The sequence below is a fragment of the Tachysurus fulvidraco genome, chromosome 11 (assembly GCF_022655615.1).
Source record: "Tachysurus fulvidraco isolate hzauxx_2018 chromosome 11, HZAU_PFXX_2.0, whole genome shotgun sequence".
NCBI classification, from domain to species: Eukaryota; Metazoa; Chordata; class Actinopteri; order Siluriformes; family Bagridae; genus Tachysurus; species Tachysurus fulvidraco.
Genome location: NC_062528.1, coordinates 13686851 through 13975208, shown reverse-complemented (window position 1 = coordinate 13975208; position 288358 = coordinate 13686851). Strand labels below are relative to the sequence as shown.

The 288358-nt window shown below is 37.0% G+C and overlaps 14 protein-coding genes and 1 long non-coding RNA gene across 40 annotated transcripts in view; 12 read left to right on the top strand and 3 right to left on the bottom strand.

Moving 5' to 3' along the window:
• The window catches only part of LOC113643423 (LHFPL tetraspan subfamily member 6 protein), a 51036-nt gene extending 3408 nt beyond the window's left edge, over nucleotides 1–47628 (top strand). For both annotated transcript variants that reach the window (XM_027147684.2, XM_027147685.2), the window contains exons 3-4: nucleotides 42073–42171; nucleotides 46871–47628. In XM_027147684.2, the coding sequence (XP_027003485.1) occupies nucleotides 42073–42171; nucleotides 46871–46989 (218 nt within the window). In that variant the 3' untranslated portion in view covers nucleotides 46990–47628. The remainder of the gene's footprint in view (nucleotides 1–42072; nucleotides 42172–46870) is intronic.
• Nucleotides 47629–54920: 7292 nt separating this feature from the next.
• Nucleotides 54921–59799, top strand: nek3 (NIMA related kinase 3). Of its 2 annotated transcripts, XM_027145907.2 has the most exons (13): nucleotides 54922–55372; nucleotides 55453–55546; nucleotides 55962–56059; nucleotides 56184–56267; nucleotides 56818–56885; nucleotides 56971–57057; nucleotides 57152–57206; nucleotides 57303–57503; nucleotides 57877–58003; nucleotides 58382–58549; nucleotides 58723–58854; nucleotides 59435–59519; nucleotides 59626–59799. In XM_027145907.2, exons 1-13 carry the CDS (start codon nucleotides 55256–55258, stop codon nucleotides 59687–59689), a joined length of 1380 nt encoding a protein of 459 aa, XP_027001708.2. In that variant the 5' UTR covers nucleotides 54922–55255; the 3' UTR covers nucleotides 59690–59799. The 2 variants fall into 2 exon arrangements, with proteins under 2 accessions (XP_047676188.1, XP_027001708.2); XM_047820232.1 differs by lacking the exon at nucleotides 56184–56267 and having other exon boundaries at nucleotides 54921–55372.
• Nucleotides 59800–79457: 19658 nt separating this feature from the next.
• lpar6a (lysophosphatidic acid receptor 6a) lies at nucleotides 79458–81903 on the bottom strand. The gene has a single exon (XM_027148121.2). The coding sequence runs from the start codon at nucleotides 81156–81158 to the stop codon at nucleotides 80010–80012; it is 1149 nt and encodes a 382-aa protein (XP_027003922.1). The 5' UTR covers nucleotides 81159–81903; the 3' UTR covers nucleotides 79458–80009.
• Nucleotides 81904–84133: 2230 nt separating this feature from the next.
• Nucleotides 84134–101846, bottom strand: rcbtb2 (regulator of chromosome condensation (RCC1) and BTB (POZ) domain containing protein 2). 11 transcript variants are annotated; one of them, XM_027147871.2, is made up of 12 exons: nucleotides 101690–101846; nucleotides 100520–100646; nucleotides 99822–99972; nucleotides 97919–98085; nucleotides 97549–97707; nucleotides 97233–97340; nucleotides 96291–96433; nucleotides 95595–95839; nucleotides 95360–95486; nucleotides 94822–94961; nucleotides 94027–94157; nucleotides 84134–85882 (listed from the first exon to the last, which is right to left on the bottom strand). In XM_027147871.2, exons 2-12 carry the CDS (start codon nucleotides 100643–100645, stop codon nucleotides 85736–85738), a joined length of 1644 nt encoding a protein of 547 aa, XP_027003672.1. In that variant the 5' UTR covers nucleotide 100646; nucleotides 101690–101846; the 3' UTR covers nucleotides 84134–85735. The 11 variants fall into 11 exon arrangements, 8 of the variants coding, with proteins under 8 accessions (XP_027003672.1, XP_027003671.1, XP_027003675.1 ...); XM_027147870.2 differs by having other exon boundaries at nucleotides 84135–85882; nucleotides 100520–100651; nucleotides 101690–101844; XM_027147874.2 differs by having other exon boundaries at nucleotides 84135–85840; nucleotides 100520–100651; nucleotides 101690–101844.
• Nucleotides 101847–103910: 2064 nt separating this feature from the next.
• cysltr2b (cysteinyl leukotriene receptor 2b) lies at nucleotides 103911–107171 on the top strand. 3 transcript variants are annotated; one of them, XM_027145945.2, is made up of 3 exons: nucleotides 104074–104388; nucleotides 104931–104975; nucleotides 105627–107171. In XM_027145945.2, the coding sequence occupies exons 2-3, from the start codon at nucleotides 104954–104956 to the stop codon at nucleotides 106667–106669; spliced, it is 1065 nt and encodes a 354-aa protein (XP_027001746.1). In that variant the 5' UTR covers nucleotides 104074–104388; nucleotides 104931–104953; the 3' UTR covers nucleotides 106670–107171. The 3 variants fall into 3 exon arrangements, with proteins under 3 accessions (XP_047676229.1, XP_027001746.1, XP_047676228.1); XM_047820273.1 differs by lacking the exons at nucleotides 104074–104388; nucleotides 104931–104975 and adding an exon at nucleotides 103911–104066; XM_047820272.1 differs by lacking the exon at nucleotides 104931–104975.
• Nucleotides 107172–112364: 5193 nt separating this feature from the next.
• Nucleotides 112365–174308, top strand: fndc3a (fibronectin type III domain containing 3A). 5 transcript variants are annotated; one of them, XM_047820311.1, is made up of 27 exons: nucleotides 112365–112833; nucleotides 122229–122364; nucleotides 127514–127568; nucleotides 139929–140004; nucleotides 154501–154577; nucleotides 154896–155145; nucleotides 156191–156421; nucleotides 157510–157568; nucleotides 159425–159594; nucleotides 160032–160091; nucleotides 160188–160326; nucleotides 160541–160594; nucleotides 160812–160936; nucleotides 161091–161265; nucleotides 161656–161742; nucleotides 162901–163039; nucleotides 163126–163194; nucleotides 163273–163391; nucleotides 165564–165669; nucleotides 165755–165930; nucleotides 167509–167622; nucleotides 167839–167988; nucleotides 168440–168822; nucleotides 169371–169583; nucleotides 169703–169869; nucleotides 169979–170100; nucleotides 171641–174308. In XM_047820311.1, exons 2-27 carry the CDS (start codon nucleotides 122234–122236, stop codon nucleotides 171953–171955), a joined length of 3762 nt encoding a protein of 1253 aa, XP_047676267.1. In that variant the 5' UTR covers nucleotides 112365–112833; nucleotides 122229–122233; the 3' UTR covers nucleotides 171956–174308. The 5 variants fall into 5 exon arrangements, with proteins under 5 accessions (XP_047676267.1, XP_047676265.1, XP_027001648.2 ...); XM_047820309.1 differs by having other exon boundaries at nucleotides 156191–156505; XM_027145847.2 differs by lacking the exon at nucleotides 127514–127568 and having other exon boundaries at nucleotides 156191–156505.
• A 4965-nt stretch (nucleotides 174309–179273) lies between these two features.
• On the top strand, nucleotides 179274–196667 carry zgc:153184 (uncharacterized protein LOC751652 homolog). Of its 6 annotated transcripts, none has more exons than XR_007144357.1 (8): nucleotides 179277–179469; nucleotides 188477–188560; nucleotides 189670–189744; nucleotides 189985–190056; nucleotides 191741–191941; nucleotides 192730–193203; nucleotides 193885–195524; nucleotides 196404–196667. XR_007144357.1 is itself a non-coding variant. In XM_027147688.2 (7 exons), the coding sequence occupies exons 1-7, from the start codon at nucleotides 179464–179466 to the stop codon at nucleotides 193915–193917; spliced, it is 930 nt and encodes a 309-aa protein (XP_027003489.1). In that variant the 5' UTR covers nucleotides 179274–179463; the 3' UTR covers nucleotides 193918–196667. The 6 variants fall into 6 exon arrangements, 3 of the variants coding, with proteins under 3 accessions (XP_027003489.1, XP_047676506.1, XP_027003487.1); XR_007144356.1 differs by having other exon boundaries at nucleotides 196308–196667; XR_007144355.1 differs by having other exon boundaries at nucleotides 193885–195914; nucleotides 196308–196667.
• Nucleotides 196668–197030: 363 nt separating this feature from the next.
• LOC113643425 lies at nucleotides 197031–206063 on the top strand. The gene is made up of 8 exons (XM_027147689.2): nucleotides 197031–197380; nucleotides 197932–198012; nucleotides 198799–198873; nucleotides 199474–199609; nucleotides 200303–200436; nucleotides 200734–200804; nucleotides 201334–201512; nucleotides 204005–206063. The coding sequence occupies exons 1-8, from the start codon at nucleotides 197318–197320 to the stop codon at nucleotides 204013–204015; spliced, it is 750 nt and encodes a 249-aa protein (XP_027003490.2). The 5' UTR covers nucleotides 197031–197317; the 3' UTR covers nucleotides 204016–206063.
• A 1835-nt stretch (nucleotides 206064–207898) lies between these two features.
• guca1c (guanylate cyclase activator 1C) lies at nucleotides 207899–211263 on the top strand. Its single transcript, XM_027147690.2, has 4 exons — nucleotides 207899–208252; nucleotides 209426–209575; nucleotides 210263–210350; nucleotides 210659–211263. The coding sequence occupies exons 1-4, from the start codon at nucleotides 208058–208060 to the stop codon at nucleotides 210814–210816; spliced, it is 591 nt and encodes a 196-aa protein (XP_027003491.1). The 5' UTR covers nucleotides 207899–208057; the 3' UTR covers nucleotides 210817–211263.
• A 2178-nt stretch (nucleotides 211264–213441) lies between these two features.
• LOC113641836 (thyroid hormone responsive) lies at nucleotides 213442–214055 on the top strand. Its single transcript, XM_027144888.2, has one exon. The coding sequence runs from the start codon at nucleotides 213498–213500 to the stop codon at nucleotides 213912–213914; it is 417 nt and encodes a 138-aa protein (XP_027000689.1). The 5' UTR covers nucleotides 213442–213497; the 3' UTR covers nucleotides 213915–214055.
• A 998-nt stretch (nucleotides 214056–215053) lies between these two features.
• Nucleotides 215054–217998, bottom strand: ndufc2 (NADH:ubiquinone oxidoreductase subunit C2). Its single transcript, XM_027144901.2, has 3 exons — nucleotides 217730–217998; nucleotides 215351–215494; nucleotides 215054–215234 (listed from the first exon to the last, which is right to left on the bottom strand). Exons 1-3 carry the CDS (start codon nucleotides 217866–217868, stop codon nucleotides 215185–215187), a joined length of 333 nt encoding a protein of 110 aa, XP_027000702.1. The 5' UTR covers nucleotides 217869–217998; the 3' UTR covers nucleotides 215054–215184.
• Nucleotides 217999–218576: 578 nt separating this feature from the next.
• rab30 (RAB30, member RAS oncogene family) lies at nucleotides 218577–224806 on the top strand. 2 transcript variants are annotated; one of them, XM_027148177.2, is made up of 6 exons: nucleotides 218577–218760; nucleotides 218863–218889; nucleotides 219972–220070; nucleotides 220385–220468; nucleotides 220926–221109; nucleotides 222827–224806. In XM_027148177.2, exons 3-6 carry the CDS (start codon nucleotides 219984–219986, stop codon nucleotides 223075–223077), a joined length of 606 nt encoding a protein of 201 aa, XP_027003978.1. In that variant the 5' UTR covers nucleotides 218577–218760; nucleotides 218863–218889; nucleotides 219972–219983; the 3' UTR covers nucleotides 223078–224806. The 2 variants fall into 2 exon arrangements, with proteins under 2 accessions (XP_027003978.1, XP_027003979.1); XM_027148178.2 differs by lacking the exon at nucleotides 218863–218889 and having other exon boundaries at nucleotides 218578–218760.
• Nucleotides 224807–227775: 2969 nt separating this feature from the next.
• Nucleotides 227776–236913, top strand: LOC113643542 (prolylcarboxypeptidase (angiotensinase C)). Its single transcript, XM_027147848.2, has 9 exons — nucleotides 227776–228364; nucleotides 231477–231617; nucleotides 231734–231835; nucleotides 231933–232114; nucleotides 232404–232561; nucleotides 232758–232927; nucleotides 235185–235352; nucleotides 235460–235647; nucleotides 235869–236913. The coding sequence occupies exons 1-9, from the start codon at nucleotides 228104–228106 to the stop codon at nucleotides 236071–236073; spliced, it is 1575 nt and encodes a 524-aa protein (XP_027003649.2). The 5' UTR covers nucleotides 227776–228103; the 3' UTR covers nucleotides 236074–236913.
• Nucleotides 236914–239854: 2941 nt separating this feature from the next.
• Nucleotides 239855–243091, top strand: LOC113642430 (protein FAM181B). The gene has a single exon (XM_027145931.2). It carries the CDS (start codon nucleotides 240388–240390, stop codon nucleotides 241354–241356), a length of 969 nt encoding a protein of 322 aa, XP_027001732.1. The 5' UTR covers nucleotides 239855–240387; the 3' UTR covers nucleotides 241357–243091.
• Nucleotides 243092–257620: 14529 nt separating this feature from the next.
• LOC113643614 lies at nucleotides 257621–287237 on the top strand. Of its 2 annotated transcripts, none has more exons than XR_003440820.2 (3): nucleotides 257621–257663; nucleotides 284754–284995; nucleotides 286485–287237. It is a non-coding gene; the product is annotated as an uncharacterized LOC113643614 (long non-coding RNA). The 2 variants fall into 2 exon arrangements; XR_007144407.1 differs by lacking the exon at nucleotides 257621–257663 and adding an exon at nucleotides 263093–263155.
• The last annotated feature ends 1121 nt before the right edge of the window (nucleotides 287238–288358 follow it).

Here is a 288358-nt window from a genome sequence, read left to right as displayed (position 1 = left end):
GCAGTCTGATATAAAAGCCTTTTCTTTTCCACCCCCCATCACTTGTCCGGCATATTTTTGGCACAAAGTCGGAGATCAGAAACAGAGGCTATGTGGGGATTCTTTGAGGAATGCTGCCTCTTATTCCGGTGCTGGTTCCATGGTTGTGCTTCAAAATGTGTAACAGTGTGGTGCATCATTTATGAAGGGCAGTGTAAATAGCATGAATTGGTCATTGACTTCTGATTAAATTGAGTTCTTTGGTTGTGGCTGGGAAAGATGTGGATTGTCCCAGTCATAACCCTGTGTTCTGGATAATCGCACATTGTCACAACAGTGTATAGGTGAAATAGATTGACGTTTAAGCAGAAACACTTAAAAGAAGGAAAATCTGAACAGCTTTGTCCAAGTTTTCTTGTACTTTCTGTGCTATGTGTGTTTTAGCTTGTATGCTCTGAACTGTGTTTAGAAATACTGCTAGTTCTTCCCTTTCATTAACTCAGCGTGCACACACAAACACACACACACACACACACACACACACACACACACACACACACACACACACACACACACACACACACACACACAAACACACACACACACACACACACACACACACACACACACACACACACACACACACACACACACACACACACACACACAAACACACACAATCAGACCCATACTGTGGATTGTCAACTGGCCACAAGTCACTTTCCTGTCGTGTTAAATAGAGGCAGATCGCTGCTGACAGCTTTTTCCTTATCACTCCTGCACTCCGTCTGCTTAAGCTTTCATGCATTTTAATGACTCGTTGCATGACTTTATATGTAGGGCATGCGCATTAATCCAATGCCTTTGAAGTTAAACCACATATCAGCTTACACCGCTGTCATACACCCCATCTGAGCAGGCACCTAACTCATACAACCACACGGTATTGACCACTTTTCAGATTCATGATACTCTGATATGTGAAGAGGAAGCCTGTTATAAAATACAGATATATGCAAGAATTGATTTATCATGAAGTCTTTAGAATTTTTTAGATGGATGTCGTGTGTCGTATCAGTTTATCTTGTTGAACATTTCATTAGCAGGAGATGATGGGATGCCTTTCTGATATGGCAAGCTTTTTTCTCAAAGGTTTTTTAAAAAGTATTTTATATTGCAGCACTGTTGAATTCTCAATACTGATTGACCAGACAGAGATTTTATTCAGAATTTTGGCAGGGGTCTCCAGTGTCAGAGCTTTGTAGTAGAACTAGAGCTGTTCTTCTTGGTATACGAGGAATGAAACACTTCAGGATCTACTGCATCGGGCCACATCGCACCAATCCATGCCATTGATAATTTTTGCATGATGTCATTTCTTACCGTGTATTATTCCATACTTATATAAGAGCTTGCAGCAGAAACTGGAAGATGATTTCTAGCAGTTTCACACTTATTTTCCAGGGTGGCATCTGCAATAAATTGCCTTTATAAAACTATAGCTGTAAATGAATAGAGCTATCTATTCTATTGTCTTTGCTTTGTTCTCCTGTGCCACACATTGAGTTATGATTGCATTACTATATTATTATGAATAAAGTTTAATCAGGTGGAAGAACCACACTGTTCTCTCAGTATCATTTTCCTGTTTGTTCTAACAGGCTCAGTAACAGTGATGTATAATTAATGTAAATCCTAGCACCTCAATTCTAAAAAGATTCTTATGCATTCCACCATAACATCAAGGTATGGATTTAATGCAAACCTTATTATGTTATGTTATGTTATGCTTTATTATGTTTTCTAAATTAACAATCACAATCATACTTAGTTCACTTGATCTGAGTACTCTTGAAAGCATCCACATAGTGGCATAGATGTAACCTTGTCTTGTCTCATTTTTACACTTACTCACACACCACACACACATTGTTAAATCTGATTTGAACCAAAACTGCCTAAGAAAAAGAGACAGCAACAGAATATTTAAAGAAAATGACCTTCATAGTTAACCCTCACCCTTTTTGTTCTCTTCAGTTCTTTTGTCCTGCCTTAATGACAGACCAGAGTCCATGGCAATGACAGAAAATCCCTATAGTTCTCCTTCTATTCAGCTTCTGTCCATTTAGCCAATCGCTGGTGACTCTTCTGTGTCTCATCACAGAAATGGCTCTGATGAGCTATTCTCACTTCCTCGGTTAAAAGGGCTGGCTTTGTTCTGTCAGAGATGATTGATGCTCATGCTATTGGGTTTGAGAGGAGAGGCTAATGTACTGTATTGCAAACCTCCGTTGGGTGCTTATTATAGATTAGTCTCTGCTGTTAAACAAAGGTTTATTGTTTGCAATATTCTGAAATGTAATCTGCATCAGCTCAATTGGACAAATCAAACAGTGTTTGATAGATACATTTAATTTCATATTCCATTCGGCTATGTTTGTATAATCCATATTTTTTCCAGTCTCCTGTGACTTCTTCAGAAATAACTTCAGTGCCCAATAAATATTACTTACAGGAACATGAATCGAGTTTGTTTTGGGCGTGGTACTGTTCTTTTTAAAGATATGTAACAGAAGACAGCATTTGTAGTCATAGGCCTAAATCATTAGATCGTCATTTAAGGCAAAAATCAATCAGGCTCTTGTAGATGTGGGGACCATGATGGAATTGAGTAGGCCAGTAAACTCAAGTTATATCACACTTGCTCATTCATACAAAATCAATACAGTTCACCCAGATGACATGCAGTATGCTATGTCTTGCTATCTTGCTATGCATACTGCATGTCCGGATTAAAGGTGTGGTATGCAATATGTATTAAAAACTTCAATAACATGAATTAAAATAATGTACTTAAGAAAATTGTGAAATAATTCTTAGCTGTATAGTGAATCTAGATTTTTCTTCATTCCAGGCTTCTGTGTAAATGTATCTGTCCCAGAGTTTAGCTCAGCCAATTACAACAAAGATTCTTTACGTTTTTTCCCTAAATCAGCCAGTGCACTGAGTTGCCAGATCTAAGCAAAATTTTCCAACTAATTCTCAGAAACCATGCAAGAAGACCAGAATCTAGCCCAGAGAATTTGTAAGGAGACCGAAAAACAATTTGCTCTTCTCTTTTGAGGTTTTTTTTTTTGCAGTTTTACAGTTTTTGGATTTGCAGTATGGTTTTCTGTCAAACATAATACCTCTCTTAACAGTTCAATATATCTTATGACAGAAATGATTCTGTACCCTGTAGATACTCTTATCTGCATTTTCACATTCCCTTTGTTTCCCATATTGGCAAACAAGCGATTGTTTATTTTTGAGGTAGCCCAATTTTATGTGAAAATAAAATTCTTAGGCATATATAGTTAAGACATATGCACACAGAAGATACTGTTAATTAAGGGATGGATTGTCATTATTGTATTTTGTAATTGCGGTTCTCTTCGCAGGCAGCAAAGGGATCCGTATATTACAAACTGATACTGTATATTAACATAGAGTTTCCTTCAGGGTTGATGCATATTTATCCTTTTCTCAGCTCTGAAAACATAAAAAAAAAGCACCAAGGAAAGCAAATAGCTGATGCTGTGTTTTATGAATGCCGTATGTCTTGGAAGATATGCAAATAAGCATGATTTTTAGTGGAGCGATTGTTTCATCATCATTCAGCTTTTTTGCTCTAACTATTAAAGCCCACTGGTTGAGTCTCCTGGCATTTGGTATAAAGCTGTCAGACTATTAAGTCGGGCTTAATTCCAGTAATTACTTAGTAGTAACATTATCTTGTCTACTCTCCTAGTTTTCAGCATTGTCAGGATGCTAAAGTGGAGAATAATTAATGCTCTATTATAAGAGCACATCTGATAGGGAGCAATTGACTTTGTGAGTCCATATAGCTCTGAGGAAGATGTTACTGACACGCCATTGCCCATGGTGATTGCTGTATGTTTTTAATCTAAGCTCTACTTCAGTTCAACTTTCACCTAAATTACTTTTCTGGTCCACTTTGTTTTTCCCACTTTCCCTCTGACCTTCTCTCACTTCTCTATGTGAACTAAAACAAGGCCTGCTGAGTGGAAGAGAAGCACTACTCAATAGTGCTCAGTGACCTGCAAGGGCACATATAAAAAGAAAGTCAAAAAAAGAGAAAGAGAGATAGAAAACAAAAAAGAGATTGCCAGACAGCAGGTCAGCTCAGTGCCAGACTGTCCAGCTCCAGCAGGGATTTGTCTCAGTCAAACAGGATATCTACAGCTCTAAAGGTTAGACAGGAAGCATTATTTCGGTGCATTTGGATTCTAAACCCTTGTTTTCAGCTCCACAGGGCCAAGTGTGGAGTGGCCACTGCACCAATCCACACTCAGCTCTGTCTGAAATAACTAAAGCACCGCCTGCTATGGAGGAAAGGACGCCTGTGGGGACTGTTATTGCTCAGCCAATGTTCAAATTAGGAAACGGTTATGGGGGAATTATTTCATGTCCAAACATAGTTGTGGTTTTGTATGAAAGGTTTATGGGACTTTAAATTTGTCAATTGGCATGTTTCGAATCTGATTCTGCAGACAGAAATGCAGACACGGGGTGTTTATGTGATGTCAGAAAAGTTACAGTTAAAAAATAGCATATGCTCATGCATTGACTTGTAGACTTGTAGAGGTCTTCTTCTTTTCATAGAAATTCATCACATCATCTGCTCGGTTAGACTAATTCCATTTAATTATCTTTTAAATAAGATATCCAGACATTTAGACATTTAGTTTAACAGCCTGGTCTAGAGTAGGATTAAGATCACACAATTTAGGGAGATTTTTTAGGCAGCTGGTTTAAACATTCCTTGACAGTTATTTTAACAGAAGCGCATGAAACGTGTTATCTTACTGGAACCAGCTGGAATTCTTTCTATTAATGCACACAACAAATGTTCACATTTGTAGTCGGCTTTACTCAGGAAAGGAGAAATTGCAGCAGTTGCAGGAAAACCACATTAATCATGAGTATATATGTAGGTATAGATGCTACACATAGTGTAATGAATTTTGGAGACACTTTGCCTAGTTTGAAAATATTTAATTTTCCAGTGTTCATCAATCCCAAATTATTCATAGGTGTATAAGAGATATCTGGAAAGAAGGAGGGCCCCATTTGGATTCTGACCTAAACTGGATCTAGCTGCTATGACTGGAATTCAGTTAAAATATTTCAAAGTAACTTGTCCAAGCAGCTCCTCAAAGTCCTCCATGAGGCCCAGCAGGCCATCTATGAGGAATGCACCTGATTAAAGCCTATCTGTAGTATGATGAAAGTGTGCAGCGGTTATAGAGATTTGTGATGGTAGTAAATAATTAACTTTATTGAGATGATGTTCCTCAAAGTAAACACGGTTCATATTTAACCCCTCCTTGCAGCAAACTCAGTGGCATGATAAGATCATCACTGTCTTTAAAGAATCACTGGCTGCTATTTTATCTACCCTCTGACTAAACAAATAGTCTGTCTCTATTTAAAACCTGACTGAAAGACTGGCTTTGAGATGCTTCATTTCAGCCAACATAATAAAAAAATCTTTGTTTTTTGAATGCATGTGAAATTGATGTTGGACCTGTGCTTATTGTGATTGCAATATATAATGGTGTCTGAGGGCACTAATGAAATTTTCCATTCTTCTCTAATTTAATAGAACACACTTCATTACAATTTATATTATACACAGTCACTTGTAGAGTTGATTCTTTGGAATATCTAGACAAATTTCAGAATTTCTTACAGTATTCGGTACGTCACCCTTTTTTACTTTAATGGCAGTGCAGAACCTTTTGATCCATTGTAAGTCAGGATCAATGTAGATTAACATGGTTTCTATCAGTTTTGCTTACACTGAAATATAGACCTAGAAATAGGGCTGAACCTTTACTATTAAATTTTCAAATGTAAAAACATTTACTTTCGTTGTTTTAAATTTAATCTTAAATATAAAAAATGTTAATTTCAATTTCTACTTTTTGATTCAATTATTTTTTTGGGCGAAATTGCAGATTTCCAATGTTGTCTCAGACCTTTGGATCTCGCTGTACTGTATATACTGCAGTTGAACCATTATTATAACTAAACACACCAACAGGGACTGACTCCAATAAGTTCAGGCATGCTGAAATGAATTTTTGAACCTTTTCAGTACTTGGCTACGATGTACACTGTCTGTATAAGTAATTCTTCATGGCTTTTGGCTCAGTGAGTGTGTGAAGCAGATGAGTAAATAAAGAAGTGTGTATTATGAAGGCGCCACAGGAAATCTGTCAACTGTCTGTTTGTTTTTTCCATCCTCATCCTGCAGAGATAGTTATAGGCATGCATTTGACTTGCATGGCGAAGCAGTGCTGCCTTTACACGCTGACCTCCGAAAAGCAAAAAAGGTCGAGTCTTATGATGCAGCCCATCCTGACAGTAGCTCTTCTTTGAAATGTCACACAACTTTACAGCAATAAGCTGTTTTAATACTGTAAGCGCTGACTCGGTACTCCACGTCTGAAAGACTTTGCTCTCACATCATTACTCATGCATGGTCACGCACGATCAAGCTGATACACAAAGATCCGTAACGTGAATGCAGTCAAAATACTTTGGTGGTTTCCTGAAAAATAAAATTAAGCCTGTCGAAACTGTAGGTTGTAAATATTCCCAATAAAACTGACAACATCTGAATGCAGGCCTTTCTGTAGTTTCTGTTGAAATCCTGTTTTTCGATGGAGGTTTCTGCACATGTCCTGACATGTATGATATTATGCAGCACATAATACTACACTACCCTGTAAACAAGTGCATAACAATGACACAGTGACTGTAAATGCCAGACTGCATCTGTCATGTTTGTTCTCCAGAGCACCACTTCACTAAACCTGCAACATTTACACACCTTATACAGACACTTCCTTATCTCGTGTGCTTTATAATATACTGTATTTTTCAAATTCAGTTTGAACTGCTTTGGATTTGGATGAACTTGTAGTTATAGTTTGCACTTAGAGACAGATTGACCATAGTTAGATAAAGCAAAAGCCAAACCCCTAAAACCACAGTGTTTATAAAGCAGTTCATCGGTAAAGGACCTCTGATTTACAATACATAGAATTTTCTTAATCTTTTTATAATGAGTGCAGTAATATGGCTGCTTCAGGGTTCCTGCTTTGATCCTGAGCCTACGTTTTTTTTTCCAATATGTTCATGTGAGATTCCTCTGAGTTCTTTAGTTTCCTCCCTCTTGGTCTGCTTTAATAAATTTCTCTTATGTGTGAATGTGTGTGCTTTTGGTATTCATTTATGTCCAGTTTTACTGTGATAGGCTCTGGATCCACCACAACCCTCACAGGAATAAAGCGATTCCAAATAATGAGCGAATGAACGTAAAATATTCTCAGGTTTTTTCAATAAGAAGACAAAAAGAACAAGAAAAATCATATACCCTTTTGAAAATTATGGGTCTATTCTAAAATTTTATTGTATTCCTTTTCTGATGCAGAGGTCTCCATGTCTCCAGTCTCCATGCATGAAATATAGGGAACGGGTCATTTGATCAATTACATCATATGATATTCATGTAAAATCTATACAAACTGTACTTTCATTTATAGCTTTCTTTTCAATATAAAATCATCAACAACACTTTATAAACTTTATAAGCATAAAAGCTTTTGGTCAAAATGGTGACATTGTGACAAATTATATGGTATAAATAATATGTTTATTAGTTTAATAGTTTATATTAATAATACTTCACATTTATTCAAATGTAAATATACAAAAAACAACAACAACAGTCTGTTCTGATTGGAACAATGGTGATTACACCACGAATACAATTTTAATGACTTGCTTCATCATGTTATTCAATACTCAAATTCATTTCCTGAAGAATTAGAGAACGTTATGCTTGAGCATAGGATCCTAATTGCTTTGGCTTTTTAAGTGCCAGTGTGCCTGAGTTGAAATTAAAAAAAGGGAAATCTTCTCACAAATCTCCTCAGTGTTGTGTAGAGAAGGACTATTGGATGATCTTTCTTGTTCTACTTTGTAAAGGTTTTCTATCTGTCTTTCCTATCTCCAGGATTTAATCTTGGTTGCACAGCATTTGGGTGGCCTAGTGATATTATGGGGTATCTTGTTCCCATTGCAGCAAAGGGTCACACGCCTCAGTGGTGTCAAGCAGTTGGAGTAGAGCATGTCCACAGCTATGTTCAGCAATCCATCAGTAACCAGTCCCTTTAGTGGAAATCCTTCTTAGATATAGACACAGTAGAAGGGGAATTTCCAAAGTTTTACAACTGAAAAAAATGCATTTTTAAAGGAAGCCATCTTCAAATGCTGAAAGGAATGTTTTTAGTTAAGCTGATATATTCAGGTGGTTCGTGTTACTGCCGATGTATATCTGATGGAGACTTTGGCACAGCTTAGGTTGAGTAATTTACTTGCCTGAAAACAACTATGAATATTTAGTTTTATTTCCTGACTGATAAGGGGAAAACATAATCCTGAACACGAAAACAGAACAGCAGGAAACAAATAACTCTTATTGCCTTGAGGATGATTCCCTAATCATATCACACAGAGAAACATATGAACAAAATGAAGTTTTAGTTTCAAATTCTAAAAGTAAATGTCTTATTTTGTCTGTCAATGTCAGATAGCCCAAGATGCAGTATATCATTATAATCTCAAGTAAGACTGCATGACCTCTAAAATGCATGTTATTTGCGTTCCACATTGTGCACAATTGAGCCTTTGTGGTATATGTCCCAGGACAAATATCATGCTTTTACATGGGGTTTAAAAGCCCTACTTGGTCTGCATATATACAGAGAATGAAGCAAACATAAATACAGTTTCTCCATGTTTACAGAACATGCTGAGTCGAATCACAAAAGCGTTTCTCATGGAGCATTCCATAGCTCATGCGTTACAAGTCTGAGACTCCACTGAGACTCAGTTTTCGTTGTTGCATATCTATGCGTTCCACTGTGGGTGGTCAGAACAAGGGTCAACATTTTAGACTTTAGAAATCAGAAAATATAAACATCATTTTTACCAATATTATATGGTAATGTTTGGCCTGTCCTCCACATATACTGTATGCATGAAGACAAACTAACCACTATATGAACAAATCATATACAAGTGTACAACCCAGAGTTTTCTACATCGTCAACCAAAAGAAGGCACTCAATGTATAACTGTTGCACACACTTTTTCTGTAGCAGTCATTGTTTCTAGAGTTTTCCCTGGGTTCATCTGTGTCTCAGAGAACTTCTCAGAGATCACTAGAGCTGGATAAAGACCTCTCTCAAACCTTTCGATCCAGCTCCTCTCAGTGCAGCTTGATTGGTTAAGGTCATGTGACTAGCCAGTTTCTTACAGATAGCCCAGAAGCATCGACTCCTTCTTCTGAACACATCTTTCCTAGCTCAGAACAATTTTCGAAATACACCTCACATGCAGTATAACTATGTTCCTTAAGTACAGTACCTACAGTAGCATAAGCATTCACTCCCGTTTGAACTTTTTATATTTTTGTCCATCTTGGTACTAAGATGTTTTTCTAATTTCTCCACTGAAAAAGGGACAGATTTTCTGTGTACATTGTAAGACAGTGTAGAGAGTTAGAGTTTGTTATTGTTATATATGCTATTGCATGGTGTTGTGCCATTGGTATTTCCTGAAGAAACATTTCTTTCCAATGTATACAAGTTATATGGAGAAGTGACAATAAACCGCAATTGATTTGACTTGAATTGGACTGAATTCTGTGTGATTAAAAAAGGAATCAAAATAATAACTCGTAACACATGTTCTGCCTGTGATATCAAAGCCCAACATTATTGGGTATAAAAGGTTAATGTTAGTGCTAGGACTGAGGTCAGTGTTCTTATGTGAAACTGAAAAAAAAAAGCTCAAACCACATTACCTTCACGTATTTGATTCTTTACAAATTACTCATTATATCAATCAGTATCAAGACGTGAGGAAACAGAATGGCTCAAGGCTTCTCACGGCTGATGAAGTTTAGAATTCCGTAGATACAAATCAGCTACTGTCTCTCCTAGAGCTTTATACAGTACTCTTCAAAGCTATTAGACATTGATGATGTCTGTGTTGATATCTCACTCGAGGAGATGTGAGACACTTTTTCATCAAATGGTAACATGTAGTTATTAACAGCAGTTGAATTACTGCAGGGATTACACCCTAGCTGTCAAGCATCCTGTTCAGAAATAACATCCAACGTCTAGCAGCATTGAACCTAATGCCTTAAACTGCACTTGTGCTTCTGAGCTGGTAAACAGCTTGTATTTTTAGCTTGAGTGAAAGCTGAAACTGGGGCTTTTTACAGAGCTCATTCTTCCCCCCTCTTTCACCTGTCTAAAGTACTGGCAAGAACTTGCACAGTGCTCTCTCTCTCTCTCTCTCTCTCTCTCTCTCTCTCTCTCTCTCTCTCTCTCTCTATTTTAACAATCCTGCTGTAAGTGAATGCTTCCTTTCCCATAAACCCCTGTCAAGTCATTGTCCCGAATCGCTCTCCCCTAAACTAGACGTATCAGACTCCTCTCAGGTTTTCCCACCCCAATGCTTGTATTCACATCTGTGTTCTGCTCGCAAGGACAAACTGAATACTGCTGAAACAAAGAAAGATCTTGTCAGCCGAGGTGAAAGTAACAGCGCGCAGTTATGTTGTTAGTGTCCTTTTTTTCTGGTTTGAAATATATCTGTTCGTGAGGTTTTCTGTCACCCAATGCGATTGTTTCTATTCCTTAAGAAAATTGCTATATAAGAAAAATCTCTACATTTTTCCTCACTACATTTTCAAACAATACATCACTACATACATATAATCATATAATCATTTACACTAGCATCAGACCACTGAAGGTTGATCTAAAAGGTAACAGCATGATTGAGATCTAATAGCTGACGGTCTGCTCTGTTGGCTGCCGCGTACAATGTGCGCACATTAAAACAGTTTGTACTGTGACACATAACTCTTAGCATTCAGCTAGTTTTGAATCACCAGAGTTATTATCTGCATTAATTGACCATCAGTAACTAATATGAGTGTTTGATTAAATTAGATGGATTTTCCTTATGTGAATCTCCTCCACATTTCATACTTAAAGTCGCAAAGAGTTTATCATTTTTTTATTAATAAAAAGATTTTCAAATTTTCTAATTTTAACATTAGTGTCGATTTCAACCTTTACTTATTTATTAAATAGAAGAATGAAAAAATAACATGTTCTGCCTTTCTCCCTTGTCTTTTTCTTTTCTCTTTGTATATCATTGTTCAGTGATGTGTGCCTGTCTCAGTCTGATTGTCTCGGGATTTGTATTCAGAATGCAGGCTGCATTAGATAAGCTGGAACGTTCACCGATCTTGATTTTGATAGACGTTGTATAGGAAATGTGATTACGCAAGCAGAACTAACATAAAATGCAATATGTGAAATTAGTGCAAGTGCCATTGTGTTAAAAATAATATATGCTGAGATTGCAGCTCTGCTTAAACATTGTTCAACACTAATGAATATATCACATACGATATGCTTTATATGTTACTTGGAGCTACAAAAAGCGGAACATAATGATGGAAAGAATAGTGGCACAGTGTTAGGGCTACACACTTGACATAAAGAAACATTTCTTTGTGTGTTTATTGTTAACCACAATTTTACATCAAATTCAGGACTTCAGATACTGATTGATTCATGCAGACTTTATCACGTCTATCTGATGTTCATTTCATTTTGACCAAATCCCTTAGGCTTTAGGAACTACGCAGCAACTATTGAACTAACACTGTTATATTCATTTTGCGCTGGTGATTGAAAAACTCAGATGTTTAGGAAACACATCCATATCCTAAACATTCCTAAATCCAGGATGCACATTTGCATTTTGTTATCTACTGTGACAAGCAATTGTTAACTGGATGATCAAACATTTTTTGTTGGCTTGTTTTGTATTTGTGTCTTGTCCCGGTTGTTCAGTTCAAATGAACAGCTTCTGTGCTTAAACGCATCTTGTCAGAAATCAGATCAGTGATCAGAAAGTCTGCTGACTGTTCCTTTTCATCCCAGCTGAATAACACTGCCTTGGTTTAATTTATAACTTTGGTGCCTGGTGACACACAAAGCAAATCCCTAGTGTACCAGCACAGAACACCGGAGCTGATGAAAACAATCTCATGTTCTTTCATCCTCAGCTTGCATTATCTGCAGCCTTAATGACTCCTCACAATTGAGCCTTTTCCTTAAAGGTAATCCAATGAGAAGGCACTAGGAAAATGCCTAAGAGAGTCATCTGAAATTATGAAATGATGCTGAAATGAATGAAGACTATATGAAATATGTAAAAAATAATCACATGACCAAAAAAAAATAATAATAAAAATACATTATCTCTGGTGTACTGTACATGGAACATGTTGAAGGATGTTAACTAATGGAGTGTAAAAGGAGTGTTCGGTGGTACTAATTTGCACATGAAATTACTTTTTCCAAAGTGAGTGTCTGTCAAATCCAATGTGTTTTCCATCCAATCCAGTTTTTAATATACTTTACTGCTATGTTATATATGTTATACACAGTTTACCTACTACTGGAAATAAAATAAGGAAAATAATTAATCACTTGTTCCATAACTAATGTGACTTTTTGTTAATGAGGGTAGGACATGTAATTTAGTTTATTTGGTTCACTTATATACCAACTTTTAAAATGGTTTGACTTGCAGTGTGAATTGCATTGTGAATGATCAGTGCTCACACCATTTATTCCTTATTTAGCTTAGAGATTCTCATTAAGCATTTCAGGAGTGGACAAAGGAAGACCCTAGGCGTGGACCATAGAGTGGATCCTAAATGTGGATTGGCTAATGGTCATTCCTTCTTCTTCTTCTTCTTCTTCCTCTTCTTCTTCTTCTTCTTCTTCTTCTTCTTCTTCTTCTTCTTCTTCTTCTTCTTCTTCTTCTTCCTGTCCATTACCTGTAATATATGCCTGCTAAAATACACTGCATGTATCCTGACACTCATGAATGCCATGAATGTAACAAGCTCAGGCATATTGTATTATGAAGTTGTCATTTGTTATGGAGAGACAGCACATTGTCCTTTCAAGTGTCCAAAGCATTCCATCATCGTGATGTAAATTCTATAAATAGTTTTCGCTTTCTTTACATTTGAACATCCATCATCTGACCAAAGGTGTGACATTCCTCAATTGGATTCTGGATTGAAATGATTATCTGATGTCACTGATTGATTTGGGAAATAAATATGGAGATGAGGAGTTGGATGTATTGGCTTGACCTAATAATTGCTTGTTGACTGACAGACCGTCCACGAACGTAGTTAAATCCAGCAAGTCAATGCCATGTTTTTATAGAGCGACTATTCAAATCCAAATCCTGAGCTATGGCTTTTTACCATTTATACCAGTACAACATTCACTGACAGAATTATTTTTTAATGTGTTCATTTATAAACACATAATTACCTTGAAGCTACAGTATTATATAATTGATGCTTTTCACACATTTACTATCTTAAGCAGTGCTTTAAAGGGACAAATGTTTTAGAAGTAAATAGCATTCAAATGATAATTCTTACTGAAACAAAGGTTATGTTGTGGAACTATATCGAGCAAAAACTGAGCACTATGCTGAAGTACTACCACACATGACTCCTGTCTATAATTATCTTGTCCTCAGGGAGTTTATGCTGTTGACAATTATAGTTCTTTTAAAGCAGAATGCTTAGCATAGCTAGATAGATTACTATGAAATAGCACATAAACTATCATTCAACTAAAATCTATTCAAAATCTAAGTTCTAATTTACTATTAACCTTTCATGAATATTCATGAATATTGAATTCACAACTATGAATATTCATGATATTGACATTGAATTGAATATTGAACATTAGGTAAAAAAAATCTATATTTTAAACATATATTCATCCATGCATGGCTACAGATGCATGTTTTTACAAGGGTTTTACTGCATGTGTTAAATATACCAGTACAAAAAAACTCCCTTTATGAAATCTCTTTAGAGCTGTGCAGTAGTTTCTGGTTGTTTGATTTTCTTTTGCCATTTTTGACAAAATAATTTTTGGCACAAAGATCTGTCAAGGTAATGCTAACTTATTTATGTGGCATTAATTAAAAAAAAAATAATTATTGTTAAAGATTCCTCATCTAAACATTTGTAATGAAACAAAAAAGCTTTATTTACAGCATCACCCAAATGAACCTTTCTGGCACCTTAAAAGGGTCTCCATTTGATTCTTTCCATCTGCCAGTGACCGGATCTGGTAGTAAAACCTTTTGGTCATGCCCCTTATCACAGGATAATACCCATTTTCAACTATTGTAATGTAGAATTCAGAGCAAGATATTTTACCGCCTGACACAAAATGATAACTACAGGGCAAAAGCCAGCTGAGGCTTTCAATCAGTCTGTCTTAATGAAAGGTTGTGTGCTATGATGGTGATAATAAAGGCCAAACACACACCCAGGCAATTGGAGTCATTGATAATTACCTTGCAGAGAGGCCAGCCATGTAAACTGACTTCTTACTTAAGAGTGGGCTCTAAAACTAAAATGCAAAGCTTTGTGAATAAGCAAGCAAGCTTTAAAGCACACAAGTCACCATCCTATCTCACTATCTCAGAGCATGGCCCTGACTGATGCACTCTATATATGGTGCATGATTCATGCATGCTCCCCATGTGGCCCCTAAGCTCTTCACTCTTTCAAAGCACTGCTTAAACACTGCATGTTCATTTATTATTCAGTTTTACAAAGAGCGTGGGAGAGAGAGAAGAGAGGAAATGAAGTGCTCTTCTCTTCTTCAATGACTGCTACATTCAGTCCTTTTACTGAGGTTTGTGTAGGCACATTGCTACCAGTTGGCACTGAAAGGTATTTCGTTCCATCAATTTTCTTTTTTTCCACAAATCATTTGATTAAAGACAACTCAACACAATTTTTTTAATTAAAAAAAAACAATCCATATACAGTAATGATTTGAGCAAGACAATTCTTGATTTTTCACCATGAAAAAATTTCACTTTTGCCTACTAAACATCAGCTAAATGTATGTACAAAACTAAACTTAACAATGATATCATTTAATGTTTTACTTCATGCTAAAATCTAGGAATGCATTGATGCTTTTTTCTCAGACCATGTTATCCAAAAATATTTTTGGTACTTGCCAGCCTACTATCGGGGGTGTCACAGAACATTTTATTTAATTCAATTAAAGTTGTATCCACTTCTGTTAGACTTGTTCTTCATAAAATTAGCTAGACGATTTTAAGGGAGCCATTAGCTATTTACATAGGTTATCTTTTATTGAGTACCGTTGCAGTGGAGGGCAGATTTTGTGCCATTTCAGAAAAGCAAGGGGCAAATCTGTTATTTTCATTCACCTAGCGTTGGTGCTTACTTCTTACTTAGCTAGAGTTTGCTGCAGTGGTAGATGCTGGTGTGTGGTGCTAGCTATATACTGAGATTTATGTTTAAGAAGTTTTATAGGAAGATGCTGTAGCTCCTATAGATTTTTCCACTTTAACAAGCTACCCGCAGCAGTGATTTTTTTTAACTAGAATGAGTAAAATGACTTAGGTGGAAGCCTGGCATTTCACAGCGGTGTTGACATTATATTATGGGTGATTAAGGCATTGCAATTGAGATGCTAGAGTTTGTAAACATATGAGAGGTTCTTTATTGAAACGGCAGGCAGTTTTGTAAGTGTAGCGTGCAATCGTTTCATATAATTAGGCCATACATTGCAGTAGTCAGCAATGTGTATGGTTGTCGTTAGCGCAACACAGTTTTTTCAGACACAGTTATACAAACGGTTATTGAACACCCACCATGGTACTTTGTTAAATGTCATTTACTAATCCAGTACTTGCTACATTGTCAGAGCCAGAGTTCATATTTCTTTGTAGGAAACTAGCACATAACAGTGCTGTATGTCTGCACTTGTCTACTTTAATCACTGCAATGTGCTAACACAGCAGAGGGTGTAGCAGATAGAGATGGAGTTCACAGATATGGTGCTATTATTAAAGAAGTGCTAGAATTAATTTAGGTTCACTGGCTTGGTAATTAGTGAAGATCACATTTTTTCCTGCTTATTATTCACACATAAAATGGACCACTTTTTTTTATAGACATCTCCTAAAATAGACAGTATAAAGGCATTATTGTGATGATGTTTACAAGATTTTTTAATAAACATAATTATGTTTTATTATGGGGGGGCACGGTGGCTTAGTGGTTAGCACGTTCGCCTCACACCTCCACGGTCGGGGTTCGATTCCCGCCTCCGCCTTGTGTGTGTGGAGTTTGCATGTTCTCCCCGTGCCTCAGGGGTTTCCTCTGGGTACTCTGGTTTCCTCCCCCGGTCCAAAGACATGGATGGTAGGTTGATTGGCATCTCTGGAAAATTGTCCATAGTGTGTGATTTGCATGAGTGAATGAGTGTGTGTGCGCCCTGCAATGGGTTGGCACCCCGTCCAGGGTGTATCCTACATTGATGCCCGATGACGCCTAATAGGCACAGGCTCCCCGTGACCCGAGAAGTTCGGATAAGCGGTAGAAAATGAATGAAAGAATGTTTTATTACCAGTACTCAGAGATGTGACAACTGTGTATTTTGGAAAAGGTTTTATGGAAAAAATGTCACTTCAGGTTGCAAGATCTCAAGATATTAAAAATGGCTGAAAAACCCAGAAATCATCTGTAAAAAGATTATATTTACATTATTTAGCAGACACCCTTATCCAGACTGACTTACATTTTATACATCTGAGCTATTGAGAGTTAAGGGCCTTGCTCAGGGGCCCAGCAGTAGCGGTTTGATGGACCTGGGATTCAAACTCATGACCATCCAATCAGTAATCCAACACCTTAACCACTAGGCTACCACATCCTACTATGATCCCAAGATTTTCAGTTTATCCTGTTGAACAAACAGCGATCAGAAACTGGAGAAAAAGCAAAATGTCCTTCATGTCCTTATTTTATCAACCTGTTTTACTAAAGCTATGTAAAAAAAATGTTTTATATTTTTAAGGCCTTTAAGTGTCATGATACACACTCCATGTACCTGTGTGCTTTTGATTTATGAAGGAGTCTTGAAATTATATAATAAACAAATTTGGTTTTAAGGTAGATCTCCCAGAGAAATTATTTTGGCAAAACACAGTAAAAAAACTTAAAAAGTTTTGCAGCTTTTCTTATTACTTCAGGCCTGTGACCCAGCCTGATCTCAGCACATGGCTCTATTTGGATTCCGAATTCTCATCATTCTTGGGGCTTGAGAAAGTGTTTGTGTAATGAGCAATGACTGAGCCAGACATTTTATAAGACTGCGTCTGAAACGCGAGCCACACTACTAATTCTCTCTGACGAGATCCTGCACAATGCTTGGCAGGAGTAAAAGATCAAGCTTTTTAGTTAGCACCTCAGCACCTATTGTGGAAGAGGAGAGGGAGATTTTGTCTGTGAAAAACCTCAATTTCATGCTCTACATCATCTAATATTGTTTTTTAAACTATGTCTAACACCCTAGTTTAATGTATCTGCTAATGCTGTATAATGCATACTAGACTAAAATGACACCATAATGATTTATGTTGAGGTTTTCAGAATGAAACCCTGCTTTGGGTAAAAGAAGGAAAAAAGCTTTCCCGATGAGCAATCCAGATGCACTGTGGCAGAAGGAGGTGTAGGTGTGGTACTAGCATATTTCCACTGTGTGTTTCATAAAAGTAAGCATTGTGTTTCAGTTCTAAAATGTATCCTTCAGACGAAGGCCTTTGTTTTGGATGCAAGGAGAAACACATTTGGGACACTGGTGCATTTTTGCTACTGGTAAAGCTGTATAAAATTAACTTTTGTTCACTTTCACTCAAAAAAAAATAAAAATAAATAAAAATTAAAGGAATCTAGCTCTAGTTCACTAATGAGCAAGCCAGAGGCAACAGTGCCAAAGAAAAACTCCCTGAGAATACATGAGGTTGAAACCGTAAGATGAACCTGAATCAAAAGGAAACACATTCTTCCCAGCAGTGGGAATTTGCAAATGACAATTATACAGAATGGTAGATATGAATGCGCTGTGAAAAGAGGTCTTTTAATGATGCCAGAGGTTTTCGAGGGGTGCCTCTTTTTGATATTTATTCAGAAGTGGTTCTAAAAAATAAATACATATAAAAGTTAAAGTAAGTACAATGTCCACAAACCAGAGTCATGGCTACTAAAATATCCAGTTGAGACTCACAGACTAGCAGCACTATAATTCTTTTAGACCAGTGTTTCCCAAAGTCCTCTAACCCCAGGGGTCCGTGAGGCAAAGCCGGGGGTGTGGGGGTGTTATTTTTAAGTTAACATATTTAGCTAAGAAAGAAGTGTTCTGTCAGTAGAACGTTCAGGAATGTTTGGAAATAAGCCTTGACTGAGGGGGTCTGTGAAATTGATTTTACAGTTAAAAGCGGTCTGAGACTGGAAAAATGTTTGAGAACCCATGCTTTAGACAATAACAACATTTCCTTATCAGATTTTCAATGTTGTCAGGACCTCAAAGTATGTGTCATTATCGTGCTATGGAGTAATCACATGTCTAATCCTTGTTATTTCTGTAGTCTATGATTGAAGCTTTAAAGGGGCAGAGGTGTCAAATTCAGGTCCTGGAAGGCTGCAGCTGTTTTCTCTCTTCTAATACACTGAACACAGCTCATGATGATTTTGGCAATTAGCTGATGAGCTGAACAGAGTGTATTAAATGAAATAGAATGTTAAAATATGCAGTGCTGTGTCCCTCCAGGGCTAGCAGCTGTCTAGACTTCAATGATAGTGTGCCTGTTTAAAAGTTGTTTAAAACTGTGCTTAACTCTGACTCGCTAGCTTCTAGATTCCTGATAGGGGGTTTAACTGTTCCCACTGTCCCACTAAATATTGCAGTGCCATGGGACTCTTGCCTAGCTAGCTCCTGCATATGAAAGCTCATTCACTGAGAGGAAGTGAGAGACCTGTGTTGAGCCAGAGGCTATAGAATCGCTTGCAAGACCTTCATCTTCTCTCAGCAAGAATTCCCACTGGGAATAGCATTCATTTCCCACTCTGTATGATCTCTTATCAGTCTGACCTACAATCCCTCTTTCTCACCGTGAAGAAAGAAAAGACCCTGCTTTTATCCCACACTCCATTCCTCATCCTCTGTTCTATCAAAAACTCTTGATCTGTGAGAAGAGATCTTAACCCACATATATTTTCTCAGGATCTAGATGCAGATATCTTCTGTTTATCTTGAATGTCTACTGCCTTAACATCTTGAATGTCTACTGCAATGTGGGACTAGTGAATTAAATGAGGTTGTTGAGGTGCACATTTATTTATTCTTACCATGGCATGGCAATTAACCTTCATCCCACTACCTTTCTGCTTTTACCACTGAACTTTGCTGACTTCCTAATTGGATGGTTTATGCTGTGTAGCTGCCCCATTAAAGGAGACAATTTCTGTCTGGGTCAAGCAGGCGAGTCAGTCCATATTACCATCCATTGACAAAGTGTAGCTCAATTAGCTCTCCATCAGTCTCAGATGGAACATGCATTTTGTGGTTCAGGTGTAGTCACAGTGCAGTGACTGATGAGAAAACTGATTACTTATTGCACTGATCCATGTGTGGGAAACGAAAGAAAATTACTGAATGAGAAAAGGCCTGATCGAGCACCAAAATAATCTTTTCATAAGCAGATTCAGATCAGTGTAACTAGCAGTGCGCAGCTTGCCATTATAAGTGAATCTAAGTGAATTTAATGGGAGTAAAAAAGGCACAATCTCTGTTTCTAGCAGAAAACAAGAAAAAAAATTACAAAAACATTTTATTATACCCAATTTTCTGCCCAATTTTGTTACCTGCCAATTCCCACACAACATCCAGCAGCAATTTCCACCAAGTATACAGAAGGTGAAGGCTTAAACATTCTGTCTCTGAGACAAAGCAAGCCAGTGAACCACATATTTTCAATCTGCTATTCCTACGGCATCACAGAGTAGCATAACACACATGGAGGATATAACTATCTAACCTCTTCTGCGTACCTGATATCAAAGATTCTCAGGATTAACTTGTGTTACTGTGATTGATAGGAAGAGACTAATGACCCTTTCACAACCCATAGAGGATGACCAGTTTCATCATACAAAGACACGGGAAGAAGATATCACACTCCACACAGGGTGTAACGTAAGCTCAGGATAGTACAGTAAAACAGTAATACAGTTTGTTATTTTATTAGTCCTTTTTTTTTTTAGCAGACCTGATATTGTGATACATGCTGTGTATCGTGTAACGCAAGGTAAATTGTTTTTTTCTTCCATGTCTATTTCCAAGTCATCGGACTAATCATTGCAATAAACCTTGTTTACAAAAATATATATATTTTTCTTTGGTTGTTCTTTATCTCAACTCAACCAAGGCTCATGCCATCACATTGGTGTCAGCAGTGATCCAGGCCTAGGGCTTTCTTTCCTGTAGTGCCAAATGACCTCGGGCTGTTCTCAATTACCCCATTTATCATTGAGACTCAAGGGGATGCAGGGAGCATGCAGAGCATAGTGACCAACATTGCTGACCATATGGAAAATCTTTTGCCCTTAAGGTATTGACACTACAGCTGACTGTGTGTAGATCTGCAAAGACTTTCTTATCAACCTTCTATGGCATCTAATCATGCTACCATAAACATGGTAAAGATGAATCATATTAAAGAATAAAGTAACCTGCAGCAATCAGCTAGTTCTAGTTTGGCTTTAGCTTGAAACAGGAGGCAGAAGTGATTGTGCGAAGTGATTGTGAGCAGGGTAACAAACACACTGGGCAAATTTAACTTAGCATATTTGTACTTCATTTTACTGCACTGTTAAGAGGACAAACAGCTATTATCTAGTGTTTACCCATTTCTTTACAGTTTACCTTAAAATAATTAAGAGAAAGTACATGGGGGTATATAAAAACTTGGATAAACGTGTGAATAGAAAAGTTAGTGGTTTAAGTGTATTTTAAAGCAATTAGTTTAGTAATTTACTTTAGAGATCAGATTAATGGGTTTTTGCTCTTTGCCATATTAGACATCTTGAATTGAACCAACTTTATCAAATTCAAATCAAAGCATTCACAATGTTTTGGGACAGCAGACCGTTTTACCTTTAGAAAATGAACATAATTCGAGTATGAAGATAATAGGCTCATTATTTAGAGGTGTACAATAATATTAGAAAACACATTTGAACACAATAGGTAGTGTTCTGATGGCATAGTTTATAGACCATCTTGTCTTTGAGATATTCGGGTTTGAATTAAATTCAAGTCATAAGTCAACCAGCTGTAATAACCTGATTATAACGACAGTAATTTTAATAATACTGGGTTGTTAACTCCAATGCTTTAGTGAAATAAAAACTAAATCAAGTAGCCTCTGGATATGCTTCACAGCCCCAATTTCAAGAACCACTGAGTTAGGATGTGCAAAATTAACTTGTGACTTTCTTTTGCTATAAGCTGAATGTTTCTGATTTAAATTTGGTTTATTAAGACTTTGGGATCCCTTACATGTCTACGTTCATCAGTAGGAGTGAGGAAACTCTACGGTTGACTGTCAAGCAAAAGCGTTTCTAAGTCAGTAACAAGTATGTGACGGCTTGCTCTGGGCAGAGGCAACGTAGTTGCCTACTGCAGCAAAGAGGAAGTATGTCAGCCACTGGAGCTAAATCTCACATCACTTCACATATGACAGGTGACAGACGGAGAGAGAAAAAACTCTTTAAATCTGAATTCTCAGGCTAGAGGAATACATGGTTGAAATTGCTTCGACTCTGTTTGATTGGCAAAGATGGTTCTTAACGAAGAGGAATGAGGAGAAATTAAGGTGCTCACTGAAGCTTATGTGTGATCTTTTTAAAATGCTAATGTGCTTTTATGTTATAGTGTTGAATGTCATGTTCTTCATAAAATTGTCTTTTCCCTATTGAGAGAATGTGTAATGTTGATAAATTAGATATGGCTGCAGAACCATGTTTCTGTAAAAGAGAAAATGTTTCACGTTCACTTCAAAAGTGTCTCATTTTTGGCTGTGAGGATTTTCATACTTTGGATTATCTTGTGATTTTTGTATGTAAAACCATAAATCCTCATTAGTCCAAAAGCCTGCATTTAAATAGCAATATACTTCAATTAAAGGGCTATAACCGAGGAGATGTTTATGTGCTTGTATTAGCACAAAAAGCATTGTGGAAACAGTGTAATAAGCTCTCCAGACACTCATTCTCACTATGTTTGAACAATCATCCTTGCTGTAATTCGGTTAGATGTGCCCTTATCACAGGGGACAGTCAGCATAAAGACTTGTGATGTTACACCAACTTTTCTTGTCTTTTCCATCTAATATAAAATAAACAATATCTAGATAATGAATATTTTATGAACAATTTTATCTATATGTAATGGAAGATGAAAATGTGATTAGGAGAGTGTTTATTTCCTATAAGAGAATATATTATGTATAAGATCAAGGGAATGCTTTTCATATTTTATGTAAACCTTGCACACAGTATTAGCCACAGACATCTGGTTCTACAATGTGTACAGCCGAAATTTCTGTGGGAAAAACCAGACTCGTAGAAGCTTACGGGTGAAGAAGGTGCCTGCACTCCGAACTCCATCCTGTAAGACCAGATGGAATGTCTAAAACAAGCTTCCGCACTATAAATATGTTGGGGGAAAATTTCAAAAGCATAAAAACCACACAATGCAATGTGAGGGCCAGCATAGTGCTTTGACTGGGTTAAACTGCTGTTTTCACAGTGCTTAGTGTGACTGATTTCAGAGCAAGCGTAAAAACGTTCATGACTTCTTTCAGCTCCTGTCAACAGCAATGCAGGATCCAGTTATTCTGCTCTCTGGTTGCTCTGTGCTCAAATCCTGTAGGCCTATTTCATGAATACATATTGTTATTCAGTATCTTGATGCAATCTAATAACTTTGGTGGAAAAAAAAGAAAAGGAGAGAAAATATATTACAGAATGTTTTACACACACAATGGCAGTCGAGCAGCATCCAATCTCCTCTGGTAGATTTATGATTGTCTGACTAGATGGTGATTGAATGTGGAATTGGGGTGGTCTTGAACATCGGTCCGTGCCTCTTATCAAAGGCTTGCATCTTTGGATGGAATGGCTCGTATTTCACAGTGTTAAAGCTTTCCATTAATGGAGTTTGGTTATAACCAGGCCAAGGAAAGAACATGTGAGAATCAATTAAGCCATCAGAGTAAGGACAGTAATAAGAGTTGTAATGGACGGTTTGGGTCTCATGGGGAAATGCACTCTATTCATTACCCTGCTGGAATGGTAGTATTTATCACAGGCACAATAAAGACAGCTGATTGGATTGACTCCAAGTACCAACTCAGGTGCTGGAACAAGGGCCAAACCATGCATACTTGAAGCGTTAACATCTACAAGACAGCTTATATGCATTGGTTTCAAATAAAAACAAATCCTGCTTTTGATTTTTGAATCCACTTTTGGTTGCTGTTTTGGCACAACAATAAAGCAATATCCTTACATAGGGTGAAAACAAAGGCATTAAAAAAAAGGAAATTAAAAAAGAATGTCTGGAATTTTGCCTAAAACCAAGGCAAGATTTAGCTTATCCCATTTGGCAAAAATGTCCTTTTTAGATTATTTGGAAAGTGTCAGAGGACCCTGAGGGGGAGATAAGAATAGCAAAACGACAAGGAAGAGGAGGGAGCAGAAGAAAGAAAAAAGAAAGAACCCTTTGGTACTGTGTATATTTCTGCATCCCATCCCAGGTTGCACCATCTGGTGATGATGTGAAAGCCAACGCCTATGGGGGCGTCAGCCTTATGGTGACAGGAAGCTCTTGCAGGTCCATACAGCATTCAGTAGAACACAGCCTCTAAGAATGGAAAAAAAATGCCTGAAATAAACAAGCCATACCTCACCCAAGAGAACGGTGTGTGGAGCAGCCGTCAACGGTGACCTTCTGCAAGCAAATTAATGCCATCATAACATTTCATTTAGTTGGTTGTGTCTGAAGGGAGAAGCCAGTATAACACAGTGTAATGGGGTCTTGGCATTTGGCCAAGTTCCTCTTGATGGAACATCTTGATGAAAGATATTGATAGCATTTTTATTTTTCTTCCTGCAGCCCACACGACTGACTTTGGGTTGTTGAAGAGATCTTTGAATTAAAGTGAAACAAGGCTATACATGCTATATTCCTGGGTGTAGTTGCAAGCAGTTTTTTGAGCAAATAATAATAATAATAATAATAATAATAATAATAATAATAATAATAATAATAATAATGTGAATTATCATATAGGATGCATCAGGATACATGTTTTGAAGGTGACCTTTGAGTAGGACATTGTTGCCATCTGGCCACACATGGCATCTTTAATCCCTCTGCCACCATCTTACACAATAATTGGTACCTACACCTTGGCACCATACCCAAAATATCTCTCTCTCTCTCTCTCTCTCTCTCTCTCTCTCTCTCTCTCTCTCTCTCTCTCTCTCTCTCTCTCTCTCTATCATATGTTTTTTTTCCACATGCAGTTGTTATTAAAGGAATATTGGGTAGATCTTACACAATTAAAAAATTCTATTAATAATATATTTGCCATCATATACACAGAGATGTCTCCTAGTTTAGAGCGCATAAGATTAGAGCTTATCTTAGGTGTGCCACTATGTTGTGTATTTTGTCTGGCTAAGCAGAATGATACAATTGGATGTTAGCTAGGTTATACACAGTTAGGTATAAAACATAATATACCATCACACAGAAAATACTGACAGCTGTTGTATAAAACATTCTGAATTGTTGTCAAAGTACACAGAAAAAAGACAACAAAAGAAATGTGGAGTAAGACCCTGCTATGAAACATGGACAAAACAGAGTATAACAGACATAACTGTGTAATGTAACATAACAATAGACAAAACTAACGAGAACACGGCACAGCACAGCCGAACACAATGCGACAACAAGCCGAACACAATGCGACAACAAGCCAGTGACAGGGTGGTGACATGAATAGAACAAAAAACCAACACAACATTATTTTTGTCACCATTGGAACCACAACATGAATGGGGAAGCTGGGATACAACAACGGTATGTGAAATACTGACACACCAAATAACTTACTGATTCTCTGCTGTGGTAATTATCCATAAACATTTTAGTTTATTACTGTTTGAACCAGCTGTCTAGGAGGAATATTGCTCGCTAGCTTGCTTATTCGGCAGCCAGTTTCATCTCCTTTATGGTCAGAAGATATGTTTATTTTGGTAAAGCAGCTCACATTTCTACTAGTTTTCCTTTCTTTTGGTGTCCTTCTACTTTTTTGGAGTAGGTCACAAAGCAAGAGTATCTAGTGATCCTTGTTATTTAGCACTAAATATTGCATATCTGACTTGTAAATACACCAACACACAGCCCAGTATGGACCCTATTTAGAAAACTCATAAGACCGACTCCTCATTAGTCTTCTTAGAAATGGTTAAATGGGCCACCCCTTTGATTCTGATGAACTTGCAATGCATGCCCACAGAGAGTAGCCTGGTTTGGTTTGTTTACTTATTTCTCAGCCTGGTTTTTTGTTGTGGCATCTTAATGGACACCGTGTCTGCTTTTCAAAAAGAGACGCTCATTCCCTGCTGAGAGAAATCCTATTTTAGTGTTAGCTAAACAACAGAAAGCAGAATGGAGCTTTGGCATAGGAACAGGAATCCAGGGGAAAAGAAACCACAAAATGGTGATGTTTGATTTCTTGTACACAGCCTATTTCCCATCACTGCTGACGTTTGAGGATGGTCGTGGTCCACTTGTGCTGAAGATATTATCTTCCTCTTTTTATGTGTATGTTTTTGAGTGTTTAGTGCCAGATTTGCTGTGATTTAAAATACTTGGCGTTTGTATTTGTGCATTTTGTATTTATCCTTGACAGGTGTGTCTAATCTGCCTTTCTAGCCTGGAACACATTAAATCCCTCGTGCTTCACACCTTATTTTCACGTTCATCTGTTTTCCGCTGCGTCTGCGGGAACCTTTTTGAGCCTCTCCGTTCTGTACTTCTGCCTGTGAGGGGTTGTGCTAAATGATCAAAGAGCCTTTTCTGCTCCTGATGGAAGATAACAAAAAGGAAAGCTTCATGAACGAATATCTCAGGGTTACATGCTGCTCACGTAGCTCACTGGTCAGTAGTTTTTCTCTTGTGAGCCATCTTTCCATCTCTTTCAGTACAGTTATCTGAGCCTTTTAGATAACTCCTACTAAAATCAATTTTAGCTTAGCCACTCATCAGACAAAGACAGGGCTGTATCAAAGTGAATTGGACTCATAAACACATTTGATGTGAAATAGATCTCATTGTCTTCACTGCACAAAGAATCGAGGCTCTCGTTTTAAGTGTTATCACAGACTTTGACTGAGTTCTCATTTCTTTCCCATAAATACATCTCCTGCTGAACAGAACTAATTTTCCTGAGCATGTTACTCTGGGTGCCCTTTTGTGATATATTGGTACCAGGAGCACACGTGGAACAGGATTTTTTTCATGGACAATATCATTAACTAGGCTCAAATGTGTAAGTGCATTTTGTAAGAGAGTGATGCATGGCCACCCGCACTCATGGTATTACTTATGAACCATTATAGCTCTCAGCGGGAGTTTTCAACAAGGTGTCCCGTCATCTTTAGCTGCTTATTCATCTCCACATCGATTTTAGATGGGAGGTCTGTAGCAGGAAAGGTAGAGGGATAGATAAAGCAAATTGCAAGTATGAATTTCACTTATTATTTTCATGACCTACATCTAAAAGCAATTTATATGGGTCTAGATAGCTTGTCAGGAGTTGATGGATCACTGGTTGGGTCTCTCAGGCAAAAAGTGTAGAGAGGCAATGGGTATGTGTATGTGTAGTAACTTAACAATTTTATTTGCAATGAATTTCATATTGTCACATTGTCCTTTTTGGGATTATATTCAATTTATTGCATTCAAATACATTCACGTTGTCACATTTTACTGAACAATCATGGTAGCACAGGTAATGGGCCTTATCTATGACAGGATTTTGAAATCATTACATTAAGCTGACTGAATTTTTCTTTAATCATATCAAGATGCCTGGAAGGTGTGAGATTGTAAACAAGGTTATATAAAGGTAAAAGGAAAGCACTCTGTACACTTTTTATGAATCCACTATAGTGTATTGATCCTGAGAACACTGATCAAGCTGCATAGGACACACTGACATTGAGTTTAAGGAATGGGCGTGGGGGATTTGTATCTGTGGTGTGTGTGTGTGTGTGTGTGTGTGTGTGTGTGTGTGTGTGTGTGTGTGTGTGTGTGTGTGTGTGTGTGTGTGTGTGTGTGCATGCATGCGTGCGTGCGTGCGTGTGTGTCGGCAGCTCTTATTGTTCTCACTTATTTGAAAGGGGGTGATCTTAGACTTTCCCTGTGTGTTTGTGTGTGTGTGTGTGTGTGTGTGTGTGTGTGTGTGTGTGTGTGTGTGTGTGTGTGTGTGTGTGTGTGTGTGTGTGTGTGTGAGAACATGTTTGTCTCAACCCCCAACTTTTCCACTCAAAGATCTCATCAATATTCCATGCATTCATTAGCACATGCACAAATCTGTGAAAGCATACAGCCCCCAGCCCTATAGTGTGCACACACACACACACACACACACACACACACACACACACACACACACACACACACACACACACACACACACACACACACACACACACACACACACACACACACACACAATATGTGCATGTCTAAGATAATTCTGTAACCATTTTAAGCGTCCATTATATTCAGTCACTTTCTGTATGCACAAGTGCCTCCCTGGTCTGGATGAAACAGACCACTGCACTAATCAGCTCAGAAACTAAAGGGATGCCTGCCACACACACACACACACACACACACACACAAGGTCAAAAGTGATGAAAGGTCTACTGCTTCTAGCCACATTGGTCATGCTTTAATGCAAATTCATTTTCACTAGACAGATTTTATATCTTCTCCTACTCAATATAGTCAGTGGCTCAGTACAGTCAACATAACATTAAATCTCATATCTCATCAACTCGATAACTAAGTCAGCCTTCAAAATGTACCCGCACAAAGATCTCATCAATCCCAAAACAGTATTTACTCTGTCTGTCAGAGCTGGCTTTAATCCCTTTGGCAAATTTTCTCATCTAATTCATTTCAACACATTGAAATAAAACCAGGGTTGTGGTTTGTGGCTGTTGTGATTAAAGCCCCAATTCTGGATTGTGACTTACAGATAGAATTTTATGCAAAACCACTTCACTATTTCTTCAGTCCATTCATTATCTGAAACAAAAACATAATGACATGTGTCTTGCATCAGATCCAAACGTTGTCTGCTCACAAAACAGTGTGCCTTTTGTAGAATTGCCTAAAGCTGAAAAGCTGAACTTATCATTTCTACCAAATGATCTAATGCTGCTTGAACATTTTACAGGGAATAAAATGAGTCATGAGAATTTGAAACACTTGTTTTTAACATCTGGCTTATAAGATAGTTTAACATAATTGTATTGAAACTGCAGGCTGTTACTGTTACCTAGGGAGTCTTTTCACTTGCTTTGGCATGCTTCTATGAGAATTAATTTCTCCCTTCTTTTCCCATGATTTTTTTGTGGAACTAAACTGCATCCAGATGTTTGGTGCACAATTTTCCTTCACTCTGTACTGAATTAAAGTGTTGTTCCAGATGTGGGATGGTGATACCTTAGGTAAAAGTCAGTTTTGTTTTCTAATGTTTCAGAACCACTGAAAGGCAAAGAGTGTAGACGGATATGTAGCATTTATGATACGGCAACATGACTATAATAACTGAAAAGGTTGTATAATTATTCACCCTCCTTGTACCTTTCATTTTGCACTTACTACTTGCAATTAACATGGACCTTATTATGATTTTTATCATTTCATTGTCACAATATATGCAAATGACATACATGTTAATTAAAAGGAAAAAAAAAAAAACAGACATTCCCGGATGCATAAATATTCACATTCCTGGGCCCAAACAGACATAGCACCATCTTGGCTATAATCACAGGATGTATACTTGCATACAGAATTATGGAATATGTGTGTATCAGCTTTGCACAGCTGGATCCTGATATCACATCCCACAACACACACTACACTGATATGTGTATCTGTATCTTTTTTTTTTTTAACAAAATGGCCGACTATACCTTTAAATACAGAACATGTTCTAGACTCAAGAAATTGCTCCATCTTTTGAGAGGCAAAGTCATCAGCATCTCACACTCCAGTTGTACTGAGCTAGAAGGATGTGTTAGTTCACATGGATTTTTGTGGCTGTTAAGCTGATGGGAGAACTCTGGGAGGATGTAGTGTAATGGTGCAATGATCCCAGCTGAATGTCTTATCAGAGGGGTTGTCAGCAGCTGAGCACAGTGTGGTAATGTAGAAGTGGGAGGGATTTACCTTCCAGCATTCTGCAAGGCTCAATCTGCAACGGGATTAATTAGCTGTTTCGACTGGTGGGCTCAAAGATGTTACGGTGTCAGCAGAAGGCCACTGGGTTTCTGAGAAGAAAGAACAGCACAGGCAGATAATCAGTGTCAGTTTGTCTATAAGTGACAAGAATACTAAGACATTTTCTGGATGATCCCTTCATACTTACATATACTGTATAGAGCTTGCAAAGACTATAAGAGCAAGTCCTGGATTGATGGAAATATTTAAATATTGTGTCTCTGAGTATTACTTGGAGTGATGGCGAAATTATTTCCATTCCATTACTGTATATATCTTGCGAGCCGTCAGACTTTTGATTATGTCTGCAGTCCATTTCTCAAATGGAAATGGTATTGTGGTGTTCAGATTGATATGTCCCTGATGATGATTTCGTGGCTTAAGAGCACTTTAGATAGAGAGGTGGAGTGAGTGTATCTGTCACAATACCCCCCCCCCCCACACACACACACACACCAGCCTACAGTGTGACTACAGCCTACAGTGTGACTACAGCCTACAGTGTGACTCAAAATGCAACAAGTGATACTTTTATGTTTTCTTTTGGGTTCATAACATTTGCCATTTTTCCCTTGTCTTTGTCAGATGTTCTGTGTCTTACATTGTTTGTCATTTTGACTGAGTTTGTTTTTAAGTTCTTGCTGAACAATGCCTGTTTATTTTTGACATACATTCTGGATAGGCCATGATCATCTTGTCAGCCTTTGTTCTGTCCCCCACTGTAGATTTTACCATAATAAATCAAAGGCTGAGTTTTAACCATTGTGTTGTCCCTTATCTATATTAATGAATTTTTCTGATGTTAGTGCACATGGATTTTTTTTTAAAGATTTAGTATAGTTTAATGACTTTTAGTGGATCATTTCACAAATATACTGTAGACTACAGTTTTCCGACTCATGTTGTCACAGTTTGTTTCTTGCCTTTGTCTCCTCTAGCTTGCTCATTAGGATGTAGTCTAAATTTGGATTTATACAGTATGAATCTGCCTTGTGACACTGCCTATTGTTAAAGGTTCTATACAAATATAATTTAAATTGAATTTTGATTTGCTGTATAGTGTTTTCTTTGTAGCTCATCTCAGCTGGAAATATTAACTTTGGCAATCATTAGTGCTCAATAAAATTCTGAATACTCCTGAAATTAGTTGTAGAATATTCTAGAATGTGAGGTTTCTCAACTTTGATACTAAAGAGGAGATGTAAACTCCATGTGATCTTTTGCATCTATACAACATTTGTTAGACTATATTTTTATAATCACACCCTCCAGTGTCACCCATATGAGGATGGGTTCCCCTTTGAGTCTGGTTCCTCTCAAGGTTTCTTCCTTGCCGTCTAAGGGACTTTTTCCTTGCCACTGCTGCCTGAGTCACCTCAGACTTGCTCATAGGGGATAAATACATACACATTGTGAACTAAATATATCTAATATTAATCTTGAATTCTGTATTCTATTAATCTTTATATTATTCTTTATATTAACCTTTTGTTCTATGTTTATGTTCTGTAAAGCTGCTTTGAGACAATGTCAGTTGTAAAAAGAGCCATACAAATAAACTTGAATTAAATTGAATTGAACTTTAATTAACAGTAAATTGAATATGACATGTTGAACAGTTTATCTTGTTTAATGCATGCATTTGTAAAATGAATGCTGATTTCATTGGGGCTTTCAGGTTAAGATGTATTCAACGTGAAATTTGCAATTGTATTTTGATGCAGCCAATAAAAGAGGAAAAAACCTGCTGTCAGTCAGTCAGTCATGAACCCAGAGGCTTACACTCGTAAAAAAAAATCTAAATCTAAAATAAACAGAGGCATATGACATTTGAAGATTCAGTGGGTTTTGCTGAATTAAATTGACTTTTTGAAAAACCTACATGTGGGTGTGGATTGTGATTCATACAATCATACAATGATTCATACAATGATTACAGAACACTTTTTGTCTCTGCGTTGTTCGGCTACTTCACCAACAACTTCATACTGTACATATAGATAAATGATGAACACAGAAGGGGATATTGGTGCTAGAGCATAATGTTTGTTAATAACTCTGTTTCTTATTTAGGTGTTTTCTAGTATAAAGTTTAAGACCGATATGTGGAAAACCTAAAAACAGCTTATTTTAGGTCAGAAAAAATAAATAATTGACTCTGTACCTAACTTACCTTCATCATTTTACATTTCTGGCATTTTGCAGAGGCTCTGAGTGTTAAGGGCTGTGATCAGGGGCTCAGCAGTGGCTGTGTGGTGGACCTGGGACTTGAACTCATGACCATCTGATCAGTAGTCCAACACCTTAAACACTAGGCTACCGCATCCCACGGACTCCTCACTATGATGTCCACCAATGCAGTTAGCATATCATGAAAAATGGAGCTTTTTTAAATGTTTGTTTATTGATTATGTAAATCAAACTAGCAGACCTTCAGCAACCACTTTTTTCTGGACAGGGTGCTCCAAAGTGAGCACAAGGTGGGAATAATTCTGGTTTTTTTTTATATATAAGCATTTTTCTATCTATATTTATGCATACTGCATTGTCTGCTGTATGCCCTCTGCATTAATAATACACCTGTGAACAGAATTCCTTTAAATTGGTGGTAACTGACAGTGTGAATTTTATTTAGTAGTGTGCAGTACATTTAATCATACAGAGAAACGAGTGAGGAAAGTGCACCGCTCCACTGCACACTGCTGTGAGATTTTCAGTCAAAATCACTGGCAGCTGTCATATTCATTGTAAAAATCCTCACACATCAATAGAATGTTTAACTGCCTTAATAGCAAAGTCACACACAGAAGTCCACACTATGGTGTCTAAGCTGTGACGTGCCCGGAGGTCCTTGCAGCAGTTTAACAAAGAGGCTGGACCTGTATGTATTTTTTAAAGGTAGTATTATAAAAATGAACATTTGACAAGAACATTGCCCTGTAATTATGCAGTTTTTGTCAAAGCCATCCTTTATTTTTTCTACTTTCTACCAAAGTGAAGCACAGAAATTGTTAGTTTGGTAATCTTCAGGAATGTGAGTTGAATCCATTATGATGGCTTTCTCAGCAATAAGCAGAGACAGGTATGTGGCAGGCATTGCCTCAGTACTCCATGTTTTTCTCTTGTCTGCAAGGGTTTGGGTTCCTCCCACCCCCCAAAACATGTTACTCTAAACTGCCCTGAGGCATGAATGAGTGTATCTGTGTGGCTGATGCTCTGTAATGGACTGGTGTTGTGTTCAGACTGTATCCCTGCCTCATTCCCAGGCTTGCCAGGATGGGTTGAATGAATGAACGTTTAGGTGCCTTTGATAGAGGTTTTTATACAAACTGTTTCTAAAGTAATTTTTCAAAGAGCACATTGAATCACAATTTAAACAACTGACAAAATGGTTTTGAAATATTACATTTTACTGTTATTCTGTTCCTGGGAATAGCTCTGGATCCACCACAACTTCTATCCAGGCCCAAGTGCTTAATGAATGAATGAATGAATGAATGAATGAAGGATTCTCTTATTAATCCAATAGATATTTTCAAGTAATCATCACACTCAATAAGAAAATGAACATGATTTATTATGTATCTAATTAGTTGCTAAATGGAGGCCTCTGAGTTCATCAGGACAAAAGTGGGTCAGGTTGCGTGGGGTCAGATGCTGACATGACAGCTATTGAGACAAGGAACAAAAATCATCCTTGTCTAAGAGTTCTGGTGATTTCTCCCGTGGGAACTGGTCGTGCTATTGTTCAATAGAAACAACCAGCAGTGTAACATAGAATGTCATTCTGTCTAATTATTATAAAAGTATCAACCATTAGTAATAGTCCACTAACAGCATTTGATTGCTTGTCACCCTGTTTATGTCAAAAGTTCTATTGGACTGTTTTACAAATCATATAACCCTGTAATCAGCTGTCAGCTGACCAGTTTGGTTTGGAGGGCCGGTAGGCGTTCGGGGTTGAGCACAAGCATTATGAATGGGATGTACCTGGTAAATGCATTTTATTTATTGCTCAACTTTATAAAATGCATTATTACTGCATTTGGAAGTAGAGCTGTCCTCAGGCATTAATACTTTTCTTGATGATGTTGTCAATACAAGCCCATTTCTTTATTGGATCAGTGCGGCTGATAATATTGATCATAATCATCACTTGAAATGATGTTAGATTTACATGAGAGAAGGTTCAGGGTAAAAAGAATGTTCACAGCTTTGTGTACATCTAAAGAATGCCTACAGTCACTAAGCAGGGTGCTTTGACCTTGGTCTTTAGGAGGTCAGTGACTGGTAGAATATGTATGATTTTAAACCTAAATTATAGCTGAAATATGTTTAGTTTGCTGGTGTTTAGATGCAGACAACATCTGTGTTCTAGTTGTGGCTATCAGACTAGTTGTCATCTAAAATTCTCTACTCAGATTCATCACTGGGGTGAATACAGACAATCCTAGGACAATGCTTGAGAGGCAGGAATACACCATGGATAAGATGAGATGCCAGTTCATTGCAAGGCACAATGCACACACACACACACACACACACACACACACACACACACACACACACACACACACACACACACACACACACACACACACACACACACAACCTTGGGGCAATTTAGTTGAGTCAAACTACTTACTGGCATTTTTCGGAGCAAAGAGGAGAAGATAGATTCAGAATAGAGGTTAAAACATGCATAGAAACTCCACACATTCTGCAACCAAAAATCAGGATCAAACTGGAGACCCTGGAGCTGTGAAGCTGTAGTGCTTACTAATTACTCATTCTCGCTTTTAATTTCAGATGATGATCAAATCTGAATGGTGTGAAATTATGTTTGTTCGATGTCTTAACTTCAAAAGAAATGTATTCCTTTGGACTTTCATTCATTCTTATCCACATTCTGGTGTCTGAATTTCCCATGGAAGTTTCTCCAGTCTTAAATACTAATGCTATAGATCCTTTTCTTTGGATTCCCTCACCCAGAAATAAAGCTCCTACAAGAAATCCTCTGATTCTGTTTGAATTCTATGCAAAACTTTGGCAGAGTTGCGGGAGGTCAGTTAAATACTTTGACAAGTGAACAAAGAAAATGTGCGGAAGATCAAAACCTAAAAGTATCTTGTCTGTCTGGTCTTTTTTCACATGTGGGTGTTAGATGTCTTAGGATCATCTAAGCAAAATATCACAACTCCATTATCACTTACCAAACAATATCACCAAAATATTTTAATCTTACCGAAATAATATAAACAGAAAGATATGGATTATGATATTAAGAATACTCTTTTAATCACTGAACATTTAATGTGTTCTCAATTTGCTCTGTTAATCCCCATGCTTCTGACCCCATCCTTTCTCTTTTGCTTATGTAAAAGACAAATCTTGTCCAAAACTCTCCTTCACCCCTTGCACTGTTTTCACAACTCTTCTTCTTTCTTTCCCACCTCTTCGTCCTCCAAGTCCAAGAATGATGGGATACTCTTTTAAAACGGCCTCCAGACCTATTCATGTCACCCCTTTTCCACTGAATAACCAAGCCAGTCATTATTTTTCCCCTCTCTCTCCTCTCCTTTCTCCATCTATTTGAATGCTAATTGAGGAGACCATTGAGAGCAGGGGACACAGAATTCCAGAAACCCCACTGATAAAACCGGGGAAGAGTTGGAAAAAAAAAAAACGAGTGCCTCAGAATAGTGACATGACCTTGCTTTCATAACAAGAAAGAATTTCACATTGTTTATGTGAACCTTCAATTACTGGAGTGGAGCTCACTTACTGTACCAAACATTTTAACATGGATAAACATAGACCAGTCATTCAAGTTTTATTTCTTGTGGTGTACCGTGACATTCCAATTTTACTTTTATGCCATCGCTCATAGTCAGATGTAACATCTACTGTATTTGGCTGAGCTTTTAAATCTGTTATATAACAGCATGGTTGAATTCTTAATTCTGATTGGACGGAAGGAAAGAAGTATTGATTTCTTTTCTATACCAGCACAGATCTGTGGCCACTTAAAGATATGATCATTTCTGTAGTAAGAAATTACACAAGGATCTACATGCACTACATAAACATTTACAAAATATACTGTATGTGTATTTGTGAAGTATATTTAGCATTTTTGAACGGAGTCTCCAGTGTTACCGCTTTGTAAATGCCAGATTTAAAGCTGTAATCTTTTCTCAAATCAGTGTTTTCAGTACAGCAAACGTTGCAGTTTCTCTATAACATGACAAGCTGTATGCTTGGTAAGGTTGGTGAGGGAACTGCTTTTTTATAGCTGCTATGATAGCGATAACAGGCACTAACTTATTTCACAGATGTTGCATGATTATAACTACAAAATGGATAAAAGTAACTAATTGTATTTCATACAATCTTTAAATTCATGGGCAAATTGCTGTAGTATAAGATGAATAAAACAGTTTATTTCCAAACCACACATTCATCAATTATTATCTACAACAGCATGAGTAACGTTTTATTACCATTGTTAAATTCTCTAAACCGTTACATTTTGTGGAGTGTTTTCTTTACACACAATTAATATAATGAAATATATATACAGCACCAAGTAAACTAAAAATATCTTATATTCTGTTTAATTCTCCATCGCAACATATTTTCTTTAAGTGTTCAAGGTTACAAATAGGTTCTTGTCTCACTGGGCTTTTGTTAAACTCCACAATTTCCTCAGTGTATGAAGTTTGCATCTTAAATCTTTAATTACTTGTAAGTAGACATAATGGTCTTAGATTAGACTGAATAAGTAGCTGTAGTTCAATCAGCAAGAATCAGAGGAAGCAGCAACCACTGACAAGTGCTCATCAGGGCCCACTCATGGCTGCATATAGAACACTAATGGAGGAAAAAGGGATGTTTTGGTGGTAGACCAGGTCATACACACTGTGAAAGATAATGTAGTGTCTGTAAGAGGTATTGAACATTGAGGAAATGTATATGTGGGTATGAGGAGTAGAAGGATGGATGTACTGTATATTGTTTGCCATACAGGTTATGTTTATCATGTCATATTTTTTCAGTAAGATAAAAGTTTTCATTATATTTATATGAATTATAAATAATTCATTATAATAGCCATTAGTAGTATTACATAATAGTATTAGTGAGTCACATATTGCATATTGCATATGTTATAAATAAATTGTTAGGTCTGCAAATTTCAAATATACACCCTGTAGCTATACAACTCATTTGCATTTTTCTCATTTCTGTTAAGGCTCTGTACTTGCATTGGCTTTGCATCACATTGTTTAGAGGACACTTCTAGTGCTACTATGGTTTTTACAGTGCTTAAGAGTTTTCCTGTAGTCGCAGGCTGTGGGTTTTTAGCACTAGCCAGTTGCAGTTTCCATGATTGTAGTGGTCAAAGCAGATGCACCTCTTTTTTCACAGTTTTTGAAATGTATTTCATTATTACACATTCACTGTTTTTTTTGTTTGTTTGTTTTAGTTGTGTAATTGCAAATCATTTGTCAGGTGTGTCGAGGAGTGACATTTTAACAGACATTCTAAAGACTACAGCAAAAAATTAAATTCACAGGCTTTTCCAGTAAATAGAGGTTGTCTGCACATTATTTATTGATAGAGAAACACTGGTTCTCCAGAGAGAATACCAAAGAAATCTCATTACAATCTGCTGTGTCTATAGCATTTATAAAAAATGATATGCATGGTAATATAAATAACACACAATCCTTGTGCTTACTGAAAGTAAAATATTCTGTTGTAGGGTTTTATCTTGGAAAAGACTTTAAGGTGCTAAATGGAAAATCGTAAATATAAAAGATCCAATATCTTTTTTCCTTAACGACACGAATCTATGATGGATAATTGGTTAACCACTGTTGTTGGCTTTGCAATGAGCTAAAGAATCTGTATAGAATTCTGTATTAAATTCTATACAAATTCTTTATGCTTGGGGAAAATATTTATTATTATTTAATTATTAAATTCTGGTACTAACTAAAATAGTTAATATCCCATAAACTGAAAGATACTTTTAGGAATATTAAAGAAATGCTTTACTTCAAAGAACTATTATTCTAAAATTTGGGTTTGTAGCAAGATATAAACTATATAGATGATCCGTCCACCATCAGCCACAAAGCAATCTGTAGAAATCTTTGTCTATTTGTCCATAAAAACCTCATGAGAAATAATATTCGTTTAGCACCATAATTGTTGTAATAATTACTATAAAATCGTGTCTTCTATATTTTAACAACTGTAACCAGCAGTACAACATGTTTAGTGTTTTTCACCAAGGTAAAGTGTTTGGTGTGTGTCCAGGACACCAAATTCCATGTTGAAGAGAACAGTAATGAATATTTTGTTGTCTGTCTTGTGATCTGAACATCTGACTACTTTGCTGCATTAAAGGTCTCCAGCTGGATTTGATGGCTCTCTTCCAGAGTAACTTGGTGTACTATGATCTAGTCATTAAATGCTTTTCACTTATTTGCTCAGTGCTGTATGCCTGGAACATCAGCATTAACCTCACTTCTACAATGTTACATTTCCAAAAGCTCTAATGAAGTGTTCAGATCAAGTGGAAAAAGGAGTAATAAGAAGAATAAACACTGATAAATCTGCATCAGTCCCTTTGGTGCTCATCAATTATGATGCATTTATTCCCAACAACCTAAAGTATATTTATCACTGTACACAACTTCCAAAATAGCTTTTATAATGTGTAAACACATTAAGGAGGGATGCCTCCAAGCTCAAGCTGTCATTCATAAGTCTGCCCCCTTGGCATTTTGGCATATCTGCAGTTGCCATTTCCATTCTTAGTAATCCTCACCCACCCTCTTCACCACCCAAGCTCAGGCTCTCAATATCCCACATAGGGAGTGTGGAGGATGAGATTAAGCATGCAGAATACCTAATGAAATGCAAAGGAATGAGCAATGAGAGGCCACATGGTGAAAATCAGTCTGCTACTCATGCGCATGATATGTTTGTATGAACAAACACATGCTAAAACAATTTAGATATGTTACATCGGTGTTCCTGAATTAGCCTCCCTACCCAACCATGCACATGATTCTGTGTTTGTCTGTGTTGGAGCTCTAATATTCTGTCACCTTAGAGAAAAGATTCACTGTAATGCAATAAAAATCATTCTGACTGTTCACCATAACCCTGTTATGAAAGATTTCTATCCTGATGGGAGCGTTCTGTTTTAGGATGACTCCATTCCATGCACAGGGCATGAGGGTTCACTCGAATGGTTTCATGAATATAAAGATAATGTAGATCATATGCACTGACCTTCATAATCACCAGATCATTAACCAACCAAACACCTACAGGAGAGTTTGGAGTGATTTGTTTGACTTGTTCTCCACCACCACCAAGACACCACTTGAGAGAAAATGTTTCAGAAGTATGTTAGAACTGTTCTAATCAATGAACTGATCGTCTTACTCAACCTCATCATATTTGTTTTTCTGCCATCTGTTTGTTATTCAAAGCACTTGAATTGTTAATTCTTTATATAATTGAATTGCAAAGTTTTGATATAATTATTCAAATGTGTGAAAGATGTTCAAATTGTCATGACATCAAGTCAAATTTAACCCACCTCTGTGGGAAAACTGACCTGGCTCACAATAACAGTGCTGAGGAAGTATGGAATGGGATAAGATTTTTATTTTTTTGACCAATGACCATTACCTTCAGATCCAACTGCTGTAAACCTCAACAGTGAAAAGTAAATTGTTCTTTGTTATGGTTACATAATTCTGTATCCTAATTGAAAAGGTTTAGTATTCCAGACCCAAATGAGCTTTTCAGTGGACTTCATTATGTTTTTGTGTAGGAATGTACTGTATGGATGTGCAGGAACATCAACAGCCAACATCTGCTACAAGTTCCATGCTTGTTGGAGCTGATAACATGCTTTGCTAAAGGATTGATGAATAGAGCATGCACATGAAGAGAGAGAGAGAGAGAGAGAGAGAGAGAGAGAGAGAGAGAGAGAGAGAGAGAGAGAGAGAGAGAGAACAGAGAGGAGGAAGATAAAAGAGAAAAAAGAGTGAAGCTATACTTCAGTTGAATGATCGCTGGAGACTGGAGCCACCTGCTTCCCTTATTCTCTGTCATCCAGCTTTTTATAATGAAAGAAATGAATTGAAATGGAGTGCATGTCATAACTTATGCACTGGATTTATTATTGTCTACTTTTCACTGGTTGTCCTGTGTCTGTTAGTGGATTGTGTGCTAGGCAATTAGGGCTCGAGGACATGTACATACTTGTGATTATTTCTTCTGGCTTTTTTTCATCTGAACAAAATTGGCTTATATTTTGTAGCTACAACACCTTGCAGTTCTTAAATGACAGAGTATTTATATCTAATTCTGTGCAAATAGTTGTTGCACTTTAGACATTCATGAGATTTAACAAAATGAATATATTTTATTTTTTCCAAAGCTATAGAGAGAAGAAAATCTATTCTCCTTTTGTTTCTGTTTTTCAACACCACAGGACATTTCAACCTGATTACACGCCTCTTTATCTGTTGACATTACTGACGACTTGAAAGAGATTTCACAATTTTTTTTTTATAATTTAGAACGAATATGCTTTTTCAATATGGCTTTGAACTGTGCATTCTCTCAGTTGTTATGGCAGGCACCAGAAGATTATATGAGCTCCAAAAAAATTGCAAAAAAAAATTTCAGCAGTGTTATTTTAATAGTGACCATTAGAGAATCCTGGAAGCTTTTGATTCAGCATATTTTTCGTCTCATCTTTTGAGTGTTTCGCTGTGGTAGAAACCCACCCACACTTCAAAACTAGGACAGTGAGTCAAGAGAAAGAGACCCGAGAATCTGAAATTGTTGCATGTAAACAGACATCTATATAATTTTACTTTAAGTTAGAAATGTCTAGTGTTTGTGAAGCTCTGTCTATCCATGAGGCATAATCACTGTCCATAGGAAAAGACAAGTTAAATAGACATAGGGAAAAATCATGCACGAAATGTACACAATAATTAGGGCAACAAGCTAATTATGAAACAAAAGGGGGTCAAAACAGAAATAAAGACACATGGCAACATAAAAAAAAATCATGTGCCATAAAATAAAGTCATTGTTGTGCTGGGAATGGCAACATGTGACTGCGTTGCAATGATTGCATGATTATTGATTTTGTCAGGTTGTTTCTTACACAATACATTCTTTTTATGATCATCAGCACCATCACTTAGGTGATATTTTCATTAAAATATAATTATGAAATTCACCATACAGCGCACTTCTGTGGAGGCTGAGAAAAGCTGTGAGTGCCTTATTAGGTGCAAATAAATGCTATCACCACTGAACAACATGTTCACCATGCCTCTCTGCACACCAGCGGATTTGAGGATCCTTTCCATTCTGGTTACATATCCTGGCTGTGAATCCTTCTGTGCAGTCTTTTAACAACTACTTTATGCATTCTGTATATTCTGTGTTAAGTCCCAGTGAGTTTACGTAGGAAAGCTGTCGAGTGTCGATGTGCTCTTTAGTGGAGTGTGGCTATAAGGAATGTATCTGCCTTTCCTCATTTCTGAGGCACATGATAGTCTTGTGTAGGGATTGATTTATTCCCCTTATCTCTCTCTGCCTCTCCATGCAGAAAGGTTATCCAGGGTTGGGCCTAAGCATGTCTCGCTCTCTCCTTGACTGGCCCAAAACTGATAGGCGAGCAAGAGGCAAATTGGAAGGGATTAACCTCATGTGACAGCAAAGCCCTCAGCCGGAGCATTGAGAGCTAATATCCATCCAGCACTGACCTTGCAGCTCGGTGCTGAGACCCAGTGAATAGAAAAAATGCAAAGAGCAGCAAGAATCCTCTTGTGACACCAGAAATGAGGCTGCAAGAGGGACTGGGGTTCAAATGAGGTCTTTTAGATTACTTTTAATATCACTTACTGCCACAAAGCAGCTTAAGCAGGCACCAAATTATATATTAAAAGTGTTTGCTGAGCTCTTCATCTTCATGCCTAGACTACAGAAAAGAATTGCTATAGTTAGTCTATTTCCCTCCAACTCTCGTCTTTTGTCATGTTCAGCAGTACTGAAATTTGTTTTTTTTATTATTTATTTATCTATTTTTAAATGCTCATGTAAGTAATACATGCTGTCAAAGAGCCCTCAGTGGGAAAATGAATTATCAGGATATATGATGCCTTCTCAAGACCAATACTTTTAAATGGTCTTTTACTGAGCACACTAAAAAAACTCCCAATAGAGGTGATTTTGTTCCGTTATGAGTTCTGAGTAGAGGGAGACTTGTTTAACATGACAATTACTTAAAAAAATTTTTTTTTATTGTATTTCTGTGTCTTCTCTGCAGGTCTTCTCATTGGCTCTGGATGTGCCCTGTACCCTCTCGGCTGGGACAGTGAGGAGGTCAGGCAGACTTGTGATAACCGCTCAGACCAGTTTGAACTGGGTGAGTCCATCTAACTATATCATTTGAAAGGAAATTCATTTGTCTCACCAAACGTATTGCCTTCATGCTGGAGCAATGGCATGAATAATCCTTTTACTTGACTAATGTTAGTAACACTCATCATGTGCCAGCTAACACAGAATGTTATCAAAAGGTTCAGTAATGCATTTGACAGAATGTAGGCTGCAGTGTTACAAATATAATGTTGCTGCAATGCACTGAAAATATAATGTGACTGAAAATGATTAAAGCCATCTAATCTAATCCTAAAGTCAGATGTTTGTGTAGAATTCTAGCTGGTAGAGCTGTTTATCTCACCGCTTTTGAGGAAACATACAGTATTTTTATCATTTAAGCTAATCCTGAATGTCATTTGAAGAAAAATAGTAGAAGAAACAAGTTATATTTGACTATAAAAAGCTTATGTGGCTGATCACAGAATACCTTTCTTCTATTGTACCAAACAGGACTTTATTTCATATAGTCTATGAGTATATATGAGCTCAGTGACTATTTATATATAGCCTTTGTATATATATTTTAGCAACATTGTGACATATATTACCTTTTCAGCATATCTCAAACTGTATTCCTAACTAATGAAGTGCTGCCTTCTAAGACACAAACTCATAAGGCAGCATCAAGGCATCTACCTTCTATTTTTTTTTTTTACCCTAAGGTTTGTGATTTGCTTCATGACATTCAGAGTTTCAGAAGTAACACATACCACAAGTGTGGGGTGTTTCCATCATCACAGTGAACATATATAAATGCACCACAAGATCATGAGATTGTTCATGGTAAAATATCTCCAAATAGAAATGATGCAGTTATTTCATGAACCTTAGTGAACTGTTAGTTGGGTATTAGCATAACTCTAGTAGGATTTGAACCTTGTGTATAATGCAGCAATCATTAATCTTCAATTCTCCAGTGATGGCACTTCTGGATTCTGTGTGAGATATTTGATTTCACAGAGCTAACAGAAGTATTTAGAAGTAGAGCTAAGCTAAGCCGAGCTAATACAAATGCATAATAATAAATCTGACTGAAATTGGAATTCATATCGTGCAGTATTAAACTGCCTTCTGTTAGATTTATTGTTCAGCTGCTGATGTAAATGTCACATGCTGACAAAAGAACTTCCTCATGTGAAAAGTGTGGTAATATTAACTATGGCAATATTAGGTTCGCAAGGTCTTATTGACGGGCATCTGAATTTATTGATTGTTTAACTGTGTTTCATCAAAAGTACCAAACATGGTAAAGAGAAAGCTTGTAATACTTTAATTCTTACCAAATCCCACTAAGCTCATGGTCGTGTCCTTTTATGGATGTTGATTAGCCACTGTGTCCTTAGTTGTCATGGTTAGACTAAAATCAGGGCTGAACTCCTTTCCCTGCTAGCACAATCACATCACATGTCCATGTCACATGTTTAACCTGTTCTGTATTACTTTTAATAAGTAACCCTATTTCAATTCTGGTTGCTGTGCATGTCAAGCTTTTTGGAAGAATTAAGCCCCTTTTTAGCCTGCATCCATCTTCCTCATTTCCTGGACCTGGGAATTGTTCCACTGGTGCCAAAACTCGAAAAAAGACACCATCATAGAGCAGAGATCCACTTACTACATGGGAGAAGTTTGTGGACTTTTTAGAACCCATACTTTATTAAGATGAGATGCAAAATAGGTATCGCAAAATGATGGAGCATCTCATGCAGACCTTCCTGCCTGCAGGATGAACAGTACTACAGACTTTTAGGTTTGAGTTGACTGAGAAAGTTAGAGGCAGGCTTGGAACAACTATTTTACTTTTATTTTCAGGCCTGGTCCATCAGGTGGGTATTCCAGCTCTAGCCAAGATGGGATCTTAACATGACCCAACAGCATTCTTGTGCCACTGTGTGGCAGATGACCCACTGTAATGACAGACATGGGTGAAGTTTGTATAGTTTATAAGTCCAGTTCCTGCAAGAGAAACACTACTACAAGAACTTTTATCTGCAGAGGTTTGAGTTGACCATGAGTAAGCTGGAGGCAGGTTCTAATTGTGCTTTATTTTTCATCATATTTTGGCGTTTCTGTGCTTTTATTTTCTATACACAACCCTGTGCTGGTTGGCGCTCTCTCTCACAAGGTGCTAATCTCTCCATTTTTTAACTCTCTGCAACACAGAACATTCATTTCATCTAATTCCCTCCTGGTGTGCAGTCCTTACATCTCACCTTCTACAGCTTTGACCTCCATTCACAAACCGGCGCTCAAGCATGCTGCTATTTCCATACTGATTCTGTTGTCTTTTAACATTTTTTCGTCATCTGAATTATACCTTCAGGGTCTTTATAATCTAACTTTGAATGCATAAGTACCCATTACAGTGTAATTTACTCACTGTTCATGAATGCAAATGGCAGTTGAACTTAATGCCCCAGTTGAAACTCACTTTTGCAAAAAACAGCACTGTGTGTAATCCAGCAGAAAAATGTGCACGCTGTCAGCAAGTGTTGAATGGGAATTATGGTGTTAAAGCCTTCAGTACTATATGTTCCACTTTTGACATGTAATTACACTATCACCCATTTAAATGTATTATGTTTGAACTCTGAATATTTGATGTCTGATTTTGTCCATAAGATCATGCGACTAAAATGCAGTTTTTTTGCTGCAACATCTCAAGCACCGAGGTAGATAAAATAAATGGTACTCTGTCATGTTCTTTCTCTTTCCTTCATTGTTCACAGCTTCATAAATATAAAACTTTCTCAGGGGAAAATGTTGAGCGTGATCCCAAAGCATAGGCGCTGTTCATCATATTACAGCATAGAGACAAATGTGCAGCACAGAACAAATGTCCAAGTCTGACCTTTAAAGAAAGTGCTTAGTTTCTAAAGGTTCTCCTAGCATGAAAAAAAGCCATTGTTGTTTAAACGAAAGGCAAAAATTCAGTCCAACTTATGAATCAGAATAACACAATGAGAACACAAGAGCTACAAGATACAAAGAGCTCCAATAAGAGCCTAGAGAGGTTTTATGCTAACTGGTTTTTCTCTGTGTTGAAACTAAATCGACTGTCCACCTTCTTTGAGATATTATGTTTTTTCTTGTTATTATACTGTATATCATGAGACAAGTGGAAAACATTATTGTATTTTCCATCAAATTATGCACAGTTAGCTAAAAACCACAGCTCCTGTCTTAGAGAGAATGTTTTTCCTGTTTTTTTTCCCTGTCTATTTTGTATTCAGCTATAACTGCTCTGTAAGAGACCACCATGAAATAATATCTGTGGAAATAGAGGTTGTTAAAGGCCAATGCATGGTTTATTATGCTGTTTGTCATCTTAGAATATTTCAATGCTACAGTATAAACAACACTGATTTCAGCAAAAAAAAAAAAAAAAGCATGTCGGTGGAGTTTAACAATCAAACGTGTAGTGTGTTATCAAGATTTACTGGAGAAATGTGAATGCTCTAGAATTTTTTTAATCACCAAACAGTCTTTAAATCCAGACACAGAATTTAAAAGTTTGTGAAAAGGACGAATGTTTGTTAAAGTATGCGTTTTTTTGGAAGACAAGGGAAGACAGCAAATACATTTCATGGTTCTACATCCTCCTTCAGTTTGGTTCTTTAAATGAGTTTCACTGGGGTTTAGTTCCTCTGTGTGATGCATGACTGGCCCTGTTTCACACCAGGGAGCAACACTTTAAGATTGTAAATGGTCTTTTGTTGTTGCGCTTCTGAAATCAATAAGACAAGTCTTACACTAAGCCTTACTGCGAAGATATAAGTACCTTATTTGTATATACTACAGTGTACATTTCTAAAAAAAATCATCCATGGCAGGAGATTTAAACTCCTCACTCTTGGAACTATGTACCATTTTCAATGTGAATTATACTCTTTAAGATCAGGGCCATGGCTAGTTCTTCAAGGCTAGAGCTGAAAATTTCAAAAGTTTAATGCATGCAAGAATGACAAACTAATACCAAGGTATGAGTAAATGCATTCATAAGGACAGAATTATAACCACCATGTAAGAGGACTAACCTAGAAAAGTAATAGTATAACTATATTAGTAATATATCATATTAGTCATAATAGTATAGTATAGTATAGTTTAGTATAGTGTAGTTTAGTATATAGTAAGAAAAAATAGATTACAGAATCTAATACAATCAGATTTTTGACAGTTTTTTTTATTGCCCCAACCACCTGAAATGCATTTTAGCTACATTATACATCTTTAATCTATTTTTTCAAACTTTTTGACACCCACATTTCTTACTACAGTATATACTATATGCAGGTAAAGACTAGTTGGCATCTTTAGGGCAATTAAAATCCCGGTGCACAATTAAATTTTTTTTTGTAGTATATAACTGTAACCATGAGTAAAATAGCTGTGAAAGAGTGGTGATCAAATGCACAGAGTTTTTTTTTTACTTTTTAAATCAGAGATGCTAACCAGAGAAAAATTTGAAGTGCAAAAGCATGTGGTTGGAATCTTGTAGGAACACTTTCCAGATACAAACCTTAGAAAGAGGGTTTGTCTAAGACATTACCGGGTCTTAAAACAAGTTTTTGTTATTCTCCGTTTGAAAATGGTTGTGTTAATTGAAGTGGACTCAAGAGTAATTTTTGCCACTAACTTCTTTGTGTGTGTGTGTGTGCGTGTGTGTGTGTGTGTGTGTGTAGGCTCGTGTGAGATCGGCTGGGCGTATTACTGCACCGGAGCGGGCGCAGCTACAGCCATGCTGATCTGCACCTGGCTGGCCTGCTTCGCTGGCAAGAAACAGAAGCAGTACCCATATTAGGAGAGACTCAGACAGCTTTAGCTTTATCTTCAGCTTTAAGCACAGAGCCAACAGCACAGAGCAGCCAAGGACGAATGCCTCAGTGTGGACTATAGAGAGCAGAGATGCTCTTTCTCCTAAGGCATGAGCACTTTCTTCATTCTTCTTTTTCTGGCTGCTGGAATCCTCTCATCGCTGAATGCTCACATGGAAGTATCTTTTGACATAAAATAGACTGATCACACACAGCAAATGATGCTCTCTCATATCAAACATGTCTAGAGGAGATATGTCAGATAATTAGAAGGACCAATTACCCTTGTTGTCTTCTGTTACAGAGTGCTCTTTTTTTTCTGTGTACTAGAGCTGGTAAAATCTGTTATAAAGATAAACATCCATCGTTATTATAAATTGTTTATATTTACATAAAACTACAAAATGCAATAAATGTCATATTCAACATCCATTGTTAAATAAGCATTATCAAAAGGTTAACGTCTATCATTTTATGATCATGTATACTATGGAAACAGTATACACTATAATCGTACATTATGATATACAGTATATGCTTCATATCGAAACACGTTTTGTGATAATGTACAAAACATGTATTAGCCATTATATGTTGTAAATAAAACAGAATTTTCATCAACAGAATGTTTGTTGACTTGAGTTTTCTATGTACAGTCAGTTGGTTTTCTTTTAGACCGCTTACAGAGTATTTAAGAGTCGATTTAATGCAGTAATATAATACATCTGGGTCTGTAGTGCTATTTTATGCTCGAAGTTTGGCGTAGGCATCTGGGGTGTTCATTACCTGCTAGGTGTATTGCTTTGACATCTAACTTTTGCTTCATAATATTGGATTTCATAAATAAACAGGATATTTTCATGTGTTATGTGACTACAAAATGACAAATCGCCCAAAATAATCTTGTAGAATTTGCCCTTTGTATTTTCACAAAGTATGAAGGAAAATAAATAATTTGACTGAGGTGCATATATTTACACTTACAAATTACATTCACAAGGAAAAAACCTCACTGCCTGCTTTAATAGGAACGTTCCTGCTCATTCATGCTATTATCCAAACAAATGGCCTGTATCTACATGATTTCTTGAGTTGTTATACTGACCCCTGATCTGCTGTCGAGAGTGAATGTGTGTACAAATGTTTCTATTAAAATCAACAATGGGTGTACATTTTACTAACCATTTGATTTAAACATTTTCTTAAAGAGCATGACCTACTGTCAGATCCCCGGACGGAGGAGGATTGGAGACAGACCCGTACGCGGGATAGCTTCAAATGAAAGGGGTTTAATACATAAGGGAAACAAAAAATAATCCACACGACACGGGGAACTAACGTACATAATAAATATATCTTATTAATGAATCCGGGCTGCCATCGGCAACGCGACACACATATATACACCAAAGGACAATCACACACAATGGGGCACAGGTGTGATGACCGGGAGGAGCAGACAAAGGCGGGGCAATCACGTGACACAAACAAACACAAACGCATATGGCCAAAAGTCTGCGCTGATCCCTGACAGATCCACGCTGATCCCTGACACCTACATGAATCAGTTGAACGTCTGTGCAATTAAAATATCTAAGTCTATTTAAGTCATCCTGTCAAATCCATACCCAATAAGTTATAATACCCCATACATTCAAATCATGTTTTTTTCTGCACTTATCCACCCCTGGTAAATAGGTTGTGGTTTAACACATATGGTACATTACATACCACTTCAATACATAAAATGAAAAACTAAAGATGTCATTTTACTGTTAAGGGTCAGGAGAGGTTTGCTGCCTTATTGTACTGAGGTTAGGTATTACTGCTGCTGGCTCTAAAGATCAAATATTCGTTACCCAGAGGGAATTGCTAAAGCATTTGCAAGGTAACAAGTTTGTGGCTGAAAGTCTCAATCAATGACCTGCAGAAGCAATCAACCATGGTGCTGTGCCCTTTCTGAAAAATCCCTTCGACTGCCTTGTCTCGCTGGCACAAAAAGGATACTGTACACAGGAATGTGAATACTAATGTGAGGACAGATCTCTTACGTAATTGCATTCGAAGTAATCATTTAAATGCATAATAACTTGAAATATTGTGGGTTATTTAAATGACACCTTCGGCCTAAGAATCAAGACAATCTTAGTGGCATCAAATTTGACAGTAACCACTAAGAAAGTCATCCATGAAGTGTAAATAAATTGAAAATATTTGTATTCATTGTAGATCATCCTCCATGCGACAATTTTGATCTAGCTGGCTGTTAGCAGAGGGCTGTGTATATAAATAGCACCGTATGTGGGGTTAGAGCTTCAGTACTCCATATTAAAAAGCTCTTGAAAGTCTTCAGGGACTGTAGATGGTATGACAGTATAGTTCTGCACCCACTGGTTGACTGTAGTACTGATGATTTTTCCAATGCAAATGATTCATAGACAGAGACTATTTGCAGCAGGGTAAAATTAGCATTGATCACACAGTACAACCCTTAAACACACAAAAATATATTCTTATACTGTAGCAGTATTTGCTAATTAACCAGATACCTGGGAACTGTGTTAATGTTATCCTATGGCTAGATTATCCTATATTATCTATTCAGCTTTAGGTCCTTGTCTTAGCTATCCAAGTAATAAGTAATTAAAACTAAGCACTAACAAGCTAGCACACATCAGGGTAATGCACTGATTAAAGAAGCAGACAGACCATTACACAAGCTTCCTATTATAACCAAACTATTTTACAGCTTGACCAAAACCTCCATATTTTGGAGAAATTACCACTTTAAAGAAAAACGTCATCCAAAATGTTTAATATAGCATTTAAGAATTACGAGAAGACCCAATAGAAATCATTCTCATGGCTGGATTGGGGATCTTTCACAAGGTTGAAATGCACTTTAACAGAAAACATGACAAGAAACATCACACAAGACACTGTTGCCAAACCTATTAACAAATTCAAGGAATCTGAAAGTATTGCAGAACAACTGAGAAGTGGACATCTTCAATCATCCACTGACAAAGGCACAACCCATGTGCTGATGGAAACATAATCTCCTATGTGAGGAGACTTTTAGGACACATTGTATAACTGAACCCTTTAGCCAGGTCCCCAAACAGACAACAAAAACAGCAAAGACCAGAATAAGATCTGCAGGCTTGATCAGCTGAGGCTGCTAAAGCCTCAACTAAAGCCAGCTAACTGTCCAGTGTTTTTTCAGATAGGGTCTCTTTGCAGCTAACATTAGTAACAATTACAGTGCTTAATGAAAGCCAGTACTCAGCTTTGATAGCAAGCTCACTAACAATCTGCTAAGTGTCCTTGTGTAATTACATTCCCTGATTGGTATCATGTGCTGCAAAGAGATGAAGCTACCGTGTAAGACTAAATTGGGAGCAAACACATTTCTGTTTTCACTCAGGTGCAAATTGTTTCTGCATTCTTTATAGTTAAGAGTACTTTTTGGATAGCTAGCTCTAGAAAAAAACAGACAGCTTCAACTGGATTACTGTTTTAGTTCACTGAGCTGTTTCACCACGCTATGCCTAACAGAGATGGCAAGCAATAATCGGATCGTATATACAGTATGACCACAGACTTTCCAATCTTATTTTCAAAAAATAAGGCAAATTCTTTTGCCATTCTTTTCCTTTTTCTTTTTTTTCATTTCACAAACCGGTATAATTCTGGATACATTTCTATAAAGCACTCCAGTATTCACTTAGTATGTATTGTACTATTTAATAGACATATTCATCGTTTAGTTTAAAGTCCATTGCTTGGCTTTTTAAATTTGAAGCTTTCTTTTGCAGTCTGAATCCACCTTACTCATGCCTGAGGAATCCGAGGTTCTCTGTATTACTTTCTCTGTTGAATAACATCTGTTCTGTCAGAGGTTTTTTGTGTATGTGATTGTTGCCAGGCATCAGATACACATCTGGCTGCAGTGTAGCCTGATGTAGAGGAGTGTGTAACTTCTGTTGGTTTATCCTCCATCTCAGTTTTTACAGCCTGAATTGAAAGCTGTAGGAAACCATCAGCACACATTTACATTTGTATGAGCAATTTATTTTAGCCAATCTACTTACTGCCTGTTTTGGCAGGTGGGAGGAAACTACAGAGGTAAAATGCCACACAAACAGTAATCCAAGGTCAGGATTGAACCAGAAGCCAAGGTTGCATAATAAAATCCCCACTTATACTTGATTTACATTGTAAAGCAGGTTTAGCTACCTGACTTACAACACTGCACAGGACTGCGTTTTGACTTGGTTGCTGTAAATAGAACATTTTAACACACCTTTATTAGTGTTTTTAAAGTCATGTCTTATAACATGATAGATAATGGATTTTGCTGCTGATTGGAAAGTTCACCACCACTACAGTTGCTTTGTTGGGCCTCCACATGCTAAAATTATATCCAGTCTCAACTGTAATACACAAAACCGCCCAATTTTTTTTTATTAAAGTAAATGTTGGTTTATAGTGATTCAGACTATAACCACTTCCTACAAAACCATTCAAATATATGCCATCATTTTTATCCTGATGCTATTAGTGCTGCTCTGCCTCACCTTTTTCTACCGATAAGATAATGATCATTGTATAGTCTCCTATGTACACAGGAGACAGTGGAGAAGAAAAACTCCCTTGGATGACATAAAGAAGAATGCTTGAAAGAAACCAGACTTAAAAAGTAATTCCATCTGCTTCAGAGTGATACACCAGATTACATGGGATGGAATTATAAATAATATATATTACCACTTTTATACAACCAAACAATTGTGGGTTAAGGGCCTTGTTTAGATGCCCGGCAACTTGGTGGATAAAGGATTTTAACTTACAACCTTCTGATGAGTAGCCCATCATAACTTACCGCATCCCCCTGGAAACTAAGATGGGACGTTTTGCACTGCTTATATCAACACATACATTTCTAATGGACTCAGCGAATGATACATTTTTCATGAAGATAATATATTTCTGACTTAAAATATGCAAGCATGTGAGATTAAGATAAAAAGGAAAAGCGACGCTGGATGCAACAGATGTACATTTAACAGGAAATGCAAATCGTTGTGAGCTATCAAGCCATCTAGCTGACAGGACTGGATAAAGTTATCAGTATTACCGGCTTCTTCAGTCAGGGAGCAAAAATAAAATATGTCGCCATATTGTGCTATATTGTGCTATAGTGCTATATCGCCATATTGACCTATTAGTTCCTCAGGAGCTCTTGGTTGCACAGTTGCACTCGACTACAAACTGTCGTAGAAAGTACATAATTTACATTAACATTATTTACTGTCCAGTGTCACCCAAATGAGAAAGGGTTCCTTTTTCATTAGGGATAAATGTTAGTGATAAATAGTAACTAGTAAGTTTTATTCAGTTTCTATGCTTCTGTAAAACTGCTTTAAAGTGCTAAAAAACAAACTGAATTCAATTTGCATTGCAATCATTGTGACTGTAATTCGGCTTTAGGTACAAAAATATAAATTCACTATATAACTATTGCTTGTGCAATGTTGCTTAATAATAATCACAGTATATGTCTAAGGAAGATTAGGTCTTATATCATTTCCAGGTTATCCACCATGTGAGTCACTCGTTGTAAATTTATGTGAGATTATGTAAATTGTAAAATCTTTGAGATGAAGAAGCAGGAATAGCAGACATGAGAGCAAAGAAATCAGGCTCAATCAGGCAAATCCAGAGGGTAAGAGCATGGCAGCCATAGCGTGGCATTACGGCAACCAGCATCAGGCATCAGGCGAGCACATTCAATTCAACAGAAAGGCAGAGCAGGTGATTATATATGATAGGAGTATACTAGGAATTGAAAGGAGTGTACAGAATACAAATGATTGCAAGAGGGCAAGCAACCTTTTCAATATATACCATTTTATTATAATACACAATGTCTTTCCCTGTTTTTGTGGTATACATAAATACGATCAGGTTCACACAACTGTATTAGGGAAAGCTCATTTATAACCTTAACAGTTATAAAAGGAATGAGTTAGGTGACAAATAATGGTAAAATCAAAACAACAGCCATTAACCACCCAAGATCCCACTCACCCACATTGAATTTGTCACCTGTATGTAGATTCTTCAGGTTATTCCTTAAGACTGTAAAGCAATCTGCAGCACAAAATATACCACAGCTGAAAAATTGTCAGGTTTTGCATAGACTGGTGCTCATTAGAATCCATAACGCATCCCCTGGAACCTTTGTAAACCCCTTCATGTCAGAGTGAACTATTTTCACAAAATGCAATTTTTCTTGACAGAAGGTATTACATGACACCACACTGAAATACACAGCATGAATTTCCTGATAATTCCACAGTGACATTACTGTCACTGTGTCACATCAGTTTCTCTCGATTCAGATGCAGGTGATGTTATCGAGCCTTAGTGTGAAGCGTGAAAAACGTAATGCTTGAAAGAAGGGTATCATCTCTTCAGTCTGTGTTTCAAATACTCTGTCTGTGCTATTGTGTGGAACGCAAACCTGATAATCAACACTTGATGGGAAAAATATCCATAAATATACAAGTACAGAGTTCTGTCCCCTTGTTGTCATGGTTGTATTTAGCATTCGGCCAAATAGGAGCTAGAAAGACATCGTTCACAAGAAAAAAAGAAACTAAAGGACGTCTCAACGATAGTTCAGCATTTTTTTAAATAGAAAAATAAAACTTATACATCAGTGAATCACATTATCTGATGCAGATTATGCTGCTGCATGTGGCCTGAATGGATAAATGAGACAGATAAATAAAGTGAATCCTTGTACAAACACAGCTGGATCTACATCGCCATTTTGGAAGGAAGTAGGGTGTTTATTTATTTATTTTTTTGCAGGAGTTTTCCTCTGTATGAGTACAGTTCACAAATATCATTAAAGTCATGAAGAAAGGGACAGACCCCATGACTCTGAAACACATTTTCAGCTGTATAACTGATACGTTACGCATAATTTTATGAATCCACCAGCTCATGAGGTTGCCTAACCAATTTGTTTCACATTAGCAGGCCGAGGATTAAGAACAGTAAATACTGACAGCTAGCAAAAGCATGTCAATTTCACATAATTCATATTTATATTCTTCTCTCTTTAATTTTTTCCAAGAGCAGATGTATTATTTCTTCATGGCCAATGGACCCCAACACAACACTGATGAGTTTCTTTTCATTTCGATGTCTTTTGCGCCATCTGGTGACTGTAAACCAATACAAATGATCAGTGGAATCTACATTGGAGTTTTTTTTTTACAAGTTTGTGGAAAGTTAAGGGGTCTTAGCTTTACACAAAATGTCTAATTGGAACCATTTTTGTAAGAGAACAATTGTGGTAAAGGGATCAACATGCACAAAGCCCAAATGGATCATTTTAATGAAAATCATCTTTTTTCTTACTTGTGGTAGCCTAGAAATAACTCAAAGTGAGCTAAATTTATCTCACCTTATCTGTAACGTTAACCTAACGCTTTCAAACCCATAAATAACCCAGATGCTACCCCAAAGAATACCTGTATGGGGCTATGTTAGCTTAGTGGTTAAGGTGTCAGACTACCACTTGAAGGCTGTGAGTTTGAATCCCAGGTCCACCATACTGCCATTGCTCGGCCCTTGAGCAAGTCCCTTAACCCTCAGTTGTATAAAGACTGAGGATGTTGGATAAGGCTGAATGCTGTAAATGTAAGTATGAAGCCTAAGTGCTAAAAGTACCCTTTCACTGCTTATTCCCCCCAGACCCTGGCAAAGACTCGGAATACCCTAAACTATGGGTGAGTGCATGCCTGTAATAGCCTCAGATGATGTGAACATTAATCGAATCTCTGGACATTGTCTTGCTGCCACATGATTGGCAGAAACCACGCCCATTGCATCGTGCGTCACAAATAACACGGAAGTAAGTTTAATACCTTAAAGCATCAGCCTCCTTTTAATAGCTTCATTACTCTACAGGTTAAAAGGGCTTTCTTAATCATCTTTTGTTTTGTTTTTTTGTTAAGTGTGCTTTATGTGACAATCTCCCAGCCATCAAAAAAAATCTCATTTACTTTTTTAATCTCGCTTTACGCAAATAATAAACAAAGAATTGCGCACGCGGAGTTTTGGTTTTGGTGCCTGCTTTATTCATGCAAATAAACCTTATATAATAAGTCGGTTAATTTGGACCATTTGTGATTTTTGGGAAATTGTGAAAAAAAATTTTTTTTTTGTCTTGCAATGGATCGGTACACAGTTCTTAAAGTGATCGGTGAAGGATCTTTTGGACGTGCGCTCTTGGTTCAACTCAACACTGACAAAGTGAAATGGGTTACGAAAGAAATACGACTGCCAAAGGTAATGTACGATGACCTGTTGAAATCACAGCAGATAAAGAACACGGATGCTTTGTTTATGTGTGTGGTCTCCATGCGTAGGCAGAGGGCGGAGTGCAGAGTGCGCGCACAGAGGCGGTGCTGCTGTCCACAATGACGCATCCGAATATTGTGGCTTTCAGAGAATCATTTGAAGGTCCGTCATTTTTTTTTCCATCTTTACCTTTTATTAACTACAACACAGATAACCGTTAGTTGATCTTAACCCTATAATAATTATCCTAACCCTATAATAATCATATCTCAAGAGTTTTTGTAATTGATCTGATTATGCTTGTGTTTATATGTTTTCAGACAGAAATTATAGCTTGTCTTTTTTTTTTATCCTAATCACAATTAGGCAATGCATACACCGCTTTATTGAAGGAAAAACAAGGCGTGTCTTTTTAATGTATTTCAATTACATTTCCTGTCTTATACTGTAGGGGGCAGCAAAGTTGAATGAATTTCCTGTCCTGTCCAGGATAGGAAATGTATACCCCCTACACACCAATTGGATTCATTGTTTTTCATTTCAATTCACTCTTTCTGTTCTTGCTCTCTCTTTCCAGATGATGGCCATCTGTACATTGTTATGGAGTTCTGTAGTGGAGGTGATCTTCTCCAAAAAATACGGCAGCAAAATGGCTCTCTGTTCCCTGAAGATGTGGTAAAATCAGAATTTCACCAAAAAGGACACAATTCATTTCATTTTATAGACTTCTCAACATGAACGTATGTTAGTTAACATATACAAGAAAGATTTAGTGTATAGTCTTAATCTGTCTCTGCAGATCCTCAGATGGTTTTCGCAGATGTGTCTAGGCACAAAGCACATTCATGAAAAACGAGTGCTTCACCGAGATTTAAAATCAAAGGTAAAAAAGCAGATCTGCATTCTGTTAGATTCATTATAAGTTAACAGACATACAGAATTTGTTGCATATATCCCTACTTTATGAAGTAAACGTTTCCCCCATTTGACATGCTTATACATTCATATTACATGTAAAGTCATTTTGTGGCACAAATTAATACGAGTAAATGTAAGATCTATGTCAACAGCACTGACCAAACATTCTCTTTAATGATATCTGATCTTGTTGATTTATTTCTTCATTAGTTTTCACACTATAAAGGTGTTTTACTGTCATAAGATACAGCTGTGAATTTGAACAAAGCGTTTAAATAGACTATACCATCTTGTCCAGTCAGATACTGGGAAGAGTATGTCCTTTGTGACTGACATAAGAAAAATGATTATTGTAAGAAATAGACATCATACATATTATAGAGCTTCCTAATCTCTGATGTTTGCTCATATTATTATTATTCTTATTATTATTATTATTATTATTATTATTATTATTATTATTATTATTATTATTATTTGTTGTCCAAGTTCTCTAACATTTTTTCCATGTTTAGAACATATTCCTGACAGACCATGGCACAATCAAACTGGGAGATTTTGGGTCAGCATGTGCTCTTAACAGGTAGTCTGTTGAAAAGCTTCTATTGTGATTTGTCTAGTAAGTAAAAGAGGTGATGGTGACAAAGTTCTGTTTTTATATTCAACAGTGCAAAAGGTTATGCCCAGACGTACGTTGGAACTCCATACTATGTGTCTCCAGAGATCTGGGACAACCAACCATACAACAACAAGAGGTACAGAACAGTTTAATCGGTCATACCTCGCATATATCTGTGTAACAAGCTGGGCAAAGTACTTCATACTATACTCTGTGTATATGATTTACAGTGATGTTTGGTCTTTAGGCTGTGTGCTCTATGAACTCTGCACTTTACGTCATCCGGTGTGTACATTTATTACCCTTTTGGTCTTAATAGTCGAGGAATGATTATGACAAGTATAATCTGTGACCTCATGGTTGTTTACCCTCTGGTTTCAGTTTGAGGCTCGTAGCTGGAAGAGTTTGATTTTAAAAGTGTGTCGTGGGTCATACACGCCTTTGCCCAGCCGCCTTCCCTATGAGCTTCACTACTTGATTAAACACATGTTTAAGACTAACCCGAGAGACAGGCCTTCAATACACACCATCCTTAACTCTCACCGTGTGTCCAGACTGCTCCACAAACATCTACCTGAGGAGGTACTGCACTTTAAAACTGAACTGTGTGTTACTTCTGCACAGTTACAATCAGAAGGGAAAAGGGAGAAAATTGCATTTACACATTTATTATAGACTCCACTGAAAGACACAAAGACAATTAAAAGTACCTAGTGTATATTTATAAAAAGATACTAAAAGCTCTTAAAATGATCTATGCTAACTGCTGTCTGTATGTTTTCACTGATTATTTGCTTTGTAAGACATGTTTTATAACATACACCGCCAAGTAGTACAGTACAAGTATAAACTGCATCAATGTATCCTGAAAGGTACCACAGACCAATTTAGGTCCAGTTAGGTGTCTTAATGATCTTCTTTTTATAATCGGTACCATTTTTTTTTTTTGTATAAGCAACTACTCAAGAAAGAATCCAAGGAACTGGCAGAGAAACGAGTAAATCAGTGGAGAAAAGAAGAAGGAGAGAAAGTGGCCATGTTTCTGGGTCAGAAGAGCTTGTTAAACACTACTACAACTAAAGGTACTTACTGTACCAGCTGGACTGGAACAACACTGTGATTTGTTTTCCTGTTTGCTTTTTTGTTGTATGTGTATATTTCAAAAAACAAACAAAAAAAACAAAACAAAACAAAAAAAAACAGTTTTAGTTTGATGGTATCTTAGTATCCTAAGCCTGTAACCTAGTGAACCAGTGTAATGTATTTATCGATAGAGACTTTTGTACGTAACTCTGGATAACAATGTCTGCCAAATGCCATAAATGTAAATGTTTAACTTGCATCATTTAATTGTGATTGACTGCAATATTCTATTTTTGTATAGTATGTCTTTATGGCTGAAGCAATAGCACTGACATGGTGAGGGTCAGTGACAAACTGAGTGATTTACTACTTGTTAGATCCAGACATAAGTTTCAAAATTTCTTCGGAGAATCGGACAGGTAACAATGTTGCCCGGAAAAGGTGGGCAAAAGAACCCTCCAACACAGTGCTTCAGGTCTTTAGGAATGCTGACATCATTTCCTCTGGTGACACGGCAACCGCACAGGGGTCTGACTCCACAAAAGGTGCAGCAAGCTACTCCATTTTTATTTGTTTATTTGTGTACATAATTGTACATATGAATATGGATCTTTTAATTGGAGGACAATTTATGTTTATAATGAATGTACATTCCTGAGAGAATTCTGAATAATCCATTTTTTTCCTACAATGTTTTATGTTTGATACATAAATATAGAAGTGGGACTTACAGAAATGCAGAAACTGGAAAGAAGGCAATGGGACAAGGATCCACCTGAAAGACTTTTAAGCCTTCTGGACAAAGCTCCTCTCAGCACAGCCTTCAGCACATACATTATCCACAGGCACAGTAAGTGCATGTAAATTGTTCTAGTTCTGTGGTACATCAGTGAATGTGGTGCGAAAGGGTAATTTGTGAGTGTGAACCACACCCACAGATCAATGCAATGCTTTATCATGGCATAAAGAATGATTGAGAAACTATACAATGCAGAGAGTTCTGTCAGTCTCGACTTTGCATAACCTTAACAGACTCTCTCGTGTAAAGAGGAGATGAACAGTTTGTGAAAGAGAGAAATGAGAATTCCTAGCAAGGTAAGTAGGAAAAAGGTGGAGCTTCAGGTGTGGCATTTCTTTTAAACATCAGTTATTTCACAATTCACTTTATCAGCTGCAGCATGCTGGGAAGTGACATCATTCTGGAATGACAAGCCAAGCCCCAGCACAGTGCAAAATACATAAGGACAATCTTGCCTCTGTGTGTTTGCGTGTGTGTTTGCGTGTGTGTTTGTTTGCACGCGTGTGCACGCATGTGTTTGTGTGCATGTGTGTGCATGCGTGTGTGTGTGTTTGTGTGCACGTGTGGGTGCGTGTGTATTTGTTCATGTTTGTTTGAGGTGCTAGAACTACAGCTCTGCTTTGTCTTGTAGATCTGAATGATGATGACGTTCCAGATGGACCTGACGTTCATGTTGACCAGAATAGACTGGAACCCCGTTCAGATGACGAAGACACGTGAGTTCCTCTAGCATGTCTCCTGCCTTCCCTTTTTCATTTCTCTATTTTCCCTCAATTTTTTACTTCCCCAGTTAACAGCTTGTCTTTTCACCTCTATTCACAGTGATTTTGAGGAGGATTGCCAATTTGATTGGCAAGCCGAGCTGGAGAAAATGTTTGTATGTTAAAAATGTTTCAAATTCATCAAGGTGTATGTGTGTACCTGACTATACAATACAGTATACCATAATTTAAAAGTTTGTTTGAATTTTCTAAATAAATGTGATCTGTGATCTTTGTCAGGAATCCTCGTGGTATATTTTCAGAGATATTTCACCCAATATCCATATAATAATTGCTTTACACACTTCGGTGCGATCACATTCTATTTCTACACTACATTGGAAAGATGAGTAGGTGATTATCATCTGAACAATCTAAATGCTAAAATTGTACCTAAATTCCATGGAAATAATCTTTGATCTTTATATAAAAATATAATTTCCAATAACACATAAGCAGGTGTTCAGCATTACCCTTCTGCCCTCTTTACTTTGATGGGAAAGGAAAAACTGCATCACTCGGCTGAACAAGCAAGTAAAAAGCTAAAAAAAACAAAAAACTAAAAAAAAAATAAAAAAAAAGACGGGATCCGTCTATGTGTGCAAATTTTACTGAATAAAACAGAACAGAGAGATGTCCTTATTTCCACCAGATCAAAACCACAGATCTAAAAGTACCTTTTAAGAGATGTGTGAATGGGTATTTCCTACAGCTTTTCCACTGAATTATTAAAATAAGATGATCTATTTATATAATAGCGACCAATTGTATAATATTGTTATAAGTTTAGTTAAAATTTGATAATCCATGGAACCTCTATATTTTAGGTATTAACAGGGCTTAACATCTTCATACACACATTCAAGCTCACTGAAACAAAAAGTGCCTGAGTTACATTTATACCGAATTTTAAAAGATCAAAATCAAGCTAAAAGCCTGTTAGAGAAGAGCTAGTCTAGCAAGAATGCACATACTGTACGTTAAGTGATTTACAGAATACTGCACATTTAAGTGTTCATTTATTTATTAATACAACCCAAACACTTCCATCATCATATTTTTTTGGATAATATTTATATAAAAATACAATTTATATACAAATACACTGAAGTGGAACAGCACCAACCAGGTTTATTTCTGTATCTTGGATTATTGAAATTTTATGACCCAGACTCTTTACAGTTTCACAGATCAAAGCCAGATATTCTGAGCTTTAATTTCCTGGTGCAGTCTGGAATCTATTAGTCTTACCATCAGGGAAATTTCTGATCCTTTTTGGGCCCAAAGCGATATCCTATTTGCCCTCCACCCTTCAATCCAGTCATACCGCTCAAGTTGCAGACCACAAGGGGGAACCCTGTGAAAGCCTGAACTATTGTAATGTCCCTTGTCTTGTTTAAGATACTTTTACAATATATAATACAATGTAACAGTTTCTATCCTGTCTTACTAACCGTACACTCCGTATTTATAAATCAAGGTTGCGTGACCTATTGACCTATATGTTTCTAAAAGTCAGAATTTTAAGCTCTAAATATATTTAAAAGGTATTTTGGGGTCTCAAAGGCAAGTCACCTCTAATATCAGAATAGATGGTGATGTCTTATACAAATAAAATAACTAAACATAAATTGAATTGCTTTGCAAAACACTTGTCGGATCCTAGATTGTTTTACTTGCCATTTCTTTGATATAAGAATATCTGCATGTGTAGAAAATATGCTTGTAAATACAAGAAATTTCGAGGGATTTGTTGCCAGTTTGTAATGAGTAAGTCTAATTAAATTATAAGGCATGGGTACGAAACCTCAACAACCCACATATAGCCAAAATTTGCTGGGATGCTGGGAAGTTTTAGTTAGCTAGCTTTACTTTGTTGAACAATCCAAAACTTGTTCATTTAAAAAGATTCTAAAGAGAAAGCATAGACTTTACAGTGTATACATTATACAGCTTTATAATTGTTAGCTGATTTGAGTGCATTGAATCAGGTTAGCTAGACTACCTCAATTTCTGTCTTCTATTAATTTAAGTATCTAAAATTCAATCATCCATTATGCTTCCTCATAATGAATTCTGAAGGACTTACTGCTGGCTTTTATGTGTCATGATCCCCGAGTATCTTTTTTCAGCTGGCCTAACCAGAACCAGAGTGGAGGAATAGTTGAAATATGAATGTCATATGATTAAGAATAAAGACTTAATTTCTTGTAGAAATGCAGAGATCATAGGAAATTGTCGTTGTGAATGCGTGATCAATGCAGTGAGAACTTTGACTGAACTGAACAATTCTAGCATCATTTTTTAAACAGGCTTTTCCATACAGTGTTATCATACTGTATATACGCAGAACATTGTTCCTGTTATGCTGTGCTAAATTCTGGTGGACTCAAACATGTTGTGGACAGGCGAAATTTTTTAAGAATGCCCTTTTCCTCTTCATACAAGTGCCTTTGTTCGTTGTATCTCTTATTATGGATTGCAGATGTTATTATGTAGAAAATATCTCAGCTGCATTTCAGCTGTCACTTCATGTTTCTTTGTCACAGGTATCATGATTTTATCTGATACTGAAGGTGAGTATGGACTGATGGAAAACCAAAACTCTTTATAGTCTTTTTAAACTCGGATCAGAACAGCTGACTTCAATTACATACTTTTAAGTGCTTATATAGGTTCACATATTTTTTCCATCATTGATCTCGACTGCTAAAAGCAGGGGTTCTGAACTTCAGTCTAGGGGACCAAAAGTCCTGCAGAGTTTTATATTTTCCTTTTAGAAAACACACCTGGTCCAAGTCATCAGCTCATTATTAGATCTATCATGAGCCGGATCAGAAATGTTAGAAGCAGGGCAGGGTAAGGCAGGGTAGGGCTGGAGTTCAAAAGCCAGCAATGAGCCATTTATTCAATAAATATGTAACCTATTTCTATATTCATCAGTACAGATAAAGTGGAAGTAAATATATGAACCACTTAATGCATTGCTCCAAAATGTCCTTATGAGTTTGGCCTCCTACTATAGCAACTGTACAGTAGCTTACAATACAGTAGCTTACATTACACCCAGTCCTCTTCATGTCATGTTTAAGTGGTCTGCAGTGTGACTGTTGGGGTGCATTGGTCTGGAGATAAACTCTTGGCTGTGTATTGAGGAAACACAGGACTGGCATCTAGGCCTTATCTGAAAGACACATTGAGTGGCCCCAAGGCACACACTTGGCCCCCTGGCCTTTTTTTATTTTCACAATTTGACCTCAGCCAAAGCCCATTGTCTTATGTGAAGCAGCGATAAAAAAAAGAAACAACAGACAAGACTACAACAATTAAGATGATAGTTGCCCATATGCTGACTCAGTGTGTCTTTCTAATTTGAGTAACATAGTCTTGGGCTAGTCCATTTTGTTCCTGACAGGGGCAGATGGCATTAAGGGCAGGAAGGAAGAATTTAACGCTTGTCTGTTTTCAAGATATCAGACATTGTTAGCAGTAATCCCGAGGGAGAATCGGTCAGGTTGGGTCAAATTTGAATTGTAGAGCTGCAGAGAAAAAGATCCATTCTCATTATTATTATGTAGTACCCTCGGGTATAAACTTCTACTTAAAAACTATTAACTAATTATACTTTTTATGACTGAAACTGCAGTGGGACCCTGTTTGGTACATCTATGTAGATACATCTGATGTAGTATAAATTTAAAACTGATTTCAGATACATAACGAGCTTAACCTCTTGACTAGACTCTTGTGCATTTCACCAAATAAAACTCTACCTTTTCTGATTGTAAATGCTTTGTTTGGATTTCAGTAGTTTGCTTTACTGTTAAATGAAATAGGATGAAAATGTCAGCTAAATATGTAAATACATTCAAAATTGCCACTGACACATAGAGACAAAGACATAATGTTTTGGAAAATTCCATACTTTACAGAAGTGCTGTTCCTTCCAGCAGTCACTATTTAGTTCAGAGCGAGCAAAGAGCGCTTCCGCTTTCAGGAAAGGGACATGAAGTAATGTCTGCTGTGTCTCACAAAAAATAAATCAGGCTTGAAATGTCCCATTGTAATAATTGTTTGGATGTACAATGGTCACACATTGTGCATTAACAATGTGTCTTCTGACTGTGGACCCTTAGATTTCTGATATGCAACTACACTCCTTCCTGTTCTCAGAATTCTGTGTGACAATATTTCAAAGTGTGAATATATTCACTGGTGCATAAAAAAAGTATTAATGTGGGTGTTAAACTGTGCAGTGTGAGCAGGGCATTTCCTTCTGTTGTTATTTTTGTTTTGTTTTTTTTAAATGTGTTGTCTGCTTGTCACAGGTTCTGTATCTTGCTATTTCACTGAAGTTGTCACTGAGTCAGTACGTTTTGTAAATTCTGATGTTGGTAGTTTTTACTGAGTGATTGGCAGAGGTTGTGAACAGGCTGTGATATTAGTATTTCAGTGTATATCACAGCCATGATGTGAGATTTTTCTTCCACTAAGATCCTTTCTAATATCACATCTATACACAGACATACAGGTCCTCAGTCTGGCCTAACAGTTGTGTTAAGTGCTCTGGTTTATTCTTTGAGCATTTGAGGAATAAAATACAGGAAGAGGAAGTGTTCAGCAGATGCTGCCTGACTTGGTGATTAAACAGATTAAATCACCCAGTAAATCTTGATAGTCACCCCAAAACAGGTCATACATGATTAATCGTGGGTGCTGTGGTATTACCCACTAGTTTGGATATCTGTTACTGAAGGTTTACTCTGCCCACTAATTCATTTGACCTTTACATCTATTTGTTCCCAAACTGGCCTAAGCATCCCACACTGGAAAAATATTTAAAGTCAGTTGTGGGCAAGAAATAATAGGGGAAAAAATGCAATATTAAATTACCCTAAACAGCACCATAGTTTTAACTCTTTACAGTTAAGACAACTGGGGTACAACATTATATCTTTTAAAAACTGAACCTTGTATTTAACCAAGAGGTGAAGGGTAACACTGAAGCAGCTGGAGAGATTGGAGATCCACAGCTCTATTGGGAGAGTGGTTAGCCAAATGAAAATCTGTTTATAGCTTGCCAAATCGCATGTTGTAGACCAAGAAAATGTGTTCGGAATCTAATCTTTCTTTAGTCTGATGAGATAAGAATGAAACTTTGTGGCTTTTGTCAACCTCAACCCTGCTTATTTCCCTGAGATCACCTTCATCACAGTATAAAATGGTGTTGGTAGCATCATGTTAAAAGTTACTTTGTGGCTTGACTGACTAATACCACTGACCACAGGCCCAACAAGCTGCCACTGCTGGGCCTCTCAGCAAGGCCCTTAACCCTCAGTTGTATAAAAATGCAATCGCTCTTTATAAGGGCATCTGACAAATGTAATAATTGTATTTCTGCAATTAAAAGGTTTATTCATACAGAGCCTGATAATGCTGAAATCATGTCATGATATAATTATGAGATAGTTTCTGTACTCAGGCACAGCAGTAAATGTGCTACACAGAATTTAATTCCCAGTCAAATTGTACTATATATATATATATATATATATATATATATATATATATATATATATATATATATATATTGACATTTCTACAAAGAACAAGAACTTGCTACAAGGATATTTCTATTTATATGTAGCAGGCATTGTTATTATATTACTGTCTCACACTATTGTCTCTCCACACTCTTTTTGGATCATGAGGACAACAGAGTATAGCGTGGCAAGCCTCTGTTTTCTATTTTTATGTAATGCATTCCATGTTCACTGTTTAAAGGTCAATCTTAGTTAAAAATGGAAAGAGCGGAAATTGCTTTCTTTAAAAGGGTGCTCAGGGCTTTAGGGATCGCCTGGGCTGCTTGGTCATTGTTGTGGTTGTCAGCCCCCTGTTGTCTCTGTGACGCCTCCCACCACCTCTACTAAAAGAATTGAAAGAAGGATTGATCAGTCCTGAAGCTTTCCTTCCTTTAGGCCTAAATGGGGGGAAAAAGAGGAAAGACCCCTAAAGAGCATTCTGAGACTTTGTGACTAGACTGAAGAATTTGTTAGTCTGTGCAGCTTTTGAAAGTCCATATAAGGCAGTAATTTGAAGAAGATGATGATGATGAAGAAGAAGTTGTTGATTAATTTTTTATAAGAGCAACAGCAGTTTAACACATTATAAGCTGCATTTTTTTGATGTACAGTTTTGCTCAAATGTTTGCATACCCTGAAAGGAATTGTTAAACATTGCCATTTATTTGGAAAATATGATAAGATTTGAGATAAGATTTCTTATTTAAGGATAATGTGGTCACATGATGTCATTACTTATCACATAGTTGTTTAACTTCTTTATAAATCCTAAAGAGAACTGAAAAATAAACCTGATTAAACGTTTACATATCCTTGAATGTTTAGCCATATTATAAACACACAGGTTGAGACACAGAGGTTTAAATGGTTATGAAAGGGACGTTTCCACAGTGATGTGGATCATTGTAATTGTAATTAGTGTCTGTGCATAAATCGACATGAGGTGATGCACTGACTTGGTTGGATACTGCATCATGGGGAAGACAAAAGAACTGCCAATGGACCTGTGTAATGAGGTAGTTGAACTTTATAAAGTAGGAAAAGGATATAAAAAGATATCTCAACACTTGAAAATGCCAGTCAGTACTGTTTAAACTCTGGTAAAGTGGTTAAAAAAAAGAAGTTCTTTTGATACTAAGCCACAGTCAGATTTCACCCACTATTGCCAGAAGAATTGTTCGGGATGCAAAGAAAAACCCACTAACAACTTTGAGAGAAATACAGGCTACTCTGGAAAAAAGTGGTGGTGTTGTTTCAGGGAGAACAATAAGGAGGTACTTGAATACAAATGACCTGCATGGTTGAGTTGCCAGGAGAAAGCCGGTACTGCACCCATGCCACAGTACGCCAGGCAGCACCTGGACAGACCTCACAGCTTCTGGACTTATTTGGAGTGATGAAACCAAAATTGAACTTTATAGGCACAACCATAAACGCTATGTTTGTAGAGGACTCAACAAGGCCTATGGTGAAAAGTACACCATCCCCAATGTAAAGCATGGTGGTGTATATCCTATGTGTTGGGGCTGTTTGAGCTCCAGTGGCACAGGGAAGTTAAAAAATTATGGCAAGATTAATGCAGCATTTTATCAGAAAATACTAGCAGATAATTTTCAGCACCTTTCTAAATCAGGAAAGCTGCACATGGGACGCTCTTTAAAACCACAGAGATCTTGAACGTGAAGTTTGTGCAAGATAACCAACAAATGTGCATGAACTGGAGGCATTTTGATCCACTCACCTTTTCAGAATTGTTGAACCGCCTTTTTAAGGTCAAGCCACAGCATCTCAATAGGATTCAGGTCAGGCCTTTGACTAGGCCACTCCAAATCTTCATTTTGTTTTTCTTCAGCCATTCAGAGGTGGACTTACTGGTGTGTTTTGAATATTTGTCCTGCGGCTGAACCCAAGTTCGCTTCAGCTTGAGGTCACGAACAGATGGCCGCACATTGTCCTTCAGAATTTTTTGGTAGACAGCAGAATTCATTGTTCCGTTTATCACAGCAAGACTTCCAAGTCCTGAAGCAGCAGAAAAGCCCCAGACATCACACTACCACCACCATATTTTACCAAACACTTTTTCACACAGGGCCATGTGGGTTTGGATTTTGTTTTCCCTTAAGAATTAAAACCTTCATTTAAAAACTGCTTGCTGTGTTTACTTGTGATATTTTTGACTAATATTTAAATGTATTTGATGATCTGAAACATTAGTGTGACTGTGTTGTGCAGTGCTTTGCATAGAAAATAGAGATTCAGAAAGGGAATAAGCTTTTTTTAAATGCCAGTGCATAATATTTTTATTTATTATTCATAAGGATTCATTCTTTATTGGTTATGGTTTCCTGTTGGAGGACTTCTCAGCAGTACAACCTTAGCACCTCTTACCTGAAAATGAAAGTGAGAGTCAGGTTTATGAGAACTGAAATAATACTGTATACACTAATACAGATCTGTCAAAAAGCATGCACCAGCATTTTTTCACTTGTTAGAATAAGATCTGGTCCAATTTTCTCAGAAATCACACACACACATGATACTCATCTGAAAAACCCAGATAGTTTGGTGTTCACAGCTCTTATGTCTAACTGATCTTGTTAATAATCACTCACCATCTTGTTAGAGCGCATCATATGTATTGCGCTTTTGCTTGTCAGATGTGACCTTTAAATCAACTTATGCACTTATGTAGTCCCAGGATTTACTTCATTAAAATCAATTCATGTTTCAACCAATGTGTGCTTCTTCTTCTTTTTCTTGTTATTCTTCTTCTTTCCTTCTGTGTGTGTATTTTCTTTTATACAAAGGATTAATTGAGAATACATTGATATGTTGCTTTGACCTGTTTCCATCATGAGCGTTTTTTTTAAACTATTTATTTATTCCTATTACACCGATTTTGCTAAAGTCTACGAAATATTTATATATGGTGATAAATGTTACAACCAGGCTTAATTTCTGAATAACAAATAGATCTGAGAAATGTAATAAATCCAATAGAGCAGCTAAATTCAGAAGGACTGATTGTAAGATAGATTGTAAGATTCCAAGAACCCCACCTAATTCAACAAGTCTTTGCATGCAGGTTGTTCAATCACTTCCAATGAGTTTCCCAGAAACATACATACCTGTGCTCCTGTGAGAAGCCTCAAACAAACCTTATCTATATCCTTTATCACCTCATGACATACAGTACCATCAGATCATAATGCCTTAATCAGTATGTCATATGTGGAATAACTGTCTTCATCTACAGGCTTGTGAAATTCTGAACTTTAGATGTGTTTGAAGAACTCACAAGCCGTTTCTGCAGGCAAATGACTAATAATGAGTCATCACGTATGATATTGAGCATTTGAGACACTGACTTTTACCAACAACCTGCAGGTGAACTGGTGCATGGTTACCTTTTCCCTACATATCACCACATCCTGCAGCAAGCTCTAAAACCCCAAACTTTGTCACCCAAGCATGTAAACACCTTCCTGTGTTTTCATCTGTAGATGAGAGAAAGGTTGATTGTAGGAGGTACAAACATTCAGTTGTGATGATTACATGGGTTGATTTATATCTCTAGGAAACTTTATGAATATATTATTGCGACAGAGACATTTAGTAATTTCACTAGCTGTAGTCAATGTACTCATTCATTTTGATCACAATTGAGTTGGGAGGCCTGTATGTTGCTGTTTCCACATACAGCACTTTTGGCCATATACTCTATAAACATCCCCTAAAAGGCCTTTATTGAGAAGAAATATTAGAATACAGACCTGAGGACTCGAGGATGGCGTGTCATAGGTGTCTGTCATATTTCTGTCTATATATATATATAAAACTTCCTTATGGTTGTGTAAGTGATAATTATTGCTGATAAAGGTTATAAAATATAAGGGTTCACATGTTTTCCATCTTGAACTATCAATGATTAATCAAAGTATTCAATAAACATAGGAAAATTACAACTTTATTTAGTGTGTTATTGGTTTCGGTTGAATGTGTTTTTGTATTGTTATGATTTTGAGGAAGGTCAGACAATATTTTATGACTAATTAATGCATAGATCTAGGCACTTGACCTCACATCTGTATGTGTGATGCATTTATATTATAGAAAAACTCAATTAAGTGTACTGTATGTGGTATCCATCAGGACTACTGTACTACAGAAATATATGTAATAAATCTGTAGAAATGTTGTACTATTCTGTGGCGTTGGACATGCTGTAAAATAGATGAGCATGTTTTATATTTAACTTATCTAGCCAGTGCAGGAATTGGTTGATCAGACCTGTCTTCCAGGGGAAAGCCCTCTACACACCACAACTAAATACAAACCATATGTATTTGTACCTTATACTTTGTTTGTCCGAACTTCTCGGGTCACGGGGAGCCTGTATCTCAGGCGTCATCGGGCATCAAGGCAGGATACACCAATCAATGAGTGCCAACCCATCGCAGGGCACACACACACTCATTCACTCACGCAATTACTCACTACAAACAATTTTCCAGAGATGCCAATCAACCTACCATGCATGTCTTTGGACCAGGGGAGGAAACCGGAGTACCCGGAGGAAACAGCATTTTCATATACAAATGCTCCACATCCACATTACCATTTTCAATCATTTTCAATGTGCAAACTGACATTAATCTTTAACAAGGCTGTCAAAACAGAGAGTAAACAAAAACAAATGCTGTACAGTGTCGCTCACCATATTTGTCTGAAATGGTCACATGACTACATCACTTGACTACAATTACATCATTGGTTCTGAAAGCCTTTGTTTTTACAGAGTTATCCACTTTGGAGAGCGTTTTCGAAGAGCTTCAGTTTCCTTTAAAAAAATGCCGTCTTGGTGTAGATGGAAGGCCAAGATGAAGAGAAAAGTATGAGAAAAATATTAATGTGGACATAATTACACTATTACAGAGCTACTACTGTAAATAATGTTCCAAGCCATGCAAGTTATTGGCTTATCCCCTGCCTGTCTAGGCTTTGTGTTGCCCTTCCTTGTGTGAGTGTGTGCTGATAAAGGCCTTAATTATTATAACGTGAAGTTTGTGGTTAGGAATTGAGTATTCCAACTTCTCTCTCAGTTTTACACAGAGGATGGTAAAGAGAAGGTCTAAATTAGAAATTAGATCACATTAGAAATCACATTTGTAAACTACAAAAAAACTACTGAAAAAAACACCTGCTCTGGCCGCAAACTACAGTTATTATTATTATTATTATTATTATTATTATTATTATTATTATTATTATTATTATTATTATTATTATTGTTATTATTATTATTACTATTATTATTATTATTATTATTATTATTATTATTATTATCTATTTTTAATCATGTGTTGCTTCGGTGTGCAACGTAAAAGCAAATTATTATGAAGTAAGGTGTACAGTATATGTATATTATTTCATTCAAAAGAGATCTGTTAAATAATCAGATCAATCTTTTATTTATTTTATTTAGTTCCTGATGTTCTCAGGCATTGCTAATTGCGGAAATGGCTATAGTCTTCTCATTTCAGTCGATGATATCAATTTCCTGTCTATTTTAGTTTCTTACTAGAGGAATATGGATACTTAGCCACCAAAGAATGACTGATCATTATATAAATCCTCAACTCTCTAACATCTCTTTATAATTCAACTAAAGATTAAAATTTATTTATTAACTTGACTGCAAAGTGAAGCAGAAAAATCCTATTCAATGTAGTCACTTAATACGTTAATACATGAGCATGTACATGCATGCTGAAGTTTATGAAATCTCTTGTAAGTGCAGACTGACAAGGCACAAGACACCACAATTCAAGATTTATTATCAACTGACTGGTTATTTGTGTTGACATGCCAGTGGTATTACTCCCTGCACCCTTCAGTTTGCCTCCAGGAGTTTTTGTACATTACAAAATAAGACGCAATAAAAGACTCTCTTGACTTGAGTTCCACATCAGTAATAGTTACTGTATGTAGTCTTCTGCCCTAGAATACATCCACGTTTGTGTCCTAAATATAGCACACTTATTCACGTAAACCAGAGAGCTGTGTTTCCAAAGATCAATAAGAAAAGAGACAACTGTTTTAAAATGCCTATAAAGTAATAAAACAAAATACCCAGTTGATTAAATTGGCAACTATTAAAGTCAGCTACAAATATAAAGTCGATGTATATCCAAATATGCTGGAATTTCTTGCAACATTTTGTTGTTTTAGTAGTATTCATTTCCTTAAATATCAATCATCACATGCTGACAAATAAACATCATCATATGACCACACCACAAAAAGCCTTTCACTGAGTCAATGAGGCAAGACATATATGTGTCAACTCAGGTTCTTTATTGAGAGTAAACCAGAGATGAGGAATGTCTTATTAATTACTTGTCTTATTTAGTTTTACTAAATGAATTTAAATTAAACAGATATCACCTTTAAAGTCATTTAGTAAGTGGAGCAAAATTACCAGGAGTACAAAAGCAGTACAACTGAGAAACTGGCTTTTTTTTGCCAGATTTAACCTTTAGATTGAAATAGAAATTAAATTAAATACACAATTGGACAATCTGCTCAACAAAGGATGATTCTGGATTTCTATGCTAGTCTGTAAAACTAAAAGGTTATTTATTTTAATCTTTATTTTTGACCATGTGATCCAAACAAGGAGCAACCAAAAGAACATCAAAAAACATTTTTAACCCATTATCATTTCAAGACATGAAGTTCTAGCTTTATAGGGCTCCTAACTTCACTACTGCTTTATGTGTGAACAACAAACTCTTAGATACATTATCAAGGTCTGTTTGTGAAAGCAAAGAATTGTGTATTGAGAAACATTTTGTGTGTGTGTGTGTGTGTGTGTGTGTGTGTGTGTGTGTGTGTGTGTGTGTGTGTGTGTGTGTGTGTGTGTGTGTGTGTGTGTGTGTGTGTGTGTGCGTTCTCACTGGTTATCCTCACAGAGGACGGCTATTACAGTGATAAGATAAGAGTTGTGTATGCATCCCAGTCTGTTCTCTGCATGTGAGGGTCACGGTGCTGTTATGCAGTTAGAAGGAAACTTGCATAAACACAGGTATCCCTTGAAACAAAGGCTTCACAAGTGTTCAGGTGTACTTCCAAATCACAAAAAAAGACACATTTTAACACGTTTTATGTAGAGCAATAAAGAAATGAATTCCTAGATATATTTATTTTTTTTTCTTCTAAAAAAACATATTTATTAACCCTGTGCTCACTGAACTTAATATAAAGAGTATTTTAGGTTTAAAAAAAGCCCAGACATAATAACAGATTGATATTCAATCAAATGCCTCACACACTTACAGTACAGACTGTACTCACAAATCAGTGTCATAAAGCAAGCGCAGTGGAAGAAAGTTCAGCTCAGCCAGGGTTCATTCGTTGTGTACTTGTCTTTCGTGTGTTAACATCGGGTTTCCACAATAGACAATCAGTGTTCGCCTACAACAGGATGCTGAATTTTAATTATTTACCATGTTTAACATCCAGTACTGAGCTGTGAGTAGAACTGACGGTAAAGATTGGATTTTCACACGTCATATACTGCAGGTTAATCTGGAAAGCAGAACATTTCTTGTCAATATTTTCATTAGGCTTTTATCATTATATCAAGGTCACATTTAAAAGAAAAGGAAGTAGATACTCGATCTAATAACACATCTGCTTCATCCCTTATTAACAAACAGTGATTTTATAATGAGACTACCACCATAAACTAAATATAGATTTGGTAAACTGGTAAACAAATCAACTGGCATCATCTAAAATACAACGCCAGAAGCCAGATTAGCCTAGTAAGTAAATAGTATGGCAAGACTTCTGCTGAGTTTGAAACCTTGCCATTTTTTTTCATGGTCTAATATTATTTATAGCTTATAATGCAAAAGCAGAAGAGAAAGGGAAGGAGATGTGAGCGCCACTTGACGAAACAATCTTCATGCCTGACTTTGCAGCTGCAAGCCCTACTTACCTCTAAGCTGCAGTTCCTGTAACATGACCATTCAAATCGGGCCAGAAGTAGCAGTGAAACTAAAGCCAGCAGCCTAGGGCTTATGTCAGCCCATCCAATATGAATCTGTGTTCCAAGCCTGCTTACTCAGCTGGTATTTCTTACAGCAAGTTCATGTCAATAAACCCTCTATAACCTCCTCTTAAAGATTAAAGAGAGACAAAAACAAAAAAAAACATGGCAAGGAATCACAGCTGAGTTTTCTCAGACAGAGGCCCCTTCTGATTTTTTTCTTGAAAAGGGAGTGGCCAGAATGCTCACATGTTGCTCGCTGATGGCCATGATGCCCTTAGAGTTCAAAGGTCAGCGCCAGGTTCAGACTGGCCTTTTTGTTTGGATACACAACTCTCCACACCCTTTCAAGTAATCTTCAGTCGTGGATAATGGGTTGTGGATAATGGTTCCATGTAAGTTTCTGATCCTTAATAAGACTATACAGCTTTTTAAAAAAAAACAAAAAAAACATAGACAGCATAATAAACTATATACACAGTTAAACTATATAAACTATAAACAATAACTATATAACTACAGCAGTGGTATTCAAACTGCAGGTTAAAATTTAGAATAAATTTGGAGGATAACGTATGACATCCCTTTACTCACAAATGCTTGAAAAAACCCAGCAAGGGTTATGGGGCACCCAAAGTCTACTGATGCCATGGAGAGCGAAGGCTTGCCCATCTGGTCCGATTCCACAGAAAAGCTATTGCAGCACAAACTGCTGAAAATATTTGTGCATACCACAAACATAGGCAATTTGGCTATAAACAGAAGAGCATGCATAGGTTTTGTCATTGTCATGGGAAATAATCTGGAATGACTTTTTTTTTATTCTAAATTGCTCTAGAGGCATTCAGGAAACTCTGTTGCTGCCTTTGACAAAATGCAGAGGTGTCAAGTAACGAAGTACAAATACTTTGTTACTTTACTTAAGTAGAAATTTTGAGTATCTATACTTTAATGGAGTAATTATTTTTTAGCATACTTTTTACTTCTACTCCTTACATTTTAAAAATAGCCTCGTTACTAAGTGTGACATGATTTGTGTCATGTGCAGGTGAGATCGATCGCGTACAAACCAATAGGGTGTCGGAATGGTACAATGTTTATACTTCTCATACAACCACAATCACATTCTCTCTATCTGGATGGCACAATTTTTTTTTTTTTTTTTTGGATGGCGCGATTTATCTTGATAGGTTTTTTTAATGATGACAAGCTGAAATGAAATCTCAATGCTGGACATAGCAGACAGAGACAAGTACGAAGGTGTCTGTGGCAGAGGCTCAGGAAGCTGTTAGCCAGGAAGACCAACCAACCCCAACCCTTATAAAGTACATCCATGGCTGTACCTGGAAGAATGTTTTAAATGGTTGGATGGAAAAATAAGTCATTGCGCATGCGCTGTAAGCTACGCGCACCCAAATACCACGAGCTAATGGCTTTCAAAAACTCGCCATCTAATTTAAAAAAGCATATTGAGGTAAGCTGAAATTTTGTTATCAGTCAATTATTAACAAATTTGACTTTAAATTTGTTATCTGAGCTTAAATTATTGCTATATTTGTAAGTTAATTGTGCAAAGCTATAGTTTTTGTTATTATCAGTCAATTATTGACAATATTATAGTGACCTAGTAACGTACTACTAATGATAAATTTGCAATGTTTGCTGTGGCAAACTTGGGTACATGCCAATGGTTTGCTTGCAACCAGCAGGATATGATTCAACATTGCAAACTATTTTGGTGGCTCGGTGTGAGATTTGAAATTCAACTTTAACCAAATGTTGTCTGAGCTTATATTGTTACTATATGCAATATTTCTAAGCTAATTGTGCAAAGCTATAATCTACAGCCGGTTGATAAGGTAGCCATGATCCTGTCTGTGTATGAGAGTGCACGCGCCTGTATGGGGCCCTATGGGTCCTTGTAAAGAGGCAATAGGCCCAACTATTAGCCAAATGCTGTTTAAAATGATTTTACTGCTAATTTTCAGTCATGCCAGCAGCTGCTTTTGGCCCTACAACAGCTTTAAAGGGATAGTTCACCCAAAAAGAAAAATTCTGTCATCATTTTCTAATCTTAGTGTTGTTTTAAATCTGTATGCATTTCTTTATTCTAATAAACTTATTTTCCTCCGTGAAGAAGACCAGCCTTCTTGAAACGACCTAGTAGTTGGATGCGTACTGGGTGCCCAGGAGACACAGTAGTGGTACTGAGGTCCTTCCCAGCTGTGTGCCAGCTATCACTAAGTGTGCTTTCACACCTGCCTTGTTTAGTTCGAATCGTACCAGAGGGTGCTTTCACACCTATAGTTCGGTTCATTTGGACCGGACCAAAAGCAAAAAATTATATATTGTAGCTTTTTATCAGTTTTGCTTCCTTTTCACACCACACTGATCGTTCTGTTCCGCACCAGTTGAAACGAACCAAAATGCAGTCATGTGATAACATCCACATCACTCATTGGCCACATGTCTTTGAGCGTATTTCCTAAACTGCTTCTCGATTGGTCAGAATAAACATGCGGGAAATTTCAACGAAACTCCGGAAGTAAACAAAAAGAGGAAAGTACAGCATACAGTACACCATGGAGAGACGACTGCACGCTGCGATTATGTTCGTGGTTGTAATCTACTACATCGCTTGTATACAGCACTCTATGCAAAGTCTTAATTTTCAGAATGAAGCGCGGATGCGGCTTGAAAATATCATTTTAATGCACTGCAATCGGCGAAGACACATCGCAAGACACTTCAGGAGGCGGCGAACATTTTTTCTCACTTTTGCGAAACTGTGACATGCTCATCTTCCGAAAGATTGTATAAAACAAATGACCCACTACGGCAGCTGGTTTAGTCCAAAATGCGCAATACTTTTTGCAGTTAGGTCTATTCGATCTCGGATCGTGTTCTCAGCACCAGAGTTAATACGGCACTAATGGCCTCAGCAGCCTGTGAGACTATTTAGTAAGCAGTTTGCAATTGCAGGGCTGATCATCAGGCCAAGAAGAGCATGCATTAGCTCAAAGAACTTCGAGAACCAGCTGCTTTTGTGGATGAACAAAGCCTATTGGTGACTCTGTCACATGTTGATTACCCTGTTGTTGTTTTAAGTGTGTTTGTTTCAATAAAGGTTATTGATGACATGCCTCTGACGTTTGACTTTTTGCACCATTGCAATACTTATAGCCAACTAGTCATATCTTCTGCTCCATGAAACACAGCTCAGTAGTACACATATATGGTTCTTTTAATGTATTTGCATTGTACTAAAATGCGTTCTTTTTCAATGGGCATGTACTGTATGTGGCTGAAACAGGTAGCCTAGTGCATCCCAAATTTTTCAACATTATCATATTAATATAACATTATAGTCATTATGGCCTTTAGAAATGTTTCTTGAGGAGATGGGCTAGTGCACAATAGGCCCCTGTGGCACAGCCTAAGCGTTTGTCCTTAATGGCATTTTTTTCCTTGCATTACTTTTACTTTTATACTTTTAAAGTAGTTTTGAAACCAGTACTTTTACTTGAGTAAAAAGCTCAAGTTGATACTTCAACTTCTACAGAAGTATTTTTAAACCCTAGTATCTATACTTCTACCTGAGTAATGAATGTGAATACTTTTGACACCACTGACAAAATGTAAAAAAAAATGTATAACAAATGCATTGATAACTTTTCATATGGCAACATTTTCTAATGAAATCTGTTTAAGAATATTAGAAAAGCACTTGTCTTTTGGGTGAGCCTATGCCCACTGTGCACAAGAGATTTTCTGATTATATATGTGAAATATTCACACTAGCCTGTCTGGCACCAACAAACATGCCACAATCAAAGTCCTCTCTCTGAAATGAAGCTCTATATCTGCATGACTTATGTATTGCGATGCTGCCACATGACTGGCCAATTGCATGATTGCATGAATGAGCAGAGGCAGAAGTGCTCTAATTAATGTGGTGGTATATTCATATGCAAGCTTTTATAATTGTGACTCCTGTTAATATTGTACTGACAGTATACCAAAACTGTCCGACAGAGTTTATTTTCATTTATATTGTGTATTTTCTTTTATATTATCGTATCAAATACAAAGTTTTAGTTTAGTAGCCAATCAAAAATGTTTTACAGAAATCCCCATGTTGAAATTTGTATATTTGCATAGTGCTAGAGCTGCATATAACCTTCTTCCTGTAAAACATTTCTAACAGGAAAGAAGACTGAAAAACAAAACAAAAAGTCACACTTAGTATGCTGGTATGTTGCATTCTGGAGCTGTCACCTTTGGCATTTCTGTCAAGCGATGGTGTGATTAAAGACTTTCAAATTCCAAAACCACTTTTTAAACACCAAACCAGCGAAAGCCACCAGAATCTGTCAATTCTGGACTTTCTTCACACTCATACTACTGTACAAACGATAAGCTAATAATAAACTGGGACATTAAGGGTTTCTTGTCTATTTATTGTGCCTTTATATTCAGCACAGTGCTTTAAAGGTAATTTGATCAATTGATGCGTGTGAAAAATATATACTTGCTTAAAATACTGGAATAATATTGGGTAAAAATTAAAAGATTGAATAAAAGTAAATAACAAATGAACCATAACAATATCAGTAATCACTTGACCTAAATCATCAGCATTTAACCTCAATGATAGTATTTGTAAAATGTCACATATTCAGAACTAAATGTTAAAGAAGAGGCATCAGGCAGACTCCTGACTTAGGCCTCCTACACACTTGTACTTATTTGTGCCAAAGCAGTGAATCAATCTGATGAAGTCTGACCAAAACAGGATGGGGTGTTTTTTTTTCACTAACCCAGTCACGAACAGCAAACTCATTGGGTTTGGATTTAATAGTTGGCAGAAATGCCCACCTACAATGTACACCACAATAAGCAATACAATGAGCCATAATTTCCATTTTCCATTTTCACTCACAAATGTCAATAGCAGGTGTTAAGTCTGAGCACACAGGAAAGAGAGGAAAATATGTCTACATCATATAGTGTAACTCCAGAAAGTATGCATCTTTTAGTGATGATCTTTTTTTTCTGCATTTAACCATATTAGTTTAATTTCTAATCTGCTCAACCTTTGTTCTTGCATATTTCTTTGTCTGCTATGTTTGAAATGATTCTCTACAGACATCAAATTTAATAATCAATACAAATGGTGTTTAAATTCATCAGCATTCATCCCCTTTTTAACAGGCTAACTCAGGATTAACATTTGATCCCTACATTGGAATATACTAAATATGGGCACACCTGTGTTAGTTTCAAACCCACCTATGTTCAAATGTTTAGTTCCCCAGTGAATATCTCTGACTTTGGAAGGTCTCATAAGATGCATAAAGGTATGCCTGGAGTTTGGTAGAAGGCATGTGACAAAATACAAGAGATTTAGAAAAAGGTTTAGAGCCATTTGGTTTTAAGAAATAAAAGTGTTATGCAAATACAGCCCAACATCCATTAAGGATGGTGGTTTTATCATCATGCTATGGGGTTGCTTTTCAGCAGAAAAAAATTTGTTTTGTGGAATGTAAGAAAACAACAAAATAAAATTGCACATAACTCATAGCGACATGTACAATAAACAATCAGAAGCTATACATTTTTGGGTGGGAGGTTAATACTTCATTAATAAATAATTCACTAAACTATATATATATTCAATACCCAGGAGCAGAAAATAATCCCAATTTGATCTCCTTAAATTTGATATTGCAAGACGACCACAAGCACATAACAGGCATAATAGTATAGCCACAGCATGCAGTGAACAGAAGGCCCATGATTTCTACACCTCTGTGTCAAGAGTTAAAATTTTTCTGCTTGCTCTGGGTGATTTGTATCTATCTGAAGAGTTAGAGCAGCTGCTTCTGGCTTCAAAATCGCCCAGATGAAAGGCTGGAACTTTGCCAATGGACCCTCCCTTCCACTGTATAAGCTTCAGAAAGCTAGTCATCTTTAATAAAAATAAAAAACCTCTCCATCGCAGACATATATCCGTGTTACCTTATGTCGGCTCACAATAAACGGAATGATTAATTGACTTCCAGCATAACTCTTATTTCTGACGTTATCATTGTGATTTACAGTTCGTCGTTCATTTTGTGTAAAGTTACACGTTCTGCTTCATTTGCTTCATCTGTCTTGCATGTTAGAGACAAAACGCGGTCAGTTTTCAGCGTTACTGTAGGCCAACTGACCACCTCACCATATAACACCAATTGTTCTAACAGTAAACAGTGTTGTCAGAGTTCATGTTTATTCTGTACTTGTATTTCTTGATGCACACCAGATCCAAAACACATCAGCTTTCATCATGTGTCCAACACAGTTAATGCCCTATAATACTGTATTATTTACACTTTAAAGTTTTTTATTCATGTTACAGGTAACAGAAATATAATCAGTGCATAAGAAAATGTGAGATGACAATGTACATTAACACTGTAGCATAAAGTGCTATAATGACATTTATAAACATTATGACACATCACGATGTTAAGATTATGATTTGTTAATATTCATAAAAAAAATAAAATAAAAAAAACATTCAATGTGACAAAGTAAACTGATTACAGTTCATTTAAAAAGTATTTTGGAGTTAAATACTTTATTTTACATATTTTTACACATTCTGTTCTGATATCGTGCATATTTAGCTGTTCTGATATGTTAAAATAAAATGGCACAGACTCTTCAATACGATGTGGTAACAATTAACTGTTAACTGTCCATTAACGGAACAGATGTTTGTATCAAATACCCAACAGCTCAAAGAGTCAAGAAGTCTCCTCACGCAATGGACTCTTGCAGTGGATTGAAGAACATCTTGTTTGTAAGGGACCTCAGGCTGAAATTAAAGCCTGAGCTTGTCTCTGATTGCAATGCTTCAGAGTACTTCATGCTATAGTTTGTATCTAACTGTGACTTCCTTCTTATGGAGTTTTGTATAGTTTCTGAAGTAAAATAGTACACGATAGGGTCAAAGCAACAGTTGGTTACAGCTATGCACAAAGCAATTGGATAAATGGTCCTGACTACAGTCTCTGCTGCACAGCCTTCCAAGATTTTGGTGCGCACCAGTGAGTAAAACACAAGGTTGACATTATAAGGAATAAAACAGAAACAGAAGATAAAAAGGTGCACCATTATCATACGCAAGATCTTCGTCTTGTTAAGTTTCCCACCTCGAGTGACTGTCTTTGGCCTCCTCAGTGTCTGAAGAACCATTGCTGAACAGAAAACATTGAGGAGCAGTGGTATGAGGAAACCTACAGTCTCTATGAAAATCACCACTTTGGATAGATGAGACTTCCACTGCTTGGAAGAGAAGTTCTCAAAGCAGAACTGGGCAGAGGAGTTGTTACTTTGGCGGGGGGTAGAGTCCAGCAAGAAGCCTGTTGGCAGACTGCCTGAGAGCACCAGCACCCATACTGCTACACATACTATCTTAGCATTGCGCTTGGTCCGAAGCTCCCGCGAACGAAGAGGGTAAACAATGGCTAAGAACCGGTCCACACTGATGCAGGTGAGGAAAAGGATGCTGCCATACATGTTTGTGTAAAACAGGGAGACTGACAGCTTGCACAGCAAACCACCAAATGGCCAGTCTTGGCGGATGAAGTAAAAGACTCGCAATGGTAGCGTGAGAACAAACAGCAGATCTGAAACAACTAGGTTCATCATGTATGTGGTGGTTTCATTACGGACTTTCAGCGTGCAGGAAAAGATATACATGGCTATTACATTCATTATAAGTCCCACCACAAAGACAATGCTGAACACTGTGCTGTAGAGCGGATACTTGAATCCGTCATTCTTGGGGCACACTTCATTACTCTGCTCTGAGCTGTTAGAACTGTTCCAGTCGTTGAAGTGGAAGCTTGTATTGTCCATCTGTAAGGTGAAGTTGTGCATCCTTACAGGAAAGAAAGCTAGCATATTTGGTTGAAATTATACAGCAGATATAATGTGGGGGGAATTCCCTTGATGCAGGATCCAGAATGAATGGTTGGTTGGACACAAAGCAAAAGAGAATAGAGGCATTCCTTTAAAGTGTCCTTGACCAAAATGCTCTTGCTGCCCGGAACACAGAGATCTCTTTCATGTGCTTTCTTTTAGAGCCGCATGTGGTTGAAAGCATTTAAACGCTTCCCCTCGGCATTCTTCAGTAGAGACACTGGGGTGAATGCAGTCCTCCCTAGAGACAGGAGACAAGCTATAGCTTCCTCATTTCCTCCCCCCCTTTCTTTACCCTGCTGCCCTTTGCGTATTCTCCCAAAAGGTAAGGAGCTTGCGCCGTACTCACTCAGAACCTCCAGTTCAGACAATTCATCCGTGCTAATTCATTTAGTCCAAGAGAAACATGCAGTCCAATTCAAACGTCAACAATGATAACACATAGTCTAGTGAAAATTCCTTCCTGAAGACAAACCATGGATCCAAAATCAGTCACTTCAGTATTTCCAAAGTGATCCAGTTGCTGTTATTCCATAGTGTGTTTTCAAAATATTCCAACGCTTCAAGTAGTCCCTTTTGTTTTGTGGAATCATGCAGCTGGTCCAGTTTAAGCAAGATACACTGAAAGCACCTGCAGACTACAACTCTCTGCGCTCCCACAGCATGGATACGACACGGTGCCTCGGCTTTACTCACTGTGTGTACGACAATGTGAACTCCTTACTTCTCTATACAGAGACTATTTCCTGCCCCTGCCCCACCCCACCCTCTCTCTCTCTCTCTCTCTCTCTCTCTCTCTCTCTCTCACTTTCTCAGTATCTCTGCCTCCAACAGCCTGAGGAACATTCTGTCTTACATGTGGGCGGGGGTGGGGTAATATAAGGCATTCGTTATCACATCGAGTTCATTTCTTGTCTCCTTCACTCTCAGTGTATTAAATGGAAATCTGTTTTTATTAATATTATGTTTGGTCTGTTATTCATGTACAAATACATTTACTCTGCCCTGGTAGTCTTTTGAGAGTTGTTTGGAAGGAGCAGATCATTTTGACATTGTTGTATCATTATGTTTTGTCAATAGAACTTGTTTTCCTTCCATTGAGTGTGAAATTATCTGGCATCTTGCAAGGAGCACTACGACTTGTGTGTGGGCTTGAGTAAGTCATTGCGGTCACTGAACATTCTTAAGGAAGACTTAAAAACATGTGGTGGAGGGTAGACAGAATAATGGTTGGTTTAAAAGTTTTTGTTTTGTGGTATGCTTTTGTCCCATCACTTTACTGAACCTTTCTCAAGTGAAAAGTTGCCTGCTTTCCACATATGCCCCAATGTCCACAAATCAATATTCTAAACAGAAGCTTTTGTTATTAATGACTTAAAAAGTGAGAAAGAGACTTTAAAGAGAATTATTTGTTGTTTAATTGCAAAGTTGGCTGGTGATCAGCTTTATAACTGGATATGAATTGCATACAATTATTAGCTTAGATAGTTCTGAAAAAAAAATTTCAGAGATTTATTATTTTATTTATTTTGAAATCATTTAATTGATTGATTGGCTTTTTTTTGTATCCCACAAGCTTGTGGAACCTAGGGGACCTTAAAAACTGACACTGAAACCAAAATACACATTAAATCATATTTGTTCTACAATAATAATCTGCAACCTTGCTCAAGTTTTTTTCTTCATTCTGGATATGTGTTAATTTTTCAGTTCATTCATGCACGCACATGCAAAATAAAAAAAACACATTCATATTACGACAAGTAGCAGCTTGCACATGTTCCAACATGCAAAAGCTTAGATGTAGTAAAACGGGCAGACAAAAATCTTCCTTTAGTGATCTAACGTCTAAAAATTGCTTAATCCGATACCTGAATACACTATCTTGATAGTTACATTATCTAACTGTAAACCTAACCATAAACCTAAATGTAAACCAAATTATAACCCTCAGTAAACAGCCCCTCCTTTGTTATCCCATACACAAACAAACACTCCCAGTTTGCCCCGGGGACCCATACAGTGCTCTGAACAATGAATACCACTGCACTGTAATATCTAACACATCTTTACAAATGCACACATTGTCATGGCTTTGGAAAAAGGAGAACAAAATAAAATGTGACCAACGTTAGCGCTGTACTCAACATCCTCTTGGAAATTGCATGCCACTCCTTCATGAGTCATCCACTTCACTTCTAGCATTAGTTAACGTTCTAGAACAATTGACTTTGTAATAGTGTAACACATTATGCTAGTGTGTGAGTTTAGACTTGTTCAAGAAAGTAGGATGATTAAACAATTACACAACATACACACTATATAAAGAGTGTCTATAATGCCTGTGTAATTACACATAAACATCCCATACAGCTGTAATGTAATTACTGCAAACGTATGCACTTTTACAGATCTAAATCCATGTGTATCAACATGTGTATGTGTGTATGTTGTGTAATTTATGAAGTACTGCTCTAAACACCTATAATAACTCATCTGTAATTAAAACAAAGTTGCCTGTACAGACTATGATCAACAACACAGGGATTACAAAGTGCTAGAGGTAGCACCATTGACACTACAGTAGCTACATCCTTATTTGTATATAACCGTTTAGACTTATCTGTATCTGTAAGATTATTTGTAGTTATGCCTTCTTAACCGTCTCAAATAGATGCCCCGTGAACCCTTCTGGTAATGACAACCAGTGTGTCTCCTATTCGCTTGTTGTTTCTCAGTAGCACGAGAAGCTGTGGGTTTTTGTTTTTTTTTGTCTAATTAACTTCAAGAGAAAGAAACAAGTGAATCCGGTCAGGGAATGACTAATTATAACTTCAAAAACCTAAGTAAAAACAGGACAGACATTCCACAGAAGGCCACTAACAGACAAAGTATTTTTATTCATTATTTAATACAAACAGCTTATTCATTATTTAATACAAAATATATTGACTGGCAAATTCATTTCATTTCATTTATTTTTATTTGTATAGCACTTTTAACAATGGATATAGTCTCAGTTGTTATGTAGATTTATTTGTATTGATCCCTATTTATCCCTGTCTTACAGCAAATTGTTGTGGTTTTCTCATCTGTCCAAATAATTAGATGAGAAATATCTGGACTGTTAATAAACAGGGTCAGACTGAGCAGTGTTATAAAATAATAATGTTATTTACAGTACTGAGAATGTTCACAGACAGCTGATGACATATTCTATTAGTTACAAAGCCTCAAGGTAATTGTGTATGTTATATATACCAGATGTTATGGTTTTCTTTTATGGAGCTCGTTGCTACATGCTCCGCTCAATAGGTTTGGTGTGGTGAGACTGTAAATCAGGTAAAGAGACGTTTTGAACAGTTTGTTGACAATGTGCAAAGTGTAAACATGTACGATGTAGGCATTGTTCCTTCTCCCCTGCGGTTTTCTTCAAATACACATGCCACAGAGGTCAAGGAGATGGCACGCTTAAAGCCTTTAAGACAACTGAGCATGACGTCTAAATGAAACACATGTGGTCCCAGGTCAGTTAAACCACCTACAATGGCAGGAAACACCAAGGCTGAGACAGCGAGACAGTTTTCTGTTATTCTGTCTGAGACACGCTCACTTTGTTCTATGTAAATTGTGTTTAATGTTGTTGGGCGTCTTCCAGTCTATTATATCTACAAACACTTTGTTGCTTGCTTTATTCCTTATACGTTTGCTTTCGTTGTTTATTTCACTTTAACTCACAGTGTGGTTGAATTTCCTATATGATCAGCTCTGATGATTGTCCCATAATATCAGTAAATTAAATTACAGGTTAATATAATGTGCTAATTATGATTATAGAAGCCTTATTGTTTCGTAAGATATAAGGATGTTCTGCATAATCAGTGCCTAATAAATGGGCATTTAAAAAAATATATATTGTTATTTAACAATGTAAAATGTATATCCGTTGACATGTTATGTGTAATTGAGGAAGGAGTCTACAGTGTTGTGTAACTACATTTTTCACCAAAGGCTTGAATTATTTTTTTTTCATAATAATTAAATAAACACACAAAAAAACAACGTGTTTATTAACTTCAAGAGGCTTGTGATGGTATGAAAAGCTGTTATTACATGTGATTATACAGTAGGAACTGAAGCTTGCCCTATACATATTCCACAATATTAAATATAACCATAAACAGATATGTATGACATGGAGTGTTTCCTTAAAGCAGCAAGCCCTAAAGTTTCATTTCACATTCATTACATTGCTTCAAATAACTCAGTTACTTGAATTACTGCACTGAATTCCAAGCTCCATCATGATTTATAAAGCATGTCGTGACATCCTTGAAGTTTGTTTAAAGAAGTATCAAGCTTCCACATGCCCTTTTACATATGCCTCTTCCTGCAGCACATTGACAACAGCCCAATAACCAGATCACTAAACATCTGCTAACTCTTATCTCAATGTATTCCTGAACTCAGCAACTTCATTCAACTGTGGGATGTTTACTTTTCTCACTAAGGTCACAGAAGTCAGCTGGTACTGCCAGGGAGGACAGAATGTGTGGAATTTACACTATGAGCCAAGGATACTTTAAGACCAGCACAGTATAATGCACAAGCTTCCACGTCAGCACAGTCGAAGTAAGCTTGAGTTCATCTTGGGTTTTCCACATCTGCAGAAGTGTGAGAGAGAGAAACTGTAGAGCTGCTTGACTCTGGACAGATAAATACAGTAAGGCCAATGGAGGTCAGAGGTTTGAAAATGCTAGATGTTATATATGGAACACAAAATTATGGGAATTGTGGGAGGCATCTGTGCCAGCAGTCTTTGATAAATTATATTATGACACACCGTTTTCATTTTGCTTTACCAAACGAGTTATTTGAATACCCTGTAGGTTACAGACTAAAGGGTTGATTATTAATGTGCTGAGTTTATCCAAAGTGATAGACATATTTGCTTTTGATCACCGCACAATGCCATGTGTACCTACCTGGGATACATGTTTATTGAGGATATAAATAATTTGGTGTTCAGTTGATAAACCATTTTTGGTTGGTTGGTTGGTTTATTTATTTATTTATTTATTTATTTATTTAATTATTTAATTATTTAATTTAATTACATCCCACCTTACACTTTAAATCGTCTTTTTTCCCCCAGAAAAAGACAACGATAAAATTAATACACCAACCACAGAGAAAATGCAAGAAAAGTGTTTCTTAAATTGCAGATATTGCGTCACTGTCTATATAATATCCTGTGCAACCTTGAGCTAATAGTTTAATCAATGCAATGTCACACTCACAATGTGACACCAATAAAATGCTGTTAACTCAGCTGTTGTTGGTGTCAGGAGCAAGATGAGAGGGTAAACTAGTGTTTTTAGTATGGATTTTGCCAGAGATGTTTCAGAAGATTGTTACGCAATGTGGACTTTTAATGCAACTTAAGACAAAAGGCATGAAACGGTGGATGTTACACATCAGGAACACAAAGTTAGCACCATTTCATCATATATGGAGAACGTCTGATTCTGATCACACGCACACGCACACGCACACACACACACACACACACACACAGAGAGAGAACGCTGCCTATGCACTTCATCTTATATGGACTTCTACATGCACGTGAGCTGTGCCAAGAACAGGAAACACACATGAACAAGAAGGAAACAAAGACAGAAAATTTCAGTTACACATGAATTACACAAACATTTAAACACAATTTTATGAAAGGAAAAAAAACGATAAATAAGGTTCCATGTTATAACGTGGGATGCCTAAACATTCATGAGAGAACTTGTGTATCCATTGGCTAGGTACACAGTATGTGATAAGGAATAACTATCGCTGACAACTGTTACATGATGACATGATAAATATATCATGTCATCATGTAACAGTCGCATTGTGCAAGCTCATTTGAAGGCCTTTATTCGATCACTTTCAAACCGTTGGCAATTAAAACCACAAACGAATCTGAATTGAACCAAAGCGAAACAGGAATTTAGTTTCATCATTTTTGTAAAAGGGTGAGGCAAGAGCCATTCTTGCCTTTTTTTTAAAACGACTTCCACATCAGTGTAAACATTTTTTTGACATTGTATCATTAACCAAACTTCTCATTATTTTTCGGTGTTTTCATTTTGTGTGGCCAAGGCTGGGAAAATACGAATAGCAAATGATCTCACTTAAAATGTGCGAGGGAACCGACTTTCTTGTAGTCAAAACAACTGGTATGTTTATTCAAAATTTCCTGGTTACTAACATTGTGATTTTTGCATAACGGTTACTATTGTCTCCCACTGAGATCATCGACTATGAGGTGGGTTTTTCTCTCAATATCCGAAGGCAGAGTCTATCTACTCATGTAAATCAATAAAGATGATAAATATCTATCTGTATAGTATAGTGTACTTTGCTACACTATATAGATTGATAGAGAGGGAGAGGAGGAACTGGATAGCCTTACACCATGAATTTTAAATAGGTTTGTGTCAGTGTAATAAGTCCAACGGGAACCATTTAGTATCATGTGACTGATGGTAAGTCGGATTAAATTGCTCTTTTGCTGTCAATAAGGGAAGAGCTGGAAGCTGGAATACATTTGCGGGTTTAAATGGATTAAATGGAATCCATATAGCATTTGAAGTCTTCTGGCTTTATGCACCACATGAACATTATTTGATGACAATTACAAAAAAAAGATGACATGCAAAAAGGATTAACGATTGAAGTTTACTGCCATGATGCATTATAAAGCAAACCACTTTAGAAACAAAGTTTAGAGCCTGTTATTATATTCTGTACTTAAATGAATTTACAGCCCTAGTCTATTTGTAACCCCCCCCACACACACACACACACACAAATTCAAGCTAATGTGCTTCTTGTAAATATAAAGTACATTTTTTCCACCTTCCCACTACAAGCAATAAGATGACAGTGTCTGAGAAGTGCTGGCAAAGTGAAGACTATGGGCAGCACCGAAGGTGAAGGATATCCTGTTTTTATGTTATGTTGTTGTGATATAAACAGATCATTTTACAGATCCTGTGAGATCTCATAGCCCTTAAAAGAAAAGACTTGACTATGTTAATCTCACAGAAGTGAAGTGCAAGTTCCATTATAAGATAAAAGGTCTGATGTGAACAATTTAGCGACAGTCTCAAAGTTTGAAGTGAGACACATCATGTGTTGAAAACAGAATACTGCCATCTGTTGGTGGGATCTTAGCACTCTTAAACCATAGAGCAAAAGCAGGGCTGATGACAAGCTCCACCCTGAAACACATTAATATGCTTATAATGATCTATTTGCCATATGATTAGTAATTATGGTGTAAAATGGTTGCTAGGCCAGATAGCAGCAATATCAATATATAAACACACTCAAGGTTTCTATATCTATACCATTTATATACCCAGTATTTAGGAGTATTTCTTTATTAGCTCCTAAAATCCAAACAGCTCAAGCTTTTTATCTGACATTTTCCATCACTGTGTAATGAAATATTAAAGCAAAATAACGAATATCATGTAGAAGAGAAAACAAGCACTGTATTTACTCAAAGTTCTAGACGTCAGTGCAGCTATACAACATAGATATACACAGTTAGAGCAGAGAATTGGTGCAGCTGAGATGACAATGATGATGGTGTTGTTAACGTTAAACTTTGGAAGCTCATTTGTTTGAGCGGAGATTACGGATAAAGTGCTGAAAGAGAGCTGGACAAATTAAAGGACTAAAATCCTGCATCGGTGTCTTTAGGTAGAGATGAAACAAAGATCAACATCTCAATTATGACGATTTCCAAACTTCCAAGGCAGACTTAAGGCAGCATAAGTCTCACTGGTGCCATTAAGCACAGGACTTTAGACAGATAAAAAAAATCAACTCAGAATTAAAGCAAAGATAAAATGTTAAAAAAGTGACGTGACATACCCATACTCAGAATTTGTTCTCTGCATTTGACCCATCCAAAGTGCACACACTCAGCAGTGAACACACACACACCGTGAACACACACCCGGAGCAGTGGGCAGCCATTTATGCTGCGGCGCCCGGGGAGCAGTTGGAGGGTTCGGTGCCTTGCTCAAGGGCACCTCAGTCGTGGCCGGACCGAGACTCGAACCCACAACCTTAGGATTACGAGACAGACTCTCTAACCATTAGGCCCCACATACGTAGCACAAATAGAATTGTTATAAATCATCAACCACAAATAATTAATTGGACATATTCAGATCTTTATTTCAATACCATCAATAACGTTACGCTGGGCAAGTTTACGATTTTTATACTTTTTTAACTTAAATCTGCATCTAGTGAGGATGGAAAGGGAATGTGGTATCGGCTGCAGATTTGTATTAGACCTTATTAAGCAAGACATGAGCAATGGAGTTATTCAGCATGCCATCACTTGGCAAATAATAATACCACTGGCTATATACTGTAATAAAAATTTGTGTAGTGAAAATTAATAACACAAAAAAAAAAAAAACAATGAAAGAAAAACCAGCTTTGGGACTGATGTAATGCTATCCTTATTATAGTGTGAACCTCTCACTGTAAACATGACAAGAGATCAAACACAATCATAATATATTGTAATACAGAGATTATAAATAAATCCAGCATGAAACATTTTAGTTCAATTACTAAAGATATTACAAACCTTAGGTCTTTGAATGATAAAGGATGTGATGAGCCTATCCTATCCTGTTTATGTAACAAAGTGTAATATATCACGTATTAACCTAGGCTTCAGAATAAAACACAAAAAAAGCTGAGTGACCAAAAGAGGACATGATGCCCTTTTTACTATGTAAACACCACCTATGGGAACATATCCTTGTTCCTTGTTGTTTCCATTCCCAACTTTCATCCCTAACGGTCTGGACTCAGACATGATAGTGCACATTAAACATAAACAGGCACACTTCTACAAAACAAAAACTGACCCTTCAATATTTCATTAATTAAAAAAAAATATGTATCTAATCTGATCATGCTGCTTTGAGCTGTAAATAAAGACATTTCTAAAATAAAAATAAAAAATAATACATACATACATACGATACTGTACAGAATAACAACAGTAAATAGTCATGTTCTCTTGTCTGAAAAGAGGTCTAATACAAATGGATATCACACTGCAAAATTCCAAGAACAGTTTAAATATGTTTTAGTATTGGGTATATCTTTACAAAAACATAAACTAAAAGTAAACATGAACACATTTACAAGTGCTTTAAATGCTGCTGGTTAAGTGGTTAGTTTGATAAATTGAGTTATAATATCAATATGACCAAAGCATTTTCACAGAATTCCATATCTACTGTGTCATTCTTATTTTTTTCTTTGGTCTTGGGGTAAGCTTGTTCCTTATGTCATCCTATTTACTCTCAGTCATCTGATTTTTGCTATAAAAGTTGTTATAGTTGCATGTTTTCTGATTTCCCACCAAAGGAAAATACAATATGTACAATGTTGAAGAAAATAACATGACACACAATTGGCCACTGTCCAGATAAAACCATAATGGAGTCCATCTGGTGTACTGGATGAGACAAAGCAGCCGACAGCCTCCAGAACAGGACTGTAGCCGCTTGTTCAAGATGCAGAAAAACTGCTGAATTAAAGGCAAAGGTCGGTACGGCAGATAATGATCTGGGCTTGTTTACACCGAATATAGATCTGTTTTAGTATTACCGCTCTTCATTATTCCATGTCAGATAGAAAAGCAATTGCACTAGGTGGGAAACAAGAAATCCAAGACACAGCAGGGATTGCTTTTCACCTGCGACATGAGGATAACGTGCCTGATCTTTATTTAGTAAGAATTAAATGCTGATTTGTGATCAGAAGTGAATGCTGCATGAAAAATCCCATTTGTACTGCATTTCACTTTCACCTGTGCACTTCAGTCATGCTACACTGAAATGCAATTACTGTCCAATTACCGTGCAAAAAGTATTCATACCCACTGAACTTTTCCACTTTTTGACAAATTACAACCACAAAGAAAAAAATATTTTATTGGGATTTTATGAAATAAACTGAAAGAAAATTATAAATTAATGAAAAATATAAATGATGTCCACAAATTTTATTTATAAATTTAAAATTTATATTATAAATTTTATAATAAATGTCTGAGAAGTGTGGTGTGCATTTGTATTCAGCCCTCTTTACTCTGATACCCCTAACTAAAATCCAGTGAAACCAACTGCCTTCAGAAGTCACCTAATTAGTAAATAGAGTGCACCTGTGTGTAATTTAATCTCAGTATAAATACAGCTGTTCTGTGAAGCCCTCAGAAGTGTGCTAGAGAACATTAGTAAACAAACAGCATCACAAAGACCAAAGAACACACCAGACAGGTCAGGGATAAAGTTGTGGAGACATTTAAAGCAGGGTTAGGTTATAAATTATTATCCCAAGCCTTGAACATCTCACGGAGCACTGTACAATCCATTATCCGGAAATGGAAAGAGTATGGCACAACTGCAAGCCTACCAAGACATGGCCATCCACCTAAACTGACAGGCCTTGCAAGGAGAGCATTAATCAGAGAAGCAGCCAAGAGGCCCATGGTAACTCTGGAGGAGCTGCAGAGATCACTATTAGTCGTGCACTCCACAAATCTAGTTTTTATGAAAGAGTGGCAAGAAGAAAGCCATTGTTGAAAGAAAGCCATAAGAAATCCTGTTTGCAGTTTGCGACAAGCCATGTGGGGGACACAGCAAGCACGTGGAAGAAGGTGCTCTGGTCAGATGAGATCAAAATTAAACATTTTGGCTAAAATTTAAAATGTTGTGTGGTGGAAACCTAACACTGCACATCACCCTGAACACACCATCATGTTGTGGGGATTCTTTTCTTCAGCAGGGACAGAGAAGCTGGTCAGAGTTGATGAGAAGATGGATGGAGCCAAATTCAGGGCAATCTTAGATGAAAACCTGTTAGAGTCTGCAAAAGACTTGAGACTGGGGCGGAGCTTCACCTTCCAGCAAGACAATGACCCTAAACATACAGCCAGAGCTACAACGGAGTGGTTTATATCAAAGCATATTTATGTGTTAGAATGGCCCAGTCAAAGTCCAGACCTAAATCCAATTGAGAATCTGTGGTGAGACTTGAAAATCACTGTTCATAGACGCTCGCCATCCAATCTGACTGAGCTTGAGCTATTTTTCAAAGAAGAATGGGCAAACATTTCACTCTCTAGATGTACAAAGCTGGTAGAGACATACCCCCAAAGTAATTTCTACAAAGTATTGACTCTTGTGGGGCTGAATACAAATGCATGGCACTCTTTTCAGATATTTATTTGTAAAAAAAAATTTGGACACCACTTCACAATTATGTGCCACTTGGTGTTGGTCTATCACATTAAATACATTTTTGTTTGTGGTTGCAACGTGTCAAAATGTGAAAAAGTTCAGTGGGTATGAATACTTTTGCAAGGCACTGTATAGCCCTAAGCCACAGTCAATGACATTGCTAAAAATTTCAAAGGAATGCAACAAGAAATTACATTCAATTCTGATGTGAAGCCAGCATTCAAGTCCCTGCTGATTGTTTTTCATTAAAAAGTAAAAGTTTGACAAATAAAAACAGTACAATCTGCATACCCTATGCTGTGACTGTTTTTCTATCTGGCACAAAATCATCATATTTTATGGTCAGTGTTACATTATTTTGTTTTATGTGCCTGAGACCTTTGCACAGTACTGTATAGTGGTCAGCCTAACCAGGAGTCTACAAAACCACAAAAGCATTTCTTGTTATTCTGGGATCGTGCAGCTTCAAAGAGCCTGTGGAGTGGTTTATCCAAAACAAGGACGTCCTGCCTCGCACTTTCGCATACCATGGAACACTGCCTGGTTCTGGTAAAGCTGATCCACAAGTCGTGTCCTGCTCTCACTCTTTGCTCTGCTCATGTTCCTGCTCAGTTTTTAAAGGCCCCATAGCGACTTGCTTTGCTAATAAAGTTCTTCAACAGGTCGTGGTCCATGTCGGCGAAGGCCTGGGTTTGAGTGACGGCAGTCAGATGGTTGACGCAGAATTTGAAGCAGAACTCTTCCAAGTCCTCAAAAGAAGAAGAAGTAGTTTCACCAGTAATACATCTCCAGATGCTTGATGTTTAACATGTGGAATGTGGAATAATGGGTTCTGTTTTTAACAGTAAGTGCCTAGTGTATGCTTTAATACTAAACATAGCAAAGTGAAAATCAACTAGTAGACATTAAAGCTCAGAGCTCCTCACTACCACGTGCCAGAGTACTCAGTAAGTAAACAAGCAAAAATTCTATAAAATAGTTTACTGTATAGAAAACTAAAACATGGCTGCAGATAAACGTCATCTGATATATTTTAAATGCTTTCATCAATTAGTTCAGTTTCTCTTGTATATTACATGCAAACCATCTAATAGGATACCAACATTCAACCATCATTAAAATATTCTCTATGTTATTATATTATTATCAAGTTATTATAATTATTATATATTTTAGTAAAAAAAAAAGAATTTAAATATGTAGAGAATTTTACCGAAATTCATTAGAAATACTCAACACAAGCAAAATTCCCTTATAAAAACTCAGTTTTCCACTTTCGGGTCCGTTTTGTAACTTACTCTTGAACTCATTTATGTGTAGCAAGCTAAACTTTCTCCACAAGAGGGCACTGTTGTAATTTCTTCAGTCTTTGTTTGCTACCATCATTGAGGACACCGAGGCAGGTAGAAAGCTTTGTCTACATTCAGACTGAGTAGGGATGTGTGTATGTGTGTGTGTGTGCGTGTGTGTGTGCGTGTGTGTGTGCGTGTGTGTGCGCTTACCCGTGCCTCATACTTGACAGCAGCAGATAGAAGTGTGATTGCATTCTCTTCCGAAATACCTCTTTTAATGGTTTCTTGGCAGAGCCTTTTTAGATGAGTCTCTCTGTAGTAGGTAGCAAGATCGAGAAGACCTGAATACCAGAGAGTCAATTAACTCTTACAAGATCTAGCTTTCATTTAGTATATACCAATATAATAAGTCTTACTATACGTTATACACAGTATTTCCTTTTTATATATATATATATACACACACGTATATATACATATACGTGTGTATATATATATATATATATATATATATATATATATATGTATATATATATATATATATATATATATATATATATACATATATACACACACACACACACACACACCAATATTAACATTATGAAATGCATGTATTATGTGTCTTGTCATGCATATGTTATGATATAATTCTTAAATTAAATCTGTTTCATCTTTAAAATTCTTATCAGCATTCCTGTGGAAGCTCTGCAACATTCTTGAAATCACATCGAATAGCTTCAATTGGAAGCCAGCCAGGAGTCTTTTATTAAGGCAAGCCAAGTAGATTTTAGCCAAATGCTACTTGTTTAGGGGCACAATTTACTTTGAATTACAAATATTTTAATATTTTTGAAAAATATACTAATTTACTACTGAATTAATAAATTCATTTGATTGGTAGTTTTCTTTGATATTAATTACAGCACAGCTTTACACACATATAGGGAGTATGTACATAATCGTACTGTTCAATAATATGTGCATATAAATGTATGAATTTACCAATGGCATCCTCGGGTGGCAAGTTAATAGTGTCAGTGTAGAGGTACTCCAGAAAAGCCCGGTAAACCATGTAGGAGAACTGATGGATTTCGATGGCTTCCTCGTCGTTTTCATTTAACAGTGCACGAAAATGCTCACATCTTTTAATAGAGAAAAGCAAAACATGTATCAAAATATGAAAGCATATCCTTGTGCAGCCGGTAAACTTGTTTGCAAATATATCCATGACAAATGTGCTCTTTTTTCCAGAAAGCTTAAAAGTTGACTTTACTTCCTTGAGCAGGCTGTAGCATGTTTCTCTAAAATTACTGCCATATTTTTGTTTTATCTGTTTTGCGTTCAGGAAGTACATATTTTATTTATTCTGTGTCTGGGAAAAGGTAAATCCCCTAAATCTGTTTTTCCAAGGATAAACATGTCAACCTGTATAAATATTTATAGGTTCTATGACTTGTCCATTATATTCTATATTCTATTATTCTATATTGCTCATTATAAGTAAAACTAAAAAAAGGGAACTTTTGATGACAGTCTTTACCTGATTTTGAGAAGAGCTTTGTGAACATGAATACATTTCCCATCAACTAGGAACTTAAGGTCTGAACTTTCTGGGCTGTCAAACTCTCTCTTAAGGGACTGTGCCACAGTTAAATAGTCATCCCCATCTAACCAGGAAAGAAAAATCCAATTTAACATCCCAGGCATGATCAGACAAGGATTTAAATAATACAAGTGAATACAAGTGAAGTGATACAAGTGAAAACAAGATTTACACGCAATAATTCTTTTGTCTTCACAAGACGAACCCAAACTGATTCTCTTCTTACCCACAGTGAGAAGACGCCAGGTTACGGCAGGAGTAGCAAAACAGGCAAACACATCATCTGTGCTGGAAAAATGTGTGCTATGTGGGACAGGAACGGCTTGACCTCGACACTGACCCCACATCAGCACCTGACCACTCTGCGTCTTGGCAGCTGATGTGTGACTGGTGTGACACGCAGCCACTTCCACCATCCTGATGGACAGACAGCACATAAAAAAGTTTGCCTGTTCCATTAAAAAGGATTATCAGGGTCCGCTTAGTCTGTTTTCACTCTGTCAGTGTTTTGAATAAAGATAAAACTCTCTCTGAGAGCCACTAGCTAATAGCAATAATTACATTTCCAAAAGTGATCTCATAAAAACAAATGCAGAAAAACAACAAAATGCTTTGTTTTGATCGATTTATGCATTATACTGTCCATCGCATACAGAATTTTAGTACAAATTCACCTGCAAACACATACTCACCATCTCTATGCTACTATTTAAAAGAAGCTTAATTAAGCAATCTTGACTATGAACACAATGCCACTCAGTGCGTTATCCTGCACATGCAAGATTACACATCTGCACATGCTGAATGCTTAATCAGTGCAGATGCATGGAGGTGGAAATGCTGTGTGATTGTGCATGTTTGTTCTCACCTCTCCTTGTCCATGTTGATGAGTACAGGCAATGCCTGATTGCTCTTGTTTCCAGTGCCTAGCTGCCCATAAGCATTGGCACCCCAGGCATAAACAAACCCCTCATCTGTTAATGCCAGCGTGTGTGCATAGCCACAAGCAACCTGGAGAGATAAGCCAGCAAAATGTTTACCTTTCCACTAATGTGAAATGTGAACAAACATCTCTTTATTCCAAACTGAGCTTGGCAGAGATTAAGCTGATAAACTTTAGTGAATTATAGACCTGAACCAACCCAGTACTTTCTTGTGGAATACAGGACACGGTATCATGTGTTTCATTTAGGGCTGTATATTCTGGCACAGTTACACTACAGCTTGTATTTTACTACAGGCAGCTTGTGTCACTGTAACTGTGGTCATGTACAGTACATCCTGCAAAAATAACTAGTCATCTTAGTTTACATTATACAATCTGGTTGAACTCTGTAATCTCACAGCATGCGAAGGAAGGTGAATACAGGGCTTTGTCCGTGGCTAATTTATTATTATTTTCTAATGCGTGTTCTATGTTTTTTTGTTACCAGGCTCCTATATATTAATCACAATCAGAGCAAGTAAAAGCTTACTGCAAGACATGTATAGTGTGCTTACTGCAAGACATGTATTTTTCAACCTACTTCTCATACTGCATAACACACTCAGAGAAAAGTGCATGCACAGGCTTACAAACTCCCATATTAGACTACCCCTGTAACTGATAAAAGTAATTACTGGGGAGAAAGAATGAATACCTCTCCTCCCAACCATGGATGACTGTGGTATCATTGAGATTTATTTTTTACAAGTAAAGGTGCTCGTTCTGAAGAAAAATAATATGTGGGTGAGCGTTTGGAAGCTTAAACAGTGATGTGCACACGAGTCATGCAGCTTCATTTACACTGTGAAATGTTTATTTCCTCACCTGGACAATGGTGATTCCCTGCAGAGCAGCAATACGACATGGTGTTTGTTGGTTGCCATTATTACCCAGACCCAGCTGCCCATTACAGTTATAACCCCAGCCATAGATCTGTTAGCACATGACAGTCAGAGCACATATGATCTCAATGTCCATAAAATCTCAAAGAAAGGAAGAATTATACCACTTATTCAACATAAAATCCCTCTAATGGTCTGAATTAAATATAAGCACACCAGAACAAATCAGGCCATTGCTTTGTATTAGCATGATATCAATCACACACAAGAATAATTTAACGTGAAACATGGGCCGTCACCTCTCCGTTGTCTAGGACAGCCATGGAGCAGAGCTGGCCGCAGGCAATGTTCACTACGACCTTGTTCTGCAGACAGCTGCTGACCCTGCGTGGTGTGGGTTGGTTAGCTGTAGAGCCTGAGCCTACCTGGCCAGAGTTGTTGTAGCCCCAGGCATATACCTGAGCATGGAAGGATAAAAGGAAATTTGCATGGTTACTAATGCACTTAACAAAGGAAATAATTATAATGATGTAAGTAGACTCAACCCTAGACTGGGGTTTAACAACAGTATATAGTAAATACAGGAAACCCAACATCCACAAGGATTAAACAGTTCAGTGAAATCAATATTAAAATGACTTCATTCTTTAACAAGTTTAAAAACAGTACCTCTCCATCAGTGGTGAGGGCGATGGTATGATGGGAGCCACAGGCAACCTCGTTTACCCTCTTATTAATGAGGTTGGTGGACACCATGGCAGGGATCAGGCCATGGTTGGTGGTGCCATTCCCCAACTGGCTGTAGCCATTATGGCCCCAGGCAAACACCTCTCCCTCTGCATAGTAAATAAAACAAACAAACAATGGGTTCAGACAGCATGTCATTAAAATAGAACAGGAGATAGGCATTTAATTTGATATATTTTGCATAATTCATATTTCAGATAATTAAACATAATGCAGAATGGTGTAAAAGTAAAAATCACATTTATATCTAGAATATTTCTTTAAAAAAAATTTTTTAATCCATTATACTAATAAAGCCATGTTGTAATATTGTAACACATTGACTGTAAGCTATAAAAGTATTTTATCAAACATCTTTATTCATCTCACAATTCTGCATGCATGCTACAGTTTCCCTTCACTAAAACTAAATACCTGTTCCAACATGACAATGCCACTGTGCACAAAGGGGTTCCAATAAAGACATCCACATAAACACTCATGGATTTGAGGTGTGACGGTCAGCTGTAGACATACTTTTCACCATACAGGGTATTACAGCACTATATTAACAAATCAGCAGACGTAAATCGAGGCAAGTAGCATTTGTCAAAGGAAACTGTGCATAATGTAGGGTTAAATAGAAGGTATCTGCTTGCTGGATCATTAAAAAAAAATCAGCTACAGTGCAAGGCTAAAGACATTAAATCAACTCAGATTAAATACTAAGCTTACAGATTGCTAGAAATTTTTTTTGCTTCAGTTAGCTATTATTGATCAATTAGTCCAGGCACATATAAGAGACCAAGTATGACCGGAGAGCTCTGTCTGTTTCACCACCACAGACTGGTATGCCTACTAACACTGTTAACACTAACCTGAGCATTTGTCAACCTGAGACAGATGGAGGCTTTGGTACATTACAATTGCTCAGTTCTCATTACAGCTGCATCCCACTGAATGTGGGGATGATGGGAAATACCCAGAACCTTCTGATCTGGACATGAGAGGTTAGGCCAGGAGGAGCTGAAATATGTAGCTGGGGATTAGTAATGTTTTGGGCAAAACGTTCTCAGTCTCACCAACAGACGCAAAAGGAAAATTAATGAATTAGTCCAGGTTATGCAACTGACAGCCGGCCAACCTAGAAAGTTTCATCAATGGTGATGGATGGTGTAGTGTAGTGTCTCCAGATCTCCAGACAGTTCAACTTCCTGAATAACTGGAATGTAATTCATCCTCATTTTGGCTGGCATAGAAGGTCATTATCTACAGTGACACCATTGATTTCTATCCACCCTGGATTATTCTGCTAGTGCAACAGCTGGTTCAATCTTTCTTTCCCTTCAGGCTCTTTATAAATCCATTGCCACAATTTAACCATATATTCTGGTTCAAACTGATATAGCCTTGGGAAAAAATATTAAACATTATGGATATCCTCGTACTCTGAGCCTCATACAGTGAAAGAAAAGCACTGAAACGCACTTGGAAACAAACCCTTACAAATGAAAAGCCTTTAAAGCATCTGACAATATATTTGCTAATATTGAAAGCAATTCAGTGATTATTCAGTCTATTGATTAATGTCAGTGTTAATGTTGAAATCTAAATGGGTTTGTTTATTTCTCAACTTGTAAATTATACAGAGATACTGAGAAACTTGTTGAAAAACCTTTAGGCAGAGGCTTGATTAACATAGTCATATAAAAGATGCATTCTGCTATCATATTTTTCATTAGACAGAAAAAATAAAACACTCCAAATATTTTCCGTTACCATATCATGACATCTTTTAGAACAAGGAAAGACGATTCATTAAAAGTTAAGTAGGCATATCACAAACCTGCAGTTGCAATGATGACATGCGGCCCGGTGCCATAGCTCAAAGAGATAATCTTCTTCCCACACAGGGAGTCTATCCGTCTGGACTCAATGGTGCTTTGGACATCTCCCAGACCCAAGCATCCGCTGCAGTTTGTTCCCAATGCAAACACCTGTGAACCCAACCAGATTAAAAAAGAAAATTACTTAACAGATTCAGTTTTTACACTTTCATAAGAAATTTCAATAAATTATGGTATGCACACATGAATTTGGTGTATAGACAGGGATACCAGAGTTTCTATCTGCAAAAAAACAAACAAACAAACAAACAAACAAAAAAAAAACAAGTGCTAAGTGTAAAGGCAAAGTGTAAATAGCTTGACAGACACATAGATTAATACAATATCCAGGATACAAACAAGGCTTGTGTTAGTATTACAGGCCTATTTTTAGCTTAACTCCATCTGTCCTTTCTGAAGAGTCAACCTGGAGGGGGAGGGGTTAAAAACACACACGCACATACGAATGCGCACACACACACACACACACACGTACGTATGCACACGTGTGCTCTGAGAGAGACAGAGAGACAGAGACCCCACCTCCACCACACACACACGCACACGCACACGCACACACGCCTGCTTCAACTCAGTAAGGGCTGTTAATTAGGTAATTTGCAGGACCTGGGAACCTGGGGTGGAGAGGAAAGCCTACCTCATCATTGACTGTAACATAGATGGCCTCATTAGCAGCACTGCCAAACACACAGGCCTGACGGATGAGACGTAGTTCCTCAGGAGGCAGAAGTGCAAACACTGGCCACTTTCCCACGTCAAGCATCCTACTCTGCAGACAACAAGATAAACAGATGACTACAATATCTTTATACACTAACTTACTAAACGCAAATCAACTAATGATAAAAACAGCCCCAGAAATTGGATCCTGAACAAAACACGTGCTGGCCTGCACTCCTTCAGGCTGGTAGCTGTGTTACAGTGAGGCGAGCGAGTGTCTAGTTAGTTCCGTGTTTGACATCCTATAATTCAACTGCACACGAAAAGTACTGAGATGCAAATTACAATCCACACTTGATTTGAATGGGTTTAATGAAAAAAAAATTAAGCATAAAAAATCTGTAACTTTAATCTTAAATTTAAGTTAAATTGTATAAAATGTCAATGCAACTTTTGGACATTATGTTAAACAGTTCATGTCCAATACAAACATACATACATATATTTATAAATTACCCAGTGTTATGTTTGACATTCTGGAGGTCCAGTTCTCTACACTGTTTACTTTTCATGTCAGGTTATATACCCGAGTCAGCAGGTCATAAAAAAGTGAGTTGAATCAGATCTTTCGGGGTCTGTGTTGTGTTGTGAGCATCCAGAACACGTAAAAATAACTACCAGGAGCAGGAGAAAGCGGATGTTTCTGTGATTGAACAGTCTGTATCATTGTGTACACGATAATGTCTGCTATATGACAGCGGGGTTAAACTAAAGAATGCAACCGGTTAACTTCTGCTGTTGGTGTGATCATACAGCTCTATGTAGCATGAAGCAGAGTGACGTTTACTTTAGCTGTGACAGCTAGGTAGCTAACTAACTAGCTAGCTAGCTAAGCTAAGCTAAGCTACGCTAAGCTTTACCCGATGTTAACTATCTGCTGGCTTATCCACAATGTCCAGCCAGGAAACATTCACTTTTTACCCTTAACAGGCAAAAATGTAAAGCTTTAAGCAGCTAATCAGCTAACTGTGTGTCAAAGCTAATTAATAGTAGTACGCTAGCTGGGTAAGATAAACACCACTTAGCTAGCAATGCTAATGCAAATGTTAAGCTTTGTTTAGTCGTTTACACTGCGCTATTACATTACCCCTTTGTGTTGTATGTTGTCCAGCTGCTTTAGCTTCCTTTATCAGTTTCGTGTCCATTCGCGGTGAACATGGACTTCTCCAAACTGACCGCTACACACTGTGTGTTTGGAAACACTGCTGTGAGATGGGGGTTCACGTGGGGTTCACGTGGGTAATCACGTGATCACAGACACACGCCGAATCCACCCAGGCCATTATACTGTAGTGAAATTACTCTTAAACATAAAACAGAACAGACCTTTTTCCTATAAAACACAATATGTAAAAATTCATCCTTTCTTGTTATACATGTTTGTATATGGTCTGTTATATTCTTACATTATATATATATATATATATATTATTGTTGATTTCCCCTCAGAGGCACACACATACTACAATCGAAGGGCAATAAAGACATGTTTTTGCCCAGGATGATGTGGAAAAACTTATGTTTCCTGAACCAACCCTGACATCAACTCTAATGAACCCCTCTAATGTTAGTTGAAGCTTCTCGTCTGACATCAATGCCTGACCTCACTAATGCTCTTGTGGCTGAATGAACAAATCCCCACACCATATCTAATCTCTCCCCAGAAGAGCGGGGGTTATTATATCAGCAAAGGAGGACTAAATCTTGAATGGAATGCTCAACAAATACATGTAGGTTGGATTAATCAGGGATCCACATACTTTTGGCCATATGGTGTATCAATATGTTGGTGTTCATTACTCCTTTGATTGAATAATCATAACATGGTTGATTTAAAATAAATAAATAAATAAAGTTGGAGGTGACATGTTGGTCTATTTTCACTTAAGAAATAAGAAGATAGTCATTTGATTATCTGCTGATAGAGACAGCAGTGGTTCATCTCTAGCTAAAAAGACTAATGTAACACTTTAGTCCTGTAGTCCGTTTAGATCTCTCACTCTTTTCACAATTTATACACTCTGCTCAAACAAATCAGCTTTAAAGCTTACAATTTCATGCTAATACCACCATCAACAGCATCTGAGATCTGAGCCAAATCTCTGCCTTTACTCAATGCAAATACGTTGTATAGCTACACTGCATTTTGTTCCAGGGTTTGCTTTGGATTTCTTGTTAACTTTACATTGGCTGTCACTGGAAAATTGTTCACTCTTTTGTTTTTAGAGGTTAACAGTAAATCTTGATCATTGTCACGTTTTTTGAAATTTTTCTTCTCCTATAAAGACTCAAACAGCGCACAACTTATCACAGAAATAAAAATACAACATACAATCTCACAAATTATCAGCAGAATTTCTAAACATATTACAAATATGGGGAAGTCATGTTTTCTTAACTTGTTTCAACTGTGTGTTTTTTTTCTTCCAGCAACATACCTAATGCCAATAATGATCTACCAGTATGAGCAGTTTCATCTGAGTTACATTATACAGAATTTCAACAAGGGATTTATTTTTGCTCAGCTATCAATAGAATGGCTCAAGTCTGTGTGCATTTCTGACCTAAATTGACTGCTAGGTTTACTAAGAAAATTACTGTCAAAATTTCTGATATTCACTTATTCATTGCAGTCACATTTCAGCTTATTAGTAAGCATAACACCACACACCACATTTCAACTAATTGAGGAGGAGGAGGAGGAGGAGGAGGAGAAAGTTTCTGGAAAACACTATTTTGTATTGAATAAAACTATATTATGTCTTAAATCTATTTTCAGACAAAAAGAGAAATAGACAGAGACTGAGAAAATACACCAGACTGAGGAAATAGGATTTCCTTTTTCCATCCACACACATTATTTGCATATAATTAGCAATTAACAAATTTCAATTAACACAAGCATGTCACAATTAGCGATGAACACCATTGTGTAATGTTTAGCTTAATATGATCCAAAGCCTGACAAAATGTGTCTAAATGTAACCTAAGTACAACTATTATAACAGTATATTTTATTTTTAGTAATTTGGCAATTTTGGCAAAGTTTGTGTTATTACTGATAATGTCACATTCATGACCATGGTTGTGTGATTTGATATTTTTACTAATAGGTAACAGAAGAAAATACACATATTGTAAACTCCAGGTGTTAATGTTATAAACACAAAGTTATGTTCCTGCAGTGTAAATACTTATACATATGGTGATTTAACAGAAATTCCAAGGAGCATAGTCTGTTACTGTTAGCCAAAATCTTTTCATTTATGGTCATCATTTGTGGGCTTGTTTTTAACAGGCAAGACAGGATCAGCTGCTGCAAACAAACACGTTCCATTTTCTAAGTGTGGGATATAAACCTCCTCTAGCAAGCTTGAACAAGTCGCACTCTTCACCCTTTTATGGACAAGACGCAAGACTTTTGTATCAGATATTACATCTTTCCAGGTTATAAAACAAATAAAGTGAGTAAATAACTATGTGTGAATATTAGTTTAGTTTCCTTTTTTTCTTAGTTTCTTTTGTATTTGTTCAGATTATGTGCAACAACAGTATTTATATTTTATACCCGTGGGAGTAATTATGCCATTTCCAATCATCCGGTGCATTTTTCAGAATCTTTTTTTATCAGTAAACAGAAGTTTTGAAGCAGTACCGTGTTCTGGGTGTGTCTTGTGTACAGAGATATGTATCGCAAAGGAAGTATTCCACTCCCTGTACAGCTCTCAAAACTATCATGATAACTTTTACTTTCATTCAGCATTAGATTTGTGCAACAATTAATAGGTAAGTGTGTTTTCTACAATGTGTACAGATGCCTCACTTTTGTAAGGGTTTGTTTTGTATGTAAGTTGCATGTTGATATTTAGTAATATTAACTCTTTTGATTAATAAACCATTGGTTTAATAGAAATTAAATAAAAGAAGTCTTAGTCTAATCGAATTGTTAGTGTTTGCATGTTTTGTTTTCTTAGTTTGACTCTTTAATTTCAGTAATAATCATAGATTTATGAATCAGATTTGTTTACATCTATTTTATAGTTTGGAGTCTCTGATTGTTATGCAGATCACTTTGTCTGTGTCACACCTCATACCTGTGTTCATAATAATTCCAAATATCTGTGCAGACTCAGACATAGAAAATTAGGATTTTAATATTTCACTATTTTGCATGATTTTGTGATTTACTTTGTGTTTTTTATCTGTTATAATGGAGAAGTTTGTGCTAGATCGAACACTGTTTTAGTTACACGATTCTCAAAACAGCTCAAATTTACATCTGAACTTTTTAACTTTTTTTTTTTTTAATTTGTATGACTAACTGCAAGAAGTGTGTGTGGCAAGTCATCACATGAACATGAATTTCTGCACTGGTATGGTATCAGCATATGACCTAGTACCTACTTAGTGAAATAAGAGCTTCTCACTTTTATGGCATAGAGTTCTTGTTGTTTTAGAAGTGAATATTTATGCAGCATATTCAGGTTATGCACAAAATTCCCAATAGAGCAAGATGTAAGCAAGAGGACTTGCTCACTTTCCTAATAGAATAGAGTGTAAAAAGTTAGATCATAAGATATTTAAGGTATATCTCCACACAGGTATATGATGAATATGAGGAAAATATGCATTACTTCACCTTCTCTTCAAATGAATAAGACAAAGTCACTTATTATTTTACTCAGAAACCCTAAAGTTAAATGTCCACAGTCTTGAAGACTTTAAAATAAGAGTTTTATACTGGAGACTTTATCTATAAATGTTAAAGAAACATCTCCAAACCTTCAACATATAAATGATTTTTCTTTGTAAAATAGCCATTTTTAAAATAAGTCACTAAGAGACACTGTTTATTAATTAATAACTACAGAAAATACTTTTGCATGGTGCATTTATAAAAACAAAACAAAAAAAAAAACTATGAATTAAACTATAGACAGAAAATTAGTTTTCCTTGGTGATGTGTTATTATTAATTATAGCAATTAAAATGCACCTCATATTTTGTCTTCTTGTTTTTTCCAGCCACTACGATGAACCAGTCGCTTAACACTGCCGAAGGCAACTGTTCAATCGGTGACTTCAAACGCAATGTCTATCCAACCGTCTACCTGTTTATCTTCTTCTTGGGATTATTCGCAAGTTTGCTCTCCTTATGTTTTTTCATTGGTGTGAGCAGGACAAGAAAGTCCTTCAGTTCAGTCCATTTATTCATGATGAACCTTCTCATTTCTGACCTGATGCTGGTGTGTTCCCTGCCGTTCCGAGCCGCCTACTATCTTATGGATTCCCACTGGATTTTCGGAGACGTCACTTGTCGCATCATTGGTTTTGTGTTCTATGTGAACATGTATGGCAGCATTTACTTTTTAATGGTCCTTAGTGTCGTTCGCTTTGTGGCCATTATTAAACCCTACAGCTATGTGTACTTACAGAGTAACCAAGGGGCTTTCCTGGTTTGTGCCTTCATCTGGCTGTTGGTGTTGGTTGGGTCCATCCCTCTTTTGAAGTCAGGCACTTTTCAGGATCCATCTGGCCAGATTAAATGCCTTGAGCTGGACTTGTCTCAGTTGAAGCCCATCATCACCTTGAACAAAGCTGCACTGTGCTTAGGCTTCATCTTACCCTTTGTAGTCATTTCTGTCTGTTATTTAATTGCAGCTAGTAAGCTCCTACAGCTTAGAAAGGATTCAACGAAAAGGGCACCCCATTACAAGTCCTGCGCATTAGTGATCATTGTTCTCATAATTTTTCTATTGTGTTTTATGCCATATCATGTAGTACGCACTGTCTTTCTGGAAGCTGAAAATCAGGTTCGAAAGAATGCCTATCAATCGTGTCACTACATTGAATTTGTAAGGAAAGCAGCTGTGGTTACGCATTGCCTGGCTGCTGGAAACAGTTGTTTGGATCCTCTTCTGTACTTCTTTGTGGGTGAAAACTTCTGGATCTACTGGTATAAGAAGAAAAAGAGGAAGCTGAGCAAAAAACGATACAATCACAGGGAAAAGCGATTAACAAATACAACAAGGACAGAGTTAAAAGTGGTCCACGCTCAGTGTAACTAAAGGGCCACTTATTTCAGTTATACAGAATTTCAGATAAATCTGTGGGGAAAAAAACACAGCTACATCCTACATTATCAATTATATAACTGTGCATTATTTTATATGTTAAAATTGTACTGTACTGTATCTAGATTTCAATAAGACATGCTGACAGTAACGCTTTAAAATAACGCCACACTGTGAAGCATTAATTGAGCATGAGTAAGTATTTGGTAGTTGCATATACATACTTTATTAACGATCAGTTTTTTATTTTTTTAAATTAAGTATTAAATTACACATAAACTTGTAATTTAGGGGTCGTAAGAGTTTCATAGGATATTTAGAAAGTGTACGTTTATGATTAATAAACTATTTCAATATATTTTATGTATTTAAAATGTATATAAACTATGGAAATTTACATATCTAATTACTAGGTATATGTAAATAATTGTAATATTACATATCTAATTAGACTTACTGTTACAGAGTGTGTTAATAAATGCTTTTATTTACTGTGTGTGTGTTTTAACAAATGCTTGAATAATGTCACGACGTGACACGGTGAGACAACAGGCGAGTGAGGATCCAAATGCAGTTTTAAAGGTTTTTACTAAACAAAACACAAACAAACAGGCAGGCAACGCGGAACAAACAGGAAACGGGAACATGGACATGCACACACCAACACCAACAACGACCAACAACATTGAAGTGAACAGACAGAGTATATATGGAGAACGAGAACCAATCACAAAACAGAGACAGACAAGGACTAAGACAAAACACCTGGGGAAGAGAATGAATGTAATTAGTGTCCATGGTAACAGATAGGTGGGCGGGGTCAACAATTAACATCAGGGAAAGACGGCAGACAGAAACAAGGGGAAAACACAGACAGACACATTACAAATAAATATTTCTAATATAACCTATTTTAATTCAGGGCATTAAAAAACATTTAGTACTTGTTAGTTAACTATCAAGTTATTATATTGAGAGCTCATCTAAAGTATTTAAAAACCTTGTAAAACTTTTACAAAAGAGATTTAAAGACCCAGTTATCTTTTCAACAGAAAAAGGAAACAAACGGAACAATGATAAAGAACAAAGAAATATTTATTCCAAGTGTTCAAGAATGGAACTGTACAACTGTACAATTTCATATAAAATCCAAAAAGCATCGGCAATCTCATAGAAATATAATGAAACAAAATGAAAACAAAATAAGCAACAAAATAAGCACAATAATAATAACAACAAACGCTACAAAATGAAGAAAATTAGCAAAATATTTTAACACTGAAAATGTTTCATGTAACAGTAAACATTGCTGAGCTGCACAAATATCAAGTCCTAAAAAAGTGCAAGAAAAGTATAAGCAAACGTTACACATAAAATATTTCAGTGTCAAAATCCAAATAAATTCCACATTTCAAACTGAAGTCATAATTAGCAGAGATAGAAAAACAAATAAACTAAGTTCATCTCTCCCACAGAAATACATCAGTTCTTGCCATCTCAGTTCTAGTGGGTAAAGTGACTGAAATTGACTATTTGTACTTCTCATGAATCAGTCTGCCAAATGCACCATCATGGTGTTTCTCTGCCAGTTATTCATTCCAGTCAATCACTGCAAGGTGGTCAGAAAGCAAACGCAGTCTGATTTCCTGTAAGCTTCTAGATCTGCTATTGTAGGATCTCTAGGCCAGAATGCTGGGCACCAGTGTGGGGATCAACATGTGGCTGTGTGATGTGTGCTGTGGCTGACAGTGTGATGGGTGTAATCTATCGCAGTTAGTATGATACTTGCACTTTTCAATACTCTCTCTTCTTGGTCAGCTCATCAATCCACTCCTTTTGCTACCCTACCCTCAGCTTACACATCTCCAACTCATGGGATTTTCTTTTGTCAAATCAAGGTTTGCAATAATCATGTAGTTTTTTTCTTAAACCTGATCAGGGACTAACAAAGCACTGTTGTACCACAAAGTGTTGAACATAACATGATATTAGGAAAATAGTTGTCAGGTAATAGGAGATGCCATAATCTTATTTACTGTGCTAAAAATGGTACACACCACAAGAGGTGAAATTTCATAAGGCAAACTTGATGTATGTAAATAATTCATAGAATTCTTATTCAGACTAATTCTGTGGTCAGAACTAATATAGCATGGTTTGGTAAAGCTTGAAAATTAATTTTAATGATTTAATGCTAAATATTGAATTTAATTTCAACAAGCTATACACTCCAAATGGAATAATAGCCTAAAAAAACAATGGTTATAACTGGATTTGTTATATTGCCCCTTGCAATGTATTTACTAACAGCTCCATCTGCTGGTCTGTCTCTATAACACATGCACTGTACTGAATTTCACACCAGGGGTTATTTGTACTGTAGGCCTGCTTTATCTGGCTATATTTGTTATTGGAATGTGTTAAATACATATATAAGAGAGTATTATATTTCTGAATATCACTCTAGAAACCTCTTATTACTTTGTGAAACTGATTTTTTTTTCAACAACAACAACAACAACAACAAAAAAACCTGAAATAACCTTTTAGAAAAAAAACATGCTAAACTTCATAGCTTTACATGTTGCCGGGGGCTCTTCTCACTCAACTGTGTTTGTTCCTTTAATGTGTTTGTATTATCACCTAGAAATGTAGATATATGGTAATGTAACTTTACAAACTATATAAAATTATATTAATTAGTTTTATTAAATGGGGGGCATGGTGGCTTAGTGGTTAGCACTTTTGCCTCACACCTCTAGGGTTGGGGGTTCGATTCCCGCCTCCGCCTTGTGTGTGTGGAGTTTGCATGTTCTCCTCGTACCTCGGGGGTTTCCTCCGGGTACTCCGGTTTCCTCCCCCGGTCCAAAGACATGCATGGCAGGTTGATTGGCATCTCTGGAAAATTGTCCATAGTGTGTGAGTGAATGAGAGTGTGTGTGTGCCATGCGATGGATTGGCACTCCATCCAGGGTGTATCCTGCCTTGATGCCGATGACGCCTGAGATAGGAACAGGCTCCCCGTGACCCGAGGTAGTTCGGATAAGCGGTAGAAAATGAGTGAGTGAGTTTTATTAAATTTAAATTTCTTTTTTTAGCCCCTTTCTCAGTAGAAGATACATATTAAAAGTCAACCCAAGTCATGACTGATAAGTCCAGGTCCTCTACTTTAAGTTTCAAGTCATAAACATTGACAAAACTTTGGCAAAACTAAAGAGATGGTTGTTGACTTCAGGAGAGCACTGAGCAATCACTCTCCACTGAACCTTAATGGATCCTCCACAGAGATTGTAAAGAGCACCAAATTCCTTGGTGTTCATCTGGTGGAAACTTCACCTGGTCACTCAACACCAGCTCCATCGAAAAGAAAACCCAGCAGTGCCTCTACTTCCTACTGAGGAAAGCCCATCTCCCTCCCCCCATCCTGACTAAGTTCTATAGAGGGACCATTGAGGGCATCCTGAGTAGCTGCATCACTGTCTGGTTTGGGAACTGCACCATCTCGAAACGCAAGTCCCTGCAGCGGATAGTGAGGACAGCTGAGAAGATCATCAGAATATTTCTTTCCTCCATCATGGAGATTCATAACACACGCTGCATCCACAAAGCATATAGCATTGTGGATGACCCCACACACCCCTCACACACACTCTTCATTCCCCTGCCATCTGGAAAAAGGTACCATAGCATTTGGGGTCTTAAAACCAGACTATGCAATAGTTTCTTCACCAAGCCATCAGACTCCTCAACAAACAGAACTGAACTATCCCAAACACACACTCACACCCAACTGTGTGAACAACTCCGGTCTGTACGTACAAATTAATCACTCATTCAATTGCTGTTTTTGCACAACACATTGCTGTTTTTCACACTACATTGCTATTTTCTGTACGACACGTTTTAATACCTCATTTCACTGCTGCTACTACATAAGTTTGCATTTACAAGTGATGCATAATGTTCTTTATAATACAATATGCACACTGTTGAGTGCTATTCTGTCTATTATCTGTCTGCACTGTCCTTGTCTCGCACTTTTGCACCAGGTTGCACATATTGCTAGGACATGTTGCAAGCTCTATGTTGTTATTTGTCTTGTTTTATGTAGCTTTATGTAATTTTTTTGTTGCACCATGGACCTAGAGAAACATTGTTTACTGAATCAGCTATATATGATGACAATAAAAGCTTCTTGACTTCTTGAGCAGTGAATTTATGAGTGTAGTAAATTTACATGTTATGCAGGCTTTTTAAAATTTGTGTTCATCACCTTTTAGACAAACATAGCATATATAACTCAATAGAAACATATGGGTATTTGAGAGATGCATAAAAATGATATAAAATTATTATTATTATTATTAATAATAATAATAATAATAATAACAATTCAGTTTTTCATGATTAGACTTATCTCATATCTACAACACCATAACAAATTTGTACCCTGCAGGGTATCACCTCATTCACAAGGAAAGGTGCAGTTTAATACATTTGAGTTGAGAATGCATGCAATAGTTATTCACTGTAAGCTTGAAAACATACACAGTTTGGCAGCCCCCCTCTACACTGTCCTTCAATGACAAAAAACACCATTATGACTATTACTGATCAGATATTATTACAGTGACGAACAATTCTCAGCACATCGGTGACACTGGCGAGTTGCGTTTGTGATGATGGTCTGAGTGTATCAGGCACAAAAGCTTTGTACGAGTATATTGACCATAATGAAAGCTCCGATGTCAGACACTGACAGTGTTTGAGAGTTTGGAAGCTTTTTTTTTTTTTGCAGAACGTCTAACTGGACAATTAGGACAGTGTTCCATTCCTCATTTCAATTATGGATCATGTCACATTGAGAACAATGAGCTTGGGTTACTGACTGTGTGGAGTTTTACACATTTATATGTGGATGAACTGTTTTCCTCTCACCTTCCAAAAACTTGGTAGGTGGATTCGGTATGCAAAAATTGCTCATAAGAGTAAACGTGTGCATGATTCGCTGTGATAGACTGGTGTCCTATTCAGACTATATCTCTGCCTCTTGTCCAGTGTTTGTGGGATACTGAGAAGGACTAAGTGGACGAAGTGAATGAATGAACGAGTGAGTGATTTATTATTATTAGGGAAGCACAGTGGTGCAGTGAATACATTTGCTGCCTCGTTGCTCCAGGCTTCCAGTTTCAACCATGAGCTCGGGTTATCGTCTCTGTGGAGATTTTTTTGCTTGACAGGATCTCCGGTCTCCTTTCACCTGTGTAAAATATGCCAGTTGGTGGATTGCCCCTAGGTGTTAATAAGCATGTTAATGTGTGTTCATGGCGTCCTGTGATAGTGATAGTGTGTTCCTGGGATATGCACTGGATCCACGAAGACCCTGACCAAAGTTTAAGTCGTTACCGAAGACGAATAAACAGATGATTATGCTTATTATTAATAACTATTAATAATAATAATAAGAAGAATTAATTAACATTATAGCTTAACATGTTTAGTAGTAGTTGTATTAGGCAGATCTATTCTATATTCAGCTACTGACTTTTAAAATATTCTTCAAATATTAATACAAAAGTAAACATTAAATAAGTATTTGCATATTTACAGTTAGCAGAAAATCAGGAGCAGACAGAAAAGCTCGTGACATAAAAGCAGAGATAAAGGGCGCTGATACGCATGCGCAGCGGATTGTGTACATTCTTGATAGAGAAGCATAATGGCGGGCGTCCAAACGGTTAAAGAGCCCAGTTCACGTTCAGATGGAGGCTGAGTTGCAGAAGTAGAGTAACACTTCGAAGCCGTGGTTTATTTCGGAGATAACGACGTGTCCCTTGACCTTCTCTAGTAGGGAAAACACGTCAATTATGTCTTCTTGTGGAAGAGTGGGATTTTTTAAAGCTCGTCGAACAAGCTAGCGAGTCTTATGTTTAACTATTTTTATAGTCTAAAGCTTAGCTAATAGCAGTCAGACACGTAGATTAAAAGGCTAGCGCTCTGCTTAGCTCGCTCGGTGCTTTGTAAAGCACTTGTGTCGAGCGAAACGAGGTTCGATAGAGGGTTAAAAAACAAACAAGAACCAAAAAAAAAAAAAAGAGAGAAAACGCAATCCAGATATCCTGCGGTGAAAGAAGCGGAACGAAGAACAACTGCAGCGAGTGAGTACTGAGTACTGAGCATTAGCGCTAGCTAGCTTGTGTACACACACCGCAAACGTGACAATGTACGCTTATTAACACGTCATGCGGCGAACTGTAACGACAAAGTAGTTTGTTTTTGTTTATTTGTTTGTTTCCTTTTTTGTGTGAACTCGTGTAATCGGTTGTCAACAGGGTTCGAGCTAGGAAGCTAAGTGAAAATGCACACGTCAACGTTATCTGGAGCCGTTTAACTTAGCTCGCATAAACAAACAGGACTTTACACAGCATGTGTTCAGGGATCCTGTACCTTTAGGAGTTTTATGGAAAATGTGTATGTAGAGTATGATTTAAGAGACGAATTGCCTGTTGAATCAGTCACTAAGATAAGTAGGTAACTCGGATATTTAGCTAGAACAAGTGTACGGTTTATATTGGAAGAGAAACTGAGGGACTATTTAAAGATCCACCCTCAGATTTCTCTCTGCTGTCTTGCCAATCTGTGCATTGAACTTTAAACTTTGTTATATAAATGTGTTGTTCAAAAAAAAAAAAAAGAGTCTGGATTTCAGGGTCATTTGTGATAATAAACACACACAACTCCAAAAGAAGAAGAAACAGCTTTATTGTCATTACAGCCAAATTTTCTTTGGTCACCATATTCTCAGTAGTGATGAACAATTTTTTTTAATTTCCTCAGTTTTTTTTTTTAAAAATATATATATTTCAATTAAAAATAACCTTTAGAAAATGTGATGTACTGCGTATGCCTCTGTTTCTGCAGTAAGTGCATATTTAAACTAATAAAGCTTTAAGCGAGAAGTGAAAATATTAGTCTTCCTTAAATCTTGAACACGCGGTTAAGATTTGCAGACAGGATTTTACAAAATGATTTGTGTTTTGTACAACAGCAGCTAGTTTTCACCGCTTTAGATTAATCGGTCAGCTCAGATAAATCAGCCAGGTTGTATCAGAGCAACTGGATGTGCTGTATAGATCTGTTTTTTTACACTTTAGTTAATAAAATGTTTTATAGCAATCTCTGAAAATAGTTTATTTTTTTTGTCTTAGATGTTTCACAAATGGTTCAGATTTCTGTGCATTATTACAAAGACTTGAATCCCAAAGTAACCAATATTCACCTCAGATTTTTTTATATCGGTGTCTCGGATTCACCGGTTTATTTTTCACAGCTGAAACCTTGTATACTTCAGTTATTTGACTACACATTTTTTACCCTTTTGTGTCTTTTCTACTCCACTGCTGGTGTAACGCCTCACTGGTTTGCAACATACTTGTTCTCCAATAACACAGTGTCTGTCTTTCTTTTCTGAGTCTCCACATTGTGTGTAGAGCAGTAGGCTTTTGTGTATGCATGGCAGATTGGGTTGCACTTAATCCTTCGGAATATAAGCAGGCCGTGATTTGGCCCATAGCCGGATTGTGATGAGAACTTCAGCTGCACCGCCATGTCTGCAGGAGTGAGATTAATGATGCCTAACCTCATAGGCTCAGTGTGTTGGGGCAGGAGAAGTCCTGAACTGGAGTAAAGGTGGAAGAAAATGCAGATTGGTGCTCATTGCTTGACCTGCAATCATTTTGAATTACAAATGATAAGCACCAAAAATTTACGTGGATCTGATAAGACAAATCTTAGGCAAGGTAATGTGAAATTAGTGTTGTATCTACTTTCACAAAGACATGTTAGATGGGATTAGTGTAATGCCACAGCATTGGCTTGACCAACAATTGTAGTATTGATACTGATATGAGTCTGTATAAGCCTGATGTTGATATCGGTATTCTTTCGTTTCCAAGTAAAATAATTGCACCAAGAATTGTCCAGTTATTTTGTCCCTGTGAATTTCTGTCTTCTGTCTTGTAACATGCATCAATAAGTTAGTTTATAGAAACCATCAAATGTTTAGTGATATAGTGAAATGGTATTATTTGGTCCTCTCTAGGCGTCCTGCAAAGATCATACAGGGTAAGGAGACAGTTTAACAAATGTGAGGACAGAAGTCAGTTAAAAGATGTCTAATTTCTAGCTAGATAACAGTGATGGTCCTCACAAAGTGAATGTCACACTGCAATTGGCTATGTGCTATTATAAAAAAGACAAGCCTGATAAAGTTCAGCTTGTAATCAAGTACCAGCTGTAATAAAGTTTGTCATACTTCTGTGGCACAATTGTGGTGCAGTCTTTAAATGTCTTTGTGATGTTAAATGTTAGAACTTCAGTTTCAGTTGGAGAAAATCTGTAGCTTTAAGAACTATATGATCAGAGTTGTTTGTCCAGCAGAATCCACAAATGCTTTAGACCATCCTTAAAAGATTTTTGCAGTGTGTGTGGCAGGATGCATTATCCTGCTGAAAGTGGCCACTGCCATTAGGGAATACTGTAGCCTTGAAGAAGTGTACTGGGTTTGCAGCAATCTAGGTGGTACGTGTCAAAGTAACATTTGCATGAATGCCAAGACCCAAGGTTTACCAGCAGAGCATTACACAGAGCATCCCAATGTCCCACTTTTGTTGGCAGAGAGTGTTAAGCATGGGCACTGTGGCTACACAGCCATGTCATTTTGTGTGTCCTGGCACTTATCTTTCAAAACCGGCATTAACTGTTTCAGCAATTTGGTGCAAATGCGCATCTCTTGTGCATTTTTTCTGCTTCCAACTTCCACAAACTGACTGGTCACTTTCCTGCCTAATACATCTCAGCCCTTGACACACGCCACTGTAATGAGATAATCAATGTTATTCGCTTCACCTGCCAGTGGTTTTAATGTTATGGCTAATTACTGTATATGTAGTCTCATCACACACCTACTATACCTGTCCTAGCTCTCTTCTGCTAAATAAGTACCATTGATTTAACAAAAGATTTATGTCAGATTTATGTGAGATTTCTTAGTGTAGTCTATTAGCAGGTAACTGCATGCAAATGTCAACTGGACGTCATATCTATAAAGCTCTAGCCATTTTTTTCTATTGAAAAGTGCTGTCCAGAGCACCTTTTAGTGCCAACATGAAAAAAATAAATCAGCTCATATGACACACTGAAACCATAGCAACTATCCTACCTAGAACAAAGCTAGTCCTAATAATAATAATAATAATATTTAATCATCATTATTATTTTCAGCTTTTAGTCTGACGATTGTAAGTAGTTTTAGTTTGGAATAAAAAAGTGTAGGAGTGCTTGTGAGACTAAGCAACTTTTAGAATTTGACCAGAAAGTGACCTCAAGTACTAGATAAAGACAAAGGTCCTAAAATTAGCATTTGTTACAAAGCAGTGATGCTGAAACCCAATATCTCAAATGGAACATATTGTTAAACTCCTCACGAACACAGTGACAAGGCTCATGTCCTCCATGTTTGTTCATTCTCACTTTGTTCAGAATTGAAAGCTGATTGGTGAAGAGATGCCTAAGATAAATTGATGCATTTCTAAAAAGGTGCACTTTAACTTTTGTAAATTCTCCACCACGGCAAACGCTTCTTGTCTGCCACATGGCCACTTTAATTACACTGGAGGTTCACTGGTGGTGAAGAAAGAAGTTCATGCTAGGTCACATTGTAGACCGATGGCTCAACTGCTTTGGCTGTTCTGCCATAAGCCCCCCCCCCAAATAAATAAATACAAAAAAAATTGGCCATCTTGCTAGCAAGTGCCTCAGCTGATTTGGCAAGCAAGGTAGATTACCAACGAACTGCATGGACAAAGTCCAAACGTTTTTCCTGTTCATAGCTCTCCTCATTTTTCTTTAAAAACACCACCACAATCCTTCTTTGTTCTTACCACAACCTCCATCGCCACAGCTAAAATGCTATGTCACAGTTACACTGCTAAAAGAAAACCGCAAAACAGACCTCCCTCTCCCGCCCCCAATGCCCAAAGTTCCGGTCCCACATTGGTCATGTTTATTTCGCAAGCTGACTCAAGCAGCACATTTCTTTTGTGTCTGTGACCGCTGATAAACCGCTAGTCAGTAATACACAAATAGCTCATGTTGTTTATTTGCATTATCTAGGAAAATTTACACCACAAGATACAATCCTCAGCTTGTGCATGCAATGGAACAATTTCTTCTGTCAATATAAAGTCGGACGTCATGAAATGCTGGCATTGACTCACTGCTGGAGGCAGTGCATCTGCCAATAGTTTAATTTCCCAGGATGTGCCGAATATTTATTTAGAGTTTCTAGCTTATGCAGCTGTAAAATTATTTTGACATGAACTTATTTGTACTTGAACATCAGACACCAGGTATTGACCGTTCTGTGTTGTGAAGCTAATGTTGTGTCTCAGTTGTACTGCTAAGCAGGGCTAAACCCATAGTCACTAACCCAGAGCAATCTGTTCATTTTTTTTGTTTTGTTAACAGCATGTTACTCACCTCAATACTAAAGGTGTGTCGAAATCCCACTGCAAGTGTGATGTTGCAGGTAGTTTTTTTTTATTCTGCTAATTTGTCTGTTTTAATGATAGAAGATGACCTCAGAAAGTATGACGGAAGTATGATTAAACATAACAGATGCACGTTAGCTTTGCACTGTACGTCAAGATGCTAGTCGCATGGAAAGTGAAGAGAATATAACCATTAGCTTAAACTATGCTGATGTCTGTGAACTGTGCAAATACAAAACACTGCATTTAAAAACCTTGTTAGATAAGGACAATAAACATGAAGTTCTTGCTTTTTCTCCTTTGTGCTAATTAAATCACTTTTTTTTTTTAGTTATTCTAAATCTTGAATCCAGTTCACCAAAACACGAGTCTGGGCACACTGCAGCTTTTACTGGCTCGGTGTGTTTGCTAATGAATTTATGATTTGTCCAGCACTGCAGAGTTTTGCGCTTGTTTGAGTTAACTTCCCTGCTTATTCTTCTAATTAACTCCAGCAGGAGTTGAATCAAGTTTGTTGGGACAGACGTTTAACTGTGCAATGTGGTTTCTCTTCAGTTTTTGAGTTTGACAGTCCAGGTGCTGTCTGTATACACAAAATTCAAGGTCTGAACTGCTTATTTGTGCCTTGCTGTATCATAGGACTAAAGTTCAACCAGATGTACATAGCAAAATGCTGGGAAAAGCTACTGAAACTGTGTAGTGAGAAACCTGATAAGCTCTGAGGGGTTAATCAATGAAACCGAGAGCCTAATAATAAAGTGAAGAAAAGCTGTTCGGTTTTGTAGTTTTGTTAAGTTTAATGTGCTTTCATGGTTTATTTTATTTTGAATGGGAATACTGTATAGCCATTTCAGTAGTTGTAGGTTCAAGTGAAATATAAATTATGTTCTCATTTTTACCTTTTTGTTTTTTCATTTCTTATGTTCATTCTTAGGTCATTCTTCTTTCGTCAGTTGCCGAGCAGCTGTTTTCATGGGTCATCTCTTTTCTTATTTCATTCTCGTTTTGCTATTTTCCATTTCCCCACCCACGTAGCTTTACTTTTTTTTTTTTTTTTTTGGTTCTTGTAGTTTCAGTGTAATTTCTGGTAAAAATAGGAAGGAAGTTGTGCATGTTTGAGCTTTGATAACATTTAGTCAAATGACTGACGTAGCGTTGTGTGTAGCCCGAGTTTGTCCCTGCATTTGTTCTTTCCTGTTGTCTAGAGAATGCCATTTTAAATACGAGATTCACCCTTTACATGTAGGTGTCATCACCGAGACCTGGGAAAGTCCTTACAGCAGACTGAGATTTCCCCTGGAACTGTACAGCTGCTTATCTGTTTTAAGCAAATGTTGGGCAAACTATGTAAGGTTGTGTGACAATAAGGTTTCTGGGCCATGAAACACAAAATGTGGATCGGTCATGTAGGTGTATTGACGAAATCAAAATCACTTTGGAAATGAGCTAAATATGATGGTGGTCTAATAACCAACCGTACCATTTGTATAAGGGTTGGTATGCATGAAAGATTAATATCATTAAAGAAATTAAAGTCGTAGTAATTTGTATATAGTGTAACATTTTTCAAAACTATTTGATATCAGTAAACCCCTAGTTTGTATATTATACTCTGTTCCCATTAATATGTCGTGTGTGTATTTGTGTGTGTGAATAATGAATAATTCTCTAAAATAAGAAACAGAAAAGTGTTCACCCTAGTGAAGGGAGATACATATGGGCTTGATCAGGTGTAGGATTTTGGCCATATATTGTATATACATATGTGATTTATATGACAAACTATTACAGTTCTCTTTAGTTATATACACCGAATTAGGTACATTACACACTGTACAGGCTTTTCTAATAATGAATGGAGCATATACCAAATTTTACCATGAGGCTATAATTTGTAATATAGTTTAATCTTTTGTTCGGAGTTTACTTGTCAATATAAAACAACCACCTTTTATCCTGTAGTTAATTCCCAGCGCGGCCTTTGCCTTATTGTAAGCCAGCAGTGCTGGGCTAGGTGGCGAAGAGCTGGCAGTCTTCTTCCTCATGAGCCTCTTCGAAGTAGTAACTTGTGTCTGTTACCAATTTGCAGCTTCACACAAACACAGATAACCTGTAGGTCCTGATGACGTGCAGCGGAGTGTTTGTTATTCTGGCTTTGTAGGACCTGCACACCATTAACCATTTTCTCTCTCTCTCGCTTACTGTGTCCCTGTTTTCTTGCTGACCTGTAATATCCTCATCATTGTGGAATTGTAGGGTTGTGTGGGTGTTGTTGAGTGCTGTGACATTGCAAACGAAAACCCTTGTGTGACCAAAGAGGGGTGGGGGAGACAGCTCATGTCATCACCACTTGAAATAATTGCAGCTGACTCAGAGGCGTAGCACATGAGCCTAGCTGTCAGTGTTCCCTCTCTTCTCTCACTTTCCCCAAGACCTAATAAGAAGTCGTGTTTGCACTCTGGCCTCTTACTCAGTAGAGAGCAGATTTGGCCATTGAGGCTGCACGCCGTCGCTTGCGTCACCTGGCCACGAGGCCGAGAGGGATGGCGAGAGCACGATTGCACTTCGTGAACTATCTCCCCTCTAGAGCTCTTGTGTTCTGACTTCTTCTGTGAGAATAGAACTGTCGTAATGCAGGAATTTTGCTCAAACGTTCATACCACATTTCTTAAGTTATCAAGTTTCATTCTCTTTAGGACACTGCAAAAATACAACACACAACAATACACATGATATAAGGCTATAATAGTGTGTGTAGCTGCTGTAGTGAAAGTGATCAGGACTAAATTGCACAGATGGTTAAAATGCATTCATTAATTAATAAAAACAAAAAACACAATTGCTTTGTAAATTCACTGTGGTATAAGAGGATTAAAACAAATATACTCTTATAGGAATCTATTTGACTTCAGGGTGGCAATAGTCTCCCCTATGGATTGTTTTCCCAAAGCGGAGCGGCCCATTGTGTTCTGCTCGTCACACGAGCCTTACTGTTTTGAGATTTGTGTAGCTCTTTTGTGTACAAGCTGTTATTCCAGCCCTCTCTTTCTGTTTTCCAGTTATCTATGATCATTTGGTGGAAAGTTGTAGTGTATATCTCCATTATCTCATTTCACATCTTTGTGTATCAATTGTATTTCACTTCACATGTAAATTGCTTTGAATTAAAGCATCTGTCAAAGGAGTAAACGTTTTTAGGTACATGAACACACTCCTACGCACTTGTCATTTTCTTACAGCTGATGAAATGACAATAGAGCTAACACGGCATTATTAACACACACCTTCAATTATTGTAAAGTGACTATTTCTTTGTGTGACACGGCTTCGACTAGAGCTGTAATCCTTGTGGCTCCACAACACCTTATAGTTAAACCAAGTCTTACCTGATTTCCAGCTTTTTTGAAGTTTAGGTAGTGTTCTTGATTTGTAATGGATAAGTTTTCTGTGTACAAACCAGAGATCAAAGTGTATGGATTGTTGTCAGACTAAAAGGTCTATGTACTCTGCATTAACTCTAAGCACTTCTGGTTTATGATAAGCATTTGATCATTAATAGTAGTTTACATGACCGTGAACAATGAAACATCTTTGCCTGTGAACTTTAACTTGCCTTCAACATCTGGAAGCATCTGGAAAGACTTTGAATATCACCTTTGGTTTTTATTGATTTTGGTTTTTAACTCCGGCAATGAGGGTGGCTCTGTCTGTCTGTGTCTGTCTGTCTGTCTGTCTGTCTATCTATCTATCTATCTATCATTATAAATAAGTGTCTGTATTAAAGAGGATGTGTAAAGCCTCTTCTGCCATAGGGGATTCAGACAGGATATATATTTCATGCAGTGTAATCTTTTTTAGATGCGTTCATGTCAAAAATTACTGGTATGATTGATATGGATCGCACTCTGAGATATTTCTGTAATTATTACATTTACTTCACCACCCCATGCAAAGCTTGTCCAAAAATACACCTTTAGTGGGATTCATCCTTATAAACATTACATCTGACACTTAAGCAGGGGTCTGGCTGGTTGATTAAGCTGATCATCATCAGCTCTGTCCACACATGCGCTAGATACTAATTAGCTTCAAGGACACACGACATTTCCTGCCTATTAACTCCCTGTCTATGATTCACTTCAAGTCTGATGTGTGTGTGTGTGTGTGTGTGTGTGTGTACGTCCATACTGTGACTGATAGGCTTTTATTTGCATTATATTGAATGCGTGTGGTGGTATAAATGTGACCGATTTCTTTGGGCTGTTTCAAGTCACCCAGACAGCTCAGTCCTTAAATACAATGAGTCAGGCTAAAAATAAGCCCTGTTACACACAGCTGTGTTAAGTGAGAACCGGGTGAAGAATAAGTGACGTTTGACATGCGGCTTATTCCTTATCCTACCTTTGTTGACCCCAAGAAGCTAAATAAACTACATGAATGGTTAAAAATGTTAGAGATCGGATGCTTCCCATTCACATGCCATTGAGTTGTTTTTTAATGTAAGGTCATATTGCTAGTTTTAATGTTCAACTATCATGGCACCGGTCTTGACAACTGTGAGTATTTTCTAGTAACATCATGTGCAAAGTTTATTTTCCTTAAAACATAGCAAAATCTTTTTAAACCTGTTCTGTGATTTAAACATATCCAGTTGTATTTCCACAATGTTCTCATTTTCTCCTGCTGTATTTAAAAGAGCAAATGCAGCTGTGTTGGTTTTTGTTTTTGAATCCTGAGCATCATGTATAAGGGTAAAGGTGTAAACCTGCTTAAACACAATCTATTAGTGAATGCAGTTTGAGTTTATATTGCACTTTTTTAGGTACTTTGTTACTCAAAGCACACTGGACTCAGCAGCCAGGACTCGGGTTATAGAATATATAACACATCAGTAATGACAGCCTTTCTTAAATCCCTGTACTGCTATGTAATTGCTCTGAGGTCTTTTATGTTGTACACGTACATAACCGACTTGACAGTGGTGCGTTTTGTGCCTCTTCTAGGTTGAATGAAGGAGTCATGGCTGAACACACCCCTCCACTGGAGTCCGGCCAGTTACTCAGCCCAGATCTGCCACTCCTCACACCACCACCTTCTCAACCTCCACCCAGCATGGTCAACGGAGATGGGAGCCAACAAGTAGGCATACCAGGGTCTGATTGCATACAGCTGAGATTAATGGTTCAGTTTGCATTTCGTCGTCATATTCTTGTTTTTCATTTTCGATTAAAGTGGAGTTACCGATTTTCAGATGATTCAAGTTTTAATACTCAACATCAGTAGAATTGCTCATCATTTAAATAGACAAGATGGTGAGGAGTGCTGTTATGGCATCGCTGTTAGTCATGGTTATGATCAGGCTGTTACCCATTCGTCAAAGTTCTCAAGATACCAGTTAAAAGAAATTTCTGGCTAGTATCATCTACTTGTGTGTGGTGTTTTTAATATAAATAAATGAACTTTAGTTTTTCTTGTGCCTTCCCTCTCACTTCCTCTAAATCATGCTGCAGTAATCTCAATTTTATCTAATCAGGGGATGTGACTGCACTAAAAACTCATGGGCTGTGTAATCCATTACTGTTGAAAACGTTAACTTGCTGCCACTCACATGTACCTAACCTGATCTTAAAAATGGCTATCAAACACGTAGAACCTGATATTGCTGTCCAGATCTCAGCAAAAACAGTCTGTTTTTCTTTCCTTTTATAATAACGAATTATCAACACACAAATAAATGACAAATTATCCCTTAATTTTGTTTTTAAATGGGGGATTAATATGTTAATTAGATTTGACTATTTAATTATAAGGTTGAAATAACATGGAAATTTTACCCTTTACAAAATCATACTGTTATGATTGTATGCAGAGGATTTAAAGCTTTTTAACTCGCTCATATCGAGGACAGGCAAATGTTGCACTCTGTAAAAGTTTTGGCAGGTATCATTGTGCATCATGTAGTGTATCAGAGAACAGTAAGCAGGTACACGGTTCTATTCAGGCAGTTCGTCAGAGCCTTGCCCTGATGGTGAGCCTGGTTAAAGGGAAAGATTTGAATGAGCTAGAAATAGCTAGAAAATGCAAATCCCATCATGCCATCCTCCTCCTGATTTCCCTTATTACCTCATCGACTTTCCCTCCCTCTGTTATTTCACTTGCTGCTTTATTTAATCATAAATCTTGCAGCTTGTTAAATGCACTGACTTCATTTAGGGAAATTTCAAGCAAGCAGTCCTGTATATCTACTGTATCTGTTCATGTCCTCCTTTATTGCTTTATTCCCCTCAGTAAAGTATAAAACTTTGTTTTTCCCCTCACTTCTCTCAGGGGAAGCTGTATGTTCTCTGATATGGTGTTGATTAGAAAAGGTTGTACCACACACACATTTAGCACAGAATTAGAATATTGGTAATTATTCTTCAGAGGTATAAACAGGAAAGGCCAGCTTGGTGTTAATTATAGAATATCTGTAGAGGAAGTCACATGCATAACTCTGCGCTTTGGCATTTAAGTATGTGGCTTTGTGCCCTCCTCTTCAAATCCTAGTCTAAGGGTCACTCTCCAGGTGTGAACTATGCTGCATGTTGTCCACTAATGACAAGTAGAGAGTGTGTTAGGGAAAGAGATAACACATGGTAAAAAATCAGGGTGCGATTAAGTGGTGTGTTCTCATGCGTGGTAATATTTTAAGTGTGGCTAAAGTGATTGTGTTTGTGTGGCGTATGTGTAGACAGACTGTGTAAGAGAAAGATGTACTAGGAAAGCTTATTTGGGCCTGGAGGAGTTGTGATGGTCTACTGGATGAGACTTGTCTGATGGTTGATCCTTCTGTCCGTGACCTTTTCCAGCTACACACTCACTCAGCCACCACCACCACCACCCACCACCAACGCACTTGTTGCCCAGTGTGCTGCTTGGTATTAACGCACCACTGCGCCATTACTCTTCAGCCAGATTAGAGTGGAAAATACTGAGGCCAGATATCAGTGTTGCGCAGGAGTCACTGCCTATCAGCATCGTCACCATTCTTTTACGAAAACCAAGCAGAATATGCGATTCACATTTTCCATTCATTTGCCACCCCCCTCCCTTTTGTCTGTACTCTCCTCTTCTCTCTCTGCCTGCTTATGTGTCTGCAGCAGATTTTGACCCAGATGATTCAGACTCTTGACTATTCTTTACCTGATAGCCAAGGTACCCAGCTGTTTAGCCACTTGTAAAGACTGTAGATCTAAGGACCATTTTTCCTTTTTCTTTCCTTTGCAAGGCTCTGCAGATCAGCCCTGATGCATGCCCTTTTATGTTTTTGTTATTTTTTTTGCTGCCTCTCACAGCTCATGATTTATACACGTCTTAAAACGTTTTTATTTTATGTGTGTGTACCTTTGGGGGTGTTAAGAATTGCATCTAACCTAACACTCTTGAGAGGAGGTACAATTGATATTACTTGTGAATGGCAATGGCTGTTGCTGTAGACATAAAAGCTATGTTTGTGTTTTATAACCCATTGCTAACGTGGCTGTTACTGCCACAAACCTGAGTGCAACTCCAGCCTCCTACTTGTCGCTAGAAACGTGTAGCACAAAGAAGGGATCTTAGGATAGCAAGTGAGCTTTAGGTTTAACCTGGGCTTAAAAGGGGTTCAATATCTAGGTAGCGCAATCACTATAGCAACCTGCTTCAGAGAAGATTATGTTGTAAACCACAAGGATTAAATGGACCAAATATTCGTTTTTAGTCTTTAGTGTCTAGTGTCCCTGCATCCAGAATCTATCTGTCTGAACATACAAAAATTATTTATATTCAAATGTAGCCTGACATTTTGCTGCTGTCATCTCTTGTGTGCTTTGTTCAAAAGTCACACCCATCTGATAAAAATACAGATTGGTCTAAAATACGATAAGACAATGATTTAGGTGACTGGCTCTTCTTGTGGAAGCGGCAATGAAAAACCCTGCCGCAGTCAGAAGGTAGTTTAATAGCATTGTGGTCAATCCAAATTTTATTACAAATTATCTGTTGGATGCCACTGAAGATCATGTTGTTATTGTAAGTGCATGCAAATACCAGTTAAGGTTTATAAATGAAAATTAATTTCAGTTGCTGTGCTTTATACATGACATTAAAAGCTAATTAAAGGAACATGCACATTCTCAGGTAGGAGATGCAAAGAAAAGGTTCAAAGTTGTCACTTTGATCGGTACAGTATACAGTGAGCAGGCCACATAAAGTGCCAGGCATCTTCCGCTATGATTTTTCTCTGTTTAGGTTCATATTGGCCTTGCATACAGTGAACTCTTGTGCTAAGAATAAATAAGAATTGTCAATATCTATGATTCATTGTCGTCTACTTTTGCGCAAGGTTGTCAGTGTCTAGTCTAACAGACAAGTCCCTCTGTCTGCACATTCAGTTGGTTGCTTTTCATCCACACTTTGTCTTATGTCTATGATAGAAGTTTTCCAGTTGTCCTTGACCACGTGATTCTCATAAATATCTCAGAGAAAAGACTGATTAAATACCGCACCCGGCTGGGGTTCCCTAAACAGTCCTGGGGCTGTTTAAGTAACTTAAATTCGTTTAAACATTTGTTCAGCCTTTCTTTACACTGTGGGAAAGATATATACACATTTCTCAAAGTCAAATGTAGACATAGAAATATTTAAAGTATTGATGAGAGACAGAATATTGGCTGTGGCTTGGATACAATCATGCACGCAGTGGCTCAACATCTAGCTGACTGGACTAAAACTTAATAGGACTATGCAATAGTCTGCTACGACAAGCCTTCATATTAGTAACTATTCTGGTGGATAGAAATAGGCTTATCCATATGAAGGACATTCTGGGAAAATGAACAGCTGGCCCTAGTGTGTGAGTAAATGTGTCACGCATGCACCTATCAAAAAGTGCACAGATATTGGCATTCTGTTAAAGAAAATGTGTCTCGTAGGTGCAGTGTGATAGGAGCTGAAATCAGAATGACCTTTATGGGAAAGCAGCTCAAAAGAAAGCAGCAGTAGTAGTGCCTCTAGTACAAGTCCCTTGGTGGGGTTTAATGATGGGAAAGACTGCACACTCTTTTCACAAACTGGCAAATGAGACTCTGAGCTGCTACGGTATTACAATAACAATGTAATCAGAATTACATCCAGGGTGGCTCATTTAGAACTGGTTTACAGAAGTACATTTGAGTGAGTCCAGCTGAATTTGGCGTGTCAATATATCTTTGTATATTTGTAAATTTATGGGACCCCATTGAATCAGGTTGTGCATCAGCAACCCCCTCTCACCCCCCCCCCCCCCCACAGGGGGCACTATGGACATTTCGACATTGAGGGATTCACAGGAACAGCAGTAATACTTATCGAAAAGGGGAATAGTGGAAATAGTGATGAACTTAAAGGTATACTTATGGGAACAGAAACAAAAAATGAACGCTAACACCACATTACCTGCACTGAAATAACAGCTGTCGAAGGCTCATTTAACACCAGATGCAGTAAACACATGAAACAGCGTTGCCATGTTCAGTAAGCGTCACTGTTAATCACTGTGGCCTTTTACACTGAAAGCACCGTTGAAGCATAATCAAAGCATTTAAAAAAATACTCATGCTGTTAGATTATATGCCATTAGAAACTTATTACATCTCATTTAAAAGTTAAAAAAAATATATATTTATATCTTAATTACATTGCAATTTCTGAATTACGATGTACCCTCTTAGTAAAGTGGTAAATCCGTCTTTATTCCCCTCATCAGCCTTCAGCTGTGTGAAGAAGCAATATTTTGTTTTAGAGCTTGTTATAGGTGTTGCCCTTATCTCATGGACTCCTTAGACACAACAGTTCTGTACATGGTACCAGCGCTTCAGTGAATTTTGTCTTCATCAAGAAAACTAATAACAATATATATATATATACTGCAGCGCAATAGATCAGACAACAAGCTAGCTGTGAGTAGAGCACAGTTCACTTAAAATGCCTCGTACGACACCAGAGCAGTAAACAGAATATTGATATTTATATCAGTTAAGCTCATTGGTGGTAAAATAATCACGTTGAAGCATAAACAATATCCTCTATAATTAACTCTAATTCGAAATTCAAATATAGTTTACGATATGTAGAAAGAGCCAAGTGAATTGTGGCTTTACTGTGAAATAAGTGAAATTTGCAATCACTGGCCACTTTAATAGGAACATCTATACTTGTATTTACTTATTTACTTTACTTACTTATTTACTTTATTTACTTATACTTACCTATACTGTTTTTTTACATGCAGTTATTCCGTCTGCCATGTGGAAACAGAGCAGTGCACAAAATCCTGCAGATACAGGGTAAGGGCTATAAGTAATGTTCATTAAAAACATTAGAACAGTGGAAAAGGTGCTAGGTGGATATTTGTGTATTCCAGTAACTGCTGATTTTCACATACAGCTGTCTTTAGTTTTACACTGAATGGTGACACACACATCCTTATTTATTTGTTTGTTGTTTGTTTGTTTGTTTGTTTATTTGGCAAAAACCATTTACTGAGCAACCATGCTGTTTATGAGAGAGGTTAGAGTTATAACACAACCACTCTTTGTTGCCAGAAAAGCAGAAAAGCATCCCAGAACACAACATACTGACCCTTGAAATGGGCTGCAACAGCAGAAGATCCATGTAAATATCCCACTCCTGGCAGCCAAATGCTGGAGTTACGTCTATGAGGCATTTTTACATAAATGAATGATCATGCACAAATAAAAATCATGCCGCATTGGACCTAAATTATAGAATTGCTGTACTGTAACTACAGAGTCCATGTTATAATGAGTTTTCAATAGAAAATTCCAAGAAATGAACATAGAATTGTATTTAATAAATAAAGTCTAAAATAGAGAAGTGCGTTTTATTCATGAATGTCAGTAGGTGCATCAATACCTCAGGTTTTTAGAGTTTTTTTTTTTTCATCATAGAGGAATGGTGAGAGCATTTGTGCATAATGTGCATACAGCAGATGCTGTCTGTAAAGGAGTACATCTGAATCTGCGGCTGTGAGCTGTGTACGGCTACAGCTAAGCACCCTGGGACACGGTGAGCACAGTGTTGCTGAGCCTGCAAACGAGAGAATCATGCATATGTGACCAGTATTGTAGCTGATGCAACTCTCTACAATGAGGAACCAATACACCTTTCTCCTGCAATGCCACAATACTATGGTGTATTTTGTCTGGTAGAGTATAGAAGTGCTTCTTTTAAATCCTTCAAATTTACAAACAGAACTCAGCCTGCTATGCTAAGGCCAGATTTCAAGGTGTTTTGAAGGCTAGATCTTCATCTATGAAAGTGAGAACAGTGAACCCTTGAAGGTCAACCATTTACATAGAATAATTGATCAAAGAAACACCTCCCTTTACAAGTCCAGACTTTTCAGCACTGTCTTTAGAGAATATAGAAATCTTGAAATGAAGTGAAATTTGCTCTTAGCCTCTTCTGTTCTTGGACAAAACTCAAACGAGAATATTCATCCCTGGTAAAACAATTGTATTGATCTTTCGTTCAGCCATAAGGGCATTTAATGTTTGCGCACCCCAGAAGACCGAAACTTCAATTCCTCTGTAATTGTTGTCAGGACCAAAAGGGTAGATTTTTCATTTGTGTTGTGAAAAGTAACTTTCCTTTTGGACAGTTTCCCTGAAGACCATCTAGGCAAGCTGGGGCTCTTGGGAGACTTGCTAAACCTGAACTATACATCCAAGCTGCAAGGCAAACTCTCCTAAACTCTCCTAAAGCAGTTCATTTTTTTTAATTTCCAACATGCTTTGTTCATAGTGAGTAGTACTTCTGGATGCAGTAGCTAGTTATTACATTAACTATTGTACATTAAGTACATGGATATCCTGAGCCACTTGACAGAGATCAGGGACTATTGGATCACATACAGATCTAGTGCAGTGAGGTGAAATATCAGCATGTATTCTGTTAAAGGCCAGACAAGCAGATATCATGACCAGTTTCTCGTTTTTTTTTTTTGTTTGTTTGTTTAATTCTGCTACTCCAGGTTGATGCTGGTGTTTGTTCATGCGTCTGTGCTGGTGCCCCATCTGGGATGATCATTTTGATTAATATTCATCTACACACCTATTTAAATGACAAATATAGGACTGTATTTTCAAAATATTCCATACTTTTATCTAGTTTTTTCCTATCTTATTACGTTTTTGCAAAATGTTATGACTATTTTTAAATTTATCTGGGAACATTGTGACTTGGATTTGAAAACCATGTAGTTTTATTTAAGTGGCTGCCTTAAAACTGTCATGGGTTCAAGGACAGATGTATTTTTCTTCTATAGCTGCCTTTCCGTTTAAAGTATATTTTTAAGGCTATTTCAGTAGTAAAATTAGTAAAAAAAAAAAAAAAAAAAGATGCAGGTTCTGCAGTGAAATAACGTAAATGAATAGACAATAGCCAGACTTGAGTAATATTTTACTTTGCCATTGACTTGGTGACTTTCTGAAGTGCAACACTTAAAGTCTACTAGCTGGACAAAGGTTATTACATAAACTGCCACTTTTGAGTCTGGCTAATTAGCTGGGCGGCACACTGGTGCATCAGTTTGTCTGGTGGCATAGTGAATTAATTTTATCCTTCTGTGATGATACAGGCTTAGTGAGGTATGGCCAGCACATTTTCTTTTTGTGTCTTCTGGGAAATAGGATGCTGAACCATCTTTTTTTGTCAGACTCTGACAGCATCTCACCCATTTTAACATACATCACATATGGATCAGTGTTCACCAAATAGCCAGGAGTGTTGAGATTAGACTTTTTCTTGCCAGACTCCATGGAGAGATTTAACCGCAGTAGAAATTGAAGTCCATGCTGCTGCATCTCTACTGTTGTGGCTCTGAGGCAGCATGGAGTCATGAATTACAGCCTACCACAGCACCTGAGTAAAAGCTAGATCTGTGCCTGTGCAAATCATAAAAAGTCAGAAGCAAACATTAATCTTGTTAGGCTTTCTTCCTAACCCAGTGCCATTTCGCCCTGTGGTCACTGCCGATCTAAGCAATGTTTCCATAGCAATGCGTCCTATCTTTTTCCGAGTCTGCTCTCTTTCGGTGTGTGTGCTTCATATAAATGGAGAGAAAATGGTAATGGTTGAGAATATTCTCAGTAGGGCTAGCAAAGTGTCTCAAATAACAGCACCCTCTATTCAATGTGCTGTAGCAGGAGTTCTTACTCTTGTCACCATGGGGCATGTTGATAACACCAAAAGGGATAAGGTTGCATTTGCATAATAGGGTTCAGTAGCACCAGACTGCACCTATTCAACTCTTATGATGTCCCACAAAATGCAGGCAGAAATTTGGCTTTTGTGTTTGCTGTGACCTGATTTGTGAGGTGTAGTAGGCCTTTGAGACGTGTGAGGGTTTAGATCTGAATCAGAGATCTGAATGTTCTTTTCCAGCTAGGTCTTGGGTTGAGGACATAGGATACACATGTCTTATAGTTTATTTTTCTTACCATCTATTGTTTTCTGGTTTTTGCACCATGCTCATTTGTTGAATTTTTATTTTTTAAAGCTGGATTATATTTAATTGGTTTATAGCTTTTTGACATGAAATCTAAGCTTGTGGGGTGCTTTCTCTTACATGCTTTGGATAAGTGATGGTACTTGAGTTTGTTCAAAAAAGCGAGTCACCTCGGAGCGAAAGCTGAATAAAACTACATCCTGCTTTATTAGTCCTACACTACCACCCACCCTGTCTCTGCATTAGGAGACTCCACAGAGAGGCCAGTCTGTAGAACAGTCATTCCTGGTCGCCTCCAGTCAGATTGATTTCATGGGCCCATCACCGTGTAAGTCAATACTCCCCACAGTGACGCTCTCCTTCTCTCCTGTCATAGTTCTGCCTTCACTGCTTAACATTCTCACCTCACTTCTCACCACTGGCACCAAGTGGGCCGTGTGGTTATTACTGTATTTTTTGCCAAAACCCAGTTGGATGCACATGACCGCATCCGGCTCATTGCTAAGAAAAGCATTATTTTAATTAATTATTATTTATTTATTGCTTAGGTGGTGGTGTTCTGTGTCGTTTGACAGCAGTACAAGCTTACAAGATAGACAAATGTAAAAAAAAAATAAAAAATGGCTGAACATATTGCAGTTCACGTTGTGCTAAGGCACCATATGTTGTTAATGGATATATTGTCTTGCCCAATATTACTGCAATATGCAAGCTACATTGGTATTCCGTACAAAGAGGTCATTTGCATTTTAAGTTGGTGATATATTTATATCACTCTTCTTTGGAGTACTGTTAATTGCTGTGAAAATACAGCTTGTAAGCTTGTAAATGCTAATTAGAAAAAAATGGCTCCTCGGCTATAGCGTTAGAACTTCACAAGCCTTTGGCCCATACAATCAACCACCGAGGATCCAAACCAGACACACATTATGACTCAGATAATCATTCAGCAGTCCTACTACATAACTGGTCAAATTATGATGAAGATTTTGAGATTACTGTACGGTGTTGCAGTGGGTAGCATTGACATCACTTGGCTGAGTTTTTTTTCTTTTTTGGTGTATAGCAGCTCGTTTCCATTCCCACTTTAGAAATAAATTGACACACTCTACAACAGTAGTCCAATAATAATCACAATACCAAATGGCTTTATTGATTATCTTATCAATGGCACAAGCTGTATATGATTAAGTTAGGGATGTACCACTTTTTCTCTTCCGATCCGTATCCGATACCAGAGTTTGCCGGTATCGGCCGATCCTGATTCGATCCTTGTGTTCTTTTCTACCTTTTAAAACTAAAGAATGTATGCAACTCATTTAGTTATTACTATTTATTTGTTTCTGGCAAAGAAGTACAAAAATGCCCATATTACTGTATGAAAAATGAAAACACAAGAAACCTTAAAGTATTAATGCAGTAGAAAACAGTACTTTTAACAGTTAGTGATATAACAATCTAAAGCATATATACTGCAATTATTAAATTAAATTATTTTCTGAAGAAAAGGCAATATTTTAAAGTGAATCTTAAATTAGAACTCTTGAAACACAATGCAAAATGTATTAAACAGTAAACCTTGCACCCAAATGAGCGACATGTTTAACGCGCTGAGGTAAATGGAAAGGATGCCTGATAAACTTGCCTGTCTGACGCAGGTGGTTGTGCAACATATTTCCTATAAAATTTATTATATTTATTTACATTAATGTAATTTAATATATAATTGTATTTTTCTTATAAGTTCAAGCAATAGTTAGTTAATTGACATTATTCAACCACCCCGGGCATGGGCGTCTGAAATAAATAAAAAGTGGGCGTGTCCTGTCCCGATGCCCATGGATTTCAGGAAGCAGGAGCGTGGTCAATGCTGTAAGTAAAACGTGGAATGGAGGAGTTTAATATATTAGGGCATTCCTCAAGCGGAATGGATTCGACTGGCGGCGCTCTGAAAAGTGCGATACCCATGACCACGGGTATTGGATTTGGATCGATCACGCACCACCGATACATGATCCACTCAAAACGCTTGGATCGGCGCCGATACCGATCCAAAATTTATGGCTTTCAAAAATACAGTTTGTTATGCTGAACTCAGGTGATTGCTACATCATACAACATTTGGCATCTGCACAAATGCTGTAAATGTAAATATACAGTTTGTTCCCATCTGTGGGCTCAGTAATGTACTGATTAGTTATTGATCACTGATCAATAATTGATTTCATTTTAAACATTTAGACTGCTCTACATGTACGGATGCTAATACAGAGTAGAATAATGAATTTTTCCAAGTCTGCAGTTTATCAGGTGTAATGAAATGATCAATAAAGGCATCGGATATTAAAAACAAACAAAACACAACTCTGTTCTAAAGCATGGAATTGAACATTTTAGTCAGTACTACCTACAAAACTTTCTCTAAAATTTCAGTTGTGTGGCATTAGCAAATGCCAAATCCCATGAAAGCTGGTTGTCCAGATGGTATTCTTTCTTGGGCCTTAAAGCAATGTGCATCTGACCTACCACTAGTCATCGCTCATTAATAATGCTTGTCCACTGAACAGCGTGACTCGCCATGGCTCAGCAGCAAATGCGGTGTCCGTATCCCAGCCTACTGCTTAGCTTTGTGTTCTTATCACATAACTCTACAGTTTTACTGGAGGTTATAGATAGTGACTTGATTGGCATTAGTAATAAAATATCTGACATTCACCTAACTTAGTATGAAATGCAGGCAAATCTCATTCGATTCATCTCTATTTTCATGTAAAATATTTGTTAATGGCATTATGTACATCAACACCGATTTACGCTAGGTCTACAGTATACACGGTGCTCCACAGCTAGATAACAGGAATCGAGAGAATAAAGAGGATTGATCAAATGACTGGATCTACAAATGCAACACATTTTTATACTTCAGATAGATTTACTGTCAGTAAGTGTGCATATTGTAACCTACTTTGTGCTCAGTGCTCACAGATATGAAGCGCTTGTAGCTCCTGCACATGCTCCCATCACTGTTATATATTATCAAAACCCTTAACCTTAACCTCCATTTTAATTTTCAATCCAATTTATTTGTATAGCGCATTTAACAAGTCACATTGTCTTAAAGCAGCTTTACAGAAGTATAGAAAGAAGAAGAATAAATAAATATAAATATATACATTTAAAGTTTCAAAGTAATTGAAAAATATTCATTTAAAATACTATATCGCTAGTATCTCTAACATCTATCCATTAAAGACCTGCTCAGTGCCCTCAGGTCAGCAGCTAGCACACTTTCGACTCTCTATTGGATTTGAAAGCCATACAGTTACTTGTTACGACGGAGGATGCTGTAGTAGCTCCTCTAAATATTTTAGTCCACAATATGCTTTGGTTTAATGGTTAAAACCTCCTCCAGATAACTAACAATATTACATGATCATCGAATGCTATATATTTACAAGGAAGTGGAAATAAGCACAGTATCATGTTGATAAGGCATCATATTATACCAGTATTATACATGTGTGTGTGTGTATATACACGAGTATGTGTGTTTTCTAGTTGCAGACAAGGAAGTTGAAACTTTGTCTCAAACACAGCAGAAGAACATTGTGAAATATTTGTGGGATCTGCATCAAAACCACAAGTCATGATGGATGAGGTTTAGATAAAGGCCATCAAAATATGACTTTCATATGACTGCATTACATCTTTTGACAGACTGTAAGGTCCAGGCTATTGCAAGACTGAGGAAATGCATCTCTTTATCTGTTTGTTCTGCTGACAGGTGAAATCAGCTGTCACATAATATATAGATCAAATAGGCCGAGACACTCCACAGTTCCAGCCACATCAAGCTTCTTAATATTTCAACATAGTTTATTTTTTAGATGCCTATTTTATATATATATATATATATATATATATATATATATATATATATATATATATATATATATATATATATATATATATATAGTGTATATATATATATATATATATATGTGTGTGTGTGTGTGTGTGTGTATATATATGTATATATATATATATATATATATATATATATATATATATATATATATATATGTATTGTATATTTGATGTTGTTATTGTTTCTAGCTTTACAATCTGCATCTCTCTCCCCAAATCCAGAACTCCCCACACAGTAGTTTCACAGTCACTTAGCTGCAGTGCCACAGTGTTCAATGGTAAACAATTAAAGAGGAACAAATACTCAGGAACCTGAGCCTTGACTCATGGAAGGGGGAAAATACGTCAGCCGTTAACAGACGTGAACGCAACACCAGCACTGGCGCATCTCCAGGGCAATAAAGCCAGCACTAACTGCTGGAGCCATGTTTGCTAATCACTCTTGCTTCCCCCTCCCCGACAGCCTTGTGCTTCTTCCCAGCAAGTTCAGTGCGCCCATGACGCCACAGAAGGAATTCTTTGTCCCCATTTCTAATTTCTCGGAGCAAATGATTTATTAGTCATTAGCTGGGGAATATCTTAAATATCTATCTTTTGACATTTTCATTTTATAACTTCAGGTTACGTTTTTACAATAATTTGTCTTTTTAGCTGTATTTTCCCTCCTGTAGTCTGGTAGCGAGAGAACTAGTTCTTCTCCAAATACAACTGCTTGCCAGTTCATTATTTCCTTCCGTTTATCAGGATCCTGATGGGGAGCACTGATGAGGAGAGAGAGAAGGTTGGTGAGAGACAGAGACTGCTGCATTGTGATTTCTAGCCATTTTTGCTAGAAATGTTTTCTCAGATTTAAATTCACGTGTGTTATCTGAAACATTTGAAAAAAACCTGCTCTAAACCTGTGCCCCTGGTTTGCAAACACAGTATACAGTGGATTTGTGTACTGTTATCTTGAGCTGTATGACCTGCCTTTTTTGTGCAATATTGTGCTGTTTGTCTGACACACAGTACTCAAGTTGTATTGTTTCGTTCAAAAGTGCTTTCTAAGCTAGAGACAGTGTGTGGTGGTGTAGGTCCAAGTGGAGTGTGTCTAAATTCATCATTCCATCACCTCACCATGTTCCTTAAGCCACTGGATTAGTGCCAAAACACAGCTCCTAATGAGACAGTCCTTTAAGACAGCAGAAGGGCCCCAAACCCATTTTCTTGCACATCGATCATAGTATTAATAGAAGCTGTGCAGCGGGTCCCTCTGTAAATTGAGAGAAGTGTAGGGGGAGAATGAGAGAGAGTGTGCTGAGTGTGTTGTACATACATTCAAGGCCATCCCATCACAGCTAAAGAGTTGAGGATAGCGGGTCTCATCTGGTATTTCCATGCGTCCTGGGTCTTACAACCCAGTGGTGCTTTACTTCTGTCCAATACCAGAAGAAAGTTATTTACTTATTTCAGTTCAAGAAAATGATTAAATCATTGCAAATGCAGAAAAAAAGTCCTAAAATTGAGAGGCGTGTGATACTGTAGTTGTAGTCAAATATAGTGTAGCACCAAATCTTTTGGTTCTGCTCATTTACAGCTGCTGTCCTGCTTGTAAAGCTTGTAAAGGACTTTTATTGGTACAGGAAGTCTTAAGTCTTAATTTTGTGAGAAGGCTCATATTTGCCACCATCTACTATTATGTTAAGTTTCAGTCTTCACACAGACATCAGCTTGGCCTGTGAAGATGCAGGTAATCATAGCAAGAGGAAAAGTTATCGGTGTTGCTCAGCTTCAGCCTTTCCTCTACACTGTTACTCTTCTCTCATGAGCAGCACACAGGTGATCATCAGTTCTCATGTCTTTTCTACATGGAACGCTACAGCCATCGGAACGGCTTATTTGTTGAAGGGGTTGCTGTGGAGACTGGCAGTGGCAGTGAGGCAGAGTGAGCGAGGGAGAAGAGAGAGAGAGAGAGAGAGAGAGACATCCATCTGCTGCAGAGAGTGCTGGTGAGGAGATAAAAAGAGAGAGAGCGCAAATAGGTGCTATGCTCTCTGTATCTAGCAAACAGATTCCAGCTAGCAGCCAGAGTCGAGTCGTACCTTCTTGTCTATCGCAGGGTTGGGGGTGGGGGCGTAAGGGAGTTCAGACGTGCCTTCCATGTGTCTATCACATGAGTGGCAGGTAAAAGAAAGAGACGGTGACTCCAACCCCCTGGAGGTCTGTGTGTGTCTGTGTCTGTGTGTGTGTGTGTGCGCGTGCGTGTGTGTGTGGGGAGTTGGAGGGGGGTGGGGTTGGAGGGGGTGGGGGGTGTTGGTGTACGAGATTCCTGACACAGTGGCTAGCCTTGTTGAAGCACACAGGTTTGAATGGGAAGAGATGCGGGCAACAGTAAGTAGCAGTTTGTTCTCTCTCTCTCTCTCTCTCTCTCTCTCTCACACTCACACACACATACACACACCCACTTCTCTGACTCTCTCACACACACTCGTGCTTTCTCTCTCTTGCTAGACACTCACATTATTGTGTCTGACTCGGTGCATGCTTATGGAATTAGAGGAGCCAGAATCGTGGAGTATCCTGCATATAAAATTGATTTGGAGAGTTGTCATTAAGAGGAAAAAGGGGTGGATAAGCCAGCATTTTGCAGAACAAAGGAAAGAGGCGAGCAATTGAAGACACTGTTGCATGCGCGTGCAGCCAAATGACTGTAGCTTCTTGACACTAATTCAATAAGACTTCCCTCAGCCACCCCCACATAGTACTGCCTTCTAATGCATCACTGTTTACTGCTGCGTACGTAGGTGTACGCGAGCGTGTGTGTGCGTGGAGGGCCAGTACGTGCGTGCGTGCGTGCGTGCCCGTATCTCTCTGGCATTCATGAATGGGAAGACAGAGTGAGAAGGAAGTGCAGAAGGATGGCTGTGTTGGGGGAGACCCGTAGCCGGAGCCCCATGCCGTGGGAGTATAGGCATTATGACAGCAACAAGACTGAGGTAAAGCAAATACACACAGCGTGGCTTCGATTTATTCATTAGCATTTTTAATACAAGATGTGCTCAGAGTGTAGAAAATGTCCTACTTCGACTGTCACCGTAACCTGATTAGATGTTTTGCCCTGCTGTGTAATATCCTGTTAAACTTTTTTGCTGCATGTTGTGTTGATATAATATAGATGATGTGTCACTGAAGCTGTGCATGTTGTGGGTTGTAGTGTAGTGCCGTGGTGTTTTAATCTGATGTGCTTAATGTGCTAACATGGTCTGAAGCAGATGCCACAAACCTCTCCAGGTGATGATGCACATTTTATGTCTGCGTCTAGATCCATACACTTCTGAACTGGGAGTTGAACTAGGTGTGGCTGTGAAAGATGAAAAAAAAATGTCTGAATGAGCAGACATTTAAAATAAAAAAAGGGATGGGGTGGGGTTGTTGTTTCAACAATTGTTTACCTATGTTTCCATGCAGGGTCTGAATTTGTACAGAGTTACATGATTTGCATTACCGTCTATAGCTTTTTCATTTGCTTTGTTATTAAATGTTAAAGTTGTTTAGCATGAATGGCAATGACGATGAATTAGTTTCTTTGTGAATGATGGGCTTCAATCTGCTATGATCAGGCTGACAGATCAGTCTCTTTTGTGCTCACAAGGCAACAAAAGCTAATAATGTTTCAGCTGCATTGCATCTCATTCACCATGGCTTCACCTCAGCCTATGATGTAGCCTCTATCCTTTTCTCTCTCTTTTCAAGTCTTGTACATAATCTGTGACTCCAGGCTATGAGTTTATTCACGACAGTGAAAAGTTTTTGTTTTTTTTTTTCTCCCCTTTTCTTTTTATTCCTCCCCCTTTTCCCGGTAGAGCTTTTTGGATCAGGACCCCTGCATTGCTGAAACAGATCAGTGCTTCTGCTCTCCGCTAAGCCAGATGTGTCATGAATGCTCCTCAACAAAGGCTCAGTGGAGGGCTGACTCAGACTGATTTCATGGAACAAGTGTCCCTGTAATGAGTGCCGTTAGCGTGTCTCTGTGACGTGGGTTTGAAAGTCATAGCCAGGAACACGCTGTTATTTACCTTTAACTCCATTTCAAGAATGATTTATGGCTTCAAGATAAAATGGAGCAGCATGAAATATATTTAGATTTCAGTTTTATTAACCTGTCTGGTCAATTAGTTGCTGTTGATTTTAAAAATGACGTGCTGCCTTTTTTTTTTTTTTTAAATTCAGCTTTTTCTGGGGTTATTTGCTTATTTATGTCTTTCATTCCGGCAGAACAGGATGATTATAGTGAAATTTGCTTTCAGGAGTTAAACACTGGTTGACATTTAAGTAAGGTATAAACTGAGAGAAATCATTCTGTAATAGGAAAGTAATTAACTCAAAGCAGGTTTGTTCTCTTTGCCAACTCCTATTCAGTTTCTAGTAATAACGGATAATGTTCCAGATTGTTTATTCCTCTTATACCACTGCAGTTTGTCAATTTATCCACGGATGGCTCGTTACTTTTCAAGACAGAAAACTCACTGGCGGCTCAAACTCAAACACTCCTTCCATACGTTTAAATAAATGTTAAATAATCACTTCCGAATAGTTGCTCAACAGATCTTAAGTTACTTTTCGATAAAAAATTTGGTCAGACACAGTTGTTATTATGTTGTTATTATCGGAAGTTAATATATAAACTTGTGATTCGAAGGAAATCGGTCAATATCTTAGAACTACTAAATTCTCAAAACAGATTATTCCTGTGTTCTAATGTACGAGAACTCAACATGGATCATACCATCGCTTTACGTGTATCTAGTCTAAAAACTTTCCTTATTTTACCACATATATATAAGTAGGTAAAGAGTTCGTGTCGGATCCATTTAACAGAAACGAGTTCTGATGTTTTGCTTTTTTGTAGGTGGTGGTGTACTTTTTGGTCAGTCATTAAATCATTAAGGTATTTTTAGCTGGAAGCTGAGAATAAGGACAGCTGGTTCACTTGACACTGATGCACAGTCCTTTTTGTTGGCAACAAGTGTTCAACACAAAATGTACTTTTACTGCATATAGCAAGGACAAAACCATAAAACTGAGTTACAGCTGTTTATGTTCACTTTACCCTTCATGTTTATTTATCACCCCCGGTTTGCATAGTGTTGATAAATCTGTATAAATTCCGCTTATCGCAGTAGTCACAGCAGGAGGAGTGGAATAAAAAGCCTTATTCATTACAGCATTTCTGAAGCGAGTGACAATTTCATTTCTTTACTCTTCTCAGGTCATTTTGGTGCAAGTAAACCCAGGTGAGGCCTTCACAATTCAGCGAGAGGATGGTCAGTTTCAGTGTATCACAGGTAAGACTATTACTGATTTCTTACCGTTTGTTTTATTGTACATATGTTATTTCCTTGCAGGTTGAGCACTAAATAAAACTGTTACAGCAAGCATGCATTGCCATTTAAAGTACAGATGCTTTCAACAAGATTTAATCTTCATAGACCTGTCTATAATTAAACCCTCGCTGGTTTTATTCAAATGGAAAAGCAACAGTGACTATATATTTCCGCATCATCACCGCAACTTCTTTTTTTTTTTTGGTTTTAAATCTGATTTGATTTGAGCATTCAACTGTGCTATGGTATACACGTTTAGTCATCGAGCTGTTTTCTGTTTTAATCATGGAACATTTCCTTATCTCTTACTTGTATGCTAATGAGGGGGCGTGTCCGGTTTGCTCTGGGCCGTTATCACCATGCACAAGAAGTGCTTGACTGTTTTAACCACACATCACCCCTGCCATTTTGACTCCATTCAGTGTCTGTGAGATAGTAACTGGGCCAACATATTTTAGGAAGGTGAGTTTACTGGCTCAGAAACGTTTCATTTTCATGAACAAACAAACCAATGTGGGAGAAGAACACTCACGAACCATAAAGTGGAACATCTGTTATCTGTTTGAAGTGTAGTGCTTTATTAATGCAGCAGGATGATTAGAAACTGAGCTCCGTATAGACAGTCATTGGTGCTAAATCACGTAATGCAGCCAAATGGAACAGAATCTAAACTCTGTAAATATGGAGCTTTAATACTGCACTGCAAGATGTTGTAATATTTATTAATCACTGTTTAATAAAACTTTGCTTTTATACTGATTCTTTTTTTTTTTTTTTTTTATACGGTTTGCTTTCTACAAGCACTATCACCACAAATGCATTATTTCTTGTGTGTCGATAGAACTTAGAGCCCAGGGACAGTCGAAATGAAGATCACTCGAAGTGTAACACGAGAGTGCGATTGTAATCAAACAGCATCATTTTATTTCTCCTGGTCTTCCATGTTGGTTTCCTCTTTCTTGTTACTTCACAGTTGCATAATGTTGTTTTCATGTGTTTTGATCTTAAAGCTTTTAGAAAGTGGAACCAAATGACTGGTAGGGATTTTTAAGGAACTTAAATTCCTAAATGGGCAGCAAAAAAAAAAAAAAAAGGAAGAAGAGTTTTTATTGTTTGACATTCATGTCGCACTGTAGTTCAAATGAAAGCATGTGATCCATCTCGTCAAGCACAACACAACATATTCAGATATACGGCGAATGTGAAGTGGCTAATAATTATGTTGAGAGGTTGTGATACTAGAAGATGAAATTTGAGGAGGATTGAATATAAACACTGGAGCCTTGTCCACTCAACAGCGATGGCTTTCTTTTTTTTTTAATTTTTATTTTTTTCCCCCTCTCTCACATGCCCTACAATGCAGATTTGTCTTTATCTCTCTACAGTGTGGCACACCATCCAAAACTCTGAAGTCATTTTTATTTTTAATAGAATGCATTTCTAAGCACCTTAAAGTTTTCCACTGCTTTCATTTTTAGTCATATCAGCAAATTGGAAGTAATGCCGTGCATTTTAAACCTCCATGCTTTACAGAATATATTTTAATTATGCAGCAAGCAAAACATTTCAGCATTTGATTTACCGCATGAAAAAACTGGAAGATGTCCGATCAGTTCAGTATTCAGTAGCTACTGATTGTTCTATAAACCTTTATGTGGCTAACTGCCTCAAAGTGCTTCTCGGGTTTATTGTCTGTTTGGATATTTTTTTTTCTTTTTCATTGCGTTTCAGTTTCTCCTCCTTCTATAACTTTCCAAATCTGTCCGTAGTACAGACTGGTCCTTAATTTAGATTTTCTATTGGTTTAAAGGTTTATTGCTGATGAACAATTTCTTTTCAACAACTTCTTGAAGCTTTGATGTAGCAAGTCTTGTTGCTGGATGTTTGGATGCTGGATGCTAACCTGAACAACAAATCAAAATCAAACCCAGTTGTTTAGAATCGTCTTAGTTATACAACCATGTTTGGTGACAAATTGAGACTGCATCTGGAGAAAAGCACCCGATAGTCAGAGTATAGTTGTAGTTTGTGGATGATTTGGAGTGGTTTGGGTGCTCTTCACAAATCAGGAATTCTGCTCATTAAAAAGACATTTCTATTCTGGCCGTAGATAGGGCTTTCAACCAGATATTTGTAGCTCAACACTGAAGTGGTTAAAGAAACATTGCGGTGTTTTGCAATGACTCTCAGTATTTAGATTAGAACCCTGTTGAAAGTCCACATGCACAAACCTCTGAACATAAAGATTACTTGTTCTCACCTTATTATACATTATTATACACTCTCAATTTTGAGACATGGTTGTTTTTGTTGGGTGGAACTCATTTATTAACCTTTTTCTATATGGGTCTTGATCAGTTTGTGTGTCGATAAAGCAATATTTTTAGAACACTTACTCCTCCGATAAGATGTGTAATATTTTTTCTTGCATTCTGTAAACTCCACTAACCCTTTGATTTAGAGACAATAGAAAAGATGTAGACAGAATCCTTATAAACCTCTCTATTTGGACTGGAGCCGTTTTACATAGAGTTAATTCTTAAAAGCTTTTGTAATCTTTCGAGACCTGGAATAGTTTGAGGTATTTAGACTGACTAAAAGGCTGGTATAGAGAGATATACCGATGATAATTACATTACCCTACCTGTCTGTGAGGCTTTTTACACCTGGTCACTTCATGCGTTTTCTGTGATCAGATAGCTATCCGATCGTAAAAAGACCTGGTCTAAGTGGCCTCCAAAACGTTTTTGAGACTGATATAAATCCGATCAGTCAAACCACATCAGGAGGTGGTCTGGGACGCATTTCAGATGAAACTGGACAGGTATAAATGAATGTGGTTGTTCAAGCCATATACGTCAGCGCTATACTATCCAAACGGAAGTACGTCACTCGCAAGTGACTCGCGAGTCGTGCATCGCGCCAAATAACATGGACGACACGCAGGGTTGGTTTTATTGTAGCATAACTGTCATAAGTTTTTTTCATCTTCTTTTTGATTGCATTCTGAAAACCGCATACACCAAAGCGTGTTCCATTTCAATTACCCCGGAAATGAGGTAAAATACATTTGCATATTGGGCGGGAGTAGAAAGATCAGATTGATATCCGATTCGCCATGACACATTTATTTGGCCTAATGTAAATGGAACAGTTTTAACAAATCAGATAGCTATCGGATCAGAGAAATCACATGAAGTGACCAGGTGTAAAAAGGCCCTGTGTAAAATTTAATCCAGTTTGAATGGGGGCTAAGTGAATGTAAAACAACAGCATGTGTCTGAACCTAAAAGCGCTGAGCAAAACAACACCTGGTCTGTACCACCCTTGTGTTGTACTAACAGTGATGAACAGTGAAGGTGGCTCTAATTCTCCTGGAACATTGTTACTGCATCATTCACGGCGTTATAAAGATTGTCTGTATACATGTTTGACGTGAATTCACTCTGATGCGTCAGATGATGAAAGTCATTTTGATGGAGATCCCTCTCAGCACAGCAGTGAGTGTCTGCTCTCTGTGGGACTGCTATGAGATGTCTTACACGTTCACTGTGTCTGAACGGTTCTTTTGTGTTCAGCCATTGTGTGGGATGTATGAAAACATTACGAACTGTGTCTGACTCAAAAAAAAAAAAAGACTGGCTCTGCCAGAGCCTCTGATTGGCAGCTGTTGCTACTGTAGTATGTGAAGTGTGTCTGAAAGTGAAAGATTACGGAGCACTGCAAAGCTTTTGATCAGGCAACCAGTAGTCCAGGTTATTTTGTTTGATTTGTACTCTGCTGTTGTACTGTTGAGGATGTTGTGAATTCATTTGTGCACACTTTAGCTGTGCTGCTATTGTTGTTGTCTATAGTAGTGGAGTCGATAGTGTCTCTATATCAAAGCATGTTGTTACGCCTGACATGGAAATGTTTTAGATTTTATAAAATACAGCAGCACTGAGTAAGAATTGACAGGTAAATTTAAAGCTTAATGGATAAAGGATAAATGTAACAAGACCATTTAATTGTGCACCTGTTACACACCGAAATCCCAACTGTACTGTTTATATTGTCTTTGTATACAGCAGATTATATACAGTTAACTAATGATATATTAATATATTCCAGTTCCTTTTCAGCAGACTATATCTATTAGGAGCTGATTTTTGTGATGAATCACAGGTGTGTCACGATATACTTTTTCAGAGATTGTGTGGTTATTATAATCTTTTTATTAAAATATCCAATGCGTTTTAATCATTTTTAGCCGAGTTGAATATTAAATACAACAGGTTTTAAAAATGTAAAATATTTTGTTTTACTGATTCATGTAAACTAAATAAATCAACCTCCCCAAGACATGTGAAGCCAACCAGCCACAGCTTTTTAAACTTCTGCTGACATGGCAGTCTTACACTCACAGAGAAGAGCGCTGTCTGCCCTCTTCCACATACTTGATCAGACCAGTGCCCACAATAGGACGGTGTCATTGTGAGTGATGGGCAAATAAAGCACAGGCAATTTTGGTTCCTGCCCACAGATGTGTGGCATCATGGATTTCTCCTGATAATAGGATGAACACTTTCTTTTGTACCAAAGAAACTGTAGACCCAAACTGTACTCATTAAATATTGTAAACATTACTGTCTGCTTAAATATTTCTATAAGCCCTACGCAAGAAATGTGTGCTAGTGATGATTATAGGTCACTGAAAGAAATGATTAAATGCGGTGGCATCTACATCCCAAATGAGCAGAAAATAAATGCATTAAGCAGCCAATAATTGCACAGGTGTAACTTGAGATTATAGATAATGGCTGCTGTGTTCTTTAAAGAAGCTGGCTTTAGCATCCAGCTCCTCATGCTCTGTTTGGCTTGGACAACAGATATCTCTCATTGGTTATTCACACATGATAAACCATGTGTAGGGTTCTAGATGAGGATGTGGTACACTCGGATGTAGAGAAAGCACTTCCCAGTAGTGGTTAACCTCAGACTTTTTCCGGTAAACAGCTGCTATTAATAGATCACCCCTTCCTGACTAAAACGATGTGAGCGGCCTAAATTTACAAGTCTTTTTCCTGGAGGTGTGTGAAAAGCAGGACAAAGGATAGTGAGGCTAGTGCTAACTGGCATGTTTCTGTGAGCGCTTGTCTGTCAGTGACGCTGGCAGATCGATGACTCACTGCTCACCGTGTGTTCAGGGAGGGAGGTGGCTGTGCTCAATTGTTCATTAACCTCGTTCATTCCGAGGTTAACTTCCATCGTTCTTAACCTTAATATGAACTGGAGGCAACACTAAAATCAATGAGAGAACCCCTCCTCCCAATTTCCATCTCGGTCTATTTTAAGGATTCATTCATGTATTTTTAGTAGGAGGAAGTACGTAAACGCCACATGCAGGCCAAAGGCTGCATATCTGTCTGTTTAATATGAACAGGCAGGACTGTGGAAAGATGAGAAGGTGGAAAAAAGAGGAGGAGGGGTGGACCAGAGTTTTAATTGAAGGTTTATCGCAGGTTCGTGGCAAGTGAACCATAGTACCTCTTGTGAGAGAATTTAATTCTGTCCTAATCGCCCCAAGTGTGCCCTGATTATTTAGTAAGGTTTGCCCGCTTGTGATTCTTATCTTTACTTGAAACTTCAAACACAATGAGTGTACCACAAAATAGCTAACCGAAGCCTAAATCAGTGATTAGCAATATTCCCAGCTCTGAAAACAAGGTCTGATTTCAGAGTATATACAGTAGTGTAGATGCAGAAAGCACAATGGGAAAATCTCAACAGGGTGGCAAGATTAGTACAAACCCTAATTCTGTAATAAACACTGGGTGTGGTGTGATGTGTTATCAGATTGTATTTATTTTATTTATTGAAAAACAAGTTATGCTTTTATATTCATGTGTTATTACATTTAATGTTTTTGACCATCCATTAAATGTTTATTCATTTTAATCATTTTAATCATACTTCTGATAAAAGCTATGGTCAGTTTCCTCCATTGTTTTTTTTTTTTCTTTCCCTGTAAGATAATAGACAAAAATGCAGCTCACCTTGTTGCTGAGAAACAGCAAACCACTAGGTTCTCAAGACTTGCAAAAGAGATTGTGAGTTGAAACCATGACAAGGCCATCTGTGGCTGAAAGCCAAGGAATTCAGCGTGCTCTTTCTCCCTTGTCAATCAGAGCAGCAGTAACCAATCCTTGGCAATTGTGAAGTCATGTATGCAGAAACAGGAAGAGAGCCGCCTCCTCCAAGTGTGTCATGTCTTGGTGGAAGCTTGGGTTTGCCCCATCATCCCCAGTTGAAACCTGCAATGTGATGGTTAGAGCTGGTAGTTGAGGGAAAGGGGAAAAAAAATTACCTCTGATTGCTAGAAAATGAAGATATGAAAAGTGGAAGAAATGTCAAGTGTATGTTATTGCTTTAGATGTGATAACACATTAGAACTTGCATATTAATATAAAATGTAGATTATGGAAAATTCATGAACATCTCCCGTTCAATAAGATTAGAGAATCCATAAGTGGTAGTGTAAATGAATTATAGAATAGGATTTTCACACGTTGTTGCCTCAGGAGCTGCCACTGATCATTTTTATTGGCAGTATTGGGTTAAAATTTTAATTGTGTGTGTTTGTCACTATGTGCGCCTGCATGTATGTGTTTTAACACGCGTGTGTGCGCGCGCATGCCTGCCTGCGTGTGCGCGCGCATGCCTGCCTGCGTGTGCGCGCGCATGCCTGCCTGCGTGTGCGCGCGCATGCCTGCCTGCGTGTGCGCGCGCATGCCTGCCTGCGTGTGCGCGCGCATGCCTGCCTGCGTGTGCGCGCGCATGCCTGCCTGCGTGTGCGCATGCCTGCCTGCGTGTGCGCGCGCATGCCTGCCTGCGTGTGCGCGCGCATGCCTGCCTGCGTGTGTGCGCGCATGCCTGCCTGCGTGTGCGCGCGCATGCCTGCCTGCGTGTGCGCGCGCATGCCTGCCTGTCCTAACATGGATTTATATGGTCTTTGTTCTAGTTTGGATCCCAGAAAGTCCATTTGTGCTGGCTTTTTACAGAGGTCACCAAATCTAGGCTGGCACTGACGTCTGAGCTTTACAGCACTTTTCCATCGGATATAGTGCAACAGTGTAGCAAGCTTATTACTGCAACCCAGTACTGTCCATCCCGTGTGTCTGTTCCTCACAAAGCAAAACTACACGATGGGGAAGCAGCTAAATAATTCAGTGTATGGTGAATGTAGAGCCCCAGTGTTATGGATAAACTTTAAAGAGAGGCCATGTTTCTAATAAATGTGTTAATTTTTATCTTTAGAGGGCTGAATGTTCTTGTTCTTTAAAAAGAAGCTTGTCATGCTTTGTGCCTGCTTTCTATTCTGTGTTTTCATTTGTCTGTAGTGGTACAGCGTAATGTTAACAAGATTTTATCCCACACATGCATACAATGGCCATTCTAGCTCTAAACATGTAATGCTTCTGGTGTTGTAGTTGCTGCCAGTTTTGTTGTTTTGCATTTATTAAAAAAAAAAAACATTTTGATTATGTAAGGTACAAAAGATTGTGTAGTAAGATGATTGTGGTTATTATTTAGGTAATGCGTGTGAAAGCAGTTGACACTTTATTGTGATGGTCAGTTATTGAATAATGCTCTAAATAAAATAATAGATACACAAAAGTCTCAACTTCTAGAATTTCCTGTGCTCATATTAAAATGTGTATTTGTCCCTTCACAGGATTCCTACTGAGCACAAGAGGGGAAAAAGAAAGCTGCATGTGCCAGTGCTTTAATCTTAATGGCTCTCATCTTTTTAAAAATTATTTATAGATTTTGTTATGCTTCTGTTTCTTATCTTTATAGTGTAAAGACGTTTAATTGTGAAGCACAGTTCAGTTAAAAAAAAAAAGAAACCCATTTATAAAATAAATCATTTGACAGATACTAACTGAGACACTGATACTGAAGATAGCTGAGCTTTACTGTCTGCTGGAATACTCACTAATCTGAGACCTCATTACCACGATTGTGTAATGTTTGCAATTGTCTGTACTATTTCTGGCTCTACCCAGATGTGCTCTTTCAGCACATTTCTACTTACTGTTTACTTAATGATGGAAACATGTACATTCACTCATTCATTCATTTTCTACCGCTTATCTGAACTTCTCGGGTCACGGGGAGCCTGTGCCTATTTCAGTTGTCATCGGGCATCAAGCATGGTTAATTTACTGATGCTGTGTCCTACGATCTGATCAGTGCTTTTAGAATCTAGTTACTGAGCTAAAGTTCCTCATATTCATGAAAGCATGTAAAATTCTAAATGTTGCCTGGACAGACTGCCTTTACAACTCACAGATTTTACGAAACACATAACATCAAGTTAGACGTGGACTTCAATACACTTGAGTGCAATCACATTAAGTCCAGACAAGCTCATGTGACTATTACATTCTGCACTGATATGTCTGCACACACATCTCCTTTCCTGTTAATTCTCATGTGTACTCACATACATACACACACTCAAACACACACACTCACACACACCATTCATTCACATCGTCTGTAGCTTTGAGAATAAAACAGTCTGTGACTCATCCTTCTCTACATTTGCTGCATGCAGAAGAAAGATTTTCTATCTGTGCACCTTTGTTTTATGTTCTGGTAATATTTCTGTAAGAGGGCTATTTCTGAAATTAGCTACAGCTTTACTATTTTGGGGACAGTTCTTTTCCTTCATCATACCTCTAAGGCTTTACCTAACTTGTGTTGCATAACTGCTCTCTATATTTGATAATAAATCTGTGTGGGTTTTCAGAGTTCGTCTCACCACGTTCCCCTTTAATTTAGTTGAATTATCCCCTCAAGCCATTCAATAGATTTTTATTTGTATTTTTTTCCTCTTGCTTTTATTTCAGGAGGACAGACATTGAAAGGTTGATTTGGGCATGTTTTTATGAAGTGTGTGTGCACTTTTTTTTTTCCTTTTGGTTTTAGTGATGGATGCTTGGGAAGTTTTACTGGGGCCTTGAAGACACAAATATACAAATCATGTTTTTCACACAGGCTGATTTATACACACTTTCAGACCTATAATACTTCAATCATATTTATTTTCTCTACCAGAATAATTCCTCCTTTTCTTCCAGGTAAATATCATCTCACATGAATTTTACATGTAAATGTTACTAGTGTCTACATCTCACTTGAAGGTGGAGTATCGGTATTTTCATTATAAATCTACCATAAAACCCTGTTTACACACAACTCCGGAGGTCAGAGTTTAAAACTGTCTTTTTAGTTTTATATGTTGATTGACTCGTCTCTTATTTTTTTCTTTCTTTTTTTTTTTTTCCTTTTTTACCTTTTTTGTGTGTATTTTGAGTGAAACAGTAAGCTGAGTGATTGTTTAGTATTCTGATGTTAAATGTTCCTATACAGTAAAAATGGATACAGCTCTTAGGAGCCTGGGGATTAAAGGACAGATTAAGATGGTGTTGATGTTTTTTAGCTGCTAGTCTAGTGGATACATTGGCGATTGCGTGTTTGTTTTAATAATTTGAGGGTCGTTGTAATTAAACGCCAGCAGGGTGCCTTCTCTAACAGTGTGTTCATCTGGATTAGCTGTAATTAAGAGCAAAGCCCAGTCTGCTCCCAGAGCCACGGTCACTCAGACTGTTCTGATGGCTGCTTATAAACCCTCATCTCACTGCTCGCTGGCTAGATACCACAGATATTGTTAGTGCTGGTGACTGTACAGAGAGAACAGTCTGGTGTCTACCTCCAGCACAGGCACAGATGACATACTAGACAGCGAACACAGCATAAGCCTTTAGCTTGTTTCAGCTTCACCCAACATCCCTGTCGTCTTTTTCCTCTAACATGCAGGCACACACACAGAGTGCTGTTTGTCTAATAGGAAAAGAAGTTTAGCTGCTGTTCACATGCCAGACAGGCCTGCCTGCTGGATTGGAGTTTGGCCTGTTCCTGACTCACCCCCTTTTTTTCTTCTTCTTCTTCTTCTTTTTTTTAATACTTTTTTTAATGTGTGTTTTTCTCACTCTGTGTTTGTTGATGCTTCCTCCGGAAGGCTGTCTCTAGAGTCCACGTCAGCAAAGCAGCAGCTTGGCTCTGTTCCTGAGGGGAGGTGTGTGTGTGTGTGTGTGTGTGTGTGTGTGTGTGTGTGTGTGTGTGTGTGTGTGTGTGGCTGAGAGAGTGAATGAATAAGAGAAGGGGGATGGGGATGAGGAAAAGAGGGGAGAGAGGGGGATGTGGCCTTTGTGTCTCATCTGCCAGTGCTTGTGCGTCAGACTGATGCAAGTATGGGTGTTCTGTTTTTTTTAATACATCCTATTTCTTCCATATTTTCACATCCTGTCTCTCTTGATTCCTCCTTCCTTTTCCCGTCACTCGATATTTTGTCCTGTCACATTTTGCCTGTTTCTGACAGGCTCAGCCTCTTAGAACCAAACCAAATAAAGGGAGAAAAGCTGTAACCCACCTGTGATCTCCATCACAGCTATAAACACCTTTTTATCCTGCTGTTGAGCTTATAGCATATTGTATTGTTTACCTCATCTTACTCAGTAGACAGATTCACCTCTTACACATCTTACTCTTACCAGAACTAGGCTTTGAGGAACTCAGGAACTTCTGTTTCTGCACTGTATAAGTTTCTACTCCAGGGGGTACTTTTCTTATTGGAATGAACCTACTTTGTTTTTCTAGTGCAAGCTTCACATGCTTATCCATTTCTTCTATCTAATATTCTAATTCCCCAACTTTTTTCTCTACCAGAAGTTGGTCAACACAATCAGAAAAACTAATTAGGTATCATACACAGTAACATAAAATGTATGGCTGAATATTTATATCCACCTGACCATCACACTCGTACTTGCTAGCTGAAAATCCTTTTTCAGGCTTCTCACTAGATTGTGGAACATGGCTTTGTGTCAGGCACTGTGGAGGCCTGGTGTACGCTCCAGTTCATCACAACGCATCCAGTAGACAACGCATGCAGGACAGTTGTCTTCAACTTTAATCTTGATAAGCTCTTTTTTTTCCTAGTGAACAGGAATCTTCAAACTCCAGTGTACCAAGACATTTCTGTATGTTTGTGTGCTTGCAGCTTTTGGGTAGCAGTGTGCTGAAGGCCCTCATTTGGGTGATTTTTGGGTGTCCTCATACTTCTGAACATTTCATTATTTGCACAACAATGTAAAATAGATTTTATTCCTAACCTTCTCACATTTGCTGCAATCCGAAATGTCCTACATGTTGCATGATTTATGTCAGTTTACTTAATGGCCAATGCAGTAATGGTTTATTTTTAAACCATTTATGTCCCTCAAACAGCTATGTTTTTGCGTGCGCGCACGTGTGCACTACTCACCTGTTATACCAGACTGACTCACTTCACATCAATTATGCAGATTCAGTCCGTCCAAATCAGACTTCAAAGCTAACGCAGCACTCCACATCACTGTAAAGACATAATGGCTGTCTGTCTGAAGTGCTTGTGTATTTTTGCTTTGGAAAAACAGTACTGTCTGTAGTGAGGCCAGCAAATAATGACTAATGAGCTCTAAACTTCATAGCTGTTAGTATTTATATATTTTTATTTATTTATTTATGTTTAGCAGCTGGTTTGGTTTGCCGGGAAACGTCTTCTAGGCTACGAGAATGTAATCTGACACAAATTGTACATGGTCTGGTGTCATATTTTCTCCTATTAGGGCCACATTTCAAACACATTTGTCTTTTTTTTTCTGTCTGTTATTTACACTAAAATATTCCCAACATTTGACTTGGTAAATGAGGGAAAGGTTTCTACTCACTATTTTTTAAGGAATTCGGAATGTTTCTGGAAACTTTCCACGGGAACATAATCTGGGGAATTTTGGGACTATTCAAAATTGGAAACTTTACGGGGAATTTATGGAAATTTACAGGAATTTATGGAAATTATTTGGAAATATAGGGAAATGGATATAAACTATATCATATACAAACATAAATAAACATTTTGTTTGGTCATAAGCAGCCATGCATGCAAAGTAATACAAATTTTGAAATTGACATATTGACTGATTAAATTGTAAGAAGAACTTTAATTGATTCTTTCATTGAGTGACACAAAAGCATAATAAACATTATTAGTATGTATGTTCATTATATTATTGTAATGAACATCATAAACTTAATAATTGTAATAAACATATTTCCCTATGATTGCTGTAAAATGACAGCATCCCCCACGCTTGCACTTCTAATAAAGTCCCAATCAAATTTGTAAAATAAAGCATTTTTCTCAAGCTTATTAGGTCTCTGCTTCTGTGGTAGTCGAGGCCTAGAAATTCCCGGAATTTTGCAACCCTAGTCCTTAGCTATGTTAACAACACGAAGTAAATAATTAAACTGTTTATATGGATATAAACATCAGTGCCAGGTCATCTAGGTGTTCGAACGTTTGCTTCTGATGACGGGCACATATAGAAAATTAGATTTCTACATTTTATAGATTTTTATTTGGTCTTGTGTATCTATCGGTTGTCTCTTAATATTCGTTTTTTATTTTATTTTCCAGGTTTTTCTGACCTCATTTGAGTTCTGTTTTTAGTTATACAGATGAATCACAGTCAAGAATGATGACTTGCTTTACTTTTAAAGCTAGCTGGAAGATTCTTTTACATAAGATCTACATACTAGACTGTGAAAATCTATCTCTGAAGTTTTGTTTGTTTTTGTTTGTTTTATGCACCTGTCCCTTAGTAGTAATGCTACAGTGCAGTCATGTACACTGTATATAAAGGTGAAAAATGCAACAAAAAAAATCGTGTTTATTGTGCAAGACTTCACAATATTTTTGATAAGCCTATCTGTACCAGGCTTGTGTTCATCTAAATATAATACTTTCTAGTATGTATTTGTCCTGCTATGTGGGCAGGTCTTGCTGTACAGTAACAGCTCATTAGCAGCAAACATAGATTGTCTTATGTTTTCAGCTCTTCCTGCAGACATTGTTCCCTTTTATAAGCCATCTTTTGGTTGAGGGGGAAAAAAGGCTTGTGGTGATAGGAGTTTGTTTGTGAGTTTAGTAAGTTTGTGTAGGTTGGTAAGTTGTTCAATGCTGCAATGCCTTGTTACCTCAAACTGACGGAAGATAATTCCGTTTTTATACACCATCAGGGTTTCTCATCAGTAAAACTAAGTAATAACAATATATCATGTAGAGTGACGTATTTTACTAACTCTAGCCCTTTAGATACAAGACTTCCAATTTCTCTCAGTAAGTACCCTGTACTTTTTAACACTTCTGGCCGTGGCTCAAACATAACTCCTTGAAGAAACGGCATCTCTCATCTAGTATATCAACATAGCCCACAGGTGGTGGTGTGTGTCTTGTCTCAGTGTGTCTTGTCTCAAGTGCGGCCGGTTGTTGAGTAAAATCTGTCAAGCACTCAAACTCTAACTTTCTGTCTCCAATAGAAATCTGACTGCTTACGGAATCAGATCAAATGCAACGCAGTTCATCTCTAGTCTATTCATGAGGCCTACATATTTTTTGCTAGTAATACTATGAAAATCTGAATAGCAATTTTGCCTGCAAATGCTCATTAACAGAGGGTCTTTAACTTGAACTTGTCTGCAGATCTTCTGAATCATGCCTGTTGGTTCAACCCGTCAATTTCTTTCAGCACCCCATAGCTTAAGCAAATGAGCCTGATCCCAGCAGCCTTTCCAGAGTCACTCAAGGGTTAATTTTGCAACGAGAATCCTAAAATAAGCATCTGCCATTAATTTAAGACTTGTTTATGTACTTTGAATTTTTAATTTTTTTTTGCCGTGTTTGTGATGTAATCAGACATCATAAGATACAAGACCAAGTAGTGTGATGTTGATTTCCTTAACAGTACAAATCAATGTACATTTGTATGCCCCTGCTTTCAGGATTCGTAGACTTGTTTGTAGCATTGCAAACCTTTTGTTTTAGCTTTCCCTGGAGAGTCTGGTACTTATCAATTTATCACTCACTGTGGCAAACACCCACTTGCATTCATACACATACATTTGCTTTATATGATGTGTCAAGCGGAAGTGTGTTTTTTGTTTGTTTGTTTGTTTGTTTATTTGATGTTGCATTAGCAGCACCACAGGAAAACCTGTCTGACAGAATAGGCTTAATGCTAATAGTGCTGACGAATAGCACTGATGAATGTCCTGAGTTTGTGATTTTTTTGGAGAGAACATGGGGTGACGGTCACCTAAAATATTAGACAGATGGTTTTAATGGATGCTCCTAGTATTTTTGTCTGAAAAGCTCCAAATAAAGTGTAACGGTTTTGTACGGGATGGAAAGCTAATGATTTTTTGTTCCTTGTACTGGGACCCACTCTTATAGTGACTGCTTGGTAGAATAGATGTTTAGATATTTGAGAGTGTATTGTAATGTGTGATTGATTTGTGTTCTTGCAGGTCCTGCTCAGGTTCCCATGATGTCCCCAAATGGTTCAGTGCCTCCAATCTATGTGCCTCCTGGATATGTTCAACAAGTGAGTTGTTGTTTTTTTTGGTTTTTTATTTTGGGCGTGTGGCAGCCTTGTGGTTAAGGTGTTGGGCTACCAATCAAAAGGTTGTGAGTTCGATCCCAGGTCCACTAAGCTACCACTGTTGGGCCCCTAAGCCAAGGCCATTAACCCTCAATTGGATAAGGGTGTCTTCCAAATTCTGGAAATGTAAATTTGCATTTGTGATAACATACACTCAATTGAATTCACAGTGCATACCAATTAAGGAGCTTACTTCTTTTTGGGTTTGTTGTCTTCATTGTAATTCTTTTGTGTGTGTGTGTGTGTGTGATTTGTTCTAAGATCATTGAGGAGAGTGGAGTAAGGCGAGTGTTGGTCTTGCCTCAGGCAGAGTTTCACCCTGGGGGCCACTCTCCCCTGCACCACCCTCCCCCTCCTCCCACCCACCCCCACCTGCAGGCCTTCATTCCCCATCCACATCCAATCTTGCCTCATCCTCCTCACCTGTACTCAGGCATGGCCGGCGGAACTGGAGACATGAATGCCCAGTACATCTCTCAGTACCACCCAGCCCACATCTACACAGACCAGGGTGAGTGTACACACACACACTAATCTCACACATCTTGTACTGATAATCCATTCAATGTTTTCTGAAATCACTCAGTAAATAGTTGCTGTTGTTTACGCATTTTTTGTGTAATTAATAAACAAACACAGATTTAGAGGTTGATTGCTTATTGGTTTTATAACTCCATTATCCCAGCAGCTCAGTTACTTAAATATCCTTAAGTCGTAGCTGAGATTAATAATGAGTAGATACACTAGTGAATAAAGAAATTAATAGCTCAAATATAAGTTAGACTCAAATTAATAGACTCAAATATGAGTCACCACTTAATTTGGAAAGCTGCCTGAAGTCACCAAAAGACACATTTGAGCTTTGTCTATATAAATTGCTTGCAAACACAGTAAGCTAAAACGGGTTTCAAGCTGCATAAATCTTTTTTTTTTTTTTTTTTAACTTTGCTAAAATAACTTTCTGCTCACATGGTTTGACTGTCTGATCAAGCATGGCATGTTCTGACCATTATTATGGGCCTGCTGTTTATTCAAAATGGAGTTTTAGAAGTCAGAAGTCAAACTGTGTGCATTAACGTGTTGTATGATCTGGATATAAATACAACTGTACATCGAAGGCCCCAGAGATAGTTAGAGAAGGTATCTCTGGATAGTATTCTATAAATCTTATCACTAAGGGTTTGGCTATAAAACCATAACTATAAGGACTATTAAAACCAATATTAAAAAATGAAAAAAGAATGGCATTACTTTAACTCTGCCTAGTGAATTCCATCAACCAAAAGAAAATTGCTATATAATTATGTCCATCAGTCCAAGAAGCAGAAAGAAGCCAAGGATAATGCTTACCCTGGTGTTCACCATGTCTTGTTGTGGAGATCATGTTTGTATGTTAATGAGCAGCTTTTTGGTTTCTCCCAAATGTGTTTTTATCTATAAACAGTGGATGTGGATGTGTACAATTAATATAAATATATATATACACACACACATCCATTGTGTGTATACACAAGCTTTGTCCCATATGCAATCAGTCTGTCTGCATGTGTTTCCAGTTTCTCCAGACACTCACCCGGCACATGGACGCGCAGCGTTTCACCGGGATGAAAGGGCTAACAAAGCGCATGAACGGCTGCAGAAGAAGCTGAAGGAGCGTCAGGGTGGTCAGGCAGGAGGAGGAGCGGGCGGTCAGGCTCCTACCAAAGATAGTCCTCCACTCTCTCCACAGAAGAACCGTGGAACCCCACCAGCAGCAGGAGGAGACCTCCAGAATGGCCTTCTCAAAGGTGTGGAGGAGCAAAGCCAGGCTGCTACACTCACTGGCCTGGGAAAAGAATGTTCAGGAAGAGTGAGAGAGACAGAGTCTGCTGGTAGGGAGATACTGATCCCATTATACATTGTGCCATAATATTCATTAACCACTTCCAGTAATTTCCAGTCATTCTTCTGTCATGCAGTAATTCTTCTGTCAGAAGTCATGTAATAACTTCTGTTTATGTAATGACCCCAGTCACTATCAACTACACTGCAGTACACTGGAGCACTACGTAACTCACTATACAGGGGTTGAGGACTTGAGGTTCAAGTAAACTGTTTTAATCTCAGCCTTTCATATAAACACATTTACAAAAGACCAGCCATTCATTCACTGTATGCCTTCAAAATATGCATTGCATTCTGGGTATTCTTTACTTGTAGTTTAGGTTTGTGCATCATCAATGTGGAATTGGTTGAACTAAATAGTTTGCTGTCAGGCATAAGCATTGTCTAAGAGACCGATACCCAAACCAAAAGTCTAGCAATTCAGAATTGGGATAATGTGAGTTAATATTAATCATGTGACATGGGAGTGCCATTGCCTTATAACATGTTCTATTCAATATGACTGTTGTATGGTATAGTAAAAGACATGTTTTAATGCATACTGTAAGTTTGTGTTGTACTGTAATCTGTGAGCTTTATGGTCCAGTGCAGGATCATCCATAGACTGCCAAGGCTTCGTACCAATTATGGTTCCGATCACTGAAGTTTGCCAGACTTCATGATTCTAATCGCCTTAAACTGTTCTTTTTTCTTTTTCAAATATAGATCAGGTGGTGAGGCAGACAGTTAAATAGCAGAAATGATAGTCCTGTCAAATCTCCACCGTAGCGTGGGAACTGGTGCTATAGCTTTTGAGAGTTGTGAACCAGCTTTAGGAACTCACACAATCCTGAATGTAGCCTGACTGTACTATGCATCTTTGACTTCACTATCACAGCCTGACCTGGGCTACACAGTTTTCTGATCTTTTTAGAATGTCCTGTATAGAGACGTGAGAGAGTAAACAATCATGTTGAAGCTATTGTTTTCTTCTGTTAATTTCTCTTCTCAGAATCGAATGAAAAGATTCAGGCTCTTCGCGAATGGTTAAAGAATATCAGCAAGCCTGTGGTAAGTTATGGAAGATTTATCCATACATTATACGAGTGATCCTCTGGTTTATCGAAAGCCTCCAACGATCATTTGTCACTGTATACGATTGCTGTGACTTTATATTTTGTCGATTGCATGATTACACATTTGTGAGTATTGTGAGTTGTGTCCCTGGAAATCGAGTAATAACTGACTGTAAAGGCTCATTAATGCTCTATATAAAACGTCATCAGCAACCAAATTACTACATCCTTGTTTAAGTCTATAGACCAGGGGTATTCAATTAAAATTTAAAAAGGTCCAGTTACTAAAATTTCCTCCGAGCAAAGGTCTGAATCTTATATTGCCACTTTGAAATAGTGTACCCTTATGTTAATAAAATCAATAACGCACATACATTTCTATATAATTTATTGTTAAATTTCAAGTGTTTTCAAAGTCTGAACTTGTATGGCACTTGAATGTAAAACAATCCTGTAGTTGTCTTTACTACATGTCAAGTAACAGACAACAGACACTGAATTTCTTCTGAATAAAATAAATAAAAAGTGCAAACACGGCTTTGAGCAGCCTGAACTTAGGGCCTATATTTAAAATAATGTAAAACATTCAGAATCTTTTGAATAAAATAAAAGTGCTTTTAATCTTTAAAAAAAATTAAACAAAAGACTTTTGAGCTGCCCCTTTTTAAACATTAACTATATTAATAACACAGGAACTTGGGCAAAAGAACATTTCAAGTAAAATAGAACAGGGCAGAATTTACTGAATAAAAGAAAAGTGCAGAGCTTTGAGCAGCTCCCTTTTTCCTCTCTCCTTTCCACCTCTCCTTACTCCCTTTCCATCTTCTGTTCCTAGTGAGAGAAATGGGCCTGTAACTGTCCTGCCAGCAGTTTGAATCTTAATTGTCCTGCCAGCGTAATTAGGTGCATTACTGCCACCTTCTGATCTGGAGTATGGAACAGAAACAATCTGTTTTTGGCTTGGCTTTTGATGACTCTCTTGTCGTAATAACTAGATTAACTGCGCATGAATGAAAGATTTATCTTTTTATTAATATCAAAGAGCTTATATAATCTTTTAGATTATAATAAGGAGATGCTTAATATGATAATATTAGAATTTTAACGGGTCCGGGCAGACCCGTCACTCGGTCCGGATACGGACAGTGGTCTGCCATTTGGTGATGCCCGCTATAGAACATGCCAGAATAATGTGTATTTTGCTCTAATGTGTAGTTTTATTATGTTAAACATTCTGAGGCTGTGCCAATCAGTTAAATTCATCTGTATTAGCAAACTATTTCTAAATGGATTTTTCCAGGGTTTTTTTTATTGCAAGAATGATTGTCTTTTTTTGGACCTATTATCTGGTGAATAAAATAAGTATGATCACTTTTAAGTGCTGCCTTAAGTGTTGTAGTTAATAAAAGTTGTGATATTCTTGTGTAGCAGCTAGTTACATTGGTTTTGTTGTCACAATCTTTACAAGAGCCCTGAGAGGCTAAATAAAGAGACAGAAGGAAATGAGGCAGGCAGTCAAGCGAGGGCTTTGGTTGAAGGCCATCTTGGTCCAGATGGACTGATTATTTCCACAGAAATGGCTACAGGGATATAAGCAGCGGTTACAGAAGTAGAGGAACAGTAAAATAGCACAAACTAGGGGAACCGAATCTGTGTTAAGCTTTCAGTGTGCTATGGATTTGTGCATCTGTCGTGTGCTTTGTTATCAAAGAGTCAAGAGAGACCCACTGCCACAAAATAAATGTGTTTTGTTTTGTTTGTTTTATTTCTGCAGTACTCATGTGCCTGAATTCATTTTGTATAACTCAATACATAAGTGACATCAGGGTCACTGATCTGTGATATCTTTAGGTGGCAGATATTCAGGCTAGAGGAGCGTGTCTCTGCTGGAACGCTCCAGTAAGGCAAACTGTAGATGAGGAGCAGAAAGAGCCAGAAGAGAATCCCGAGGAGCCAACTGTCAGCTATGAGGTGTCCGTCTCGTACAGTGGCAAGGATGGCAAATACAACACTGCCTACAGGTAATACAATATAAATTCAGTTTGTAGGCTGCACAATAGACATTAATGACATGTCCAAAGTTCATTTGGACCTAGAAAAATCCATATACAATAACTTAACTAGATTGATGTGACAGTCAGGGTCTAACAAGCAATATGCTCCGTGCAAGAAAAGAAGTGCAGTTCACTACTTGCCATGTAATTGTGATCTCGATGTTATTTAGTTCTTGTCAATTTAAATTAACGAAAAAAAGAAACACATTTTGTCTTTGCTTGTTGCAGTGTTTAGGTCCATGTATTTCTGGGATAAACTGTAAAGACTGTTTCTTTTCACTTTTTGAATTTATAAACACTTTTTGAACATTTATTTGGTTTATCTACATTGTTTTTTAAAGCCATTTAATGTTTATGACTGACATTTTGAATGTTATTAATTTCCTTCTATCTTTTTGGACCAGTGGTAAGGAGCTTAGTGCAACCATAGAGAACCTAAGACCAGCAACAGACTACCATGTCAGGTCTGTAATCTGGTTAGATGCATCATGATACTCATTTTTGACCTTCAGGATTTCTAACATATTGAGTGGTAATAATATGTACATGTGCACCTGTAGGGTCCAGGCCATATGTAACTGTTTACAAGGAACCCCGTCTGAGCCTGCAAGTTTTACAACACTGAGCTGTGAACCTGACGCACCCATCCCACCTCGCAAAGCCAGCGGCACTAAAAGCTGTCTCGTCCTGCAGTGGAAGGTATTATGCGCACATGAACGCACGTAAATAATCATTTGTTGTTGTTTTTTGCAGCACACAAGGCCATAATTCTTTGCTGCTGATCTTTCTCTGACTATGATCTTTTAAAACGAATATTAGTTAGAAAATACAAATCAGTACAATTGGTGATTCAATGTTTTAATAACCACCTAACTACACCATGGACTTTTTTAAATCAAATATCTTCTTCCAGGCTCCATGTGACAACGGTTCCAAAATTCAAAACTACATTCTGCAGTGGGACGAGGTGATGCTTTACACACCATCACAAACGTTTTGTGTGTAGGAATATAACATGAATAATTAGATTTATAAAATACCCATCATAGATTAGGTTTGATACTTTGGATTACCGCATTAAAAGTTATTTTATACTTTAAAGCTTTAAATTTGCTGTGTACATATTGTGTGCTTATTGTAACTTTGTGTCCTTTGGTGTATTTGAATTTGTCGTATCTAAACAGGGTAAAGGTACAGGAGTGTTCGAGCAGTGCTACTATGGCCCTCAGAAGCAGTACAGGGTGACCAAGCTCTCGCCAGCATCCAAATACTCATTCCGCCTAGCAGCCAAAAACGACATGGGTGTCAGGTGCGTGTTCTCTGTGTGCACGCGCTCTGGGTGGGTGCGCGTGCATGTGAGCTGAGCCCAATGCTCCGTGATAGATGTGGATGTACTTATTCAGCTACTACTTATTTTTTCTTGAGTTGTACATGGGTTTATGCGTGTTTACTCTCTGTTGTAGTGAGTTCAGTGAACCTGTAGACATGTTGACCTCATGCAGTGTCCCTGCACCTCCAAAGAGCCCTGAGCTGATCCAGGCTGGGGTCACTTGGCTCTCCCTGCGGTGGAACAGGCCAGACAGCTCACCAAAAGAAGACGATATTGGTTACATACTGGAAATGGAAGAAGAGGGCTCGGTGAGAACCCAGCACAAAGAAGTGCCCCATAGTTTACTCTCTGTGCATTCACAAGCTAATGTTGAGCTTATTCCCATAATTAACAAAGCAGTGAAAATCTTCCACAGCACGTGTATTTGCAGTCGTTGAAGGCAAACCTGCATTTGGGTTTTTTGATTTTTTCACACAGCCAACCATCCATTTTACAGCGTGAAAAGGGAATAGTCTATTCCCATCATGCCTGGGTCTCTAATATCTTTATCTATGGTTCACACAGAGATATTCCGGTATTCTAGACATGACTTGGTATTTAGATTCACGTGAAGGGAATCTCACTTTTACAGACAATAGACAAGCAGGTACAAGATTATGTATTTTTAACTGCTCTGACTGTTGGGTCTGGATTTACAGGGATATGGGTTCCAGGTCAGTTATGATGGTGATGACTTGTCATGCACAGTGAGGAATCTGCACCGGAGCACCAAGTACAAATTCAGGGTAAGAATAGTGTTCTCTTTGGTATACATGTACTCAAAGATTGTGTCTGGAAGTGAAATTTATTGTTAAGTGAGCAAATTAGACCACAATGGCTAATATCAAGCTTTATATGTATTATTAACAACATTGTTTGCAGATTTATTAGTAACATCAGATGCATATGCATTACTGCAGCAAGATAGCAGATAATATATACATATTTATAATTGTAATAATTGAAGGATCGCCAAATGCTGATTGGCAGGTTTATTTAGCAGATTCTGGCTGCATTCTATTCATATAGTAGGGTATTTATAGTTTCTGATTATTGTAATCAGTCATTTTGGTTTCAGCTCTTATCTGAAGTATTTTGATACCCTTCCTGGAACACAGTTTCACAGCGGGAGGCTTGGTCCGACTGACTGTCCAGTCCACTATAAATGAATAAATGTTCATAAATAACAGGCAGTTTGCCCAGCATGTGATTAGCACAACTGTCATGATGATCGTGATGAGTGTCTGGTCAAGTGAGGCACTGAAACCACTTAAATCGTGATGTATTGAGCCTTAACAAAAACAAGGAGAATGAGAAAATCTTAACCAAAATTAGATTGTAACCTTCCATTAACAACACTGACCAACTCAACTAACAAGTAGCTAAAGGAACATTAAACTTGTCACCGTGCTGCATTCAGAAAAAGGCCTGACTGTGGGCAAGGTCCTAAAGATTAGTCCGTTAACGTGATGAGTGCATCTAGCAGGATGCTGATGAGACTGTTAGTACCTGCTGAGCAACTCTTCTCTTTTGTTGGCCCAATTACACCCTGTCACCATAAGTTGTCAGTGTGCTTTGCTTAATACTGATTATAATAACTATGCAGCATGCTGATGTCATGTTGATGTTGGTCGTGAGCTTTTTGGTCCTATTATAAATGTGCAGTTGAAGTGATGACGTCTTTCAAAAGAACCAGTTGTATTCATTTAAGTGCTCATTAGCCTTTTCTTCTTCACAGTGTTCTGCTGTTGATCATGGACCTCATTTTAATGCTGTTTCTTTTGTGTTGCTGTTTTGTTAACAATGACACTTACATATTGTAGCAATAATACTGTACATTATACACACTGAGTTATAATGCTGCTTAAAGTGCTGCTGTGACTTAATATGCTGGTATTATTCAGATTGCTGCATATAATACGGAAGGAAAGAGTAACCCGAGTCCTGTGTCAGAGTTTGCTACGGCCCCAGACAGACCTGGCTGCCCCTACAAACCCTGTGTTAAGGGCAAACAACATCCAACCAGCTTCCGTATGACCTGGGGTGAGTTCAGATTTGAGTCGAAGGCTTTGAACTTGCATTAGCTGCGATGTATTCACCCTGGCCGCCTGCTCCAACTCTTCCCACAGATCCCCCCAAAGAGACTGGTGGCTCAGATGTGACTGAGTATGTGGTGGAGCTGTCTGAAGGACTAAGTGGTATGTTCCAGTGGGATTCTTAAGTTTTGTGTAATATTTAAGTATTTGATATAACTGTGTTTGTGTTTATGTTTTCAGGCTCCTCTTGGGAGGAAGTGTACAGGGGTTCAGCTACAGAATGCGTGTGTGATGGCCTGAAGCCAGGTGGGACATACCAAGCTAGAGTCTGCTGTCACAGCAAAGGAGGACAAAGCCCAGTAAAGCGCACACATGCATGCAAACACATTTTTTAAATAATTTAACGTTGCCTGCATAGACTTTCTAAATTTGGCATGAAAAACACCACCAGAGATTCAGTGCCTCAGAGGTGACTAGGTAAAATAGATATCGTCGCTGTCGGGCAGAATCCTCGTATCTCCAAAACCATTATTTTTCAGGAAATGAAAAAAAAAACGCCTTTTTTTTTTTTTTTTTTTTTTTTTGAGTTATTAAACATTGTATCGTTAAAGTTATTCTAACTTATATTGCTATCATATACTGTTGTGTACCAACATTAACACAACATTTTCCCAAAGTCACGTTTTATCGGAGATACAAGCTTTATGACTTGGGAGCAGGGAGATATGAGATTATGCTGTCATTGATAAGAATGGTACGGACACAGACGTCGCTACTGCCAGCAGTGTTCAATAAAGTCTGCGGTCACGTTGAACCTTTTGACAAGAGACAAGGCTTCAATAGTTAACCAAAGCTAATGACTGTAGTTACATACATCTTCCTAAACTTCCTAAAATTTTAAAGGTTTAAGAGCTATAAGTGAAATATGCCGCGAAGCTCTCCCGCGGAGTGAAGAAGAGGTGGAGTTACGAGATTTCTCAGACAGTTGAAGTGTCCAGTGGAGTTAAGAGATTTGCGCTCAAGCTATTTTCAAGACTTTAGATTGGTTAATAACTTGTAAAAATAACAGACCCACATGGGGACTGGCCAATAGCATCGATATGTGATAAAATATGAAATTGACAAAATTTGGACATAGGAGGTTTCCTCCCGACAGCGACGATATGTGATATATACGATATATAAATGCATCTTATAAAGTAAACTATAAAAATGCTCAAGACTGTAAACGATGTACTGATCTATCAACACTGTATGTTTTATTTTTAATTTTGAATGTTGAAAAGCACTACAGCTACATGCTAAATTGTAGATTTTTTCTGAATGTCCCAAGTACATCAATAAACCCTATGGAGGCCAATTGAAAGCACTCAAATCAGCCATTTTTAAGGTTGAACTAAAGGGTTGGAAAAGTGATTTTACAGGGTCATTTTAAATCACTTTCATTCACACAAAATACTTTACAGTATAGTGAATTAATTAATGGTTTGAGTTCATCTAGTAAATTCTCTACAGATGTTCAAGTAGGTCTTTGAATCGCAGTACTTTTTTAATACTAGGAATTTAGAAAGAAAATCTAAATGTATAAAAAACAATCTAACCAGTGACTAGCAAGGTAAAGTAGTCCAACACAAACATCCATTAACTCACACAGTTTTGTTTTTGTAAATTAGCTTTAATTTACAGAACTAGACACAATAAAGACACTGGCCTCGGTGTCAGTTAAATTGAAGAGTAGCTTTTCTGGTAGGTTTCAGGTATAATTGTGAGTGGGCTGCAGCCTGAGAATATGCAGTTGTGGAAGTCTTTTACTTTCCTGCAGAAGGCTGTGTGGATGTTGTTGTTTTGTTTTTGAAAAAAGTGTTATAACATTTCTGTATGCTGCTCATAACTTGCACATTTATCTGGATTCTAATGATAATGAAGGATTTTAGATTACAGACTAATTATAGTATAATAAGCTTTAAATGAATGGCTTTATAACGATGAGCTGATCAAAGTGTTGTTCCACCTGTACCTCATTAGGTGAAGTGCATTCAGTGACCTTTTGGATAAATGGCAAGGTGCATGTGTTTATTACACACACTTAATTGCTGTTCACTGGCATCAAAATATTAATAAACAAAGTGTGTGTTTGTCTGTATTTTTAATGCAGTTTCTGAAGGTCCTGATCTAACTCCCTTGCCTTTAGTTGTCTAAGCGTCTTAGATTCTATTAGCTGGTTCCTCTCAAGGTGTCTTCCTTGCCGTCTAAGGGACTTTTTCCTTGCCACTGCTGCCTGAGTCACCTCAGACGCTCATAGGGGATAAATACATACACATTTTGAACTAAATCTATCTAATATTAATCTTGTATTTTGTATTCTATTAATCTTTATATTATTCTTTATATTAACCTTTTGTTCTATGTTTATGTTCTGTAAAGCTGCTTTGAGACAATGTCAATTGTAAAAAGAGCCATACAAATAAACTTGAATTGAATTGTTTTCATCACTGCTGTTCTATTAACTCTATTTTTATATTGTTTGTCAGTTTTCGGAGACCCTGCAGGTCCAGATTCCAGCTGTTCCTCCTGGCCCCTGTCAGACTCCCAGAGTAATTGGCAAGCCAAAAGCCAGAGAGGTGCAACTTCGCTGGGGTAATCATACAACATTTTTATTTATTTATTTTGTGTGTGTGTTTGTTTTAGTGTTACATTTACTTGTCCTGTTGTTGTGTGTCAGCTCCTCCTCAGGTCGATGGCGGCAGTGCGGTGTGTACTTACAGTGTGGAGATATTCGCCCCCCATTCTGAGGAGGCCAGAGAGGTGCATCAAGGCCAAGAGCTTGAATGCACTGTGCACAGTCTCCTACCTGGGCGAACATACGGCTTTCGTCTGAGAGCAGCCAATAAAGCTGGGGTTAGAACTACACACCATTTAGACAGCATTCAGTAATGGAAAACTAAAATAAAATGACTGAACTGATACTAATAAACAAGGCTGTTAAAGTCGCATTTGACTCCACTGCTCAAATTAGTCATCAAAAATGTAAAGATTTTCACTCTTAAGCATTTTCTTTTTTTTGTTTATTTTTTTCATTTTGCAGTGCACACATTTTTATCAAAGAACACTTGGATTTGAGTCCTAAAATTCACTTATTGCTTGAAAAGTAATCGCGTTAGATATCACAAAATTATATGCTAAAAAACCGTCAGTCATTGACTGTTACCATAGAAAGAACCTCTTACTCAGACGAGCTTTAGTAGAATTGGCTTTACATAGAAAGAAAATACTATATGCAACGACACTAAACCATTATTTGTTGCAGTTAAACAATAACATACACAGACAGCATACTAACAGAGTAGAACAAAGACTTTCAACATGGCAGCTGTATGCAAAGGTTCATGTACGTGGCTAGTTAATTGGAACCAGCTATTAAAACCTGCACAGAAAAAAAGTCAAAACGGAATGCTTATAAAGAGAGAATAAGCAAAAGGTAGAAGAAAAGAGAGGAAAAGTAGTTTGTTTCTTCTTTGTAATTTAGCATTGCTAGAAATCAAATAACTTTAGAGAGCAACATTAAAGAAAAGGTTCGGTTTCTGATCTTTTCCCAAATGTGTGATTGCTCTTGAGGACACTAAAAGGAACTCTGCCCCTAGTAAGTAACGAGATCTTAGTAATCCGTCTCTGTGTAACGACAGTAGGAATGGCCATGTGTCCATAACACTTTCTGTCAATGTCTTATTTATAATTATACTATATGTGCATATATACATGTGTTTTATATGTGTATATAAACAATACACATCTTACGATGCATTACTAACACTTTATACACATTGGTATAATTTATGACCGTGCATTAGACTTTATACTTTAGACATGTTACTTTATGATTTATTGCATTATATTACCAGCACCATTGCATAATGCGGTATGATAGAATGAATTCCTGTTTTTTTTCTTATACTTTTTTTAATTGAATAAAATTTATAGTCAATTATTTTAGCATGATTAACAGGAAACCTGATAATTGTTGTGTGATCTTGGGTTTGTAAGAAACCATTGATGTTATCGATTTAAAGTGGCAAACAATGCTACTTTAACTAGTTCTGACAAGTACCATTTATAAGCAATTATAATACTCTCATATGTACTATCACTTTGGTATTGGCAGCTGTGAGTGTTATACCCACTTCTGTTGCATTATATTAATAATTTATACATGCATTTTAGGCATAGCTAAAAACTAGAATGCAACTGTAACATGTTTATGAAGGGTTATATCAGCATGATGCCTCATGAATGCATTATAATGTTATGTATTCATAGTTATTATACACATGGCCTTTACATTAATCGTGTCATTTTGTAGGTTTATTTTTAACTTCTCAGTCTGGTTGTAAATGAAATCCTATTGACAGCTGTAGTGTTTCCTTCTGTCTATAACTGTAATTTCATCATGTTATTCTTGTTTATTTTCACGGATGCCAGTATGGGCCTTTCTCTGAGCGTATTGAGGTGACTACGGGACCAGGAGCACCTGAGCCTTGTCGACCTCCTCACATCACCTGCAAATCTCCTTCTTGTGTTGTGGTCAGCTGGGAAGTAAGGACCTGCTTTATATTTCATTGTACTGGTGAAAAGTTCACATCATGAAACTCATGTTGCACTTTTAAAAGAAAAGCTAAGGTTTTGGTTTTTTTTAGAGGCAAAGAATTGACTGAGCTGTTCATTCAGAGCAACATTTCTTCAGCCAGCATAACTATATACTGGATATCCATACACTTGGATTTAGCAGTTAAAACACATCCTGTCTTCCAGGCTCCTCCGTGTAATGGTGCAGCAGTGACTGAGTTTCGGTTGGAGTGGGGAGCAGCTGAGGGAAGCATGCAGATGATCTACAGTGGAGCTGCAATGAGCTATGAGCTGAAAGGCCTGTTACCTGCCACCAACTATTTCTGCAGATTGCAGGTGAGCATTAGAAAATGAAAGCACATATTGTGGTGACCATTAGCACATGATATTCCCATTACATCTGTTAACAGAAAGCTGTACCAAAAATATCTACCATCTGTCTGTCAAAGACACATTAAACCTCAACTCTGGTATAAGAATATCCTTAAAATATGCCAGAAACATGTCCACTGATTCATATTGTAACTTTTTAGTCTTTTCTAGTTTCCCTAAAAAGTTTCTGATTTTACTTCATTTTATGTGTAGAAAAAGTTCAACTGTTCTCATTTAGCTTTCATTGATGCCATTTGTGGATTAAGCACTCATTATAAACTGATTAAGCACTCGTGATAAACTGCAAAGTACTTAAACCTTCTTTTGCGTCCACAGCCATCATATTAATTATTTTCTTTTTTCCATTTTAAGATAATGTTAATATTCACCTACATGTGGTTTTGTCTGTGTTCAGGCAGTGAATGTGGCCGGTGTGGGACCGTTTAGCGAAGTTATACTGTGCCAGACGCCTTGCTCTGTGCCTGCTATGGTCAGTGTTGTTCATGCTCTCCGCGAGAGCGAGATGAGGATGGAAGCAACGGGCCCTGACAGAGGAGAGGTGGAGGAGGAGGAGGAGGAGGATGAAGAAGAAGAAGAAGAGGAGGAAGAAGATGGAGAAAGACCCTCTCCTCCACTCTATTCCCCTTCTACTTGCCTGGGGCTCCGCTGGGAGGCACCGTGTGATCACGGAGCAGAGATTACATCTTACCTGATTGATATAGGAGAGAGACAGCCGATTTCCACCGGCCCTGTAACGAAGTACATTATACAGAACCTTCAACCTGATACCACCTACAGGTAAACATAGCAGTTAGGATTGCTACTTTCCTCAGAATAGGAAATTTGTATAAATTTGTATTGAATAGGAAAACGTCATAAATAAGAAATTTATGACAATGTTAGCCGCAGCACAATCTATTGCTCTTTTTTATGCCGAGCCAAATATTGTTAGTAAAATGCATGTGTGGCCATGCGTACTGTTTTTACAGCCAGTATTCTGAAGTTGTACCTAAGATTTCCAGATTGGAAAAAGCTGGAAATGGGGGGGAAAAAAAAAAAAAAAATTCCAATGTCTAAATAACAGCGTTTGACTACTGCTCATCTTCTTGTACACTCTTGTGAGTCTTTGCATATTGTTAGTTAACGAAATGAGATGATGTGCTTTTCTGCCAAATTTCTTGGCTTCATTAAAATTAGGACATGGATAGAAACCAGACTAATAGTAAAATTGTACTCTGACTTTATCTCATTTTGTTTAATGCAACAGCATATATAGCCAAGTGTGAAGCTTAATGTACTGTATAAATGTACTGTATAAATACATCATTGTGTATCCTTATCCACAGGATAAGGATCCAGGCTCTAAACAGCCTTGGTGCTGGTCCCTTTAGCCACACTTTTAAACTAAAGACAAAACCTCTGCCTCCTCTGCCACCGAGGCTGGAGTGCACTGCATTCAGCCACCAGACACTCAGGCTGAAGTGGGGTGATGGTCCAGCCAAGAATTCCCCCACAGACTCACTGCAGTACCAGCTCCAAATGGAGGACAGAAATGGAAGGTGAGGCCATGCATCACATACAGCATGGGCATTGAACAAAGCATATTACAGTAGCTCTTTAATCCCCCTTGCTTAAGACAGACAGACCAAGACTTGTTGCTGTGTCTGTCCTTCTGTAGGTTTATATCCTTGTATAAAGGACCTTGCCACACTCACAAAGTGCAGAGGCTAAATGAGTCTACCTCTTATTCGTTTCGCATCCAAGCCTTTAACGAGGCGGGCGAAGGGCCCTTCTCTCTTGTGTACACCTTCACCACCCCCCGCTCACCACCAGCTCCACTCAAGGGTAAGTCTTTCCATTCTCTTACCATTCACCTTGAGGTTAGACCACTGTCCTGTTGTGTTTTGATGTATTTCACTTCCGGTGTGTTCTCTTTGTGTATATCTGTCTCCAGCACCACGTGTGGAACGACTGGATGAGTCCTGTGAGATTAGTTGGGAGTCCCTGCCACATATGAAGGGAGATCCAATCATTTACTGCCTGCAGTGCATGCAGGGAAATTCTGACTTTAAACAGGTACCCATGTTGATGAAAAAGAATGGTTTTATCAGCAAGTCTGTTACCTGGATTTTGATTAATCAGAAATGCTATTGAGATCTGCTATTGAGTGTTTATGGTTTTTCAAAGCAGTAAAGAAACGTATATCTGTCAGAAGTGTATGTTTTATTGTATATGAAAAATGACTAAATAATTTAGAAAAAAATATATGAATGTATGAATAATATTTAAATCGTCCCATTTCAAAATGGAAATGTGGAACTAGAAACAGCACTTTCAGGTTGAAAATCGTTATTTGTTCATTTAGGAATTTTAATGTACAAGAAACTGCTAAACAAACTGAGTCCAGTCTGATTCTTTGACTTGAAAACAGAACGCAAATCTATTCAACTAAGAGAAATGAACATTCATACAGTACTTTGTTTTCTACATTCATACATTAGTTCTAAAACATATCAAGCAAATAACAGGCAAATAAAATAAGTAGCCTTTATTCCCTGGACAGCGCGATAATTTCAGTAGTTAGATAGTGAGAACAAAAAGAGAACATTTTCATCTTAACTTTCGTCTTTCAACTTCATTTTTATAGAAATTTTAATAAATCATTTTTACAGAAATCTGGATGTAGATTCAGATCCCTAATGACTGTGACAAGGAGAAAATGTCCCTGGGACATAATCAGAGAGAGTCCTTAAGAGGGGCCAGACACAAAAGGAACCCTTTCCTCATCAGGGTGATTGTAGATAATAGGATTATAAATCATAACTCTTCTTCAACTTTAAATTCAAACATTAATGAAGCTGTTGAAATGAGGAACATATGAGGATGTGAGATTATCCACCAGAGCAAGTGGAACATGGGCATAAAAAATATATAATTTAAAAATAAATATATAATATATATTTTTCTCCCTAAAATCAGATCTTTGAGGTATATGTAGGACATTCAGCATCAAGAAAGTGAGTCATGAGCGCAGAAGCACCAAGCAGAAATAGAGCATCAGGGTGAATCAGCCAGATCTGTAGTTTAGAGAAGGGCCACAGCACTATCTTGCTCTCGAAAACTGATATTTTCACTATGACCCAATACTGAATGTAATAAACGCATCTAACGATATGGGGTTGGACCTGTAACATTACCCCTTTCAGTTTCCACACATACATTCATTTACATGTGACTGTGAAGCAGTCTCAGAGGAGGTGGGTGGGCAGATGGGATGCTTTGGCTTTGTAAACTGACTTTTGTTCAAACTCATCACAGGTGTCTTTTAAACACACCAAAAGCATCTGAAGTATGTTCAGAGAGAATATATCAAATTTCTTGATCATCTGTGTTCACTACATTTGATTTGATTTATTATATGATTAAAAGCCTATTTTTATTAGTGACCAAAATGAACATTATTTTAGCCATTGTTATTTGCCATTAAAAACCTAGACTAGGTGAAAATAAACTCCTGCATCTCTCTTTAATCTCTTTGTATTCTGAATTAACCAAAAATACAAATAATCTTTGTGCTTTATAATGAAGTCTCTTTTATTTGTTTTCTGTCTTTTAGATATACAAGGGCTCAGATACTCTATTCCGCCTCTCCTCCCTGAGCTCGTCCTCTGAATACCGTTTTCGAGTGTGTGCGATCCGCCAGTGCCAGGATGCTCCGGAGATCATGGGGCCGTACAGTTCCAGTGTCACTTTACTGCCTCTTCGCATCGAATCTCCCAGCTCATCCAGCAGCGTGGGGCCTAAAGCTTGCGAGAGCCAGCAGCCTCGACGCAGCCTCACAGACGAGCAGTTCTCCCTCCTCATCATCGCCCTGCTCGCTCTCACCTCTATCCTCATTGCCGTGGCCATCCAGTACCTCGTCATCGAGTGATCCTTGAAGACGCAAGGCCAAATCCTGTTGTTTTGGTTTAGTTTTTCTGTCTATTTCATTTTCTATCTGTTTCATTCTCAGCACCAAAGTGGGTTGAGGAAACGGTGAGCGAAAGGAAGGATGAGGGAAAGAAAAAAGCTGAGGCTGTAGAATTTTTCTATTTGATTCTTTTCTCTTTCTTTGTAGCGCTATTAGAAAGCACAGTATTGCTCTCCCATTAGCTGGGAGGTGGGTACTGAAGCATTAGGAACGAAGCTTACCACTCACTGCATACTCCTTTTTAACATTCATTTATGTTTGTAGCTATAGTTTTTTTTATTATTTATATTTAGTTTTATCATCATTTGTCCGGTATGTGACTCTGGACCTGTGTTCCATAACTGGCATGGTGATTGTTCACGGTTTGCTGCTACGTGGTTTGCTGGTGCACTGCTCGCTCGTGCGCTGGTGATTTACGCTGGTGTGCAGTTTGCTGGCGAGCTGTTTGCTGGTACGCTGTGAGCTGTTGCTGGTGCACTGGTCATGTGTGTGCTGGTGTGTGGGTTGATGGTGAGTTGTTTGCTGGTACGTTGTGTGCTGGTGCACTGTACAGTACCAGCATTGGTAAGCTGGTTTGCTGGTGCACTGGTCATTGGCCTGCCAGTGAGCTGTTTGCTGGTGCACTAGGTGCTGTTTATCGAATTTGAGTTGTTCAACCTGTTGCACTGGTCATCGGTGCCATGGCTGCTGTTCTTTGGTAAGCTGTTCACTGATGAGCTGGTCACTGGTGTGCTGTTAAGGGATGGAACTCAGAGGGCCAGTGAATACAGAGGAGGGGGATAAAGGGAGGTAGAGGACGCCAATGTCCCACCAACACGTGGAAGAAAGTGAAGAGATATGAAAAGCCTTGAGGTCCTGAAGGTACCAAGCTCTCACTAGGAGATTAGTTTAATGACATCACTGAGAGAAGGGAGACTGATATACTTGTTCACCTTATAGAACATTCATTTAGCACTTTCCTTAAAACCCTTTTTTTGATGTTCAGAATGTGTAGGGATGCAAAAAAGACGAGAAATGGTAGTATATTTTTGTACAGCATGATGCAAGGACCTGCTCATTTGAGATCTGGGTTGGTATAGGGTTAGATCAATGACTATGGGGGTGGGGGGAGGGGAAAAAAACAAGGAACCTAACACAGTCAAAAGTTATTTTTATTATCTTGTAAGTAAACTGTAGCTTGATTTTACATGCTTTGCTCCAGAATATTGTCCAGCACATTGTCCAGCACAAAAAAAATGTATGCTTATCCGTTTATTTTTGCACCTTGGTGAGAAGAAAAAAAATAACAACAGTACTGACTGCGTCTTGATCTTGTGATGCGTTTCATGGAACACACTCTCTGGTTATGTAAGCCCTTGTGTTTTGGATGTTGAGTCGGTGTACCATAAAACATGTTATTGAACTCTTTTGTTTCGAGAGTAATGATTTCAGATGTGATTGGAATCAACCATTTCTTCTGCATAGTATTCTTAATTTCTCTGATCATATTTTTGTTTATTTTTACCAATTTTTTTTCCTTAATACTGAATATATATATATAATGAATAAGTATTCCTTATTCGCTAATGTTATTCTTATTTTCCTCATTTGAATCACATATTTGAAGGGTTTTTTATTTATGCAAAAAATTAAGGTTAATCATCCAGGGGAAAAAAAAAAAAAAAAAAGATGAAAGCAAAAAGCAGTTCTAAAATGTGTTGATTCTACATGTACTTCCTGTGAAACAGATTTGTTTGCCATTTCTCTGTGTAAAGTCATTGTGATGGATTGCCGAAGCTGCGTGATGGCAGTGAGACAATCTAGCTGTGAGGTCTAATGTCGTGAGTGGTTATGGCAGTGGTGCTGTCATCACCATGTAAGAACTACAGGTACCTTGCAAGTTTTGGTTTAATTACATGATTTGGTCTAGGTGGTTTGCATACGTCTTCTCTTTGTCACTGAAGGAAAAAAGAAAAAAAAAACCAAATTCCTATTTTTGATAGTGATAAAACTGTAATTTGCAAAATGTGCCATTTTAACATCTCCCCCACCATAGTAGGCTTCTACATTTGGTCCATGGCGGAGACAACAAAGGAAAAAAAAACTACAAAAATATGCACAAAAATGAGACCATTTTTATGTAATTTTAATGGTTGCAGTTACCTCATACACCCGTACATTCCAAAATGAAAAATTTGTTATACTATACATAGTACCAGACATATCACTTTAAAATGTTCGTTATGAATTCAGAAATGTATAATCATAAATATGTATCTAAAGTGTATCTGTAAAGTCATGATATCTACAGAATAAAAAAGTTTATAATTCTTAATTCTTTTTTATGAATTCTTCTTTTTTAACTGAGCCAAATCAAAGAAATATTTAGCATTTTGCATCACTTACATTCATTCACTCATTAGCCATTAACCATTTACTATTGTTTACTACTGGTCAGGGCCACAGGGAACCCAGAGCCTGTTGTAACACTGGCTGTGAAGTAGGAATACACCTTGGATGAGAGTGTCAGTCCATTTCAGGGCTCCATGCACACATTCAAACCTAGTGGGCAGTTTAGCATAACTGGTTCATTTACAGACATGTTTTTGAGAGGCAGACGGACGGACTCTATGCACCCAAACTCTAATGTGAGTTACGTGCACCATATATATGCACAAACACTTTTTCTTGCAGGGATCCTGTGCTTGATCTCAAACCCAGATTTCTCCAACATAAAGGAAAAACAAACTAATTGCCTTTGCTTTTCTAATACTTTCAGCGGGGAGTGTATTTGAAGCAACACTTTAGATTTTTTTTTTCCCCAGATGCAACCATAGCAACATGGAGCTCCATTAGAGATGAGGAGTTCTGGGTTCAATATATTCTACTTAAAATACAGATTACTCTCCATGCCACAGTTAGAAATAATTTCAAAAGCAAAGGCACCTGTTTACTTCATGATGTATGTTATAAATAAGCAGGAGACCGTGTCGTGTGAAAGATGGGTGAGGAAAGAACTAACCTTTTACGTGACTAATCTGAAGTATATAATTTCATAGTACATAGTAAAATTCTAGTTGATAAAGGTTTCTATGAAATTAATGAGAAAATGTATGCGACATCATTGAGGAAAGATTTATTTCTAGCTCTAAATAAAAGCTTGTATAAACATTAAATTAAAGTAAAAACTGGGTGATACAAAGTTTTGTACACGAACCCCTTAAGATATGGTTTTATAAATAGTGTTTTTAAGATCTCTATCAAAGCAAATGTTTGTCTCCTCATGATTCCCATCGCTCTCACACATCACCCATTAGAGAGCAGATGCTTGCATATGTGTGTCCTACTGTGTAAGGCTACACATCAGCAATACAAACCGCACCTCATCCTGTTCTGCTGCTGTGGAATGTTAAACAATATATAATTCATTACAGCAGCTTTTTCACCAGCAATAAAAAACACTCCATTTACTTGCACTCCAAATAAAATCCAAAATAGCTGCGTATCAAAGTGCATTCAAAAAAAGTGCAGTCTAACCTAAGAATAAATCCCAGAAACCAAATTCAACAACATTGTCATTCATACTATTAGCTTATATGATTCATTCATTCGTTCATTTTCTACCGCTTTATCCGAACTTCTCGGGTCTCGGGGAGCCTGGGCCTATCTCAGGCATCATCGGGCATCGAGGCAGGATACACCCTGGACGGAGTACCAACCTATCGCAGGGCACACACACACACACACACTCTCATTCACTAACACTCATACACTACGGACAATTTTCCAGAGATACCAATCAACCTAGCATGCATGTCTTTGAATCGGGGGAGGAAACCGGAGTACCCGGAGGAAACCCCCGAGGCACGAGGAGAACATGCAAGCTCCACACACACAAGGTGGAGGCGGGAATCGACCCCCCCAACCCTGGAGGTGTGAGGCAAACGTGCTGACCACTAAGCCACCGTGCCCCCAGCTTATAGGATAAATAAACATAAATGCATCTGAATGTAGGCGTCCTCTTTTATGAGTTTATGTGATATAATTTGTCATGTGACATTTTAGTTAACACTATAAAAGTACGTTTTACATTACAAAATTTAATTAAGTGTGAAGATTGCTGGATTTGGGAAGGTGTGTGGTTGGGGGTTTGATCGCTACCTCCACCCTTGGTCCAGTTTCCTCTTCCAGTTAGAAGATTAGGATATTAATGGTATCTGTTGATCTACCTTCCTGATTTTGATGTTAGCCCAAACCTCTGTTTCCAACCACTCTATTCCCTCACCGACTTTTCTTAATTTTAGTATTTAATCTTTGTCTTGTTTAGATTGTTGTACCTGAATACCAATTTGAAATAGTATTTTCTGTAAAATTGTACACTTGAGGTATATTTTCCTATTTTAATCTTTTTAAACTATGAGGGATGAAAATTTCTCATCAATTATACAGATATAATTAATTATTATTATAACAAGTCACACTACGGTATGTAAAACTAACATATGCGAATCACATTTACTTTATCGGAGGAATTCATGTGTTATACAGCTGAGAAAACCGGATTGGTTTAAACATAAATCATTTCTTCACCATAATTACTACTGAGTGCCCTTTTTATTAGACAGCACTTAAATAAACTAAACAGGAAAACAAACAGGCATCACTGATGTTTCATTCTTCCAAATGCACAACAGGATTATGGGTTTACACATTCTTCATGCAAGTCACAGTTTGAAGCCTTTAATCATTGATGTGTTATTGCAGTATTAAGGATGTCCATTATCCTGGTTCATAGAGCACAGCTGTATTTCTATGCTTACTTTAATTGTTTTAATAAAATGTAGACTGTCATCCATTATAAGTCTAAGGGGATGCTTTTTTTTGTCTAATTTTGTAGAATAGAACAGTCTAAAGTATTTTATCTGCACAAGACATGACATCTCAAAAAAAATAAAATAAATAAAGCCTTATCTGAATTCATTTAATCACAGGCCATTCATTACATTCTGTGAGAATTCAGATCCATTATTGTGGTGATTTTCCCACTTAGACACCAGATCCACATGACCAGTGGATGACTAACTAAATTGTTGTAGATATGAACATGTATGCTGCCTGTAATTCGGTCAGATGGACTTGGATTTCAAGGTTTTGCATTATGACAGTGTTTAGGTCAAAATGTGGTGGCCAAGTGTTTTTCCCTCATAAGATGAAAGCGTGTTTTACAACCCGAGTGAAGGGAGTGTGTGACTGGAGGTGGATGCTGTTGGCAATAAACAGTGTAGATGGAGTATTTTTGTGTGTGTGTTCTTTACGAAAGGTGCATATTTATATAGAGTAACCTTCCATTATCTGTCATATATAGATGGAGTAGTCGGGTTCTGTATTGAAAAGGAAATTGCATCAGATTACATACCTTCTGAACAAGCCTTGCTAAAGAACCCTACTGTTATGTTGCCTTGAATTGACACTTTTATCTACAGTTATTGATGTGTTTTCTTCTTCTTCCATATTGGGTGTTAGACTTTCACATATGGACAAACTCCTTTCAGCCTTCACTCCTTTCAAAACCTGGCCAGTACCCAATCACTTGTTCAGGGAGAAGGTGTGAAATGCCGCATTGACAGTCACCTGAGCTCAGGACTGAACCGAGGACCCTGGACCTCGGAGGTGGTAATGTGTGTGTGTGTGTGTGTGTGTGTGTGTGTGTGTGTGTGTGTGTGTGTGTGTGTGTGTGTGTGTGTGTGTGTGTGTGTGTGTGTGTGTGTGTGTGTGTGTGTGTGAATACAAGCAGTACTTATTTTCTAACAGAAGAGGGCACTATTGCTTCACCAAGATAACCATTTCTCTGTGTGCAGATGATATACTCATCGTTATCTGGTCCCTACTAGTTTTATCCATTTCTATAATTAGTTAAATATTACAAAAAATAAAACATAAAAAAATAAAATAAAATAAAAATTTATTAAAAAAAGCAGAGTATTGGGGGAACTGTTTGTCACATATAAATTACAGTACAGTGAAATTATCTTCTTCGCAGATACTCTTCTTCAGAGCACAGGGTCAGCCATGTTTCAGTGCCCCTGGAGCGGAGAGTTATAAAGGCCTTGCTCAAGGGCTCAACAGTGGCAGCTTAGCCATGATGGCGCTTGAATTGCAGCTTTATTATATTGGTAATTAAAAATAATGCATGAAGTTCACTACAATTGTTATAGTTTAAGCATTGATCTGTCCCAAATTCCTTGCTACTGAGTGAGGAGACTTTCCTTGAATTGTAATCCAGAGCTCACATTGGGTTAAGCATGTGTTTCCTTTGGGTTCTCTGGTTCCCTCCCACTTCCAAATAAATGATGGTGGAACAAGTCAAGCAGAGTTTCAGGATCGGAGAGAGCAAAATACAGTGCATGATATGATAAATACTTTCAGATACTTTGATAATGGACTGTTTTATGACCAGATCAGTTATTAGAGAATGTTATGTAAGAATCAAAGCTAGCTTTTATGAAAAATAAATAAATAAATCCAAGGCGCCGTGGTGTGATATCAAATGCTGAAGTGTTTTATTCCCCTTATAGTATTAGACTGTAATGGTACAAAAATAAATGTTCTTGGGATATTTCTCACACTACTTTAGGACACTTTCCAGCAACATATTAGTGATGATCTCCTTATAACCAATAACATTAAAGTAATGTTGTATAAATGTGTGTGTTTGTATACACACTTTGTGTTTACACAGTATGCGATGTCTGTGGGTTGCTCTGTTCGCTCCATCTACAGAGACGAGCTACAGAAAATACCTGACATCAAAATCTAATCCAAGTTCAGGAAGGTTCATTCAAATAAAAAAAAAATCCCATAGATGTTTGCTTTTTATAATGTATTTTAAATGGATATATTTCCATTAAGAACGTGAAGGTTTTATTTCCTTCTGTGTTCCTTCTGTTTTTGTGGATTGTTTTATCACTAGATTCCCTAACATGGGAATGAGTGGGGTTAAAAATGATACTGCTCTCATCCACTACAGGGTCTCTATGATGTACATAGACATACATATGCATGCGTTAAGACACTATTCTGTGGTCCAACAAACATAAAAACTCATATAACCTGTTATAACCTGATAAAAACGCGCGCGTCTGCGTTCGTGCGTGTGCGTAAAGCGCAACATCGCCACAGTGCGGACTCTTCGGTGTCTCAGAGTTAACGCTCACATCCGATGATGTTGCGCAACCAAAATACAGCGGACCACATCAGTCAGTCAAACCCTCCTCCTCCTCCTCCTCCTCCTCCTCTTCCTCCTCCTTCTTCTCCTTCTCCGCTTTCTCCTCAGTCTCACACAGTGGATCAGTGTTGATCCTTTGGTCTAAGTGTAGAGCTGCTCCTTTAGAAATGTGAAATGTGTGTGAACTAGGAAAGTTTATTGGCTTTTTAATCAGAGTTACTTGGACACACCAGAGCGCAGCTGGACAGATCGACACACTTAGAGGATGGAGGTACTGTACAGTTACGTTGTTCTTCATTTTTGTGAATCGTTGCTTTGATTTTACTCTAACAAAAATGTACCACATGACATAATTGGGAGCTCAACGTTTCGTAAAATTGAAATGTTTTCTTTAAACAGAATGGAAAGGGAACTACACTTGAATGCACTGACTTTTAAAATCACAGTTAAATGATTGGACAACAGATTTCTGAGGTGTCACTGAGCCATGAACTGAGCCTGTAATGGGGACTCCAATACAATCAGAATATAACAATGTAAAACGATTAAAAAATGGATATGACTTCACATAACCAGTGGGAGGTCTTTTAAAGAGGCTACTGTCTTGCAAATAAGAAAAACTTCCTAAGTTAGAATTAATGATTTCTTGGTTAGGATGTGTTAGTAGGATTAAGGTCCTGCAAACTGTGACCCATGAAATATATCCATGCCACCTCTATACTCCACATCTCTGAGAGGTCTGTTACTCTTATGCAGTTACTCTTATGTTACTCTTATGCAGACTTCAAGAGTCATACCTAGCTCATGCAGATTTACTCAAGCCAGATTTTATGAGTATTAGGAACTATAGACCTTCTCATTGTAGGTTCTGGACACCCTGAAGAGTCCATAAAGCATAGCTTGGGTGTTCTTTTTTTTTTTCACAACTTGTATTTTAATTTTTTTTATATATATATTTTATTTAATTTTATTTTATATAAAATAATACTTATATCAAATAAATAAAACTTGGAACCAAAATTTTTTTATGTCAGTGGAAAGTTGAGGAATCCCCCCCCCTTTTTTCTAGTAAATACCCAGAATATTATGTGGAAATATTTATCCTAATATTTGATAAGTCTGATTTTGTTCATAAAACAAACCTGTGCTGAGAAATTTAGTTCACAGTTAACAAGATCCTTGACAGTGCAATTTTGAGATACCCTGCTATAGAATAATGAAGTCAATGCAGTGATTCCATACGCACAACAAACAAGATATTCTGCAAATGAAACCTTGTCCTAGACAGAGATGATGCTACAAATAGGAGCAGTGATAAAGAGTGCTGATTTCTGTTGTATACTGGTAATCAGTGCAGGGTTTTTTTCATCTCTGTATGGGAACACTTCCCTCACACACTCACATAGCACATGTTGCTTGTTCCCTTGCTGCCCAAAAAGTGCCCAAGTGCATTTAAAGAGTCTTTGCTGATGTTGGCAAAACGGATACGAAAGAAAATGTGTTATTCTCAGCTTAAATGTCCAGGGGCTAGGAGCAAGTGAGGAACTTGAAAGAGAGAAGAATGGTGAATAGAAGAAAAATGAAGACGATTCTTTCTCACAGCACTGTATTGTATACAGGATTGCTGCCTGACTTCCAGCAGATTAAGTCAGTGAAAGCTTGTGGAATCAGTAGGGAAAATTCACAACATCCTCTGGCCACTTACTATTCCGCTGAAAGCTTTGGGAGTCCCCTGTGTATTATGAGTGTGTGCATATTATGTGTGCATGTGTGGGTAGGTTGGGTGTGTACTTGGTCCCATATATAGCTGGATAAAGTAAAACTAGGAACAGAGCATAACTGCAGATGTGAGAGAATGGGACGGATCTGCCAAGCATATGGGAATGAACATGTATTATTCATCTTAAGTGCAAAAACAAAACTAACATGACTGCTGCCAGCATGAAGTATCTATCACTGGACCAATTAGAACCATTGCAAGTAATTTGTAACTGAAAAAAATGTTAGGATTGTAGTTCACCTTTTTTAATCTGAACAATAAAATTGGCAGGTATAATGGATTAACAGTGGTAGAGAAAAGTGTAGGTGGTGGGCTTGAAGAGTGAGGAATTTTGTGTCCTTTGATTGAAAAAAGGAATTTGAGAGACCCCTTTTTTAGTATTGTCTTTGGCCATGTCTGGTGCCATGTCAAGCTTTCAAGTGCTGTAGTCGGCAGATTTACCACATTGCCATATGATCAGAACACTTCTCCTTCTCGTTCATTACTTCTCTTACATCAGTGTTCAATGTGTCATCTATCTATCTATCTATCTATCTATCTATCTATCTATCTATCTATCTATCTATCTATCTATCTATCTATCTATCTATCTATCTATCTATCTATCTATCTATCTATCTATTAGGTATAGTATAGTATATAGTATACATATATAAAATAATATAAATATATTATTCTGTAATTTTGAATAAAAATAAAAATTGTAATAATTTAATACACTATCAATAAGAAAATGTGTACACTGCTTATTCAAAGTAAACTTGAATTCCAGTAAGTCACCTGCATGTAATCATATATGTGTAAGACAACATGTTCTGAATTTCTCTTCTGTTTCTCTATCACCGTGTTCATGATAACCTGCTTTGTTGTCCATGACAGTGACTTCTTGAATGATTTAATGAGTATTTCAGGGCCACTCTATCTGTGTCAGTGTGTATAGGCCACATGCTTTTTATTTTCCTGATTATTGTCAGTTGCTCAGCACTAACAGCTAGCTCAGACTTCTAATCTCAAGAAAAAAACATATCTATGTCTCCTTGAGTACAAGAAAGAAACTAGTGAGGATCTGCTGACAACTGTGAGGGGAAACAGAGGAATTAAAAGGTTGCATACTTATCTGTGAGTCAAATGAGTAAATCGTTATTATAGTGGCTGTTTCAGTCATGATTAGTTCATCAGTTGGTGAGGTTCCTGTTCATTAGGTCTAGAATCATATGACATGAAGCCTACTCTACAAGATGGTTCTTAGACTCCAGCCTTAATACGATGACACCTTCAGACACATAATATTCAGCCCTTGGTAATAAGCCAGTGAGTTAAATTAGGTGTATTTTGTGAGATAGAACACACTAAAAGTAATGTGGCTTTTTAAGGCAGGAGTCTGACATTGCTGCTGCTACATGTTTCATTTGATGTGTTGGATGTCTTAGTTCCCTTCTCTGACATATTACAAATCAGTGCTTGCTCATCAGTTAAGCACTTAGTGCTTTCTATCATGCGGATGCTTAAAAAGATGTGTTACATGTAATAATAATGATAAGAAGAAGAAGAAGAAGAAGAGGAAGAAGAAGAAGAAAAAGAAGAGGGACTTTTTTTGGAGACTTAGTATCCATCTTTGAGATTTTAGGAGCAAGAAGATCCTATTCAAAGCTTTTACATCTTTAATGTTAATAACCTTCTGTTTTGCTAATGTACATAACCGAATCTGTATGAACTTATAAGAACTCTCTATAGTCAGCCAACAAGCCAACATAATCTTTGTGAATTCCATGCCCAAGACAATGATTAGAAAGCTTAAAACAGAACTTTGTGGTGCACCAAGTGGCATATTTTAAGTGTTTGAGGAGTCTGATCAAACTGTCAAATTGTCTTTTAAGTAGGATCTAAAACGACAGGAACTCATCAGAGCATGGTTTCCAGTCTACTGATTAAAATATCAAGGTCAATAATGTCAAAGACTGCACATAAGTCTAACAGTATCAAAAAAGGACACATTGCACTTTTTGAACACAAAAGCAATTGAACCCAAGCAGGTCATTGACCAGTTAAGCCTGTTCTGATATTTTATGTAATTTGATGCTACCAAATGTCATGGAGGAAGTCCGTGACACACACACACCCACCCACCCACCCACACACACACACACACACACACACACACACACACACACACACACACACACACACACACACACACACACACACACACACACACACACACACACAAACACAGCTTTTTAGTAGATAAACTACAGTACTAAAAGGGTTAATGATCCATGAAGATTGACTACAGTTTGAGGAGAGACTGTTCTTGCAGAAGAATTCCCTTTCTTATAAGTACAGGAAGTATTTCATGGATAAATTAAGAAACATTTCTTTCATCTGGAAGGGTCTTGAGAAAAGCAAGGCATGACTTTAGTTATCCGCTAGCAGTGCATTATCCTAGAATGGGGAAGTGGAGACAACCACTCAGAGCAAAAGCAGTGAGAGGAAGCTTTCTGTCTTCTGATGCGTCTAGGTTTCTGTATATAGAGAATCTGTGCACTCCTGTATAGTTAGAATGTGTATGAGTACATGTCTGCACTGCTGGTGCTCAAGCTCAATGTCTTGATACATTGAAAAGAAAAACCAAATGGCAACTATTTTTGCAGTATATCATTGTTTGACATTCCAGTGAATTTGTCAGGACTTGACATTAGAATCCATATTTGGTATTGCTGAAGTGTATGGCTTATGTATAGGGCTTGATATCTGTTTGCAGTGCTTTAAGGCTTGTGCCATTAAAAATCAGACTGTTAGTGTCTATCTATTAGGGGTGTAAAACAATCTATATTTGTATAGTGCTCCAAATATCCGTCACTCATGGCCAAAACTGGAAATAAGAAAAATTAAATAGGAATCCACCATTCTGTCCTGTGACACATTGGAAAAAACATACACAAAAAAATACCCTCAAGGAGAAATGATGTCCATCCTCAGATGGACAGTTTAGCCTCAGCTACATCACTCAGGTTTATAATTGCTTTCAACTATATTTTTCCCTCAAAAAATCCCACTTGTGAACTTACTTAAATTTTTTTATATCTGTCCACAACAACGTTAATGGTGACCACAAGCTCACACCCACACTAAAGTACATCTCTCAGATCCATATGTCTTCTGTGGAATTCCAGGCCGGATGCACAAGCAGCAGGTATGAGAATGAGGTGTGAATTTACCTGATGTAACGTAGTATGTAGCATCAGGTAGAATGTAGCATGGTTATTCTTTTTAATTACAACATGCTTGGAGATTAAATCACAAAGTAAAGCTTTATTCTCTGAACTGTTCTTGGACTTGACGTTCACAGCATGGAGAGAGTTGGCAGATATTGTTCTGTACAGTGTTCTTTTGACTCTGAAAAAGGACAGTTTTCTAAACTTGTTATAATTGTTTAACACAAGTGAAGGGCTAAACTTTTTCCAGTGGGAAAGTGATTTAATTTCAAGCAGGTTTCCTTGGAAACTTGGAGAAACAAAGGATATTTGCAAGTCTGCTGGTAGCATTAACAAGACTTGGCTGCTATTTTATATGGTCATTCCCGGCAGCCTGAAATCAGTGTTCTTCAATTTAATCCAACAGATTTAAATAAATGTAAACTTCACTTTTCTCAATTTCTACTCCACAAAGACTGCATTTTACACACACACACACACACACACACACACGCACGCACGCACGCACGCACGCACGCACGCACGCACGCACGCACGCACGCACACACACACACACACACACAACTGAATGAATAAAACAACTTTCCCTGAGGTCTATAATTAGACAAGATTCTCATATGAGCCTCTTCTCTAGAAGAGGTAACCCTTTCACCATATCACGTGTTTGCTGTCTGAGAAAGACTGCTTGTTTGATTATTTCTTAGTTCTCTTTGTTGTAGAATTTGCACTGGTCAGCTGATCTGTAGCAAATAATTTTACTCTAGTGAGGACTTTTTATTACTTTAAGCAGAAATAAGAGCCGCTTGATATCTAATGTTTTCTCACATTCCAACATCTAGTCTAATGGTAACTCAAAAGTTGTTACTGTATTAAGAATACATACTGCATGTACATTTCTATCATGTTATACTATTAATATAATGTATTATCAACATTTATTTATTCAGCAAGTAAATTGAAAGAATTTTAGTTTTTTTATACTTTTTTCACACTTTGTGTAAAGTTTAATTTTTCAAAATCATTATAGACCAGTAAAAATCACAGATTTTACATTTTATAGTGAAGATTACAGCCTTGTAATAGTATAGTAGATAATGGCAAGATAATGAATAAACTTCTGTTTCAGTATTAATAGCCCTGATATCACATCCATCCCATCCAGCAACGAGCTGCTGATCTCAGACCTCACTTTCTATTTTGTGGTGTGTGGTGTCCTAGAAAAATCTTTCACATTATGAAATCTTTACATTATCTATAATATGTAGAATAAAGATAATGTACTTAATTGAATGGAAATATATTTCTCTTTTGCATGAATCACAACCAGAAGCAGAGTTCTCACCTTTTTTAAATATAACAACTGAAAAGTTGCCCTTTAAGACTGCATCATTGAGCTGTGAAATTAATACTATTACATTTAAAGCTGTAGTGTTGAATGTGTTAAACTGCTTATTTCTCTGCTTTATCAGGTGATTACACTTTTTCTATACAGCTTTTTTTTTTTTTTTTTACATATGATCTTTAATAAGCTCTTCCATCTCACATGTGGTTAAATTGTCATTCTCATAGCACCCGTTCACACACATCCTGTGCCAGAGATGTCAGAAGGCAGAGGTAAGGAGTGAACTGCAGCTGTGCTCTGATCAGACCTGAATGTTTTGTCTCTGCAGTGAGTGTGTGTGTGTATGGGTTCCTAAAACATTAGAGCTTCTAGTATTCAGACTCTCCTGGATTAAATATAGAATAAATATATCCCTAATACACTACTTCTATAAATCCCTGAAATGCAACGTAGAATCTTGTACATAGTTGTGGTTATTTAATAAAGTTGACTGTTGGGAAATATTTTCTAACTCTGGACATGGTTCATGTCAATGTCAACAAGAAACTAATGACCCAAACCTTCGTGACTGCTTGGTAGCGGTTTTCTCAGGCCCAAAACCCTTAAAATAGATTTGGCTGTTTTCTCTCTCACGGAGGACCTTTCTGGCCTTCACAGAGTCTTGAACTCATATATGCTATAGAATTGATCACAGTCTTACTTTTGGGTGGCTTGTAAATGTTGCCCTACATGGTGTAGGTATGACTGTGCTTACTTGTGATAATGATTGAATTGCATGCAAGCTGTTAGATAATGAGTGCGAATATGATCACATTTGGCAACGGTACTGGACTTGAGTGTTAGTGTGTTTAAAAAGGGGTTGGAAACTTGAGTCAGTAATTGTGTAAGTTATTTTTGCAGCCTTTGTGTTGGTCTAAGTCTGAAGGTCATTTCTGTAGACCAAGGAGCAAAGTCATGGCTGCTGTCCAAGTGTTTTATACTAGAAACTATCAGCTTTGGTTAAACAACAGAAGCTTAAAAGTTTAATAAACATTCAACTCTATTGTCTTCCTGTGAGATTTTTGCACTGTGAGAACTTAGGCTTTGTTTTTAATAGACAGGAAGGAGTTAACAATCAGGGGCTACAAAATAATGAAAGAAGGGTGGGTGGTCTCTGGGGGATTTTGCTTATCACTGATGAAAAAAAGGAACTGTAGGAATTTAAAAGGAAAATGTTTCTCTTTCTGTTTGTATGTATTAGTGAACAGTATTTAAGTAACGTGTGTAGGATTTGATGTGTGTGCATGTAGTAATCCTTCTTTGGGTGGAGGGAACGTGGTAGGTGAGATCACTGTGTTTGTGTGTGTGGAATAGGGAATGTGTGTATATCTGTGAGACTGAGTAAGAATGTTTGTGGGAGAAGTGTGCTAATGTTTCCAAAGGGTTTGGTTCAGACAGGGCAGACACCCAAAGCTAGAGGCAATAAGGAGGATCTGTGTGTAAAGAGTGCTGTGTCCTGAATAGCTTTCAGAGCAAAAGAAACCGTGTGAGAAGAAAAATGAAAGCAAAGAAAAAGACACTCAGTGTCAATATCCAAATTATTATGGTGATTCATTTTCTATTACAAAACTACCTTGAATGAGAAAGAGAAACAAATGGAAATTATCTTTTCTGTAATTCCCCAGGCAGTTGGCATGATGTTAGTCAGCTGTGTTAATGTTCTAGGAAACACCCAAACTTCCCAACCCCTCTGTCCCTAATGCCCTTCTGGGCTGATGTCACCATTTCCCTGTGCTACATTTTCAGCCACTTTTCATGCAAGACCCGCTTCATTTTCCTGTTGTTGTGAAATCGGGAAATGTGATCAGCCTCATAAAACAAGCGCTGTCCGAGTCTGAAGGTAATTCTTGCATCATGGTTCATCTGATGTCTCTGCAAAATACAGAAGCGTGTAAAACTACTATTTGGACACACTCTCCACTGCAACCTTGTAATTCTTAAGCCTCTCTTTTGGTGGTCTGAGCATATTCTAGGTTCTGTGGGAACCATGTGTCAACAGTGTGAATAAACCAAAGTGAGGTTTAAACTGCCTCAGAAATGCACGGGTCAGAGAACATCCAGCAGTAACAGTGTCTGCGCTCAGTAAATCTTTTAACAAAACAAAGAGGCCAATGCATCAGTTCTTTAATTCATGAGGCACATTAGTAGGATATGTGGAAAAAGCACATAAATCAACACAGTTTAGCATACAAATCTAAATAGAGTCACTGCTCAATGACTGTGTCAGATTTTGAATACACCCTGGGCTTACTATCTGGACGAGGTTATGAAACAGAAAGCAAACCTTGAGTTAAAACTAAGGTAACTGAGTTAATATGCAAAGCTTTGTTCAGGGTCAGTGCAAAATTACCTTAAGTACTATTTATACTGCTGACAACTTTTGTGGTGCAATTATTTGTTCTATGGATATATCTCAGTGATGAAACTGTGGACTTGAAGAAATACTCCAGTGTTTGTTTATTTGTTTGTTTGTTTAACTTTTATTTTAAGATATTTCCCTGGATTTAGAAAGGAAAAGTAAATCTTTTATACATAAAACTAATGTATATAATGCATGGCTAAGGGCAGTTCTAGCCAACTTTCCAATACAAATATAATATATGAAATGCAATCCTCGTTATTTATGCTTTCCTTAGTGCAAAAATCTCATTATCAAAGGACCAGTGTGGTGGCAGGTTTTTCATTCCAAACAAAATTCAGGTTAATATAGGTGTTACTGCATGTAGCTTAAGCTTGGGATTGAAATTAGGTGTTATGAAATGATGTGTCTGATAAAGGCATATTGACAGTCTACACATTCTGTAGCTAAAGAGAATGATTAAAACCACTGAAGTACTCTTTTAACAGCACAAATCTGTACGTATGCATGCATGCATTCATGAGCTCTCTTTTACCTTCCCAGGAGGAGTCTTCAGTCAAGATATCAGTTGCTGAACTGGCTGGGAAGTTCAAAAGTCCTCCACTGCCAGTGCCAAAGACAGATGAGGTAATATTTCATTTCATTTATTCTTTTATTGACTCTATTCTTGCATGTTCCTAGTTTTTCACAATTGCACGAGATATAAAACAGACATGTTAAGAATAATGTGCACTTACCCCATTGTAGTAACGGGGATGTGGTAGCCTAGTGGTTAAGATGTCGCTTAACAATCAGAAAGTTGTGAGTTCAAATCACAGGTCCAGCTGAGCAAGGCACTTTAAACCTCAATTGCTTAGTTTTATAAAATGAGATTTAAAAAAAAATCACTCCGAATGAGGGCGTCTGCAAAATTCCATAAATTTATGTTATGTAGTAGTCGGTTAACCATTTAATAAACTTTAATACATTTTCACTAATAGTGCTTAGAGTATGGCCTTTACATGAGTACTAAAATGTCTTTATGATTATAACCCAAGTCTAGACACACTGATGTATGACTACTGGGCACTTAATATGAGTTGAAGGACTGTATATCATCTCTGAAAGTTAGAAAACAACTTTAGAAATTGATGTTATTGAAAAATGATCAACAGCTGGGTGGAGTGATGTAGCATTGTTGAAGCGAGGTATTGTTACTACTCCAACATTTATTTTCCTAAAACCGCACATCCAGAAGTCTTTTATTTCACTTATACCACGACAATTTGGCAAGACGTGCAATTATTTTTAAAGAACAACACGTTTATATATTTTTATATGCTTCTAGTTACATTTTGTTTGTTATGCAACAAAAAAGTGAGGTCCTGTTATCTGTTTTGTTATAGGAGCTATAAATATTTCCCTCACTTCCTCTTGAAAATAGCAGCTTGTTACAGCTTTCTATTAAGTAACAAGAGCAATTTGTTTCCACCATAAGAGTGAACCTGTTTCACCACACAAGCCCTAGTGAATGGTTTGTTACTATAGAAACGATAATATACTAGTACAAATGCATTATTATAAAATCATGATTTTCTGCTGTTCTAGAAAATTATATATCTTCAAAAGTGCCATGGTATAAATATAAAAGTACTGTATATAGGTTATAGAATGGGTGAAGTCCATTATATATTGTTTATTAGCATTCTGCATATGCTGTCTGATTTGTAATGCAAGTCCATCTGTTACCGTGTCAGAGAAAACCTGTTCAAAGAAGCCCTCCATGTTTTCTGCAATTACATGACCAGATGGAAAATGTGAGTGAGACGGAGGTGAGAATTGAACTAAGATACATCACTTCTGTGTGAACTGTCAGTGAATGTCATATTCAGCATTATGTATAATAAAGCAGACAATCTTCCTCACCTAAGCCAAGCGTAACAGCTTATATCAATGTACAGAAAGGGCTGTACTCTCTACTTAATGTTAGCATGTTAAGTGTACTGTTTACTTTAGCACTTAATGGCATCTGGAGATATGTTCTGACCTACACCTCTATTTTTCTGTCAAAGAAACTGGCTTGTACTCCTCAACCTCCACCCAAGGCCAAGCTGAAGCATTCTCCCCTCATTGACAAACTGCAGGTAAATATCCTGTTGTCTCACAGTAATTATTAGTAACACAAAAACAGAAAACGAATTATTATATCAGTAATACAGAAAACGAATTATTTTTTGTTCAATTTATACCATTTTTTAATAAAAAAAAAATATCTTATATTTTATTTTTATACCAACTTCCACTACACTGTGTGATGAATGCAAGCTCTTACTCATACTAGACCAAGAAGCCCTGTTAGTTGTGTTGGTGTGTATGATTCAGCAGTGGTAAGGAAGCACTTTACACAGGAAATGCTCCATCTTGCAGCTTCCTTCATGAGTACTTTCAGTATTTATGACATATATGCAAACTGTATACATGCAAACCTTCAGCACTCAGATGTCCTACAGTACTATTTCTGTCTAAGTCTGTTCCTCACAGATAGTCTCTCTCTAATGAATATCAGTATAGCTACATATCATTTGGGAATAGCTGTATATCATCTTCATGCTTGAAGAAATGTGCTATTCTGCCAACGCTATGTATCTCTGCTGCCCCATAGTGTTTAACACTGGCGTTTAAAGTTGTACTTAGAGGTGTAATAATGCCATTATCTGTATCTATGCTCCAGATATTTAGATCTGTATCTTTATTTGTATTTCAATTGAGATTGGTCTAGACAGGAAGGTTGTTGTTGTTGTTTTTGCTACTTAAGCATGAACCCCAATATTATACCCTGGAAACACGGGCTGCAAGAAAAGGAAGTGATTATTTATTTATTTATACTTTATTTAAATTCCTGTACAGTTCCTTGACCTTTGCTCAAGATCAGAATTAGCATGAACTGATTAGTCAAGCATGTTTGAACCCTCATCACATGAAAGTAAAAACATTTTTGTTGCTTCCTGCAGACTTCCTGTTTCCTGCTATTCTCAAGTAGATGCAATTTCTCATAAGCCATCTTAAAAAAAAACATAACTGTCTCTTGTTCTCTGGATTGTTATTAATTTAGGAAACATTATCTCTTTATCCAAATAATGTATTTATATTTGGTTACATCCCTAATGCACAATGTACACATTGTGTGGTTATTCTGGAGGATTTACAGTAGCATTTAGGGATTTATAGACTCCCTGTAGCTTGAGTTGGCCTTGCTTGCTAATCAGATCAGGTCTTAGCCGTGTTGCCAGGCTGCTGAGTTGTCCTGCTCTTGACTTAGCAACCAAGAGACAAAAGGGCTGTCACTTCTCTCTCTACTTCTTATCTCCTGTACAGGTAGGAAACATACCTAGTGCCATATCTAATTCAACTAATGGCTGTGCAATTTAATTAAAAGTTTTGTTCTTCTTTTGGATAAACTGTGCTTGATCCAGGTCAGGTGATTTTTCTGTCTTCTATTTTGTGAAACAACAAAGTGAGCAAGAACCTGTGTTCTTCTAGAAATATAAATAGCTGATAGATCTAATAATAATAATAATAATAATAATAATAATAATAATAATAATAATAATAATAATAATAATAATGACTATCACCAAGAATATCTCAACTTCTTGTCGATGATTATTTTTAAACAGTCACTCTAAAATATGAATGCATATTAGCTTAGGCTAGCTGATATAGGGGCACTCAGCACATAATGAATCATGCTTCACATTTTTCATACAATACATTAGCATTATGTGGCATTTATGTAGTCCAATGTTGCTTTTTTCTTGTCCCATGTAGGCCAGTCCCATACTGTTACCCACTATATTGCTCAACTCAGCCAAAAGTCCAGAAGGGAAGCAACAGTCTGCATTCTGTCCCAATAAACCCTGCAGTCCCCAGAGTCCCACCCTGAGGCCCCCTCAGCAGCACGGTGACAATGAGGTGCCCACCAGCTTCGAGCAACCAGCTGAGGGCACCATACTGCCCAGTTTTAACAAGGTCTGACTGCTTTACTCAATTCCTAAATTTTAAACACTAAACCAGCTTAGAGAATATGTATATGCAATGCTGTTGTTATATGAGTGAAAACTTCGGTTGTTCTGCGATTTAGTCATTTTAACCTATTGATTTCTCCTGACATTTGTAAGCAAAATGGTCACACAAATCAAACTATAAATTTAGGAAGAACAGATGTCATGTGCATGCAAACAAGGACACATTAGCAGCAGAGGTTGAGCTGTTTTCAGAGCCTAAGCTTCATATAAGCTCAAAGTGGCTAGCAATGGAGGATGAAAATCATAATCCATGTACAGGAAGTGGTCCTTCTCAGATCATTACCTCTCTATCAGTTAGATTAGCATCTTTATAGTCAGTGTTTTTGTGGTAGGATTTGGGTGGAGATCATGGATAATTATGCTCTAGACAAGGTAGCATGAAAAGCACAACTGCCTAAACCAGGTACACTGGGTGTGAGGTGGAAAAATACACAGCCCATTTTGTAGCATTATCCATATTTGCATTCACACATATCATAGACATGTTTTATGAGGTGGGAGGAAACCAAAGAGTCAGAAGGAAAACCAGGCAGCGTGAGGTCAGAATCTGGAGCTGTGAGGCAGCAATTAGAGCTGCTGCAGTGAAAACTAGTGCCACCTTTTGTCCAATAATATAATATATACATTTCAAAGACACTGTACTGTACTGCATTTCAATGCATACAGGGTAAGTAAGGGTCTGTTATTAAACCTAAAAAAAAACTGACACTGTTTTGCTTTTTGTCTCCACAGAGTCGAATCCGGCTGTCTTTTAAGCGGCGGCCACCCACCCGCCAGCACAGGAAGTCAGCTGGTGAAGAGCTGGTTCCAGACACACCTGATGACAACAGGTCTCTCTGTGATCAACACAGTGGTGACAACACTCCAGACAAGGACGACAATACTAAGGATGCATTGAATGTCTCACAGGAGGAGACACATGAGAGCCAGGAAGACTCCACTCCTCCCATCACTGTAAAAGACACAGAGCTGCAGGAAGAACATGATGATGTGACCAAGCACAATGAGGGGATTGAAGACACTGAAGGGGAGAACAAGGAACAGGTAGCAGAGGAAAAGAGCTCAGGAAATCCTGAGGCTTCAGAAGCTGTGGACAACCAAAAAGAGGAAAAGGCACTCGAGGAACATAGCACGGCGGAGATGGAAGGATCAAAGAAAGAAGAAGAAACTTTAAGAGAATCTACTGAGAAGAACATGGATGAAGAGGTAATTCTTTAACATCAATGAGTGTACATTATGATAGAATACATAACCGCAAACGTTCGATGTAGACTAGCTGTCAAAAGTCAGCTTTGTTGAGTCCCTAAGCACATATGCACTGTACCCACTCAGTCACACTGTAGTTTGCATATCTACAATGTTGCTTATCTACCAACATGTCAGACACACAACCATAGACATTACAATATGAATGTTTCTTTGACAACTGTCCGGTGATATAAAACAGAATGTACATGCATAAAGCTAGAAAAAGAAAAAATATAATATAAAATATATTAAAGACAGATATCAGAAAAAATATGAAACCCAAATGAGGATGAGGTTCCCCTTTGAGTCTGGTTCCTCTCAAGGTTTCTTCCTTTTTAGGAATTGTCTTCCTTTTACAATTTAAGGGAGTTTTTCCTTGCCATTGCCACCTGAGTCACCTCAGACTTGCTCATTGGGGGTAAATACAAACACATTTAATTATATATCTAATATTAATCATTGAATGAAACCAATCTTCTTTATAAGGAATCTCAGATGTGTCCTTCTAGACAGGATCTCAGCTAATATTCATATATGAGCATCTATAAATCAGTCCATTCTCAAGAAAGGAGACTTATACCTGGTTTTACTTTTAAATTTGAGATTTGAACTAAATCCAAATTGATTTTTTTTTCTCAGGATCAAGATCAGGATCAAGCTTCTGGAGACTAAACAAACATGGACAATCATATATGAAAGATGGAGAGTATAACAGAGGACATCTACCAGAGGAAGAACCCTGGCTAAATGCAGAGACTTGTATTTTATAATGTTGGACCTGGATTTTTATTTTCTGATTTATGCTCTAAGCCTTCACACTTAAATCAACAGTGTAGCCACAACCACAGCTGTCACCAAGCCTTGTATGGTTACGCATCTGTGTGTATTAAATTGGGAAAGGATATAAACCTTTCCTGACCTTTTTTCTTCTCTTACTGGATCATGATATCAGTGTACACTTCAGAACCTCTCATTGTCTCTAATATTGTGTAGCTGAAAATGTAGTCTTTAAACTGTTACTAGAATGCAATCAGAGTGGTGCAGATACTGTTAAAGTGGATGATGTTACTAGCAGCTCTTACCAAACCTCAAATACTATGCAAAGTACATAATGTGACAGAACAAATTTTAACCTCTTTAAAAGACTAAGCATCATTAACTATGCAAATGGTCCTTCAGGAAACTTTGTTTTTAACCTCGTTCCCCCAAAAGCTTTATATTGTAATGTGTTTTGCGTTTGAATTACTATTTTATACAGTGGTTCGATACCACCCAAAAGCTTTCATCTTGCAGCCTAAAGTGTCTCACTTTCAAAAAATATTCAAGGTTTATGTCCAGTCAAAAATTATACACACCTACAGACCAATCAGATTTAAGAATTCAAGAGCACTGGCGTATAAATTAAAATGAACAAATGCTTCTGAATTGTTGCTACCAAAATGGTCTACTTGCTAAATACATATTAATCGGTTGATTTGTATAATTGATCTGCCAAGCAGATGTATCCCCAAGTAAGATGTACCCCTCTGCAGTGCACAGAGGGGGGCAGACTAGCATTTGTAAAACTCTTGATATTGAATTCTAGCCAATTAAAAAGTGCCCATAGGCAAGCTTGTAAGTAATCAGTATAATTCCACACCATAATTAAACACAATTTTTGGCCAATTGTGTTTAACTTGCTGAATAATAATAATAATAATAATAATAATAATAATAATAATAATAATAATAATAATAATAATAATAATAATAATAATAATAATAATAATAATAATAATAAATCAATGGTTTTTAAGAGAGTTGTCAGGATTCTGTTTGATGTCTGTAAAACCATTTAAAATCATTAAATTAGCCTTTTCATTCCTCAAATATTTTTCCACATGCTTCTATGACCCACTCATTTTCTTCCTTTTGCTTTCCAGATGCTCTTTGTAAAAATGATCCTATAGCATTGTAGCAAGCTCTGTGATATTTTTTCTTCAAATGCAGTTCATTACATTGGCATTGCAATGTCTCATCTCATCTACCTCACCTACTGAAAGCCAAGATCAGCTGATTAATCAGGTGGAATTGGGTGTGACTCCTGCTTGCCTGGAATGAAAACCTGCACATCAGCCCTTTGTACATAAGAGTGGGAACCCAGACAGAGATTCTCTGGCAGTGTAGTTTTTACACTAGCAGTCATCAATTCTAGCCCTGGAGGCCCAGAGTCTCACAGATTGATGAGCTCCCTTCTCAAAGACACCTGTTTCAACACACCAGTTAATTACCCATTGCTGGTGAGTTAGAGCAGGGATTCTAGCCTTCTTGGACTTAATTGATGACCACTGCCCAACTGAATGGGAATGGGAGAAGGAGCGAGAAGGGGAGAGGAGAGGAGAGGGAAGGGGAGGGGAGAGGAGAGGAGAGGGGAAGTGGGGGGAGAGAGAGATTTGAATAGTGAGAGTCCCCTGATTTGAATAGTGTTGCTTAGTAATATGCTGCCTTCTACCCACTACAGCCCTGGCCTAGATAGTTACTACTAAACAGTCCTTTCCGAGTCTACATGGGTATATTGGCGGAAGGGAAATGCCAAAATTTATGAAGCCCAGGGATAATCCAGGAGCAGTGCTGGGACACTGATTTGGTGCAACTGTCTAGGTCATTACTGAACGTCCTGGAGGGCTGGGGTACAGCTCACTTTAATGATTTCTCTGCTCTAACATACTTGTTCAGTAAAATCGGTAATAATGAGCAGGCTCACTTGAACACCACTACAATGTCATATTTAAAGGCAGTATTACACATTTGGTTCTGTTAAGTGACCAACCACAACACTGTCATAGCAACTTTGAATACAGTAGCTACATTCAAATATACATACATATCTGGCTACACAAAGTAGCACAAGTAGCACCAAAGGAAGCCTGCTGCATCTTTTGTTTGATAAAACATCGCTCTCACAGGAAGCTCACATGTCCTTTCATATTTTAAACTTTAATGTACCCTGTGATCCAACAGTAACTAAATCTGTAATATAAAATTGTTGACGGTGTTCCATTTTCTGCTCTGCTTTTTTTCAGCCCTACTTTATCCAAAGGGCATATGTTGACAGCAGGGAGAGAACACTTTCTGTCCATTTTGATTCACCTTGCTGACCATGCTGATTTACCTTGTAGGTGTTAGCTGATATTTCCCTGCACAAATCTTTCATCTGTCTTCTGGCTCTTCCTCGGTGCTCATTTTTTTGCCGCAGGAGAAAATCCCCTCAGACACGTGGAGAATGTGTGAAACTCCACACACAGTAAACCAAGCTTGGGATCTAACCATGGACCCTGAAACTGTAAGGCAGAAACACTGCAGTACTTGATGAATCACATTGTTTTTTATTTTTGTTTACACTGTGAAAAAATCGTATTAAAAAGTCTATCTATCTATTGTTATTATATGTATATTTTTATTAATACATTCTCTGTTCAGGTGAAAGCTGTTCAGTTGTGGGAGGAAAGTCTTTATTTTATTTATTTATTTATTTATTTACATAAAAGTACATACTGTATGGGTGTGATGGTACACATACATTGGCCATATAGTGTATTGGTTGGGAAAGGGTGTGTTTGTTTGTGTAATGCTTGGTTGACTATGCATATTTATGAATATTGTGCATAGGAACATACATGTTATAGACAAACATACTGTATACGCCCACAAATACACCCTTTATAGTACATTTACTCAAAAAAGTGTAGCTGTATCAGTAATTACAGTACAGTACTACTGGGAGGAGAGTCTTTTTTGGTGTGTGTGTGTGTGTGTGTGTCATAAGAAGCCAAACCGCAAGCTTAGTTACACAATGTAGTTCCGACGATTTCATAGGCGTTTTGCCCGACTTGCTGTAAGAGCAGGAAGAAGAAAGCTTCACCATAATTTCCTAACCTGGGCAGGAAGGACGTAGACTCAGTGCTCAGTGTTGTCCTGTCCCACCTACTGTATGAAGGTGACTCTGCTCTGACTCAATAACTCTTGCGTAACCATAATATTGCTGATTTCCGGGTAAGAAGGACTTGAAATGGTATGATTTGAAAACAAGGACATGGAATTAACTGCTTTAAACCAATCCGACAACAATAACGACAAAGAGGAAATTAGAGTTGAGGTGAGTTTTAAAAGGTTTTTGTACCCATTTGTGTGGATTTGGTTTTTGGTGTGAACTTTACGCATAGTGAAACTTAATTGCGCGTCAGATGACACATGGGGTGAAGCCGTAACACGTTTGAAAATATTGCTAGGATAATTGAATTGAATAAACTCAGAAAATGTTAATTAAAATGCTAAACAAAGAGAGAGCAAATGTTTTGTGTGCGTTTTGGGCAAGTGCAAACGCGCCTGTAGCCTGTAGCACTGTTAACTTTAATGGACCTGAGTTTTTCTTTCTTTAGTAGTTCGAACTTGTATTGAATGTATTAAATGTTCTAGTTTTTTTATTCTTTATTTTATACACCTATTCACATAAATATTATTGAACGTGTCTAACAAGTCTAGGCCTGTTGTATAAAGTGGCGTGCAGGTGAGACGCACAGCCACGCCCACTGTTTAGGGAAACACGGTGTGTACAGTGTAAGTTTGCATGTCTCTGTCTGTCATGTTATTCTGCTGCACTTTATTCAGGAAAACAGAGATCATTGCTTTTTGTTGAACTAATTACAGGTGTGCCCAGGTAATGGAAGCTGCTCTGACCACGACACACAGAATGCAACAGAAGACCACGGGTTACTGTCAGGTGCACAGGTGAGTCTCTGTATGTGCAAAAGAATGAAGTAAAATCATTTCTGTGTCAATTTGTGTCTCTCTTAATTTTTCTATATCTATAAAACATTGAAGATGACAACTAAGAACGTAAAATAAATGCAAAACAGTTTGGTTGGGGAAATGTTATGATGCCTTCAGTAATAATTGTAGTTTGTAGATTCCTTTGCTGTTTTATCAGGTGTATCTACCATATAAACTCCAGTTACTGACTCACTCCTGTATGTTTTTATGCAAATTTATTAGCCTGTCTCTACAGTGTCAGACAGTGTTGGGTACAACTGTTGATCGCATACACAGTCTGATTAAAATTGGGATGCTTTCACACCAATATATGCTTGTTGAACATCCCATTCCAAAACTATGCCATCCACCCCATCCTCTTGCAGCTATTACAGTCTTCACATTCTTTTTAATGTGACCGTGGGATTTTTGCTTTTCCAATGCAACACCCAATTGAAACCAAAGCAGGTTCAACTGCTTTTAGAGTTGTTATGTGGGTGAAACAGAAACCTGACCCTGTGTGGCACAAAACAATGTGGAATCCTAAATGAAAATACCAAGCATTAAACTATGTCACTCGCCTTATGCCATATGCATCTGCCAGAACACATTTTACGTTAATAGATATAATTTCAGCTTTACATCAGTCACATATTTTTTATGTAATTGCAGCATATTTTCTATGGATTGGTATTCAGAATGTAATTAGATTCACCATAATATATTGTATGTGTGTAATGGTGTTATGCATGTTTGCATACTCAGGGTGCTGAGAGCAATGGTGCTCACTATATTGTGAGTAATCTCCCAGATGACTCATCAGGGCAATCTTCTGATAAGGTAAAGAAAAGTTTCTACAATTGCCCTTTTTTCTTGCACTTGTTTGTGTACTTGATTTACAACCATGGAGTTTAGGGCACTTTAGCTATTCCAGTTTTCTGGCTTGTTCCCTTTTAGTGCACTCAGGAACCCTGGTAATTTTGGGCCATAGAGTATTAATTACTTGCTTTTATTGTTTTGGGAGATGTTTAAAAAATCAGAAACATACTTAACTATGGCACTGTTAGGAACAACCTGATCTTTAATTCCTTTCATGCATTACAGGTATGTTTAAATGTTTTTGTCATTAAATAATCCTTGGATAGTGTTATAGTGTTTTATTTTAATAAATACTGTTTTATTTGTATATTGGTATGTGGTTGATCAGCGCATGAGGACAGCCTGGGGCAAGAAGAGAGATAGAAAATTTATTTTGTTGTTTAGAGATTTATATCTATATCTATATCTGTTCATTCACTTGACCGGAGAGTTTTATTTGCTTTGTTTTTGACATAATGAAAATACTAGAGATGACCAGTATTATGTATTCTTCCTTTTGTGAAGTGTTTAGTTTTGTGTCAGAGTGTAATGTGTTTATATTTTACATTCATTTATTTGCAGCCCCTGGGAAATCTTGGCAGATTGAAAAATGAGCTGAGGGAACCAGTCTGTTGGAAGCTCAAAGTGTGGATGCTCATTCTAATCATCTTCACTGTAATCATCCTTGCCATCTTCCTGTCTATTTATTTCTGCTCAGGTAAACTGTTGCACATTGAGTTTATGTATATCACTAATTCTGTTCAAGTCAGTTAAATGCCTTGTTATGCATTATTCAAAAATGATATATTTACTCGTGCATAGAATAATAAAAATGGCAGTTTGGGGGAAAAAAACACAGCCACTTCATGTTTCATTAGCATTAGGCTCCTAACTAATTATCACTTGTATAGGAATAAAAGGGTCAAGAGGCACAGGGTTTTTACTATGTTGTCTTAATACTTATGCTTATAATTGATTAAAAGTGGCTGCATAGTTGAACCTGTTTGACAAGATTCATACCAGTGCATCATTATCATAAATTCTCCTATTCTATTCATAAACTATTATTATTATTATTATTATTATTATTATTATTATTATTATTATTATTATTTATGGTACATCAATTTTTGTGAGTAAGATTTTTTCCCATTTATAGTAAATTCCTGGATCGTATTTAGTGTAAACTTCCATAAATACATGCGTGATGGCTTGGGGAAAATACTTCACATACTGAAATCTGGAAATCTGCCACAACATCAATTTATTTTCCCAGATTATGGGGAAATGAAGTACATTAAATATATAAATCATGTCCAATGTACATAAATAATGTGTTGTAACCACATACATCTAAGTGCTGACAAATTTCTCTCATGAAACCTGACCATAAGTGTTTTTTCTTTCACAGTTCCTCAAAAGGATGTGGATGACGAATACAACATTAAAGAATTTATCATACCACACTTCTTTAGAGGGAATTTTACACTTCTTAACAAGAACTTAAAACTAGATGCAGAATCACAGTCTGAGCTTGAACAAAAGGTGAGATTTGCCTTCTATAGCATTTCTCACCAGCTTATGCTGTTTCATTTCCTATTGCTTTCTACACATCCTTTTTAAACAATATTGAAAATACAATCATACAATCTTTTTAACCAATATCCTAGACTGTAACTCTTCCCAGCAAGCTTGATTCAATACATGGATTAATTAATTCAGTAGACAGATTTATTTATAGGGATGTGTTTGAGAAACTATGGGGTATTTCCATTTTAGGTCAAGTAATTGTTCAAGTTGCTTATGCCAGTGTTCTTTTACTTTTTCTTCTCTCTTCTAAAGCTGACTCATATCTACACATCCTCTTATGCCCTGGGCCGGTACTTCTCCAATGCTACAGTTAACCCACTGAGGTAACCCAATGTCCTTTTATAACCTTTCAGTATTCAGCCACATTGTTTTGTCTGGGTTAAAATAGTAGTACATCAAAGCAAAGGTGTGGTTAAATGAGCAATTATTGTAGCACTGGGTCCTGTGTATAAAGCTATATATAAATTATTTTCAGTCTTCATCCTAATCCACATGAATGTTATAAAGCAACTAAGAATGATGGAATTTCTCCAAAACAGCTTTTTCATAAGATCTCGATCTTTTCATGATCGAAATGCTTTGAATAACAGCCTTTTTATCCTCAAGTATTTCAATAACTTGTCAACAGCTGGCACAGGTGTCTGAGTAACGCACCATGAAACAGAGGAGATATCAAAGTGTTGGAGATAGAGGGTGTGTTCGCTAAATCCGGTTTACTTTTGAAAACAGGAAGGCAGCCAGAAGAGTGTTTACATAAAGTTACTAAATTCTACACAAAGATTTTTTTAACATTCTAGTGTATACCTTTTGTAATAATACAACAGAACTCCTTGTCTCTTCATTCTGTTTCAGAAACAGCAATTTTAGTGTTGAGTACAAGCTGACATTTATGATGCCTAAAGAGCACCAGCAGATTATGGAATACACTTTGAGCAAAGAGATGGTGTACAGTGTGCTTCTGCAACAGCTATCTGACGAGGAGCCTGAGGTGGACCCACTTTATATCGATCTGACTTCACTTACGATGGAAGGTATAAATTAAGTTCTGAATATGTCCCTATTACTATTTTATGTCTTCACCACTTTTTGAAAGTTTAATCTGTTTATTATATTTTGCATAATTATGTTCATTATATTTAACATAACACCTGGCAGCAAACATTGATGGAAGAGTTTTGTAAGTGTCAGTTTAGCTGTTTAAACAGTGAGGGAGGCACCTCCTGTGCAATAAAAGTCACGTGTCACATTATCACATTTCACATTCTTCTTTTCCCACCTTTAAGCCATCCTTAAAAATATTCTTGTTTGCCGTAACCCGATCGACCCGACTCACTCACTCACTCACTCACTCATTTTCTACCGCTTATCCGATCTACCTCGGTATGGAATAAAAACACTGTCAATAATAATCGTACGTAATTCAAAGCATTGTGTGTAAATTTTAATTTAGTTGTGCGTAATTTAAAACTATTGTACGTAATTGTTTTTTGTGAAGTTGGATCCCAAAAGCTACGGCCACGACAGTTGAGGGCGGGGCACATGCGCGCTTCGTGGAATCGATTCATCTTCCCTCGGATAGTAATGCCTGTGAACGTGATGATGTATTTTTGACAGTTGTTTCACAGACCGTTTTCGTGTGTAAAAAAGAGGTGTTGTGTCTGTAAACTGTCATAGTCGTACATTTTGGAGTTGTATTTGAACAAACACACAAAATCTCGTATCTGTAAACTGTCGTGGCCGTAGCTTTTGGGATCCAACTCCACAAAAAACATAATTACGTACAATAGTTTTAAATTACGCTTTGAATTACGTACGATTATTATTGACAGTGTTTTTATTCCATACCTCGGGTCACGGGGAGCCATCTCAGGGGGGTCATCGGGGGTCATCTCAGGCTCACAGGGGTCATCTCAGGCGTCATCGGGCATCAAGGCAGGATACACCGTGGACTGAGTGCCAACCCATCGCAGGGCACACACACACTCTCATGACCCTGGAGGTGTGAGGCGAACGTGCTAACCACTAAGCCACCGTGCACCCCTCCGACCCGACTCAATTTTATTATTTTTTTTCTTTTTTTGCTTTGAGTCCGACCGACTTGCCGGTTGTAAATTTGCGTTAAAACCGGCCTTTTTTTTTTTTTTTACTCTTCAAACAACTAATACAAAAGCAATAAAATAATACTAACGGGTTCGGGCACCATAATTTATATAAAAAATCATTAAAACAGCTCGACACCTGCATACAACCCATCACTAATAAATTTTGTTATTATTTTATATATTTTTAAATAAAATCACTATAAAAATCACTAAGAAGTTCTCTTTGTTTTTCTGTGCTCACTTTTTTAAGAAGAATCTGCAAAGGTAGTACTGTGAGTGTGTCTTAGGCAAATTTATTCCTATACATTTTATACATTCGTTTATGGCATTTAGCAGAAACCCTTATCCAGAGTGACTTACATTTTCTTGTCTCATTTTATACAACTGAGCAATTGAGGGTTAAGGGCCTTGCTCAGGGGCCCAGCAATGGCAGCTTAATTGACCTGGGATTTGAACTCACAAACTTCCGTTTGGTAGACCAACACCTTAAGCACTAGGCTTCCACATCCCCTGCTCACATTCCTCTTCAAGTCATGAAACAGGTTTTCAAAGCCATTCCTTTATTAACTTGTATTTGTGCTTTGGGTTGTTCTCATGCTGAAAGGTGAAATTCCTTCACCTTCAGCTGCCTAACAGAGGCCTGTTGGTTTTGTGCCAGAATGGGTTGGTCTTTGGTTATAAGATTCTTTCTGTCTTGATTACAGCGCTAGTTCAACCGAAGAAAATCAGCGCCATAGCATGATGTTTACATCACCATAGTTATGGCAAAATGTTCAACCTTGGTCACCTCAGACCATAACACATTTTGTGATACACTTTTGATGTTTTGTAGTTTTTTTTTCCCCCTTCACATGAAAACCCTTTCTGTCTAGCCACTCTGCTCAGTAACCCACACATGAACAATACACGAGATTGTTGTCATGTGCAAGGAGGGACCAGTTGCCATAACTTGCCAGTTATTCCTGCATCTCCTTTAATGTTGATATGGATATCTGACGAGAGACAAGATCTCCCTGACAAGTTTTCTTCCAGCCCTTTCTTCACGTTTGGATGGAAGCCACCTTCTTGTCACTGTGGTGCCTCATTGTTTCCACTTCTTTATTATGGCCTCCATGAAAATACCCCTCTTTGTATAACTACCTTTCAGCAATGACATACTTTCTAAGCACTTTAGCTACAGCAATCAGCTGTAACCAAGAATAAACCTTCAGTTGTTTTTCATTTTTTGGCTTTATAGTCTAAAGTCAGGCACATTTTATAGATGTGTGTGTACTATTACTTACTGTACAGTGCTCAGATTAAACACAACTGTTTGCAATTCATCTTTTTGCAAAATTTCATATAACAAGATAACATGCCCAGTTTGTATGTCCTCTGGTGTTTGACCAAAAAAATGTTTTTTTTTTCTCTTCTCTTTACAGTTGGGAGTTAAATGAGCTGAATTAAAGCCACAAAGTGCAAATTTTGGCATGCTGAATATGACGACACTGTGACACCTTCAGTACTTGAGATTCTGCATGTGCCTGTCCTTACATTGGATCCACTGTTTTAAGATATGTTATTGAAGCCACTTAATTTTAATAAGGACACAAACCTCAAACAGGTACATGTACATGGACAAGACCACATAACTTCTTGTCATTTTTTAGAAAAGGAAGTCTGTTCAAGGATTATATTTACCTTTTATATATTATATATATATTTTCAGACACATATTGTGATTATCTTTTGGGACTGGAACTCTGGATCTAAAGTCAGTTAACATTTCCACCCTGTTCATACTGAGACTCTTTTGTATCTGTAGCATGTCTGTTTATTAAGGTGTCACAAGGGGGCGCTATTTCTTCATATGACACCGTGTCAGTTTCAACAGCCTTTTCGAGCTCCCTGTAAACGCATTAATTTATTATAATATATTATCATCATTTTTGCAGGTGTGGTTGGACTGGATATATTTTGTTTTTCTTTTGTAATAATGTGTGAAAATGGCAGTTATACATTTTTGAGGGATTTGTATGTTTGTACAAGACAAAATTAAATAGTAGATATTTTACAAGCATGTAGCTTATTACTTTTTAATTCCTCCAAGGATAACAGTGAGCTGTAAAAGTAGTGGAGGATATAATGAGGGTCAACAAAAGTATTACAGTGCATATTGCTCCCCCACAAAAGAATAACATCATTTTAATCAGATTTCCTGGGATCTGTTGCATAAAACTACTCAAATGTAAATTAGCCATTGCTTTTAAATTGTATTAAATAGTATTTGGGGTCAACCATCCAGTGTGACATGCATAGAAAAGAGGTGAAGAGGTGGGTACAGGTGTGTTGGAGTGGGTGGAGAAAAAAGTCAGGAGTGTTGTGTGACAGAAGAGTGTTAGAGGGAATCAAAGGAAAGGTGTACAGGTCAGTAGTGAGTGCAGCTCTGCTGTTTGTGTTACAGACTGTACTGTAGCTGTGAGGAAAAGACATGAGGCAGAGATGGAGGTAGCAGAGATGAGGATGTTGAGTTTCTCTTTAGGAATGACGAGGATGGACAGGATTAGGTACAAGCACATCAGAGGGACAGCTCAGGCCGGCTGTTTTGGGGACAAGGTCAGAGAGGATAGATTGAGATGGTTTGGACATGTACAGAGAAGGGAGATGGTTATATTGGTAGAAGGATGTTGGAGATGAAGCTGCCAGGTAAGAAGTCAAGAGGAAGGCCAAAGAGGAGATATATGGATGTGTTAAAAGAGGACATGAAGGTAATTGGTGTGAGATTAGAGGACACTGAGGATAGAGTTAGGTGGAAACAGATGATTTGCTGTGGCGACCCCTAACGGGAAAAGTAGAAGAAGGAGATTGCTTTTAAATTACTAGTTAAAATCCCATAACAAAATCATCACTCATACATTGTGAGCAAAATCAGTTGTGGTGTTTGTGCAACATTTTTCTTTGTAATACTCATTATCCAGAGATGGAACATGATGAACTCCAATCATTTATTTTGATGCCCAGTGTGTGATCATTCAGGCATCCAGGATATAATCAGGATACTTTTTCTTATTAGCTTTATGTACTTACCGCTTCAGAATAATTCTAAAGACTCAAAGCTCTGATGCTAAACATGTCCTGAGTAACTGAATAATTGTTAGAGAAGGAGAACACTGTACACAGTTAATTTTTGGTTGATCTGCTGATGCGTCATGACCCTGGTGCAGCTTTTTCTAACCCTGCTCCTGGAAACTGGCAGCATTGAATATATTTGTGTATTAGATGTCCTAGCAAAAGTGTTTTGTCTTGCTCAAGGTAGAGTAAATCTAGTTTCTAATGAAGCTCTTAACAAGATCACCACTGAACTCAAGCCCATTTGGAGCATGTGACCAAGGAGTTCAGATGTATTTAGTTTCATTTCAATTCTTTGGCTATATTCTGTTCATTGGCTGTCCCTTGTTATAAAATGATGAACTTGAAAAAGAAAGAAACTGTTTTGTGCACACAAGTCTGTTTATTTTATTACTTTCAATGGTTTAAAACTTGATTGATGATTTTCTCTCTCTCACACACACACACACACACACATACACAATTTGTTTTACTATCCTTGTGAGGACTTTATCATACAGAATATATTTATATATACATATTTCTGTTTCTGGCTGACAGACCTGATAAACCAGGCCATGTATCTGAGATGCTTTTCTGTTGACCAGAATTGTAAACAGTGGTTATTTGAGTTACCATAAGCCTTAGCTTGAACCAGTGTGGTCATTCATCTGTGATCTCTTTCAACAAGACATTCCCACCAACAGAACTGCTGCTCACTGGATGTTTTGTTTGTTTGTTTATTTGTTTGCACCATACTGTGTAAACTCTTGAGATTGCTGAGTGAAAAAATCCCAGATCAGCAGTTTCTGAGAGTCACTCAGATCAGATTTTCCGTCCATTCTAAAGGTTAATGTCAATATTAACTGAAGAATTTGACATGTATGTACATGATTTTATGTATTATGTCACTACCACATCACTGATTTGAAAATTGCATAAACAATCAGGTATATAGATGTTCCTATTTATACAGTATACAGCTACAGCTTTTACTTTTAAAGTACTTTAAAAGTACTTTAAATCAAATTAGCAAAAGTGCCACTACATTTTTGGAATTTAATTTATTTGTGTTTACACACTACAAAAATATTATTTATTTCTAATATTATTCATTTTTTAAAAATGTAATCTATTTTGAAATAATATTATTTAGAGAAATCCTCACTGACACAACGTTTCTCCGACAACAGAAATATTGTCCAGTAACATAATGATGTCCAGTTATTTCATTATCCTTAAATTAATGTATTATACACCAAATGTATTACACAAAATTCATATAAAAATAAATTGTTTCAGTGGTTTGTTAAGTTAAATCTTCCTGGTGCTGTTTTGCTGTACAGTCAAAAAAAACAGGTGAACAGAAACAATTGGCCTTTCATTTAATCAGTTGTAGATTATGTTAATTGTCTAATACCAGATTTGCCAAACTGGGAGCACTGATCTTTGGCAATTTGATTAATTGAAAACTCTTGGTCAGTTGTGCCAAGTCTGGAGTACATGCACGCTGCACATTTAGTTGTTTTCACTTGTCTACTGCACCTGATTTAAAAATTCAGCTAATTATCATGCTTTTTCTGGATCAATATATGGCTGTTATATCAGAAAATGTAGAGTGTAATGGTACTCCATGGGCAGGGTTGGAAACCACTGACATATATGCTCATAAAGCTGCTAAATACAAGTTGAATACATGTACTATGAATGTCTGTGTGGGTTTAAGTTTAGTTCTTCGGTTATCCAATCTTCCCAAAAACATGACGGTCACTAAACTGTGTGTGTCTTGCGATAGATCGGTGTCCTCTCCGGGGTGTATTCCAGCCTCACACCCAGTGTTCTTGGGATAGCCACCACAACATTAACCAGGATAATGTGGTTGACGGATTAATAGATTGTAGAAAACAGAATATAGAAACTACTTGTGAGACCTGCATTATAGCTATCTCCTAAGTGTTTCCCCAAACCACAAAACCCATAAAGGGAAATAATTTTGCTGGCTCTAAATGCAATGGACAGGACTTCAGAAATATCAGGAAGATTAAGAATATGTGAAAGCTCATTGGCTGATTTCTGATCTTTTATTGGAAACTGAGAGATTAATATCTTTGAATGCCTTAATCCATCTTGGGTGGTGAACTTATTATAATGCTGCATTATTTAAAGAACTGACTTACGTAACAATTCCATGTCCTTTTTTCGTAGAAGAGTTCAACAGTTATCTTGTTAAGGGGTTATCTCTCCTTTTAGTTGGCAAAAGGCTTAAGGGCTTTAGATAATACTTGCTCAGGTCCAGCCAAGAATCAACAACATCTCCATTGCTGTCAAAAGGAAGGAGACATACAGCACTATTCACACCAAAGTAAAATAATTTGACTTTTGGAGTTATGGGTGCGCATGGATCCAACTTGGATGAAATCCTAGCTGAGGACATGCACCATTGGTACAATAAGTTCATGAGGGAGTCTCCATCAGGACTCATCACCCTGTTTGAACTTAAGAACATGCTACAGATGCAGGGTATGACCGAGGAGGCCAGCAGCTATGTTGACCAGGTCTTCTACACTTTTGACATGGATGGGGTAAGAAAATCCACACTTCAGTTAAAATCAAATTGAATAGTGGAAAATAGAAATAATTTGCTTGTAACTATAAATTCATAATCAATAATACATCACCAGTACTTCCTATCTGACCCCAGATCCTAACAAGCCGGGATTATTGAAGAAAATAATTACACTGTGCTGTAATGTTTTTGTGACAAATGAAGGCTTGTTCTGCTTCTTTTTCATTCTTGATAATGTTTTTTCTACAATTAAAAAAAGTAAAAAACAATAATGGACAGCAGCTTATAATAATTTAGCTAAAAGCATGTACAATGAGGTCACCCATATATACCTTTCTGTATAACATATTCAAGATTGATAGCCTAACAGCCAACAATCGGTGCTTCATGTGTCTAATGTAATGTTAATCCAGACCATTAAAAGAGTTGGTACTGCAAATGCTTGTATTTGACGTTGTATTTGATTGCTAGGCAGTGACGTTTCTTTAATCGATGACATCCAGTGCAACAATTGCATACATACCATAAAGATATTTCTACACAGGGCGGTTCTAGACCTTTTTTAGGGTGGCTCCAGCCCTCCTGTCTGTGATCTCCTGTCGGACTTTAAGTATAATTTTTACTTTCAAAAATAAAAATGACGTTAAAATGCAGGACATGTCGTCGATGGGAAAGGAAATTATTTTTCAGTTTGATCCAAGAGAGAATTTTTTTTACTTTGCTTTTACGCGCGTGCGTTGTAGTCTTTCAAAACTGCGTCATCAGCTGTCTGCTTTATTAGAACGGAGAAGCACAGGTACGCGCAGCGTGCACGCGCAGTCAGAGCTGGAGGCGTTTATCTATAACGATAATCGGCGGAAAGCCGCAAAGTGTCTTGTGAATATTTGTTTATTAATGACTGCATTCATTGGACACACTGTTTGCAGAGAATGCACACATACATGAACGGATTTGATTCAAGACTGGCATCATTACATCATGCATAACATTTTGGTGTCCACTTTTGCCATTTAAAATACCATAACTTTTGGCTTACTATGTAGTCATATAATATATAATATAAAACTCTTCTTGTTTTAAAATCTCACTGAGGGCTAAGCCGCAATAATGATGAAATCCTAGAACCGCCCCTGTTCCTTCAACAGATTTTCTCCCAGGTATAACCTTGAATATCTCTCATTCTGTTTAGGATGGGTATATTGATTTTGTAGAATATATAGCAGCTGTAAGTTTGCTACTGAAAGGAGAGATCAACCAGAAACTGAAATGGTACTTCAAACTCTTTGATCAAGATGGAAATGGGAAAATTGACAAAGATGAGATGGAGACCATATTCAAGGTATCATTTTACTTGTGGTTTGGTATTCAGTATGAGAAGTAATACTTGTATAATGTATGAACTCTTCTGAATGTTACTGGGATTAATGAGGCTTCCGTTGAAATGTTTGTATGTTTGAAGATTTCTCTTGCTGAAAAACAAATAGACTTCAGTGGCAGAGATTAACCATGAAGGAGGTTAACAAGTCTGATCCTCTGTTTCAAAATGCTCTTAATCTTTGAACCCACTAAACTTAATCCTTACCTAAATCTGAGTGGCATATTGCTTACTTCATTACTGTACTGCAATGCTCAGCTACTCGGTTGATCACAAACCCGCAATTAACATTCCTTGTTTCATGATTAATAGGTTATTATTATAGGTTCGCCCTTAGAAAAAAGATTGATAAAAGGTTTTCTGTATAGTTGGCCTTGCTTTCCTAGAGGAAAACACTGATTTTAGCGTTACGCTATAAATCTTTACATAGTTTTAGATCATGAAGTTTGAAACTGATGGTATTCATTTTGTAGTTTCCCAAGTTGTTCAGGTTCAGGATGAGTATTTGGCATAAAAATACATTTTTTTCTCCATAGCATAAAAATTAATTTAGAACAGAAGGGCAACAGAAAAGAGTTTAATGTGCTGAGGATTGTTAAGTGTTGGATAGCAAAGGGAAATCTAAGAGCTAAACTTGACATTTCTATTCAGGCTATTCAAGATATCACCCGGATCTATGATGACCCTCCAGAGGAGATTGTGATACTCATTTATGAAAGGATTGATGTTAATAATGAAGGTATGACCCGGTTCAAAATGTTATATGCTGTAAGAGACTTAAACATTTCTCAATAACTGATTAAGTTGACCAAAGAACACATTTGGTTTCAAAAGTGTCTATTAATCCAGATTATGTTTACCACTTGATAAGTTATACTAAACAACTAATTATCTACATCTTAATAATAAAGTCATTTTTTCCTGATTAGTGTGCTGGAAATGGAAAAAAACCACAAATCTCCCACAGCACTGCAGGACTTTACTCTGACAGCTCTGTCCTAGGCCACTGACTTCACTGACTTTAGTTTATTATGCCTTCTATTTTAGGTGAGCTAACCTTAGAAGAGTTCATCACTGGTGTTAAGGAGCAACCTGACATCATGGAGATGCTCACCAGGATGATGGACCTGACTCGTGTGTTAGAGATTATAGTCAATGGACAGAAGAAGTTGGTTAAAGACAGTGTGTGCAATGCCAAGTCATAGACAACAAGCCTTAGTCCCTTCACAATGTGCAACCTTAAAAATCATTTTGTTATAACTGAATAAAATGAATTTAGGTGATAGGGGAGGTAAATGTAAAGGATTTCACATATACTGTATATCACGTGTCTTTGTATCTACAGACCGAATTGTTTTCCAGAATAGGAAACTGGAACTGTCTTAGTGAATTGTGTTGAAACCAGCAGACACCTGTAGCAATATTGTTTTAACATTATTATTATATATCCACATTTATAGCTTAAATTTTTCTGCAGCATTTCTCCTGTGTTTTTTCTTCTTCTTCTTAGATTAGACCACAATCTCACTGTGTACCTTGTCAATATGTGCTTGATGTTTATTTTATGACTAAAAAGACTAATTCCAGAATCCTTTTTTTTATTGCTATATAATGTCTTTAATCGCTGCCTTAAATAAATCTGAATTTGCAAATCCCGCTTTTATTTTATTAACCAACATGTGATCAGCCTGTTTGCCTTCTAAAAGTAGTTTTAGAATGTTCTAGAAATAAAGCAGTGAATATAAATACCCTCAACACATTTTAGTGTCTAAAACCAGCAGGCATATGCAGAACTCAAGATAAAATATGTTGCTGAAGTAAATTAAAATTGATTAAATATTGATTAATTTTTGAAATATTGATTAAAATCCACAGGATGTGACAATATTAAAAACTACATATAGAGTAGCCTCACTAGCTCTTCTAATCTGTCCTATGAAAGAAGCTTTAGGATAAATCTGACCCAAGTATAATTAGTTTTATAACTGCATGTAGAATTATAACCTCATGTAACCTGAATTTGTCAATAAGCCTCTGTCGATTTAAAAAGGTTCACTACACGGGGTATGGAAAGTCTTGTATGTAAAGAAGAGAACTAATTTTGTTCACTCATCATATAAAGTCACTGAGCTCTTTGAAACAGAATTGCCACACATTCCACATTAGCTAACCGTTTGTCTTTAGCAGATATTTCATCTACAGTAGGTGCCAGTCTTTGTGCTGGCAATTCTGTAAATCAAACAGTAATATTTCAGAAGACCAAAAAGCAAATATTTCATTAGGACATGCAATATTAGTAATGCCAGCAGCGAATGCAGGACAAAGTGACAGTACCAGACAGTATTAAGCTGCAAATTGCTGCCAAATCTTAGAACAACTTTGTGCATAGCAATATGTAGTTACCGTGTACCTATAAAGTGTATCTATACATTACGTGGTCTCAATCAAAGGGCCAATTAGTGTTTAGGAACTTATATAATAAAGAAGGGTTTTCAAGCATGTTCTTTCTTTAAAACTTCTCAGAGAACATTTTTAGAGTTTAAATACACCTTGTAATTAAACCTAACTCCATGAGACATTTACAGCATTGTTTAAAATAAGGGACTAACAACACTGTTAAGGCTAAATGAACAAACATAGATGATACTTGACCACACAAAACAATTATATAAAATTTGCTTTGCATTAATACTTCTAAAGGCCTTCATGAACTAATTTGTGCCACTTCACAGAGCCTTTACACAGTTCAGTCATTGCAATAAATAGGTTACGAATATTAAGAAAATGTATTGTTTATTTATTTGTTCAGTAACTGTATTATTCTGGTCAGTGTCACAAAAGAGACAGTGCCTATCCTAGCAATGGCATTTTTAGGATGAACATTTTTAGGATTTTTGATGAAATCCAAGCAGGCATAAAGAGAACTGCAAAACTTTAAATCCAAGTCAGGATCAAACCCAGGACCGGATCAAGCCCTAAAGCTGATGTTATCTAACGTGACACTCAAATACATTTCAAACATTTTTCTGTATGCTTTTAAAACATTTCCGGTTTTCTTGAAAAACAGTCTATTAGATCCATTAGTGCAGATATTAAACAAATGTCTAATGACAACAGATTGTGTGTCCTCACTTTAACAACAGAATATTTATAGTGTTAAAACATTTGACACTCAGAATCATTACTGTGCATCTACTTCAGTATACTTAAGTATACTACTTAAGTATATTCAGTGACTTTCTTCGTGTCTGTATGTGTCAGTCTTTCATCTATCTGTTATTGTGGAAACAGAAGGCCACGGTGTCCTTTCCCGGTCCGTATAGGTGTGTGCGATTTATCTAAAATGATTTTTTTTCAGTTACTGTTGTTGTCAGAATCCTGATTCTGTGTTTATAGCAAGAAACCTTGCTTAAATTTGAACTTAAATGTATCATTAACCATTAGTAAACTTGTATAGAATGCATACTTGGTCCAGGCGAATACTGTGCTATACAATGACAAGTTAAACATTTCAGCTGAGGTTGAATTCTGTACATGATTTGCTAAAGCACATGGTCTGATGTCGAGCATTTCATTAGGGTCAATGGCCTACAAAAGGTCTTCATGTCCTTGATGGCATTAACCAATCGAATGTCCTTGAAATCAAAAAGTAAACCTGGAAAAAAAAAATCAAATAAAGAATGCTTGTTGCTACATACTTAGTCAACTTCAAATGTTCCAATCTAATCAGCTTTTCACAACATCGCTACAGGTTCCCCTCCCTCACCCTAACACACACTATTTAAGAACACCAAGTCCTGATGCTCTCTCACTGCACTCAGGCCCCTTTTGCCTCAACACCGCCTTTCCAACATCACAGGAGCTGCCTGAATTTTCCAGATAAACCATGCAGTGTGAAGAGACCAGGCTGAGCAAAAACTCCTTGCTGCGTGCGCTGAAGCGCTACAGCACTGCAGTCAATAACATGGAAAAGACCATCCTGCTGCCCAGCCTGCTAAGAGACGTCCAGTCTGAAGACGACATGGACTGTGAGGCTGTAGAGAACAGCAAGGACCTGTATGAATACTATCACATGCTGAAGGTGATCAGGAACACAGCAGAGAGTGGACCGTTGCCCTACGATGATGGGCACACAAAGACTCAAGCATCTCTGTACACAAGCCTGGAGCCGCTGCTGGAGGCTGACCCAGAGGCGTTCTTCTACTTCCACCTGAGAGGCCTGTTCTCTGTCATGGGTACACTCACGAAGAAATCACAGAATCTTACACACAAATACCTGGACATTGTGGGCGTTGGAAATTAGATGACTAAACCTCAACAGTTTGGCAGCCGTATTTCAGCAACAATATCAAAGCTGTAATATATGACATGAAAATTCCACTACATCTTTTCTTGTGCATCTGTTTAGAGAGTAGTGTCAAGTGCAATAAAATCATTGTTATCACTTCAGTCACCTCTTCATTCTGTTCACTGCACAGAGGAAATTGGTAAAGTGACCTAATTAGTCAAACTACAGAAAAATGTTTAAGGCAAGTATCCCCAGTTTCAGCCGTTCACCCTTTTTTAAATTTTTTTTTATTTGAATTGATCTGGGTTGATGTGTATTAAAAAAAAAACAAAGTGTATAAAAGTGATAGTAGAGAACATCCACAACAGCAGCTTCTAGATTTCTTTTTAACCCACATGAACACATTCATAAACTAAAAAAACAAAACAAACAAAAAAACCCATCAGAGAGTCTACTGGAAAGTCAAGAAATAACAGTCAGATTTTGCTTTTGAGCTTTTCTGACTCAACATTTGAGAGCAACATTTAACATCACATTACGTCATACAGCAATGAATTAGTAGAGTCAGCAAAGTGTGAGAATGCAACGTAGCTGTACAAAAGAGTTGGAGAGTTGAAGCTGATCTTTTTGTTCAAAGTGCACAAATGAGAGAGCCGGACAGACTGAAGCACTGCTGCATGGGTGTCTTTAGGTAGAGATGAAGCAAATCCGTCTAGCACCAGTAATGGTATCGTAGGTAAATACACCAATGTCAGCATAGAAACTACACTAAAAAAGGCAACCTAAATTACTTTCAAATAAAACTTTTGCACAGCTAACAATGACATCTATTACAAAAAAATAAAAGATGTGTATACAGGAAAATTAGCATATTTATACCTTAACCTACAGTATACTTAACTTCTCCAAAAGAAAATTAATTCCAAAATGAATTATGGATTGCTTTAAAATCTTTGTTTAGCTCTTGCTAAATGTTAAAAGTCATTAAGTGTAAAACGAGTTGAAGCACTGGGAGTCTCACTAATGTCTACAGACAGATTTAGAACGGACTCTTATCAGTTTTCAGATGAGCAACAGAACTTTCATACTTTTCCCCAAAATGTTTTCTGCTTTATATGAACATCAAATGTGTAAAAAATAACAAAAATGGAATCTTTGCCTTTTAAACGGTTTAATTAAATATTAGAAACAATATATTTAATAAGCATTGTCTTATACACGTGTACATGGTAGACAGAAGATGATGTCCAGAAATGTTGTCCACATCTGTGAAAAGCAGCTCCACTCAGCGGATCGGGTGAAACGGCTCTACGATCTCTGCAAACGTCTTCTTTTCTGAAGAAACATTTATCAGTCATCAGTCACTCACATGTACTAATCACTGTGTGTAGTGAACTCATAGAGCAGCTGCATGATTGACTATTAAATATGTACTATTTCCTTGTCATTACCTTTCTCTGGAAACTCTACAGGGTGCAGTCGGATGTATTCATTCATCTCTCTGTCCAGTTTGGCATATTTGTAATTTTCGATCTTTGTTAAATGGTAGCCGAGGAACCAGCCAATAGTTATGAACAATGCTTGTCGATGGACACCTGCAAAAACACACAGTACAAAAATACCAGTGCTTTAGCTGCAAGAACCTTCATGTTCCCATTAATTACAGTTATGACATTTGGCAGATGTGCCTATTTATAGCCACTTACATACATCTCATTTATATCAACCGAGCGTGTCAGGGATAAGAGCCTTGCTCAGGGGCCCAGCAGTGGTGGGATTTGAGCACAAGACCTTCTGGTTAGTAGCCCTATCATAAATACTCAGCTACCACTCCCCTAATAAGCAAATAAAGGCCTACAACATACATTTTCCAATAGAAAAACTTGTATTATTATTGGAACTTGCAGTAGAATTTCAAATGTCACAATTCGTTTAAATATATTCCAATTACCCCAAACCCCCAAACATTCTTTTCAGTATTTTATATTAAAACCCCTTACAATTTCACTGAATAATAAGCATTTGTTCACTGAATAATACGAGGTTGTATGCTTGGTGCTGCTCTGCTCATCTGTGCCTCTGTCTTACTTTCTGCTTCACTCTATACATCCATCCATCTATCCAATCATACTTTTCTGGCTCCTAGCTGCTGTGGACACAAGGATAAACTGCACACCACTGTGTCAAAAAAACTGACATATTAGCCTGTCTGGAAAGATTTTATCCCCTATTACTAATTTCAAATAATTTTAATTCTTTTCTGTGGAATGGACAAATGTATTTTATTAACCTTAACATTATAACAGGTGAGTTGACAATTCATGTTTTAAATGGTGAATAATTAAATTAAATATTCTGAATACCTTCCTCACGCCTACTAACATCAGGCATCCTCCAGATTTTATTTAGCACTTTTCCTCTTTCACCTCTGACATTAATCCCATACAACTCCCAAAGCCTCAAAAAGTTCTATTATGCAAAGTACTATTTACGAGTGATGATGGCAGACAAATACAGACCAAAACAATTCTCAGCGTTTTTTTTTTTTTTTTGTTCAATGACAATATGTACTCGGTAGCAAACTTTCACAGACCTAAAACTCCATGTTGACCTACACAGACACTGAAAAAGAATTAAGATCATTCCTTAAAAATAAATGACAATACCCACATGTAAACCATCATAGACTAACTAACAAACTACTTTGAACAGGTTTGATGATCTGTCTGGTTTCCACATTGCAAAATCAGCGGTTTAACACCAGTTTCATAACCTGCTGATAATCGATGTAAAAGCCATTCTCAAAATTTGGCGGCTAAACTTTACCAGTGACATTAGACCTTGTAATTGTTGTCAGATATTTTGGGCATAAACATCATCAGAATGTTAACAATAAACTAGGCTGCATACAAGGAAATACTCATCATATACGTGTAGAAAACAAAAGGTGAAGAATAATAAAGGGAAAAGATGCTTGTTGCTTTCATAGCTAACGGATCATGGAGTGATTGTGAAATTTTATGGCATCATGAATTCTGTTACACTGATTATGTTTCAGTACAAAAACCTGACCAACTCTCTGCCAGGAGGGTTTGAAAACTTTCACTAAGATGTTGAGCCAAACTTGAAATGATCGTTGTTTTGCAGTGAACGTTTCTGTCTCCTGGTTTGAACGTTGTGGTCTGAAGTGAGTAAAGTCCACATTCACAAATATAAGAATTTAAAGAGATTTTAAATATTCTGCACAGTGCAATGGACCAAAATTCCAACCTGGTTAGAACCTTAAAGAAAAGACCTTTCATTCATTCCAGTGACATTATATGCATTTTAAGGGTCCTAAGAATGTTTTAGATAACATATATTATGGCACAATGTCCCTGTAGCTGGAGCTCAAAATCACTTCTGTTTCATTCTTATTAATTTTGTAGATGAGCTTTTTTTTTTGCTATTGTTTATGAAGAGTGTCAGTAAATCTGATGGGAATTTTATTGGTCTAACCAAAAAGAAACAAAACCGTATTTTCACCCCTGAATAATTGTATGCTATATGACTGAGATAACAGAAAAAATGAACTTAATTATGCCATTTTGTTCTGTTAAGAAAAACAGTATAAAATGAACACGTATTAACATAATAAACTTTGTTTATTTTGCATTATAATTCACACAGATAAATAAACACTTGCACTAAACTGTACACTGTAAAAGAAACACACAGAAGTCCTCGAACTACTGATTATATTCTCATCATAGAAAGAAAAGCTTTAGTGTAAACATGCTAAAGGGTATTAGCATAGCTAGCGTTAGCTTGTTAGCCTGTCAGTCACTCACCCGCTTTAATCGCAGGCCTTCGGTTAAGCGAGTTATGAAGCATAGCTGTGACCCAGCCGGTAAACCCGAGCCATACCGAGTTTCTGTTTATGATTCCCGGTGGAGGGAGAACTTTTGCCTCATCGGGGAGAAACCCCATTTCTGAGGATTAAATGTACGGCTCCGTTAGAGTGCTACACAGCGCTAGCTCTTTAGCACATCACCTCTCAATGCTAACCAAGGGCGATGTTTAGGAGCTTGCGCAACATATGCGTCCGTCCGGGGGAAAACACGGCGCTCTGTAAAGGTTCCGGCTTCTTGTAAAATAAGCAGTGTGTCTATATTGGCTGATGGTTTATTTGTAATCATAAAATAAATAAAAGAATAAACAAATAAAGATGAATTACTCTCCTTCTATATAACCGTGATATTAATATCACAAGCAGTTGTTTTATAAATAGAACAATATTATCAGAGTTTATTCTAAAGCTTAATTATATTAAAGACCAGCACAACAAATATTAATAATTTGTTGATTTTTCCATGTGCAGAACAACCGATTATCTTTATTGCACCATTTCATACACGATTTGCATGAAAATCCCAGAAGATCAACAGAATATCTTGTTCATTTGTCCTTATATTCACCTCCCAATACAGATCTGTTGGTGAAAGATATACCTGAATATTATCAAACTTTATAAAACGTCTCAGAGCAACACGAGAACCAAATCACAACGTTAAGAAACGATTTCACATGTTTCAGTATTGCACACAAAACTCTCATGCGTGTAACAACATGGCTCAGTGCGCATGCTCAATGAGCAGAACTACATTTCCCAGAGATCAGCGCGCTCCATTTCCCCTTTTTTTGGGTTTGCACCGTAGAGGCGATGATGTCATTGTAAAAAACGAAGGAAACTCTGCGTTTAGAAGGAGCACATACTGAGATTGAGGGAAGGACTAGATTTGAGATCACGTTTGCACAAACCCTCAGGACAGTCTGGATGCGTGTGGAGTAACACATTGTCCGGGGTGAAGCCCCTGTATCAGTAAGTGGATATATATATATATATATATTTTCATCATCTTTCTCATCTCATATGAAGATGCTAAGTGGTTAGCTGAATTGTCTGCTGTTTTTTTCATGCAAGCTGAAAAGAGATCAATCTGCTTGCAAGGTAAGGAGCACAAACAGATTCACACTGCAATTGCAGTAAATCACAGCATGATCAGGATCATGGCTTGTTGAGATCTGAAGTGCGTCTGCTGTTGCTACATTGGTGCAAGAATTCTATTGATCCATCCATGGTGCTCAAGTGCCAATGCATTTTTCATGTGTTTACTCTGTTCCTCTATCCATCTATAAAAAATGCTTCATTTTTTTTCTTCTACAGTGCTGTTTTGCACAGGTGTGTGTGTGTGTGTGTGTGTGTGTGTGTGTTGGCTTGGCTTGGCTTGCTTGGCAAACCATGCTAGGCCCCTTTTTCTTTACATTCCTGGTTTTATTATTGCAGTCCTCTCAGCATCTTTCTACATGCCTTGGCAACGACACCATTAACACACATGCACAGGAGCCTCAGCTCGTAGCAACATAGAACACTGACTAAACAAAAGCAAATGAGGCTATCATTCTGTCTAAAAAACAGACCGCTCTGAAAACAAAATGATGTTCTTTAATTAAACCCTGCAGGGATGTGAGGCCTTTGACCCCCCCCCCCCCCCCGAGATCAAACGTCAATTTGATATTATTTACATAATGCTTCTAACAACAGTCCATTTCACAGGATAGATTTACAAAAATCTAACTGTCCATGTTCTTGATCAGTAACCGCTTTTCTCTGGTCAGTTAGGGATCTAGATTGTATCCTGTGAAAGCTAGGTGTGACCCTGAAAGGAGTGACGAGACATCTCATGGCAGATAGTAATAAGTGACATGTGACAGTGTCAAAAAGATCCCTGAGACAACACAAGGAAGAAACCTTTAGAAGAACCAGACTCTGAAGTAAACACACCCTCTTCTGGGTGACACACAATAGTGGGATTCTAAGTCATTACAGAATGTAGGTGTAGAACAGAAAAAGAAACAGTACTTTGACGCAATTAAAGTGATTGCGTTAAATATTTGTCAGTTAGAAGTCACAGGAGATAGACACAGCTCGCATGATGCTGTCCTTGCACAATTTTTTTAAAACTGTGATTTTTGGTATATCACATTGAGCGGAGTGGCTCTAATGCACACTTGATTCTCTGTATTTCTCAGATAATTGTGACCATGGAGGATTACGATTACCTCTTCAAAATAGTGCTAATAGGAAATGCAGGAGTGGGCAAAACCTGCCTCGTCCGGCGCTTCACTCAGGTCTGTCCAATTATATATTTAAATATGTTTTCCTTAATCAATAAGGCACTCAGTAATGCTAATAAAGCTTATAATGGTTGAAAGTGGGTGAGTCCAAATGATGTTCTGCATATTAGTCATGCTGATTTCTTGCTGCTTGGATAAGTTAGCATTTTTGGCCAAATGACAGGATTAAAATTTAAACTCCTAACACATCTAGATCCTGTTTAGAACATTGTTTTCTAATCTTGTGTACAGAGTATAATATACTACATATCAGGTGGAATGTTGTATATTGACTGTTTGTATATTCTATCCCTTCTTTCTTGTTCTAGGGTCTATTCCCTCCTGGTCAAGGTGCCACGATTGGGGTTGATTTCATGATTAAAACTGTGGAAATAAAAGGGGTGAAAGTAAAGGTACTTAAATGGTAGTGATGCACAGCGTTAAATATTACACTCATGAATATATTAAAGTTGCAGTGCCATACTTCCATGCAGTGCCATATTGAGGTATAACCTTACATTTTAGCCATTTTTTAACAAATTTTTATTGTAGATTATTATATTATTTATGTATGTGTTGCAGTTATAGAAGTTTCTATATATATATAAAAAAAAAATTAATTAAATGCCATGTTTCACACAGATCTTTCCTCTTTCACACTTCTTATTATAAACTGGTCTGTTATGTAGTTTCATTTTAATTTTTCCCATAAAAAAATAATAAAAGTTATTGAAAGTCTTTTGTTGTAGTCTGTGAGAGATGCCATATGCATGTAATCATGTATTAGAGTTTCAGGGCGGATGAAGTCCTGATTCAGCTGCTATGTGGTGACTGCTATGTGGTGACTGATTGATTTACTGATTTGTTCAGCTTCAGATCTGGGACACAGCGGGGCAGGAGAGATTTCGCTCCATCACACAGAGTTACTACCGTAGTGCCAATGCACTCATCCTCACCTATGACATCACCTGTGAGGACTCGTTCCGTTGCCTCCCAGAGTGGCTGCGGGAGATCGAGCAGTATGCCAACAATCAAGTGGTGACCATCTTAGTAGGTGAGCATTCAAACTGTTTAACTAATTAAACGGTTTCTTGTGTCTTTTCTGTTTATGATGCATTAAAAAAATTCTGTGGATAGGAGAACTATTATATTGTTTCCCACAACAGTGTTTTCCATGTAAAATATCAGCTCTCTGTGGATATTTTAATTTCAAACATTTCTAGAGAATAAATGTGGATTGTTCTATGATAATTCTGAACAGAATTGGGCACAGGATTCTGACACATTATCTCTTATTAATAATCCAAATATAAATCAATGTATTATTAGCAATTAGCTCCTTTAGCTTCTTTATCGGGGGGCACGGTGGCTTAGTGGTTAGCATGTTCGCCTCACACCTCCAGGGTTGGGGGTTTGATTCCCGCCTCCGCCTTGTGTGTGTAGAGTTTGCATGTTCTCCCCGTGCCTCGGGGGTTTCCTCCGGGTACTCCGGTTTCCTCCCCCGGTCCAAAGACATGCATGGTAGGTTGATTGGCATCTCTGGAAAATTGTCCATAGTGTGTGATTGCGTGAGTGAATGAGTGTGTGTGTGTGTGTGTGCCCTGCGATGGGTTGGCACTCTGTCCAGGGTGTATCCTGCCTTGATGCCCGATGACGCCTGAGAGGCACAGGCTCCCGTGACCCGAGGTAGTTCGGATAAGTGGTAGAATATGAGTGAGAGTGAGAGAGCGTGAGAGCTTCTTTATCCCATATAACTATATGGCTAGCTTATTGCTTGTAAACTAACTTACATACATATCAATTTCTGAACTGAACCATGCTTTATTCACACTCGTGGTAATTGTATGTACCATAATAACAATATTTAACAGTATGTGATATGAGCTATAGTTTTGGTCATTACTAACATAATTAGCATAAACTAGCACAGGTCACAGGTAGACAGGATGTCACAGGTAGACTCGAGTAGGGTTTCAGTATGTGACTTTTGATTTGCATTGTAATGTTCTACATAGATGATTTTAAATTTAGCCTAATCTAGCAAAAGTTACCACAACAAACAAAGAATCCTGTTAATCATTAACATTATAACATTATAACATTACAAGCTTTTAACGCGTAGACCCGGTTTCAACTGCTATTTTATGTTTCATTGTGTTCTTATTGATTCTGTTTATTTTGTTTTTTATTGTTGTTTTACTGGAAAGCACCTGTGCTCCTTTTGGCTGTTGTAAGGTGCTCTATAAATAAAATTTGATTGATTGATTGATTGATTGATTGATTGATTATGAAACCTAGCATAGTAAACATAGCGTAGCTTCTGTGATGTCATTAATACCTAGGCAACGTGATGGACTCAAAGGTGGTGAGGCATTCAGTTTGGAATCAGTTTTTTGTTTATATAAAGGTTTTTAATGTTATTTTATTTTTCTTAAATAAAATAACATTAAAAACTTTATATAAACAAAAAAATGATTCCAAACTGAATGCCTCACCACCTTTGATAATGCTTTGATAATGCTTTATGATACGACTTGCACTCAAAATATTTTTCAATTAACACTATAATATCATTTCAGTTGATCAGACCAAATGATCAGATCAGAGCAGCTATCGTGAATATTAATGTATTCAATGCTAGAGATTTAAGCAGTTATGTACGTCACTCTGGATAAGCGCGTCTGCCAAATGCTGTAAATGTAAATGTGAGGCTCATCTCGAGGACTTGCATCTTAGAGATTTTAGTGACCACTTGTGTTTTTCTTGAACAGGAAATAAGATCGACCTGGCTGAAAAGCGAGAGGTCCACAGACAGAGAGCGGAGGAATTTGCTGAGGCCCAGAGCATGCTCTACTTGGAGACGTCCGCCAAAGAATCTGACAACGTGGAAAAACTCTTCCTGGATTTGGCCTGCGTACTGATCCGTGAAGCCAAGCAAAACACGTTGGACAACAACGAGTCTGCGCCTATGCCTGGAGAAGGCAAGAACATCAACTACCTAAGCTGCTGCAACATTAACTAGGGATCTTGGCTGCTAATCTGGCAGTGGGTACTTTCCTACCCAATGGAGTGCAAAATTTATGGTGATTTTTGACGTCTCATGAGTAGATTCCTCGTTGTCACCACTATTGAGGTCTTGGATGCTTTTCGACCCATATGTTAAACTGGGTTTTTTTTAAAAGCTGCTGACTGTACCACTAGAAAATCAAGAGGAGACGTATGCTGCCACCACTGAGGAGAACCTAAGCTCTATGGTACCAGCTAGCTGGTATATTTACAGGCCAGACAATGAGTTTTCTATAATTCAATACAACACATAAAGATGCGTAGGCCAATTTGCCTACTATATAAATAATATGATCAAAAACATACATCTTCACCAGCAGCAGTCTTGCTGTTTAAATTGAAAAAGCGTCCATCACACAAAATAAGATATGAAAAATTACATTATGTCCCAAATTCAAGTTTAAAATGCACTTCCACAAAGTTACTGGTAAGAATTTAAATGTAGGAAAATTATTGTGTGGCTGAACATTTTAGAAAGTCTTAGAGAGTCTTAAACGATAGGGAGAGAAGTTTATTATAGATTATGTGATGTTTTTCCATAAGGGAATTACCTAATTATTCACTTAGAAACATAATCTCTTTTGTTTATTTTTCATCTTTTTTTAATCTTGAGTGAATTCTATAAAGACAGTTGCACAGTTAAAATGGCATCTCCAATACATTTTAGCAGACATCAAGTAAATGTTATTGTCACATGTAAGCAAGACATTGTTTAACTTTCTGCTTCAGGTTGATTCCAATACAATGCATATTACAAATATGCTTTTGCAATGCACAACTGTAAACAGTGAATGAGGACATATAACTCATTCACACACACACACACACACACACACACACACACACCCCTCCACTCACCCACCCATACTTTGCAGTCCGTATATAATTAGGCAGTAATAGAATTTACTTTTAAAAATGTTTAGCTCTATACTACAGTACTTTGGATATGAAATGAAACACTACTGTTAACACTACTGTTCCTATTCCTTCCCATTAGCTGTGTGCTATTGTATTGTTCGTTTATAGACAAGAATATTCTTTCTGGTTTGTTAAGGTTCTAGATGTGGTCAAAACATCTGGAGTTGTTTCTCTGGGAACACAAAAATGAAAAAAGTCACCATAGTTCAGAAAATCAGTGACAGCAAAACATAAGGTGTATTTAAACTGTTTTGTACTATATCTGGTGGGAAAGCAAGTTGGGTGGGACGGTTTTAAAATGGTAGGCATCATGTATGAAACATGGTGGTGGTAGTGGAACGGCTGGTTGGTAGAACTGTCCAGTATTGAAGATGTGATTGGCAATGGCAACATTTGCCTACTCAGATCCAAACAAATTACAGAACGCTGTTAGACAGTCCCACCACCTGCAGCAGGACAATGACTGCAAAACTACTGTTAATGCAAATATTAACCTTTTCTGGGCCAGAAAGTGAAATATCAGTTAACAACTCAGCTTTAAATTATATTTCCCTTCCAGTAAATCCCATTCAGAAAGTAGGAAGTGAAATGGCTGTAGTACAGGCCTAGCAGAGCATCACTAGGAAACAAGAAGACGCTATTTATATTTAATACTGATGCTTTGTCTGCTTTTCTTCTTCCTTGCAGACTTCAGTCAGTCATTGAAGTGACAATTTAAGTGACAGTTCTATTTATCATGGTGATTTGCCCAACGTATTGTTTAACTTTGTTGGAAGGGACAAAGAATTGTAAATTCCGTAATGACAGTGATTTGTTCAGATTCTATTACAGTGACTTGGCCATAATTACACATTGTTCAATACACTATCTTTAAGGTTGTATAATGTCCAAAAAACAAGAAACTGGCTAGAAACAACTGATCTCTCTTTATCAGCACCTCTCTCTTTTTACACAGCAAAAGTAAGAAAAAATACATTTGACTGTTACAAAATTTTGAGACTTCTATAAACATTCTGGTCAATATAATGATTATAATTTTGTCTTTTATTGTTTGGTTACATTAAATGCAGAGACACACCAGACAAGTCCTGCTCAAATAGTTATTAGAAAAACTTAGTGCATCAATGCATTAATATGAATGTTTCACTTGCTCTGTAGCTGTTGTACTTTTCAGAGTTGTAATGTTAATATCAATCATCAACTTTTATCCAATCAGCCTAGAGAACTGAGCAGACCTGTGGTCTAAACTGCAATATTGTGCACCTGATTTCAAGGTCATAATAACTGTTTCATTACAAATCCAATTTGCTGGAGTGCGATGACACAAATACAGATCATTTTGGCCGGTGTCTGTAACAGAAGAAAAACTGTATCATACTATAATGTTATGCACAAGTTTCTCGCTACAATACTTTTATCAATAACACAACAGCATTTTTGTCTTGTGGAACCTCCTTGGTATGTCCTCGTATTCATTTCCAACATGTAGACATACTACGGTTATAAACATGTATACGTTACTATATACTCTAATGGAAAACTTTGATTATTCAGTGAAGCTTTGGTGCTGTAACTTACTCAGTAATGTTTTAAAGCATTTGACATGGGAGTGTGCGTAACATTTAGTTATTTTCAGCACATGTATTAAAACTGTCTGCACATCTTGATCTTTGACTACATCATACTGCAGGATTAAGCAGATTTGTATGTCCACAATACTATGTAATGTTATCAATTTTGACTTGTATCCCAGTGCTTTCTTTTTTTTTTTCAAGTGTTTGTTCATCTTGACTTGAGTTCAAAATCGTTAAGAAGTGTACCTCCATGTTGTCTTTACTGTTTTTATTTCATCTGTATTACAACTGTGAATCTTTTACAAGTGTTTTACCTGGCTGCTAAAAATGTGTTAAGTTCACTGCCTTCAATTTGATCCATTTATTTTGGCGAAATGCTTAGTTTTTTTTTCTTTCTTTTTTTTATTATTTTTTTAATATGAAAGCGTTTTTTGTGTTCATTTGTTAATTCTGTTTATTAAATCTCATCTGGGGGGCACGGTGGCTTAGTGGTTAGCACGTTTGCCTCACACTTCCAGGGTTGGGGGTTCGATTCCCGCCTCCGCCTTGTGTGTGTGAAGTTTGCACGTTCTCTCCGTGCCTCGGGGGTTTCCTCTGGGTACTCTGGTTTCCTCCCCCGGTCCAAAGACATGCATGGTAGGTTGATTGGCATCTCTGGAAAATTGTCCGTAGTGTGTGATTGTGTGAGTGAATGAGAGTGTGTGTACCCTGCGATGGGTTGGCACTCCATCCAGGGTGTTTCCTGCCTTGATGCCCGATGACGCCTGAGATAGGCACAGGCTCCCCGTGACCCGAGGTAGTTCAGATAAGCGGTAGAAAATGAATGAATGAATGAATGAAATCTCATCTGTCCACACTAGCTCCCAAGTACACAAATGACATGTGATCTGCTTAAATGATCTTTTATATGTGATCTAATAGTCATGTTTCTTTCCATGTCAGCATCTTAGTTTTTGGTTTTGCCTTTAATTCGTTTAGCATATCTCCCTATATACTCTTTTAGCTGTTTACCTTTTTTTTGCGCTATATTTTCTATTAAGACACTTTTAAAATGCTAACCTTTTCTAATTTTGTATATACACTATTTTTTAAGTTTTAAGTCATGTCATGTACATTATGCTTTTTGTCCAGCTTTATTTTACAGAAAAGTGCCATGTTGTAATGTTTTGCATTGTATATGAGTGGGACTTTATGCACTAAGCTTCATTATTAGTATTATTAGTATTTTACAGTTTTCTTATTCTAATTATTATCTTTTTATGGAATATTTCAGCGCTAAAAATATACCGTTGTCAAAAATATATATTCTTTACATAGTGAGAACCTGATGATAGTATTATTTGAGAGGATTTTGTTTTTCATGTTTAGTGACAAATAAGTCAGGATGATAGAAAACCTGTTCTCCTTTATTAATTATAGAAAATGACCCAAATCTACATCTGTTGAGTTTAATTTATGTTTAAGATATTTAGCTTTGTACAATTTTGGTAACATGTTTTTGTTACTTCTCACAATGCAGGTAAATATAAAAACTTTCCCTGATTAAATATAAATTTGTGACATTCATTTATATATTTTTATATACTGTGTGTATGTGTGTGGACACCAATAATTTGTTTTATATATGATCTCTATAGGGGGAGTGGTGGCTTAGTGGTTAGCACGTTTGCCTCACACCTCCAGGGTTGGGGGTTCGATTCCCGCCTCCGCCTTGTGTGTGTGGAGTTTGCACGTTCTCCCCGTGCCTCGGGGGTTTCCTCCGGGTACTCCTGTTTCCTCCCCCGGTCCAAAGACATGCATGGTAGGTTGATTGGCATCTCTGGAAAATTGTCCTGCGTGCGTGTGTGCGTGTGTGCGTGCGTGCGTGCGTGCGTGTGTGCGTGCGTGCGTGCGTGCGTGCGTGCGTGTGTGTGTGTGTGTGTGCGCGCGGTGATGGGTTGTATCCTGCCTTGATGCCCGATGACACCTGAGATATATTTGCTGCCGTGACCCGAGGTAGTTCGGATAAGCGGTAGAAATGAATGAATGATCTCTATAAAATACATCACACTGGAAAACTAAATACTGTTAGGTAAAAAGAGCCCGGATGTTAACTTCAACTCCCATCAACCATTGCGCTCGAAACTGAAGCACGTTTTTTACGACAGACGTAAAGCGCACCGCTTTTGTTATTGTCGGGCATGTGGAATATTGAGCAAGTGAGCTTTGTCTTTTGGACTTTAATCGTTTTTCTTGTTCGATATATTTTAAGATAGAGGCTTTGAAAAAATACTGACTAAATCTACCAAAGAGTAAACTTTTAGCCTTCCTTGGTGATATAATTAGGGTTGTTTAGCTCTGCTCGTAGTTGCTGGGTGTGTTTGTCCACATTTCTCGAGTCATGTGTCAGCTGACTTCCTTCTTCCTCAATCTCCAGTCAAACTGCAGTATTGTGTTCTTCACCGCATCTCAGGCACAGCTACGCCCCCTGTAGGGGCAGTCCAAGGGCTAATGTCTAAACCGGAAAAGCGGTGGGAAAACCAACAAGGCTGTACAACCACCAAACACATTGTCTTGGCGTTTCTTTCTGCCTGTCCATCAAGTATGCGAGCACCGGTCAGAACTGCCTCTCTCCCATGGGTTCTCCTAATATTCCTCAGTATTTTCCACGTGGAAGCTCTTACACCTCAGCTTTTAGGAAGACGCAGCGTGGGGAGAAGTTCCTCTGAGCAGAGAAAAGTGATTTATGAAACTTTTTATTTTGATCAACAGGTAAGTTATCACGTGACATCTGAAAGGGATTTCAACAGATATCAAAGTCTGGCATATGAATTTAATTCAGTAGCATAATGTCATTAATTCAATACATTGAATCAAACGTTCTAGGGAAAACATAATTGCAATAAATATTTTATTATTACCTTAATTCTATATTTATAGAAGTCATATGTTTGCTGAGTGCTTATAGTTAGCAGCCTGTTTGTCTGTTCTCTTATAAATATGATCAAAATGATAATAAAGCTGTAGTGAAAGGTCAATCCATGACTGTAACAAAAAAGAAAGATATGCATGCATTGTACACATAAACAAATGTCACTTGTAAAAAAAAAAAGGTGTAAGACCTAATGGTATTTGTATGTGTTAAAATATTCACATCTGTAACTGTGTACGTTTGTATAAGTCTAATTATTGAAATCACTTGAGTCAGCAGTAATAATCTATTTGTGAGTCATATGACATTATTATGCAGGATCCATCAGTTTATATTTATGGTTTACTCATAGCCTACTACTGGGTTTCCTGTACGGATTTCCTTAATTTTCTGTGCTTCCTTAATTCTCTGCGCCACTGCTTCATATTGTGTCTGCAGACAATCACTTTTTATTGTTGGTCTCTTAAGTACAATAGCAAAGAACTTAGCCTATTTGGTACAGCTTTTGCACTTATACCTCAGAGTATTTTTTTTTAAAAACTGATTTGTTACACCTCATTCGCCTCATATGCTTCATATATAGTCTGAGACACTATACTTTATTTATTGATTTTAATTCCAGTAACATAAATGTCTCACAATAAATGCCTAAAATTTTATAGTTGTTTTTCCACTCCCATATTGCGTGAGAAAGACTAAGACAGGAAAAGCTCATCTTCTTTAAGACAAAAGCAAGTCTTAGGACTGGGCTGTGAACATCATTATGCCTCTAGCATCATATGTTCACTCTGCCAGATTTATCCGCTGAGGCCTGAAGAAGACTGAGCCCATTTCCTGACCTTCGCACTCCTTATTGTCCTGTTGTTTTCCCCTTCGTCAGCACTTAAATGGTTGCAATCAGTAATCTGCAGTTGTGCTGCCTTTAGATAGTCTTCAAAGGTTCAAAGTGAATAATGGGTCTATGTTGGAAAATGTGTAATTGCCTGAGAAAACCGTTAAAATACATAGTCAAATTTTTTTCCACTATATGCTAAACAAAACTACAGATTATTCTTTTACATGAGAGAACCAGAAATAAAATAGAATAAAGTAGTTACCTTAAATATGAGAGAGCTATATTCTAACTTTTACCCTAAGGTTAGTAGATTTATGACACATTATAAATTTACTATTACTTTTTTCATTAGCTTTATCTCCATCACTTTGTCTAGTTCCTTGAGGTAAAAATCACTCGCAGTGTTTAATCATAAGCATAGTATAAGTAATATATTTGTTATCCTTTTTCACAGGGTGTGCAAGCACTCTTCTCTGTTTTGCTGAAATCTAGACCAACTAAATTAAGTAGACATATTTCCGTTTAGCTGTGGCTCATAGCAATTGTGAATATAAAGCATGAGTATATTTCAACCTCAAGGTATTTGTTAAAATGCTTTTACTTAAGTAAACTGGTGACTCTGTTCATTACATTACATGTCCGACAATAAGCACATGACATATTACATCAGAGCCTCCCTGCAAATCCAACAGCATTAACATGTGGTTTAGTTTAAAACATTTATTTTTACCAGAATGTTCTCTTTTCATCCTAGCAGGCGGTTCTCATTTTCTGCTGTGTTGTATTAATAGAGGGGATTTCCAGGCAAGTTAGTCAGTCAGGATCAATATAGAAACTAAAAGTAGAAGCTGCGTTAAAATTTTCTGCCAGGTTCCATAATGGGGAAGTGGGAGTTTAGTGGTTGAGGCAGTTGGAAGGTTGTGAGTTTGAATCCCAATTCCACCAAGCTTCTACCGCTGGGCTCATGAGAAAGGCCCTCAACCCTCTATACAACTGCTCAGGATTAAGGTGTCTGCCAAATGCCATAAATGTAAATATAAGGAAATATTTAAATATTTCTATTTTATATTCATTTTTGTTTTCAGCCACACTGGATAATGGATAAGAGTAATTAAAAAACATGAATAAAGGAATTAAATGTTAATTGTATTTTAGTCAACAATATTTAAAAATTATTTTAGTAACGTATTCGTGAAAATTATTTACAGATTGATTTCTTCCAACGATGACCACAAGGTGGCGATAAAGCAAGTGATTTTTTTTTAGCCATGTAAGGAAATGTTGAGTAAATTTGGCTTTCAGTACGACACATGACATAAGATTTGTATAAATATATAATTGTTTCATAATTATGTATTTATAGAAACTCTGTCTATCTATCTGTCTATCTCTCTATCTGTCTGTCTGTCTGTCTGTCTGTTTGTCTGTCTGTCTGTCTGTCTATCTGTCTGTCTGTCTGTCTGTCTGTTTTCTTCTTTATGTATATTATGTTAAACAAGTGATGAACATATGACCAAAAGCCAAAATTTGAGTTTCAGATCAATACAACTCTTGGTTCTGGGAATCCTTTGACTCATTGGCTCATAAAATCTCTGCCTTTTTTTTATCCAAAGGGAGGGACAGAAAGTGTTAGGGGGACAACAACACAAAAGAGAACATTCTTTGTTTATTGGGTGGGATTCAAGAAGGAGGGGACGACAGTTGAGAAACACAGTGGCAGAGCATTGCAGCAATTGGAATGTACTTCAGCCTCCCTGTTTTTTTTTCACTAAATGCAGAGAGAGGGAATAAAAAAGGATGACAGAGGACAAGTTGTGGGATTGAAAGAAAGGATGTCACAGGGATGGTGAAGCTGGAACTAATGTGGCATCCCTGAGGACTGGCATTGGATTTTAATACAAATTAAAGCTAATTATCTCTCTGTCCTCCTCCTGAGAATTTCCTCTTTACAGTATACAGATAGCTTAGGGCTGCAGGATCAGTGAGAACACCCAGGAATACCTACATTATATAAAGGCAATGGCAATGTGTGCATTCATGTAAAGATCCATTAAGACATTATGTCTAAAGGTATTGTTAGGCCCAGATATGCTAGTCTGATTTCTGTTCTTTCATAGATCGATCATTTTGGGTTTTTGGAGAATGGCACATTCAAGCAGAGGTACCTTGTCAACGACCAACACTGGCACAAGAAAAATGGGCCAATTCTGTTTTACACCGGCAATGAAGGAGACATCACCTGGTTCTGTAACAACACTGTAATTACAGAATTTAATTGCTTTGTTCTGGTTCATATAACATATATAGCCTGTCAGGAATTTCCAAATACAGGATTATCATCACTAATGTTGAGTGCTTGTCGGATTTGACACAGGGCTTTATGTGGGACATAGCAGAGGAACTGGGTGCCATGCTTGTTTTTGCAGAACATCGCTATTATGGAGAATCCATGCCATTTGGAAACGAGTCTTACAGCGTAAGCAAAATTCCTTTAATAGTGTCTAACAGCTTGGTACTTTGTTGTCTCTGCTACGTTGGTTTGTGGGAGACCTTGACATGTCTCTTTCTTTTAGAATGCCAAGTGCTTGAACTACCTGACATCAGAGCAGGCATTAGCTGACTTTGCAGTGATGATTAAGTCACTAAAGAAGACGCTGCCAGGAGCCCAGAACAGCCCCGTCATTGCCATCGGGGGCTCCTACGGTGGAATGCTGGCCGCTTGGCTGAGGATGAAATACCCCGATGTGGTTATAGGGTGAGAAATAAACAAATGGTCCTTGTATAAAATGGTGTTCAAATTGCAGAGTGATTTACACTTGAAAACTGATTGTATGATGCATAAAAATGATTGCAATTTGCATATTACTGAAATTACAATAGAAAATTTGTCATGTTCTCATTGTAAATTTATTGTGTGTAGTGGTGTCTATTCCCCTGGGAATATGTGAGCATAGGGGAAAGGGGTAACTGTAGGGAAGTGTAAGATTAATGCTAAAATCTGGAACAAGAAAACATTAAATCTTGTTATTGTTTTTTTTTCCCAGTGCTTTAGCTGCGTCTGCTCCAATCTGGCAGTTCCCTGGCATGGTTCCTTGTGGTGATTTCTACAAAATAGTCACACAAGACTTTGCCAATAGTGGAATCAACTGCAGCAAAAACATCAGGAGGTCATGGACAGCGATCAACAATGTGTCCTCAACAGGTTTGTACAAGGATTAAACTCCTGAGGGTTAAACAACTTCATCAGTCTTGCATGTAAGATTCATACAATAAAGCACTACTGTGGCATTCACTGTTTAGTCACTGTTTAGCCACTTTTTAGTTTTGTAGGCCTTAAAGTTGCACACTTCGGAGTATCTGTGCTGAACCTATGTATTACACTCACTGATCGATCACAGCTGAAGGTCTGCAGTGGCTGTCTCAGGAGTTTGGCCTGTGTTCTCCACTGAAGGGAGAGGATATAAACGACTTCAAGGGCTGGCTCCAGGAAACCTGGGTGAACTTGGCGATGGTTGATTACCCTTACGAGGCCAACTTCCTCCAGCACCTCCCACGCTGGCCTATTAAGGTACCACACATTGAACGTATTCTAACAATTTGCCCTTTAGAAAAACAAGACCTTTGATTTTTAATAGAATCATGCGGTGCTATTTGCAACCAAATGAAATTAAATTCACAGAGGTGGACAGAGGTCAATGCCGACAAATTGCTTTGCCATTTTTTTAGTGGCTGTTTTCCTAAATTGGAAAAAGAGTTCAATGTTCTGGCTCTCATCACATGATAAACAATGCCATTGAATCAACACTGTTACACACAGAGCTGTCACATATACATTGTATGTTTAGATACTTCTTCTACTTTTGGCTTTTCCCGTTAGGGGTCACCAGAATCATCTGTGTACCAATTACCTTCATGTCCTCATTTAACACATCCATATATTCCCTCTTTGACCTTCCTCTTGACCTCTTACCTGGCAGCTCCATCTCCAACGTCCTTCTACCAATATAACCATCTCTCTCCCCTGTATATTTCCAAGCCATCTCAATCTATCCTCTCTGACCTTGTCCCCAAAACAGCCAACCTGAGCTGTCCCTCTGATGTGCTCGTTCCTAATCCTGTCCATCCTCGTCACTGCTAAAGAGAACCTCAACATCGTCATCTCTGCTACATCCATCTCTTCCTCATGTATTTTTCTCACTGCTACAGTCTCTAACCCAAACTGCAAAGCTGCTCTCACTACTGACCTGTACACCTTTTCTTTGATTCTTACTGTTCTGTTCTGTCACAAAACACTCCAGACTACATTGATTAGATTATAGGTGTTTATTTAGCAGGACATTCTTAGATATCAAATTTGATAGAAAATAACTGTTGTTTTTTCACTTGAATGTTCTTGCTCTCTGGGTGTTTAAATTAAAGCACACGTTAGTAAAATACGAGCACAATTTAATAGTGGAATAAACAGACTATTTCCAATAAGAGAAAAGAGAAAGTGGTAATTGTTGTAAAGTCCTACCAAAATCTGATAATGTATGCAACCCCTATGGGTGTTTAAAGTGGTTTAGACTGTGGTCGCTCAGACGGGCCCTTTTAATGACAAAGCTAATGTGATTATGTGAGTGACTGTGAGAAAGGCCCATTGAGGGCTTAGAGGAGGGAAATCTGTTAGCGGAGATGAATGTATAAGCCTAATCCCATCTGAAAAGTAGAGAGAGGATGCTTTAGAGAACTACTGCATTTTTTTGTCATGGTATAAGCCTTAGCTTAGACATGTCTGTAGCCTACCTTGTGCACAGACCACCTCCCCTTTTAGGTGCCTAACAAAAGCCTTAGCAACAAACTCCATGCTAAGTCCAATCTGTTTGAACTGTTTAGTCAGTGAACACCCAGGCACTGGCACATCGGGATGGGTGTCAGAATCCTGGAGCCTTCAAATACCCATCAAATTAACCCCTTCACTGACAGCATGTAGCATAATTATTGGGCTGGTTGTTTTCAAGGGATCATGGAAATAATTAGCTTCTTCAGAGCTGTTTTCTTTTAGGGTCCTTGTCTATCTGAAACAGCTTGTGATTCTTTGACCTACAAAACAACAAATTTGACTGAAGCTAAATTGCATTCCACACATTTTTGCCTGCAAATCAGACCTCGATTCCATAACAAATAAAATAAATCATATGGATTGTTTTCTGTTTCGGTACTTAGTAAAGCGAATTATATAAGGAAGGATGTAATGCATATTTGTTCGTTATTACATCTTGTAAATGGTATTTGTTTTCTGTATACCCAGATTATAGTGGACACCCATATGTGGTTCTTGCCCAAACTGTTGCTTTAATGTTGGAAGCACACAATTGTATGGCATTTACAGTTTTCCTTCACTGGAAAAAAAAGACACTTTCAGCATTTTAATGCCTCAGACATAAAGACATAAAGCTCGCTGTGACCTGTGCATTTAATGGGATGATAAACAAACACATACAGATATGATGGTCAGCTGTCCACATACCTTTGACCATACTGTCTAGTGTACTATTTTTCAATTCAACACAAATTTTCAATTTACACTATTACATGGCTTAAGTTAAGTTTGTGGCAGAGTTCACTTTTTTATGAAGGAAAATAAATTCCAACTAAACTTACTTCAGCATTTAAAATTTCCACATATGACTCACAAGATAAGGTACAATGAAGTCTAGTGCTATTCTGTATTGCATAACAGTAAGATTTCTTTCTTTCTTTTCTTTCTTTTCTGTTCTTCAAATGGCTGGTGTAGTTCTTACTATGGTTGTATGTGTACCTCTAATGTTATTTGGATCTTTCAGGTTGTCTGCACACACCTTCAGTTTGATACTGATGTTTCACACAAGCAGCTTTTACATGGCATCTCACAGGCAGTCAGAGTATACTACAACTACACAGGCAGTGCTGTTTGTCTTAATGTGTCTGAGACTGCTACTGGAAGTCTGGGAATTACGGGTTGGTTTTACCAGGTAGGAATTTCAACGAAACTTAAACAGAATTTATCTGTATATATTTATACTACAAACTGAATAATTGATTTATTGATTTGAATAAATTGACTTGGTCTTTTTGTCAGTCTTGCACAGAGATGGTGATGCCCATGTGTACAGATGGTGTTCAAGACATGTTTGAGGCTATGGCATGGAACTTCCAAGCTTTTTCTGATGAGTGCTATGCTCTCTTTGGTGTACGGCCACGGAAGGACTGGGCTGATACTGTATATGGGGGGAAGAACATAAGCTCACACAGCAACATCATCTTCAGGTAATTATTTTACTATCTATGGTCTGCTAATTTTGTCATTGGCCTTGTTGGTGGATTCATACATTTTACCTACACTTGTAAACCCCAAATATGTTCAAGTACCCTGTTAGTAGCAAATAACACCCTTTTGGCTTTCGGTGCATTTCTGGAATATAATGTAATGCAACATGTATGAATCAGCGATGGTCCATTATGCCTTTTGTTTTTCACATGTATGCCAGTAATGGAGGCCTTGACCCCTGGATGAGTGGTGGAGTAACTAAGAGTCTTTCTGACTCCCTGGTTGCCATTTTGATTCCTGATGGAGCTCATCACCTCGACTTACGCTTCAACAATGAATATGACCCACAATCGGTCCTCTTTACCCGAGAACTGGAAGTGAAGTATTTCAAGCAGTGGATCAAAGAGAATACAAGGGCACAATAACCACAGGACAGTATATAGGGACACATTCGATCCTAAACTAACTGAACCCTACCTTAAGGATATCAGCAGGTTCTGCTAACTACCAAAGATTATTTTTTACTAAACCTGACCAAAGTTTTTATGTTCCTAGACTCTTTAAAAATGTTTTTTTGAATGACCTTTAACATATTTTTGTGAGCCAGTTTAGTGGTGTGTTTGAGCCAAAGTTTCAAATCAGACAGAACCCTTGTTTTTCAGTGTGATTAATTATACATATTTTATTTTTCTGTAAAAAAAAAAAATCCAAAATATTTTTGTGTGGAAGGAACGATAAAAACATTAACTTGGGAAAAAACTAAACTGTAAGACCATAGAATCCAAACAAAATTCTAATTTCCTGCCTTTCCTCAGCTGCTCTTGTGTGATTTAATGAAAATGCCACAACAGACGATGAGCAATAAAGTGGCTAGTGGGAGGCTAGTAGTGGAAAGCAAGGAGTCCATGCCCCATGTGGTCTGAGCCACAGGATCCCCCAGACTCTGATTCATTCACTGGCAACACAAACCCCTCTGAATTGCTCTACCTTGACATCCCTTCATCTGCCCCCTGCTAGTAGGATTATTAATACTACAGCCAGAGAGCAGAGGAGTATTTGGGCTTGATGGTGAGCTTGGGTTGAGAGTTGATGCCTCAGAGACAAGTGACATTTGAATGGGAAGTGATGAATGATAATCAACCACAGTAAAATGTTGGTAGCTCCTAGTGATCTATTGCTTTGTGATCTACAGGTATTATTTTGTAATTATACACAACATTTGATTCAGTGTAGTAAAATAAAGCTTTACTGTCATTACTGTCTAACTTGAATGTTGTCATCAATCATTTGGTTAAAATATAAGCATGTTTGTGCAAAAAGTACTGATAACTATCCATAGACTCTCATGTGGTTAATTTTCAAGGATGCATGTCATAGATCATTAAGTGTATATTATATTATAATAACTGACAGGTAAGGCTTTTCTATTTCATGCATTGTTTCATACATTTATACTAATAGAGATTTCAAATGGATTAAGATCAACAAAATGTTTTTCTTTAAGGCACAACGATCTTTCGCATGATCTTTCGATTTTCGCCCATAGACATGAAAAAACAAACAGACATGGATGGTGAAACAACCAATAATGTGGTCAATATCTCACATTTCACAGAACCGACCTTAATTTCAGCATCCTTTCTTCTCATCTGACACATCCATCAATCAAATTTGTTATTTGTATTCTGCTGACCCTTGGATCGTTGGCTGTGTCACTGCTAATGCAGACCACACACTAGGGAGGAGAGATTAGGTGTGTGTGTGTGTGTGTGTGTGTGTGTGTGTGTGTGTGTGTGTGTGTGTGTGTGTGTGTGTGTGTGTGTATGTGGAACAGGGTGCCCAAGGGGTAAAAGAGGGAAATGGGGAAAACTCACAGTGGGTGCTGAGTGTGTAAATTCCCCAGACAGAGGGCGGGGTACACAGTGTGTAACGATAAGCAAACAATATGCAATCTGTTTGCTGAAGCGTCTTTCCAGGGACGTGAATCGAAAGCAGAAAGATAAATGGTTTTCCTCCGCTTGCCTCATTTGTTCCCCCAATATAACACTTGTTCACCTCAGTTTGACCTTCGTTACTGTTTGGGTTCTTTCATAAAATGAACATATATATATTTTGAAAAACACCTGTGTGTCAAAATAATTGACATGTTTTTGTTTGCTTTCCCAACAAGAGTTGGTTCCAGACAAAACAGTCTGGGAAGTTTTTTTGGAAGTTCAAGTGGTTACAAATTCCTTCTTGTGTGTTTTCTATAATGTAATGCAATTCTCATTTCCCTTGTCTCTTGTCAGTATTCAGCTCCCCACCCCCCTCTGATCCCCTCATCCTTTTTGTGGCCATAGAAACTTGTTTCCGGAATCAGTGCGTCAGGCCCTCAAATCTGAATGACTAGCATGTACAAAAGCTTTGTGCAGGAAGAGGAGAAAATATCAGCCATCAGTTTGGTGATGTCATTGTGCCAAAATTAGGCCTTGAAAGAAAGAGGAGGATGTGGAAACTAGTTTTAAAAGCAATGAATGGGCTAAGTGCACTGCCAAGGCCTTGATGTTTAGCGCTAGAATGATTAACAGATTTTAATGGAAATTAAACTTTCAATACACTTGTGTAAGTGTATCCTTAAAAACACAGAGAGCAAAATATTTATTTATATGTATTTTACCACAAAATAAGAAATAAGGAAAACAGCTCTATAACCAAGAAAGAAAGAAAAAACCCCAACATTTTCACAATGTTGCTATTTATCCACTGCAGCTGTTAATTGTAAGGCGATTGCACTCCCTTTCAGGCCTGTAGCTTGAGCTGGGCTACAGATAATTAGATCAGTGCTATCAGTTTCACTGTTCCTTTTCTTTATTTAAATTTACATGATAATAACACTCTCTTAACGGTCCCTCTTTCTCAAAAGTGCTTAGGCTTTTTTTTTTTACTCCCCTCTCTCTAAACATCCAAATGATTCAGTGCATCACCTTAAAATGCACTTGTGGAGGGGGTAAGGGGGTTGGGAGGGGTAGTAATGCCTGGGAAAATTCCAAAAAAAGATAAAAAGATGGACAAAGGCATGTGACCGGACAAGCACAAACTTTCATGAGTAAAAATGTGTGGAAACATTACAGGAGTCCTATGAATACATGGGTAAATATATTCATTTTTATGTCCATGATTGGGATTGAGTCTATTAATGCACTATATATATATATATATATATATATATATATATATATATATATATATATATATATATATATATATATATATATATATACACACACACACACACACCCACAAACGCATATATACACACACAACCCTTATTTACACACACAACCCTTATATTATGTCCCTTATTTCTTCAGCCAGGACCAGGCTTTGGGCCTCTATAGACATTTCCCCGTTAGTTCATCTTTTATTTCTGCATTCACTGTTAGCCAAGGAACTTCCTGTAAATAGTGGATTATTTACAGCAGCCGTTATAGTCATACCCAGGATTTCTTAAGGTCAACATTACTTTTGGCACACTGGGCTCGAACTGCACTTTGGTCCCCTTTAATTTAACAGCTCCGGCAGCTTTTCTAGTTAAATCGACTGTTCATTATTGAGCCCCATTTTACGAAGGGGCTGTGAGGTGCAGTTTAATGAATCTCTAGCACAAAGATTCCTTTCACTGCAGAAGGAAGAATAGAAGCTATTTAGGCCCTGTAGGGTTGTATGTCAAAGGCAGCCCATAATAGTTGTCAGGCAGAGGCTAAAATTCCCACTGGTGCGGGAATCAACTTTTACCACTAACTGATTAAGACACAAGTTGGAAGTTTGGGAATATATATACGAGTTTGGTATTATCAGCTTGAAACCACATACTTTTTTCCAGCATTTGCCATATAAAAATTATTATTATATAGTTTTCTGTACCACATATAATTATAATACTTTCACATTTACATTAGAGTAAAATGAGCTCAGAATGTCATACAATTGCTTATGGTTTAGTTGTAATCTCTCACTGAGGAGGGGCCCGCTAATGTTATTTCTACAGGAAAAAAAAAAAATCAAAACCAACACTTACCAATACAGACAACGGTGTCTTATAAAATGCAATTGAAAAAAAGAAATGAAGATGTGCTATAGAATATCATAGTTATTTGGCTAAATAACTGTATATAACACAATTAATAATACACATAATATACAACTAACATTGTATAAACTTTATAATCATTATAACATAAACTTTATTTTGTTTCTTTACACCTAGATAAGTATACAATCCTTCATATTTATTATTGTACATGTCTGGATACATTTAAACCTATTATTGAACCTTCACTGCCTTTAATATCATGACATTGTACTGATCACATACACAAGTAAAACACTGGGATAGTTGAACAAGTAGCTATTGTCTTATTGCTCAGTAGGATGCCTTGGACAAATCCCTCTTAGTTGCAGGTGGTCAGGCGTGAGCAAAGAGTTAAGTCCTGGGGTCCCTCTGTCCCTCCCTCCTAATGTCCTGACATCATTGGCCCTGCCTCCAAAAACTCCTTGCTTTCCCCCAAAGTAAGTTTTCCAGTCCTGCTTTCATTAGTGTCGGAAAGAAACACGGTGTGCTCCCAGTGTTAAGACCAAGCATTAGCATATAGTTTCATGCCCTGGAACTATAGATTGTAAAACTATGTTTTAATTATAATCTAAGGACCTTTTGGTTTTCAGCGTGGACATCTTGGGTGTTATATGCGGTTCAGCAGGAGATGGCTGTTCAGGCTGCTATCATGAACTCACAGTTCCTAAATTTCTGTTTCCCTGGTTCGGTTATGGAGTACGAGGTGGAGAAGGGTCTGGATGGGACATTCCTGGGTGAAGTGGACTGTGAGGGTGAGTTCAGGGAGGCAACCAGTGACTTGCTCAGCTTCATTGACTCTGCTTCCAGTAACATCAAACTGGCCCTGGATAAGCCAGTGAAGTCCAAGAGGAAAGTCAACCACCGCAAGTATCTACAGAAACAGATCAAAAGATGCACAGGAATCATGGGACTGGGGAATGGATCACCTCATGATGCTTGCAAAAGTCATGACTCCACACCAAGTCCGACTAGCATCATCCAGAACAAAACTCCTAAGCGGGATGGAGCTCAGGCTAACCTGCAGAGCAAAAGTCTGGCTGCTCTCTTTAACCATGCCAAGGATTTGCGGGGAGAGAAAACAAAAAAGCCTCCACTGCGACACAGAAATCTGCCACCATCCTTCTTCACAGAGCCAGCCAACAATGCCAGAGTTACATCCACTTCTGGCATGTCCCTCAAAGATCTTGAGCGGGGGAATCCAGATGCAACAGAATTCTTTGAGCTCCTGGGGCCTGATTACAGCAACATGGTCTCTGAGCAGGAACTCTACCACACCATGCCTAACAGGGTCCAGCAGCAGGGAACCACAGGACCGGAACCAATCCCTTTTGACTCCCACAGTTTTGTGACAGGTGGTTTTCTGTATGCAGAACCATGGACCACAAGTGCTGGGGTGTCCAAAAAAACAGGAGACATAAAGATAGTTCCAGGGCAGTCATCTCTATATGGGAACACAGACTCATCTTGCCCATTGCCTATGGAGCAGAACTCTACATGTTCGTTGACCTTCCCAAACTTCTTTACAGACTGCTCTGTGTCCCAGGTCTCATACGATCTGGCTAGCGGATACAGCCGAGGTAGTTTTCCATCTCTTTAAGTGAAGCAGCTTTTTCACTTTTTGAAAGAACTTTTTGAAACAAAAATCTGCAAAGGAAACAATTTTTAACTATGCATCTATATGATGATTAATCAGAAAGAAACATTTTGGACCAACTTATTTAGTGAAATGTTTATCTCAGCCTGTACAGAGGGATAATCTTGCTGCTTACTTGATGTCAGGGACTTTTACAACAATCTCTATCATTTACAACAATCTTTATAACAATCTCTACGTTCTATCACACCTTATAAAGTGTTACAGGAATTCGATTAATAATTTTTCATATGCTTTTTCATAGATAGGAAATCTCCATGGATAGGGTGAGGGATTTTTTATTTAGAACATTATCTCAGGGTGTTATTTTGCTTGTTTTCATATATTGAAAAATAACAATAATCATTTAGTCTGAAAAGAAAAGAAAAAAAGACAATTAAGGCAGAGTAATTACTTTTAACTGTTACAATTTATTAGGAATAAAAGCTACAGGAACTGTGATTAGAGATTTATGTTTTTCAATTAGAAATATGGAAATAAAGTCATATTTTATAGAGCAATTTGGTGCTTTCATATTCAGAAAGATGCCCAGCATCCTCATAAATATCTGTCAGTAGTAGATTTTACTGTTTTATATAAAAGGCTTGCTTATTAGCATGTGCTCTTGGCTCTCTGCAGTATATTATTAAGATAATGTTGTATGTGGAGTACATATTCCTTTAAATTTGGAATAAAAGCAAATCTAAAACAGTGGAAGTGGAAGCTTCTTAGACGGGGACTACAGAGTGGATCTTGGATTATCACTACAGTCTAACTTTGGTTTAGGATAGAAATTGAGAGTAGATACTGGATATTTCAAACTTGAGTACAAAACTGAGTCCAAAATATAACACATTATAATGGGAAGTAAAATATAGTGATATATATTATTTTTATGGCAAGTGCCTTGAATGTATTTGGAACATATAAACTGTTGAAAGCACTGACAATTTGCTTTATTGTAAATAACCTCAAACTGTCAACAAAAGCAACGTTCAAGTAGTTAAATGATTGTGTTTTAGGTTCATACACTTGACTGCTCTCTTGCTCTATATCACTTCACCTGATATGAGCAGTAAGAGCAGTATTTTTGTTCTTGTTCAGAATGTAATAAGGCATAATAAAGCTGGTCTTTATTTCTCATATAATACTATTTTCCTCTTACTTTACTTTGTGCCTACTGGTAAATATACTACAATATTAGGAATATGTAGAAAAGTAGGAACTGCAAATTTCGCATTTTAACACATTGCGTGGATTGCATAAGACTGTATATAATGTTCATGAACATATAGCTCCCTCTACAGGCTACAAGTTATTTCACTGCTTGTCCAGTTTAGTATTGAGCACACTTGTAATGTATAATTCTGTCTTCTATGTTTTAAAAGCAAATGAATGTTAATCATTCACTTAATAACCTCTAGGGTATTGGTCCTGGTCATTAAATATTTAATATTTATTTTTGATATTTATTGCTGTATCACAGATCAGAAAAAGATTGTTTACATATTTGGCCTGAAATAATACACATTGTACAGATGGTGCTTTTTAATGGAATAAATAGCATTTGGCAGATGCCTCTATCCAGAGTGGCTTAATGAACTATAAATAAATGTAAATCTATTTAAACATTTAAACAAAATATTCTGTGACGAAGAAGAAGAAGAAGAAGAAGAAGAAGAAGAAGAAGAAGAAGAAGAAGAAGAAGAAGAAGAAGAAGAAGTAGAAAAAGAATTAATGTATGAATAAACCTGATTTGGTGACAAGATACCTTTAGATTTAGAACCTGTCTGCCAAAGCTAGCAAACCTGGTTGTTTGTGATGAACAATGTAGTTTTGATTGTTGTAGTAAATTTGACAGGTTTCATTCATTTATTCGTTTGTTCATTTGTTCATTCCGTTACCACTTTATTCTATCAGGATTACAGTACCATGTGTCAAATGGGATCAAACAAGCCTGATGGGAGCCCATCCATTGCTGGGGTCCATTAACACACATAGTCAGAAACTCACACTTAGGGGCCATTAGGGTATCTAATTCACCTACCTGAGTTTTTTTTCTATTTTTGAGAAGTTTGACAGAACAATAAAACCTTAAGGAAACCTGTTCTAACACATGGAGAAACTAAAACACAGGAATGCACTCACTGCACCATCATGCTGCCTTTTAATACATTGCACAAAGTAAATGGGAGAAAAAGGACATTAAAAAAAATCCTAATATATCTGTTATTGTAAATATGCATAATGGAAACAATTAAATGCAACAATTGCAACACTTATATTAAATCATGTAAATGCAATTGTGTGGTCAGAAGCCTTAAATAATACTTCACATTATAGCAGAGAGTGAGAGAGAGAGGGAGAGAGAGAGAGAGAGAGAGAGAGGTGAGAGAGAGAATAATAGATGTGTTGGATAGCCTGCAGATCTAAGTGGTCAGATTAAGCTTTAAATCATGTCTATTCTCCCAGTGTCTCACTCTTTACTCAATGCAGGAGTTATTATACTATATATAAAGTAACACAGAGGTGCTGTTTGCCTTATACAAGCCTGGTTATTCATAACAGTGTGTATTTGTGTCACATCTGATTTGACCTAATTTAATGTCATACCATATTTATTTATTACCATGTATATATTTATTAACCCCTTAAATCATCAGAAGGTCCAAACATACATAAATTACTCTTGTAACTACCTACACTATTAGAAATCAGAAATACAGAAAAAAAAAATATCCTCCTGTCAGGGAGTTGCCTTTCAAATATGAAACCTACCCCCAAAGAATGCCCTTTAAATAATGTAGAGTAGTAATGAGGTAAGATGTATAATTAAATAATAGGCTATGAGTTTAACTTACAGAAAAATATTAATGCACATTACATTCACTTAAAATGCTATTTTTATTATAAGTATTTTAAGCTAGCAGGTTATGTAAATGATGATGACTAATTATTGTAATTCCTGTAACAGTGAATGGTTAAAGTAGTGAATGAAGAAAAAATGAGATAGAAAGAAAAAAGCAAAAAGACCAAAAGTTTCATTGTTGTTTTGTTGTGACAGGAACAGAAATAAAAGAGGTTCTTCTGGAACAGGAAGGGATCGAGCTATTAAAGTGAACAAAAGGGGTGAGAGCTTTGAACTCACTGTCTTGTTCATAAAACCAGATAGAATTGACTTTTGCTTTGTGACATATTTGTGCAATATCTTGCTGAGACGATGCTGCTGCTGCTGCTGCTGCTGCTGCTGATGAGGCTATTCTCAGTTGACCTTTCTCATCAACAAGGTGTTTTTTGTTCCTAGAACTGTCACTCACAGCATTATATATTCTTTATTGTAGCTTTTTCATTATATTTTAGAGACCGCTGTGCATGAAAGTTCCAGGAGATTAGCAGTAGCACCTAAATTTATGCCATTTTTTTCACAATTCTAAAGGCTTAGGGTTAGTGTAAATATAGCCTTAATATATCAGTGTGATTTTATGCATTGGCTGATAAAGAACTTTTATGATATGACGAGGGAGGTTGTGTAGATCAGGTGCTGTCTAAACTAATGCTGAGAGTTTTGAGGACTGAGCTGTTTTTGCTATGGTTTTAAATGCAACCTTTACATTAGCAGTGTATGCATGTTTTTCACAACATGCTGCAGTTCCTTTCTTTTACACAAGATGACAGTATTGTAGTTTTGGCCAATTTCCTCTTATTCATGTTTGTGCATTAAATTAACACATTCATGTCTAGAAGTTTGATGCACATTCTTTTAATTAGAAACATTATATGTGATCAGTTCATGTACCATTTATACAATTAGAGGTTTACTTTACCCAATATAAAATAAAAACCTAATTATAGCAGAAATTAAGATATCTTGAATCTGTGCTTAGTTTATTAATGCAATACAAAAGGCTAACGTGTTCACTATATATCATCAGTGTTTTCTTTTCAGATGGCTTGCTTTAACTAATAAATCATGCCTGCAACAATTCCAGTTCTCTACACTACAGCAATTTATTTAATTACTAATTTACTGATATTGTTTATCATTCAAAACATCAGAAAATATCAGATGCTGTAGAAAAACAAACGATTTAACATGAAGCTAGGGTTGAGATGCAGTTTTACAATTCTCCACCTCACACTAAACTGCAAGTGACAATAAAATATACCACATTTGACCTCCTGTCGACTCAGACATTTGTTCACTGTGTCGTTGTGACTATGGTGTACAGTGCAACACGGCGCTCCTCTTCACTCATCACACCCTTCTCCATCTCCTTCCTATCACTGCCTGCTTGATAAAGTGTAAAGCCTCTATGTTGCAATCAGTGTGTGATCTAATAGGTATTCAAAAACACAGAATTCAGTGTACTGGGTTACATGTATGATAAACTAATATCCAGCTGTTCTACTGGTATAAATAGTTCTTTTGTCAAAAGGATATGTTGCCTCTGAAATTGACTGACACCAAAAGCATTTATGCAAATATTATAAATTTTTCCCTTAAAGCCATTTTCTCTCTGACAGTGTCACACTACACTTATTCACACCCACACAGTATATATACATAGCTACTTCTGTTTTTAGAATCCAGTAAAATTGATATTGAAATAGTGCATACTGTACAGTTCAGCTATACTTTTAATGATCAAATCAGAACATAAGGCTCATGGAAACTTGGAACAAGAAATCCTTTAATGCTAAAAACATTAACAGTGATGATGGTGATGATAATTAAGATGACGACGATGGGGTGAGACATAATTAAAGCTGAGTTATGAGACTTAAGCCACACGTCTGCATGCTCTGCTCCTGAAACTGAGGGTCGGCTAAACATCAAGAACATCCTTATGTGGAAAAAGCAATAATGAGCCAAACAGGGAACCTGCTGACATTTTTATAGATTAGTTTTTTCAGATTCTAAATATAGCAAATACATGCAGCTGGCTGTTGGGGTCTTAAGTAAAGTATTAGGTTGCCAAACTGCTTGGATCTTATATGAAGTTAGAATTGTGTGAAATAGGGGGACTGATTGTTTCACATAGTGTAAGAAATGTCAGTCACTCAAACAGAAGACTGGTCACTTACATTAAATGATTTAACATTTCTTCTAACATTTAACATTATCATTTATAATTATTTTTAAATGTTATTTTAAATTTATGTAAACTGATATATATATAAAAAAAAAACTTTATATATTAAGCTAATCATTGTTTCTTTCAGCCTGACAAAGATCCAGCTTGGTCAGGTCTTCCACCAGCTTTTCCATCTTCCTTATTATAAACAGATATTTGACATTTACTTACCTTATTGCTGTGTTCTGTTCCTAAAAATGACCTATCTATGATGTATCATTACTAGCAATAATTCAGAAACTGTTTCGTTGTCAAGTTGGCAACAAAATTCTTGTTCATTGAAACACAAGTGATGGTAGATGGGTTTCCACAGATGTACCATAATCATAATGCTGTTACATAAACATTGTGAACAATTTCATTCCTGAAGTGGCCCTAAAGCACAATTTTGAAAACATGCTTGGTGACATGTTTGTTTTTCATTGCTATAAAGTAAATAGCTATTAAATATTATACTGTGCACAGTACTGACTGGATAGATGGTTGTTTAGTCGGGTTGAAGTCAAGATCTCCAACATTCAAAAAGCAGTGAAGAAAATATAAAGCTTCTTAGCTTCTTCTTCTTCTTCTTCTTCTTCTTCTTCTTCTTCTTCTTCTTCTTCTTCTTCTTCTTCTTCTTCTTCTTCTTCTTCAGCTTTTCAAAAGAATCCTTTCTAGAGCTTTAGGATACAGGCACAAAACAGCCAAAAGGGAGAGATTCAGACTCTTTGTAACCTGACTGGCATCGTTCAGTATAGCTTGATTCGTCCTGTTTGTCGTACAGGTCATGCTTATTCTAGTGGCAGTAATGATGCACGGTTGGGGTACAGCCAGTTGTGTAACTGTCGTGTAACTGTCAAGAAATCTGTGATTGGTGCTGTTGTTGTTGGTGCTGATGTAAATAAAATGCAAATCAGTCTAATCCACTGAATAATCTCTGCTTATATGTAATATTTGTGCAATCTAAACTCTCAGTACAATACTTTAGTTCATGTGGAAATTGGACGTTTGGCTGAATCAAGCTACTTCTGTAGTTACTGCAGGTTGTACAAAGATCTAGAACAGTTTAAGGTTTCATCATCTCACAAAGTAGAGATAATAGATCATATTTGCATCCATTTGCCAAGTGATATTAGTAAGATTGAAAACATGACAGTTTACACACTTTGTAAGACAGCAAAACAAGAATAATAAGCAATATGTGAGTCTTCTGTCATGGAATCTGGTGACACTCATTAAATGCAGAAATGAGTGCATTTGCTATTACTGTAATCGCAGGCATCCTTTGCTCTGGGGCTTGAAGGTCAACCAAACATCATGAACATCATTATGTGGAGAAGGCTGTAATGAGAAGTAAAGTATGTTCATGGCGATAAAGTAGATTAGCTTCGCTACAGTTTTGAATCCACAATCAAGTAACTTACAGTAGAATGATAAAGATTTAAAATGGAAAACAACTGAATCAAAAATGCATTTTTTTTTTGCACTGCAGCATATACAATACTCTGCATGTTGTGTTATTACTTCATTTTGTCTTCATTCTGTCTGTCTTCAAACTGGCTTATATTCTCTGTCACATTTTAGTCTGATTTATGACTTTCCTCCATACCCATAGTACTAAAACCAAGATGAAACCTAACTTGCAAATGATGTCCCAATGTCCCCAGGAAAAAGACCAGTGCAATAACCCAGACGAGTCCTCTGAGAGGAATAATAACCCATAAGAATGCAGAAAATCCCATTTGCCATCATAGACTTCTCTCACATAATTACCAGAGCCACCTCTTCTCAAAGGTGAAGGACTCTCTCTCCTGCACACTCTAAGATGTGGGACAATTTAATCTCAGGTGGGAAACCATGTACAAAACTGCCTTATGTCTTAAACAACTTCCCATCGCCCGCCTCATTCACGGATCTTTTTCAACTGTAAAATTATCCATTAACAGAATGGAGACAAAAACGTTTACATGGACATGTTGCAGTTGGCATGCAAATTGTGTCTAGTTATTCATTCATGCCTGTGAATATGTGCATTGTAATATTTGTTTTTCATGGTTTTGATACAGCATCTGTTTTACTGATGAAGTGTTTCACTGAATGTTTAGGAAATACTAGAACGAAACCAACTGGGAGTCTCCTTGTTTGCCACGTCTTATCATTTTCAAAATAGCCACATGTGCAGTTTAATGAGATCACTTATTTTTTGAACAAACAGTGACCTTCATTTTGAATTAATTGTTTAATAAAGTTTTTATAATTTACTTATTTTATGAATAAATAAAGTATTTATTCATAAAATTATTTTTTTTATATTATTTTAGGTCTCTCAGCATGTAGTGATTAATTATTGAAACCTCCATTCTAAATTTCTGTCACCATGATATTTTGTTTCTGTATTAGCACTTTATTATTATTATTATTATTATTATTATTATTATTATTATTATTATTATTATTATTATTATTATTATTATTATTATTATTATTGTCATTGTAGCCTACCACTCTATCCCCTGTTAACAATGGCATTTTGTTGTCCACAGTGCAAACCTCTACATCACAACCCTTTGAAGCCTTGAAAAATAAAAATGAAACAAATAATAAACCTCCTAATTGTATCTGTATTTGCATCCATTTAGAATGCATTATCTGTTCAATCTGCATAATGTATCCCTTATCTATATTCATGTTCGTGTTCCATGACCTATCTAACGACATCAGCAAACTACCTCTTTATATCCATAATTGTTTGGGTCCTTGCTTTAATAAACAGTGTAATGTTAAAGCTGGGGACAGACATAACCATTTGGTTATCCAATGCCTTTAATTGCATATATCTTTTATTTGTTTACTTGAAGGAGCAGTTTGGGTTTTTTAGATCTTCCCTCTGTATATGTGAATAAAACTACGAAATGAAATGAACAGAAACAGATTTTCTACTTCCCTTTCCCTAAATATCCCTACCCTCTCTGTTAAAATCAACATATACCTGTTAAAGAAAAGGAAAGAATAAATAACAACCAGATATTTAAAATGACACTGTAAGTTAAATATTTAGTAAGTTATGTAAGTTAAATATTATAGGTGTAATATTTATTTAAAATCTTCTCAAATCGATTCCAAAATGATTCTTTTCCTTCTGAAATATTCTGGCATATCCACCAGTTTAGCTGGGGATGTTGTAGCTTAGCTCGACCTAGCTACCACTTCTTAGCCCTTGAGCAAGGCCCGTAACCCTCATTTGCTTAGATGTATAAAATGTTGCTCTGGACAAGGGTGTCTGCCAAATGCTGTAAATGTAGATTGCCTTCCCCCTGCTTTACACAACAGCAATGTTAGAAGTCATTTAGCAGGTTTTTTTTATAGTGCTCCTGCCCTAGAGTGGAAGATAAAGAGACTTCTTTAGACAGAGCTAATAAAGCAGAAGATCTCTCAGGTAAAGACTCGAGAGAAGTGGAAGCTGAATCCAAATCAGAAGAGCTGGCAAAAAAACTAAGGAACCAGCATGAATAGATCCTTGTGACTCACTAGAATCCCATCTTGGCTCTATGACTGAAGGACCCTGACCTTGAGCTGAGTAGGAAGCTGCTGTATTTCCAAACACCAGATCAGATTAAAAAGCTGGAGTTCTGGATGCAAAGCAGAACTGACTTAATAAACAGACTAAAATTAGACTACAATCAAGATGAATAGACTTGAAAAATATCTCCATCTTTTCCTTGAGCTTGTTATTTATTGACTTAAATCAGAAAAGTTTGTAGCTCTCCAGTAGGAAATTTCTTGCTTGACAGATCAAGAAAACTTAAGATAAACATCTTATCCTTTGCTGCTTCCAGTGAGAATTTTTGAAAGGCTACTGGCTAAGACACTATACTTCCCAAAACAAAGAAGGCTTCTCTAACCCTAAACGTCAATAAATGAGAACTTGACCATGATCATCTTGACCATGAAGCTATTTGGAGGAAACTTTGAGTCAGATTGTGTTTGTGTGGTACCTTCACTGAACAGGCTCGCCAATCTTTATTGATGATGTAACTCATGATGGTAGCAGCAGGATGAATTCAGAAGTCTAAAGATTGACCAAAAGACATCTGCCAATCTAATTAGGGAAACTTTATCATGCAGAAAGACAATGACCCACAATGCAATGGCAGCACAAAGGACTTCATCTGGGGAAAAAGTCAATGGTTTTAGACAGGCCAAGTCAATCACCAGAACTTAACTCAATCAAGCAGCATTTCACCTCCTGAGGATGAAAAGGTAGAGGACTGAAAAGATAAACCTACCCAAAATAAACAACTGAAATGATCTGTTACAAGCCACAAAAGAAGAATGAAATTAGCTTGGTTCAGTCTTATGCAATAAATGTTAAGTGTGATCACTTTGATTTACTTGAAGTATATCTGTTCAAATATATTTACCCACTTAAAATTGGGTGTTCTGTCACCAAAGGTGCCATGTTCTGAGTTGTTTAACACATCTAGAGATTAAAGGTGTCAATTCATATCCATATTTTGTCATCAAACTCAAATATCTTCAGTGCACAGTAAGCTGCTTGCTCACAATGTGTAATATGCGTTATATTATACTTTACTTTACCTGCTCTAGATAATAGTGTTTTGTTTTTGTTTTTTTAAACAACAAGCATCAATTTTATACTTTGATGCCTTTCAAAAACCTTTGAAGGCACTGGTTTCCCATCTATAAAGGTTTAGATCATCTGCACTATGACTCATACCGGCTCCTGAGCCCTATTTCATTTCCATCACAGACCCACTGAGAAGAAATCCTCCGTTTTTATGCAGTGGCATAAATTTAGGCTGCATGAATCTGTCGATACTGTAAGCCTCATGAGCCTTGCCACTTTGCAAGCTATATCGAGGCTGCGTTCAGGAGTGTGACAGACATTTCCTTTGCTCCTACTGTCTTTTATATATATATATGAGAATGAACCCCAATACTTCCTTTGCACATTCTGCTGAAGTAGATTACTGCCCCAGTACAGCCTCTGCATGCCACAGTGCTTATTCAAAGTAATCCGTCTAAGACTCTGATAGTGCGTAGTGTAATCCTTCCTCATTAGTGCAGCCATTGCCATGGTTTCTGCCATGAAATAAGAACAGATGCATATGAACATGGCAAAGCCGTGACTTTGCAACTGATCAGTCACTTTACTGGCTTGGGTGAGGGATGAATGTTAAAGGAAAGACACTAAAAATAATAGAAATATTATATTAAAATAAAGTAATAGTGACTGTTACTTAAGGGATTGCTAGGAATATGAGACTATGATATTTGTCTACATCTAAAACTAATCAGTGATTATAATTAAAATCAGGCCTCCTGGAATTTATCAGATTTACATAACTAATCAGCCCTCCTGGAATTTATCAGATTTATCTAACTAATGATAGCACACGTATTCTTCTTGTCTGTACTTTTAATTTTATTGCTTTGTTCTCTTAGAGTGAATATTAAAAGTTTGTATTAAAGGTGGGGTCTCCATTGTTTGAGCAATGCTTCAGAAAACTGCGTTGGGCTGGCAAACAAAGCAAAAACAAAACAAACATGTAGCCATGAGCAGAAAGGGGCATGTCTTGTCATTATGGGTGGAAAGAGTGTTCAGTGTGCATCATGTGTGACATTAGCAGAAAGCGATTAAAACATTGACATGGCAGATTAAAACAAAGAAAAAAGCAAAGAAAGGCTTACGATAAGGCAAGAAGTAGGACCTGTGTTAATATAGGATCAGCTTTCCAGTTTTGGAGAGAACTGAAGGAGAGGGAAGGCCTGCAATGAGACGCCGATGTTGCTTTTTCCCTTCTCGATAGGTCAGTAACATTGGTTGTGCTTTGTTTCACAGAACTCATATATATATCGAACTTTGCATGTATGATTATGCTTTTGTTTCATTTTTGCTTGTTTGCTTATCTGCAATCGTATTGTTCTTCCCTTTAGCTATGATAAAGACACATTTCTTTCCATTAGTTGCCTGGGTTACATGTATGTGTGGGCGGAGCTATCAATACAGGGGTGGGACCCATTTGGGTTAGGGGCGTGTTTGTTTTGGTGATTTCAAATGTCAACATTGGCTTTCAAACAACCCTACCTTTAATCACTGATCAGAAAATATATCAATGAAACTGGAAATTGAGGATTCCTTTAATATTCTATTAACTAAATCATAGAAGCTGTATCCTATAATTGAACGTTACCTGTGAGTTTACCTGTCATTGGAGACATTGTCAGTGGCTATGGAGGCTATGGAGCATTTGAAGGGAGAAAAGATTAGGTAATATAATTTAATTATTTAGGAATAGGGTATACAGTTAAACCTGACATTTCAGCGAGTACTGCTGCATCAACAGTAATAAACTGGATATTTTGGGGTTGAATACTTTGCAAGGCACTTTGTTGTTGGAATATGTGGTGAAGGTCATCTTTAACAACTGTTCTTAGCAAAACTAAAATATATACAGAGTTAACAATTTGTTTTTAGTAATAGTGACATGGAACTCCAGTGGTTCTTAGGATAGGAAAGCTCTACACACACACACACACACACACACACACACACACACACACACACACACCACACACACACACACACACACACACACACACACACACACACACACACACACACACACACACACACACACACACACACACACACACACACACACACACACACACACACACACATTTTCAAGTGGTACATTGGTTTTTAACAACAGTGTATGAACATTATGTTCATCTTTGAGTATATTAACATATTAACACAGTGTTATAAAGTCCTGCCCTGCATTTTAGTATGAAACTGTTATTATTCCAAAATTATAGATAAAACACTAAAACACACACACAAAAAAGTTTCTCTTTTGAGGTTAATAAAATAGAATATTTATTAACAAAATGACTCAGAGTCTTTATTCAGATATGCATTTCTGTGTTTGCATGTGTAATAAGGAAAACTCTGGAGAGTGCTGTGGATCTATTAACAGAGCTGTATTCAGATATTTCCTAAAATCAGTATGAGAGTTCATAGTAAGGTTAAGCAAGCAGGCAAACGAGGTTAGCAACAAAGGCAAACCCATAATGAGAAACCAAGAGGGCAGGAAACAGTAAACACTAAACAGTATAAAACAAGAGCTAGGACAAAATATGGAAATATATGACAGGATGACAGTGATGGGTTCTGTAAGAAGAGAAAAAGCTTTCCACAAAATACTAAAATTCCTCTTCACTATTTCATGCTACTTCTCACGGCACATGAAGGTGTACTTGTAATGTTTCTTAATAACTCACACTTATAAATAGTCCATGTTAATAAGCAGTGACATTAAAATGAGATTTATTCTCATGGGACGAGCAATGCTGGAGTAGAAAATTATCCCCGGATTGGCATTTAGAGTTTAATCTAATCAGGGTAGACACCATGGAGGCCTGTAAAGCAAAGAAGAGAGCAAATGAAGATCGTTCAAAGTTTGAAACAAAATAGCCACATATACTGAACATATACACGATCACACTTATGACACAGAGCTAAAACAGAGTGGTTTTATTAAATGAAATTCATACTTTTGTACTTCTGTGGTTCCAGGTAGAATATTGACTCAGAGTGTGCTGTAGCATGTGTCCTCAACGGTATAGCTGTATAACTGCATTTTAGAAACAAGGTTATTTTCAGCTAATTTTGCTCCTACACATGCCGCACTGGTATTGCATTGATGTGGTTAAGACACTGTGCCTATCCTTTTCCATCCAAGTTTTTCAGAAATGCAAATTTAGTCAAAATTACTTTACCATATGCATGCTTATCTCTGTGTATCTGTCTATGTGTGTAATGTACAGTTTTAATCTGATCTTAATCATCCTTGTAAATAAATCCTTGTATTCGGTGCAGGCACTATGGCAGACGGACACCAAGGAGAGAGGTAAGACTCCACAGGCTTCATCAAGGGGCCAGAATTGATGCAAGGACAGAAAGGACGATTCATTATGTCCCCGACATGATTTATTGGAAGGTGGAAGGAAACAAGAGTGAGTAGTGAGCTCCTGGCCTCATTTGTGGAAATTTTCCTGTCTGGAGAAATTTCAAGGATGTATCTTTAGTGGATGACAAAGTCTGATGAAGCTTCTGTTATTTGTGAAGTGGTACACAACAATATTCTGTTTTCAGACATTCACACAGAAAAGAGAAAATTATACTTTAACAACTTTTATTTTCTTCTTGCCAAAAAGTTCCATTAGCTTGATAAGTGCTACCCAGAGTCCAATGTGTAACAGATGTGCTTAATAAGTAGGATACTCAGGAGCAGCTGTATGTTGAATACTGGTTCATTGACCATACAAAGACAAATGGCTAACAGCTGGTTTCTCCGCTGCAGTCAAAGTCTCTTCACACCATCATTCAGCAAATCCCTTGGCAAGGAGATGGTTCTCAACCAAGCTTTCATTCTAAGGCTGATGGAGTTCTACATTCATATAGAATTGATAAAGATGACTGTGCTATATGCAGTAGTTTTTGTCCTAAGGAAAATAAATTAAGCTTACTCATAAATGTAAGGAATAATGATTGAATAATAAAGTCTTTATGAAAATATTGAAACAGCACATTCTCCCACACAGTTGTGGTTATTATACTTTTAAAGAGCTTAAAATAGAGAATATCAAAATGAGTATATTTAATATTTATTGAATTAGATGGAGAACAGAGAAATGGGTGTTATATGGTGTTTAAGTAATTACACAAGCATTGCATGGTTAGAATACTAGAGGCTATGACCACTCACTACAAGCCTTTATTTATATGCCCATATATTTACATAATAATGCTGCAATTATTGAAAAAATCACCACTCTTCTATAAAGAAATGCTAAATTAGCCATCAACTAAAAGAAATAAATACTCACAAACTAGAACTTGACATGTAAGTATGATGTGCATAAATTATATCCATTGCATGTTAGTTGAAGAACACTATGAACACACAAAAGCCTTGGAGCAATGCCTGTAGCACTGGTTTAAGGAGGATTCATCCACACAAATGTACTCCCACAGAGGTTGGCATATTTTCCCCAGTTTTAAGTGCCTGTCATAAGATAATGAATACAGCTTCATGGACAGGAGACAACTGATTGTAGATCAAAGCATCATCATTCCTATTAAGCTGAACCATTTACTTGATGTTATTTATGGTAATGTGTGCTACTTCCTGATTTGTGTTGCAGTGCACCTTCAGCTAATCATGTCAAAATGCAAAGGCAATCTATTTTTTATTTCTTCCAGCTGAAACATGTGCACACAGGGTGAGGCTTGGTTTGGAAACACAAACATAATTTCACAGAGTTTCAGGAGGGCTGTCATGAAAAAGTTATGACTAGATTGTGTAATAATTGGGCTACTCATTCTGTTGTGATGGTGCTGTTGGAGATTTTGAGTTACCCCAGAAGAACAAGGCGGTGATTGGTCAGAAGTCAAGACTCTGGGCTATTGTGTCAGATTCTGGTACCAACCTGAGACTGCTGTTCTAGAAGAAGACCCTTAATCTTGATCTGCTCAGCTCAGTTGTAAATGTTTTTTGTTTGTTTGTTTGTTTTAAAATGAAAATGAAAATAAATCATATTCCTCAAACCTCATATACCTCACCTCATTTTCATCACCCCATATTATCATATGTGTGGTAAGTATTTGACCCCTAGGTTTCATCTTTCGTCTGTTTTTAAATTTATGGTAAATATTTCACGAACAGGTTCCAACAGTAGCTTTTTATTTATTTATGTTAAATATCAACCCTTTAACCATGTGAGGTGGTGAGTCATTGTTCTGTTCTGTTGTCACAACGTCATCATTCTCCTTTTCCTCTCACTTTGTAGATGTCAGAGCCCAAGTACACTTTGTACAAAGAAATGTGAAAAATGAAATGAATTTACATAAAAACCACTTGTAACATAGGTTTTGTGTTTTGTCTTGTGTTCTGGGTTTCATGTCTTTTATTTTGTACCCTGTGCTATTTATTTTGTTTATTAAATCTTCTAGCTGCACTTGGATCCTTTGCCTTTTTGTTCTATGCATGTGACACCAATTCATAAGTTTACATACCCTAACCCCTTTAAGCATTGCCCCCCTTTTGCAGCTTTTTCGCCTACATGACCTATCCAACAAAAAGTGGTACAGCTCCCACATACTTTGACACACAGGGGTGAGAAGAAGAGATTCTCTAGTTTCAGAAACTAGTTTCAGATTGATTCTAGGCCTTACTGGCACAAAGTTACAGGGGTTTGAATGCAGGTTTTCATTTCCGCCTGGGTTGTTTACCTGATAAACTGATTAATCTTATTTCTCTGGAACATGTTAGGGACCAAATAACAACTGAGAGTCATAGCCACATGTCTTGGCTTTCACCAAAAAAAATTTCAAGTCAAAAGACCCAAAAATGGCTTCAGTAAAAATATTTTTCTACGGCCATGGTCGTCTGGTGCAGCGTTTTTGTGTACTTGTTTACTATATAACTTTGAAATAAAAGGCTGCAGGCTCAGTCTGAAAAGCCATAAACAAGCCTAGACTCTCTCTCTATCACTCTGGTGTGAAAACAGGCCTGTAATTTGACACCCTGAGCTGTGAGAGGGACAAAAGGTCAGGAATTACGCAAGAATTCTTTTGCGCATCCAGTTCACGCAGACACAGGCAAAGAATATAAGGCATGTCGCATAGCGTTGGAATCGTCTGCTTATTGGCTAAACAGCTGTATAGGTCCCAGCCCATTTCATTGCTATTGGAAGGAGTAATTGTCAGTCAAAGGCGGGTTCCCAAAAATTAGGTCATGCCACCATTGGCTTCCCAGCCGTCTATCTCTGCCATACAAGCACCGATTGGCTCAAATGAGGGCTTATTTGATTCGTTAGGACCTGGGCTATAAATATGACGTAGACTTTGAATTTTTGAATACCCCAATTAGGAGTTAGAGCGGCAAAACGAGATGATGGCGCACTTCTGTTTCCAGTTTTCAGAACACTAACGGAATATTTGCGGCGCGACCAGAGCGTTTTGGATTAAAAGGCTTACAGATTTCAATTCCTTGGACCTGTGTGGATTTTTGTGGATTATTTGTGTTGGAATATATTACCCCAGTGAAGAAAGAGACCCGTCTAAAGGTAAGGGAAAAACCGGTATAGCGCCACCTAGGTCAGTTTTGTCCAAATTTTTTTTCTAATTGTATGAAGGCTGTGAATCATATTGTGCTTTGTGTGTGGGCTTAAAAATTATTGAGAGTATAAACTTTACTAGGTAAATAGGTTTTTTCGTGTTTTTGGAGGATTTGATGCTTTAAAGTTGAATTGAAGCTTGTTTCTGAGTCATCCCCTAGTGGTCACTCGGCGACCCGTAAAAGGTGTGTGTAGTTAACTGTATTATTAGCAACTGATTTTCTTGGAACTTTCTGTGGGTAGGACTAATGTACAGTACTTAAGTCCTTAGCTCTGTCTCTGTTCTTTGGAGCACCATGGTCCTAGAGAAATGTTGTCTCATTTCACTATGTACTGCGTCAACTATATATGGTTGAAATTACAATAAAATCTACTTGACTTGACTTTCTAGTATTCATGAGTCCTGTGTTTATTCTGATCTGTAAAACTATCCACAGTTCTTTAGAAAATATTTCAGGTCCTGCACATTCTTTGCTTTCCATCATATTTGCATACTGTATTTCACCCTTTTTCAACTGAGGCTACATTTACTGATGCTCAAAAAGGCAGCGTGACACATTAAGAGCCTAACATTAAGAGGTTGTAAAATTTTGAACAAGATGATTGTGGTAAACTGTTATTGTACATTCCTGTGCTCACAATACATATTCCCAGATTTTCATCCTGACAAATTTCCGATTCTATATGTCATGGTGATGTTTTTTTTTGTTGTTGAAAGATTACTATAATGTTACCTCTGCCTTGGTCAACTACCCAGGTGATGCTAATAAATAGAGTGAGTAGAGTTTTGACAAAGATAAAGCACGTCGTCTCTAACAAACCCTAGTCTGAATTCTGATGAGATTGCTGAAAAGATATTAGGGAGTTGCAAGGACAGGAGGCTACACTGAACTCAAATGCAATAATTTAGAGATTGATGAAAGAAAAACCCCAAAAAAAACCAAGTTGTTGACTGCTCGTACATTACAGATCAGTTAATCCCAGTCAGACAGATAATAATAATCTATACAGTTTTTAAACTATAAAAAAATGTATGAGAGAAATTAATAAATGAATCTTCTTTGTAATACACATACTGTATACTGTAGTTCTAGCATGAAGTCTTCAGCTATTGCAAAATTAGAATGCTATGGATATTAACTAAACCAATGTTTATATGAATAACGTAACCAACAACAACAAATGTGACTTAACACCTGACATTCTAATTAAACATTCATTAGCATACAGTATTTGCTTAAATTCACAATTTGCCGAATCAATGTATGGTTGAAAACATTTGCACTTTATTGATTAACACATTTTTTAATTAATAATGTTATTCATATTAAAAGTTGAGGAACTCCAATGTTACCAGACATCATTAATAGATGATCTGTTAATTATTTTTTAAAATTAATTATTAAACCCTAATGACAAATTAAAGTACACTACTAGAAAGGAAGCACATAGTCTGAATTATTAATATGACTTTTTAAAAATATGACTTTATAACTTGTTCAGAAGTCATTAACAGATGATGCATTAACCACTAATTAAGTATTAAAGCCTTTTATGACTATAGGTTTATAATAAGCAGCTCATATGTCAACAGCTACATAAATAATCATTTTTCATTCATTGTCCCAACATTGTTCATAAGTTTCTTTGACGATAGTTAGCAATTAAAGCATTTCTAGGTCATTTAATAAATAAAAAAAGGCTTAAACAGTTCATACTTAAAATCAAGACCAAATAAACACCAAAGAAACTACAGAAAAAGATTTTTAATAATACTGTAATGAAAGATATGTAAGTTGTAGTCAATGATATGTCTCAAATGTACACATACATATGGAAAGTTAAGTATTTACTTTTAAATTTGCTTTGTTGCTTTAGTTTTTGTTTTAATCATTTCTTACATTATTTGTAAAATATTGGGAAGAAACAATTATGGTATGTAGGTTTAGATAACATATCTTGTTTACAAGTGTTTTACAAATATTAAAATTCAATAAGTCAATTATTTACCATTGATACTATTGGCACTGTGGTTGGGTAGTGAGAATTTTACCCTCCACTTTGGGGGTTTCCTCCATGTGTAGCGGGCTGATTTGCATTTCTGAATTGTCCATAGTGTGTGAATTTGTGGGTGTGTGTATGTGCATTTGTGTCCTGTAATCCATGGTGCCCCCCTCCTTGTGCCCTGTGTCCCCTGGGATAAGCTCCAGACTCCCATGACCTGTAGGACTGCATAGGATGAGCAGATCAGAAAATGGATAAATGGATAAAATTCCATGGTGTTTCCCAATGTCTTAGTCTTATTGTACAGACCGAGAGAGCTGCCCAAATCATGAAGAGCAAGATTGTTTATTCAAATTAAATAGCTAACTGTATGTAGCAAGTGGCCATTTGATTTCATTCAGATAATAACAATGACCACATTTCTTCTATAATATTGTGAGCAAATTAACTGATTAAAATTACAATTATCAAACATGGCACAATTTCATTCAGGTGGTATAATTATTATATTTAGTAGTTAATTAGTGCGTGTAGTTGTTAGCTGTTCTCAACTTCAGGACTCCCTCCTTTTTGTACTTAAAAGTTCTGCCTCATTTCTTAACATGCAAGTGTTTGTGGGTGTTAAATATTTGTCATGCTAGTTTAAACAGAAATAAGCTAAAAACTGATCTAAACTACTAAACACAATAATGTACTCTATGAGGTCCTTAACTACAGACCTACCTGATGTGAGATTTATGAGTCAAATCTAATCATACATCACTGTGAATAATTGAGCTGCTGGCTCACTGTTTTCTCTCCATTGTAACAGAAATGAGAGAAACTGATTTGAGAGGCTCTCGTAGAAACAAGTCCGACCACTTCTCTTGATAATGCATTTATTGTAACTACATCCATTGCTTAGAATTACAATGCTCAGTGCCAGGTTACTGCCTGCACCTACAATCACAAACTGCCACACCACATCTTGTAGATTATTTTGGGGTTTACTTTTGTGATCATGAAAATGAGTCCCATTGGTTAGTATACCATTTTATAGAACAGTATTAAACACTATGATAAAAATGCACAAGCTATGTTTAAATTTGTTATTACTTGGGAAAATGATTGTGCTAGTATGAAAATACATTAAATTGGCATTTAAAATTCACCTTAAAAATATGCATACAGGTGTGTACACATTGTAAACAGAAAACTTTGAAGTGTCCTTATGTAACCAAAGGTTGGGCCAATCATAAGCATTCTTTCACTTGATCGGAAAGCCATCAATCACATCTATCCAAATTCTCCAATAAGTGTTCAATTTGTTTTAAATCTGGTGACTCTGACAGCCATAGCATATGAGTTACATGATTTTTATTCTTATTAATCCATCCAGTGTGTTGTTGAGGTTCCTTGGTCATCCTTGATGAGACCACTGCCATGAGGATAGAAATATTTTACCACAGAAAATACAGGGTATCATTAGCATAACATTCTTGAGTGAAAAGTACTTATTTTTACTATTTTTACTTTTTTTACTCTTATTTTTTTTGCCAATTAGTGCACCTCCTATTTTAAGATCAAAGATTTTTTTTATTTTAAAACATCAGCAACATTTTATTTTAAAACATTATCAGCTTTATTAGTTTTAATACATTATTTAAGACTTCCAGTTGAAATCTTAGTTGACCATTTCTTTAAACAGCCTAGAAGATTTTTAGAAATTTACATATTGACTTTCAGAAGCTTTTTAAATAATTAGTATTGGGAGTTCAGCCTTGGAAGTAAACCTTTCTTAAGCAATTTCTTAATTTCTTAAGCAATTTCTTAATTTCTTAAGCAATTTCCAAGTACCACAAGCATCCATACAAACAATTTTATTATAACAAATCTATAAAAATCTTAATAACCACACAAACACTGCATCATTCATGAAAGAAGCACAAATTAACACCCACGGATGAACTTTGGTTTGACACCAAACCCCAAAACAACAAAAAAGAAACTGGGAAAAGAGTTAGATGAATTATGTACCAAGGTATAAACGACCACCATTAAGAGAGTCCTACATCTCCATGACCTAAAAGTTTGAAGTGGCAGACTCCACGTAGGTGGTAAGGCGTAGGCAGGACGCTGAAGCTGTCCATGGTGCTTCACTTTGTTAGGTTTTTTTAACACAGTGCACTGCTCTAAGCAGGGCTAAAATCAAATCAGTGGGTTTTAGTGGCAGAAAATAGGATTAAGGAGCTTATTATAAATGCTATTGGTAAAATACTTGCAATTATATACTGTAACCGATTGAATAGTACCAACATCGTTGACCTCTTTCAATTTTTCCTACAGCTATTTTGCACTTGTTTCTGGTCAATTGGTAAATATTTACTTTACGTCTTGCTTAAATTTGATTCTTTTGTTCTGGTTAAAAGCACAAATGTATAAGTATGATGTGAAGTCTGCACACTAATTCACAATAGCATGCAATGCTAATATTCTAAGCCCTGAGTTTAAAGAATTCTTATTCTTAATATAAAGTGTAAAATATAAAGTGTAAAAGCTTCCAATGCATGGAATATATTAAAAATACTGGTAGAATTAAATGAACTAAATACTGCAATGATATTTTGCTGAATCTGCATTTTACATAAAAAAAAAAAAAACATTTTAGAAGAATAATGGGCAATATAATAAATATGCATTCATAGAAGTTACCAGCTTAATACTTCCTGCATTCAGTTTTCTTCCAGTGGTACTTACTGTCTCTTATTAGCATTATTTGGATTGTTGGTGTTTATTAGTCTGTGAAAAATCTGTTTAAAGCTGGATTCTAGCATAGGGTTTCCTGTCATTTTCAGCCTTTTGTTGTTAACAGTTTTGCTTTCTCCTTGTTTTTCCCTGTATAATAAACCATGTTTTCAGCCATTGTTTTACTTTCATACATATGTGTATGCATATCTTTTACGATCAAATAGAATTCTGAACCAAAATGAGCAAACATATAACATTATGTAAAATAAATGTACAAATAGTGGCATTTGTAGTTTACAACATTACTTAAATTATGAGAAAGATCATGGAACTTGATATAAATTCTTTAAATGTAGTGGAGACATGCAGATTAAAATGGATGACGGGTTTTATTATTAATTGGCTTTTACAACCTAAAAAATCAGGCAAATTTTAAGCCGAATGAACAGGGCAGTATTCCTAAACCATGAATACTACCCAAAACACAGTGGACAAAGGTCAAAAACCAGAGAAAACAGCTTTAAAGTCACATATGCTACAGTAGAGAAATACAGGGAAAATGGGCTTTGAATTATCGACTGATGGAATGACCAACCTAAACTGAGAAGTATTTAAAGGCTGAAGAGGTGATTAGTAAATGAGGTGCAGGTGAGTGTGCTTACTATGCTGTTGAATTCATGGGAAAACACAACTAAAGTCAACTACAGTCTGTGAGTAGATCCATGTCTTACAGCTAATAGCTATTGCTACTTAAGAAGGATAATCTGTCTGTTTGTGCTTGAGGCAAAAGCCATGCCCCTCTGGAGACCATTACAACAGTGGATCAAGAATAATATGTTGTGACCGTCAATGGAGGTCTGAGGTGTAATGATGGCAGAGACGTCTTATACTGCTTAGCATAAAAGCAAGTTAATGTAACATTAGTGCCACTGCACAGAGTTGATCTTACAGGAGACAGCACATGATGAGTCACTTCTATTTTACTTTGCTGCAGCTTCCTATACATTTGAATTGAATAATGTTTTAATGATGGTTATTTTTCAGTCATGCACATCAGTGAGTGCTTGCAGCATGCCACTGTAGATGTTTTGGTTTGTTGCAAGTAGGAATCGAAAATTTAACAATGAAAGAGCCATAATTCTGTTCTGACTTTGCAGCTGTAAATTGATAAAATGTAAACAGTAATAATGATAAGGAGGTTAGAAGCATCTCAAATAACCTCTTACTTGTTTTAGTTTCTTGCATAGTTCTTGGTTATATCTTATAATGATGCAGTGATAGTACTCACTCATTTTTCCCTCCAAAACACTTTAGAAAACAAAATGTTTGTTTTACTTTGGGCTTCATTACTATCTACTGAATGTCTACTGCACAGTATCTATTGCGCCATGATGGTGTATAGCTCACAGCGCAATATATACTGATTCTGAATAATATCTTTCCTTCCTCTTGCTCCACTCCTCATCTTTTATGCTATCATGCAGATATACAAGATACAGTACTTTGATTCACAGAGATCCTATCTTGGAAAATATTGGAAAGAATGAAAAAAGAGACAGGGAGAAAAAAGCATTATATATTTCTTTATTTATATTGCTGTTCTCATTATTTGCTATCCCAAAGGTTTGCCTCATAACAATAAATTAGTAATTTAAGTCATCAATGTAGAGAATGTGACAACTTTATCTAATGTTTAAAAACCCTTCCTGGTAACTAGGGTTGGTATTATGCACTTATGCCTGCTAATTAAATAGGCTGGGTTTCTTCACAGATCATTGGTTACTGCTGATTAAGGAGTGATTGGAAGGTTATATAAATCAAAGACAACTAAGCCAGCTAATTATGTGCCACAGCCATTACACAAGCAAACATCCTACAGCGAAAAGGCACCTTTTTTCTACCCAATCATCTCTGCTATTGGATAACATTGCCAAGGGCTTGCCCTGCATTATCACAGTAGTGATGAAACATACTACAACATACATATTGAGTATGTGTTTTTAAGGAAAGAGCAACTCTACAAACTTTAAATTATATAAAAACATATTTGATGCCTTTGTCTTTTAGGACCTTATTGACTAACATAACAAATTTGCATTTGTAATGGGATAAAATGCACAAACAAAACTGAGCATGCTGGGGGTGACTTGCTCATAATAATTACAGGAATTGCATCATGTACAAAGTAGAAGAAGAAATCGATATGGAAATGAAGCTTTTGCATGTACAATTTTGTACTTGATAGAGGGCAAGGTCAAAGCTCCAAAAGAAAATCAGAAATGTCAGACTGAAACTAAACCTTTCCAAACACACAGAACTGCATGTCTGGTATACTGACAGTTAAGGAGTATGAGATGTGTTCAAAAATGACTCACAATACAATGAGAATTCAAAATAAGTGTACATAGTTCATAAAGAGTATACGAATAAAAATCTTGACATCAGAGGTATGAACATATGGGGAACATGAAATTAACTATGCCAAAGAATTATTTATCATTTTATGAAGCTTTCTGATAAATATGTTAGAATCCTGATAAACCTTCTCATGATTAAAACCAAGTGAATAAACCTTTTTTTGTCATTATCTGGTGGATCTGTATATTTCTGGATCTTTTTTTAAGACAAAAAGTTATTTTCCTCATTTATTTGAGACAGTCCTTGCCCTTTGAAAGCCTGGCATCCCGTCCAGTGTGTATTTCTACCTTGGATCCAGTGCTCGTGGAAAAGGCTCCAGGCCAACTTTGAGTCTGACCAGGATACCTTGGCTAATGAAAATAATAGGATAATCATAGAACTGTTAATCAGAACCTGTTTTTACACCTAAAAGCCTTACTTTATATTGCTCAGCCTCTATAAAGACATTCTTCATGTTCAGACTCACTTGAAAGCTCCTTGTGCTTCGTTTGGAATAACAATCTCAGGCTGTAATGTCCTTTAGGATTTTGTCATAAAGCCAATAGACACTTGTGATAAGCTCAGCATAGCATCAATCATCTTTTCACTGACTGTCATTTCATGAAAGTTAGCTGCTTCTTGTCATGAATCATGCAACAAAGTGAAATCCACACACTTCATCGGACTTGGATTCTCATATGTCAAAATTATAGAGTTCTGTAAAGTGGATTTGTATGATAGATATTTGTAAGTAATCGTCACCATTGCTTTAACAAAAAAAAGCACTGTGAGCTTTAAAAAGCATCTATAAATCCTCAAATCAGTGCTTCTCAACTGCTTGTGGTTAAAGTTGTTTAACAAAATATGTTAATGATGAAATGCATATTACTTTTGCATAATAATATATAAATACTTCTAAGTTGTTAAGGTTGTACATTATAAGCATTTACAATGGAAAATATCTTATTATTGCTTAATAAAGTCCCAAATTACAAAGACTTATAAACAAATAAAACAAAAACTGAGCCAAATATTGAATTACAAATAACATTCTCAATATAAAACTGTTAACTGCATAAATGTAATAGTGAGATTTATGTGCAGCAAACAAGATCAGAGCTGAAATCATAGTCTGTGCAAATCAAATGGAAACCTATGGGTGTATTTTATGTTTTGTGTCTTAAAATCAGTATACTATGATCTTTTGATTCATCTATTCAAAGTGCTTGATAGTCACCTGGGATAACATTGTTTGTTGTGTACAAATAGCAGTATAACTGTACTGTATACTCCTTCTCATGGTGTCATTGGGGATTGGGATTTCTTGCCACTAACTAGTTGAAAGACATCCCAATCCCCAATGACACCATGAGGAGGAGTATACAGTACAGTTATACTGCTATTTGTACACAACAACAATATTATCCCTGGTGACTATCAAGCACTTTGAATATACGAATCAAAAGATCATAGTATACTGATACACATGTGGACACGTGTCCATAAAGTGCACCCATTTTTGAACTAAGAGGATATCAAAAGTGAACATGATTATGTTTATGGTTTGAGTGGTTTGTCTCTAAATACCAAATCACAATGTAGTCTGCACAGACTATCCTTGTATTCTGGGTAAGTAAAGCCATATTTTGTGTAATCTCTGTTAGCACCAACAGTTTATAGATGAATTAGAAAAAAAAATTGACTGCACAAGCCAACAACCACATTTGTTACTAACAACAGCTACAGGGAGGATTCCTTTTGTGACCCAATCATAAAAAACCCACCAGTTGAGAAACACTGTGTCATGGATGGCTTTGTTTGTTTATATCCTGTGCTATGTGCTTTTGTTGGTGTTCTCACATGTGTTTGCCCCACCCAGCCCTTATCCTTACCTCTGTACACCTGTTCCTCATGTCGTGCTAATTACCATCCCTATTTATACCTTGTCTTGTTTCCTTGTGTTCTCCGTTTTCGGTTTTCTTGTATCTTGACTTGTATTTTAGTTGCTCAGTTTTCCCCTTGTGTTCCTGTGTATGTTGGTCTTGTGATTTTAATAATAAAACCCCTGTCTGTTTTCTATTCCTACATTTAGGTCTGTTTTTTGTTCCCATGGATGCACCAAGCTCCTGATACACTGCCTCAAATTATCCAATATTATACAGTCAATTGCTAATATACACCAATGTGAATTAAAATCATTGACACCTACATTAATTTGGGTACAAGATATAAGTATGAAGGACATGACATTAACATTTAATGTTAATTTTTCAATCCAGCCTGATAGGCCATTATCATATCAATCTTTATTCAACTCGTTTCTTTCATACAAGCCACTGCAGGGAATAAAGAAAGAGATAAACAGAATCGGGAAGCTTAGACTCTGTTTGAAACAGGTTTAAGCCAGAGATGTCCTTAAAGTTTCACCTTCAATGGTATCCCTTTACATTTGCTTAAAAAAAGAATTGTGGCTTCTGAAAAGAAAGAGAGTGTGTAAGAAAATGAGAAAATGTTGATGAGGATCAAACTGTCTTATCACCCTTTGGCATCTCAGCTCTTGCACCGATGTCCTGCATAAGCCCTTAGCATTATTCAAGGGCTTTATGAAAGCCTACATAAGATAATTAGAAAAAACAAGAATGACATTCATTCCACAGATGGTGAGGTCAGTAGAGTATTTCTTTAGTAAACACTTCACTATCAATAACCTGACATCAGGGGACTCGTGAATTTGCAGTTCATCTTCTAAAATTAAGGCCATTATTTAGGTCTGTTTTTAAGTCTAATATCTTATTTAACATGTTTATTGAGTTGGGTCACTTATAGTTGTGCTACATTCTGTGAACTTCAGAACGATTTGTTTCAGAAGAATGGGCAACAATGATTCAAATTTTCCACATGAAGAACTTAAAAAAGAATTTACATTTCTCTAAACTAAAAATCATTTTCTCTAAGAACCTTTCTTAATTTAGTACATTCATAAGTTGGAAAATGTTTGACAGCCCTAAACCACAGAATGCAGAATGCCATTATTGGAGCTGTAATTGGAAATGTACATTCTTGTTAGAGAATACCAAAATCAAATTTTTTGGCTCAGAATTGGTAGTGGGGGATAGAAATGGTATAAAAAATGATCTCAATAAAAAAGTTTGATCTGAATTAAAGGCAGTCTGCTTGTACAGATCTAAAACAAAGGATTTGGACACGTTTTGCATCGAGGAGTATTCAAACGACATTATATATAAATTCATTATAATTCTCTCTAGTGTACAGGATACTGCTTCTACTAATCAAACACTATATTACATTGCCATATGGTTAAGCATAGTTTATTCAGTTTATATATGTAGGTTTTTTCTTTTAAAACTGATAAATCTGTTGCCTGTATCTGAGATGGACATGTTTGATAAAGCTGTGTGTATAAATTATGTCTATCTGTATCTCTAAGGAGATTTTTTCCTAGTTTTCGGATTTTCTTCTAGTAAACAGTGAGTAGTGGGAAATCATAGATAGAAGTAATCTACCTGCCTCTGTAGGAGACCCTGACACAAGGCTTTGTGCCATGACCAGGAGCTGTTAGCGTCTATAATTCAGTGTGTGTGTGTGTGTGTGTGTGTGTGTGTGTGTGTGTGTGTGTGTGTGTGTGTGTGTATTTGTATACGTGTGTCTCCTGAATCAATAAAGTGATAAAATTTAAAGGCAGGAAACAATACAGCCAAGAATCCTTTGAGAATTAAAACCATAAAAGTGACACAAGCCAGGGGTATAAGCAAAGACTGCAGCCTATGAATTCTGAATTTCAACAAGTTGTAGGCTCACAAGTTCAATAAAAGTGCAAGAATGCAAGTCATGTTTTTCTCTTTATGGAGAATTGGGACACAATATTACTTTCTAACTATGTCTGATGAGGCTGCATTAAAGACACCAGTAGCTTGGTCTTATGTTTGGGTAATTAGTTCATTATAGCATGCATGGATGTCTATGACTCTCTTTAGACAGAATAAAAGACCCAGAAGAGTGTGACTAAGTAGCTAATCACTCATTCTGAGTAATTGTGCAGGTGAAATGTAAGTAAACTCCGCAAGCATGCCTGAGCACTTGGGCACCAGATGCCAGCTTTGCTTGCCAAACATGCATGCACGTGACCACTTCATTAAGAGGAAAGCTATGGGTTCATTGGTTGACACCTTTCGATCTTTAGTGAACCTTGGCATCCCTTTGTTGGGTCATTCCTGATCAGGGAATGCAGCCAGCATTCATTATGGATAAAAACAAAGGAAATTAGGAAATAAATATGCATGGCACACATTGGGAAGGCAGGCCATGGAGAGCAGGCAATGATGTTTATAATCTGGATTGGAATTAAAACATTTTCCTCTATGCAGCAGATTAAAGAAACATTAAGTAATAATTACCGTAATGAAAATTATTGGAGCATCAGAGGTGGCAGGGAAACTGGGTACATTATGCGGCTGGCTGCAGAGGTGTTCAAGGGAGGAGGGAGATGGCATTCATTTTATTTTTCTCTCAGTTACTCAAGCAGGGGAGAAAAGAGGAGTCATGCTGGCACACGTATAGATTGGAAATGATCTCAAAGGCTGATGAATTGTACCTTGTATTTTTTTTAATTATTTTTTTAATTATGGTTTGGCATGCTTGTTGTGCTCTCCGTCTGAGGGTAGTTTAATATATCTACAATACAGGGTGTGTGCCAGGCTTTATTGAATTATTCGCATGACAGCATTTTCTTTCTGGTTAAATTACTTGTATTAAGATGAAACTGATTAGACAAATGCATGGTCCATTTCAAAACAAACACAATAATGCAAACTCTAAGAATGAAGCAGAACAAATCATTGTAAAAAAATAAATAAAGAACAAGAACAATAAAGGGGATACACATATATAACTTTACAGGAGACACGTACATATATGCCAATGTAAATGCTAGAGCTAATGACATAAACTATTGTGCATAAAGGTTAGTAATCACGGAAGTAGAAATTAAATTAATAAAAAAAAACTAAATCATCACATGACTCACATATGAGCATCTTCATACTTTACAGTGTAATTTACTTCACTGTAAAAACACTGTTAAGTATGAAGATGCTGACTGTTCAAAACAAATTCATGCTAGATAAAACTGCTTCCATCTTGTCAGATTTTATTAGGCCAACTCCAACACAAAACAGATCTGAGAGCGCACAGCTTGTACTCATCACCTCAACCTGTGATTTCAAGAGAAACCTTGGTAATTACAGCTAATTTCATTAACATTCACACATACCATCCTATTCGCAGCTCTTGATGTTGCACATGTGCTTTATATAAACAGGTGGTGGAGCAGACCTGGAAAAAATGTACTCGTTCTCTAGGGACCACAGGGTCTGATTCTAGCGGGGTTTGCTAAACGTAGAGCTCACAAAGATGTGATAAACCATATTAAGCACATGTCAGATCTTAAAGAGATTTCTCACAAGTGTCAGTTTAGAGAAAACATCATACCTGCTGAAAATGAAGCTAAACTGTCCTCAACACCAGAGGCAAGTACAGAACAAGATGAGGCTGAGGTGGTGGAATGAACTTCTCCTAGATGTCTAAACAGCTGAGTCACTGGCTTCAAACGACAAAGGAAGACTTTCCTCTTCCTGAAATACTTGAACTAGCACTTTTCCCTGTTTGTTGTATGTGTATATTAAAAAAAAAAAGAAAATATACCCTGAACGTGTTTTAGTTTGATGAAGTCTGTAACCTACTGTAACCAGTGTTAATGAATTCATAGACAGAGACTTAAAAACACTGTTGTGCGTTGCTCTGGATAAGGGCGTCTGCCAAATGCCGGAAACTTGAACGGTAATCTAAACACCTAAAATCTTTGGTACCTGAAATTTTAGTGTCCCTAATAATATAATTAACTGATATTAACGGTATACTTGTTTGATGTCAGCTAATCGTATCATACACTGATAGATTTTATTTCACAGAAAAATCAGTCAGGATGAAGGCACTGGCCAGAAGATCACTAGTGGGGGGAAATGGGTGGAGTTTCTCCACAGACAATTCATATACGAGAATTCAGAGCGTTCTGCAAGACTGCAAAGAGACAGGTCTGCTAATTCTGCAGTTAGAAGCAGATGTTGCTTACAAATGAGATTTTCTAACTTGATTCTGACTTGTTCTTTTGCAGAGACACTTGTCTAAGCTGGGAAAAATGATGCTAATGCTATTTTGCAGCCTGTACTATTATTAGCAGAGATGAACTCCAGAATGTGTGTTTTCATTTCAAAAAAAGCAAAACTGCTGTAACAGAGTCTGCTGTATTACAGCTTGCTTTGTATTTTTCCTTTCATAAATGTGTAGTATAATGCAAACATTATTAGGAGTAATGACTTACCATGGACTGTGTGATGATCTGAATTAAACTTCCAGATCTGCTGTTGTATTAATTGCATCTGCCTGGCAGGCTCACAGTAATTTACTATGACGTATCGAGTTTTGCCGTTAATGTGGCCATTAAATCATGGTGCCATTATTAGGACTAAGGAACCTGGCACCCCTCGATGAGATGTACAGTGCCGCAGAACAGCTCAAGCACCAGAGCCAAGATGGATGGGCCATGGTGTGGGCAGGATAAGATGGCCACCGTTGGGCGGTTTTGGTTAGCTGAGGCTATCAATCAGAGTGGCAGCAGAGATCTAGGCTCAGGTGGTGTAATGATCCGGGTAGCATGTGGTCACCCTTTCTTTGGCCGCTGGGTTCGAGGGTCTGCCCACTTTGCTGGACTCTGTGTTCCGTCGTTCATCACCAGAGTCATCTGCACAGAGGCAGTAGAGTTTGCAGCTTTGTGGTCATTGTCTAAAGATAACTTTGGTTTAAGTCAGACATGATGACCTGAGGAAAGCAATTACTAAGAGTAAAGAGGCTGGAACTATTTATTGACCCAAAGTTCAGAGGGAAATTTCATAGGTTTCACCGGAGTCCATTGTTACACACAGTTGAACATCTTCATTTTCACTTGTGCTCTTTTCTAAAAGATTGATCAAACTAGTAAATGCTGCTGTGGTATTTTCTAATAACATGCTTTTTATTCTTGCTGTTGTTGTGTTTCACATTGGATGACCTAAACATCTATCTAAGTTTATGCCTTAAATATAGGACAGGTTTGACAAAGTGTTTATACATAGACAATCTATATCTTTGCCCGTCATTGAACCAACAATTACACTTCAATTCATTTCATTTCATCTGTCAAAACATTTTATTAAAGCAACAAAATAATCCATTTTATTTTGTGATATTTTAATATTGTCTGAAATGATTTAGATTTTACTTCAATTTACTGAATGTGGTTTAAAACTATACAACAAGATCAAACAATATGACACCCAAATTTTGCACCACACATTCAACTTACAGTACTAAATACACTGTTTCACTTATCTAGTCAATTTCAATTAATGTTATATAAAATTTCTGTACCAGATCCACAAATAAACATATTTAAATACTTAACTAATAAGTTGAAAATGAGGAATTATAATATGCACAAAACATACTTTCCCAGGAAATAATCAAGAATTCAGTGTGTAACACATAAATCAATTAACAGTGGTATTAATTAAATATTGGTTTGTTAACTAATTCTGGTAATTAATACTGCGACGTTGTGTATTACTATATTTTTTTTATAATCGATATAATGTTTTTATATGTTTTAAATATTTTTTTATAATAAAGTTATAATAGAGAAATAACTCAAATTTTGGGTTAACCCACATTTTATACAAAAACTCTATTATAATATGTATGCCCTTTATTAACAGTAAGCAATGAAAGTACTTTTGCTATTATTGCAGAATATACATTTATGACTCAGTTGGCTGTTAATTTAAGATCTTGATTAAATCATACATTAAGAATTACTTCATCTATTAATTAATTATTAAGGTTAATATTACCTAAAATTAAACTTCAGTAGTTTATATACTGTATATTCAGAATATATGCAAATATTCTATTTTATCAAGTGAAACTAGCTTCATTATAATCAAATGTATCTGGTATTCTCAATTTTAAGATAATAATAAATCAAACATTTAATTATTCAGCCATTTTTAGACATTTTTCTCATTTTAAGCTTGAAAGTTCAAACATTCTAACTACATTTCTGTGGCATTATCTTGATATGTCATTTTTTTGTGATGCTGATATTAAAAGAAAAGCTTTAAAATAAAAAAAAAATGTTTTTCTCATTATCTCAACATAACACAAGTTGCTTTGTATGAGTGCACAATTTGGCATACATACCATGCATCATGGATAAGTATCTGTTTTTGCTTTTCAGAGAATAAGAACCGAGAAAATGCAGCATGTTTACTAGTCATAATAATAGTCAGAACCAGACTATAACTATCTTGTCTGTCACTTGACGAGATGACTTTACACCATTTACATTTATGGTATTATGACAGACGCCCTTATCTAGAGCGACTTACATTTTATTTCATTTTTGAACAACTGAGAAATTAAGGGTTAAGGACCTTGCTCAAGGACACAGCATTGGAGTCTTGGTGGACTTGGAATTTAAACTAAATTAAAGTGTAAACTAAAATCAGTAATAGAAAGTTATTACTGCCTAATCAACATAACGCCAATATTTAACAGGCTTGTGTCTCTGTCATTCAATGCATGCATAATACTTTCAGATTTAAAAATCCATAATAGAAGCAGAAACAGAGATGAACTTTAGGGCATTCTCATGGGGATGATAATAAGATAAATACTAAGATCCTGGTAAAGGTAGTGAAATAATGAACAGTCAGTAAGGCATATTTTATACTAGACACAGTAAACACATCATCCGTGGGTGCTGCATAATTCTGACTCACTGTTAACACTGTTAGGCTTTTACACTGTGTGAACACGTAAACCATTTTTTTCTGCTTGACTGATATTTCTGATTGGTAGCACTAAATGTACAAAATATACAGTATTTTTCAAGAGTGCAATGTATGTCCAAAATCTTTACCTATTGCCTTTCTTGCAGCTCTATATTAGAGAGTTAAGGCATATAATTGGCAAACACCAATGCTTTGAAATTCAACTTATGTCAGCCTTTTAACTTTAATAAAATCAATGAATTTAATGAAACTTCTTTCTCTGTTTTATAACGTGGCGATATTAAACAGATTAGTACTGCATTTCTGTAGACATTAATACAGATGATGTATTAATGAGATGCATAATAACAAAAAATTTTGATGAATATTTACAATAATATTTTGAAACAAAGCGCTTGAAATATGAGGAGTACTGTGATGGGGAGACTACTGGAGTGCTGCAGAGATGGGGCGGTGACGGTGGGGATGGTCAGGGCCGTATTACTGATATCATAGGTATCTTGGTTGATTATAACCAACTCTCAAAACGAACACACAAATGTTTTGTTGCTATAAAATATATGTCTTCATTTGTTTCCCGGTCTATTTAATCTTCTGCAATAAACTGTATTTATTATATATATGAATGCACTTATCTATTGATAACGAAGAGGACGGCATTAGAAAAGTTCCTGGTAAAGGTAGTGAAATAATGAACAGTCAGTAAGGCATATTTTATACTAGACACAGTAAACACATCAACTGAAAAGTTGTGATATTGAATTTAAAAGACTGGTGACTGTTGCAGTGGAAAGGCAAATATAATAATATTGATTTAATGTTTCTTCATGCTAAATAGAAAGTTGCCCTTTTCCATTCCAAGTTATAGCAAGGTTTGCACCATTTATGCAGGAATTCCCAGGAAAAGAAAAATCTGGCATTTGAAGCTAAACAATTACTTGATCTGCCCTTTAGCTGAGATGCGCTATGTCGTAGATGCTCTTCACACAGGAAGATGCAGAGAAAGAGAGACTACTAATAGAAAGAGCACTCAGGGAGTGTGTGTGTGTGTGTGTGTGTGTGTGTGTGTGTGTGTGTGTGTGTGTGAGAGAGAGAGAGATATGCTTGCAAGACAGATCATTTTGTCTAATGGGAATGTTTAATGGGTCTCTCCATCATTTACTCTTTATATGGCCTTCGTCCTCAGCACTTTGAGAGACTACTTCTCCTTCCTCATTAAAGGACAGATTTTATGATGCGTCATATTCTTTATGTTCAGCACACAAACATATTATGGCCCAGAAAAAGATGTCCTTGGAGATAAGCTAGGATGGAGGCACCGGAAATCTGTTCACTTGAATAAGGCTGGACTACGATTTTGAAGTGCAAGCATTATTTTCTGTGACAAAAAAAAGTTTCTTCTTAACATCCTTTGAATCAATTCCGAATCGTGGGGGGGGGGAGAATTAATGATCCTTTCTTGACAGGAAAGTGTTTACAGGTGCCATCCTTTGTCTTCCTATTACCTTCTCAGGTGTTTGTGGAAGTCTGACATTTTAAAGGATAGGATAGTTTGAATTGTACTGTGCAGGCCCAGGAGTAAAGGACTAAGCAAAACAATTCTGCTTTTAGCATCACTAGCTAGACGGTTTTATCACTGTGTGTGCACAGTTTGACGATGGTTTTGCATAGTCTGTCGTTTGAAACCTAAGGAAATGTTAGCTTGTCATTTGCTCTATACAGTCAGCACAAATACAGATATAAAGGCATCCTGCTGTCTGCTAAGCCAAACATAAACAGGACAGGAGCCCTCAACTTATATGAATACTTTCAGTCCTGAGTGTGGAAAATAAAGGATTTGGATGAAATCAAATGACCTTCAATGTATTAATTCCTCAATATTTTGATGCAATCTATATTTGTTTTCTGAATATTATTTAAATATGAATAACTGAGCAATGAATTGGGGGTTAAAAAGAGTTAAGAGATAGTGGAAAGCTTATTTGCATCTGTTTTAAGACACATTTCTTATTTAAGAGTGACGTAACACAAAAGACAGTCTACTGAGCTTTTTAACATATGCCCTTTAAAAGATGTCTTTGTCTGATGTTTAAATGCCGTCCATTCAATAGTCTTTTTAGACATCTCCTGAATGTCCACTATTGACATACACAAGACATCTTTGCAAGGATCAAAATGAGTTGTTACAGAATCCTTTTTATGTCATTGTCAGGACTCAGCCCGGACTTTGGCCACGTGCATTTGTTTATGTTTTTTGTCACATGTCTGCCCCGCCTATGTCTGCTCCTCCCCGTCTCTACACACCTGTTTCCCATTGTCATCACCTCGTCTATTTATCTGTGCCACATTGCCTTGTGAAGCGCGGAATCTACTGTTGTCTTGTCCTGTCTTTATTCCATGTCCTGTTTAGTGTTCTTTTGTTATTAAACCCTGTTTATTTCGCCATCCTGCATTTGGGTCTGTTCCATCCCGTGTTCATGACAGTCATGAGGTAGACGTATTATATTATATTTTCCATTTAAACCACTTTTATTTTACATAATTAAGCTGTTCAACTTTATTTTCCACTTCTCCAGTGCCATAAATGAATTCATTGCAATATCAGATATTTTGGTTAAATCTTAAAAAAATATGAAGCTAATTATTTCAGAATCAGCTTTATTGCCAGGCATGTTTTCTCATGTATATTTACCACACACAATAAATATCACAAGTTACAAAAAGCTAAAAATAAAGCACATCCTATAAAAACAACTTGCCTTTTACTATATCAGTTACGTTGCTGTAGATATGTAACTATGTATATCTCATTCCTTAAGTTATGTTGAACTGTACCTAGCAGATGTTGGAATAACATTGATCATTACTAAGAAAGCAGCTAAACAGGAAAATAAAAAAATGAATAACAATTATATAAAGCATTTTGTAGGATGTCCCAGAGGTTGTGTGGATAAGTTGCTGGGACTCATCTTTCCAAACTGATCCAGTTCCTTCCATATACAATAGAATGGACATTGACTAGTCAGGCCATTTCACTACAGACAGCACCTCCTCTAGATTATATCTCTTACAGGGTTCAATGTGTGTTGGAGGGATTTGTATGATATAATATACCGATATGCATTTAAAACTGCCCAAGTAATTCACAGAAAAAGCCTTTATATGTCGGATTAAAATGGAGATGGCTATCTAAAGGATCTGTAAGAATCTTCCCGGCCTTATGGCTAACACATTTCTGTTAAATCTTTGCCTTCAAGCCCTTAAACGATTATGTGTTCACAAATAATCCACAATTGGACAAAAATATTATTTACTTAATAAAATTTCTGTTCACCAAGGGCATTGACTATCTAAAAAAATATGATTGCTCACTGACACCTTTGGTCCTCTTGCAATTTTCTGGAAATGATATTTTCCAACAGCTAGTGCATGGTAGAAAAAAAATTTGTACACTTTTTTTTGTTAAGTTGAATTCTTTACTTATATTTTCTACATATTTACTACATATATTTACTACATTTAATTACAAACTACATGTATAAATGTTCATGTGTAATCAACTATAAATTGAGCCTTGTAACTTTGTAATAAGAATGAAATTTACACTGTGCAAAATTAAATATATGATTTCTTAATATTGTTTTAAATTGTTTCACTCTAGTAAGGTTTATTAGCCATTGTTTTGGTTCAATATAATAATAATAATAATAATAATAATAATAATAATAATAATAATATTTAAAGACTTACAGTGTGTGAGTTCATTGCTTATTGTGTCTACAGGAAAGCTTAATTAGCACTATAATTTTCACTTATGTGAGAGAAAGCTCAATGTATCTATCCTAATGGTTAGAGAGTCTGACTCGTAATCCTAAGGTTGTGGGTTCGAGTCTCGGGCTGGCCACGACTGAGGTACCCTTGAGCAAAGCACCGAACCCCCCCCAACTGCTCCCCGGGTGCCGCAGCATAAATGGCTGCCCACTGCTCCGGGTGTGTTTTCACGGTGTGTGTGTTCACTGCTGTGTGTGCGCACTTTGGATGGGTCAAATGCAGAGAACGAATTCTGAGTATGGGTCACCGTACTTAGCCGTATGTCACGTCACTTTAAAGGCGCACACACACACACACCCTGAGCTTACATTATTTCTTCCAATTTACCCTTTTCCATATCCTGCTAATGCATGAGCGTCACAGTCATTAAATATGTGCTTCTGACCCTGTTTACTGATGTCTTTTCTATGTGTTTCTAAATGTAGATGTCCCTTTACACACTCCTTGAAGCAATAATGAACCCTGTTTCAAATTTTCTTTGATATTTTTGCCTTTTCATTATTCATACATGTCACAGAGAATGATAAGATTTGAATTGACTCATGCAGTAATACTGTTAATACGTGATTCTCTCTCTTTCTCCCTCTCCCTCTCCCTCTCTCTCTCTCTCTCTCTCTCTCTCTCTCTCTCTGTGTGTGTGTGTGTGTGTGTGTGTGTGTGTGTGTGTGTGTGTGTGTAAACAGATGTGACAAAAGAAAAACCTTAATAATAATAATAATAACTGCTAGATTCATTAATTAAGTTGTTAATTGAATGCATTATATAGTATAGAATATAAGCTGTCTGTGATAGAGGACACACTAAATGATACCTGATCTTAAAATTATATGCACTATGGAACCTACATTAAGTATAATTAATCTTAATATTCATGTCCATTTCTTTTCATGAAACGAATGGTTAATCTGCTGACTACACGGATGCTTTAATTGTCATTCAGGAAAATTCAAAGAATTTGTCTTTTATATTACTACATTCTTTTCATTCCATTGCACATACACTATATGGCTAAAGCTTTGTGTGTTTCTGACCATCGCACCCACCTATAGTCCTCAAAATATTGCCACAAAGTTGAAAGCAGTCAATTATCCAGAATGTTTTTGATTGCTGTATCTTTAAGATTTCCCTTCATTGTGATGAAAGGCCCAAACCTGCTCCATCATTACACTGGCTCTGTGCACAAAGTGAACTCCAGTTTTCCCAAGGTTTGGAAGATTGGAAGCACTCGAATAACCTTCACAGAGCCATGACCTCAACCCTCCTAAACACCTCAGGGACAAATTGGAATACTGACTGTGTACCTGAACTCATTACTGTTGTTTTATTATTGGAACGCAATCAACTCCCAGCCTCCGGTTGAGTATTTTCCTATAACTGCTTGATACAGGACTTCTAAGGTCTTTTTGAAAGTTTGTGTTGTACACACACATACACACACACACACACACACACACACACACACACACACACACACACACACACACACACAGAGTGATGAATAGAAGCAAAGGAAAACAAACCAGGTCCATGATTCTGTAAGTATAAAAGTTGTCATGTTTACAGAGCCCCCTTTGCTTTGTGATGATGAGAGTGAAGGTCTTCACAGAGAAAACTGTTGAAACCTCTCCAACTGGAATGTGAGCTTTACACAGACAAAGCAAACTGCTGTGACAGACTGCCATAGATGGCACTGTTGCGCTGCTGACATTCTGACAGAAACAGATTGTGGTAATGTCTCTGATACAGCCGGTGGACAGTCCATTTGATGGACGTCATGGAAATCCTTCCCCTAACATGCATGAACAGGATGTTAAACTGTTTAATCCTCAAGGGTACAATTGTCTTTGTAGCTCCTGATATGCACTCACTTTTCCTAGCAGTTTTCTTTGAAATAAACAAATTGGGTGTCGTTTTGAAAAGTGAGGAGGCTGTTTTTCAGTACTTGTCGCTCTGGTAGTTGGTACTCTGTCTTCATTTCCTCTCGAGTGAGGTGGACCGGGTTCCATTTTGGCTCCTGGTTTGCTGTGAATTATACATACAAATGGAAAGCGTCACTCATCCTGACAAGCCTATTTTCTGCCTTGTCATTCTGAAAAGGAGAGTTAAGAGCGGTTATATAGCCTTCATTACATAACCTACATAAGTGTAAAGTGGGAATTTAAATTGCATATGCTACTTTCTAGCTTGGTTGTTTTGAAAGGTTAGAAATGAGGTATAGATAAAAGCAAATTATGATGTAAGTTTTTATTCTCCTCAACTCTTCGCTGGCCCTTGTGGACAAATATTTTGCTTATAAGATCCTTATACTTTTGCTCAAAGCAAGAAAAAACTCTCCATGAATTGTATGACTGGTGTTTCTTGCCATATATCACATTCAAAACAAGAGAAAAGAAAGAAAAAGCCACAATGAAAAAAAAAAATGATCAGAATATTTATAATACTTTAATACTTTCATTAAATTCCAAGGTGTTGATCATTTCCGATAACAGCTCAGCTCTAACTGCAGTTCCAGCTGTAATTTAAATGATAAAGTTATAATAATGTACTTGGTTTAACACATTATCATTTCTATAGTAACAGCTCATTCACAGGATCTTATATGGTGGACCATCCATATATAATCTATGGCTAATAGAAAATGATGTTATAAAATGTGTTTTACAAAGAAACTCGTTGCTATTGTGAAGATTTCTGTTAGGTGATGATTATTTAACAATTATGGAGTCTCCATTGTCAGAGTAAAAGAGGCTGAGAGAGGCTAGTGAGGGAAAAGCTGTTTAGAGCTGCGGTAACATAAGTGATAACAGGAAACCAACTTGTCTTGTGGGTGTTCTACAACATTAACTGTGTCATGTGTCACACTATGTACTGTGTCAATCATTATTATGTTAAACATTGTAATCATTGGCAAACTGCTCTAGTAGAAGAATTAAATATTTTTGCATAATCTGTTATTGGAAAATAATCCAGTTATCCCATTTGGGTTGGTAATGCATTAATACTACCCCCAGGCTGTATTATCTTTCTCTATTAACATGCCTTGCTAATGTGTTTTATATTATTTTCATATGTTACACAATATTGAATTTTGTGTACTTATAAGCTAATTAGTATAATTGCAGCTACAATTAGTTGTTTTAGCACAGAAATGTCTCCTTTGGGCAACACTGAATGATTAGTAATCACATGGCCACTTCTAAAACTAAGTATTTTTATTTGAAAAGGCAATTGAAGATTTAAATATCATTACATTGTATAAGCATAATAACTTTTAAATGTGTCAGATAAGATGGTGGTGTTGCAGCCTGTTGTTTCTTGGCCTTCAGCCTATTCCCATTCGGTTTATCATGACCGTTGAGCTATATTAATTTGCATTTTAATCAGTTTATTTACGTTAATGTCCCTTTCTTTGGCCACCCTTCAAGGTGGTTGAAGGCAGTTCAACAACAAACAGGATCTCTGAGCACTGGAGCTTTCAGATGATTTTAAGTTTATAAGTTAAGCGTTTAGGATGAAATCTTTAAGGTTACAAATTGTATCAGGTATCTATATTCAGTATTTATGTAACACTGCTTTGTCACAACGTCTGTTGTTGAAATCACCATATGAACTGGTTTGATTTAAGTATACGGTATCATAGCTGCAATTCAAAGCTGCGTTCCAAATGTGTGCACAAAAGATCTAATTGTATCCCATGAAGCAAAGCAAACATTACTGTAGCTTACTTAATGCCAAACTAAAGTGATTCTTTTAAATAGATGATTGATAACCATTATAATCTAGCTATATACACTTATATACTATGAATGTAAAATTCTATCAATGTAAATGTATAATCAACATTGAAAAATTGTAAAACAATTAATGGATTGTTTGTTGGTTTTAAAAAGAAAAATATGAGGGACTCATTATCAAGCAGCAAATTGTATAAGAGTATAACTAGCTAGAAAACACATTTTAAAACTTCTTAATATCATTGAACTTAATGTAATAGCATTTTAATTTATTTTGCTCTATAATACAATGCTTCAGTGTAATATATAATGTCATGAATAGTAATAGGTCCATTGATTTTTAATGCATTAGCCAAATTTTGATGGATGTACACATAATTATATAATCATAAAATGAACTGGGTGACTCTCAGGATTATGATTATGCAAACCATTTTTCTTCAGAATTAATGAATTCAAAGTCTAACTTCTTTACATCTTGCTAGATTCTAAAGCATAAAACCTGTTAGAGAGAATAAGAATAGTATAAGACAGACTTGGAAAAGGGTTAAGAGATAATGTTGCTGGTGTGTTCCATGGCACTGGGTTTGCTAGTCTCTAGCAATCTGTAGTTTGTGTTGTGATCATGTTGATCACAAAGAAACATTGCTTTTCGTTGATAATGAAAGCTTTTCATTGATAATCCAGTGCCAACCAAATCTAACCCACAGCCCTGAGTAAGCCTGCAAATAAACACAATGCTAAAAAAACATAATGCTACTTAATATACATAAAGTATAGTTATTAAGAGTTAAGTCACTACTGAATAAAACAATGATTAAAAAATGATGTAAAAGGGACAAAAATTGGTTAACCTGATATTACACACTGTACAGTCTATCTAGAATAAAATCCGGTTATGATACATATTAGACACATGAGGAATTTTCTCCATGAGGTTGGGAAAATTAAATTAAACTCAGTACCTCAGCAAATCTAATTGCTCCATATTATTGGACCCCCTGTTTCTTTGACAGACAGCTCAGCCTGTCATTCTTAATGACCCAGTGAGGGCAGACACCTCATGTGTCTTAGTTCAGCCATACCACATTCATCATCTCTGCTGCAGTCCACAGTAATAAACATGCACGAGCAAAAGAGTTTAGTGCTGACAATAAGCATAAATCTTTGAAACTGATATTTCACTTGCTGTTGGCAGTATTTGCAAAGTGAACCTCCAGATTTGTAATAAGGTCTTAAGGTGAAATTCATATAAAAAGTGCATAAGTGCATATTAAAGCAGCGGTTTGTTATTTATAGAGCCCTCTGCTGCCTGTGAGTCAAACTGCAATTGCAGTGCCAACACATACGTTGTACTTTACCTTCACTTAACAAAACTAGCAGAACTAATTTCCAGGCTCAGAATCCAACAGAACACTGAAGCAAAAAAGAAACTAGTGAGATTTTTTCTAAGGAACACCTTTTTCTATGGTATCTTAAATAAGGATTATAAGCCTTATAAACCAGGGCTGAGAATCAGAATAGAAAATCAATGGGTTTGCTCTGAGCAGAACAAATACTTTAACATTTCATTTCTTGTGTTTCAACCACAAGAAAATGGTTAATTCTCTTTCTTGTGCAGAGGCTGTATTGAGGATTAATATAATACAATATAGTAGATTTGGAAAGCTACCCGGCAGCTGAATTTGTATTGATAAGGATTTGTCCACACACAAGATTATTCAATTTAACTTTGCTCCATCATATAGCTCTGAGATAGCCCATAATCATTTACCAGAGATTGTTCTTATTAAAAAGAAAATCCAAATGCGATGTTACGTATTATCCATAAAGTTAGCAAATATGAAAATTAAAAATGCATTGACGTGTTAGCTGTCTAAGTGCCAAGCTCTAATCTGGGTTAGCTAAGCTGTGTTTCTCTGATTCTTGTGAGTACAGAACAGCAAACAGACCTGGTTATCTGTCCAATGCATACTACTGTATAATCATAGTGAGGTTTGACATTGAAAACACCTTCATTTATAAGTATATTTTCAAGAATGATATCCAGTGCTACACCATAATAAACTATAAATATAATACAATCATGCTTGATGTCATTTTTATTTATTTTGAAGTATATGTGTGTTTGGAGGTAATACATTAATAAAAAGCTATTAGTCAGAAAAATTACAAAAAAAAAAAAAGTTTATTAATTGTTATAATTACAACACTAATTTTAATACTTCTACTACTAATAGAGATGATAGAATAATAGCAATTTGAAATGTATATTTCTGCTCCGTTTAAGGATGATTACATCTTGAGTGGTGTTTTTGTCCTTTTAAATTTTATTCATAGCTTTCATCTCATGCAGTGTGTATTCCTGGTTCACACCCAGTGGTTGCTAACAATTAATAATGAATGAAATAAAAATACCACTCACTTCCAGTTTTTGTGTTTATTCCACAAATCAGTTTGGAGCCCTACTTGAAACATTAGAAATGGCAGCTTTAATTTAAAATGCAGTAGAGCCTAGAGCAATGCAGCTTATTAGCAATAAATATTTTTTCTTTCATCCTGTCAGTTTAAAGCAAAAACAGTATTCAGTATCGCTGAAACTGGTCAAGGAATTTATAGATAAATCAGATTCCATAATGGATGAGATGAGCTACACTTTTATGTTTGCTACTTTAATGTTCAAATGATGGACAGAATATTTGTTAGTTAGATACAGTAGGTTAGAGTCTTTAGTATAATATGTATGTACACTGTTGCCAATAAATGTATAAAATGCCAAAACAGATCAGTCAACAAAGAGTATTTACAGTACAGTAAGCTACTAAAACTTGACTTACAAGTGAGGCATGAAACAACGGAGCCGAAGATTAAGGGTTTTCCTCCAGCACCCAATCACAGCAAGCCACTGCAACTACAGTAGTTTGACTAACTTACACTGATTCAGTGCAATGTTTTAGTGAGAGTTAATTCAGTAGTGAAAGTGACTGAAGCAATGCTAGATAGTTGTTTAGTTGTTAAGGCTTTGAATTACAGATCAGACAGGCTGGGTTTAAATCCCAGCTGCCATTAGTTTCCTGAGTAAGACCCTTCAGCTAAGATGTACTGTATTATGCATAAATTGTAAGTCGTTTTTTTTTTTTTTTTTTTTTTTACCAATGAGCAAATGTACTAGATTATGTGTTATTTTATAGTATGGACAAATATTATGGTACTGTCTACTGTAATACTATTGGCAGTAAATTAGTACAAACTTTACAGTCATTTTTTGAAGTGATGTATTAAATATAGTGTATTTTGTATTGCTAGCTGTTGAAGTGATTTTAGACAGACTATTCTGAAGCCACTTATGCACTCTCATTCTCTCTTTGGGATTTTATTCTGTAGTGTTTCTAACTGGCCACAGGGTTAACTCTGTTCCCTCTGTTCTGTTTCTCCCATCTCAGGATAGGAGTGTGGGTGATTAGAGGGAAAGCTGGAGAAAAAGTTCCGTAAGGCCTGCTAGAATTGAAGGCTCTTGTCTTTCCATCGGGCCTCATTAGGACTGGAGAAATCTTTGGCAGAAAGCAGACAGTCTTCAGCTTTCATGCCTCCATCCAAGTAACAAAAGTGTTGAGAAGCTGCAGAAAAATGTGCTCATGATGGACTGCCAAGAAACAGGTACTATCGGGTGACAGGACTGATTAAGGTTGGTTTGTTTCTGTATCAATGTATCAATCAAGTTCTTCTGACTATAGTCAGTGTTGATGAGCTCCAACAATGCAATGGATTTTTTTTAAGACAATGAAAACTGGAGAATAAACAAGTGACCATAATTAGTAGCTATATTTAATGCTGTGACTATTTCACTGTTCTACTTTCAACACTGAGCTCATCAACGGCTTGTTTACATGACAGTTTATTTAAGGGTAGTGTTCTTTTGGGTACACAATCTCTGCATAAGCACGTTTTGACAATTGGTATAAACCTAATATTTGAAGAAAAAAAAAAAACCCGTTATACACAGGCAGAAAAAACTAACTGCACACTAGTTGTATACGTGATAAATTGTGATAAATATTTTGACCTATTTTTGTTTGTGTTTTGAAAATACCTCCATATTTGAAATATTTTTAAAATTCCATGATGCCGAATGTGACCTACAATGTGACCTACAGAGCATTTGAGTGAATGTTTTAAGTGAATGTAGGTTGAAGGAATGCATGCATGTCACAGCACATTGATATTCACCCGATAGAAGGTGTTGCAAATAAGTTGCATACAAACGTGTCTCCCCCCCACCCTCTTCTCTGTGAGACTGGGTTACAATATGACCGCTTTAGTCTATTGTGATATCGAGTTAAAGTAACAGACAGTTCAGTTCACGTAGACATTTCTTGAAATAATATTGAATATTGTGATTTACCATTTCCTGGGTTGGCCGAGGTTGCAATATTATGATAGCTGAATGTAGTTCAAGCTACCTAAACATTTCAGAACTGTGTTATTACAGTGTAATGATCACTGTCAAATACTTCAGTAAAAAATGATTTCTATACAGCAGGTTTTCATGTTGAAGACATTACCACCAAGGGTCAAGCACATGAAGCGCTGCAGTAAATCTTTTTGAAGCAAAACCATTGATAACTTTTCAAATTAACCTAACTTGACAAGCTCACAGGTCACATCATCACCAATATGTGATACTCTGCATTCAAGAGCTTCGTTTGTCATGACATTTTGACATTTTATTGCAAGTCAGCCCAGAATCTTATGTCAAAAATAATCTGTCACTTGACACAGTTGACACATCAAATTCAAATGAACATAAAAGGATAAAAACATATCTACGACAGCTTAAAAACACCTCTGTACCCGTTTGTGTAGATTTCTGAGCACAACATTAAAGTAAAGTTTTCCTATATTGTTTCCTCTGCTGAAGAACAAGCATTGAACATCTGTTTCAGAAATGTGCACAGTCCTTGTTGGCAAATTCTCACACAGGGCCCTACTTTCTACTCTTTTGCCATGTTTCTATTAATTAAGCCTAAGGGTACTCAGATCAGGATTGGCTTATCAACTAAACTTGTAGTTAATTTACTGATACTATTACAGGATTCCAGTCTACATTTGTTTTATACCAGAAGCAAAAAATTCAACACATTTATTTTCAGCTTCCTCAAAATGATCTGTTTCAGTTTTCAGAGGTGTCTTTTCCTCCCAGTGGGAGAGTGCAAGACAAGGGGAAGCCAGTAAATGAAGAAAACAAATAGAGGGGTGCCAAACAAATACAACCAAACAGGAAACAAAAACGAGGAGAGAAGTTAACAACAACAAAGTGGTGATAACAAGATTTAATGTGTTTGGAAAGAAACTACAGAGAGCTGACAATTTGGGAAATGTTCAGTGAGAAATGTGCTTATAGCATTATTCATTATTATGCATGTTTTTCATAATGCTTTATTTGTTTTTAAACTGTAGACTTGGGGACACAGTCACTTAGAGCTTAGCATGTTTGCCTTTCACATATTGGGTTGGGGGTTTGATTTGTGCCTCATGTGGAGCTTGCATGTTTTCCCACATGCTCTGGGGGTTTCCGTTCTGTATTTCTTGTTTCCTTTCCCAGTCCATTTAGCATTTCTAAATAATTAATAGTGTGTGAGTGTATGAGCGATTGTGCCCTGTGATGGGTTGGCAGCCTGTCCAAGGTGTCTCCCAATTATGCCCTGTGTTCCTGGAGATAGGCTCCAGGCTCCACACAACACTGTATAAAATAAGTGCTACAGAACGTGGATAAAGAGATGAACTTATTTTTGGTTCTCACTAAGCATTTTAATCCATGCTTAGTCATTGTACATTGTTCATTACATTGTATTCTTTAATATCTCTGTAAAATCATTATTATTATTTTTTTTACAATAAGTTTTTTACAATTATTTTTATATACTGTACGTGCCTATGATTGTATGACTTTCTTTCTTTCTTTCTTTCTTTCTTTCTTTCTTTCTTTCTTTCTTTCTTTCTTTCTTTCTTTCAACAAATATCTTATTCTAGAACATTATCTGGGTTCTTAAGTGACATGTGACAATATGAATTCTTAAGTGACATGGTAATGTGATAAAAAAAACTGATTGTCATTGTTAACGATGAATTAATGCATAACATATGGAAGTAGAATGTTGTGCTCTGTTTCTTAACTGTTTTAAGCCCAGCAATTCCTGCTTTGATTATTATTTTCTTTTTGTTTTCTAAGAGATATTTTAGTGTATTAAATTTCACCTGCTTGCAAAAGTGAGTTTATTAAATAATAATAATAGTACTACTACTACTACTACTACTACTACTACTACTACTACTACTAATAATAATAATAATATTTTACTTGTATATTACCACATCAGAGCTTATAAAATAATAAGACTAAAACAGAACACTGCATAAAAACACTCATGGATCTGACTGACCTAAGAAAAATAGCCAGGTTTACTCATTCTGTATCTGTGATATAGATTTTCATTAAGGCTAATAAGGTGTGTAGGGCATATTCTGCTAGGTGTCAGTTGCAATAAAGACTGCTCATCAATTTTCACATCAAATTGATGTAACATTTGTATTACGTGATGGATGTTTATTGAAATAAGGATGTGTAATAGCATTGTTTGTGATGACATCTTGTAGAAGAATATCAGGCCAATTGATTTTGTAGTTTGATCTCAGTCATATAACAGTGATGTGTAAGCTTGCAATTCTGGTTAATTAGAAAACTGTACAAAGGCTTCCATAAAATGCCCCTAAACCTGGCTCATGGTGCTAATAACACAGACATGAAGAATTGCTCTATAACAAAATTAAATGGCAAAACTTTTAAAACTCTCTCAGTCTGTACCATGTTTTGTATATTGTCTTCTTCCCATTAATTAACGAGTTTCTTACTTCTGGCTATATATTTTTGTGCATGCCATGACACCATAATTAGACTGAACTACATAATTTAAATGTCCGTTATTCAAACAAAGACTTTTCATAATATATCTATTATTTAATAACCTAGATTAGCTGCTCTCTAATATCA

What these genes read in the sequence shown, in the direction of transcription:
- nek3 (XM_027145907.2), top strand. Translation starts at nt 55,256, where the DNA reads ATGGATCGGTACACAGTTCTTAAAGTGATCGGTGAAGGATCTTTTGGA. An exon ending in CTCTGTTCCCTGAAGATGTG is followed by an intron (nt 56,060 to 56,183) that starts GTAAAATCAGAA and finishes CTGTCTCTGCAG; the next exon opens with ATCCTCAGATGGTTTTCGCA. An exon ending in AAACACTACTACAACTAAAG is followed by an intron (nt 58,004 to 58,381) that starts GTACTTACTGTA and finishes ACTACTTGTTAG; the next exon opens with ATCCAGACATAAGTTTCAAA.
- LOC113643425 (XM_027147689.2), top strand. Translation starts at nt 197,318, where the DNA reads ATGGAATTAACTGCTTTAAACCAATCCGACAACAATAACGACAAAGAG. An exon ending in CAGGGCAATCTTCTGATAAG is followed by an intron (nt 198,874 to 199,473) that starts GTAAAGAAAAGT and finishes ATTTATTTGCAG; the next exon opens with CCCCTGGGAAATCTTGGCAG. An exon ending in GTCTATTTATTTCTGCTCAG is followed by an intron (nt 199,610 to 200,302) that starts GTAAACTGTTGC and finishes TTTCTTTCACAG; the next exon opens with TTCCTCAAAAGGATGTGGAT.
- rcbtb2 (XM_027147871.2), bottom strand. Translation starts at nt 100,645, where the DNA reads ATGCTTGACGTGGGAAAGTGGCCAGTGTTTGCACTTCTGCCTCCTGAG. An exon ending in AGACAAAAGAATTATTGCGT is followed by an intron (nt 95,487 to 95,594) that starts GTAAATCTTGTT and finishes TTTCCTGGTTAG; the next exon opens with ATGGGGATGACTATTTAACT. An exon ending in CTGTCAAGTATGAGGCACGG is followed by an intron (nt 85,883 to 94,026) that starts GTAAGCGCACAC and finishes TTATCTGTCCAG; the next exon opens with AGTCAAGCAGCTCTACAGTT.
- zgc:153184 (XM_027147686.2), top strand. An exon ending in CCCTCATTGACAAACTGCAG is followed by an intron (nt 190,057 to 191,740) that starts GTAAATATCCTG and finishes TGTCCCATGTAG; the next exon opens with GCCAGTCCCATACTGTTACC. An exon ending in TACTGCCCAGTTTTAACAAG is followed by an intron (nt 191,942 to 192,729) that starts GTCTGACTGCTT and finishes TTGTCTCCACAG; the next exon opens with AGTCGAATCCGGCTGTCTTT.
- cysltr2b (XM_027145945.2), top strand. Translation starts at nt 104,954, where the DNA reads ATGAACATGAATTTCTGCACTG. An exon ending in GAACATGAATTTCTGCACTG is followed by an intron (nt 104,976 to 105,626) that starts GTATGGTATCAG and finishes TGTTTTTTCCAG; the next exon opens with CCACTACGATGAACCAGTCG.
- ndufc2 (XM_027144901.2), bottom strand. Translation starts at nt 217,868, where the DNA reads ATGGGGTTTCTCCCCGATGAGGCAAAAGTTCTCCCTCCACCGGGAATC. An exon ending in AAGGCCTGCGATTAAAGCGG is followed by an intron (nt 215,495 to 217,729) that starts GTGAGTGACTGA and finishes GTGTTTTTGCAG; the next exon opens with GTGTCCATCGACAAGCATTG. An exon ending in TGTAGAGTTTCCAGAGAAAG is followed by an intron (nt 215,235 to 215,350) that starts GTAATGACAAGG and finishes ATGTTTCTTCAG; the next exon opens with AAAAGAAGACGTTTGCAGAG.
- guca1c (XM_027147690.2), top strand. Translation starts at nt 208,058, where the DNA reads ATGGGTGCGCATGGATCCAACTTGGATGAAATCCTAGCTGAGGACATG. An exon ending in AGATGGAGACCATATTCAAG is followed by an intron (nt 209,576 to 210,262) that starts GTATCATTTTAC and finishes ATTTCTATTCAG; the next exon opens with GCTATTCAAGATATCACCCG. An exon ending in GATTGATGTTAATAATGAAG is followed by an intron (nt 210,351 to 210,658) that starts GTATGACCCGGT and finishes CTTCTATTTTAG; the next exon opens with GTGAGCTAACCTTAGAAGAG.
- LOC113643542 (XM_027147848.2), top strand. Translation starts at nt 228,104, where the DNA reads ATGTCTAAACCGGAAAAGCGGTGGGAAAACCAACAAGGCTGTACAACC. An exon ending in CCTGGTTCTGTAACAACACT is followed by an intron (nt 231,618 to 231,733) that starts GTAATTACAGAA and finishes GATTTGACACAG; the next exon opens with GGCTTTATGTGGGACATAGC. An exon ending in TCCCACGCTGGCCTATTAAG is followed by an intron (nt 232,928 to 235,184) that starts GTACCACACATT and finishes TGGATCTTTCAG; the next exon opens with GTTGTCTGCACACACCTTCA.
- fndc3a (XM_047820309.1), top strand. Translation starts at nt 122,234, where the DNA reads ATGAAGGAGTCATGGCTGAACACACCCCTCCACTGGAGTCCGGCCAGT. An exon ending in GAGAGAGACAGAGTCTGCTG is followed by an intron (nt 156,506 to 157,509) that starts GTAGGGAGATAC and finishes TTCTCTTCTCAG; the next exon opens with AATCGAATGAAAAGATTCAG. An exon ending in AAAAACGACATGGGTGTCAG is followed by an intron (nt 160,937 to 161,090) that starts GTGCGTGTTCTC and finishes TCTCTGTTGTAG; the next exon opens with TGAGTTCAGTGAACCTGTAG.
- rab30 (XM_027148177.2), top strand. Translation starts at nt 219,984, where the DNA reads ATGGAGGATTACGATTACCTCTTCAAAATAGTGCTAATAGGAAATGCA. An exon ending in TCGTCCGGCGCTTCACTCAG is followed by an intron (nt 220,071 to 220,384) that starts GTCTGTCCAATT and finishes TTCTTGTTCTAG; the next exon opens with GGTCTATTCCCTCCTGGTCA. An exon ending in AGTGGTGACCATCTTAGTAG is followed by an intron (nt 221,110 to 222,826) that starts GTGAGCATTCAA and finishes TTTCTTGAACAG; the next exon opens with GAAATAAGATCGACCTGGCT.
- LOC113641836 (XM_027144888.2), top strand. Translation starts at nt 213,498, where the DNA reads ATGCAGTGTGAAGAGACCAGGCTGAGCAAAAACTCCTTGCTGCGTGCG.
- LOC113642430 (XM_027145931.2), top strand. Translation starts at nt 240,388, where the DNA reads ATGGCTGTTCAGGCTGCTATCATGAACTCACAGTTCCTAAATTTCTGT.
- lpar6a (XM_027148121.2), bottom strand. Translation starts at nt 81,158, where the DNA reads ATGCTAGCTTTCTTTCCTGTAAGGATGCACAACTTCACCTTACAGATG.